This window comes from Aythya marila (genome assembly GCF_965140915.1).
Source record: "Aythya marila genome assembly, chromosome: 12".
Classification (NCBI taxonomy): domain Eukaryota; kingdom Metazoa; phylum Chordata; class Aves; order Anseriformes; family Anatidae; genus Aythya; species Aythya marila.
The window spans coordinates 21,184,295-21,470,790 of record NC_139053.1 but is presented as its reverse complement, the minus strand read 5'-3'; the positions used below and the strand labels follow the sequence as shown (position 1 = coordinate 21,470,790).

Genomic DNA, 286,496 nt, shown 5'->3' with positions numbered 1-286,496 from the left:
GTGGGACAGGGCTCTGGATGCCTATCATCATGGAGAACATCTGAGACCCTCTTTTAACAGACAGTAACTCAGTAAGCATCACTGAATTTGTCTTTGGTAACAAACACAGTGCTATTATATAAAACCTTCCAAATTGAAAATGACCAATGTGCTTTTTGGAGCTATCAAAGATACGTCACCTGTACTTGCTAGAAAGAAGAGAGATTTTTAAAAGCTGCTGTTAAAGCCCACTATCCCCTCCTCCCTTTTAAACCAAAGAAAAGCATATAAAAGACAGGAAAAACAGGTAGCTCAGATAATCTATATCTTCAGTCTCTGAAAAAGTCTTACCAAACTTATGCTATGGTTTGATATGCCATTGTTTCACTTAGCCACTGAAGTTTTAAAGGTTTCTATGTCTAGGGTTATGCCAGACTCATGAAATACAGAGCAAAGAAATATGAGGGGTAAAGCAAAGATAAGGTGAGAGAAAATATTTAAAGCTTTAGCTGCCCCCATGTACTAACAGTAACTTCCTCTTCCTTTTGGCTACAGAGAACAGGGAACAGTAATGCAATAGTAAATGCAGGATTCTAGTCAAGGACTATGGGTGGCCATATGAAAATGCTTCTTCCTCACCTAACTGCCAGAGAAGAAATTCCTAGAAAACAGTTGCCAATTCTCCCTGCAACATACACATTTAAAAATATTCTTTGGAATTGTAATTATATCTTTGCTTATTATAGAAATAATCCAGCTGCCCAAATGCCTTGTCTTAGTACAAATAATTCTTTCAACTTAAAGATGCCCAGATTTTACTAGGGTTTTTTGTCTCAAGCCTTGGTTTATTTTACATGTAGTCCAATATACAAGGTCAAACTAGGCTTGTGCTACTCTGCCCTTGTCACAGAACAAAGAAAGGCGTTAGCATAATTAATATGTCTCAACTTACAGTGATAGTCATTAGAAGTTAGTGCAACTTGCCTCAGACTGTTGAGAGTCATGCCATAGGCCACATAATCTCAGTACTCTTGGGACAAAACATACAAAGGCCTAAAACTGGCCTCTCCCTGCAACCTTGCAAAAAGATGTCTCTGAGCTCTCTGAAAATACATAGTACGAAAGAATAATCTAAGGGTGGAAAGGACCTCCAGAGGTCACCTTGTTTAACCCTCTCCTCAAAGCAGGTCTAATCAGATCAGGTTACTCAGGAACTTGTCAGTATACCTTCAGCTTTGTTCCTGAAGATGCCAATAAAAATCTACATATAAAAAAATCACAACATGAACGATTACTCTTAACTGGAAAAAGCAAGTCTGCTAACACTTAAAGACAGATGGACCAGTGAGCCTGCAAAAGAACCCCAGGGGTCTACAGACTACAGGTTCAGAGCAGCTAATCTAACCTACCTGCTATTTAAATCATTAATTCTTAAACACAGAAAACAGATTATTCCTTTCCCCTTGGCAGAAGCTTCTTCATATTTGAGAGATGTTGTCATATCAACCTCCTCTACTGCTATTATAAAATTTGCACGTAAGAGCCAATAGAACAAGACAGAAAACAGTTTGGCATGCTGCCTTTTGTACTTTTGCTGATTCATCTTTTTAGAAGTATCACACAAGCAACCATTCTAGAAGTAATATTGCATTAGCACCAAAAGCTTTCCAGTGTTGATTCCTGGCTTCCATTTACTTTCATAAATAAATGCAGAGGATCAGGTTGTTATATTATTATCAAACACCATGGAAGACTGGTCCAAAATAGCACTTCCCATCTAGCAAAGGGCTCCCACAGTTTCATTCATGCCTAAGAAATAATCCATTCTGTTTGTACAAGCATGCTGAAATGACTTGCTCTTGAGAGGTGAGATGGATTCCTAAAGAGTCTGACCCTTTGTGATTCATAGTCAACAGATGCTCTTGAACAAAGGCAGGTCAGGTGGTAATCCCCTCTATTTTGTCTGTAGCAAAAAAGCAACATGAGACACATCAAGAGTTTGCATTGAATTTCTGTAGCAAGTACTTTCCTATCTCCAGTAGGATAGCAGCTTGTGAAGTTGAGCACAGGTTCATATCTGAGAATGGAGAAAGCAGACATCAGACTGCAGTACAGTTATGTCTGGCCTGGTTTTAACAACTTGCAAAAAGGTATTTTCCTTCAGTATCAAGTAACTAAGCAAGCAGTACATTGCCTTTGAAGACACAGTCTTGTACATCTACTAAAGGTCAAAAGGCTTGGCTCTTACTTGGAACTCTGTTGCATGCTTTCTTTTTGACCTGGATCTATCACCTGAGGGTTTACGGAAGAACAAAGAACTTGAGTAAAATTGGAGCATTTGTCAGTCACATAATGGAAATTCTTGAAGGTATATTATTTACTATGTTTAGAAAATAAAAGAAACGGTGGAAAGAGTTATAAATAAGCAAAATAACACTAAATCATCCCAGAATGAAGAATAAATGACTAGCCAGTAGATACTGTCAGGAACTCAGCAAGCGTAAGGAAACAGAGATACACTTTCAACTATCCCAAAACCAATGCCTGTGCACCCTAGAGGGAACCTACTGCTCATAGCATTGGGGCTTGTGGACTTGCCCTACGCAGCATCTTGCCTGCCACTGCTGGAGACTGAATACTGGAATAGATGGAACATGCAGGGCATTTCTGTTGTTCCTGTTTTTAAAAGTGACTGATATGGCTGAGCTGTTCAAAAGATTACCCTTCCTAAATTCTTATCTAACTTATTTTTAGTGCCAAAGCAACATAATACAGAACTGTGTTTTAAAGCTGTAACTCAAAAAGGTAAGCCTACAAGTGCATAAAACTGGCTCCTCTATTAGTATCATGACAGGCAAAATTCTCATTACTACCCAGTATGTCTCCCATCTCTACAGTTAGCATCTTTAGTTGACAAATTATATACGTTTAATTTTTTTTGGTTGGTTTCAGTTCTTAATTTTATAAAATACATGCATGTTCTTTGCAAATTCTATTCCTTTTTCATAATAGCTTTAGGATTAGAGTAGGTAGACATATCTTGAAAATTAGCAGGTAGATAAAGCATCTACATTTATGTACAATATATTGGGATTCAGCTAGGGCAGAAGGATACATTGCAATTTGAGCATGTGTAGATGAGGAGAAGGGTGCTTTGAAACAGGCTTGTTCCTTTCATGCTCTAAATGGAAGCAAATGGCATTGAATATCCCAACCGGATATAAAGAACTTGTCTACTGAGTATAGCACAAAGTCTCTATAGGAACCTGGAATGCTGTAAAAGATAGGCTGAGGTGCTACATTGCATTTAAAACACTGAGGATTTTAAAAACATACAGTTCCATACAACTCTACTGCATGGTGTCTTCATTTTTCACTGCTGCACACTTGCATGTACATTCTCTCTCCTGGTAGCTATTCTCTTCTAGTTCAGGGTAGAAGAGAGAAAGCAATTTCTTTTCTTAAGGTCCACCAATAAAAACAGCCAACCACAGAAATACCAACAGGATTAATATTAAAGCAGGGAAGATAAATACTCAAAGCTCAGAATGATGAAGACAAGCTGTGTGCATACATTACTATCCCTTCACATAAATCTCAATTATTTCCTCAAGTCCTCAGCCTTATTCCCTGCTTGTGCTGGATGGCTGGCAAGGAACAAACCCATGTTCCACATCTGAGTGCCAATTCTGTCCGCAATGAGACAGCTGTAAGCCAGGGTGACAGAACAGGCAAGGAGAGCAGTGCAGCCCTTCTCCTGCACCTTGGATGTCAATGAGCATTTTGCCAGCAACTATAATGGGAACAAGACTGGTCCAAGATGGGATCAGTAAACACATAATTAGGTTCTGAATGAATGGGAACTCCTTCATATATAGGAATACATATTTGGACTGCAAAGTTAACTGCAACCATAGTGTATTTTAACATGTTTTCCATTATACACAACAATGTGAAGGTAGATGAAAAGTCTATGCATTAGCCTAATTCATCATGCATTTTCAGCTGCATCCTCTGCACAGTGCCTATTAATTCTTCAGCCAATACTTACTGTAATATGCCCAGACTTCAGGAACATAAAACAAACAAGCAAAAAGAGAAACACACAAAGAAAACCAAGCCAGTAGTGAATAGTTTCATCCTCCACTCCATTGTGGAATAACATATTCCTTCCCACCAAAATTAGTTCATGGCCTCAACTCAGTAAAATCCAGTTACAGGCCAAAAAATGGACTTTCTACAAGAGTATCAAATCTCAATTCCAAATTCAGAATTGTATATTTAAAACACAGTTTATGTTCTCCTTTAATACATTCCAACAGTAACAGCTCTGGCTTCATCTCGAACTCCAAACAAGAAAGAAAGACAAAGTACACAGTATGCTTTGTGTGAAGTGAAAATTTAAGTTTGTAGCAGTTTGCACATTTAGTATACTGTAATCGCTTCTAAGCAGGTTGGTTCTTGCTGGAATTCACTTATTTTTATTTCTGCTATAGCAAACATAGAAGGTCTGGGTAAATGCTCTGTGCCTCCTTCCAACTTCTGCAGAGTATCTGGAAATGTAGAGAGAGCAGAGCATCTGCAGTGGTAGATGGTTTAACCCCGGTAAGCAACTGAGCACCACACAGCTGCTTGCTGACTCCCCATCCCACCCCAGCTGGATGGGGGGACAAGATTCAGAAGGGCAAAAAATTAGAAAACCTGTAGGTTGAGATAAAGACAGTTTAATAGGGAAAGGAAAGGAAAAAAGTGGTACAGAATACAACTGCTCACCACCAGCTCACCAATGCCCAGCCAGACTCTGAACAGCAACAGTTCCACTGGCTAACTCCCCCATTTTATTGTTCAGCATAACACCATATGGTAACAGATATCCCTTTGGCCAGTTGGGATCATCTGTCCTGGTTCTGTCCCTCCCGGCTTCTTGCGCACCCCCAGCCTCCTCACTGGCAGGGCAGCATGAGAAGCTGAAAAGTCCTTGATTCTGAGTAAGCATTGCTCTGCAACACCTAAAACATCAGTACATTATCAGCACTATTTGCATTACAAATCCAAAACATAACACCATATGATCTACCATATTATGAAGTAAATTAACTCTCAACCAAACAAGGACATCCTCCAAACCTCCTGCAACTACAAGTACAGAAGCCCTAATTAAAGTTGCAGGCTGGGACCAGACACTTCAGCTCCATCTCACTGGAAACAATGACAGAAACCCAGTAAAGGAGATAGATATTTGCTTAATGAAAAAGTCTTGTTCTCAAACTCCACACACTACACAGCTAAACTGAAGCACACTTCCAGTGAGAAAATGTGCAACACCCCAAACACCACACTGCTTTTAAAGGAGAATGAACGCAAGCCCTCTTTATGCACATCTCTCTCTTCTTCCCCTTGCTGCTATTTATGTTTCACTCCATTTCACATCTTGCCTTGAGGAACAATATTATCTCCGTGGGTGCTGGAGATAGCTGAGGGGATTTGCACAGTCCAAGGGCTCCAGACCTTGGTTAGCAGTGACCCCGTGGCCAACCTGCCCAGGCGCTGCTGCCCAGCAGGGCTGCTGCTAGGGCAGACCGCGCAGCGTGCCGTCGGCCGCCGGGCAGCCAGATCCGCGCTGGGAGGTGGCACAGGCTCCGGGCTGGCTCCGCAGGCCAGCTCCTCTGCCCGCCGACAGCCAGCTTGGGAGCACGGGACAGGGCACGGTCCGGCTGCCCCCGTCTCTGTCCCAGGCTGTGTCCCGTCGGTTCCTGCCCCTGCTTCACACTGCCGGGCGCTGCTGGGCCTCCTGCTGCTGCTGTGCCTTGTGCCTCACACACCCCAGCCCGCCCCACGCTCTCGCACAAGGCCTCGTCGCTCCTGTGAGGCTGCCCTCAGCAAGCACTGCCAGCCATCTCCCACAAGCAGGTCTGTCTTTCTGATCCCTTTCCTGAGTATTTTCAGCTTCCCTGGGCTGCCATGTTATGGGTCCATTAGGTTACAAACAAACTTTTACTGAACACAAGCAGTGCACACACATAGAGAGCTCCATAAAGCCAATGGGCAGTACGGTAAACAACATACTTCATCTGCACGCTGCCTTCAGCTTGTCCTCCTTTGGAAAATTCCCTCTGCATAAAATTTTCCCCACTCCTACTGATCACTGTTTTAAATTAAAAGTTATTTTAAAGGATGTGATTTTAATGAGTACAAGGCTCAGACCAGAAATACTGTATTTCTTTCTCCTGAGTGATGAAGTATGCACTTGGACTCTCTGCATTGATTTCTAATCTGCCATTTCATGCTCTGCCAGTGAGCCCTGTAAAGCAGGCTCATTCAGCTGTCCCATGAAGGTTTCTGTAAGTAAGAATAGTTAAGGCTAGTTAGGGCAAAAGGGAGGAACTGGCTATCAGAGTCACAACCCTTAATCAGCCTACAGCTCTTCATCATAACAGACTGGAGTAATAATAATAACAATAACAAGAGAAAATCTGTATGGACTTTCATAAAGAAGGAACTCAAAGTGGAGTTCTGCTCCTCAGGAAGCACACAGCCCCTCCTCCCTTTCCCAGGGAGGGCAGAATGATAGAGAGGCAGGAAATTAAAATGGCAAGGATCTTCTAATAAGAAATGCAAATTCATGGGGGCCATCATGAGTAGACCCATACACAGGTACACTCCTGAGTACACACAGATTTTGTCTTATTCACCACATGCACCAGAGCCATGGCTGGATAGCAAGCCTATTCTTGTCTCCCAAGAACCTGTGTTCCAGAATGTCCTTCAGTACAGGCATACTGCGTTTGCCAACTAGTGCAGCAATTATACTCCCTTTGATCAAAACTTGTTTTAGATTTCCGTTGAGAAATGTCTATAATTAAAGTGACAAAGATCTCCCTTTCCCACATGCAAAGGAGACTTTTATTATTTGCTTCTATAAGGCAAAGTCTGGGTTTTTCATTTCAGGCACCTTTGGTTCAGAGATCAAGAATCATATTCTCCTTTTCTTAAATAAAGACACATCAGCAATTTAATTTCCATGTATTCTGATGAGCCACGTCAGGTGCACACACCACCTTATCTGGGCCTGGCTGTCTGCAGTGCCATCAGTGCAGATGCTCTTACCCAGCTCTCAGCCACCCTCACACCACCCACCACTATCATTTTTGTGGAGCCAGAAATATTCTTTAGATTCATCCACTGCTGTAAAGTCAGAGCTGTAAAGTCAGATCTTTTCCTTCTTTAAATGTGACTAGCTATTTACTCCCTAACAATTCTGCTTCAGAGCTGATTTAGCATTTTTATTGGAATGTGAAAGCTCTAAAAAGAAGAAAAAAATCTAATCAGGCAGAAGAGATAGAAAACTTGCTGAATTTTTTCTCCCCCCTTTGCACCCCTTCAATCCTATCAAAAGCACATCTTCCATTCATTGCTTCCCGATGTCATTATGACAAGCGGCTACAAATCAATAGCAGAAGCAAAGGCAGGCCTAGCCCGCACTCACCAAGTGATAAAGATTCACTCTCAACCCCGATTTGCTAATAGCACATAATAGCAGCCATTGGCGCCCCGCATTAAATCATACATTTCACTCTGCGTTTATTATGGGATTTTTAAAACTCCTCACCAAATTGGATTTTCTCGACGGTCTCTAATTTCCACATTTATCATTTAAAATTAAACTCCTCTGTGGGGAGGGGGTTGGGAAAAGGGGAAGGAAGAGAGAAGTCGTGCAGTTCTGTATTTTCCTCTTTCTTTTTTATGAAAACCCATAAATAATCCCAGGTATCATTGCCATCAGCCCTGAAGTTTTATATATATAAAATACCAGAACTTAGGATAGAATGGTTTTAGGACTCTGCTTACCTTCATGCAGCTCTGCAAAAGAAGAGGAAATTAAAGAGGAACCAATAAAGAAACAGATTTTAAGTAGGAAATCCAATAAACAACATAGACAATGTAAGCTGGTATCAAAAGTGTTAAGGAAAATTACTGTGGGTTTCTTCAGCTGCAAGAGCTAAGTAGCAAGGATAAGATGGACCAAAAAGACTTAAACAAACAAACAAAACCTTATTATCTCTTCCAATTTGCAGGAAATTAATTTGAGAAATGAAGTGAAAACTTACTTAAGAACAAACTCATCTTCTAAAGCAGATTTTTCTTAAAACTAATTCCCTTGTGACGAGGACCAATAAAGACAGGTGATATTCCTGAAACCACTGTTCTTTGAAATTTATTATTTCATCCCATTCATCCTACAGGCATTATCACGTATAAGCCTACTGGTCAGAGAGTTATGTTTAACGGTGTCTGTAGGAGCATACACAAGTTTTTAAGAGAGAGACTTCAGCATGAGGCAAAGATGGCTTGTGTTTTGGTAACCACTGGCCACACAGACAGTGGAGTCTGAATGTCCCAGTTACACCCACTGGAACCAATCAGCTGGAGTTTTCATAGCTCAGGTCAGTATAAGCCAATGGTATTTCCTAGGGAAGTTCAGCTTCTAGTGAAGGCACATGTGCAGATGCTGGTTAGTCATCTGATTACACCTGATCATTTTAAGTAAATGAAAGTATTGTGTTTCCTTTAGATGATGCCCCAACTGAAAAGAACCACCTATTTGGAGGACCAAAATTTATTTCAGCCTTGTAAAGCTGACAAAAAAAAAAGATGTCATAATAATGGCAAAAGTGAGTTAAAAAAATACGCCCAAGGTGCTTTGGCTCGAGGAAGGTACAGATAAGGTACTGGTGGTTTTGAAGAGAGGACAGGGTCACTAAAGGCATTGTCTGACAGAATGGTGTAATGTGGGACCATAAGCAACATCAAGGTGAAGAAACCACGCATACAGCTTTGGGTGTTTTTCTTGACGCTTTGTTTGGTATATTCAAGAAATGATTACTGTGGCTAGTGGCAGAAGAGGTGTTAGAGTACTTTGCTGAGCTTCTCCAGACACTCTTTGAAGCTAGGTCTGAGAGGTGCTGACTGCATGCAGAGACCGGGAGTTCAAGCTTTTCAGCCCTTCCCTTGTCCAAAGCGACTTCCAACCTAGAAATTCTGTGATTCTGTGATTCTGTGACTTCTTTACCTACTCAGCAGAGCAAGAGTGATTTTGCAGCTGTACAGAAATAGTGCAACAGACTGTTTTTCAGACGTGGAGACTTGGAGATCATCATTCAATTGGTGCTTTGGTTCTGAAGCATAAAGCCAGTTTTCAATACTACATGTAAATAAGCCCGTTTACTGAACCCCAGAAAAGAAAAAATATGACTACTTACAACTTTCTACTGTAGAGGAGCCAAAGTAAAACAGTATGAGAGAGATATAGAACCCCTCTGCTGCTCTGGAGAGAGGATGAAAGGGATGCAAACATGCCTGCAACCTGAATGGAATCTACTGCTTATGACTCCAGTTTGAAGTACACAAGAAACACAGACACTATGAGAAATTTTGATGGGCGGACTCTCAAAGAACTTCCTGCTTTATGAGATGATATGAATGATACAAATCCTGGGGTTTTAGTAAACAGAGATCTGTATCAGAACAGAAATTATCAGGTAACATTTTCTGTCTTCCCCCCAGTCTGCTCACATTACAACAGTTGCAGAGCTCAGCAACCGTGTGTCACAGTTACTGATCTTAGACCAAGCACAGCTCTGCTCACTTTGAGAGTATCAAAGCCCATGTTTTTCCACCTGTGTCAGCCCTGAAAGAAGCATCCAGATCCCAGACTATTTGAAGCACTTTACATTAAGAAAGGAATTTGAGTTTAACATGAACAAAGGTAAGAAGGTAAGTGACTTCTAAAATAGAAGGTGATGTGATAATGGCATGGTGAATTAGGCTTTCACTTATCCAACTATGAGATGCAAACTCAATCAACCCACTATCTAATATCCAGTTAGTAAAGGCACCCTAATTCACAAACTATGTAGTTTAAGAGCTCTAGAGATAAAATTCCTTATAAGGCATTACCAGTTCAGCTGCTGCGCATCATCAACCATATCACAAGCAACACTCCCAACAACTTTTAGCCTTTTTGCAGCTGCATCGAATCCCAGCTGAATGCAGGAGCTGCTTTTGTTTACTTTAAAATTATCTTCTCTTAATACTTTTGATGATAGTCACAAAATTCCAGATCCTCTCCTTTTAACTGTTCTGTTACCTAAGCATCAGCTATACTACCAGGGGTTGGAAAGTGGAAATGCTCCTGAGAACTAGTCACCTCTTACAAAGTAAAAGAACATCATAGCATGATTTTTCCCTCCTTGAAAGTGCTGATAACTTTCAAGGAATACAGTGGTTACTGGTTTAGAACCTGAGTATTGGCTACCACTCAACTTAAGAAGCCACAATTGGATCTCTGGTATCTTCACAGGAAGAAATGTCAGAACATGAGTCTGGCAAATGCAAAACCAAATCACAACGTTCTTTCACAAGAGACATCTGTTTAAAGTTAGAACATCAGTAAGAGTTAATTTAGGCACAGAACAGAGGGAAAGAACGAAATGTTTTAGGTGAAGAGCTTTTTTTTTTTTTTAAAAAAAAAAAAAAAAAAAAAACTTCAGACATCCCATACAGTAAACAGCAGAGACAGACATCTCCCTTCACATTAAATAATTTGAAGGATATGCTGGGGTCCCTTTTTTTTTTTTTTTTTCTCTCTGTCTACTTTTTCTGTGGCATTGCCTATTCAGATTGAGGCTTTCTGTTACCATTTCATTACTTTTCAGTTCCATGTCAACATTCAGACATATGAACAGTCCCCAGGTATTGGTCTCTCTGGAAGACAGCTTTGAATATATATCCTTCCAATGCCTCCCATGGATAGCCGTACTGTTTCTTACTGCTCTAGAGTCTGAAACATCCTGTGGGTTTATTGATTCACCTAACCACGTTAGTGATTCACACTAACGCCACTGATCTTTAGCTTTTGCATTCTTCCTGACTAGTGCATCAAAAGTGGAAGTATGCAACACATTACTCTCCAACTGATCTGCAAGGTTTTAATACCACATAGTCCAAGTTCCCCCACAGCCACCATCTTTTCTTTAGCTGCAGCTGAGAGAAAAGCATCCTGAACTCAGTAACCTGAATTATAAGAGTAATTCTGCAGCTCTTGAATAGACCATGCACAATGACTTCACAAAATGGTTGCTTCCATCCTGGTCAAAGATCGACTTCCTGTGCAGGGAAATTGCCTACCAAGGACAATTGAGCCAAGAACTATCCTGCACATTCTGATTTCTGCCACTGCAGGAATACAGATTGGCAGTTACTTGTAAACACCTCAGATAAGGAGGAGTTCTTGAAATGGACAGCAAGGTCTACAGGATACCCAGAAGTAAAATGATTCAGAAAAGCAATGACACAGAAACATGGTTTCAACAGTTCTGATGGTTAGGAAATCATACCCTGGGTTAGCACTTTTGTGGTAAGAATATGACAATAAAAACGGAATCTCATTTCCATGTTATAATTAGTAGAACTTGGATATTCATCTACAGAGAGGCTAAGCAAATCTATCTCCGCGTGTGTAAACAACAGCATGGACACGGTCACCTTTCAGCTTGAAGAGGGCTGTTGTTCAACTGGGTCTAAACTCTACCTGACCCACTTTTGCACAGATTTTTGCAGTTCCTGCTGGAGTAAACATTGATCACAAACATTTTCTCCACAGGAATTATTTCCCCTATGAAACTTCCCAAACTAGAGTCAGTACATTTCGTTTTAAACTACTTTGTTGAGACACTTCACATTAAGAAATATTTACTACAGTATTTCATGCATGTTTTGCAGTAATAAAACAAACTTTTACATGAGCTACCTGTATGAACCAAAAAAAAAGTTTATGGCATTAATTGGCACTGCAACAAATCCTGCATTATAATCAGTCACAGCTACCATGGAATGGCAAGTGATCTATGTCCAAGCCCTGTACTGCCATGTTCATACATCCCAGATGATCAACATCAGGCTGCACAGGGATGTCTTGGACTCTTTTCTGTTGGCACTAAGACACATCATAAAAGAAACTGAATAATCACTGGGCTGGTGTTACAGCCCAAGGGTCAAAGTAGTATCTGGAACATAAAATGGTGACGTTCAAGCCATTACTCCAATGAACACTGAACGACTTCCAGAAATGATGTGGCTGGCATTAAAACAGACTGCAAGAAGTTTGTTCAGGATAGCCAGCTCACTGATAGCCATGGCACTCATGCAGGATGTGCAAGGCAGCAGCACCAGCCCAAGGCTGGAAGCAGGCAGGCATAGGCTCTGGCAACACAGAGGAGAGGCAAGCCAAGGCAGCACTTGGGTTCTTTTAAATCTTCTTTGCATGATGCCTCTTCTCCATCCCCCCACTTCCCAAAAGAAACTCCCTCCCTCTGCTCCTCAGGTGCACACTTGTCACTGCATAAGGCTTCTTCAAAGGTGCCCAACATCACCAGAGTGTTTTCTCAAACTTGGTCCTGGAAAAAGGTCCTCAAAAGGTCCTGAAAACATACAGGAAATGCAAAGCTGTTGTGTAGGCACATAGATTTTACAATAGAAAATAAAACATAGCTAAAAATATCAGAATCTTAATGCTTTCAAAGCCAAAAAGCAAGGAGCCTTTTCAAAATAACTCATGACTTAAAAAAGCTTAGGGTCAGCAAAAATGTAGGATGGTGAAAGCTCCCCAAAGTTTGCTCTTATACTTATTTTACCACAGTGAGTAAAGGGTTTAGCTAAAACAAATAAAATAGAATTCCCACAAGTTGCCTTCTTATGCTCCCGCTTATGGTATCAGTGGGACATGATGCAGCAGCCAACTCTGCCAGTGTCCCCTTTGGGAGAAACAGAAAAGATTAAAGAACACAGAAGTTGTAATATGCTTTTATTTTCCTACCTCATTTGAGTGAGTGGTGACAAAGTATTTCCTTGTACCTTATGAAAAGAAAAATTCTGAAGCAAGTCTATCATTAGCCACATGCCCTCAAAAACTTGATAAATCGGTACACAGTGGGATCTATACCAGGTGTTCTAGGCCAGCAAGCAGAGTCTGAGACCAAATGTCATCGAAAACATTGGTGGCACAGAGGACTGAGTTTAACTTTCACACAGTGGCATGCTCTGTGATACTCATTAGCTTCTAACATTTCTGTTCATGATCTCAAGAACTGGAATTTAAAACACAAATAATCAACCACCCAGAGGCTGAGAGGATGCTAAGATTCTGTATCCTCTTCTGTGGAAGAAGGACAGCTGAGAGACTTAAACTAGCACACCTTGGCTCTAGTTAAACCAAGAATTAGACGGAGGGCATTTTCAGCAACATGTCCTCGGTGTTATAATTTGTTTCTTTCATTCTGTCAGTGCTCAAACTTGTTGACCTTCCAATCATACTTGCCCTTTCTATCCTCATCTTCGCTTTCAGGGAGGATAGTGGTTTTATTACAGGGCAATTGGGAGTGTTCTTAGTATAGTCATTTGTCTGAGGCAGTTACTGCATTACTGTTACTGATCAAACAGTAACAGGGAGCCAGGACTCAGGTTAAGTGGCATTCCTACTTTTGGAATGCTGAAGGCCAAACAGAGGCACATTATCAGAGCTACGAAAAAATGCCTGCAAATTGAAAGAACTCTGTGTACTGACTGCCTGCAGGTTCCAGCTGGGACAAGTCTCAATATTAAATGCATTTATACTAAATGTAAAGAAACTAAAGCAACGTTTATGCTTTCTGAGTAACATGAGAAGGCAAACAATGTCAGGAACGGGTCTAAAGTGTGTAAGTAGCTGCTGAAGTGATAGCTCCTGCGATGCATAAATGTAAATTGATTCACTGCTGTCTTCCTAATATAAAACTCTTATATTAAGCTCCCAAACAGCTAAAAGACAGAACTACTTTAAAAACACTTATTCAAATAAGCCAGACTCACTTCTGACCAGTACAAATTTTAGATTTTATCTAGAACATTTATTTGTTTTTAATTCGGTGAAAAAGGTACCAGACAATAAGGATCACCTGTATTTCCACATCATGCATTGCAAGAAAAAAGGTATGAAAGATCTCATCCAAACACTGTGTCACTGTGCTAATGCTATGCCCAAATAAGCTCTGTCAGGCAGAAGAGTATATTAGTACAGGTTGAACACTCCAATAATACCACTGCATGGCTTTCAATCACCTTAAAGAGCATGCATGCTTGCTCAAGTCCTCCTGCAATATACCTGGTAGACAAGAGCACACAGGAGCTATTCTCACGCTGTAACAATAGACAGATAGAAATGAAGACCCGTACCTTTAAATTTCTTAAGCATTAAATCTGTGATGCAGTCCTACAATTATATCAAGTTATTCTGCCAACATGAATCTCAGAGATACATATCCAAACCAGCAAAGCTGATTAGTAGTGTGGGAGCTCCCTGCATGCTCCTTCAAAACACAATTAAAAAGAGTTTTATTCAGAGTAACACAGGGGTTATAGGGTCAGAAGAGTTTCCATTTCAAAAGGCAGCAGGATACAAACTAGCAGGAAGGGGAAAGTAAATTACCCAGATTTTGTGCTAGAAATAGCATGGGTTTCGAAGGGAATTGAAGCTGGGCTTCAATTTCTTACCAAAATTATCTTACCATTTCTAAAGAAAGCAAAATAAAATAAATCAGTGCAAAGATAAACCCTTTTATGTTGAGACAGTGAATAACTATTGTCCCACCTACAAGTGCAGATTCTGCCATCTTGCCTTGGGCTTCCCCATCAATTCCCACAAAGAACAGATAATAATCCTTTTGACTTTCTAGATTTTAAAATTTGTTTGTTCACATGCTTAAACAGACATTGGTGTTAACAAGAGTCTAACCATCTTATTGTGAATGCTTCCATAGGACTGAAAGGAATCTGAACCTGGAAATATGAGAACATATATGAAGTTAACGGACTCATGCCCAATTTGCTAAGAACTCTGTTGTCCTGTCTTGCATGCAGCTGTTCTCTTGTGTGGTCAGCTTCAGCTCCAAGTGTTTTCTTACTGTTGTGTTCTGTAAAAGAACCACACCTTTCTTAAACCAGCTCACACCAATTTCTGCAATGCACCTCAGACTAGTTCTTACTGGTCTATGAAATCCTAGTTTAAAAGGAACATCCCACATTCAGAGTAACTTGGTGGATGCTAGCTAAGAGACAAGCAGTAATATTTAGCAGGAAGTAATCCTGTAGTGAATATGTTACTTGCCTTTTATATATATATATATATATATATATATATATATATATATGTATATGTATATGTATATGTATGTATATATATATATATATAAATTATTTAATGAGATTAATACATAAAACTTTGTACCAGCTTTTAAGCTACTCACTTCAACTTAAAGAAAGGTTTCATTTCTGTAACACCAATAAGCCTCAACTCAAACCACAAGAAGCACGGTATTCTTGGATAAGGTCGCAAAATACAGTGCCTGTGTCTTTTTCCTTAGCCTTGCCATTTCAGCATGCCAGAGACACATATTCAGATTCTCAGCTACTTACTGGTGCCTGTATGAGACCTGGCCAAGTTGCAACAGAACAGACTAGCTGAGCTTAAGTGATAGCCTTTGTTCTTAACTTCTTGGAATTTGTCAGGCGCAGTGAGACAAACCGGACTTTGTATTTAATTTCACAAAACCTTCCCCCCAACTCCTGTCCTGCAGCCTACAACTATTGCTTTTCCCACGCTTACTTCCTGAGCTCTGGCCCATGGGAAAGAGAACAAGAGGCAAGATGTTTACAAGCCACTAACTTGTCAGAAACTGCACACTTCCAAAGGTTTAGTAGCAGTGTTCCTTCTCTCTGTCTTACTGATATTGGAGATCCTCAAAAGTTTTGATTTTTAATCGTACCAAATCAGCTTATTTTTCAGACCAACTAATGGAGACACGCACATCCAGTGGCTGCCTGTAGGGCCACACAATGTTTTTCACCCAAAGAACAGAGGCCATCATAAATAACACTAAAACCTTTGTGAAGATGACTGTCCTCTCCACAGCTTACAGCCTAGAGGCTTCATTATTGCATTGACCATAATTCAATTCATCCCTTCCTAAAAGGTCTATTTCTGCAACCAACCCCCACCCTTGAAAATACGTTCAACTAATAATTTCCGATTAATGCAGTCAATTACTAACTCTCCCCCAGCCCCTTACTATCACCTGATTGGGCTAGAATGGAAAGGAAGCCGCAACTAACCAGGGAGGAATAGAAGTAGGGGTAAAATAGCAATAAAAAGTAATTACATAAAAATGCTAAACATATTACATCTGTTAGTTTTCTTAGCCCAGTGGGCTTGACAATTCCAGGTTTTTGCCATTGTCCACGCTCAGACAGACAAGAATAAGAGAAACAGGGAAAGGATCTTTCAATAAGATTATTAAATCAGTGCATGAAAAATAAGTCGTCATTACATTGCAAAAAAGGGAGAGAGAAACTCACTGAAATTTCTTTCTGCAGATTTGCCTTTGTGATCTGCAAGGTGCTGTTCTCCTGCTTACACTCTGTTACCCTGGCAACGTACTCCTGTAAAATAAAGATTATTAAAGCGCATATGATTATTTGGCCGCACAGTGAATGAGGCAGCCGCTTCTGAAATTCCTTATCAGAGAAATTCAATTTTAGGCCAAATTGTGTTTTCACTGCCTCTCAGCTTCTCCCTCCCCCCTGCAATACCAATAAAACCATCATCTCCCCAGCTGTACATGATATTTTGTCACTAACTCTTTCATGCCTTTCCTTTCCTATTCCAGGTTTTATTTTTATTCTGTCAAAGCAGAATGCTTTTCCCAATTTGTAGACTATTTTCTTCTTTACATTTTTCTTTTTCTTTTTTTTTTTTTTTTTTTCCCCTCCTGTCAGCTTCAGCTTTTTCTTCCTTGTGCATGCAGCTAGCATCAGTCAGCAACCTCATTGTGCTCTACAACAGCAGCAGCGAGAAAAGACAATCCTTCTCCAGTCCATCCTGGGTATGCTAGTGTCAGATCTGTGGCTGGAGGAGCTCGAAAGATGAGGATGGAGTTCAGAGGGGTTGTCTGAAGTGTCAGAAATACACCACTGCCCTTTCTACCCACACACGTCCTCAGGGATCCAAATCTGCTTTAGAGGTTTTGGCTGCCTCTGCCTGCAGTTTGTCTCAAAGGCATCTTTGGAGAGCTGGTGGCCAGCCCATGGAAATTTGTGACTAATGTTTTTTTTCGCATCAGTTACTAGCAACAGAGCTCTGTTCCAAACCACTGCCGAAGGTCCAGGAGCCCTCAGCTCCCCACAAACGAAACCAGCAGGCCGCCTTCGCAAGGCGCTACGTTTGCACGGCTTCGGCAGCGAGCGTTCCTCAGCATCGGACAGATCACAGACAAAGAGCCCTCCCTAACTACTTCTCAGGCACGTACGCCGCCAAACACAAAGCGCCGTGCGCAGACACCGCTGCGACGTTATTTCGACGCCCTGCGCGGGTTACAAAGCAAACGCGGGGGCGGCGCCCGGGGGCGACCCCCGCCGCCGGCCGGAGCCGGGCCCAGGCCCCTGCCCGCAGCGCGGGGCCGGGCGGCGCAGCAGGGGGCGCTGCCGCCCCGCCGCCGGGGAGCGCCGCGGGCCCCGCGGAGCCGCCCGCGCCGCGCGGCCGGGGCCAGGCCCAGGGCGCCCGGGGCCAGCGAGGCCTCGGTGCTCGGGGAAGGCGAGGGGCGGGCGGCCCGGCCCGCCGCCGGCAGCCTCCCAGCGCCACCGAGAAGGGAGGCGAGAGCACGGCTGGATGAAAGGCGATGAAGTGCAAGTCTCTCGTTTGAGAGGCCGCACAAATTAACTCCGAATTACTGTCAGAGACGGGGAGAGAACGGACGCTGGAAGGCACCGGACTTGTTGCTGCACTCCATCTTGCTTTAGCGTGGCACCTCTCCCGTAGCATCTCCTGAAAGCTATCTCCCCTTTCACAGCACCGCGGCGTTTAGTGTCTTTTATTTCTCTCCTGCAGTTTAATTAAAAAACAATGAACCGTTTAAGTAGATGAATGAAAAATAGAAAACTGAATTCCTCTGTTGAAACGCCAGATCTGTGTTTTGTTAGCACGGGGGGAGTGCAGAGGAGCACGAGGAACCGGCTCCAGTCCCTTGGCTCCCTGCGAAGCTGGGGGCTAAAATTAACATGAAGGTAAATGCATCTGATTCACTATGCACAAGGGACTCTGCTTCTTCAGGTAGTATTAAAAAATTACATCGACTCCTGAAAGGAAATGAAATTGCTTCTTTTAATATTGAAGCTGTAATTGTTCCTATTTTTCCTCAATGTTTAATAACTGTGAGCCTAAGCAACTAACAGTCTTTGTGCAACTATTACCGGGCAACTACACCGCAGCTGGGATGATAAAAAATTTCTGAAGGCAGTACAGTAAAGATGAAAGTGATTCTTAGAGCTAACATTTTCTTTACTTTTTAAAGATGGTACAGAGAGGAGGCACAATTACCCCAGATTTAGAAGATCTGAATTCAAGCCATGACCTACTGAAGCTTCCCATATCTCAGCTTCTCCTCCCCATCTTAAAACGAGGGGGATAGCTATTGCCTACCTTGCAGATAATTGCAAGGATAAATACCTCAGAGGCTGAGAGTTAGCTGATAAAACAGAAAAATGCCTAATATTGTCAACACAATGTACCCCAAATGTGGCCTCCAGTTTTGTTATATTTGGCAGAAGATAACTATGATCAATAATAAGAAGAGGACAGAATGTTACAGAATTTCTAGGTTGGAAGAGACCTCAAGATCATCGAGTCCAACCTCTGACCTAACGCTAACAGTCCCCACTAAACCATATCCCTAAGCTCTACATCTAAACATCTTTTAAAGACTTCCAGGGATGGTGACTCCACCACTTACAGGAAAGGAGACCAAAAGGCAACAAGTAGATTTCAACAGAAATAACATACAAAGATCCCAGTTCTATAAAGCTAATGATTTAAAATAGGTAATACAGTAATACAAGCATGCAGAAAAAGCTTAATAACAGTTATAAAGACCAGACCAGAGGTCTCATCTTGGGTCTGATGGTGGACAAAAGCAGGAATCTTCCAAGGAGTACAGGCAATAGGACAACATATATGATACATTCCCCAGGTGCTTTTAAAGGCTTCCTCTGTTGCTCACAATTTCCCAAACCAGGGATGGTATCTCCATACACTAAAATGATGGGGAAGTCAAAAAAAAAAAAAGAGTGAAAAGCATTATAAGAGGTAGAACAATTACATACAATTTATTAAAAGAGTGAAAACTAATGTTCTTATCTAATATCCCTGCAAGAAGTTGACATGACCCCAAAATAATATTTCATTGGGTATCTCCACTGCATAGGTGCAATGGAAAAAGGATGCTGAGAACCCATCTAGAAGCATACAGTGCTAGTACTACTGTCTGGTCTCTCTTACAAAAGAGGGCAGTCTTCCAAACTAAAAACACTGGACATACAACATTGCTGACTTACACTTTTGGCCTTTTCAAATTGTTTTCCTTCTCTCAGTGACACATAACACTACTTCCTTGGCTCACATTGTTTCAAAGAACTGGTAAAAATACCACTTCTCTGTCAACAGGCTTTCCAGTACACTGGAGTTCCAGAATGAGTGATAGAATTAAATAGCTTACAGTCAAGAAAACCACTTTTAACAGGGTATTCAGAACATAAACTGTACTACTTGTATTTCTGAGATGAAATAAATTCAACTTATAAAACTACAATGGGATACAAAATCAGCTACAAAGCTGATACAGATTACAGTTTTTTGGTGCTAGTGTACCTGTGGATCACCTGAAGCAAATTACATTAACAGTTATTTAGGAACTGGAGTTAAGAAAAAGTCTCCTATAGATTAAGGAAACTATACCATGGAAATAAGAGAATCTGTAAAGGATTTAGGGAAAATGGACAAACAGTTGACTGTAAAGTCCCTGAGTGCCTATGTTTCTAGTGTCTGAACTTTTAAAAGGACACTGGAAAATTGGAGACAGTGTAGAGAAGACCCATAAAAATCATTTCAGAACTGGAATAACTGCCTCAGAATGAGAGACTTAAGGAGCTCAATCTGTTTAGTTTATTAAAAAGATCAAGAGATGGCTTGATTACGATGTATAAGTACCTTCAAAGGGAGAAAATACCAGGTCCTAAAGGGCTCTTTAATCTAACTGAGAAAGGCATAACAAGAACCAATTGCTGGAAGCTGAAGCCAGACCAGTTTAAATTAGAAATAAGGCACAGAGTTTTATAGTGAGAATGATTAGACATTAAAAAAGCTACCCTATCAAAGGAAGGAGTATTATTCATCTTTTAATATCTTCAAATCAAGACAGGATGCCTTTCAGTAAAGTAAGCTTGAGTTTTAAAAAAATGGCTTAATACAAGGGTAACTGAGTGATAGTTAATGACTTATCATAGATAAGGAAAGCCCTAGCATCTTAATTTGGATTGAAGGCTTGAAATTTGGCAGCATATAGCTTTGGCAACAGGTACATGCCATTTGCACTGTGTAAGAAAAACTGCCTACATCTGGCTATATTATTAGCCTCAGAGAAATATCAGATTGCATATGCCAATCAGAGATCTGATAGTTTAAAAATTGATATCACTTCTCATTATTTAGTACATTCCATCTCCTGAGAAGGCCACATGCTGACCAGACCCATAGCAATATCACTATAAACAAGCCTGCTGAAGCCCAGGGCCACAAGTATGAAACCATAAATGTAAATTAAATTTCTGCATGATCACATGGGTTGGCTGTAGCTACCAGCTATAGTTAAAAATACAATGCCAGCCATTGGATATGGAACTGGCTGCATTTTATTCCCTTTGCTGGGGATGGATGTTCCAGGACTCCCATTTGCCTGAACTTTCAAACTAATTCTAAGACCAAGTTGCTTGTGAGCAGTACTAGTTTCCTTCCAGTAACTGAGCATAACCTGTTAATAAGTTTTTAGACTTCCAACCAAGCCACTTTTCTCAAGAATGCTACTGTTACCCTTGACTGGGCATACACATTGCTACAACAGTCTAAAATGTTTAATCCATCCTGGTGTAACCACCCAGCAGCTGTTTTTCTCAAAGCTAGAACCATATCACTAACTTCATTTCATAGCATCAGGGACAAAATTCACTAACAACTTGTGCTAGCGTACTAATTGGTTCATGCAAACCAGGAATAAATAATTCTTGAGATGTTCAGGCTGTTGTCTGGGGTAGCAACAGATCAGTCAGTGGTAATGACAGAGGTATATTTGAATATTCTCTGTTGAAGTAAGCTTAATCCTCTTGTACTTTGCCAACAGCCCTCAGACAGCTAACAGGTTAGGTGAAGAAAAATGCATTTATCAGTAAAGATATACCGTGACAGATCTAGATATTCCATGCTTAAACATCCAGGTATTGGAAAGGAGGGTGTTAGCAAGCATAACTACACATCCATTGCTAATAACCAGCAAAGAAATACAAGAAACCAGAAAAACAAAGTACGGTAGTGTGTTATTTAAGTATAGAAGAGTTGCAGATTTAAAGAAGGCTCAAATATACCCTAGTATAGATGAGGAAGAGTTCTTGCACTTACATGATGATATAAGGAGTACAGAACTTCCCAGGAGCACTGTTTTTTTTTTTTTTTTTTTTTTTTTTTTTTTATAAACATTTTCTATCTTTTCATTGTAATCCCTCTCAAAAGGTTAACAGTCTTCAGGATTCTCATTATAGAAGTAAGATATAACAGCCTGGTCCCTCTGAAGTTCCCCTTGCAGTCAATTACCCAGACACAGGAATATGGATGCTTCAGCTTTGGGTCTAAGGCACACTACTGCAATTTCTAGCACTCTTGTGAAGACACGCAGAATGCATACACTACTGAAAGTGGGGATGTTTGACAAGTGTTCCTTATACCAATGTGGAAACAGGTGTCTTGATGAACAAGAGGTACAAATCAATTTCTATCTTCACAGCAAGATGTTTACTGGCAGAATCATTGTGCTGAATGTGAACTTCACAATCAAAGCATCAGCTTTCCTAAGTGTAGACTGGGTGTCTGTTCCCCTTCATTCCTCTTTGGATACCTACTATCAGAGATTTGCTCCCTGTATGGCAAAGGACTGTATCCTGTTGGCTCCAGTGTCTACTGAGAGCATACCTCTTTTTGAAAAAGGACTTAGTGAGCAAATGCCTACAAAATGAATGGAGTAGAAAGATTTCAAGAAGGCACGGTGAAGCAGGACATCCCCAGTTTTGGTATACAAGCCTGATGCATCCATTACTGATTGGCACTTCTGGCAATTGTGAATTATCACAGTGAGTGAATAAAGAAGGAGATAGCATAGAAGAGAGCGAGACGTTGGTGGCATTTGAATGTGCCTTCTAGCACGAGTCTCAGACATAATCCACATACAAAGATGACAAATCCACTAATACAGTCTCCATTGAGGGCAATACAAGACATTTGCCCAAATGAAAAAGAACAGAGCTGCCTCACCCAGCTCACCCCAAAAAGCAGGCAGGAACATTCATTCCCAAGTCTCTGAAGTGGTTTGGGATACCCTAGAATTAAACTGAGAAAGCCAATAAGAAGGCAGATCTGTCACAACAGATTGCATGTCCATGAACACCTGAGTCAAGATGAACTTCTCCCATAAATAGCAATGCTAGAGGTAAGATATGCTGCTTGAGAGCAGTCCAGAGAGATCTTCTGAGGATCCAAGTTATTGAGAAGAAGAAATGTTGATGAGAAGGCCAAGGTGAGATAAGAGAAGCCAAGACATATTTCCATCACTTTTAGTGATGGAAATAGAATGATATTATCAAACACTTTTTCCCTCACAGCATTTAGTCATGGGGTCTTTGGTGAAAGTTTGGTGAAAGCCCTAGATTGCCTCAACTATATGTAGAATTGCACTGCAAAAGTCAACCTTGTCAAATAGTTGTTATACTTCATCTGTTCTCAGTTTCATAAGAGATTTTCAGGAAGTTTTAATTAGGCTTAAAATCGCTTCTGTTTAATTGGGCTGCATTTGGAAGTGCTGCCAGGTATGAGACACCTAAGAGAACCATAAGATTTTAATGTCTACAGCAGAACTCTCAAAGACAGTCCACTGAGAAAATAAGCATTGTCATGGACAAAAATGAAGGCAACACAATATAATTACATGCTAAGAAAACTGCAGCAAGAAGGATCAGTACCAATGTTTTTACTGAGGTCTGTATTGGGGCACTTACTGTTCCAGTCTCATCTCCTTGTGATGACTAAATTCCTTCTTTGAGAAGCATGGAGGAGTTACTTCCAGGAATGGTAAAAAGAAATTCTTGCATGGTAGCAGTGAGTGCAGGGATCCGGAGAAATGCATCTGTATCCATGTTGTCTGATAAGAATCTAAATAAAACCTGCTGTCATGACAATAGGACTGACCCAAGAGCCTGTGATGAAGCCAACTGTGGGGAGAGAGAGAAGGGCTCAATAAATACTCAGAATTTATTTTGTGCTGAGCATGATATAAGATATGGAGCTGTGCCAAAGAAACACTTGGTGCTAGATGCCAAACCATCAGTCTGCTTCAGCTTTGGCAGCACCTGACTCCTGAAAGCAAGTTGCTGAAGGTGAAAAAGAATGGGACCAGTTCCAAGTCTACCACTTAGGCTTATCACCAGACAACCAGAGCCAGAGTTTTCCGAAGCAGTGCCAGGCATCCAGACTCAACACTTGAGCTTCTCAAGAAAGCCTTGAAGTCTGGGAGGCCTCCATGCAAGTAACTGGTGTACTGGGTCTGGCTGGGATGGAGTTAACTTTCCCTGCAGCAGCCCATACAGTGCTGTGCTCTGCACGTGTCGCTAGAACAGCACTGGTATCATACCAGTGTTGTGTCTACTGCTGAGCAATACTGGAGCATACAAATACTGGAGTGAGTGCGGTTGTGGTGTTCAGTGGCCTAGCAAGGTAAAACCACCACAACTGGGAGCTAGAAAGTAGAATGGGATCAAGACCTTCTGTCCCCAGTTTCTCTGCAGATTGGTTCTAGGGACACTTACCAGGTGAAGGGGCATATGAAAATAATAGCATTATTTTATGAAGTCTCATTGCTACAAGATTTAGATGCAACTTCAGTTGAGAGAGAATCTCACGGTTAGCATGACCAAGACACACTTAATGACTGCACTCTAGAATTCTCACACCAAGACAGAATCTGCGCTTCAACAAAGTTAGGAGAAAACTTTGAAATAGATATTAGTTGTGCCATGGTTTTACCATAGTCTGAAACGTTTGTTAGGCATATGACAATTCAATTTTCAGGGCTAAACTATTTTACATCTTCTAATCCAATTTCAGTTAACTCAGTCAATGAATGGCCCTTCTACCGTTTACTTCACACTCCTATCATGATAGGCCTTATTAAAACTTGATAATGAAGGATATTACCTGATATCTGAGATATATTTTCCTTCTTGCATTATGATCATAATACATTTCATTTGCATTCCTTAGGCCCTGTCCAAAGCAATTCTTCTCCATGGTTTCTGCTTATGCTCTTCAGATGCTTGTGGACAAGTATAACACTCTTCATGTATTTTGCCAAGATAAATATATCTAATTCTTCACATATTTCCACATAAACCATTACTTCCAGCCCTTAAACACAGCTTTACTCAGGAAAATGACTTTAGAAATGATGTTGCCAAGATCCACGGTTACTAATCTCACAGCAACTGTTCCATTATTTTTTCTAACTGCCAGTGCTTTGTACTAGCAAATTATACATATATATATATTTTTTTTTTCTGTGCACTCTTAAGTAGCAGCATGAAGAAAATCTTAGGTTTGTAGTATCAAACATACATTTTCTTTATTCACACTCTTTAGCTCCTTGTGAATTTACTTTTGCTATCTTCCATACAAAAATTAATACAAAAATCATTGAGAAATTTGCATACACACAATGTCACTATTTGTCACCTCTGACCTGTACATGTCAAACAACAATTGTTGATTAGAAACTACTGGTAAGAACCAGTATTTTATTTTTGGTATCACACCTAGTATATATCAAGTGTTTAAAAAAATTCTTCTTGTGAGTGCAAAACTCATAATCTTTAATGAAATGCAAGCAAGCTGATATTTTCAGTGGGTTTCACATGACTGTGATTGAGCAGGCTTAATTGTGTTGAAGATACAGTAACAGAATAAATCCAGCCTGGCCAATCCTAACTTACAGAAACAAGACACCTTAAACATGTTATTTTACTTCAAGTAGATAAACTCATCAAAATTTTACTGAAAATTTTACTTGTGTTATTAACACAGAGCACTTATCAAATGTTGATGCAAAAAGCCCAAAGGAGCATGTGTAAACTGGCTTCTTCAGACAAAATCAAGACGACGACCTGAAGTAATTTAATATGGACACTAGGAGAAAAATTTACTAGAAACACTCTTCCAATGATGAACATATTCAACTGACAAAAGTCACATATGCACTTGGAAAGGAACAAAAGAACATAAAAGAAATGCCATACAAACTATGAAGACGACTATCAGAAGACTCAGCAAGACAAAATAAGTATCAGACAAACTGCATACCTTCATTTCAGTTTTGTCATAAATACCAGGACCTTAGTATGTTTGGAAAAGAACATGAGAGGAATTTTTAAGAGGAACATATTTAACTGAATATTTTCATATTTGATGTTAATATATTGGATATTTTCAACACACCCAGTACATCAATTCACAGACCTACAGTGTTTATTAACTGAAGAAAATCAAACCCCAAAGTGTGCAAATTTAAGTGAATTACAAAGCTTTAAAAAACACTTGAAGTTCTTTAAGATTCCTAGTAACTAGTCACCATTCTACTTGCTGCTGAGCACTGACTAGTGATAGTTTGTATGCTTCAGCAGGCATCTAACTGGTAATGCTAATATATATAAACACACAAAAAAGCTAGTTAGTGACTCCTCCTGAGGAATACATTTTAAATAAGCTTTTCTAAGATTAAAAAAATAAAAGAAAGTAAATAAAAACTAAAAGTGCACCCACCAAAGCTGAGATGTGTGCAAACAAAGAATACGGTCCTCCAAGAAGTGCACTATTATTTCCCATAGTAAGATCTGTACATTGAAAGCAATGCTAATATGAAAAAACATCAAAGTTGCAGTTTATTACGCCTCAATGATCTCCAGAGTAAATTTGCTTAGTGTGCAAACTGAAAGATGATTTTCTCACCTTCTAGCTATGAAAAGCTGAAACTAATTTTGTGTTCTCTGGCCACTCATGATACAGTCTCTACAATCAAAACATAATTAACAACATTGCTGTTGCTACTGATGAATAAGCTAGAAAAGTATCTACCTCCCTCTTACCTAACACTAATTTTGCAAGGAGAAAAGGGAGAGTGAAAGGCAAGAACAAAAGTGTTTTGAGGTCAAAATAGCAATTGCCATATCATTCAATAAGGTAGCCACTTTCTAAGTGTGATTAGTTATAGTTAGAAAAAGAACTTCACTAAGGAAAAACAAAGGTCCCATCCACCTTTCAAACTTTCCTGGTTTTAAACTTGACAAATAGATAGCATTCTCTCTTATTATTGACTCAGTGTTGTTCTGAAAGGCAAATGTTATGATTGTGGCACTGAATATAGCTTCCATAGCAATAATGGCACAGAATATATTTTAAAAATAAGGTTAAGGCAAAGAGAATTGATGATGCTATTACTAACATCTACAAGAGTCTATGAGCAAACAGACGAAAAGGGAGACCAACAAGTAGAAACAGCTTTGAAAATATTCCCTACTCATGCTCAGACTTTAAATTAATAGCAGCTAAAACAAATTATAGAACCCTTCCCCATTTTTCTTAACATTTCTTCCTCAGTTTTGTTTATGAATTCAACCTCTTCTGTCCTCCCAAAATTTGAAAAACAAAGCACAAACAAAGGAAGATACATTCTCCTCCTCTCCTCTAGAATAGCACAAGCTATTCTCAACATCAGGTCAATAACAATGAAACTAGGAGAAAGCTTTTCAATATTAATTTTTTTTTAAGCTAGTCCAATTAAAGATAACACCTTCAAACTCCCTTAAGCTGCATTTTCCAGGGATTTTAAAACATTGGATGCAAAACGCTGATGATGGAAGAAGCTGAAAGCTAGCTGCCAAGCTTTGCCAGGATTAAAAACTTTGTCCCTAGGGAATTGGCTAGCAATTGGCCACATGATCCAATGTTACACCAACCTTTGTCCTATTCCAAGGGCTTCCTTTAATCCAATTTTTTAGATACAGCTTGATATTATTATCCCAGATCTCATTACCACATTGCAGAAGAACAGACTTTAAGTCCTGAATCAAGAAAGAAATACAGACTACAAAACAATCAATTCCGATATTGGCTAAACCAAAGAACTCTACTAACAGAAACTCATCCTTACTTGGAGTGAAGGGTGGACAAGAGTGATGGAAAAGTGTCCATATACTATCAAAAAAAAAAAAAAAAAAGAAAAAGTCCAGAGTTCCTCTCCTGCTCCAGGCTTTTTAGGCATGGTTTGTACTTCCATGTGAAAGAAACAGGGCCAGTGTCAAGACCATATTCAGAGACATATGCATTTCTATTGCAGCTGCAGACAATGTGCCACAAAAAAGCTTACTAATAGGTGCTCCACTTTCAGTAGTCTCTGTTAAGCAATTATTTGTTGTCCCCAGGTTATTACATTTACATTTCTAACTGTTAAAACGTTGTCTAGAGCTATATTCCGCATCTTCAATTTGAGGGGCAAGCTCAATATTTTCTCTTCCTGAATAATTAGAGTTGTAATCTAATTTAGCAGGAAAGCAGAAAACAAGATAAAAATCTCAACACATTAGTAACTGTGCATACTATTTCTCAGACTTACCATTCTACACAGTGATTTCTCAGAGTCACAGGCTGCAGAAAGTGTTGCACAAAAATGCATTAATATTTCTATCTCTTGATTTTTAGGACTACTATATTATGATAAATCTTGATTATGATTCTATGGAAAGTATCAAAAGACTGTTACAACATCCATCATCAAAAGAGATGTCTGAGCCCTAAAAAGTTGAAGTCTTGAAGACAAAAACAGAAATACATTAATTTTCTCATTTAGATGAAATTCAAACAAAATCTTAAATTAAAAAACAAAGCCAGGGCTGAAGTTGGGCCCTGAGACTGCAAAACTTGATAGAATGTAGAATGAAGGGCAGGAAAAAGTTCAAAGAAGTATTCTAGCTGGTAATTCAAACCAGACTTAGCATATGAAAGGGCATTCTTCATGTAGACTTAATGGTGAGAGAAATCATGGATTTACTAAAATCTCTTTAGTGATGTTTCGTGACATACAGTATATATAACATGTTGCATAAGACTTAAAACCACTGACAATATTAGTCAAGCTATTAAAGCTAGAACAAAGTATGAAAGGCATGCAGCAGAAATAAAAGTTCACTGAAACTCTTGGAGAGAACTGTTTGGATGTTGCATCTGCACCTCAGTGAGGGAGGGAACAGAAGAAAGGTCTAGTTCTCCCAGTGTAGTAAAGGGACCTCCTATTCCTAAAACTCTTTTTCCTTTGAGCAGAAATACCATCACTAGCTTGAGACAGGAGAAAAGACACTCCTTTCATTCCAAAGACAAAATACAGATTCAGAGTGCCCCCAGGAACACTCGAATGCTCAACCGTTCCCATAGACTATAAGACAGGTATCAATTATTTTTCTGAATATCTATCCTTCTAGACCCCATTTCACGCTTCCTGAATCAGAGATTTTTACTTATTAGTCCTTAATGAATTATTTGTCGTTTTTAGTCACTGTTGAACCCATGTAAACTTGTAGCATCCACAACTGCAGAGTTCTGCAGCTTAATCACACAGCATGAAGAACCACCTCCTTATGTTTGAACCTCACACCTTGTTTTATTTGATGTTCCCTAGGTCTTACAACAGCATAAGTGTGTAATCATTTCCTATTCATCTTCCCCATGCAACTAACAGATTATACTTCGCCATCATTCCCTTCTCTACACCCTCAGTCACCCATAGGTGTTCTAGGCCCAGAAGTGTCACGTTCTTAAATTCAAGGGACAAATCTTACACAACAGCTCGGAAACTACAAGTTTGGTGCAGCAGTAACCATTGATCGTAGTGACAGTGAAAGGATACCTCAGGGTTAAGTACATTCTGCTAATGAATATTTATAATCTAACTCAAAACCAATGGAGGTTGCTAGCAAAAAGACTGATAAATCTTAGATGGTTTGCCAACTGAGATTGAAGCAATGCCAAAAAATATGCTTGCTTATCCAATATATCTAAAACAGTTCAATACTTTTTTTTCCCCCCCCAAAAAAAAGATGCTCTGGAGTTGTTTCCCTTCTTTGAAAGAGTAGCAAAATGCAAGAGTCACAAAGCAAAAATTATGCACAGGTATGCAGAGCTCCTCAATAGCACCCTTAAAAAAAATCTTTAAAAAGTCCCCCCCCCCTTTTCTTTTTTTTTTTTTTTTTTTTTTTTTTTTTTTTTTTACATAAATACACACAGAAGACCAAAGTAAGGAATTTTGGATCTTAATAACCTGAAGTCAAGGAAGAAAATACATAACCTTACACTTTCCACAGGAGTATTATTCAGTTTTCACTTTAGTGACTCAGCAGCAACTTTGAAAGTCTCAAATACCTGTCAGTATATATCAAAACACTTAATCTTTGCAACCAAATCTATAAGCATGCTACAACTCCACTAGCCATTTGTCCAGTTAAAAGAGTGACTTTAAAATTGTATCCTCATTTGGGACTGTACTCAAACAATGCAGCATAGATTTTCACAGATGCTCAGTAAAGCTATGGATCAGAAGTGCTGTAACCTGGAACTTTCCACACCAGCAGTGTCATACAAGGCTAGATGGAAGACACAGATTTCTAGAGATCAAATGGGGATGCCTCCCTCATAACTGAAATTGTGCTGTGGACCAGATTATCCCATTAGTCCTCCCATGTGGGAAAATGTACATTCCTCCCCCCCCATAAGAAGAACAAAGACCATTGATTTTTCTGTTTATAGAGAAGGAAAGGAACAAAACAACTCATGCAAAACCCTCAGTCTTAAATAAGGGATTTTTAGATAAGCGCTTTTTTCCCCCTAGAAACAGTTGCATCTCAGACTATGAAGCCTGAATATTCTCTAACTCATGCCTGTGTCAGTGCAGTGACTTCAGTGGCAGTCTCAGTTATAGAAACTTCTTTTCTGGAGGAGGATGTCTGGCATTGAACACTGACCATCAGAACTGGCTGTTTAACTGACAGAGGCCACAAAGCTTTAATATATTATCTGATTTATACTGCTATTCATATCTATCAAACTATTTACAGTAAGGAAAAAAGTATTTTGGTAGTTTCTTGGATGCACAGAGAGTCTCTGTAGCATCCTGACTAACAACAAATATATTTTACCATAATTGAAGCAACTATTTGGTGCAAGTATGAAAGGAATTGCTGAACAGTTTTCTCAGTTACTGTGCGAGAGACCTGATAAAGCAGCAGATTTTGTAAAACATGCATTTAGAGAGCCTGCAAAGAAGTACAGCTTCAGATAAGTAACTTTTTTTTTTTTGGCAATTCATCTCATAACGCTGAGCATGATGCCAAAAGTCATTGCAATAGTACATTAGGTCCTGTAGGATTCATCTCTGGAAGTGGACAACAGGTGTACCACGTGGTAGCATTCTATGCTTACGTAGAAGAAAAAATTCACCATTTCCCAACACCTGCTTTGAGATGAGGACTACTATACTGCAAAATATTCTACTACTGAAACAGCTGTGTAACCCAGGATATTTAAGGATTACTTGCACCAAGTTTTAATTTAGGTTAATTTAATTCCTCATTAATTTGGGGAACTTGATCTATTTGCAAAGGGTGGCACAGACACGCCACGAGTGTTTACTCCAGGATAAAAATATTTTGTTTAGTCTGAATACGACTCTCTAGCAGCTTACTAGATTTATCTGGATCGTTTGCAAAGTTTATTGAAAAGTACACATAATAAACTCAGCAAAAAAATCCTCATACAAGACTACTGTTCACTAAACAGAAATGCCAATATTCTACATGCTAACAGCCCCAACTGAAGCAGTTTATTTAAACAGGAGGAATTAACTTCAGGGCAGCTGGTCTCCTGAATGTCAATAGGCAGTAACTCAGACTTTTTTTTTGGTGTTATAGTTCAGGAAAATGAATCTTTGAAAGCAGAAGACAGAATGAAATTGAACACACTAGCCATTAATGGATGGATTCTAATACCAATTATTGAAGGTAATTCTAATATTTGTCTTTCAGAATATGGACTTCTCACAGAAGTTGTACAGTTGTACAAGTATACCAGCAGTCACAAAAAGATTATAGGTAAGCTTTTTTTTTTTCCACCTCTTTTAAATAAGCATGAAAACCAGATGTAAAAGAGCAACTCCTGATCCTCAGTTACCTGCCTCCTATAAAACAAATGAAAAATAACCTCCCCTCAAAGCCACGTCCACAGATCTGTGAGGATCTGTAAGCTGGAAGAAAGTTGCTTCAAAGCCTGAAGAGTATAATGATTAAGAGAAGCTAGACAGGAAGAGTACACAGCCATTTTTCATTCAGTTAACATACCATCCACCTTGAAATTAAAGGCTCCAAACCTTTACAAAAAGATAATTCTATACAGATTTTGCCACTGCATTGCAAAGCAAATACTTGTGTTAACTCAGCCTTATGACTTGAAGTCATGGTCGTATGCCCCAGATTGGAAATGGAATAGTCATAACACTGCATTTTCTTCTTCTGTGTCAGTACCAAGGGAATATTACAAGATCTCAAGCATTATAATTTTTGGTACTGTAGACTTTCCTTAATATTTTCATATTCAGCCTGATGCATCTCAGCATTATGACACAATGAAAGGGACAAGGACTAACCCAACAAGCAAGGCTGTCTTCAGTCCACAACAAAGGACTGAAATTGCTTTTTTGGAAAAAAAAAAAAAAAAAAAAAGGAACCAAGTCAAAACAAATAGAAAAAATATTGGCAAGTGATTTTCTTATGAGCACTTAAAGTACAGGTTGAGCAGTTGTGCAACCTTATTTTGCAATTGCAGAAGTAAGTTTGAGTTGATATTTGTATTTGGCTAAAATAAAACTATATATTTAAAGGATAAATACAAGAATTGCTCTACATTGCAACATATTAAAGAGATATTACCTCAATAAATAACATTTATTAAAATTAAAAGATAATTGATGTTCAAACAAAACCCCAAAGCAAACAAAACTAGAAGGAAAAGCATTAGTGTGTTAGAACTGCTTTCCTGCATGAAGTACAGGAAAAACTTATGCCTGTTTTACTGATCTGTTAGTGTTGAAATCTGAAGAAACAGTTTTGGATAAATTCAAATAAATTTACTTCCTCTTTCGCCAAACAAGCCCAAGCAGTAATAAAAAAAAAAAAAAAAAAGCTGAATTACTTGAGATAAGTATTTGAGACTAACCATAACATTAGGTGGGAAAAAGATTTCAGTTATCAATTTTGATTTTGAGTTTGGAATTGTATCAAGTGCTCTTCTTCTACTTTTGGATATAAAAAATGAATAGAAGTGATTTTTTTGCATGAACAATCTTTCCAAAAAGCTACAATTGTTTTGGCAGATTACACACACACTATTCATCTATGTGGAATACTCTCCCATTAAGTGGGACAAATAGAGATTCTACTGTAAATTCCTTCAGAGGAATTGCAGAGTAAGCATTCATGTCATAGCCACAATGGGAGATAAGTATCTGATCTGAAATTTCAGCACTGTGGTGGTTAAAACAGAGAGAGAAAAACAACATTGTTTTGCACTTAGAAACCTGTTTCTAATCAGCTGAGCTACTCCTATGGGGTCAAATAAAAATGATTAGCTTATTAAAAGCATAGCTTTGCTATTTAATAAGCAAAAATGATTGAAAATTCTGTTCCAGATCCTGATAATTTTAGTGTTTCTAGTTAAGCCTGCAAAATTGCATTCATTATTAGTGTCTAGATTCATTAACAATTCAATTTATAGATATTAATGCTTATAATGCATGCTTCGCTTGCCAAAACTTGAAGAGAAATTGTTTCAATTAGCTTTCATGGATCATGAATCCTACCGGCTGGGTATTTTTAGACAAAAGATACAAACACATCCCCAAGCAATGCTAATGCACAGCTGGGATTCGTATGTAAGGTCAGCTAACAGTTTAAAAGGAAAAACAGTAAATGAGTTTTACACAGAAGAGTTAGACAGGAACAGAACCAATCAAATATTTGTAAGTCATACTACTCTAATAGAAGTCAGGATTCTGCTTTTTCTGCTGTATTTTTAGAAAGTCAGTCCAGGAATATACAAACAAGTTACTAGGTTAAAGAATTTTTTCAGCATGTGACTAAGACATATTAGATATACATACAGGCCCAAGGCAAATTGTTCCATTCTCATTTTCATGCAAACTATACAATTAAAATCAGTAAAGATGCAGATGTAACCAAGAACAGTATTTTACTCAACTCTGTTCTTCTTTCCATAGTCACTTACAGTCAAGCAGAGGCAACTAAAACCTAAACATTTTTTCACTATGCATGCAAAATAAAGGAGCCACAAGATGAATACTCTGAATAAAATATTCAGTAGTTGAGCTGACTGGGTTGGCAGTTCAAGAATATTATGACCAGTGCTACGACCACGTGAACAGAAGGCTTGGAAGCAGGAAAGCCTTCTTCCAGTTATGCCACACCAGGAAGAGTTGAGCTCTACCAAACACTCAGATCTTGCTCAATTCATTGAAGCACTGTGCATGAACCAAGGAAAGTATGCAGCCTCAGGATAGAGATTACCGATTTTATCTGAGCACTTAAAGGAAAAGCACCCAGAATTGCTTACATCCAAATGCTGGACTTTATTAATATAAAAAAATTACTATAAAAATTGGCTTTTACTATTGCCAGTAAACCACTAACCTTTCTTCTCCTCTTCTAACGCTATTAAACACCAGCTGGAAATGGCTGAGATTTTAAATGCAGCTGCTATATAGAAGGTATCACAAGGTACATCAGATGTCTCTGAAGTCAGGGCAAATCCTTGAAGACAAACAGCAGATCTGTTGTTCCTTCTTCCTGAATACATGGTTACATGGCATGAGGACTTCAGTCAAGTAAAAGCCCACAGTCCATTAACTGCTATACAGCACCATAACTTCTGATTCTTGAAGGTCTGCTTCTGAAATTAGGCTATCTTCCAATCCTTACAGATATTAAGCCCTCTGTGATTATTTATAGAACTTAACATGCAAATACAATGAAAAGCTGGCTTGGCTTTTATTTTTCATTTTGGTGGTTCATATCCATTTCTGTAGGCAATGTCTCTCAAAACGCTGTAGGTATTTCCAGTTCACCCTTTCAGCAATGGAGGAAGAAGGAAAAAAAAAAAAAAAAGGCCTTTGAAATATAAACAGTGTAGCTAAGGAACAATCTGCTTTTGACTCAGTCTTCCTTTGACTCATGCCCATGTTATTTGTCTCCAAAACAGGTTTATGAAAGATGTATTCAGGATCAGAAAAGATTCAAAGAAAATTAGTATTTCTGCAAACAGATAACTTTGGTTTGTCTCTCTCCTCTCTGTGAAAAAGGTTAATTAAATTCTAGGAATATTGAAAATAATCAGTATTTTATCCAAGCAGCCTGAAAACCATTCCTCCATAAAGCTGGTCTTCATTTCAAAAGTGTTTAGACTATACAGATCAAATCATTTCTTTTGAGATAGTTTATTTTGTTTAGGGAGCAGTACTCTGTAGAATATCACCCTAATGGTTGACTGCAAAGGAGTCTCAATCATTTTCCTGCTAGGCTTGAGCAAGTCTAACCCACCTTCATTTGTAGGGCAGTATGTCAGGCCCACAATAAATTTTTCCCCAGTGAAGTGGGAGCATCTGCTTCACTGGAATTTTTCTGCAGAGACAAGCAATTAAGAAAAACATTGAGAAGACTAACAACACAGAAGTTAGCTGGAGCTCAGTCTACATGCCAAGACTGTTAACAGCTTGCCCACAGCTCAAGACAGCTTCAGGGCCACCTGTCTTACAAATATGCCTTTACTATTAAAAAAAATAGTGTAGTTAGGACTTGAGTAAAGGTAACCTTATTATAACTCAAGAGAAAGCAAAAGCAAATAATCTGTCTTCTGCAGTTGAGCTTCACCATAAATTTGCCAGTGCATTAATAGATTATGGATCACACTCACTCTTAGTTTGAACCATACCGCTACTGAAGCCTTGCAAGGTACAAAAAGCTGCCATAGTGAAAATCAAGATCTTCTCACAGATTCAAAAACAAAGGTTGGATGTCGTCTTTTGGACATGGTTTAATAGGTGATATTGGTAGTAGAGGGATGATTGGATCAGATTATCTTGGAGGTCTCTTCCAACCTTAATAATTCTATGATTCTAAAGTATAATCTAAACCACTGTGTTTAATGATCTGATGTCTGTCCTCATCAACATCAAGGAAAAAAGGAATAAGCCCACAAACCTGAACTTGTACTACCCATGTTCACAAATTCATTACTTTACAACTATAGCTTGAATGGTCTGTAAAAAAGTCAACTAATTTAATAAGCAAACTGCCTCAAAAATACATCAGAAATGAAATGATAGTGCTAGCCTTCCTGCCAACAGCTGTGGTCAGCAATGAAATCATTAGCAATACCACATTACTATTCGAGACCATAATTCATTTGGTTTAGAAAGTCCACAGAGGCCTGACTTGCTTTGCCATGAAAAACTGAGAGCAAGCAGATTCCAATTACGAGAAGATCCTGTTCTTTACCTCCCCCACTTCCTACACACATGCTTTCATACATCTTTTACCAACCTCTAAAAAGTCTGATTATTTGACTATGCGCCCAATCTATCACCCAAAGACCTCTCTCCCATGTTCATCCCTACGTTGGCAAACCTCTAAGTATTTTCAGATTGATGAAGACAATGGTACAACTAAATAGATGTGTAGGCTACACTGATTATAAATAATTAGGTTGTGTTCCTCTGTGGCACAGGCTTTGCTAAACTTAGCACATCCTGCAGGGTATTTGGCTCATCTGATACTGTCCTTTTAGAGGCAAAGTCAGCATGCCTAGTAGCCAGGAAGACGTGAACCACTGTCGGAAAGCAGAAGCTTGCATGGAAAAAGTACTCAGGTCTGAACCAGCACAAATCAAAATGCAAAGTACAGCAAAAAAGAAGAAATTAATCACTTGAAGTCAGTTAGCTAGTTTTCAGAAAGAAATACCTGAAGATGCAGATGCATCTTTAAACATACATACATTTATATATATAGCTGGCCTTTAGACCTTCACTGTTTGCACATATCACATGAACCAATGACAGTGTCATGTAGGAACATCTAGTCAAAATAGAATGTCAGGAGTTACCTAATTACAGAACAGCTGAGGTCTCTCACCTGTTGTTCTGTCGCATTCAGACCTGGTAACTGCTCTGTAATTGTGCACTGTTGCCCTCTTTGAATCACACTACAGCATCAAGTTTTCAGAAATCCTCAGGTTACATGTACACATATGAACAAGTACATAAAAATAACAGAAGGCATTATGGCATTTCAGTGTTGGTAGATTATCAACCTCTGATCTTTGGATGATTACTAAAAGGAGGTAGAAAAGTCAAAGAAAAGCAAGAGTATTAGCAGACTTAACTTGAATAATCAGGGTTTTGCAGATGTGTTGTGTTCTAAAAATTGAATGCACAATCAGAAAAAGGGCTAAGAGACTGTTCATTATTACAGAGATTTTTACTTTTGTACTGTACACTTTGTAAGGACAACAGTACTCCCCAGATTTTGTCTTTGTTCTCTTAAATGCAGTAAGACAGTCACTTCTAAATTTTGATTTTAATCAAAATACATGTTTTTTTATTCTTTGTTAATATAAGAAGAACATTTTAATTGTATTCTTAAAGACTAATACTTAGACAGGAGAACATGGTACACCTGTAGCATACAGATTGGAAAAATACACGATGGCATGTAGCTCCTTTCTCCAGAGAACGTTTATGCAAGAAAAAAGCAATAAAGAAGAACAAGCTGCTTTTCAGAGTCAGACACTGAATCTATCCATGATGGATAGTTTTCTAAAAGCAGACATTTACATTTTCAGGTGCTCCTTTAAATATGAACTATTTTTTCTTACATGCTTAAAGATCTAAAAAATATGAATTAAAAATATTAATTAGCAAAGTGAAAAGAGCAGAGCTCTGGAAAAGTGTCAAGGATCAAGAAAACATGGAACACTTAATTTGGACAAATAGAGGAGAGTTTGATGGAATAGAATCATGGAATCTGAAGATAATTAACACAAAAGCATTCATAAAAATACATTTCTTTCAGTCATTTCAAAGAACATCTCCAAACCACAGTTTTATTTAAATGTGGTAAAACAACAAACTATTTACCATTAGTTTAGTTAGTTGGAAGATCCTGCTTGAAGTTACATACTTTATTTTTAATTTTTAATTTGTTTTTCTTTCATTTTCTCAGGGAATGTTTGTTATTTTTTGTTGTTGTCATTGTTCTTAATTACATCCCTGATACACAGGACATTTCCTACCAAAGGAAACGCAGTAGGAGAGTTAGTTTCCTAACAAAGGAAGCAAACTTGCAAGTTCTCCAACACGTCTCCCTTATCTTCTATATCCCCTTATAGCAGATTATTAAGGATCTAAAGATCTAAAATAATTCTAGATAGTAAGATATTCATTGCAGGGCTAAATCTCATTTTTCCACCTTTACGAGAAATTCTTATCTGTATTTCCTATCCCTATTTGCAAGCACACCAGCATGAGCAGATACAGTCAAACCTAGCATCTTATGATATTGATGTCTCATATTTAGTTTTGTATAACACCACTCTGTAGCTGACCTGGAAACTAATTGGATAAGCACACTCAGAAAGGAAAAGAACTCTGTACTGTTAGATGATGTTTAGATTCAGCATTTTAACTTGTGCATGTGTTTTTAGGTTTTGCATGTCCACTGAGAACACTGAAAAAAATGCATAGACAAGGAAGCCAATTTCACGTGTTGTTTTGTGTTTTAAAATGAACTTATTCCCTGAGCAAGCCTAGATAATAAGATCATTAAAGGCAAAGGTGTGTGCAAATGCTCCCAAATAAGCAAAAGAAGTGTATGGAGAATTCCCTGAAGTCCTATGTGAAGAAAACCAGGGTGTGTCAAATTGAACTCATAATTGGGCCATCGTGTTCTGACTTTGCCTCAGTTTCCAGATGTTCTTCAGATGGCCTCAAGATGTTAGTAAATCTACAGCTCTTTTCAATTGTCTAGCCCTGAAGTGAGTAACTGAACTGAGGTCTACATATGAAAGCAACTATACAATTCCGTTTGTCTTATTTTGAGCAGATGGGAAACCAGCACACATCCCATAGCTGTTAAGTACCCAGAAGCAGAATAAAAACTAACAAAAATAAATTAGGAACTTATGTTACAAGCAGCTTGTCCTGCTCCCTTAGAAATCCTTGCATAAGCTTCTTCCAATCTATCAGCATTATCCCGGGCTTGTCTAGTTCTCATGCAATCTCACATTGTCACCAGCTAAACACTTCCCTTTCACCAGCCAGTTCACAAAAAATGAGGCAAAGCTGAAAGCTACTGGCATGTAAAACACACTAATGTATTCAACAATAAAAGAGGAGCAATATTGCATGAAAGGGGGTTAAACCAAATGACTAAGTGCCCCAAACTACTCTGTCTAATGAGTAAAGTCATTGAGGGACAACATCTACTCCAAGTACTATAGATGCAACAAAACTATTGATCAATCTACAGAAAACCTGTGAAGTTACACATGCATGCACTTTATCTTCCCCCATCACTGCAAAGTGATCAGCAAGAGCTACCACAAGAAAACAAAATACAAGTCATCCCCACTGAATAGAGAATACAGAACTAGCTTGCAAGCTGTAGCCTGAAAATCTTCCAGTACCTGCAAAACACCAACAAACTAAAGTGCTGTGACACTTGAAAGGAGTGATCAGAGCTGGAAGGTGTTTCTGTGATGCCTACCTCACACAGAAAGGGTACTAATTTGTGTTCTCCAAAACCACACTTCATAGTATCAGACTTTAGACTGATTTCTGCAGCTTGACATGAGACATTTCACAAGCAGTGAGTCCCTTATATCTCAGGACACAAGTTTCTGCTCAGGGTGTCCACAGATTTAACATCTCCAAAAAAATACAGGTATCCAGAATTTTTCACTTCTATCTGTACTCATCTCCAACACACGATAGCTTAATGGTTAAGAATAAGAAAGACATTTATAGAGAGTCAGAAGGATCAGATTTCCAGTGACAGAGCTAGAAACAAGATTAAAAGTAATTAAGAATTGCATATAATATGCTTAAAACAAAAAGATTACCTTCAGTTTACCTCCTCAAGAATTCCTACTGTGCTTTGCTAGCTACAAGCTGTAAACTGAGTCCAGAGATTCACCCCATCTTCCACATGACCACTTCAGACCACAAGTGTTTAAAGCTCACTGGGACAGTGACATCCCTTGCCCTCTCCAATCCAGACATCTTTTCTCATCCACCACATTTTAAATTTAGTTCTCGTTTGTTTTCTTAATCCAGTAAGAATGGAGCGTTTACGATTTACCTCTTCTTATGTCACAATTAGTATTTATATTAGCCAAAAAATTAGAACAACAACTGTGACATTCAAGACACAGATGCAAGTACTTACCTTCAGTATTCAGAAGATTCCTGAGTATTGAATTTCTCCTCCCAGCTCACTTTCTAAGGGAAGACAGTCTCCTGTATTGCAGCTTCAATCATCTCTTCCTTCCACAGACACCTAGGACAGTTTAAAAATATTTCTTAGACTTGAAATATTACACAGCAATTTAATATTTTTCCTATTTTGTTTTCTTAGGGAAAGCAGTTGTAAGCTTTATACCAATAACACAGAACATTGGTAATGAGGAACTTATGCATGTAACTTTTCCGCTACCAACACCACCTTTGTCAGTTTTAGGTGATCTTAGCATCAGAACATCACGTTTCATTATGTTAATTATCCTATCTTGCAGTTGCTAGATCACATTACCTTTGTTCACTGCAGAGAAAACAAATGGCCCAATTCCAGACATTCTCCAGTTCTGTAACAATAGCTATTTAAAATAGTAGTGAAGTTTTACATTCCCTTCCTCATCTTTATCTCATTGTGGTTGTTCTGCAGAGAAGATAAACTCTGCATTTTTACATTTAGCCACACATACAAGCTCAGTCAGAAAAGGCCTGTATTAAAATCGTGTTAGTGACCCTGAAGTGTCTGAACACAGGGTGGGGGTGGAGGATTGGGGCAAAACCTCAAATATCCAATTTTCACCTGGACAATGCAGGGCAACACACTTCAACATGTCAATAAGTTTACAGAATCAAACATTAGAAGTTGAGAAACACTCCAAGGTTCCCTGTACTACCCCAGTTAATTTTCTTTGGTCATTTACACAACACTGCTGTGCAAGACTTCTATCTCATTCAGCTCACAGCGCTAAGACAAAAGGTTTTCTAATGCATAAAGCATTGGGCTAGAAACCTCAGAAAAGCATACTTTATAACTGCTATGTCACAATCCCTTGTAAAAAATTAGTTGAAACCATAATGTATATAAAGGAATTAATTAAATTTAAACTGTACCAGAACCTCAATATTGTGCTAATAAGTTATCAATTCTTTGAGGAAAAACAAATATTTTTACATTTCAAATCAGGATACAAAAAAAAAAGCTTAAAAACAAAGAAAACCCTACTTTTTGATAATCAAAGTAAACTTTGATCATTAAATTGTTTATACAAAAATGATTCATAACAAAGTTGATTTTTCTTTCAAAAACAGAGCATGGGCAGTGATGATTTCTCTTTCTGTCTTCATTTCCTCCTGCCACACTAAACACTTGTGTGATTCAATAAAATGAAATTATTTTTGGTAAAGAGCATTTACCACCAAAAACTTGAACATCTTTCATGCTTTCTAAACTCAGTGGTTGGTTTTAAAGCCTTCGAACTTTTGCCTCTGATCCTATGGCTACACATTTCCCTCCCACCCTTTTAAAACCCCACCACCTATTTAACGCTATTAAGTACAGCTGACTTCACTTTTGCATCTTATTTTTTGCAGGAGCAGACAGGAGGACAGTGGTTACAGTAATAAGGTTTATATGGTGAGAGGATGATGGAAAACAGAGATGGATTAGGCACAGAGGAAGGACATGGAAGGACATAAGCTGGACTGGTAGAAGGAAATGTTAGTCAGCACAAAGGTAACTAACACTCCTCATTTTCACTATCAGCAAAGTACTTTGCCCATTTCTTCCCCAAATGCTTCGTGCTTTTCCATTGCATTGCCCTTTATGCAAAAACTTCCTCAGGCTGATCTTTAGACTATGTCACTTTCCCTTTTCAAGGATCTTCAGTGCATACTGCTACAATAATGATGACAGGAATCAGCTGAAGGGCAACTAGCAGAAATTGTTATTTGGCACACTTTTACAAAAGAACAACAGCAAATGCACACAAAAATTAGCAAATACATTAATTCAAGATGTCAGATATCTGGCAAAACAATCAGGCTCAGTTTATGGAAAAGGCAATGGGACTACAAGTGCCCCATGTCACACCAGAGTCTCAGTGCTAAGACTTTGTCTCTTAAACCAAATTACTGTGCTCCACCCAAGAGATCACTTTTTGGTATACAAAACCAAGTACAAGCCCATGCAACACTACATGCTTGGGGCAGAGTGGCTCAAAAGCTGCTACCCAGAAAAAAAGGGATCTGGGGGTGTTGGTTGACGCTCGCCTGAACATGAGCCAGCAGTGTGTCCAGGTGGCCAAGAAGGCCAACGGCATCCTGGCTTGTGTCAGGAGTAGTGCAACCAGCAGGAGCAGGGAGGTGATCATCCCCCTGTGCTCTGCTCTGGTGAGGCCACACCTCGAGTGCTGTGTTCAGCTTTGGGCCCCTCAGTACATGAAACACATTGAGGTCCTGGAACATGTCCAGAGAAGGGCTACAAAGCTGATGAAGGGTCTAGAACACAAGCCCTGTGAGGAGCGGCTGAGGGCACTGGGGTTGTTGGGTCTGGAGAAGAGGAGGCTCAGGGCAGACCTCATTGCCCTCTGCAACTTCCTGAAAGGAAGGTGTGGGGAGCTGAGGCTCAGCCTCTCCACGCAGATAACTAGAAATAGGACAAGAGGGAATGGCCTCAAGTTGCGCCAGGGAAGGTTTAAGTGGGAAATTAGGAGAAATTTCTTCTCAGAAAGCATAGTCAGCCATTGGAACAGGTTGCTGAGGGATGTGGTAGAGTCACCATCCCTGGTGCTTAGGGATATGGTTTAGTGGGTGACACTGGTGATGGGGAGTGGTTGGACCAGATGATCTTGGGGGTCTTTTCCAACCCTAATGATTCTCTGATTCTAATACGACAAGCTGCATCAGCTTCACTGGAAAGATGAGCTGCACCTGGTCCAACTATTTATCTCCTCACACCACAAGAAGACAACAAATGGCCTTCCTCTAGTTATTTAGAAAGGCTCAACTGCTACTCTCCCACCCCACAGACAAAAATAAAAACAAAAAAAGAGTATTCTCAGCAGTTGTTAACAGCATGAGATGTCTGAAAAGAAAGCAACTTCATACCTCCTTGGGATTCCAGACCAAGAGACAAAGCATAGGTGTTGAAAATAGATGGGAAAAGGAGGAAGAGGAGGATTCTGAAGGTCAAGAGAATCAGATAAACTGTCACGAGAAGGAAAAGTTCTGAGTATCTCATGAGCACCATAACTTCATGTCTGATCCTCTGTTTTTTCCTCCTGTGGTAAGCTTGGCAGGCCCCTTCCATCACGGAGATCTTTTGTGCATTTTGGAAAAAAACAGAGTGGGATAATCCAAACAGAAATGCTCCAAGTATCCCAAACAGGAAAGGGTCAATTTTAGAATTCTTAAGCAGCTGAATATTAAGCCTATTTTCAATATTTTATTTTTATTTTATTCTAAACTAAGGAAAAAATTCACTTAATAGATTCCTATCTCAGAAAATCATTGATCCTGACATGATCAGAAATCCAATTTTTACCTTGTCTCAAAGGCTGGAAATTTGCAGCTTGCAGTAAATAATAAAAACTGTGTACATGAATTACTGCTTAGTTTAAAAAAACAAAACCAAACCAAAGCCACCTCCCCACCCCCCAAAAAAAATAAAAGGCCCAACAACCCTCTGTCTGCCCTTCTACTCTCACAAACCCACACCCATGCTCAAGAGGCAGGCTCCTTGCTGGTATTTGAACTTAGTAAAAGGAAGCCACTTCCTCATTAAGACATACCCAACTATGGTAATAATATGGAGAGCCAAAAGTAGTAACAGATTTATTATTACCACAGTGTGGAAATAATTTTTTTTTTCTGTTACTCAATCCAGTTAATTATCCATGCAAAGTAAAGTTATTCCTGGCAGCCACAGAGACAAAACTAACTTCAATAACTCTGGGAGTAGAACAGTTGTTACGCAGGAGAAGAAACTAAATAGTTCAGTAAATTAGCCCAAACAAGATACACAGTGGGATTGGTCCCTAGTGATTCAAAATACCAAACTCAATGCTTTTAGGCTTATTGTACTTTTTATTTAATAGTGACATATCTGATCTGGGGATGCATCATATCCCAAAGACAGTACAAAGATGCATTTTTTTTTTCCAGAGAGTACCCTGAGGGTAACAGGAAGGATTACTGAAAGCTTCAAGCCATTCAGGTCCCACAAGTATCCCTGAGATCTGGACTTTCACTTAAGCAACAAAGCACAACCAGCAAGGAATTTGTGGTGGTTGCTGAATATTTGGACTGGTATTACAAAGCACAGCACTAAATGGTTCAATAGCCCAACATTTTCCTGGAAAAGCAGAGTATGATTTTACTGAGGTGAGGACCACGCTCAGATTGCAGCATCTCCTCGATACTACCAGCCTCAGCACAGCTGAGCCCAAAATACCCACAGCTCCCCCTTGTCCTAGGACAGGGCACTCTTCTTGTCCTAGCAGGTGTCCCCACAGTCAGGTTTTGCCTCAGAAAAAAACAGTACCTATGACAAATGGAAGAAGGAGAAATCCCACCAAACCCCCCAAACCTACAAAAAGAGCACACAAAGCAATGGCTGAAAGCACAAAAACCAAGTGTTTGTTTTGACTGTCCACAGGCACTGTGATTATATAAACAATGAACAACAGGAACACAAATGAACACTATGGGAAAAGAAACCCCTCACATTTTTTCACTGTAGTAAAGTACAGACCACCAAGAACAGTTTGACTCAAATACCCAGCATCAGTTCCCACACGAGAGCTGTTATTGTTGGCTTCAACACCCAAGTCCAACAAGAACAGTAAGAACATGCATTCTGCTAGTGTTTGAATAACCCTTGCCAACAAATTGATCCCACAGCAGCAAGGCTGTAGGAGATGGTTGCAAAAAATTAAATGAGAGGTGGGGAAGGGGGGAGGCACACACAGCACTCCTCTTTTAGCATAACTCTTCAGTGGGAGCTCTTTATTTGCTTATTTTAATTTTTTTTTTTCCTCTTAAAGAAAAAAAGGAAAGGGCATTGGTTAGCATCTGTAATTTACATCCAAGGGAGACACAACTGCCAGAGAAATACAGATTCCACAGATGTTAACCCATAGGACAGCCCAAATTAAGCAAATCTCTAAATAAGGTCTGGGAGGCACTTTCTGAAGAAAAGCAGCATTTTTCCAAAGTAGGCAATTACAGCTGTCAGCTTAACCCCAGTCCAGCAGACAACCTTCTATATTTACCTGGTTACCCTACAATAAATCCATCCCTTCTATAGGTAAAAAGGATAAACTGATAATTGAGACAGGGAAAAAATCTCTGGTGCTTTTTGTGTTTGACTTCAGTTCTCTGTCAGAGATAATGTTTTAAAATACCAAAATGTGCTCAACTAAAACCAGAAAACCAAGCTCCTCACCAGCCCACAAAACTAATTCCTTGCAGCAGTCGAGCAGACAAGGCTCCCAATGCATCCATCGGCTGACAGCCTGGGTTGCAGTCGAGCTGACAGAGCTGCAGTGCTCCAAGGGCTTGAGCTTGTAGTTCCGCACTGCATCGTAATGTCACCACTATCTCAGAACCAGCTTCGGCATGTCCTGCACAATGGGGTTATAATCCACACCTCTGGATCAGTTTCATTGTCACTTTTCAAACTGCCAAGGAAGCAAATCTGCAGAAAACATACATGGAATTGTAATTTAATTCTTACATGAACATTTCTTCTCTAGGAAATAGATATGGCTTCCTTCTCCAGAAACTAGTCATAGCATCAAAGACAGTACTGACTTTCGGTCATTCTTTTTGGGTGTATCTTCATTCTTTTCTACCCCTCAAGCACATTCACCTGTTTGGTACATTAGCTCATGAGGCCCATGCATATACCCTGTGCCACAAATGCAAAGAAAACAGAACAGAGTGAATGATTAAAAATATACTAAGTTTATAATTTTGTTTTAAATTGGTATGCCCCAGTATAGCCTATTCCCTGAAGAGATTTCACCCTTTCAAACTTTTCAGTCCTTTACAGGCTCTTAATATTAAATGGGACTCTGTATCTTTAATTGTTGAAATGATTTTCCATCTCGCACAAGTAAACCTTTTCCATAGTACAGTCTCTTTTTAAGTTATAAATAAAACACCCAACTATTTTCTTTTTCCCACAGACGAGAACATTAAAACATTGACATTTTAATCTGTTCTATACAAGAGTGAGTTGTGTCAGCACACTGCTTCCAGCTACAACAACAGAAAAACCCAAGTTTAATTAAAGACAGAGTAGAGAAGCTGCATTGTGGTGTCTGAACCACAAAGCTGCACTGCACAGTCTCTTGCGCACTCATGATCTTTGGGATCAGTTTCCTCTTGGATAACTGCTTGGCAGACAAGAGATGACTGAAAGGAAAGGGAAAGGAAGACAAGAAACAAACATCTTTCTGCAGCGGGGGAATCAGAAAGGTGAGACCATATCCTGAGATTCATAAGCATTACAAATTTAATCCAGAAAACAGTGAAAGCATGGCACAGACACCCTTATCACAAAAACATACCAGAAGTCAATCACATTCACATCAGCCTTGCCATTTCAATGCTAGGACTCCTGCTGATCTGTGCTTTAAGGCTGAACTGATACACATTTCTGCTGACAAGTTCCACTGAGGTTCTCTTTTTAAGAACGAAACTACAAAATTCTGGGTTTCTACTCCCAGATAAGCAGCAGAATATGCAAGAGACCCTGCCTGCAAGGCGGCACCCAAGCACTTCCAGTGGACATCCTCCAACAATTCGCCAGCCCAGCTGCCTTGGGTACAGATGCCTTGTCCTGTGATGGAGAAGGAATCCTGATGAGAACAAAGCAGTTCCCTTGCCATCTCCTGCCTCAGGTTGCCACTGCCCATGCTCATTGCTGTAAAGGCAATGTGTAAGGGGAGGCTGAGGCAAGCAGGGCTGTCCAGCACAAAGAAGAGGATAGCTGTCAAGCTATTTCTGTCTTTGACTACCTAGAGGGCAGTTACAGAGAAGAGTGAGCCAGACTCTTCCTTCAAGCAGCTTAGAGAAAGGACTAGAAGAAACAAAAGCTATTGTCCAGGAAATATGATGTATATACAAAGAAAAGTTTTACCATACTGAGCGTGGTCAGAGTGGAACAAGTTGCAGAGGTAGGCTGTGCAGCCTTCAGCTGTGGAGATACTGAAAAGCCACAAGGATGCCCCGAGATGTCTGACGTAACCTCAGAAGCCTTGCTCCGAGCAGACACATCCTCCAAAGGAACTTTCCACCAAAAGGATTTTAAGATTGTATAACAAGTCTGCCTCTCATGCACCTGCCACTATGAGGAAAATGGAAGCAGGTAGTCAATGAGCAAGTAAACTCCAATAACAAATGATGCATGACACTACAAATTGAGAAAATACGCCTTTAAGACTCACATACCATCTGCATTTAGACTGCACATGCTAGTATTTCCCAGTTATTGTAGCATCAGAATTCTTCACAGGCACTTAAAATGACTTTTATCATAGACCATGGCCTTAAGCAGCCCTAGGGCACTTATATTTCCAAGTCAAAAGTCTCACTTCAGTGTTAAAGTTTTAACACAAGTATAAAAAATAATTCAGACTTCTTAAATTGTTAGCTACACAATGCTTGAAACCTTTGGAAATTAAAAACAAAACAGTATCTGAGAGCTGCATCTGATATCTTTTTCTGACCTATACTTGGCATCTTTCAATAGCCATCAGTTGGATGATAACTTCTCCTTCCAAACTGCAAATGCATTCAGACTACAGTTTTTCCTTGCCCAATCAGGAAGGCACAAACATTGAGCTATTTAATACGGTTTCATTATGTTACCTAAAAAGAGGTGTTATTTCATATTTAATACATGCATATGTTAAAAACACTACAAACAAGAATATCAAGAGCAAGATGGACCATTTTCTGCACCACTCTAAAAGTGGGACTCATCCTTTCTAGTGACTTAATTGTGTTAGCATTTCACATCCAAATTCCCTTTCCAAGTACCTAGACTTCTTAGCAACATGCCCATTTACTTTTTACCATGTCAGTTTGCAACATTGCCACTTACTGGAAGAGATTCAGTCTCTAGGAATATTCTCAAATGTTTGATCGCATGCTCTTAAAACTTCAGTTCTAAAGCAGAAGGACAACAGTTTAGGCTGGTTGGTGTCCCTGAAGGAGACGAAGTGAACAATAGTGGTATGAATAGCAACAAAATGGAAAGTGGATATGAAACTGAAAAACAGGCAAAACCAGGAGAAAAAGCATAGTAAGACTGTTCTTTACTACAAGGATCAGTATCTAAGTGTTTGCAAAACTCCATGACAGTCTATTTTCAATTAAATGAAGCTATATTCTGAAAATAAACCTGGAGTGTAACACATACAACTAAAACTGTACTACAAGCCACAGGCAAGTTATTTGTCTTCCCAACTTCAGAAGAGAAGTTTTTCAGCTGGCAGGCTGAATAAATAAAAATATAAATAAAGATGTACAAGGGGGAGGAAACAAATATCAATTCACCTCAAAATTTTATGGTTGGTAAGCAAAATTGTTTCCAGCGCTATCTTTCCAACAGAATAGGAAATATATGTATATCAATGAAAATATGGCCAGTTGCTCAACAATAAAACCATCACCACCACAAAACAACAGCCACCCAACCCCAGAACAAAAAAACACTACAACCCAGCTCTCATGAAGACACCTAGAGAACAGCCAAATTTTCAAACTTGGCATGCTGGAGGCAAGTTGATTGCCAAGCTTCTTTGAAAATGTGGCCCAGTTTTGTTCCCAGGCCTTTGAAGATACAGCCACGTGGACTGCAATCCTGTCTGACAATAATGCCTTTTCTGTTTGTGCATGTACCAATTACCAAAAATGCACCTGTGTCATGCAAAAAGGAACATTAAACCTCATCTTGCAGGGGATCTATGTTGAGAGCGTGGAAGTTTGCTTATACACATGCTCTCCGTAAATGAGCTTGTTTCACTGTATTTCCATTTTCAAGCATGTCTATAATTTGTGTCAACTTCACAATTTTTCCTGCAGAAAACCACCCTGATATAAAACTGAGATTTTTGAAAGTTAGATTGTGAAGGAATCTCCAAAAATGCTTTCCCCATCTTCTTCTCAAGAGAAAGAAAATCCTGAGAAAGTCAGTGATTCCAAGTAGAGACTTCAGAAGTCTCCTTTCAGACGATCAAAAGCAGGATTTTCCAACCCTGCAGCTGTAGTTCATTAGATCCGCCATGGACCGTGAAAGCCACTTGCCAATAGTGTCGAAAGACTATTACTCATTTCAATCTCTGTGAAGAGGACAGCTCTCTGACAAAGCATTAGTGAAAAACACAGAGTTTGGGGCTCTGACTGGAACAGCTAAGCACACAGATGGAAAGTTCAGTACTGAACATGAAGCTGAATTTCAAAAGGCAGATTGCTGTCCCAGCAATTTACTTTTAGAGATCGGAGCTCCCATCTAGATTAAAGAGGGGAAAATAGAGGGGAAATATTTTGGAAATAAAAATAAGATGGCATTGGGGATAATAATCATACCATACAACCTGGCAGAAACATATTCCTGAATAGCAAGTTTTCTGCACCTCTTAGGGTCTTGCTAATATCTGCAACTGACAGAAAAAGGACATAAAAAATAAAAAGACAGGTCAAATCATCTAAGAATTTCTCACAATCCAGTAGTGAAATTAATCAGAACTATTAAGAAATTTCTCTGAAATACATAAAAAAAAAATAAGGCAGAAATAACAAGGGAGCCTAGAAAACACTAGTTTTGTCACTTTCATGAATTAAATTGCTGCATAAATAATCACAAGAGTAAGATCTCCCAAACATCTCTTAAACATAATACATACCTGGATCAGCTTGGCCCACTTAAGCATTTGGCTACCAGATACTACAGTTGTGGGTGCAGTATCAGAACGCAAACACATATTCCCCTTTTAGTTGGTTACAATAACGTAACCCTTTCTAATACTTTTCTGAGTTTTCCATTTCTCTTTTAGTGCTTACAGTAGCACTCCAGACATTTTCATAACAGACTCCTCAGTTCCAGGCAGTATTATGCCTGTGGTCAGACATCACACAGCGAGTTGTACATCTCTTTCAGAAGGTAAGTATGCCTGATGTCCAGGTCATTACTACCATAGACCATACCTATAAATATTCCAACAGCCATCCCTGAGTACATAAAATCTAGTATCCTGTATGCAATAGTGGCTAGGAAGAGTTGCCAGAAATCCAGCATTCGAACTAGAGATCAGATGACAATCTCTCCATTAGAGTCTGTTAATCAAACAAACACCCCACCCAAAGCCTCTAGATATTAGTATAAAATCTAAAGCAACAAGAAACGCTTAACAGAAAGCATTCTCTACTCATCCCTGTGAATCAATAATCCACTTCATACAGTTCACTTGTATTCAATTTTGAAAACTATGTTTTTACAGATTACCAGAAAGAACTCAAATAATTTTCATTCCTAATATACACCTTACTTTAGAGAAGAAAGTTTACAGAAAGTTGTAATAAATCATGATGCATACACAGCAAACAGCAAAATCTAATCAAATTACATAAGAAAATATTTTCTCAGGATTCCAGAAAAGTGGCAGATTATATTTTACAGGGGACATGTATTGCAACATAAGCAATATTGTGCTCATAATGAAGTTGACTTTTCCACAGTGTTTTTCTCTCATTTAAATATGTTCTCTGAAAAGGACTGACAGCATGGCCAAAGAGACAGTATTTTTGCAGCTTAGATAAGCATCAGTTTCCTCTGCGTGGGAAAGTATTTTAGGAAAAACCTTTGAAGAGTCTGATGTCACAAAAGCTACCTTAAATGACCTTGTATACACTTTATTAAAAAGCCAAACTCCATAGTACAGAAATGAGTAGCAAGCAATGATTGCTGTTACTGTACAACTGCATATCAAAGAGAATCCTTTCCAACAGGATGCCAGAAAAAAAGGCATTCAATAGTGAATTTTATGAGAGAAGGATAAAAAAACAGGTAGTTCAACAGATTCCTGAAATCCCAGTAGTGGTCAATAAATCGACTTCTGCTTCACATTATATGAAGAGGCTGTACTTAGCAAATCACTCTGTAAGCTGCCTCAGTAACAGCACTCCTGCTATCAAGTTTACTTGCAGTGATTCCAACAAAGAAATTAATTTCTTAGATGACAAGAAAAGGTTATCTAGAATGGGGAAGACACAGGAGACAAAAATTTCCACTAATAAAACAAATATCAGACTCTGAACTGAATTCGAAGTGTGTTTTTTTTTTTTTTTCCCCTCACTGAAAGATTTGAAATCCCTACAGCCCAAACACTAGAGCTACAAAGAAAACATCCCACAAACTGCAGTTCTAAAAATACAAGAAAAGCATAACGAACTAGCTCTTTTTTTTCCCCACTGTGTGATTCACTAAGGCATCCCCTGCATACTATTCCTCAGGCAAGGCCCATAACAAGAAAATATACCTATACTGCAATCAAAGCTCTAGACTTAAAAACAAGCCTCACTTAGAACTACTGCTTGATTTACTCCTCCTCAATAAGTTTAGTACAACATAAGGAAAGCCCTACACTAAGAACATTCCAGATTTTAGCATATGCCCTTATCACAACTTGCAACATAAAGGTGTTTCTCAAGACTATAGCAAATAAGAAAACACACACCATCCTAGTCTCATCTTACTAGTTTTATTGAGCTGCTTATTCCCGAGAGACATTCAACAGGTATCCATCACCCATCTTATTTTCCATTTGAGTTACCACATTTATTTTTCATAAACCTTTCCACAAAGGGACACCATTTTGCACTGTGACACCCTTTATTCCTCTTACTATATCACTCAACCTTCAGTTATTGTTCTCCTCAGGCTTGTCTTAAGAAAATAAGAAAATAAAATTTTGATCTATGAGCAAAACTACTTGTGTTTTATATGCATCTCCAAGGGAAGTATACTATAAACATAGAATCTGTCAAACACTGATGTTTTCTTAAGTCATACTAAAAAGTGGACTACCTACCTGCATTGCCAAGAGATAGACTCCCGTTGAGTTCTCAAAGCAATTAAATTATTCTGAGAACTATATGATCTAGATATTGGTATCAAACAATTAGCCTCTATGCTAGATGGATTGATTACACTTTGTTTGCATGATCAATTTCTATAGATTTAGTTTTAGCCATAAAGATTAACATCAAAATATTAATCTAACAAACCAAAGCAACGTAGTCCATCTGAAATAACCCATGGAAATTTAGGCCCTCAGCTTCTATCCTACCTTTGACTAGCCACAGATGCCAAAAACAATGACAAGGCCTTCAAGATCAAAATGGAAAACTTAATGCTGTCTATTTGTCCTGTTAAACTGGGGAAATCTAGGAAGCCTCATACTGATAAGGAAAAATGCAAACTTAAGTCCCACAGGAAGTTACATGACTCTGCTAGATCATTTACAAATTGAGTAACTTGAACTGGGTCAAATGGGAAAGAATTAGAGATCTAGGTTTCAATTTCCATGAAAATGGAAAGTTCTTCAAAATGGAAGTTCTTCAAAAAGAACTTGTCTGAAGAGCTGTTTGGATCATTAATACTCATTTTTCATGTCTTGGAAAACACAATAAATTTGAGAGGTCAGGGAGAAACAGTTACTTTTCTTAAAGGAGATCTGGTGATTTGAGTAACTATAATCTGGTCTGTCTGACACTGTTTTCAGAGTAACAGAATGACCAATGCAGGCTCTACGTAAGAAAGAACTGGAGAGAGTAATTCATGTCATAATAGTAATGACATGAATTTTCATGAGAAACATTCTTGGACTAGCTTGATTTTTTAATTATAAGTTTATTGTTAATTAATAGCACAGATATAACATTTTTGTAAGGTGGTTGACTTGATGAAAAATGACATTTGATTAAGAAACTCAAAATCAACATGACACATCAAGTGGGTTAGAGACTGATAGCCCTCAGAATGTAATTGCAGATGAGGCTAAACACTAAATAAGTGTTTCCAGTTTGTATCAATTAAATATGAAAACAAAAAGAGAACGGGTTTTTTATCCCACCTTCAAGAGCTTGACCCTATATTATTCAGCAGTTTTGTCAATGCACGAAGGAAAAGTATAAGACTATTGCCGAACAAATTTACAGATTATGGAGTAATAAAAACAAGGATCAATGACTGAAAGCCATTTAGTTTGCCTGGTAAAGAAGAGTCAAGCAAAGATCATAGTTTTTAATATAGCTAAATGTAAGAAAACATGTCTAAGCTAAACTTACTGGCTGGTAGCCTATCCTGAAAGCAGGTATTCTAAAAGGTCATTGTAGAAAAACATTCAAAGGCAGCTTCACTGAGATACTGTGGGTAAACAGGACTATGGCGATAATTTTACTTCCAAATATCCTCCAAAGCTAAAATTACACAAGTGAGGCTTAGTCAGAAAACAGCACACAACAGCTGGCAGCGGGTAGGACCCCTTGCTGCAGAGAAGATGAGAAAGGACCTGGCAGGCTGGCATGGGGAATAATCAACAACATGAGTCCAGCAGGCTCTCTGCTCTCTTACTTCTCTACAGAAGTAAGGGTTTGGGCTTCTCCCACCCAACCAGAACATTACCTTGGACAAAACTCAAGGACCTGGAGGACAACTGGGAAGCCATTATGATGAGCATCTTGACTCTTGTCATACACATATGCAATCTCTTCTGCTTCTTCCCTTTGTACGTTGCCTTTGCAGATAACGCACTGTATTAACATTGCCTTTTCCTGAAATAAATATTAAAAAGTTGTACTTAAGCGGAGCTACTTACATATGGTACAACTAAACATTTTGCCTTCTTCAAAGGAAGAAAATTTCCACCATAAAGTTGTACAGCTTTTTTGGTCCAATGTACAGAAATACCACTTAATGCTATGCTGTTCTCCACCTGTTACAAAGCCTAAATAACACTCACATCCCACCCAGCTGCTGACAATCCCATATCAGGAATGAAACATACCAATTGCATCCAGAACGTGCATTTATTTGGTTTGATCATAAACATATAGAGAGAAAGAAAAAAAGCCTCAGAAGACTTGCCTAGTATCTCTCCATATCAGTACCATGCTCTTTCAGCTGAACCATCCATCTTTATATATAACGTATTTAATATATCACACACCAGCTCAACAACTGAGGATTTGAAACAATGACAGAAGGAGCATATGAAATTCACAAGAATACATAAGGACTATGATAAAGCTGAGGCATTGCATCCATGGCTCCAGATTCCCAAGCTATGACTTCAACACTCCTATTTAAACCAGATCCACCACGAATTCCCAGAACACAGGTCAGACGCACAGAGGGGATTCCTCAAGTTCCCACCCGGCAGTAGTTGTCAATAGCAGATACAGCTGAACCACGCTAACTGACCAGCTGTAGTTTTAGCCGTCTTCAAACCAGGTACAGCATTACTTTAGTTGTGATTAAACACTAGCTCCAATACTTTCTGTAGCATAAATCTCCCTTTAGTGCTATTAAGAAGCTCTTGTTTTACCACAACAGAACCATCTAGGCATCTCCAAATCAAGTTCCTCTGAATACAGCCAACCTGCCTGCGAGCTGGGATCCAGCTCCAATGAAGACATTTGTGGTTTTCCTATCTACCACCTGCCTCCCTCCGACATCAATATACAGCTTCAAAGTCCAAAGGGACACTCAAACAAAGCTGGAGGGACAGACAGGAATCAATGGCAAAACAAAACCAAATAGCTTTCAAATGATTTTTGACTTTTTAAAAGTGGAGAGTTCTTATTTTTAGACTGCATACAAGTAGCTCAAGGTGCTTTTTCTTTCGTCCCCATGACAGTAGTTAAGTGAATACACCTGCCTCGCCTTGCTCCCTTCTGATGGTAAACAGAAGGTCTTGCATTTAAGTTACAACATGGAATACTTCAGAGCAGCCCTCTGCCAAAATGGCACATTTCTGAGGGATGCAAAGGTATTCAATAAAAAGCTTTTAAAGGCATATTTTTAAACTTGCAGCAGGAAAGCTTTTCTGTGTCAAGACAGTAATTCTTTTAACAGCATTGATCAAAATGTCATTCTTTTATGAGTGTACAATACCTTTTAATGGCATACAACAAGCCATTAGGGTTATACACCTCCGTACAGCAGACAGCTTACTGGAAAAATGGGAACACTGGCCAAGATACAGTCACTAGCCTTTATGTTTCTAATAAGGTAGTTCCTTTCATTTGCCCCAGCTCTATTTCACCCTAATACCCACAAGTAAAATGATCCAAAAATTAAGTCAAACTTCTTATCACTTCCACTAAACTGTTCTTTCTGCTGTAACCCACATATTTTCCCCTAAGAAATACCTGTTAAAAACACAGGGAATATTCTGGCTTTCTAGAACTGGATTCTCTCAACAAGGTCATATCCACTTCTTTCTTTTCCTCACCAGTGATCCTACTTATCCCCACATCAGCACTGACTGAGGAATCAAAGGCGGTTGAATTCCACATGATAGTTTTGATTTTCAGAAAGAGGAAAAAGAAACCACGCGCCCTTTCCTTACACTCTGAGGCTTGGGACAGACTCTGTCTACAAATCATCCAGTTCTTTTCAAGTGCACCGACACTTCAGAACGGGTAAGAGCACAGGTGATTGCATTTGCTCTGCTTGAATGGAAGGCAAGCACAGACTCCAGATGCATTCAGCAGCACTTTATAGACTTATTTTAGTTACAAATATCAACAGGAAAGTGAATGATTTCTGTCAACCCACCTTCAGTGGTTTTTACATTAAGAGTAGAGGAATATTTACAGGATTTAATTGGTAACGTTAATTGAGCAGTGCCAGCACCAGAAGTACTTCATTTCACCCTCTGAAATACAAGTGGATAACATCAAGACTTCTCGGCTACTTTTGAAAGCATACCTGAGGGGCTGGTATAAGCAAATGAAAAGCAATTTCAAAGTTAAACAAGGAAAATTGATGAGAAATAGAAAACAAGAAATGTAAGGCTATATAGAACAAAAGCTGGTGTGATTTTAATTTCAATTAGGAAAAATTTAAGGGGCTACTTGTCCCTCTCTAACCTATTCAGTTCAGAAGTGGGACAGTGGCTGTTGTGCCTGTGACTTCCAGTTATCAAGACTATCATGCTGAGGTCTTTGCTGTGACAGCAGCCACGTGTACAACTCAAAATCAAAGCTAGATTTTCACACAATCTTTAAACAAACTGAGAACAATTTATGCTACGTAAGATGCCATTATCTCCGACAATACCACAAGGCCAACTGTGTTTATATCTGCCCTGCATTCATTATTAAACAGAGTCAAGCACAAGGAGGTCTCCCCGGAGAACTACCGGGTCACCCACAGAGAGCACGGCTCTGCCGGATGGCTCCGCGATGGTGCGGACAAAAGCCCCGCGGGACCGACAGGCGAGCTGCCCGCGCTGCGCTCCGCTAGCGGGCTCAGCTGCGGCGGAGGGCACCTTACGAGCCACGGTGCAAAGCACAATGCGAACACAGCGAGTGCCGCGGGACCGGGACGCGGGCGGGAGCAGGGCAGCCAGCCCCGGGAAACCCCCGGGGCAGTGAGGGAGCCTCGGCCCCGCGGAGCCCCCAGCAGCGCCGTGGCCGCAGCCCCGCGGCGTGCAGGAGCGGAGAGAGACCGGGAGGGAGCACAGCCAGCCGCGGGCACGGAGCGGCCGGAGCGCTGCAGGGAACGCAGCTCGCTCCTCACCGGCACAGCGGGGCTCGGCGCTGCTCCGCCACCGCTGCGGCCTGGGGGGGGCGGACACGACCCCGGGCACCGAACGGGCCCCTCGCGAAGATGCCGGCTGCGCGCCGCGGGGTCAGCCCCTCGGCTGCCCGTAACCCCGGGGGCAACCCCGGGGGCAGCCCCGGGCACCGCCGGGACCCGGCCCCGCGGCCGCCACCGCTCGAACGGGCGCGCCAAGCGCCCCTCGCAGCCCGCCCCCTACTGACGGCGGCGCTACCCAATCCCTGGGAGGGAGGCGCGAAACCCCGCCCCGAGGCGCCGGACAGCCAATCAACACCCGCCAAGGGCGGGGACGGTGCCGGCTGCGACCACCCCCTCTCCTTCCCGCGCGCGAGGCCCCACGAGCCCGAAGGGTCCCGGAGGCGTTGATGAACGTGAGTGTTGCCCAACCGGAGCTCGGCATCGGGCCCGTGCGTGTGGGCGATTGGACAGCAGAGGGAAGGGGCGGGGCTGCAAAAAACCGCAATGGAAGCGCGTGGAGCGTCCGTTGCCATGGCGACGGCCGGGCCGGGCCCCGCGCCCGGGCCTGGAGGGGCGGCTCCAGCGGTGCCCGCGACCGAGCCGGGCTGGGCTGATCCGGGCCGTGCTGGGCTGATCCCAGCCGCACCGTGCCGGGCCGGGCCGTACCGTACCGGGCCGTGCCGGGCCGTGCCGTACCGTACCGGGCCGTGCCGTGCCGGGCCGTGCCGTACCGGGCCGTGCCGCATCTCCTTGAGAGCGTTGGTGCCACGGGGTGTGGAACAGGTGCGGGCTGGGAAGGCAGCGCCTGCTCCGAGCTGCAGGAGTTGCTGCTGCCTCGGAGCCGGACACCGATCAGTTCTGCACAGGGGAAGTGTCCGGCCCCAGGAGAAGCCGCTGGCTCGCCCGCCTGGAAGCGCAGCCAGCCCCAGAACCGTGAAGATGGCACTAACGCAGGCAAAGAGCAAGCCAAGCTCTGGAGCTGGAAGCCTGCACGATTCAGACAGCTGTTTATGAGACCACATGGAAAACCCAGTACCTTAGGAAAAAAAAAAAAAAAAAAAAAAAGTAATTTACAGACAAATGCTAAATCATAGGAAGCAAATGAGCTGCAAGGCTGTCCTGGCACTCTTGGTAGAGAAGCAGAGAATGAATCAAGCTTGCAGGAATCCTAAGGGCATAAATAATGACAATGCAGTTCCTTCCAGCCATAGATCCTTGTTAGAAGGATGACATTTTGCTTGGCTGGGGGAGTACTTGCAATGATGGAACTGAGAAACTGAGTGAGAAAAAAAGCATTGGTCTGTGATCTTTATCGAGAAAAAAAAACAACGGAAATTCACTTCCGTTTCCTTCACTGGAACTGATGTATGACAGCAAAACGAGAGAATGCCTGGAACTTTGTCTTCTGTTTGAAGAGAAATTAAGAAAAACAAACATTTTTGTAATAAAAATGTAATATCCTTTTTTGGACTTTCTAATCAAAACTGCTTTATAAACTATGTGCGCATGCATACTAACCCTGCACTAATCACACTAGCCTCAGGCATACGAGATGCTTATGAAATAACAGGGCAGCTCCTACTGCACAAAAACTTCTTATTTATTTATTACTTTGTCTAGCTCATCAGAAGAAAGCCCTGAGCTCAATGTACCATCACCACCATTGCATGAAAAACAAACAAACAAAAAACATAAAAAGGAGCTCAACTATAAAATGTTCTTGTACCCAAGTATATGAATCACATACAAGATTGTATGCCTAGGATAACGTTGTATTGGGCATGGAAGTCCAGTTCCTGATTCTTTTTACAGACTAGGATATCATTTTAATGTGTGAAATCCAGTGAGGTGCAAAGAAAAGAGTACTGTGGGAATTAGAGCACCCCTATGGCTGCTGTTGGGCACTGGTCGTTACAATAAAATTTCATAATAATGTCCACTGCACTGCAGTTCTTTTTGTATCACTTGTAACTTTCCAACAACTTCGTAACCAAAACTTTCCTATCTTGAAAAATATCTTCAGAAAGTTTTTCTTTTGATATTCCTTCAGCTGAAATATACAGGGGTCAAAAACTTGAAATTAGGCACAGCATTGATCCTCACTGAAAAGTAAAACATTCCTTTACATAGTTTGGCTTTGATTTGCCATTCATGAGTGTATGAAATTCAGACTGTTTTTAATAAGCTGATTACGACAGTCAGGGACATCTGCTGCTATTTGTAGCTGATGTAGCTAATGCCTCAGTCAGGAAAAATCCTTTTCTTTCTCCTTCAAGGACACATTAATTTGACCAAGTCTGCAGAAATGCACCATGGGCGTGTCCTGTTCTGGTCACCTAGTGCCTGACGTCAAACCTGCAGTGTCCAAGCATGGGTGTAAGGAAGCCCACCAGAGACCGACTCCCAGTTTATTTTATTGCGACTAATAGACTTAGACCCATCGCAGTTTGGAATCAAGCCAAGGCCTGAAGCTGGAATTGCTTCCTAGTAAGTGATTTGCTCCAGTCAATGAATCGAGAGAAGACTTCCATCTGTGTCCTCATAGACCTACAGTCTTGACAATGTTAATAAAATAGACCCTTACCAAGGAGAAGTGGCAGGAGGCCAGGACAATGCATCAAAACTATCTTTCCTGGAGAGCGTGGTCCAACAGGTTGCCAACGGGCGTTGCACCTCTACCTGCCTGCCAGCCGCGCCTCTGACAGTCCTGCAGCGACCGCAGCAAGCTGCCAGATGAACTTGTGAGCTGGTGACACAGTTCCACGTGCCAGCAGTAATCCGACCATGCACAGTGCTGGCTATTCGCCACACAGTGCATGACTCCACTGCCACAGGGTGCCCTCACTGAGGCATAACAAGCTGGTGGAGCTCATTTGTGGCATGTGCTCACAGCTGCAACAGCTTCACACATATGGACTGCAACAACGTGGGCCCATAGCTGGAAACACACAGCACTGCAAGGCATGCGAGGCTGGTCCCGCGTGGTGGCCAGAAGAGCAGTGAGTCCACAGGCGGGTAGTGCAAGGGAGCACTTAGGCCAGGTCAGGAGAGGGCATGCTTTGAGCACTTCTCCCCCCATCCCATCCATCTACCCCTAGTGCTCCAGGATGTTTCCAGACATCCCTTCAAACTCCATTAGAAAATACTTCATTACAAAAATAGCAGAGCTCCACAGCTGAACACTCAAGATGAGAAATGCTATGAAGTCAAGACTGTACACGCAGCCCTTAACTGTACTCCTTGCATGTCTGCACCATAACAAGAGGAGCGATCCCTCAGCTCACACACAATAGTTTGTAGTCTTTTTAATCTTTTCTATAACTTCGTTCATAAGACACCTTATAGTGCTGTCTGCCATGCAATGTAGCCCAGACAAAGGGCCCATTAAAGCAATTTATATGAGAAATATGTTGTAAATCACAGACAGACAACATGCAACTCGTGAAGTAACAGAACAGAATAATAGTGAGGATAAGCTAATACAGTCAGGATTTTAGAATTATACTACCGTGTTAACCACTGTAACGGTAGTAACAACAGCACTTATGTTTCAGTGGTACAACTCTCTGAAAATTAAAGAAGAAGAAAAAAATGAAAAAGAAATAAATGTAAAACAGCTCCCCAAAGGTAATAAAGTTAAACGGTTTGTTTCTGACAGCATACTGTTATCAATATCAATGCAAGGAGATATTTTTTCCTCCAGGTTTGACTGTTGCTTGCGTGTTGGCAGCATGTAGGGTCCCGGTCATGGGTCTGGCTTCCATTGCATTCCATGGGGTGCCAGCAAGCAGAGAGGTTGCTGCTGAGGGCAGTGAGCCCTCATGCTGTGAGCTGAGCATGAACTGAGCTGTGTTTGGGGTGAGATTGAAAGTTGTAATTTCAAACATTGAAATGATCTTGTCAGTTTCCTTCTGCTTTCTGGGGAGCAGTGGAATAAAGAAGAAAGTTTGCTGTGATTCCTGTGAGGTGTGAGACAGTAACTAATTACTAGAGAAGATGAGATGCAGCCCTGTGATTCCCTGGAATATCTGCTAAACCTCAGGACAGTTTGTATATGTTTGAGCCCCTCCTCTACAAAGAAAAGATAAACAGAATGAAAGACAGCAAGCAAGCAAGCAGCAGCTCTGAGTAGTAACTGGTCTCAGAGTTAATCCAGAACCTGGTAAATAAAGCTGCAGACAGTTAATAAATTAGATGAATAAAGCCTAGAAATAATATTTTACAGTAGGATTAGTTCATCTAGAGGGTACCTGGTGAACTCATAGGAAGTGTGGGGAGAGACGTAAAGAAGACACTAAATTACCTTCAGCTTTTTAAATTATTTCTGCGGATCCTATTACAGGCGAGAAAGAAGAAATGGCTGCAGAACAAATCATATGAATTCCTGTATCCAGCAGTCCAACAGTCCCTTAAAAAAAAAGAGAGAGAGAGAGAGCAAACGCAAGCGTGTGGTAGAAGCAATAAAAGATGCATTTGTGCCCCATTTATCACCATGTCATCTTCAGACGCATGCAGATATTGCTTAGCAGAGTGGGGGACAGGTAAGGATTACCACAGCCCCATAAGCTCTGCTGGGGAGCCTCCCTTGGCCCTGTTACTGCCCAGCTCATTGGAGGCAGGACAGGACCGGGAGGGCCAGTACAGTGCAAATGGCACCAGCCAAGGCATGCTTTTGCATGCCTTTTTTACAAAAAATTGCAAGCCCTGAGCTGCAGAATGCCCATATCATCTCACCTGCTGGAGCAGCCATTGAAGAGGCAGCAAGGTGAGAACGCTCTTGCAGCAGGTGCCGTGTGCAGGTAAGCACAGGGAATCAAGAGGAGGACTAAAGTGTTTTATATCAAGTCCTCAAGACTAATTGCTTCAGCAAATATAGCAGAGCTTGGAGACCTTCCTCCTGCTTCTCATCTTTGTGCTTTGGCTGGCAGGGCCTGGCACCCCTTCACATACCTGACCCTGCTATGGAGCGGCAGGCAGGGTGGACACAGCACATGATTATAATTGTGTGCTGTGGCCATAAGTGCGGGGAGGGTTGCTTGAAAACTGAATGTATTCTTGGGCGTCAGTAGCTGTTGCCTGGACTTAGCCACAGGAACGAGCTCTCCTTGACCAGCAGCCGACCTGATCTGACAGCCCCAAGCACTGATACTGGGCTGGAGATACAGCCACTGGGTTAGTCCCAAAGCGTAAAGGAGGGCAGCACACATGCCTAAGCTGTTAGCTAACACACCACTACTCACACCGAAGCATGCAATGAGTGCATTTTAATCCCAAAATACCAGACGTAAAGGCTCAGCCACCATAGACTCAAACTTGCCTGCAGGACACCACTGGTCTCTGGAAAGCCATGGAGAGGGCAAGGGGGTGCAAAGCCACTGTGATAGCATCCAGAAGAAGGCCCTACTCTTCTGCACCAGTTCTTCAAGTCTTTGTGTTTCCAGTAAAGGTCTGTGTACATTTCCAGACTGTGCTGCTAGTACCTCATGGTATTTTAGTGCCTCATGGTATTTTTTTTTTTATGAGAGTGATTTACTGCACCTGAGAATTATATTATTTCTCAATGTCATGTCCTGCTTCATGGGACATTGATGCTCTGCCTTGTTCCTTCAGTGATCTCTCAGGTCTTCAGCAGTTTAACTGTATGTCCAGTGCAATAGACAAAGTGATCCACCTTCACCTGCATCTCTTACACCCCCACACTCCCACAATTGCCTTTGGAAAATAATTACAGCACGGAAGCTGATCCTGTTAGATTAAGACAAATTAAGAATCTAATATATAGGTTTGCTGTCAGGTTCTCAGGGTCAGGGGTCGATACAGTATATTGCAATGAGGCTATAGGTTACTCCTGCCCCAATATTTTATCATAATAAACCAAATGGGGATGAAACACCCAGCAGTAGCCCATAAATCTATTAGCTGTGAACTGTCAATGTCCCATATACCAGGGTAATTTGTTAATTCAGAGCTGGGTCTCTTTTTTCACTAGACCTTGTAAACTCCTTTCTGAAACATCAATAAACCATCTGCTTTGACTTGTTAATCAAACGACTTTATTCAGTCCAAAGCAATTTTTTCCTAATAAAAACAGAGTATTTATCTCCATGGCTATAAAAGAGGATTGTTTTCAACTGTTCACTTATAGTTAAGAAGCACATTTAGTTTGGATTGATTTCCAATGCTTCGGTCATATCTTGTCACTTCCCATTTCTTACACACAGCATCTCAGTTTAGCTCCTTAGCAGGGAAAGCACAACCTGATCCAGTGCTGGGAGTGGCACTGGAGGAACATCGGCCAGCAGCAAAAAAGGTCATGGAAATCAAACTTTAAAAAGCTAAACACATGCAGCAGTCCATAGCAATGCCACCTGCAGTGCTCCCAGTCCCCTCTGGCTTTCAAGTTGACCTCAGCTTTCTCCCAGTCTCTAAGCAGACTTCCCTGCAGCCACACCCTCTGGTCCCTCTGTGCAGGGGTATTCCTATCTCCTCCCCAGCCAGCCCAGGATTTTACTCAGGAAAACCTCCCCGAGTCTCCCATGCCCTCTTGGTGCAAGTACTGCCAATGTTCTCCCAGCAAAAACAAGGCAAGAGCCCCGCCGGTCATATCTCTGCAGCAGCTGGTGGGGAGCGGTGCTGCAAAAGGGCAGGGTGCCGAGGTCTGTGGTGTGTGTGAAGAGCTGCACCCTGGCAGCAGCACCAGGAGGCCACCGGCAGCCCTCTCATCTGAATTCACGCCTTCATTCCCCTCTCTGGAAGCATGGGGGTGGGGATGGGAATAGGGGAAATCCATTAGGATGCTGTTACCAAAGCATGCAATTCCCTGGTGCAGCTCAGAGGGGGGACGATGGGCAGTGGAGGTGGGAACAAGGAGAGGATGCATTAGAGAAGGAAAGCACGTGTTTGGTCTGGCCAGTTGTTTTCTTTCCTCCAGCAGTGTGTCACATCTGCAGCATGAGCTGATGAGTTTGAGCAGCACTCCAGCACCCTGCAGCACAGTGCTCACGCAGCCAGATGAGGGCCACAGCCAGCCCAGCCCCGAGCCTCCCCTGCAGCGGGATGGTGCTGGTTCCTGAGCCCTTCTGGGCACCAACACAACGTGGACCAGCCTTGATGTGTCCACAGGGCTCAGGGAACCCTTTGCAGCAAACCTTCAGGTCCACCGTGGTGAATGGAAGGCATTTCACACAGCCGTGGCCATAATACACAGGCTGAATCCTGGACCCTCCTTGGGCATCCCTGTGCTCATGCTTCAGGGCTGAGACAGGCACGAAAGGGCAGCATCCTGCCCCATCCTTGCACCGGTGCCCGGCTGGCACAGAAGGACATGGACAGGCCCCAGGAGTGCCAGGGGCATGAGAGTTTCTTGTCAGCACACATTACTCAGGCACAGGTCCAAGGACTGTTGCTGGTCCCCCAGACCACCGACGTGAGTCAGGCTGGGACACAGAGCCCTGTGTCTGCAGCAGCAGCTCCCTCTGTTCTTTCTGCTGTGCTCAGCACAACTGAGCCGTCTCCCTCTTCCTCCTCTCCCCTGTGCCGCCTGCTCACCCCTTGGCTGCCCTGGGAAGCAGAACCTCCCTCGCGTGGATGGTGCCTGCGCCAGGAGGGGAGCCCCAGGAGGAGGCCTGGGAGGCCGCAGGGACTGCCAGCCCCGTGCTGCCCGCGGGGGCACCAGCACGGCCGGAGGGGACCTGCACTCAGCGAGGGCTTTTCTTGGGAGTCGCTATGCACGGAGGCTGCACGCCGCTTAGAGAGGAAAACACCAAGATTTGCTTTGGGCAGAAAACAGTGCAAGCTGGCAGCTGATTTTCTGAGCATAGTTTCTGGGGTTTTCTCTCCAGCAAGTCCGGCAGGAATGGCCTCATGGTGCTTCTCTGCAGCCCTCACCAAGGAGCCCACCAGCTCCCTGCAGCCTGCCTCTCCCGGCAGCTCCAAGGAAGCGGTGGGAAGCCCTCTCCCTGAGCCTAACCAGAGCCCTCCCTGTCAAGCGCCTTCCGCTGCAGACTGAGAAGTCGCAGATCTTCCGCCCGACGCCTCCCTCGCCAGTGCCTTGTACTGAGCATGGGAGGCATTTTCTGTGAGTGCGGGGTCAGAGCAGCGGCCCTGGCCAGGTGCACAGCCTGCCTCTGCCACTGGGGCAGCCTCGTCCCCTTGCCCGGCCAGGCCCGCACGCACTGTCCTGGGGCGCGGGCTGTCCCTCTGTGCGCCTCGCCACTGCGCCGTGCCGGAACCACCGTGGAACCACTACAGCTGCCTGGCCTGGCCCTCACTCAGGACCACACAGCACCGGTGCCCAGGTGCCACCCGCCAACGTGCCACCCAAGGCATGAAGGTGTCCTCGTGGCGTGGCACCAGGGCCACCACACTGCCAGGGGCTCCCACGCAGCCACAGCTGTCCCACAACCCGGAGCACTGCGTGGCCCCGGGGATGCCAGCACTGACACCCATGGCCCTGTCAGCAGGAGGAACACGGAATTTGCAGCAAGCTGCCAGAGGAGAGGGAAGGCAGGCCATCGCCATGGCTGGCTCACCCGGGGCGGGGGCGGCTGAGGGCGCTGGGCTCCCTGCAGCGCGCTGGGTCATGGCTGCAGCTCCGCACCAGCCGCATGCTCTCTCCGGGTTGTGCAAATCAGGAGCCCCCCAGCTCCAATCGGAGCACCCCGTGGGGGGGAAGGGGCAGAGAAACAAAGTCATTTATATAATGTGTCTCCCTGCTGAGCCCCTAATGGCTGGCGCTTTTGTTCTGCAGTGGCTGCCTGTCTGTGATGGGCAGGAAGCCGCAGTCTCCCTTTGTTCCACGGCCTTATTCAGCAATTTAGATCCATCATAAAAATCAAATATGCATGTTGCAATCGCCTTGCGTACAACAGCTTCAATTTTCGCCTTCTTTAATTTGAACTCCATGGGAGAAAGAGGCAGAGTCAGGGAGCAAGGGGCAGCAGGAGATGCGCTTTGTGTTTTTGTTCAGCGGACTGTCAAAATAAGGAGTAATGAAAATACAGACTTTTTATCTTTTCCTTGTTACTTATGAAACTACATAGAAGTCTTTAATAAAGCTCCTTAGTAGAAAGATGGCCTGTTTGGGGAGCAGCCTGCATGTCCCCCATTCCGGGCACGATGAGCTCAGCGGGGCTGGCAGGCTGTGATTGTGGCTGGGGCTGGTGACAAAGCTGCCAGGACACACGTGGCCGAGTCATTGTGCCATGTCTCTCTGCTCTCAGGGACATTTTCTCTTTCCACAATAACAAGATATTCTTCCATTGCTGAAAGCAAACTTAAATCTTTTTTAAAAATCGCCAGCACCTCCAAGCACTGCTTTGCTAGGTGCTGGTGATTTTGCTTCCACGGCACCGGCAAGAGTGGCTGTGTATCAAGGCGCTCGCCTGGCCCCATCCCAGAGGAGTGCGTACCCATGCTGGTGGCAGGCTCTGGCACAGGGCTGGGACCGACCTCCCCAGGGCCCAGCAGCAGCTGGAGAGGACAGGCTGCTTTGCCTGGACGCAGGCTGGAGGGAACCCCATTGCCACGGCTGACTGGGCATGGTGACGTCTGGCAGTGTTGCAGTGCTGGAGTTGGCACTGGTGGCTCAGGGGGCTGGAAGGTGTGCACTGAGTGCATGACTGTGTGGGCTTGTGCATGTGTGTGCCTGGCCAGGCCGGCAGCAGTTTGGTAGTGAATCCCTTCCCCCATGCTGAGAAAAGGCCCTTTTTTGCTGTGACAATTCAATATAATTGAAAGTTTGCTTAGGAAAGAGAGTCTTTTTAACTGAACATGCTCACAGCTGAATCGATATGAATTATACGGCACAGAAGATGCCTAGGGTATTAAAACATTAATTAAGTAACATCATGCTACCATCTAACCAACAGCACAATACCATTTATAGGTACCGCTATCTTTTCTCTGGGGCGCAGTGTGAAGTCTCTCTTCCATCACAGCAGAGGCCGTGGGAGAGCTGGAGCTCCGCCGGCAGCAGCTCCTCCACAGCTTGGGCTCCCTCGGGGGGGCTGCATCTGCCCGCGGCCAGTAGAGACGGGGGCACAGCCGGGTGCCCCCAGCCCAGGCTTTGCCTCTAGTTTCTGCGCTGTGCCCGCGCCCCACTGGTGGTAGGGGAGGGCGGCCTTGTCCCACCAGGGACCAAGCATGGATACAGCAGGGACGAGCCGCTGGGGCCAGTGCTGTGCAGCCTGGCGGGGAGCCACGTCCTCGGCCAGGGATGGTGGCAGCACCTCGGCACTGAGCTGCCCCGGGAGAGCCCGTGCAGCTGTCAGATTAGCTCACCGCATCAGCCTGGGGAAGTAATGCACCGATTCTGCAATATACCAAAATAGAAAGTCATTGGAGTGAAATCAGTGTCTTCACCACATCCCCTCTGGCAGAGCGTTAATTAAAATGACTCTCTAGTGCTTTAGATCATCAGGTGTACATTGTTAACGAGCTTGGAGGAGAGAATGGGCTCCACATTTGTAGTTTAAGTACTGATGGAGTTAACCCTTCACCACTGCTGGCACAGCCTGAGCCTGGTGGCAGTTTCTCAGAGCATCTGTCTGCATTAGACAAGCCAGCTTTCTTAGCAGACTTCACATGTCATTTAGCAAAGAGGTTAATGCAGGACCCTGCTCAGTTCAGCAGGGACCTGGCTGCAGAAGTGACATGGCCAGATCTGCTGCTCTTGGGAGAGACAGGGGGTGTCCATGCTGCTCGTGGGCTGCTGTGACAGTGAGGGCTGCAGGGCCAGTCCCTCTCTGTCCATCCGTGTCCTCTCTCACCCCCCCCCCCCAATGCTCCTGTGATGCACCGGGCGCTGGGCTCCTGCAGCAAAGGCAGAAGGGCAGGCACTTCCTCATGGTCTCACTGGGAGTTGGCAGGGTTTGGGGGTTTCTTTTGGTCTTGCTTGAGTCCCTGGGATCAGCCTCTTTGTGTCCAAGACACATCTACAAATGCAGCCCTTCTGTCACTTGGTGGCACTGAGCTTTGTCCTTGCTGCCTCACCTGGAGCCTGGGTCTGTGGTGGGGACTGCCCGGGCCGCTTCCCCGGCCCAGCTGAGCCCTGTACAGATGGCAAAGTCCCCTCTTCTCCTCTGTGAATAACAGCAAACCGCAAGCTGTACTGGAAGGTGGAAGCGTCCTCCAGACAGCAACTCTGCTCAAAACACATCTGCAATATTTTTGTCTTGAGCAGACAAGTGATCATTGTTCTGCTTTTATTATTATTATTATTATTTTTCTTTGGGCCTGTAAGAGTGTACTAGAAAGAGCTAAGTCTCTTTCTTGTCTTTAAGGTGATGGCAGTGAAAGGTTATTAAAAAAAATCACTCCCAGTCTCCTCTTACCAGAATCACAGCATGGAAAAACCTTTTTATTTCTGTCAGAGGTTTGCACAATTTCAGCTGATGCACTACTCTAAACAGATAGGCACTTGCAGCGGTTTTTAGTTTGCGGCTTGTGCAGCTACTAGCCATTTACACCTTTCTGAGCATTAGAGAGATGCTTTCTCAAGCATAGCTGTTTTTAACTGGAATTCAACCTAGGAATAAATAGCAATGTTACATAATAAACTTACAAAACTGCAGGTCTCTGTACAACACTGAAGTCATTAACGCGGTACAGTGCAAACACCAGTGGAAGGGTAGTGCTGGTGACCCCGTTCCTGCTGCAGTCCCATCTGTTTGTAGAAAATGCAGAATGGATTTTTTCCATTAGAAAACAACAGCAACAAAACAAAACAAAAACCCCACAACAAATCAGCCAGGAGGCCATCCAGATCCTCACCTCACAGCAGAGGGGAAATGCAAGACCCAAGCCTGGGACAGGAGCAGGCAGCCCGGTGGCAGGGAGGAGCAGGCCCTGTGCCAGAGGCTTGGCTGCTGCCCGCAAGGATGGGAAACTGTGGCTGAGTCAGGGGGCTCAGCTTTCCCTTGGGCAGGGAGGAGAGGAGGAACCTCTGCACCTGAACACACCCCCTCTGCTCAGTGTCTGCTCTTTGAAGTTGTTGGTTTGCAGCCATATCGCTGCTAAATGCCTGGGCTCAATGCTTTTGTACCTGGGCTCTGAGCCAGGCGATAAATCCCAATAAATTCAGCCTGGCTGTACCACACCAGACCTGCTCTTCCCAAAACATGCTTAGGTTTTGTTCTTTTTTTTTTTTTTTTTTTTTTTTTTTTTAACAAATATGAAGCTAGCTAATATGCACACTTCATAACTTGATTTGTGGAATAGATACGTAGCCTGCCAGACTGTGTCTCCTGAAGTACTGCAGCTCCATATGCCAGAAACGGCTATCCTCAAAGAGCCCTGCGCACTTACTAGTGGAAAACCCAGCCAAGCTCTTCTATAGACCTTCTGAAGAGAAATTATTTGACAAGGAAAAATGTGCAAGCAACATTGAGCCATTACACAAAGCTACAAAAGCCCCAAAAGCTGCCCACTACACAGTCAGTATGATTTTGTTGCTGTTGATGGCTTTGGGGTGCTGAGCTGAAGGGCGCATTTGAGTGCACTTGCTCTTGCTCTCTCAGAGCCTGGAGGAGCGGCACCTCCTGCTCCCAGGGCTGCGTGCTTGGGCTAAGTCCTGGATGACTTGGTTAGGTTAGACTGTACTGCTAGGAGTCACTGGGGGCTTGGCAATTTTGACCTGCTTTATTTCATAATTCATGTATTTTTGGAGCCTGAATCTGTATTATTTATTTTTTTTTTTTCCATTTTCTTTTTCATGAAGGCACATCAGCAACCCTATTATTGAACTTAGTGGCTTGCAAGTCAATGTGCTGTCCTCATTAATTAAAGAACACCCCCATGTCCTCAATAGCTGCAAGATTTCCTCCCTGCAACCTCCTTGCTCTGGCTGAGCTGCAGCTCCGGGCTCCCGCTCCCCCAGGCAGAGGAAGCCCCTCGCTGCAAAGGCAGCAGCAGACCATCCAAGGACACCCACACTAAACACACTTCTCATCCCACCTGTTTTTTTTTTTTTTTTTTTTTAATTATTTATTGCTGCAGTTATAAATTAGAGATGAATGGTAGCCCCTGAGGCTCTCTCTTGGATGTGGCCCTTACTAATGAATTTCAAACATTTTCTGCTGCAAGGGGCAAATTTTGGTAAAAGAAATGTGCTTTTAACAGTCGGCAGTTTCAAAAGTGTTTGTCCCTGCTCAAGCTCTGCTCTGGAGATAGAGGTACCACAAGCAAAGGTAGGAGCAGTGAATCAGCTACTCACCTTTCTTACCTTCGTCTCCTTTTGGTTTAATCGGTAGAAGACAGATGGTGATTCTAGTTCACTTCTAGTCTACAGGTTTCAAGATGACCTCAGCTCCTATGGGCATCATGCTTTCCCTTTAACCATTAATTACAGCAGTATGCCCAGAATTCTTACACAATCATTTAGTAAAATTGAATGCACTTATAATGTCTTTTTCATACACAATGCATCCCAAAGCCATAATATGAATTGCGCTATTTGGCTCATTACTTCCACGTTCGCATTAATTCACAGCATCAGCCCAAGCACTTCCACACTGGCGGGCCCTCGGACACCCAGGTGCTTCGGGGAGAAAGCGGATGCGCGTGTGCCTGTGCGTGTACCGGCACGGCACGAGGACTTGTGCACACGTACACGCGGCTCCGTGCGAGCACCCGCCCGTCGGCGTGGGTGCGCGGCCTCAGGTGGACGCACGAGTCCCGCCGTGCCGCGCGCCGCTCACCCACCCGACGCAGACCCTGCACCGCACAAGCGGGGACATTGGAGACGAGAGCTTTTGCTCATTTTTTTTTTTTTTTTTTAATGTATCACAATGAGCAGGAAACATACGTGATGAAATATTTCCAAAGGAGTATATTCAATTACCATCTACAGTCAACTCAACTATGACAACAAAGTCTTTTGTGACAAATCTTTTTAAAGTTTTGAAAGTTCCATGTGGTTTCTGTTTCTGTTAGTCTCCATGTATTTTGGTACAGTTCGAGATCAGCATTGTTACAGTAACAAAAAAAGCTAACAAGACTACATTATAGAAAAACACCAAGAACATCATTTTTGGTTTCACTTGCTCTATTTTTTGTACATTGCAAAGGCTGTTCATATCCCTCTTCACCTCATTTATGCTTTCTGTTCTACCCAAACTCGCCCCCCAGAAATAAAAACAAAAAAAATAGTCAAAGCTTTGTGATTCACAGTGGGCAGTATCTCAGCGCCAATAAACCAACCAACCAACCAACCAACCAGCCAACCAACCAACCAACCAACCCAATTTCTGCTTCTATTTAAAAGTTTTTTTTTTTTTTTTTTCTAAAGCAAAATATATTTCCACGAACACCGAGTGTGCTGGCCGTGCCGGTGCCTCCCTCGCCAGCTCCCGCCCCGCCTGCCCAGCGGGCGCGGGTGGCCCCAACACGCCTTACGCCTTACTTTATTCTCAGTTGTATGAAACTTTGGCCATCTTCACCACTTAAAAAAGCTTTTTATTAAAAATAAAACAGAAACCCGCTCAATGCTAAGTTTAAAATCTTTTCCTCATGCCCTGCTTGCCCCGCTCTGCCCGGCCCCTGGCCTTCCGACCTTAGCTGACAAGGGCAGATCTCAAAAAGGCTCCGCGGGGCCGCCCCTGCTCCCACCATGGCTCTGCGGGCGTGGGGCTGGGACGTGGGGTCCCATGGGGCCGCCGGGCGGGGGGCATCCAGTCCCAGCCGTCGGCCTCAGGCAGCCGGGAACGGCGCATCCCGCGGCCATCCCACCCCATAGCGTGGGGACTGCGAGAGGAGGAGGCAACCTCGCACTGGAAGTCTCTAGAAACATTTACAAAAAATACAAGGAAATGAATTTATAAAACCTTTTAGTGGGTGGGAAGGAGGAGGGGGAAGAAGGAGAGGGAAATTGCACTATGACCAAGCAATATAATTAAAAAAAAACAAAAACAAAACAAAACCAACAAAACAAAAGGATTTCAAAGAGACCTCGCAGAATTTGACAGATAAAGCTAGTGTTAAATTGTTAACTTGTATCACATAATCAAAAAACAGAACAAACAGAAAAATTTCTATATGATACAGACAGAGTAACATACAACAGTTAAATGGCAAAAAATATATATATATATATATTTCATAGAATTACAAACAAGATAAAATAATGGAAAAACAAAACTGTACAACTTTAGAATTTAAAAAATGTTCATCTCAAACACGGGGAGAAATACAAGAACTTTTGTTAAAAGAAAACAGTTTGTTAAAACAGCAAACGCATTTTGTGTACTTGTTTTCATTTTTGACACCTTATGCTACAACTGGATACTGGTAGGAATATTAGATGGTATTCTCTTTAGTATCGTCTACTTAAAAAACAATTAAAAAAGGAATTTGCACTGTGCATTAGCCTAGTTAGAAATATGTACAACAGTTCAGGATCTAGTCTTTCATCAAACTAAAACCAAAAATCTGTAAAAATAAAAGAGTCCCGCTAAAAAATGAAACCCACGTTCGTCTCTCAGGATGCTCCAGTCTCTTGCAGAGTCGATGAGCGGCTTCAGCCCTGGGAGGAGAAGCCCGAAGGCGGCGGGAGGAACCTGCGTTCACAGTCTTCGAAGTTCCCTTTGAAGCAGGAGGAGGATGAGGATGACAGGGAGAAGGCTCTCACACTTTCGGGGAAGAGGAAACGGGGGGGAAAGGAGACCGTTTCTGTTGACATTTGGCTACGGAAGTGAAAGCAAGCATCTATTTGTCTCCAGAATCTACATTTTAGCAGCACAAAGTTTTCCTTTCAAAGTCCAGACCACAAAAGACGTGTGAGTGCGTGCGTGCGTGTGTGCGTGTATGTCGGCGTGTTTTCCACAAACAGGAGCACAGAGATCAACGTAAGCACAAACGCCTCACAGAGAGCCTCTTTCTGTGCATCGCTAGCTGCGTCTCTGGGCACTCACTGCTCAGGCTGCCTAGCACAGGGACACAACTTCAGAACTGAAACCTGCCTTTTGGTATGCTGGATTTTTATTAAGAGTTGTCTCTCTGCTTGCAGAAGAAGCACAGATAACAACCTGGGTACTTTTTTTATTCTTTATTTAAACTTAGACTTGTTTGTTTAAATCAGAAACAAATTCTCAAGTAAAAAGAATCCTTTTTGCTCATTCTGCACCAGTGGTGAAAGGGTATGTCTTTGGATTTTATTTAAAGCATGAATTTTCTTTAGAGAAAAAAAATGTAACAAAAACTTTTTTTTTTTTTTTTTCAAAAGAAGGAACAGAGTGCAGCCTAATTACACAAACAGAAACAAATGCTTATAGTTAGGAACAGAGTCTTTGAAGCATTTACAAAATGAGGAAAAGAAGAGGAAAAAAAAACAAAAACAGGAAAAATGGAAAATAAGAAAGAGATAAGTGCACAAGGGTAACAGACATAGGTAAATTGTATGTATACGCCTTAAAAAGTTTCAAACCCCCAACAAAAAATATTCTGCAAGGGATCCTACTGACCCCCCAAAACCCTTTGAACTTCTTTCTTTAGTTTTTATAAAATAATTATGCAACCACCCTCTAAGAAATGAAGGTAGCAACCATAAGTGGAAGATTACAGGATGGGGAAAACGGGGAGTAAAGGTACAAAGGGGAGAAAAGCTTAGGCGAGTCAATGGATTGCAATCTATCTGGCTAGGAATGAACAAGACAACATCAAATGAGAAGCCGTCAGCTGGACCATACAAAAGCTAAATGTACACAAAAGGGTTTTTTCTTTTAAATCTACCATACTGCTTCAGTTCATTTCCAATGCAACAATCTACTCAACACCAAAAATGGTCATATCTATCATAAATACAGAAAGTCAGTTGTTTTAAAACTTATTTTTTTAAGCTCCGAGTCCTCAACACTCTTTGTGGTTTATTTTTTTCTGAAAAGTGGGAGTGCTTAACTTTTCCCCTTGAAATTGGCTTCAGCAGAAAAGCTACCCTTAGAATCCCCGAAAAGCTAAAGCAGTTCACATTGATTTTCTCTTGAATACTTTCTGCCCATTTTAAATTAACAAAAAAACAAACAAACGAACAAAAAAAAAAAAAAAAAGGAAACAAAAACAAAAAACCCAACCTTTTCTGGAACGAAAACAAAACAAAACAAAAAACCCAAAAACAAACAAAAGAAATTATATATATATATATAAAACAATGATTCTGAAAACAGAACAAAGTGTGAGCGATTGACCTGAGAATAAAAAGACATTACATTTCTTTTTTCTTTTAGCAAGCCATTGGTATCTGAATGCTAAGATAGCAAGAAATTTAAAACTGTAACAAGGTGGGCTGCTTTCCCATACAGTGCATGCCGGCCTCTGCTGTGCTATCGACGTGGGGCGTTATTGAAAAGGGGCAATATACAAGGGGCTTAAGCTCCGAAGACAGTAAGGAGGCAGCACGGGCTTTCGTCTCCCAGACCAACAGTACCTTCGAAAGGACAAATGTAACAGATTTTTTTTTTTTTAAGTTTTATTTTATTAAAAGGAAAGGAAAAAAGAAATGTAAAACCCACCGGCATCGTTATATGGGAAAACAACCCACGCTTTTTCTTTTTTCTTTTTTCTTTTTTTGGTTAGAAGCTTTGGAATTGCAGTTAGTCTATTTTTGAAATTGGTTTGTTATTAACTTTTTTATTTAAATTTTCATTGTTCATCTTCAAAGCTTACAATCTGAAGGTGTCCATTCCTACGCTAGCTAGACCACTGTCCTTAGGGCAGCCGGGGTCCCGGGGCCCCTCCGCCGGGCTCGCCGGTCCATCTGACTTTTGGCTAAGATCCGTGTCAGACTCCTCCGAATAGTCGTCTGTTGGCATCGAGGGCTGAACCCCTGAGGTGCTGCATGAACTTGAGGTAACCGTTGAAGATGAGGAGAGAGGAGGGAAAGGCGGCGGCGGCGGCTTCCCCGGCGGGGCGCGGGGGGCTGCCGGGGGCCAGGGCTTTCTGGAGGCGTGGGGGGAAGCCGGGGGAGGCCGGGGGGGCGGGGGGCTGTCGTTTGAGTGAGCGGCCGACTGCGAGGTAGATGCGGTGCTGGGGTCGGGGGGGCAGGCAGAGTGAGGTAATAGACTGGGGTGCTCTTTGGCGTTTCTTGCTGCTCTTGTGATTGTTCGGTGTTTGTGCGGGGCTGACTCGAGATGCTGACTGAGGGCTTCGTCCCCACACACCGTGCTCTCGCACGCCACGCACTGGTACGAGCCGCTGCCCTGGCCGCTGCCGGTGGGCACGTGAAGCACCATCTCTTGCAGGTTCGCCATGGACTGGCCGAAGAAGCAGAGGGACTTCAGGTGGTCGCTGGCCGCCTCCTGGTCGCCGAAGCCCGCCTGGCACTTGCGGCAGACCAGCTTGTACTGCACCTTCGGGACGATGAAGGGGTCGCAGAGGGAGTCCGCGCCCTTGCCTTCCGCTTCGGGCTCTTCTGGGGGTTTGGGCAGGAGGGGGGACACCTCGCGGGGTGCATTCTTCTGCTCTTCTTGCTTGGGGGGTTCTTTGGCAGGGTCTTTGTCCGGGGTGGCAGCCCCCGTGGGGACGGGGGTTTGGCTTCCTTTGGGCTGCTGCGCTTTCTGCTGCTGCTGCTGCTGCTGCTGCTGCTGCTGCTGCTGCTGCTGCGCTTGCCGCTGCTGCTGCTGCAATGCCTCCTGCAGACTCTGCTGGTATTGCTGGTACTGCTGCAGCAGGGAGCCGGGGGACAGCCCCAGCAGCGCCTGCGACAGTGCAGGGCTGTAGGGGAAGAGCCCCTCCATCCCGTACATGGGCTGCAGGTACCCGCTCTGCAGGGCGCCAGGGATCTGCGGGGCGTAGTAGGGGGAAAACCCGGGGACGAAGTAGGGCAGGAACTGGCTCGTCAGCAAGGTGGTGGGGTCCGAATTCAGGGCGGCCTGCAGTGCCTGCAGCTGGGCAGGCTCCACCGCATACTCCATGGCAGGCAGCGGGGCCGAGAGGGCACCTGCCGGCGCCTCCCCCTTCTCCTTCTTGGGCCCCGGCAGGGGGTCCCCCTTCCCCTTGGGTGCCTTTTCCTTCTCTTTTGCCTTCTCGCTCTCCTTCTCCTTGCGCTGCGGCGGGGGCGGCTGCTGCTGCTGCGGCTGTGGGGTTGTTGCCGGCGGCTGCTGCGGGGCCACGGCCGCCGTGGCTTGTGCCGGAGTGGGCGAGCTCAGAGCGGCCGGGGGCTGCTTATTTGGTAATCCAGAGGTGGGGAGTCCGGGCGAAGGGACGCTTGTGCTGGGTAGGCCCATCAGGTTGGGTTTGGGAGAAGTTAAAGCTGCAAGAGGGAGGAGAGAGAGGTGAGGAGTCAGTGCAGGGCAGGTGGCAAGCACGAAGCAGGGTGACCCCAGGACACCCCACGAGTGCCCCTGCACACCCTTCTCCACGCAGGGGCAGTGACTGTGGCAGGGACAGTGACACCAGCCCCGTGCTGCGTGGCTCATGTTGGGGTGCCTGGGTGCCAGCCCCGCTTCCCCTGGGCACGGGGATGCCCGCACCCCCCGGTGCCCGTCAGCCCTGTCACCCATGGCCACGCAGTGCTGGCTGCCCATGACGCTTCAGGTGAGATGGTGTTATCATCTGCCATTTCACGTAAGCTAGTTAGTGCTGGATTATGAAAATACTTAAAATGTATGCGAAGGAGTGGGGCAGGGGAAATGGAAAGGAGGAAGGTGGGGAATGCCAGAGGGGTGCAGAAAAGGGATGTGTTCCTCATCCTGTTCTCTCCTAGTTTATCAGCTTGCTCTTCCCCAGGGAAGAGCCGCAGCTGCCAACTTCTGTGTGCTCCTAATGCTTGGCAAAATCCACTGCTCTCTAGTTGGAAAACACTGGATAAGGAGATGTCCTACGAAGAGCTACCATGGATAAAGCCTGATGTGCCCCTCAATATTCCAGATCCTTGCACTGCCCCTTATCGGGCGAGGACAGACGGACAGACATCTGCCATGACCCACCAGTGGTGAGCTGCTGAGGAGCTCCTGCGGCTCAGGGAGAGAGCAGCCGGCAGCCACGGGGCTGTTTTCCCCCTGCAGATGGCAGAGGGACACCTGAGAGACCTCAGGGCTGGGGCAGCTGAGGGCATTTGGTGAGGGAACAAAGCGGATGTGTGGGAAGGCTGATGAGGAGCCTCAGGTGGCTCAAGGATAGAAGGAGCTTTGGAGAAGGGCTGCTGGGTGAGAGCTGGTGCTGAGAGTGGAGGCACCCGGGGCAGGGGGCTGGCGTGTGGGAGCCCAGGTGGCTCCTGGAGAAGCAGCTGGGCTTCCCCGGCAAGCTGCCTCTCTGGGTGCCCACTTTCCCTTCCTGTGGCTGGAAGCAAGGCAGCCCAAACACGTCTCTCTTGTGATGCACAGATGCAGGGTGACAGCAAAACAGAAAATACTGCCTTTTCAAAAATGAGTCAGTTATTCACAACCTGCTCTAGGTGGCCCTGCCTGAGCAGGGTGTTTGGACCAGGTGACCTCCAGAGGTTCTTTTCAACCTAATTTATTCTGTGATTCTGTAAACCAAAGAGAGAAAACCTCCACGTATCACAGACAGCTGAACAGATGCAAATGTACTGAAGAAACTACTCAACACAAACAATGCACCTGGCTTTCCTGTGTAAGTTCAGCCAGACTTTCTGGCTGTTGTCCCCTGTACAGTGGAGTTATCCCAGTCCCCTGGACTCGTTCTCTTTAGATCAAACTTCATTCCTTTCCTGGAATGTAGCTCATTCAGTAACTATGGGTGTCACTGAATTTGTACTGCTCAGAATACAGCAAAGGAACAACCTTCTTGCAGCATCGTATTTTGAGTAGCAGTTGGCAGCAAAGTGGGGCACAGCAGTCTCCAAATCCTGGCTGCACTACACCCTAGTATAAACGGTTCATTTGGCTATGGTGTTGCATTCACCCCCTGGCTTTGTTTGGAGACCTGCATGCAGAGCTGGACAAAACTGATGTGGCTCTGCAGAGGACAGCCTGGTAAAGGAAGCGAGCAGCAGGGCTTGAGGAAGAGGCAGGATAAGAGCCCTGGAGAATTCAACGATGACTGAAGCAAAGCCCTTCTGAGACCTGCAACTGCTCTTGATGCTGTATTGAGACAATAGTGATTTGTAAAGGTATGAAGTGAGCCTCGACGCAGCAGCCTTATAGATTTCAGATAAGGGGATATTATGGATAGATGCCATTGAAACTGATGTTCCCTAGTTGAACAGTACCTGAGAGGTTCAAGCACAGGAGCAGCAGCTAATTCATAACATTCCTGGATGCACAGCCTTATCTGTTTCGACAGGCTTTGAGCTGAGATGGCCTGACCTTTGGAGCTTTATCTAAAGGCCACAAATAGTCTGTTTGACTTTCTAAATAGCTTAGTCCTGCCTAGACAGTCACTGATTACTCTTAACATTCATAGTATGTAGCCCCATCTCCCCAAGACACATACTGATCTTTGGAGAAAAATAAAGGCAACATATATATTGAAGCACAAAAAAGTAATTTTAGATCTTGTTATAAACTTGGGGTACTAAGTAAAGAGCATAGAGCTGATCTGTGATAGGCTGACAATGTAATTTGCCAAAGAAATCATTTTGGCTTACTTCTGGCCACTGAACCAAGATCTGTTGGAAAGAAATAGCATGAAAATATCCTGGCACACAAAGATCCCCATCAGGCACATGCCTAAGACTACACTCAAGGAGCAGGAATGGGCAGCAGCCCCAGACAGAAGAACATCTCACAGCAACTGTTTTTAAAGATGGCCTATTTATAATGGACTATCCTACACCCATTGTCAGGAACTATTTTATCTACTCGGGGTGGGGTGGGGGTGGAAGGAATTCTGTAACTATGCAAAAAAGCCTTGCAGAGGCCCTAACTCCTAATAGAAAACTTTTCTAGATAAACTTACTCTGATCTCTTCTGCTTCTGACATGAACATCAGCAACCACACTACAATGTAATCCCCATGCTGCTCCAGGGGAGAGAAGGATCTTGACTCCAAGAGTACGGATCATATTTGGAAAGACCAGAACCCAACTCTTGTCCATTTGCCAGCAGAAGATACTTCAGAGATGAATAGTTGTGGAGAAAAAGGTGAACAGAGACATTTCCCAGGGGATAGAAGGATGCCTGATTTGAGTCATGGGTCCTTAATGCTCTCTTTAGGATATTATACCCAATGTCATTGTAACAACATACTAACTTCAGGTTCTAGTGATGTGATTTATTCTGAACAACTCTGCAACCAGCCTCCCTTGCAAATGTCAGATAAGCTGTTCCAAGTTCCACCTAACCGCTCAAGCCAGCTATTTTTTTTACTAAGATTTTGATTTGCTTATCCAAAGATTTACCTCCTGCATGACAAATGAAGAAGGCAATTCGATTAATATGACACTATCATGTTACCTGGCAGCATCAGCACTCAGTTCTTCAATCTGTTGAAAAAAGAACTTACAAAATGGCCTGCTGACAAAAAGCATCAAAAAGTCTTTTTGAAGACTGCTATCACTCCAGTTTCTGAATAAGAAGCCAGGAAGATGCTTAGATAATATTTATACTTTATACCAAGGATTATAACTTATCATTAGCCAATTAGTTCAGTACACTAAGAGAAAGTTATTATTTCTGGACACAGCCTGATGGTGTTACAGCAGTATCAGTGCAGTATAGAAAACAAAGGTGCATACTGGCATATGCTGTAGCAGGACCAGGCACGATGGCATTTTCCATCTGAGACAGACTCAGCCTGTTGCTGAGACAGGACACTAGAATCAGTTCTTGGGATATCTTTGCAAATGCAGAGTGGCCCTGGTGAGATGCAACTTGAATAGGTATCATCAAGTAAACAGAGAAGTCTGCCAACTGAAAGCAGGTCTGCCAGAGAACATCAATTAGCTCTGTCACGAGTTGCAATTCAGATGCAAGCGTATCCTTGGGATGCCACAGATGCAGCAGGGGTGAAATAATCCTTGAATCAACTTTTCTAGGTCTAGTGTACTGAATAGTACCTTCTACTGATAGTATTTGCTATACATCGTATGCTTTCCAGCCCGCCATCAGGTACAAGGGAAAAGAGCATCCAATATGTGGAATTAGGCCATCCAAAGGACTAGGCCAAATTTCATTGTTATGTAGTATTGTTAAGAAATATCCTATTAAAACACAAATTAGATTTATCCTACAACTACGCTGTTTTTGGTTGGGAAGGTATTTTCAGACAGTTCCCAGCTCATAGCTCAAAAACAACCCACCACCCCATCAGGATTTGTCCTGGAGGTCACTATAAGGGCGTTACATAAAGATGCTCCAGATTCTGTCACCACTACTACCAGGCACATTACATTTTCCCTGGAAACAGTTCAGAATTACTGAAAACTTGTGATGGCATTGCATAAACTGAATTTAATATCAAAAGGAAAGATATAATGAACAATGCATTCAGTACATTAGTCCTTTTCATGTTCTATTTGATAAATCCTCTATTTTCCATTTCCTTGAAAGTGCATCAGAATTTTAAGTCTGTGCTAGCATAACATAGATATGCAACATTGCTTTATTTCAGATTTTGCTAGAAAAATGAATTCAGGAATTAAAGATAAAACACCCGATGCCTATTTGCTCTCAAGTAAACATGCTTAACTAAAGGGCCAAGTATCCTATTACTGGTCACTCTGAAGGGAACCTCCACTTGTGCTAAAGATGCATCAGGTTAAGCTGTGTCTCTGGGTAGTGTGATAACATCCATCATCCATACCCACCTGTGTTGGATGGAGTGAAGCCTGGTAAGGATGGGCTGTTGAGGCCTGGGAGCAAGACTGGAGGGATGCCCTGTAGTGCTGGGTACGCAGCAGGAAGGTTAAGAGCTTGCAGAGGGGTGTTATCAAACATGCCCTGCTGTTGAGCTGCCAGACCAAGAACCTCATTGGCTTTTTTGATCCGGTCCAGCTCCTGCTGAGCCATCAACTGACGTACAGTAGCAGGGTCAAAATACTCCTTTTCCTTATCCAACTGGCTTCCAATGGTTTCTTTAACTTTGGAGATATGCTGTTGAGAGAAGATATGGTCACGTACAGACAGTCGAGCGCTGTACTTGATGCCACACAAAGTGCACTCTGTTTTGGGTCCCTCATAACTTGTTTGGTTTATACCAAAATGCTTGGCCATGCTGAGTTTGGACTTCTTCTCCTTTGCCCGAGCATTTTGGAACCAGACCTGAACAACTCTCTTTGGCAGTCCAATGTCATTGCCCAAGACCTCACACTCCAGCATGGTAGGTGTCCTGTAGTCATTAAAGCACGACTTAAGAACTTTTAGCTGGAGATTAGTCATCTGAGTGCGAAAGCGTTTCTGTCCGGGCCGATCCCCACTCTCCCCAGACTTGCTGGCTGAACCACTTGCACCAGGGCTGGGTGAGCAGGGATCTGCAAGGCTGGATGTTTCACTATAGTCCACAGTACCTTCATTATCGTACTCTTTGCTGTAAAAGCTGGGAGCTGGGCTGACCAGGCCAGAAGACAGACGATCTTCATATTCAGACATTGCTATCATGGCAGCTTTTGTGAGACCTTCACTGGGTCCTGATGCAGATTTGGTTTCAGTTGCAATCCCTGTTGCGCTATCGTTGTCTGCATTCCCTTCATCTCCTGTTGTAGTGTCTGTGATTGCAGTGTTGACAGAAGAGCAGTCATCATTGTCCAGCTTTGTCTGGTCAAAGCTCAGGTTGACCGAGGACATGGAGGGACTCTCAAAGTCTTCTATCCCTTCCACCTTGATGGAGGATGGACTCAGCAGAGTCCGAGGTGACAGTTCCATGCTCTTGTTCACTGGGGAGAGAGGAACACTCTGACCATCACTACTAGTTGGTGGCATGTGGGAAAAGCTTGCTCCATCAAAGATGTCTCCCTTCATCTGGAGTCCCCCATCGCAATCTAAGAGCATAGCAGACAACGTCAAGTTGTATCCGGCTCTCTTGGCCTCATGCCAGTGGCGGGATCGGATGTGAGCTTCCAGAGCTGTCTTTGCTTTAAAGAGAGCCCGGCAGAATGGACAACGTCTATGGGCTTGGGCAGGCCCTACAGCTCTGAACTGTCCCTTCCTTTCCCGCGCACGGGTGTTCTGAAACCAAACTTGCACAACACGTTTCTTCAAGCCCACTTCATGTGCAATGTGATCCAACATTTTCCGTGTTGGGTTGGAGTCTAGCAAGTATTTCTGATAAAGAATTTCCAGCTGCTCTGGGGTAATTGTTGTCCTTAGACGTTTATCCCTTTGAGGTTCTTCTCCTCCAGTCCCACTGTCATTTTCTCCAGGGCTTGCGCTGGCCTTTTCCTCCAGCTTTCTCTTCAGTGTGTTCATTGTGGATGTTGGAGTTGATGGAGAAGTAGCGGAGCTTGCTGGAATCTGTGGTAATGTACCCGATAGCAGCTGGCTCGCAAGTAGTGGATTACTGGGATCAAAAAGCATGAAAGGCATATCCAGCGTTCTGTCCAGGAACGGGGGGTGAATAAACTGGTTTTGTGCACTCAGAAAATGAAGCTGCTGATGCTCCTGCCAATGCTCAAAGGAAGGAAATGCCAGCTTACACTGGTCACACTGGTATGGGATTAGCTGAGGAGGTAGGTTTGCCAGCTGTTGAGGGGTGGATGTGTGGATGGGTTTGAGGGAGAGATGTGACAGCTGAGATGGACTTGGGCTTGACTGTGACAAAGAACACTGAGGGGGCTGAGGAGGGGGAGGTGGCTGTTGTAATGAAGAGGGGGAGGATAACTGTGAAATCTTTTGGTGTGCTGAATTTGTCTTTTGTTCTCCTTGGTCCTGTTGCTGCTGAGACTCTTGCTTTGGTTGCACTTGCTTCTCTTGAGTTTGGTTTTGCTGTGTACTTGGAGGTTCAGACTGCTTTGGTTTCTCATCTGTAGCTTCTACTTTAGAGCTATAGGTGGAGGAATCGTCTGCCTCTGCTGTGAGCTGCAGAAAAGCTGAGGAGGTTGCATTAGCTGAAGATGTAGGTGTGCTGTAAGCTTGTGAGGGCATTGGTGTGCTGCAGGAGGAACTGGTTGGAGTCAAGAGCTCCATTGCATCCATAGAGTCTTCATTCTGGCTATCATCCTGTCCGTCTTCATCCTCATCTTTGTAACAAAGCTTTTTCTGGTGTTTAATGAGATCAAAAATGCGCTGAAATACTAGGCTGCACTTTTTACATTGGTAGTTCAAGTTGCTTGTTCTAATGTATCTGTCATTTGTGAGCTCCCGCCGTTCTCCATCTTTGCCTTCTCCCTGATTCTCATAGTTTTTCCTAGCTTTTTGACGGGCATTCTGGAACCACACCACTATGACACGTGTTGGCAGGTTCAGCAAGTTAGAAAGCTGCTCAAATTCATCATCCTTTGGATAAGCATTGGCATCAAAGAAGTCCTGCAGGACTCTGAGTTGGTAGTCAGTAAAGCGTGTCCGGGAGGATCGCTTGCTTCCCCAGTACTCCTGCTTTTGAGGTTCTGGAGAAGGAGGCCGTGAGTCTATCTTCAGCTCTTCCAGGCTGGTAATGGGAGGATTACTGAAATTGTATGGGGAATCCTTGTTGCGCTGGCGTTCTTTGAAAAGAGTGTTTCTAAACCAGTGCTTGATCACTTTCTGGGGTAACCCAGATTTGTCCGCCATCTCTTTGATCTGTTCCTCACTTGGGGAATTGTTAATATCAAAATACTGCCGAAGAACTCTGAGTTGGTCATCAGTGATTCGTGTCCGTGGCCTCTTGTTCTGCTGCTGCTGGAGAAGGCTGGGGTTGAGCTGATGCTGGTATAACTGGGCCAAGTCTGCAGGCAGAGGGTCTACAGGACCAAGCTGGGGCGGCAGCTGAGCAGGTAATGTTTGTAGTGGCATGGTTTGCATCATAAGTGGTGAAAAGATGGGGAGCTCCATTGGCATGGAGAGCTGAGTGAGTGGCACAGATGGCTGGGCTGGTGCAATCGTAGGAGAGGTAATTGGTGGGGCAGAAGTAGGAATGGTAGGAGTAGAAGCTGGCTGAGGAGGTGCTGGAGGGAGTGGAGGTGGGGGCGGTGGAGGTGGTGGTGGTGGCTCTGGGGTCTGAGGCCGCAGCGGGTACAGTTTGTCATAGTGTTCTCTGTACTGTTTGGCAAATCTCTCTAACTGCTTAAAGGGAAAGTAATGTTGGTGAACATGCTCTTGGTGGCTCTTCAGGATGAGGATATTTGAAAAGAACTTGCCACATGTATCACACTCTAGCTTTTCCAAGTTCTCACCTTGCTCTGTCTTCCCATTTTTCTTCTGCACCTTCTGCTTGTTTTCATTATACTGAATGACAAGCTCAAAGCCAAAATTTTCTAGCAAGGCTTTTGTGGCATTCCCTCTTGCATCAGATGCAATACGTGGAGGCAGTAAAGAGGGCTCCGAATTGCTGCCTGGTACAAAGTCCTTCTTGTCTTTGGGCTTTAAGTTATCAGGCAAAGACTCCTTAGATGCTGCATTATTGTCTCCCCTCTCTGCACTTTCCCTTTCCCGTGGGGTTTCTTTTTCTTTCTCCTTCACTACAGATTTATTCTTCTTCTCTGGGTGCTGGCTCTGCTGTATAAGGACATGAGGTTGTGACAAGGACAGCTGACCTTGCTGCTGTTGTAAGAGTTGTGGATGGCTCTGCTGAGGGAGCTGAACTTGGGCCTTCAGGTCCTCCAGCAAACTCGGACCTGTGCCAGTCAGTGTTAGAGCACCACTGGTGACAGGCAAGCTAACTTCTGGATTGAGCTGGAACTCGGCACTGGGGATGTAGAAAGGAAACAAAAGATGCTGCTGTTGTTGAAGCTGCAGAAGGGTCTCAGTGGTCATTGGAAAGTGCGGCAAAAGTGCTGGGTTGAATAGCTGAGATTGCAGGAGAGCAGCTTGTTGCTGCAGTTCTTGTTGCAGGTGGGCCTGGACTTGAGCCTGGGCCTGTGCCAAGGTCTGAGCTTGTTGCTGCTGCTGTTGCTGCTGCTGCTGCTGCTGCTGCTGTTGCTGTTGCTGCTGCTGCTGCTGCTGCTGCCTGGATGCAATCATGTCTGCCAGTTTCTTTCGGTTTACCTCTTTGGGCTCAGAAGGGGAGGAGATATTAGTGCTAACCGGGTTACCTATGGGAGCAATTCCCAAGCTGTCACTGGATACCTGGTTGAGCAGGCTGGGAATGGGAGTTGTGCCCGAATTACTTGTGTTGGTAGTTGTGAAAGTATTATTGTTGCTAGTGCTCACTGGGCTTGGTGTGGATGAACCCAAAGAGAGACTGCTGCTGCTGCTATTGCCAGCTCCGTTACTACTGCCACTGCCCCCAGCTGCCTCTAGCTTGGCAGCGCGAGCCTTGGTTTGGTGCAGGACAGACCTCATGTGGATCTCCAAGGTAGAGCTCTGGCTGTAGGCCACGTTACAGGTGTTACACTTAAAGGGTTTGTTGTCTGGGCTGCTAGTAGGTTCAGGCTGCCCAGTAGCAGACTCTTGGAGGGCTCTTTTCAGTTTATGCAGATGAGAAACTGAATTGTAATGGACCAGGAGAATGTTCTTTTGCGTGAAAGATTCCTTGCAGACTGTGCATTTGTAAGGGCGAGACGGATCTAAGAATTTCTCCATAGTGAAGTTAGGGCCCTTCCTGAAGGGTAAGGCTCGTTTTGGTTCTGAGCCAGAGTCCTCTTGTACCGACCCCGAATCACTACCTGTTGGGCTCTGCTTATCTTCCAAGTCGCTCTCTTCCTCCTTATCTTCCTCAACTATTATAGTGTGGTCTTCTGCTAGCGAAGGATCGCCCATAGCAAGAAGGTCCCCGTTGACCAGAAGACCACCATACAGCTGCTGAATGTCGGCCTCACTCAGCTCCAGATGGCTGGTTTCCAAGTGCTTCTTCAAGGCCTGGAAGGTTCGGAAGCTGCGCTGGCAGAGGCAGCACATGGTGGCCGCTCGGATAACATGGTACTGCGAGTGGAGCTGCAGCTTCTCGATGGTTTTGAATGCCAGGCTGCACTGGTTGCAACGGTACTTGTAGACGTGGCGATCAGACACTGGCAGCTGCGGCCGCTTTGCATGAACTTCATTGAAATGTGTCTGCAGGGCTGCTGAGCTCTTGAACACCTGGTTGCACCCCTTCTTCCAGCAGAGGAAACCGGAGTCGTCCCGAGCAGAGCTCTGATCAGCTGCAACAGGTTTGGGATCGCTGCTGTGCTCAGCACCTTCTGATGGCAAAACACTCTTTCCTGAGTCCTCAGAGATCTCTGTGAAAACAAAATCACAACAAAACTGGAAATTACACCAGTGCACAAGGGCTGATCAACACCAATTTTTGCCCCAACTAGGTCAGTTTTTTCTCTCTGCAAGACAAATAGGTATTTCCAACATTTCTCCTCTACCTTCACTCATTTATTTTAATACCAGCCCATTAACCCTCATCATGGCCCATTACATAAACCTACACAATTTACTTTCTTGTTCACTTTGAGTATCTGAGAATCATTCACACATACACATTCCCTTACTACATTTCTCACCTTTAATTCTCCCTTTTAAGCAAAGGCTGTCCAGCCACCTATCTGTCTTTGCTGTTTTTCTTTGATATCCTGCCTAATTTCCAGCAAGATTTCTCCAACTGAACGTAATATTTGAGTCTTGGTCCCAACAAAGCTAAAAACAGGAATGAAATTCAGGTCCTGCTAGCAGCAGCTCAAAGGAAGTTGTTTGAGGGAGGAAGGGAGAAGAAAGAACAAGCACTCAGTGCACTGCCACTTTTCCGGGGCCTAACAGCACAGTTCTGCCAGAAGAGTGTGGTAAGGGTGGAGGCCAAAGAGGGGATCCCAGTGTCCAGTAAAGCACTACCTTTCCTGCCTATGCCAGTGCTGTCCCACCAGCATCACTGCCTAGGGGCTGTCTGCCTGAAAGGAAGCAATGGTTGTCTTCGTTACCACATTCCCTACAGACTTTCCAGGAGGGCACGGAAGGAAGACCAACATTGTTTCCCTGCTGAGTTTAAGATCAGACACTTCTGCTAGTGCAGAATGACGTTCTTGGGATGTTCTCACATCACACTACAAAGCCAGGACTAAATAGCCATTGATTTAAATCCATGCCTTCATAACACAGCATGGCAATGAACAAGGCAGAGGAGGTTTGGGCTGGATAAGCACTGCAGCAACTGAAACCTCCCCAGTGTACGTACTTGAGTTATGATGGTAGCAGAGGTGTTAGTACAGTCTGTGGCCAGCAGCAGCAACCCTTGTGGTTTCTCTACCAATTCTCTAAGCCCTCTTACCACGTCTCTTTTTTGCTGCTCCCATCTGGTCTTCTCCTTTGCAAGGAGAATTTCCACAATTTCCATGTGAATTGCAATGGTGTGAGAGCTGTGCTCATCAGCTCTGAACTGCGCTGCTCTGCCCCCCTGCAGGGACACCAGGGGCACTGTTTGTGGTGCAGGTAAGGGAAGACTGCTCTGCCGTGTGCTGGCCAACTGTGGTCCTCAGGACATAGCTGGGTATGTGGAGATTGCCCATGAGATGTCCCTAGACGCAGTCCCCAGCCAGGTGACAGGAGCTGGGGGACTGGTGGGACCTCACTGACCCGCACTCACCAGGCTGCTTCCCCAGCTCCTCGGTGGTGGAGTTCCCATCTTTCTCTGGAGTGGCTGCTGGCAGAAACATGCTGCTGGGCATCATCACCTCAGGTGTTGTCACCTGGAGACGGGGAAGTAGGGATGTAGGGAAAAGAAAAGCACAAGGAAATATTTTTAACATCTTCAGTAGCAAAATTAGACACCAGTATTGTAAAGTCAGAGGCGTCACTTTTCATAGCTCACTGAAGACTCATGTTTATTAGACAAAGCTCACATCAGTCAAAAGTGTTTCTACAGTTACATTCTGGACATAATTAGCAGTGCACACTTGAAGAATAATCTTATTATTAATATTTTTCCTTTATGTAGAATTCAGACTTTGATCACCGACAATGTTTTGTCATGGGCTGTGAAACTTCTTGTGCAACCAATTAGGTAGATAAGTTGAAAGGCCCACCTTAAGCTGCTGAAAACATAATAAGGCCCCTAATTAAATCATACCTCGTAAAGTACACTGTAATCTTGAACTAGGGAGCATTGCAGCACTGTTTTCAAAGTGTATCGATGCAGGAAAAGGAGGGGCATGAGAAAGAAAAGTACAAATAAGGAGAGAGGTGACAAAGGGAAGGATGAATAAGGAAAGACTAAAAAGACAGCAAATTGTCTGTGAAATGAAAAGCTATTAGTAACCCTTTCCTTGCTCTGACTGCTGTGTTTCCTTCGCCTCTCTTCAAGTGTTTGTCTAGAACCTGCACCATCATTACCACTGCAGTACTTGAGTACCAACATTTTTGAAGAGCTGGAGATTTTGTGTGCTTCAGCTAGAGATGCTCCTTGAAAGAGTCAAATGCTTACACTCATCTTTTTCTGGAAAACCACGTTTCTTTGAGTTTATCCAGTCATACACACCAAGTACAAACCACCTAGCTAGCAGGCTGTGTGTGGCTGTTATCGGATGTGGGACAAGGAACGCCCTTTTCACCTTCATGGTCAGTATCTCACAACAACTGAAAAGCTGCCCCACAGTCGTTGTCTCAGACAAACCCGTGTCACTGTGACCATTCGTGCTGTATTCAAGTGCATGGTGCCAGAACTGGTTATGTGCCTGTGGCAAGCAAAGGCACCTCCACAGCTCCGCCTGCTCCCCTGCTGCTGGCGCTCAAGGAGCGTGCCCTCTCACCAGCGTGATGGCACTTGGAGAAACAGAAACCAACACTGACTTGCAATGCTTACAGTGCTTGTGCTCCCAACCTCTGACTGCTGGAAGAGTGACACAGAAACAAGCACTCCTAGACAGGTATGTTAAAACAAGCCTCTCTGTCCTTCTGCCAGACACTAAGAGGGCATCTGAACCGTGGATTTCAGAAGAGTGTGAGTGAGGCTGTTACCTGCACGCATGATAGCTTGCTTTCTGCAAAGTCAGGGACCACGACTCTGGCCAAACTGCATGAGCTATTAACAAATCCATGGTGAAGCTGCAGCTGAAACCCTGTAAGCCTCTGTGCAGGACACGAAACCTTCTTTATCGACACACATGTCAAATCCAAACTGACACAGACTAGACCTTGGTTTAAGTGAATGAAAGCAAAAGCAGCTCAGAAACAAAGGTTCACATGAGTGGCTGCAGACATCCAAACTGTACCAAAGGGAGATGCTGAGCTACCTTGGTTTACGTGGAGGGCAGGTGCACGAAGGTAAGCACCGAGTCCTACAGATGTCTGCAGGAGAGGCAGCTGACACTGATAAATCACGAGGAAGGAAGCTGAGCACAGCAAATTCATTCCACCTTCTACTTTAACCAGGAGCATCTGACGGCTATGGGTGGTCAGGAGATGAGAAAGGTCACTGGTTCATTCACAGTGGTGGGGCTCTGAGGAGGGGGCCGGGCAGGGATGCTGAGGAGGAAAGGCATGAAGGAACTGTCCCTCTCAGCCTTGTCAGCAGGGAGAGTGCTTTCCTAGGATCTTTAGGAATTATGAAAAATAAATCACGAGAAATTAAAAAAAACCCCAACAGAGTAGAAAAAGAATAAAATTATCTAACACCTCAGCTGCACATCATTATAGAAAACTGTGGTCTTTTTATACGCATTACAGTAAGGCAGCCATCCCCACTACCAGACTCAGTACGACGGATCAGTAATTGTTTTCATACACTTTAATTAGAAAAACTCAGATGGCTATGAATAATAATGGAAAAGAGAGACTTTTGCACTTGAAAGGTTGAAGTCAATCAAGTGTGAATGACGGCAAAAAAGAAAAAAAAAAGACACCAATTCATCAGGCCTCTGTTGTCTCGCCGCGTCTTTAATCATAATTCCTGATTGGGATTCAAGAAGGCAGTAAGCAGCGGTTCTTTGTCTGCCTTCACCTTCCGTCAATTAACTCTCCCCGAAATATAATCATCAACCTCACATGCTCCTCTGCATCTTAATCTGGGTCTCCAAACCAATAAGTCCTGCCCTATATGTGTTTAAGTAATTACCTTTATCTACCTGCATCTCCACAGCCACAGTTCTCAACCTACTTCTACCCCCCCCCTCCACAAAATGAAAAAAAAAACTATGACTGTGGTACATTAAGTTGCTACAGACACAAAATCCCAAAAGGCAAAAAGAAAAAGGCTTGGAGAAAAGTATGGGAAACTAGAAATTCTGGGTATGGATATAGGGCAACAGCAGGCAGTCCAGACAGCCATACAGGGCTAGCCCTGTGAAGCACAACCTTGAAAATAGGGCAACTGATCTGGACCCTGCTTTCATTCTGTACCCATTCAGCACCACGCAAGTTTCTCCTGGAAGTGCTGCCCCTCTCTTCCATGCCACTTCCTGGGCAGGATGACTGTTTCTTCATCCTCACGGTCCACCAACCAAGCAGAGAGCAGAGACAAAGAACAGAGAAAATGGGCTGCTCATCTCAAATTGTTTTGCATTTATACTGAATTCCAGACTCCCAGCTTTGAACTATTTGCCCTTTTACACTGCAAACCTGTTGGAGTATATACCTTGTATATGCTTCCTTGTATCTGCAGAAAATGCCTCGCATCTTGTTGCTGCTTTTAATATAAACAAATAACAGGAGTACTGAGGCAACAGGAAGGTTTAGGAGGGCATGGTCACCTGACAGATAAACGAGGAGTGGTGCTATAAAACACAGCATTTTGTACTTCAGATGTATTTAAACGGCATTAACTGTTCTGGTGATAGAGAGGAACGTGTTTACCTTGAGCACTGTCTGTGTTAGCTCGTACAGTCGTTAAGTGCTCTCTACCTCCCTCTCACCTGAGCAGGCAATACCTGGGATGTAATCCTGGCACCCATCCTTGACTGCTCTAAGCCTGCATCTCTGGGCTTGAATTTCTCTTCAACACCAACTGTTTCACAACAGCAACAAGTCAGCCAATTTGAACTGTTACTAAAAAACCAATCCTACAAATGTAACTGAGACGAATGTGATTTGTCTTCTTCCTTTCCACCTGTACATACTCTTTTTGCTCCGTTTAATATTAAACTGTATTCCCTTCGCAGCTGCAGCCATGATATTCTGGTCCACAAGCCACCAGCAAGGCTTTTCAGCTTTCCCTCTCAGCCAGGTGTTATAATCCACGTCCACGCATGGCCCCGCAGTGCTCGTCCTGCACCGCCTGCTCGTGCAGCCCCCGTCTCGCCCAGGCCGAGCAGTGCGACTGCACGGAATGCAAGCGGTCCCCTCGGACTGCATCACTCCTTCATCTTTCTGACCAAATGAAACTGAGGGATGGGGAAGGATCAGTGGCTCACCCTTATCTGCTCTTTCTGACAGCCCAGTGACTGGATACAGATATAATGATTGGGTCCTGTTTATCAGTACTTGGACAGCTGGAGGGGGTACCCCCAGGAAGGTGTGGAAGCCCTGACGCTGAGCAAGCATTTGCTCTGAGCGCTGCCTCTGACAGCAGCACAGAACCAAACAAGTCCCTGCCCCATTCGCCGCACCAGGGAACCCGTCCCCCCTCCCGAAACATCTCTCTGCAGCTTGCACTGGGCTTGGGAGTGCTGGCCCGAGGACTTTGCTGCAGAGAAGGCAGTTATCTGCCTCAGAGGGTGGATGGCTGCTGGAACAAACATCTGTGCCTCCAAGAACCCCACCCTTCAGATGAAATTCAGGTCCCTTTGAGAAGATAAAGTTCCTTGGGAGAAGAGATCTACCTACATGCTTAGAAACCCCAAATCGATGTCCTGTTCTTTAAATAATGAAGTCCAGTGACTTTTCACAAAAAACAAAACAAAACAAAAAACCAACAAGGATGGACACACTGTGTCTCCTTCCTCCTGGTCTCATGAACACCTTCAGCAGACGGCATATGCTCTGACACGTACCATCAGCAGAAGACCTACCTGTCACTGGTTTGGGGAACAAAATGCAAGTTCATTCCTCACAGGTGGCAACTGCCAGCAGTGACAAGCATGCCTCCTGCTATGACCGCATCTACGGTATTTTTAAGACAATGAACTGCAGAGCAGCTTAGCGGCACAGGCCTGAGGCTCAGAGCTGCATCACTCCTGCACTGGCCCCAGCAGCGTGACACAGGCATATTCTTGTCACGTCCAAAAAATTAATCTTTGGATGGCGTGAATAACCAGCTCCCTTTACACACTGGATCTGCCTTCTCTTACTTTCCTCAGGACAAAGTGAGACAATATGTGGACAGTCCATGTGGTTCCTCTGTAAATGGCCCAAGAGTGCTGAAATCGTGTGGCTTTGAAAAGAAAATCTCCAGAAGGGGTCTGAGGAGATACATTACTATCCCTACGTCCATGCAACCTAGGGGGAAATACACATGCGATGCAAGGTTCCCGAACCAGACAAAGGAGGTAATTTCCATTACAAAGAGAGAGAGAGGGTGCTGGAGTGAAAAGCTTCATTAGACTCAGAGAGGCAAAGCGATGGCAGTATACCAAGGTCACTTCTAATTTAGACCATCTAATTGGCAAACATGGCTCCAAATGGCTATCATCTCACAGGGCTCAGAATTAATGAAGCCCGATTATTTTCATTACCTTCATCCGAGATGGAGAATGAGACACAGAGTGAGAGGGAAAGGGGGGAGTAAGAGGGGGCGAGAAGGAGGGAGAGAGAAAAATTGAATGACAGCAGAAGGGAGAGCAATAAGAAAAGACAATAGGAAAGAGGAAAAAATGTACAGATAGCACGAGGGAGAAGTGGGGATGGCAGGGATGGGAAAGAATTACTCTTAAAGCAAGGGAGAAAAGAAGAAGATGAAAAGGCAGCCGAGGAGACGCCTTAAACCGAGGAAGAGAAAACTGACAACAGAAATGATGAGAGAGGAATGTGCAGAACGATAAAGGAGGCAGGGGGAGGAGGGAGCGCTCCCGCCACCGGAGGCTCTTGGGAAGCCGTCCCTTCTCCCGGTTTGAGCCCATCAGTCTTGTCAATCGACTATGCAGGCGAACTGCACTTCACCCTCATTAAGGGGCTCTCTGCTGAAGCGGCGCGGGCCCAGGACTAGCGAAGAGGCTGCTACGTGGGAAGATGGCGATCGGACCTGTTCAGAGCGGCTGCAACGCCACATAAACAAACTTGGCCACGTTTGTTCGCCAGCCCTGTGAATCGGCAGCAGCAGGAGATGGGGAGGGACAGGCGAGAGCAGCCTGCAGCACGGTACCAAGCAGCAGCCCCTGCTCCACCAGGGCCTTCCCTGGCCCCCTGCCTCGTGGGGGATCGCTGGAGCCCTGCCGGGCCCTGCCCCAGTGGCAGGGCTGGCGGGAGGACCCCGAGCTGCGGCTGCTCCCCATGGGACAGCCATCGGGGCTGCTTGTTGATATGAAAAGGAAGGGGCACGAACCACACAGATATGAGATGCTGAGCATAAGCAAGCAGCCGTTTCCATGGCAACAGACATATTAGACACTGCAGGTTCCTGAAAGGCGTCTGATAAGGTATTATTAACTGGAGCCTCCTCCAAATGCCGAGTGCAAAGACACTGTGTCGAAAGGGACCTGGCTCCCATTTACTGGGCTCCAATTCACTCTCAGTGGCACCAAGACCCAATTCCCATGTCAGGCTGAGACAAGAATCTAGAATACGCAAAATTAGGAACGTTTGATGCCGCCACATTCTGCACAAGCTGTACTGATCTCACCAAATATTTGTCATGTAATACACAGAAGAGCCATCTTCTTGCCCCACACGCAACTTGATTTGAGGCAGGAGAGGCAGTCTTCCTACCCCGACATAACTTTGGGTACCAAAGCAAACAGCTACCCAGGGCCGAGGGCAGTGGCAAGATGGAATAAAAAAGGAACAAGCGAGATGGTGAGCTCCACGGATAAGCCAAACTCCACATTTCTCAATAGATGTTCTGCATGCTGCAGCAGCAGCAGGAGGTCCCACTCCAGCACAGAAGATGCAATGACCTAAGAAAACTGTCCTTCATACTATAGCAGTTGTTTTGGTCATGTCCTCTGTGAGGTGCCCCTAAGCTCCTGAACAAGTGACTTCCGTCAGTCTCTCTGTACCCTGGAGGACATACATATGTGTAGGTGAAGTGGTTGCACTAGTTCAACCACACCAGTTTCTGGACTGTGAGCTCTGCAGACAGCCTGACTCAAACAAACCATCTGCATACCAGTACAGTGCATACCCTTAAGCAAACTGGTTGCGTGTGCTGGCATGGGAAAGGGGATCAGCTTCTTTTTACTGCTTTTATAAGGTCAGAATGCCTTCCATCAATTTAGTAAGAAGCTAACAAGATTTGATCGAATTCTCAGAAGCTACTTGCACACTTAGGCACCATCAGTTAAAACAGAGGTAGGTCTCAGAGGCCCGGGCCTTTGTGACAGGACAGTTACTTAACCTAGATGCACGTAGTCGGCCAGCAGAGCAGAGCTTCACCCGTACTCGAGCCTATGAGTATGGCCAGCTTTTAAGTGTTAGTGAGCTGCTGTTGCTCTTTTCTCCTAAAATCTCTTTATATTTTGTTATTCAGAGAGTGATGGGATCTGTCAGCTTGGCTGGATTTTTACATGTTTTCAGCTGTTGTGCCTACTTGGGTACACAAAGCTCTTCCTGGCAGTTGCAAGTGCTTGGTCAGACAGTGGTCACTGCAACCTTTGGCATGCATCTTTGGCTGCATCTTCGGCTCCTGCAGAGCACGACAGGCCAAAGACAAAGGGAAGAAAAATGAAAGGACAGGTAACTCATAAAGCAAAGAGGGAAGATGAAAAGCACAAAGGTGTTTAAGAAGGAGACACAAGAGGACTGGAAGGGTGATAGAAAGAGAAGAGCAAAGAACAGTAACAGAAAAGCTGGGTAACACTGCATGTGCTTGCTCAGACGATGCTACAGAAGGGGAGCTGACAAGAAAATTAGTAGTGTGACAAACATATTATTGTCCTCCATGATCAGGAATCAGCAAAGAAGGGAAAAACAGGCAGAAATGGGGTTCAGGAAAAAAATAATCACAAAGAGGAAGAACTGTCAGGAATTAAAATAAACACTTCTTATACTTGGCAACAAGTTCTTAAATGCAGACACAGCCTTGCCTTGAAGATTATAACAACAACAACAAAAAAAGTGTAGAAAACTGACAATACATCTGATTTGTGAATTTAGAAGGGTTTTTGAAAATGTGCCTTATTAATTCTACCTGTATCTTAGACTGACACTAACAAATGGAAAGGCACACTCATGTGAAACCCATGAAAAAGGAATTCATGACAGAGACATTTTGGGACTCAAAATATTATTTACTGGAGCAAGCACATCAGTGCTGGAGAATGTGGTAAGCCTTTTATGAGCACGTCTGTGTCGTGATGGTATTTACAGGTCCTACAGAAGAGGTTTGGCAATTATTCATACTATCCCATGTGTGCACCAGTACCTGAGAGAGATCCTCAGTCAGCAGTGCTGAGGTAAAACAAACCAGAGCACAAAAACAGTTCTCACAAATGGCAACTTGAACACTGCACTGCAGATTTACTACTGTTCACCAAGTACTAGCTCTTAAGCCAAATTTTGGTCTCTCAGAGACAGCAATGAAGAAGGATTCCCAAGCTAGATGCTAAAATAATGACACAGGGCAACAAAAGCTTCATGCAAACATGTTAGTGCTGAACCACAATGTGTTGTCTGAAGTTTCCACTCCATGTCAGAAGCTGCACTAGCAGTAACAATCACAACCTCCCCCAGGCACAATGTTGTTTGACAAACTTCTAGAAGCGGAGTTGTTACAGATTTTGAGATCTATATGAAGACAGTTAACTTTATTCAGTGATCTTTCCACACTTCGGTGGCATAACGTCCTACTTCAGAGAATTTTAACTGCGTATTCTTAAATTTTAATTTAAAACCAGGTATTTCAAAACATTTTAAAGATGGCACTTGAAACAGTAGCTGTAATATTCAACAATACCCCAAGGTTTCACCTTCCTTGGGTCAGCACTGATGCATCCCTTGCTTGTTACCCTGAAAGAAGTGACTTGTTACAGAACAAAAGCATTGCCATTTTGGATGGAGTGATTTCTCACTGGAATAACAGATTCAGTCTATCTCATGTGACCGTAACAATGATCCTCATTAAGTGAACAAAGTGCAGAACATGGGCTGCACAACAGGACTATCTCCCCAGCACAATGTGAAAGTGCCAAGGAAAGCTACTCTATTGGTTCTTAAAATCATATTTTAAGCAGAAACCTGATACCTAATTTCCTGTAATGTTACCTTAATCACCCTGGCTGTCCTCAGAAGTGCTAATCAACAAATGAGCACCTTCTTTCTCTGCAACTGGACCAGCACAGCACATCAGCTGCTGCATCTCCCAGAAGCTTCTGTGCAAAATGCAGTCCCGTGCAACGATGTCAGTAGCTAAAGGAAATCATGTTTATTTCAATCTCTTCACAAGGAAATTACTCAGCACTCCATTATTGCCAGTTTCCACAGTGCTCACGCACAGACAAGCTAAACTCTGGAGATGAAATGTGCAGGGATGGGAAAAAAATAAATGACAGAGTGCAGACAGATGAGGGAGCTGCCCACAGCGGCCCACTACAGCGAACTTAGCCTGCGCAGGTCAGGCCATGCCTTCACTCCTCATATTTCCTAGGAAGGCAGCAGACACGCTTCACTACGCAGCGACTTACCGTCATGATGAGCTTCTCAACGCAGTCAGGGGACACACTGTGCAGATGAGTGAGGTGCAGCTGCAGATGGATCTTGTTGTTCAGCATGTCCTGGCAGAGCGGGCAGCGGAGCATGGGCTGCACTGAGTGCTGGGTCATGGCGTGCACCCGCAGCCGATTCACATCGGTGTTACTGTACTTGCAGTATGGGCACTGGTACATCTGCAGAACAAGACAAGGAATTGTGCAATTGTTACGGCAGCTGCTTTCCTCCTTCCATTAGAGTTCAAGAATTTGATGCCTTCTCCTACAGCCAGTTACCACCTTTCACCCTCCTTCTTTTCTTTTATTCTTTGCTTTTGGCACATACAAAACAAATCGCCTACTTGTAGATGCACAAAAAGCTGTGTTCTTGCTTCTTACCTGCTCTGATTTGGTCTCCTCTGAAGTTTTTGACCATTTAAAGGAGAGAGGTGACTCAGAGCTGCTGGGAAATGATATTCGTTTAGAGGATGCTGGAGGCTCCGTCAGCTCCTTCTCTGCCTGGCTGGCTGGTGCTGCAACAAGAAGAGATTTACATCAGGACATCCCCAAAGAGGCTTAAGTTGGATGAAGACAGCATTTCCACTTACACTGCTTCTGTTTCTTGAAACACATGCCACAGAGCTGGGGGAAAACGAGTATGTGCACTAACTTATATCCTACAAAGCTTGCCTGGACAAAAAAAATTCCTTCTTGATTATCTTCCACAGAAAGGGAACTGTGTAATTTACAGCTAGAAGCAGAGAAATCACAGCTACTTATGTGGGTTGCTTACAGCCTGTTAGGCACAGAAGAGATTTTTCCCGTGTTTACATCTGACACACAAATGCTTGACCAGATGTGAAGGCTGATGTGTCATTTCCATGAACCGTCAGACAGATGAGACAAAGCAAAATTCACGCTCCTAGCTCTGAACACCTGAAGTTTTGCATATAAACAGTCTGGGGAGTGTTTGCTGTGGCTGTCGACACAATGGCCTTGCAGTCCATGGTGGACGTGGTGGCATGTTGTCCCAGAAGGACAGCACTGGCTAGCTCGGCCCATGCACTCGTCTGAAGGTACTCCCTAGCGAGCAGTCCCCGCGCCAGACCGCCAGCAGGACCCAGCCTGCAGCCAGGGCGGGCACAGGATCCGGACAACGACATGCTGCAACCAGCTGAGGAAAGGCCACTGGATTTGAGCAAAACAAAAAGAGGCAAAGGAGCCCAGAAGTCAACATAAAAACACTTTGCAAGTTGAGGCACTCCGAGAACACACATCCCTGACCTTTACCCCTCCCCCGAACCCTGGTAGCCTGGAGTACATAAATTTGTGGGACATCTATTATTTAAAAACTGTAAGGACAAGTATATTATACACAGCCCCCGTCTCCTCCTCCCTGAACACACATTCATAACAGTACTTTAATCTGTCTCGAATCGACTTCAAACCCATTTCGCCCTTAATGGGAGTTATTCATTTTCACTTGAAAGGTAATATATGACAGCTGGATATTTAATATGATGGATTGGCTGCCGATTAACAAGGCACTGTAGCATTCTTAGACCAGTCCCCCCATACTCTTCTCCCTTTCTCTTATTCTCTTTGTGAACTCACTGGTATCTGCACCTTGTTTCAGAAGATGCAGCCTGAGTAAAATCCTGTTAAACTGCTTCCTTCCCAAAGATCCTTCCATTTTCTGACACAAGATTTATTTCAGAAGGTACCACATCACAGTAAGAAATATACATTCACATTTCTAACCTCCTCCCCTGCCAGACCTCACCTCTAAACGTTCAGTCAAATAGAAGCAAACTAACTTCCAGGAAACAAAAGACAGGTACTGCACGTAGATAACAACATTGTTAGAGGGAGGCAGGGAGAGGAGGAGCTCTAGTAATACTCAATTTCTCCTAGAAGACTTGGCCATGCCAAAGCCTGCTTAGCAGTGATTTCCTTCCCTGGAGTTCTGTGGTGCCGCATGCTTGGTATTTCATCCCTGCCTTGTTACACAGCCACCATGCAGCCGCAAAATCTGGGCAATGTCTGAAACCAAAAGCACAGGACCCCGCTGTGCTGCCAATTCTGTTAAAAAGTCCAAACCTTGGGTTTCTTTGTGTAAAACAAGCCTGTGATGCCAGGACTTATGGATGCTGTAACGCAGATCCTACTCTGCTCTCTGTGCAGAATGATAGACTTCCATTCAGGTCAAATCTGCTGGCTGAGCCCAAAACCTTCAAGGGGCCGAGCACTGAAAAGTCACTGAAAATGTCTACAGGACCCAAACTGGCCTTCTTTGATTCCTACTAATAAAAATATCCTTGGAGTGTGAAAAACACAGCACCGCCCCAAACCCGTCAAGGAAGGCAGAGGCCATTGCCACAAGCCAGCTCCGTGTCTGGCCGTGGACCACCCTGCTTTACATGCCCTGCCTGAGCTCTGCATGATATGAGTGGCCCCAGTAAGGCGGTCTGCTGCTGCTGCTGCTGCTGCTGCTGCTGCTGCTGACCTCGTCCGCTCCTGGGGGGACCTCGAACAGGGACGCGCCAGCCCCCACCAGCCAGCTGGGTGTTGGGACCAGCACACAGAGACCCGGGGTCTGCCGGCACGCAGCCATGGGAGCTCTGCTCCTGCCCCACATCAGGCTGGTACTAGAGCACTTGTGTCTACTATGTGCTATGGGCATGTCTCTGTGAGCTTTTTATACGTCAAATGCCACTTCAAACCCTTGGGTGCCAACTGCTCTGCAGAAGTACCAACGAGTGCTGCAATGAGCCGTGCTAGCACCAACAGCTCTGCAGCAGTGGCAGGAGACACAAGGGAGGACAAGGGATGACAGGAGAAATCTCTGGTAATGTATATGGGTAACCTTTCCAAATAAAGGATGAAAACACTCCCAATTTTGGAAATGGAGCGAGAACCACTAGAAAACTACAAAACTGCATTAAAAAAAAAATCTGACCTCCTAAGGCTCAAGCTTTGACAACTTACAAAACCTCTGGTGGCCCCATCAGTGCTAGGACCTGTGTAGTGCACAGCAAGGTACAAGGAGCTCAGGGAGCCCCTTGTCCTTATTCTGTGCCACCAGCTTCATTGTGCACCATTTCTAGCAACTCACTGATGTGATGTTTTCAGGTGCAGTCACTAAATTTAGTAACCCAACTGCAGACAATTACCCTGTAGTTGCTGAACACTACCTATAACCTCTAAAATCATGACTGTATTTTCCTATTTCCTTCCTGCTGGGAAACAGCCTGCTTAGAATTAGGGAAAAGTAAAAGGCAGTTAAAATTTACTTTTATTTTCTGTCTCCAAAGTGCCCACTTTTACTAAGTGCACTTCATCCATCCCATAACTTTAATCCTTCAAAATCAGAATTATAAATGATTGTCCAGCCCCCAGAAAAACTGTTTCGTTGTAGTGTTCTGAAAAACACATACTGAATATTCCTTCTAAGTATGATTTTTTGAGTTGACAGCTCAAATGGGGATTTTAACTCCGAGACCAAAGTTTACTGTTGATAAACAGCCAAATACACTAAGTGACACATTCAGTCCACATCACAGATCAGAGGAATTAAGAACTCTCTTCTATCTGGAGAAACGAGGACACGCTGCTCCCATCCGCTCTGCAGACGCGCTGCGGCTGCCTGCCAGCTCGCCGGCAGCTGTGTGGGGCCTTTGCACCCCTGCCTGCAGTGGACTGGATGGACCAAATGTCCCGGACTGAGGATGTCAAAAAGGCTTTGCCTCCAACCGCAGCTCAGCACTGGAGAAGGTGGAGCACGGTGTCTGTGCCCTAATTGTGTGAGACGAGGCTTACAGGTAAAGGCCTTGCAGCAAAGGAGGAATTTGTGCTTAAAGTACGACGCGTGACAATTTACCAACTAGTACTTTTATTATTTTGACTCTTTGAGTGGATTTAGCTCAGACTGGCTGACCTCAGAAGAAAATCTGCATTTCTCAACAAATGCACTTGAAAGCCAAGTGCAACAGGACAGTGCTGCTGCAAGCACGCTGCCCCACTGGGGCACTTCACGGAGCCTACTCTTCCCATGCTTCCTTAGGAACCTCTGCTTTTTAGCAGAGGAAGAGAAAACCTCCCAGGTGTTATTTCATAGATGAAATGGGATCCTTTCTTTTGCAAGGTCCAGAGGTAAAAATGTAAGTGTCCCAAAAAGCTGACTGCTCTCGATCCTGGTGGACAGGGAGTCACCACCCCCAACACCCAGCCATCAGATTCTTTCAGCTAAAGTACCACTGACAGCCCCTTCATCTAAACTTCCATCTCCCAACCCAGCAACATAATGGAGAAGCCAATTAAATGATTATTAATTCATGCTGCTTTCCGTAAGCCAGAGGTTCTCATCTCCCTGCATTCCGTAAACCAGCCTGCCACTTGCCCTAGAAATTTACAGTGGGGTTTCTGCTATCTCCATTGATTTAAAAAGCAACACCCTCCCCCACATCCAGCCTACTGAAAAATTTCCCCTCCTACTAAGTTCAGCAGCCAGTCTGGGAAAAAGTTTTCAACTGGACTGGGGAGCTGTGTTTTCACCGACTGATGGAAAATAAAATTCCATATTTGGTGGCGCCTCCCTCCCCAGAGCTCTCCCTGACGTTTTCTTGGAGCTCCTACTCAGCATCACGAGCCTCTGGGCCAGACAGACCTGCCTCCCGCGTCTGGACACCCCCGTGGCTGGAAATGCCACAGTGACAAGCATCGCCATGGCACAGGCCTCGCCGAGGCGCATCCTTAAAACGGGTCTTGCTTTCCTCTGGGAACTCTGAGAACAGAGAGGATTATTTTATCTGTTCTATGCTCGCATGGCCTTCACCTTCTTATCTGTGTAGAACGAGCGATGGGAAGGCCAGGCCCTGCGGTCCGGACCTATCTCCACAGCATGACGAGCGGCAGCTCAGGAGCCTGGAGTGAAGCTGCACCACGTTTCAGGCTCAGCCTTCCCCTCAGACAGCTGCTATCCAGCAGAAACACAACTGGCATTAATACGGCAAGAATAAATATGAGAAAGTAACTCCACCGAGAGACTCCAGTGACACAAAAGCTGTGAGAGCACAGCTCAGGCTTCCCAGAAACAGCATTTTGGTGTATAACACTGCTACAGTGCTGCCTGTTTGTTACTTCTTGTGTTAATAATATATGGTTGAATGTTTCTCTCTGAAACGCTGTCTGTTTACAATCTTTATTCCCTGAAGGTACCATTCGTTCTAATAAGATGTTGTAGCCATACTAACAGGACTCTATATTGCCTGTTGCTCTACAGTATTTTTTCAAATCTGTGTTTGATAAATAACGTGATTGTATGATAGACAGAAGTAAATACACAGAGATTTGCAAGCACACTTTTGTACCCAGACTTTTATTGTTGCCTTTCAGAAGTATGGCCCTGAAAATGGCCAAGTAATTTGTTTTTCTAATGCTGTGTCATACCTTGCAGCTTGCAGTAAGCTTGAACAACTGAATTATTATAAAATATTCATATGACAGTACCCAGGAGCCCAAGCCACCACAGAACTCCTCAGCACAAACACGGAGCACCCAGAAAACATGGTGCAAGGTGCCAAGCAGCACAAGCACACATGGAGGGGACGTGGAGACAACACCTTGTCTGCCATCCCGACCACCACAGACCTTCCCCACTGCCCTGCAGATCAGCAGAGAAGCTCTTGCTCCCCTTGGCATCACACCCGGAGGCTCCTGAAGGACCTGCTCTGTAAGCTGCTCTACAAGGTGCTAGCTTGTGAGCACAGAACAAAGGCGATGGAGGAGAGAAAGTGGTCTGCACCAGCTGGGTGAGAGAGAGTGGAGCAACGACACAAATAGCCAAGTTATGGATCAGTCCCAAAGGTTACAGGGAACCTGACTGTGACCCAGGGAGTGGGAACGCAACCACCAGCATCACTGCCATGCCAATCCCTTGGGACAGGACTCAGGTGCCCACAGACACCCACATGGTAATGACCAGAGCAGTGGCTGACTTGGACACACCAGCAGCAAAATGCTCCAGCAAACATACCAGAAAGAAAAGACCTGGCCCAGAGCTCTGCAGGATTGACAGTTCCCTCTGCCATTCTGAGTTTCACAGACACTTGCAGGAGAAAAGACGTAGATCGTAGGAAATCACCCTAACTCACGCACAGCAAGACCCCACATTTGCAAAGTAGTACCCTAAAACACTGAACTTTTTCTTCCAGGAACGATGTCGAAGACTACATGCTTAGAACTGTGGGAAATCATGTTTGTTTGTTTGTTTTAAATTACAAAGGAAACAAGAGATAATCTTTTATATTTACTGATTTTTATGGTTCTTGAACCAGCTATCAATCTGTGTGAATATTACTGTCCAATTGAACTGAATAAATATTCCAACTAACCTACCATGTGAGTCCATATCAACTAATTTAATAAAATCAATGTGTTGAGCTTGGGAAATGGTACAAACAACAGTAATTTTAGTAACTCCTTAAAAGCAGCAAGGAAGGGATGAACAGTACTGTCAGGCAGCACAGTTACTGCGGCGAGCAGGAACTACCAGCGAGGAAAGAGTGTGAACGCAGAGTGGAGGCTCCAGTGACGCAGGCACAGACTCCACTTGCTGAAGAACCAAAAGTATCTGAAAACAGCAACGCAAAGTGGGAAGGAGAAAGAGGAGGCACAGACAGCCCTGTTTATGGCAGTGCTTTGAAAGGCTCCTCTGCGACACAGCAGCTTCGGAAAACAGCAGAACCATTCACACATCAGCACTGCTGAGATGGCCCCTCACAGCTCCCTCATCTGTGCTCGGATCCAAGGAAGTGTGGGCTGTCGCATGAGCAGGTTTTCCTATCTTCTGTCACTGCTGGGAAAGGAGCAACCATGCTTTGCAGTGGTAAACACATGTGGAGGTGCTTTCAGGATTAACAACTGGCAAAGGCAGCTGTGAGCCTGCAGGGCCCAGCTCACTTTTAGGGTCAAGATGCACCATTTGTCCCAGCTAGAAGCCACTCTCTGTTCCACTAGTACCAGATTGGTAATTTTGCTGCTTGTTATTTTTTAAGTAGCCATACTTTGCTAGTATAAACACAAAGAGAAAGATCAAAAGAGGCACAAAAATGATAACGCTGATTGCGAGGTAGAATGAAAGATGCCACACAGGTGGCAAAGCACAGCAGCTCCCGGCTCGGCCATCCCCTGCAGCAAGGTGTGAACGCTGCGTGGTGGAGCAAGACCGGGGCACAGCCAGGGCGGAGGCGCACAAGGCAGCCGAGCCATAGAGGCTCCACCAGGGCTGGGCACTAGGTTTGCCCCTTTCCTCCTTCCCTGGGTGTTTCTGCTCAAGCTCTGCTACCTGTGGCTCAGCTCACCCAGCGCTCAGAGGCATGTGGCTGGGGTGTGCAGTGCCAGCGAGGTGGGTGCCCCTGCACGCACCCTGCTGTGCCATGCCATGCCTTCTTGTGCCGTGCTGTGCCCTTCTGTGCCCTTCTGTGCCATGCCTCTCTGTGCTGGGCTATGCCAGGATGGCACAAGGGACGTGTGGGTGCTGAGCTGGCTCCAGCTGCCAGGCCTTGCAGAGCATCCCTGCGCCTGGCCCCGCGGCAGGGCCAGACGTGTCCTCAGGGTGCTCCTGTCTGTAATGTGGGCCACTGACCTGCCAGAAATATGGGGCACTGCTGGTGCCATGGAGCAGAGCCACCACTGAGCCATCACCTCGCCTCTGCTTCCATAAAAAGATTAGAAAAACAGCATCTGCTGGCACTGCTAGAGCCAAGGGCTGCCCAGGTCTGAACCCTATGCACGTGCCTCGGGGACAGTTTCCAAACGTGCCCCGACACTGAGACACCAGGCCTGGACACTCTTCCTCAGTTTGAGCTAGCACCCAGGAGCCATTTGTGCTTTGTAAATCCTCAGGAAAAATCACAATTACTTCGAGTCTCTCCATCCCCATTTTAGGTTTCCTGTGCACATAAGCTAGGGTCGAGAGACACTCCATCACGTCCCCCTGCTCCGTCCCCCCGGCTCTCTTCCTTTTCTTTGCCCTGGTCCTACTGAACATTCCAGCCATTAAGTGATCAAAATCAGCCATATATTAAAAAAAAAAACAACAAACCAAACACCCCCCCCAAAGAGTATGGGGGGGAGGGGCAGTAATATATTTCCGTCAGGATGTGCCTGACCTGTTTTTTTCAATTTCAGTAATTAGAAAGGCAGTGGGCCTGTAGGAATTATTCATAAACTGCAGGAGCTGTGCAGTATACATTTATGTTAAACATGTCAAATCCGATTGAAATCATGCCTGCCAGCACCATACTCCATAAACACACTTTTCTGCAACAATTTCCCAGCTCTCGGCAGCCCATTAATACCTCCTTTAATAGCAATCTACCACGGATTCGAATCAGGGACGCTCCATTGCACTAATTGCTCTGTGTTAGGTGAGCATCATGGATTTAAAAAAAAAAAATCATTAAAAAAAATAAAAGCCCTTCAGGCTAGTCCTCCAGAAATATTTCATTTCAATCCATATTTTAAGTAGAGTTTGTTTCTTGTTTATCTGAGAAAAAAAACAACTGATATTCTACATCTATACAAATGAGAGTGCATTAAGAAAGTCTCTTTCATAGCTGGGTCACTGCAGATTGAAGTGCGTCTCGCTAGTTAAAAAATACATATAAGCCTCACCCTAAACCTTAAAAGTCTCACACTCATCTACACTGGTCTGATTCAGGCTTCAGCTAGAAACCGATGCATTGAATACTAATCATTTACTTTTTGACTTTAAAATGGAGTCAGGAATAGCCATGATTTCTTTCATCTTTGCTGGCTTGCTTGCAATAAATTGCATGTTAGTCATGATGAGATAATTTCGAAAGCTCAGACACTACAAAGAGCATCCCTCTGCTCCAGCACGGAGGTGGGCAGGTTCCTTGAGCAGAAGGAGGAAAGCAGCCTGAGGAGCGAGGGGCTGCACTGCACTGCGCTAAGAAACTGCTTAATCCCACTACCGGAGAGAGAGCAAAGAGAGAGCAAACAGGTCTGTCCAGAAACAGGAAACATAAGCCATTTTTTCTATATGGAGTACTTCAGGAGGCACATAACAGTTTTAGTTTCCATGAAGCGCTGCTGCTGCTGCCTGTTTCAACTTCAAGGGAACACAGGCAGCATGTGCACTCCTGAAATCAATCTGCACTGCACTCTGGCCAACTCTTTCAGGAGCTACGGAGATGTATGTGAGAAGCTAGTAAAAGGAATTCTTATTTGAGATGGCGTTTTCCTCATGTATAATTTAATGGAAAATATTACCTAAAAATGTTTTTTCTTAAGAATATTCTGTTCTAAAATAAGTACAAAAATGAATTGATGAATTTATTTTGCAGCTGAAACATTTTGGCAAATTTACAATGAAAGCAGAGGTTTTTCCTTTCAGTGCAAACACCAATACCAGTACAGCCTGCCACATACATATGTATGCACTGTAAAGCAGTCAAACAAACCTGACTCATCACTCGCTCTTCCGTGCCAAAGGAGCTTGGGCAGACATACAAACCATTTTGTTAGAGATCTCACTGAAAAAGTGGAAAAATGACCATGCTTGTATGCAGTTAGGAAACTGAGGCACAAAAGGTGAGTAAATTGCTGAGGAACGTAATGATCAAATTGCTGCACGATGAACAGAAAACAGGTCTATCAACCTCCACTTCAACACACTGCTCATTGGCTTTGAGCCTGCACTCCTTTCTCACCTATCTCCCACTTCCACAGAACTGCAGTGCTCAAAGGCACCTCAAAAGGTCAGCCAGCCCATCCAAAGCAGGATAAACTGTGCCTGCTTCATTCCTGACAGCAGCTCGTCTAATCTTCTTGAAAGACCTCTGAGGAACCTTCCCAGAAAATCTACTCCAGTGCTTCACAAACTGTACCAGATTTTTTTAAAGTATTATCTAACCTCAACCTTTCTCCCTTCAATGTAAGGCCATTACTTTTTGTTGTCTATATTCTGAACACGGAGAACAAATTATTTCCTTCCTTTCAGAAGCATTTTATGCACAAGAAGACTTATCTAGTACTCCCCTTTGGTCTTGTCTTTTTGGGTCAAATAAGCCTGTTTATTCCACTTTCTCCTCACAGATGATGTTATGCAGACTATGGTCTTAATTCATGCTGTTCAGGTTTTCTGAAATTGCTCCTCAACTTTCTTGACACCCCCAAGCTCAGAAGTGGGCACAGTCCTCCAGAGGAAGCTTTCCAGCGCTGATGAAGTGCACCTATTCTGTAATATTTTCATCTATGGCATAATACTTGAGCTTCTTTTTGAGAATGTCCTGAACAGCAGTTCCAGACTCCTTCCTAAGGAGAAGACAGAAGATGCTTACTGCACCAAGGCCTTCTTCACACAGAAGGAAATTGGGTCGTGTTGACATGATTTGCTCTTGACAAATCTGTGTCGACTGTTACTCATCTCATTATCTTCCAGTCAGTACTTACAAACAGTTGTTTGGTCAATTCCCAGGAAAATCTGGGGCAAATGAAGCTGGCAGGTGTGCGGTTCCCCAGCCACTCCTCTATTTAAAGATAAGTACCGTGTCTGTCCCCTCACGGTACCTCCCCCGTTTTCTGTGAATTCACAGGAGAGAGCAGCTGACAGATCAGGGGTTGTTTTAGTCGCTTCCTCAAAACACTTGAGCATGAAGCAGCAGGTCACTGGTATGAAAACATTTATCTGAAGTAAAAAACACTTTGCAACCTCTTCCTTCGCAGCTGGAGGACAAGCTCTCCCCGCAGCATCACCAACACGGCTGCTCGGGTCCCTCACGCAGTCGGCCCATTTAGTCAGACTGAACCCAAAGGAGGAGGCATGTTCTTCAGTTTTCTTGACATCATGGTTGATAGCCTCCCAGCTGCTAAGCTGCAGACTAACTCCTTCCTTGCAGTCTCTTGCAGCAAGGCAGCATTTGAGTGCTTCCTTGATATTCCTATTTTCCTCCCTGGTTACATCTCAATGTGTGCCACAGCATTTTGATATTCCTATACATGTGGACACTGTTCTGTGGTTGTCATGACTAACCTGACCTAGTTTCTGTTCCCTTTCATGTCTGAGGTCCACAAGGACAGGACAACATGGCCATGTGCTACCGGAGCTTGAAAGCAGAAAGAATGCAAGGCTGAGGTGTGGTAGCTGTTTTCAAAACCACTGTACATAAACAATTTCAGAAATTCTTTTGCTTTCAATTTCAGGGATAGCGTTGGTATGTATTTGAAAGCAGGACCTGAATTCAACAAAACCATGTGCATGAACCTTGCTGAGGCTGTACACTTTGGACTTGCAATGGCTCTGGACACTGTCCAGAGCTCTGTAGGCTTACATACACATCAGCTGAGGCTACATTTTCCATTGTGTTAAGCTGTCCATTTCTTATCTGCCATTTGACTGACAAACACCAAAAATGAGTTATAAATTTCACAGGCAGAAGGAAGAAATAAGACATTCACATATAGATTTTCCAGATGAAGTGGTGTTTATAAAATAAGTTTTCATTTTTCCTTACATGATTTTCACATGTAAGAATAATCCTTTCACATAGATCAGTTTTTGCAAGTGCTTCAGATTTGGACTAAGAGCCCTACTTACCCTGTAAGAGATTTAATAAACATACGAGGCTTGCTTCTTTCTGTGACACTTCACAAAGTGTGCTTTTACTTAGAATTACACAATCCCACACAACAAAAAACTAAAAATCAACTACAGCCAAGTAAAGTTTGCATCTCTGGGTTGAAGAATGGATCTGTGGTGGGGAACGACAGAAAGAGCAAACTCAGCGAGCGCCATCTAGACTGAGAACCTGAGCTTCAACAAGTATTAAGGCACAGCCTGCTCTCTTCACCAGTTTTGACACATCTTCTAACGCTCAAGATTAAAAGTGTATTAAGGTGAAATAGCACGTTTCATTCTTCTGAAGACTGTGCAAGCTGAAGTGTCTGGCTGTGGCTCGCTAAGAAGCAACCACAAACATGGCAAGAGAACGCTGACAGGAAGAAGGGTCTCTGTGCAGGTTAAGAGAGGCCTTGTACCAAACATCAGAAGTCTGCAACCCTACTTGGCTACAATGCTGAAAAAGAAAAGAGCAGTCAGAACCACTCAGTCCTGGGTCAACCAAAATGACTACTGCCACCTGTGCTTCTATTTCTGCACCTATGCTGAAACAGCCAGAAAGTATCAGCTAGGGAGGAGAATGGCCCTCACCAGAGGAGGACAACCTTGAAGCTTCTTTATGCTCAAAGGCAAGAATATTAAAAATAATCTTCCCTTTGCTCCTGCAAGATAGCAACTATCTTCTGGGAAAGACAGAGTAACCGAGTATCTTAAAATGGAAGTGAAATGTTTGCCAGGATTTTGCAAAGGGAAACCTTTCAGATTTCTCTACAACAACATAAGGATTATTCAGCATCTGCAATTTCAGTTTCAGGTTGTCATGATTCCAGCAGAAAACAAGCAGTTGGCAGAGCATAAGCACAGAGTCTTTGCTCGTCTTTTCAGCATCAAAACCTTGCTACCGGAGCTAGGACTATGATGGAGAAGCAGGCTAACAATCTCTCAAGTCTTAACAACAGGGTGGGGTTTCATGACATACATTTAGTCCAGCCTAAGCACTGTGCTGCCAACAGGGGCAGTCCCTTTCTTCCTGCTCCACTCCCAGCTGCAGGTTCCCCCTGACCGTTTCAGCTCCAGCACCACGTGGGTACAGGCGAGCTCTGACCCTCGAGCCCGGGGCTGGCAGTGGGGATGCACGAGCATGGCTCAAACTCCCTGCGTGTGTCACGGAGCTATGCCCCAAGGCTTCGCAGGGGGCAGCATGTATGTCATGCTGACAGCACTAAGCAGCATGGTCATTTAAGGGAAGATTCCTTTTAGACTACTGCTCTACAACTTCCCATCTTCTTTTCCTGGATTGGAAGTGAAAGAGGGACCAAAACCCACCTGTCCATTTACTCTGGTCCTTGTCTCCTCCGCTCTCTTGCTCCTTGGCAGGCTCTTCAGCATCAACGGCTGTTTCATTGGGCCCTTCCACATCTTCAATGGCTTCTTCTGAGAAACAAGAAGCAGAAAGAGTAACATAAAAAAGAAAGTTAAAACGGAAGAGCAATTAACTGCCATTGAGGAACAGAGCAACAGCCAAAGCTGGAGCACAAGCACTGAGCTGCAGGGATTGATGTCACCCAGCATTCTCACGATGACTATCTACTAGCTGGTTAAGAGGGAAACTACGGATGAAAAAACTGAGAGATGAAGTGAAGATCCTGACCTACCTCTGCCACTTATACCGATATCCCCCGGAGTGTAAGGTACAGCAAAATAATTGCCAGGTGCAGGAAGGATCTACCCAGCCATGCTATGGATTAGGGAACTGTTGAGGTCTGACTGGTGCCTCCAGCACCTTCGGACTCATCCTTCCCCCTAATCCCCAGCTCAAGCTCTTTGGACCAAATAGCACAGCACAGTGCTGAACCTGACCACCGAGACCCCCACAACCACTGCAGAAGCAACACGACGCACTTCTGCTCAGACAAAGCAAGGAGCAGCAGACATGGCCCTGACACAAGGCACGGGAGGAAGATGCTGAGGTGTCTTATTTTCATCCCAGCCACAGGAAGGGTTTGAGCACGCATGTGCTATCAGTACTGGCGCAAAAGCATGAAGGAAAAAAATATACTCAGTGCTGAAGTGAAGTGCTGAAAGCTTGGAACAAAACACAAAGTGCCACTGCCCCAGCCGTGAACAAAAGCACTGGTGTGCTGCGGCTGCACGGGGCATGTCGACACGGCTCGGTGCAGCTCCACGCACAGGCACCCTCGTTAGGTAGGATACTGGGAGTGAGACAGCTGTAGCTGCCAGACCTCTCACACCAGGGTATAACGACTACATTATCATGTCATATCTTGGGTATTTATGTATAGTGCAAGCAGCTCGACAGCTACCATGTAATTGACGGGGGCTACATCAACAGTGGGAAGAAAGGGTACTTTTAAGTCATTATATCCTCTTTTAGGCAGGACAGTTCATAATTTTAACTTGCATTATCTGGTCATGCTATATCCAAGGCTACTGTAAGGTTTTATCTGAACTACGTAACTAGTTAAAGCACTCCTCCGCCCCCCCCAAGCCTCCTCCTAACAAAGACAGGGCTAGAAATCGGTTTAAAACATATATTAGGAGACTGCAGATACTCAGCAGTGCACTTTGAGAATGTGGAAACTTAAACGAAGGAGGAACTTGAAAAGCATCAGAGATCAGCAGTGATTTATACTCTACCCCTTTCACTTTTCAAACAGCTAAAAGCTCCTGAGAGCTGCAGGGACCCCAATGGTCTTCTGCTGGGGAAGCAGGACCCCAGAGTAAGGAGTGTGACGGGTGGCAGCTCTAGGGAGACATCTAACACGCAGAAAAATGCAAATTATTGGTGCAGAGGTGAGGTGAGCAGTCCACCTCATGAGACGAAATCAAGTTTGCTGGAGATAAGGGCTGTGAAGCCATCAGCTGCATTCCCATTTCGGAAGGTAACATTCCAACCCCCCCCTGCAGAAAGCCAGCCCCCAGCCCCACCTCGCCGCCCCCCGAGCGCTGGGCGCGGGGCGATGCCGCTCGTTTGGCTGCGGCAGCCGCCCCCGCTGCAAAACCTTGGTCCCGAGCCCCGGCCCGGCTCAGCCCCCCCGGTGTCCCCGGCCCTCCGGGACAACAAAGGGCGCCCGGCGCGGCGGCACTGCCGGCTGCGACCCGGAGGTGTCAGCATCGGCATGGCAGCACGGGGCCGGCGCTGCCTGCCCGGCTCCGGCGCTGTCTGGGCTCTAACCCGAGCATGTGGAAATAATACACGTCTTCCAGCAAACTGTCTGGTTCGAGGGAAATGAAATAGGACATTCAAAGGCAGTTACACCATCTGTCTTTATACCATCATCATCATCAGCGAGGGGAAAAAATAGCTCCTTGGAATGGATGGAAGCCCGGGCTGACGGTAACCGGAAAAATGTGAGCTATGAATACCAATAAAGATAGAAAATGATTAAAAAACAAGGCTACAAATGGCGAATCCTCCTGCCCTGCTCGGTGTGCAGCCCCCTCGCCCACAGGCACAGCCTGCCGGACCCGCCAGCCACCAGCAACCTGCACCGAGCGCTCACCGAGCTCGTGGTCCTGCCAGGGATGCAACCTGCCCCCTTGGCCCAAACACCTCTGCTCTGGGCAGGCGGGCTGCAAGAAAGCACGTGCATGCTCCCAAAGCTTTTCCTCCCCTCTCTGGTCTAAGCACATCTTTTCTGAAGGGTGTTTTTTTAAAGCAGAACGGGAAGGGAACAGAGCACAAGATGAACCTGCCCCGGGAGGTTTGTTCAGGCTCCGTATCAGGAGGGAAAGCTCTGCGCACCGCTGCCTTGGCTGCTCGCTGCCAGGCCCTCGCTGAGGACAACCACGATCCTCCTCTCTTGCTCCTGACCCTGGCCCAGCCGGGGGTCCTGCAGCCAGCAGCTGCCTGGCGCGGAGCCTTGGGGCAGGGGCAGCGTTAACTGCTGGCTGCCTCGTGATGCTCTTCCAGCAGCCGTTTGGATGGCTGGATGCAGTTTTGCTCGCTGTGCTCAGCCTAACTTGTCTCGCAGCCCTCAGTGTGTGAACTGGCTCCAGGGATGGTCGGGATAGAGTCCTGCACCACACCACTCAGCCTCCAGGAGACTGCACACCACGTACGAGCGTGTGATCTGATCTGACCCAGCTTTTAACGACGAGATCCTCCGACACTGGAAATAAAGTGCAGCAGGACTCGTGCTCCCGAAAGATCTGTGCCCACACAACCACGGTGTCCCCCGATGGCAGCTCTGCAGCTGCTGAGTTCAGCAGCAGCTCCAGCACCAGGGCTATGAGCAGGCAGCGGGTCTGGGCAGCAAACACGTGCGAACTGCACCTGCATCTTTGGGGTGTATTTCTGAGAGGACAAGGCCAGCAGCACCTCTGGCAGAGAAAGGTCTGTTTTTCTCCTTGATCCGCTGTGCATGCAGCACAGAGTTTTTGAGCTCCATTTTTCTGTTTTAATCATCTGCAAATCCACACAGCACGTTGTTCCCATGCTGCATTCAAGCAGAGTTTGTCTTCTACCTATGTCTGAAGAGCCCCATAGGACACTCCTTCAGATGAACAGCAAGAGTACCTCGTGGCCGAATGGTCAGCAAGACATGGAAATTTATTTCCAAATAACTGTGATTCTTTTGTTACTGTCTGACCACACCAGCCTGAGCCTGTAAACACTGCTTGTTAGGACTGGTTCACCTTGCAGCTTGACTCTGTTTTGCTTAAGGAGATTGATAAGGACTCCACAGTCACTTGGTGATTAAAAAAGTACTCGACTCATAGTACATCCTACAAAACATCCCAAGTATGTCCTACAAAGCATCCCAGACTGAGCTGGTACCCAGGGGGTGCGATATCCCTGCAGCATTTCAGAAGCCTGCTGGAGTCTCTGCCTGTCAAAGACTCTGACCAGGACCTAGAGCCTGGTGGGGGCACCGAACGCAGAGGGGTGCAGGTCCTTCGTGAAGGATGCTTTGTAGGAGGCAATGGGGCTGACTCCTGACCTGGAAGGGGCTCTGGAAGGCCAGAGATGCTATTCCAGCCCATGCACAGAGGATGTAGGGCCCAGATTGGTATCCCAGGTTTCCATAAACTCCGGCTATGCATGATTTATGAGTTCATGGAGGGTAAGTGGGCTTCATCCTCTGCGAGCAACTCACCAGGACAGGCTCAAGAGCTGTTGCTATGGGATTTGCATGAGGGGGATCGTGTCGCATTGAAATACAAATGTTACAACCTGGCCATGGGTCACCGTGCCGGTGTCATCCGCAAGGCACGTGACGCTTTATTCATAAATTTTCTGAAAGGAATTTTCCAGCCCTCCAGCATCGGTCAACACCAAGAGTGAGCGTCCGTAAGTACAGGGCACCTGGAGGGCTGAGGAGGCTGTTCTTCCATCGTACAGAACCTACCCCATGCAAATTCCTAGGAAGAGTCTTTTCTTCCTTTGTGAATAAATCATTTTAGACAGTGGCATTTCCTTTTAATTTAAAATTAAACCAGTCACTAAGGGAAGGAGGGGAGAGCGAAGAAGAGGGGGAGAGGAGTCTGGAAAATCATGGGCATCTTCTGACGTCTGTGAATGCTGGGATCTCTGAGCTCGGTCAGGCACTGAGAATGCTGCCAGGTCCCTGCACACCACCACACGGGATCGCCGCGCCGCACTCCTGCCCCCTTCCAAGCTGAGGAAGTTTGCGGGTGTGGAGAACTCGGCAAATGCTGACCCGGTCCCAGCCAGGCTGAACAGCCTGAGACCTCCCACCTCCCCCTCTCTCTGCCGTGTCTTCCTTAACAACCCCAGATCTCTTATCTAAGGGGATAAGGGGCATGTCAGGGGTAGCAGAAACACAGGGATGGGAGAGAAAGGGCGCGCATTTGCCTCCCCACCCTCCGGCAGGCTCAAGAGCTGAGAAACATTAGCTGTCACGAACCACAATCAAATCAGGTTTGAAATATTTAGCAGTGGCTTGGAAAATGCGGTGGTGCAGCTCTGACAGGCGAGATGTGCAGACACCCATTTTCCATTATAATGGAAATATCAAGCCTGTTCTGAATATGTATAACCTAGAAAAATGTATTGATTTTTCATTCGGCATTAAAAAAATGAAATACCCTGCAGCTGTCAAAAGCCTTTTGTTAAAAGCTCATCTTTCCTGGAATGAGGTTTACCAGAAACAAGTTTTAATTGTACACAGGGTCTCTCCTTTGAAACAAAAAGAATTTCTGATGCTCCTCTTTTTGGGACAAGAGACCAAAAAAGAAAGGCAGGACTGAGACCTGGCTGATTTTTGCAAGCCGACCCTGGCAGGGAGCGGTGACAGCGATGGCCTGCACACAGCCGGCACCACAGCCACCCGTGTGCAGCGTTCCCCTGCTGTGGGGAGGTCGCAGCAACACATCCCAGGGCAGTCCCGGCATGGTTCAGGGGTCCAGCTACTCTAAACCTATTTAAACATGAGGTCCAAGAGCCCAGGGAGATGTGCTGTGGTCCAGGTCCTTCTGGAGATGTGTCAGGAGCCCCTAGGGTGGATGCCCTCTGCCTGCACTCTGGGAAGCCCATGAGGAGCTCGGCTCCAGGGCACAGCGCCTGCTCTTCGAACAGCCCCTGCTCTTCTAACAGTGCCTTTTGCTCAGCTGCCCCCAGGCTGTGACCACGCAGGACTTTGGCACCGGTGCTGAGAGGGCTGCCCACTCCCGGCTGAAGTGGCTGTGGCGCTGTGCAACTGGGGAGGGGGCTGGGGGGCATCGGTCCTGTGCCGCACCCAGTCCATGCACTGGGGGTGGAGAGCAAATACAGATCCTGGAACAGAAGGCACACGAACTGGGACACAAGGACGCACGATTCCCTGGAGCCTGGCTGATTGGCTGCTTCAGCACTGAGCGAGCGAGGTGACGGCTCCCTTGCTTAAACAGACACTGGCTACAGACGTCCTGCGGCGTGCTCAGGAGGAGGCTGGTGCTACCCCATGGCCACAGCCAAACCTGGGCTTCAGCCGTGGTGCACACATCCATCTACACTCCTGCTGGGTGCCTCAAACACCTAGGGGGGTTCTGAGCTAAGCCACTACTCTAATCCCACACCGAGCAGCACTGTTCCTGTACAGGGCATGCAAAACCACCCAGTCCAGAGGAGAAAAAAGCAGCTTGTCTTTTGTTTTTCTCCCTCACCTGCACTTGTGAACACTTGCTCTGCTAGGGGACTTGTTTGGTGCACGCTGCCGCAGGTGGGCAGAGGAGGTATGTGTGCCTCTGACGGTGCCAGTGACCTGAGATGGGAACGCCGAGCTGCTGAACCCCACTGCTGTCTGCCCTCTAATTTGTTAAAATCTGAAAGAGTTCTGCCTCAGAACAGTATTGTGAAAGAAAGATAAACTGGCTTGGGTTAGGACACAGAACATCACCCTGGAAACAATTAAGGTTATTTGTTCGCAACCAGCCCAACAGAAAAAAAAAAAAACAAAAAACAAACCTCAAAACATTTCCACCTCTGCCTGACTTGCAGACTATTTGCATGTGAAGACAAGACAATCCCATCCACATGGAAACGTAGGTAAATCCACGTTCAGGTTTTTCTGCTCTCTTGTATTTCTCACTGTGCTCAACTCATCTAGGCCACATCTCCTAAGGTAACCTTGGCTACCATGCAGCTACTGCCCTTGCAGCTCAGATTCGAGATACATACGTATATATACAAATATATATACACACACGTGTGTGTGCACAAATACACTCTGTGCTGTCTCCTAACCGGATTGTTCTACAGAAACCTGTTTATTTCCTGAAACGAAAAGCAAGACCCCAAGCAGTGAAAAGAAAGAACCAGGCACAGATCATGAGAAGAATGCCATGCAGCTCCAGTCCTGATGCAAAAAGCTGGTGGGTGAGTCCCATCATCTGACAAAAGGCTGCAGAAAAACAATAAACCTACACGTACATGCGTACCTTGGATTAATGACACTTACTTCCAAGATGGCCCTGCTTGAGAGGACGGTCTGAGTGTACCTATGCTGCTTTCACTGACAAAAAGGAAAATAGTGACAATGAACATGTCCCAGGCTGATAAAGCCATCCTCAAGTGTCCACCTTCTAAAGGCAGGGAATGTTTAGCTGGCCTTTGTGCAGTTAACTGTAGAGACAAGTGTTCAGATGAGTAAAACAAGAAAGTCAACAGCAAAAATAATAAAAAGTTGAGAACTTTTAGCTTCTATTCCTTTGTTTTCTTATCCAAAGAACAAAATTCAGAATTTTTGGCCAGTTTCCATGAACAAATCTGAAAAATCCTACAACAGCATCCAGGTCACCGAGTATCTCCCAGACAAGCTCCTTGCTCAAACAAAATAAGACGATCCTCTGCCAGATGCTGACAGCTTCTTCTTAAATACAGATGCTTTTACTAATATGGTTATTACTTTTGTATTCAGCCACTTTATCTGATTTACCAGCTCCAGTCAGAGGCCCCATCTCCAAACACTCTGGGCACTGCTCAGAGGGCTCATTCCGCTGAGAAGTGACCACAGTCAGGGTACAGCGGGGAGGATTGATAAAATCATGCAACCTTTTGCTTTGTGATTTTGGTAACAAGACGTAGCAGCACTAAGCGAAAGAATAATGTTATGAAAACAGCTAATTATAAGAAAAAAACAATTTCTATCTTACAAAAGAAGCCAGTATTAATGAAACTTGCCACTGTCTTCTATAAAGAAAAATGAAAATAGGACACCAAACAAAAAGACGAAGCATACTGATGCAACACACAGTTACTGCGGTCAGCTTTATGAGCGTAGGAGTTGAAGGGAATCTGGATCTCAGACATGCAGGGAATGAGCTTGGGAAAGGCCCTGATTGCTCTGGAAACCTTCACGTGCCTGGCAAAACAGGCTGAGTTTTACCATGCAAAAAACACAGTATGGAAAAATAGCTCTGTGCAAACACGGTCAGCTTTCAGATGAGAGCAAATGAGGTGGGATGGTCCCAGCTCACAGTCACTACCCCCGGGCCGTGTTTGTCCAGCAAAGAATGACTGAGCCACGGATCTGGGCGATACTTCAGGCACACTCAGGGCTCCTCGCAGTGCTGGTTCCTCAGTTTACCTTCCAAAGGATTACACAGCACAGTGACTGTAACTGGAGGCACCTCTGGAGGAAGTTGTCATCTCCACGTGAAGAGACCGAAGTCCAAGAACCCGTTCCCTGAGCCTGCACCAATTTCTGTCTGTGCATGAGAACGAGGGTGTCCATATTTTTTGTAAACTGGTCTGGATTTTAAGTCAGCAGAACCCAATAGGGATTTGCCCCCTTGAATATCATCAGAACTAGAAAGGTTGCTGCTATTTTCACACATGAAATGTAAAAAAAAAAGGCAAATTCCTTGAGCATGTTTGTAGTGGAGCGTGATGTGATTGTGTTGTCATTTATGGGAAATAATCGCAAGCCCATCTCTCCCTTTCCCCCCATTTTCCAGTCCAAATAACCATGAAAAATTACACTTCAATGTCAGGAGGACAACAAAGGAGGGGCTTTCTCCTGCGGCTTGACGGCTTTCCACCCTCCCAGCCCCCAGCCCTCCCCCCCCCCCGGCTTCTTTGGACAAAAACTACCTTCAATTCTATTTCATTTTAAATGTGATCTAACAAATGCATGTTGACAAGTTCCTTTCTTTTTTTCTTTTAAACAGCATTTTGCACAGTTTAACCTAGCTCCAAACCGGAATCAGCTGGTAAGGAGACTCATGCAAAAACAGAAACACAGATCAAACAGCAAAACAAAAGAAAACCCATCTCCAGCTTCAGGTCTGCAGGGGAAGGACAGCTCGGCCTCCAAGATGGAGACGTGCGGGAGGAGGGCCAGAAAACAAAGGGAAGGGACCAGCGGGGGAAAGAGCCTGGAGGAGATGGGGTGGCAGAATGGTGATAAGGCAGGACTGTGGCAGAGGGTGCTGGAGGACGGGGAGCAGAGCGCCCAGTGCGGTCTCAGTGAACAAAGGGACCCGTGCCAGCCCTGGCCACTGCCTCTCAGCCCTGTGACCTCACCAGGACCAGACGTGTTGGGCACTGCCCAGAGCTGCCTCCCTGGCGGGCCCGTAGCTGAAACATCAGTGCTGGGCTGCCCTCATTGGTGATTTGACCTCCAAAGAAACCTGCTCTGCACGAGAGGCCCTGCGCTGTCGCCCATTTCTCATCCTCCCTCGTGTGCCACCTCCTGCCTCGCACCTCCTGCCCCCTTCACCATCCCCGTCCCAGCTCCCTCTGCCCAAGACGCAGGAGCTGTCAGTGTGGGAAACCACGGCTTCCCAGAGGTGAGACAGGAGGATGCCAATGCTTCTGAACTGCTCTGGGCTGGCCACAAACTCAGTTCTGCATCACCGCCTGGGCCCGGCTGAGCTGCACTGGGAACTGGCTTTGCTGACCTGCTGCAACTGTCGGAAGACCAACGTATGCTTTCAGAAAGGCCAAGATGCTGCCGGAAATTCATGTTCCATGTTTCAGAGAAAAACAGCTCTGCATCCACCGCATCCTCAGCTGACAACGTGGACGCAGAGAGTTGTCTAAAGGGATGTTTTACCAAGGTGCTTTGTTGCGAGTATTAATAACCTCACTCTTACAGAAACTTTTAGGATTCACAAATAAAAGCTGCATTAAAGTTGAGCTCACATTAAAGCTAACTTCAGCAACTCTGGGACAAGTTACATCTTAGGAATACTGTAACGTGTAACAAAAAATAGCTATAATTAATTCATGCTTAGCATTATGGTTTGGATATGCACAGGAAGTGCTCCCAACAACCTTAACGCTGCCCTGTAACACCATCATGAAACATACTGGGATCAAACAGTAAAATGACCTTTTTCTGATTTTTGTTTTGTTTTGTTTTTAAATATATGACTCCTACAAATCCTGCTCTGGTCTCACTCTCCACAGTACCGCTCCAAGGAAAAGTTAATTAATTTGTTGCTGACCTTTTTTCTCCCCCTTCCTCAAGCGTTTCCTGACCTCAGCATGTTTGGAGTTCTTTTGAGCTTAGCGAAAAACTTAGGAAACCCATAATTACAGTGCCTTGGTTCAGAGACAATTAATGTGTTGTCCTGCAACACATGATAATACCCTAAGTTATGGACATACACCCTGCTGTAACTCCATCTTTGTGTGGTGTGCCTGAATTTTCATGCTTTTTAATTAAAGATGAAAGAAAGCCCAGAACTTCTGTATTTTTAATAATGAAAAATCATCCTTATTACAACATAAAACATCCACATTGTTCTCCCTTATGCAGCTTCCCTGGGTAAGGGTCCTTGCTCCCCAGTGAGGAAAGGTTTTCCATTACAAAGAAGGGGAAAAAGTGATCAACAGTTTCGAGCACTTCTTTCAGGATGGTGGCACAGAGTGAATCTGAGGACATGGGGAGCCTGAAGTGTGCGCTCTACCTGTAAAACACTTGGGACAAACATGAGGACCCAAATTTCTATGAGACTGATTTCTAAGTTAGTGTGAGCACCTGCATCTGTGATCAGATTTACTTCTATTTGCTCAAAGAAATTCATCTCACATTCCAAGACTCGTCCCAGTTGTTCTGAGGAGGGCCTACTATACTAGCTATATATAACGAAGTGGAGAAAACCCACACCTAAAGTGCAAAACTCGGTTCATTCTTGTTTAGATCACAGCCACTTTGGCTGCAACGTTGTGTAACCAGGCTTTTCCTGGAGCTTATTTCCAGGAACTAACAATATGTTTGAATGCAGAGAATCATAAATGGCCATAAATAATAGGTGCATGGGGTCTTTCAGGATCAAAAGAGGATCAATTTTACATTTTTCTTCAGGAGCGGCCTGTAAGAGAGGCTCAAGGACAAAATTTGCCAGTGGAATATGACGAGGCAAGGTGAGACGTTCAGCTGGGTTCTGTTTCATCTCATGCTGGGAGACCCGACACGAGAGAGTAACAGGATCCAGGGACAGGACCCTTGGCCCCAGGAAATAAGGCAAAACCCAAGTCCCTCAACTCTCTAGCTCTAAAATGGAAATAGTATTTGTCTGTCCTCCAGAGGTGCCAAGAAGATAAACTTGATAGCATTCAAGGACCAGACACTTCAGTACCAGGGGCCGTGGCACAGCACATACAGATGCAATTGCAGAGCATCAGCATTTTCATCTGGGGGAAAATAATCCCTGCACAGATACATCTGTGCTGGAGGAGGCTGCGAACACTGAAGCAGGCAGCAAGGCTGGCCAGTGCACACACTGCAGGAGCAGGACTGGGTGCGGAGGGAAGGAGCCGCGTGCCGTGGGGCACAGCCTGCCGCTGAGCACAAACCACACACCGGGGCTCACCTCCACCCCAGCCCTCGCTGGCTCCTTGCAGGAGATGGTAACTTCACGGAGAGCCACCCCAAAGCCTTGCGGCACTGCCACACGACCAAAGCCTGCTGGAGACCCTGACGGGTCCAGCTACAACAGTCAAAGCACGTGCTGTAGCTGGAACCTGCTGCTGCCCACGGGCAGAGCTCGCCTGAGCACCGGGGTCAGGAACAAACCAGGTTACTTTCTGCTAAAGCAGATGAGAAGTGCAGCTGTGCTGCAGAGAAGAGGGGTGGTGGCAAGCTCTCAAATCGCCCCTGTTTCTGCATGGAGCCTCATGGGCTTCTAAGCAGGTTTCAAAGCGAACAGTTTAGAACTGTCCCCTGAGGCCCATGAGAAGGACAAGCAGACGTACCCAGCGGGTGTGGAGAGAGCCAACATTACGGCCAGCCAGCTGAGGGATCACCACCACATGCCACCTCCACAGGTTAGCCAGACGCAAAAAATCAGCCCAATGTGAAGTTGAATGCCAAAGCCTCTTGGTGCGAATGGCTGCGGTCCCACCCCTCTGCTGCAGGAGAGGAGCCATGGCAGGAACACAGCCCCGCAGAGGCAGACCTTTGCCTTCAGCCCCTCCACTTCGCCTGCAGCCATCCTCTCCCTGCCTTTTCCCATCCTCTGTCTCTCTGAGCCAATTCCCATCCTGGTACCCATTCAGCTTTCTGCCCAGCCAGATTTCGCACAAGCAGAGCAGCACAGAAAGGACACCAGTGCCAGCCTGCTGGAGAGGACAGGGCTCAGCACAGAGACGGAACTGAGAAGCTCTGAGTACTGTTTGTGATGCGGCCCAAACCACTTCACAGAAATATGCTCCTCAGGATTCAGTTCTGCTCTTGGTAAAATGCTGTAAGATGTCCCCAGCACCTGCACTTGGTAATTTGTAGACAGAACATGCTAGCGAGGACTGAAATATCTCTGTCCTGATACGTGTGTCCATGCAGGCCCCCCACATGAAGCCTAGAACAGACAGCTGCACTTGTGATCCATATGGTAAATCATTATATTCTTCTCCCCTACATGTACCAGTTACACTCGACGGAATCCTGGCGTATTTCTGGTGACTCCTGACCTTGCTGTCACGTTGACAGTTTCCCGTGAAGCAGGACCAAACTATCTGGATCGGTGCAAAAAGGGAATAAGATAACGGAGACGAGCTCTCATATGCACAACAAGCACCTTCTGACGCACACAGGCAGTGACGACCCAGAAAACGCAGTTTCACAGCCCTGGAGTCGTGTATGAGGACACTCTCGAGGAACACCATGTCACCCAACAAGGCAGAGATGACCACGTCCGAAGACTGAGCTGCCCCTTCCCTAGGTTTGGGCTAGTGGCACGAACAGAATGTCAGTAATTGCTTTTCCACTTTTACTAATAAGCTTTCAGCAGCAGCAGGTTTCAGCTTCCTGGAGCCAACAGGCCCTTTTTCTCCACCTCTCTTGGCTTCAAGTAATTGAAAGCGACTGCAATCTCAGCCCTGGCTCTCCAGTATTCAGCTGTACCAGGGAGGTCACAGTGTCAAGTGAAGCCTTTCCATTCACCTCCGTACCACCGGCACTGCATTAACGGCAGCAGCCTGCTCCACAGCCCAGAGGAATGTGCAAAATTACAGGGGCTGCTAACAGCCACGGAAACCCTACCACAGCTTATCTGCAGCAGGGAGGGAGGGCTACCGGCTATGGCTCTGCATAAGGGGCCAGCAAGTTGCATCTGTGAAGCCCAGGTGACTCCTTGACTTTTAAAATTAAAACAGGACTGCTTTTACTTTTTTTTTTTTTTTTTTTTTGGTAAAGAAACTACATATTCATACTTCTTATTTTTGCAGCAAGCAAAACACTTTCCCCTGTGCCCATGTTCTCTGTCACACAACTGGGGAAGATCATCCACTCACCACCAGATTAAAGAGAGACGGGTGTTACGTGGCTGCTCTAACTTGTAAGTGGAGCACAGGGGCTGAGTAAAAGGGAAGAGCTCCGAAGGAGACCCCGAAGGTGCTCCTAGGGGCCTGGCCTGTGGGCCAGCCGTGTGGCAGAGCAGTGCCTGTTCAGCCAGCCGGGAGGAAGCAGCACCTCAGCTGCCCGGGACTCTGCTCAGCCCCTGCACCCCTGAGCTCGGCTCTCCAGAGCTAACGAGGGAGCACCAGGTGCTCCGGGGATTCGCAGTGTTCCTGAAACCTGGACGAAGGCGCACGTACAGGTGGTGGCTCCAGCAGAGGCCTGTGATAAGAATTTATTTCTTTCAATTATGAGCTCTTGTCCCCAGTCTCAGTTCATCAGCGAGGCGCAGCCGAGTCAATGAAAGCTTTGTAATGCAGTAATCAGATGCACAGCGACTTCCTGGAACCGCCGGCTGCGCGCACGCAGCCAGTGCTGCTCTCGAAACAAGCAGCAACTTTTGGAAGCGGGTTCCCAACCCCGCCACCCTTCTGCTCCCAATCCACAGCTCCTGTTTTTATGGCCAATGCAGATGCAGTTTCACTGCGAGGGCTGAGGCGTCGCCTCCACTGCACGTGACGGGCACACTTGGCCAGGAGTGGCTGGGCGAAGCAGCGCTCATCCACACGCTTTGTTTCTGCTGCCCACACACATCCCTCTTTAAAGGAAGGCTGCCAACAGCGCTCACGTATTATAAAATTATTATGTAACGTGAAATTATGTCTATCATTATTACATGTATTATGAAATACACACATATTTTCAGATGAAATTTTTGCGTTTAATTTTTTAATGGAGTTTGATCTGAAAGATTTGTTTCCTTCAGCCCAGCACCATTCTCAAATACTTGTGAATATCTCAGGTGGACAGAGAAGGAATCTGACTATTGCCATCAAAAAGCAGACACTGAACAAGAAGTCAGAAAAAATATCACTGTTGAGATCTCTCCTTTCCTCAGAAAAAAACAAAGTCCTGCTTTTGGAAGCCTTTATCTAAGATAGGCGTGACAGGCTGTGCATCACAGGAGGGAAGGGATGAAGTTGGGACACGGGCCGTGAAGTCCCCGGGTCTGCACATGGTGCAGGCACAGCAGCCTCGCCATTCCTGTGTGATGCTGCTGCCGCCGGGCTCTGCTTGGTTGCTTTAAAATAAACAAACAAAAGCTTTTCCCTTAATTCCTCTTCCGCAGTGAACCACAGGAAAAGGGTGTCAGTTCGAACAGCACTGTGACTCCGCTCCAGCACAAGCTCCCCTTTCCCTGGCATCGCTGCCACCGCCGCCCGCACGAAGCAGTTGCCGAACTTCCCAAAGCATTAACCTCTCCCAGAGAGCGGCGCGGGGGATGCTCTCCCACTGCAGGCTGCTCAAGAGCTCTATTGATCCAACACACACTTGGTGCCTTCAAAGTTGTTTATGATCAATATGCAAATTGCCCATGGCATTGATCTGGTATTAATTTTCAATTAGGGAATCCACAAGGGGTCTCCCAGGGTCAATACCTAACAATGCAAGGTAACTCCGCAGTGGAACAGTGGGACTGATGCTGCCAGGCGCCACGGCTGCTCCTGCAGCGCCTGCCCCCGATCTGTCCAGATGCCCTCGCACGTCGCCACCTCCCAGATGGGGACAAACGCCCGAGAGGCCTCCTGACATCCCTGCTCCGACCCACACCGGGGAACAGCCATGGCCCAGACTCACGGAGGCACTCGCAGGCATTTTGCAACCTATCACACAGCTCAGCACCTCGCCACCGCCGAGCTACCGAAGGCAGCGCTGCAGGCAGAGGGCTGCCCTCAGAACCCCAGGCTGGGGGAGTTGTTTGATAACAATTCACACCCCTTATCCGACGGGACAGCACAGCCCCCGCATCCTCTGCTCCTTCCCCGGTGCGCTGCTGTCCCTCGTGGTGGAGAAAGGGGAAGACCTGAGAGTGCCCAGCAGCTCCTGGAGGCCCCGCTCACACAAACCGCTCCCCCACAGGGATCCTGCCATAAACCAGGTCACTTCCACACTTGTGACATGAGGAGCAATGCAGATAAACAGCTGGTGGTTATCAACTTAAGGCAACCCCACTGCAAGCGTTTTTAGACAACAGCCTTCGATACACTCATTGTGTTTTCTGCACTAATGCAATTATTAATGTGGATGGTGCAGAGAAAGCATAACACAATAGTGCTTAGAACAGCTCCTGCAAGCTAGACAGAAGAGTTCAGGGTCTAGGCAGAGCACGCAAGCAGCTTTCCAATGAAAGAGCGCAGGTAAACAAACATCATGTTTTGTTGTCTGAACACTAAGTAATCCTGCACATCTCTGGAAAATGTGTTAGTAATGGCAAAGATCCTCATACGCACTACACAAAGGTTAAAAAAAAAAAAAAGAGAAGGAAAAAAAATCATTGAAATTGCCTCATAAATCTTGAGAAATGTGTCCCTTCCCAGAAAAAGGGACCCATCCCATCAGCCATCCTCTCAACTTTCTTCCTCTCAAGACAGCCCAGAGGAAGCCATCTGCTTCTCTCAATCCCACAATCGCACCGAAGACGCGCTGCCCTCTTCGCACCGGATGGCCGGTCTGCGCACACCCACTGCTCTGCCACTCACTGTGCTAACCAGCACATTAGCTACCCAGGCTAATTGGTTTATGGATAACATTAATTACCATGTTGCTCATTAATGGATGAAATCTTTATTGGTTCCATTGATCAGCGGGACTTGTTAGCCGGCCTCCTAACCAATGGCGGATGTAACAAGCTCTCTTATTGGCATATCAATTAATGCAATCAATTTCTGGCCAGCGGCTGCCATTCGCTTCCCTGCTTGTTAGACTGTGGAAGACAGAGTCATGTCAAGTAAGCATTTATTTAAAGGGTTTCTAATTCTTCTTGAGCTGACTTCCCAGCAGGCTTTCTGCCACACAAGGGTTTTCTGCCTCCAGAGACCTTCCCCTTTCCTCCTGTTGCAGAATCAGATCTATAACAGTCACTGCAAACTAAATCATTTCTGTAAAAATATTTATCAAGTTATGCAAGTAGGACAGCTAGAGGTGTCAGATTAAGAAGTTGGACCTGTACAACTGTCCCAATTTAACACATCAGGGAGGTAGGAGTACAAACCCACTCCCAAAAGACATGCGAGGGGTTCAAGAGCCATGTCGGAAAGCCTCCCTGCACGCAGATTGATTTTAATTACAGGGTCAGTTCATCACAGTTAGCACGGTTTGTCAGAGAACAATAAGCTTTTAAGATCCCTGCCCTATGCCGCCTTCCAGAGCGAACCTGGATGACTTAGCATCTTCACACAGTTTTGTCACAGGGGTCCATAGGTACCAACATCCCCGTCGGCCCTCTCCATCTTCCAAGGCCTACTGGCCAACCGGATTTCAACAGCAGAACATGTTTGGGAAGAGCTTGAATACATTGTACTTCGGTTTAGTTTTCCTCTGCCGGTGGGAGGCCACACTTTGCAGCGATCTTAGCTAATTTCAGCATCTGTCTGCCAAATTTTTAGCTGTCACAACTGGACAGCCAGGGGTCATGTATGCCCCAGCACATGATGAGATCCTGTAGCCCAGGAGGCTGATGCTGCTCTGAGATGTGTGCTTGCTGCCAGAGAAGATACCAGTGTGCCTGAAGATGTGTCACATCAACCCTCTTGATGCAGGAGGTTTTTGTTTTTCTTTGGAGCAGGCGTTTGCACTGTAGCAGTGAGTCTGGTAAATGGTCCTGCAGCTACAGCGCGGGACGGAAACGTCAGCATGCTGCCCGGCACCGCCGGCCTTTGCCCCCCTCCCCAGCTGCTGACCTCCTTGGTTCTGCCTATGCAGCTGCTCAAACGAAGGAAACCCAGCGGCTAATGGATCTGCAGGACCTCGCAGGTGAAACAAACACATTTTTCCTATAGAATTAGACTTGGTAATTAGACTGTGGAAATCACTGTCACAGGATGCTGCTGTGGCCAAGAATTCAGCAATATTCACAAAAGGGATTAGATAATTAAGGTTAATGAGGATATGTAAAGATGTAATTGCTAAATCTAACAGACGAATTTGGAAAAAATATAAATGTACAAGCTTTAGGGCATATATGAACCACCTCCTCGCTGTGAGGGCTTACGTGGGCACTGGCGTGGCAGCAGGCTAGCTGGTAGATGATAGCAGGCAGCTCTTCTCTCTGCCCCTGCTCTTCCAGCACCTCCTGCTCCCCTCCAAGCCAGGCGTGCACTACTCAGCGCCCACCTGCTCTGACTGTCCCAAAGCATCTGGGCTTGTATTGCCCCAAGCGACAGCTTGTGACCTGAGGGGACGAGGCCACGGGCGATGCAGTGAGTGCTCTGCGGCATTGCCGTGCTCGTGCCCTGCAGGCAGGGTGCAGGCAGCACCACAGGGAGCTTGGTGTGGGGACGTGAGATGTGAGACGTTGGCTGTGGCCGGGTAGTGCAGGGATGGGGCTGAGGAGCAGCAGGAGGAGATACAGCCGGTCTTTTCCCACACTGCGCCTCCAGGACCTGAGGTCTGGGGCCACGTCCCTGAGCCTCGCTCCAAAGGCCACCTCTTGCCCCAGCCATGTTTGCAGCAAGTTAATTCAGATGTATAAAACATGACAACAGCGTAATGTTCCAAATTCTTCTACACAGCAGAACGTGGAAGAAGTGCTGCGTGATACTGGCCTGGGTAGCTGGGGGAAGAAGGGGCCCTAGTGCAGGGCTGAGCCTCTCCTCCAGCTCAGGTGAGAAACCACGGAGCAAAACCACGGCGGGATGGCAACACGGCGAGCAGCCCCTTGCTCTCAGGGCTGCCGAGGTGGCCAAGCCCGTCCCTCCCTGCCTGTCCCTTCCCCTTCCTCCCTGCTCCACTCGCTGCCCTGAGCCGAGCCCTCTCTGCCTCCTGTCCCTGGCCCAGCACCACCGCCCTGGCCCGGGACACAGGTGGGCCACAGCCCCCTGCCACCACCAGCAGTGGAAGAGGATTTTCAGAATGCTTTACATAGGAAATTGCATGTTTAGAAGCTGTATCCTGCAGAGGTGGGATTTGACTTGTTTTCTTTCTGAAAAGCCCCAGAACAGAAGGGAGATCCTGGGGCAGGCATCCCGAGGTGCCGCAGCCCCAACACACCACGGCTCAGCTCGGACACCCAGCCCCGGGAACCCGCGCCTGGCAGCGGTTGTACGCACAGAACAGAAAGTCAATCTCAGATGAATGAAGATCTCATCTCCTTCAGGCAAACCACTTGTCAACAGCACTGTTCTCCAGGGCTGGCGTTTCCTCTTTCTTGGGAATGCCGCACGTTACATGCAACAACCACACGTGAGTATTGAAACAAAAACCAACTGTCGCCGTGAAAAGATGAATAAAAACCTAAATCAGCTGCATGTACACAAGGGACACCCAGGAGCCGCTTGCCACGCACGGGGTGTTTTGCTGCGCCAACCTCTTCCAGTCCTTCTGCAGCAGTCCTGCCCTCCTCCCCCCGGCAATCCCTGCGCCCCGTCCTCGCCCAGGTGGCTGTGTAGGAAGGATCTTCCCCGCCAAACACAATAATAAATCAAACCTTATCGGAGCTGAACTATACATCTACGAAGACTCCGATAATTTCCAGCCATGGGAATAACACCACAAAAGTACTTTTTAAACTAATTACTCAGATTCCGAAGTGCTGCCCTAATGAGCCTTCCTTCTGCCCAGAACTTACTAAGAGAAAAAAAACTACCTTCAGCGCAGTAATTACTGCTTTCCCCTTCAAACTTCTAACTGGAGATCAATGCTGCATTTTAAGACTCATTGATTTACAATTAGCCTGGCTTTCCTGCTAAAGTGTTTTTAAAGCAAGAGTTTACTTTTATTTTATTTTGAAATCTCAAAGATCTGGTTCTTGGATTTTACACCCTCATGAGAGGTGTGCTGGGAACTAAAAGAGGAAGGCACACATCTGAACAGAGAAAGGAAAACAGGATTTTTGTTAGGTTAAGACTAGAAAGAAAGAAGAGAGACACTTAGATATTTAAGGGCTAAAGATGAAAAAAGAAAAGCAGAGGGAGAGAACCAAAGCTACGAGAAAAGAAGGAAAGTAGAAAAAAGGAAATGCAAACGCAAAGAGAAGGAAAAATGAACTGCAGGCTAGGACAGCAAAGCCACTGTCAAGCGGATCAGAAAGCACTTACTGCCTCTGCTGTTTATTAGCATCCTTGGGAAAAAAAAAAAAAAAAAAAAAGCATCAGCTTTGTGCATCTCTGCAAAACAAAGCGCTAGTTAAAAATAGTGTGTACAGCAGGGACAGTGTGCTAACATGAGGGTCCTGGCAGCTCTTGCATTTGTACAATCTGTCCCACGAGGAGAGCAGAAGTAAGTGAAGCAATTAAGAATTCCATGCTGATTGCTTCAAACATGTTTCTGTATGCCATAAAGATAATAGCATCACGGATACATCCGCCTCCTCTCTCCCTGCCTCTTCCCATCCCAGTAACTTCTAATTCACATCCCTTCGCTTGTAATCTTGGCTCTGGAGGAGATGCCTCGAGGGTGCTCAGCCACCAGAATGGGCCTGCAGAGCCAGGGGAGCCTCCGTCCTTGGGAGACGTTTAAAACCTGGGTGGACACTGCCCTGGCCACGGTGCGATGGCTGGCCCAGCTCCGAGCAGAGGAGCTGGACCTGGCCAACCTGCACGCTTCCACGGAGCGGTGATTCCCCAGCTCTGCTCCTCAGCCTCACGGGAGAACTTGGCACGGAATTGGTTTTGTGTCATTTCAATAGGAAATGAGCTATGCTGGACAATCCACCTCAGTGCTCCTCATCCCTCCTTCTCCTAGTTCTTCCTCCAAAATAAATATTTGGAAGGCCTTCTAGGATTAGCATAAGCAGCGACATGACAGGAGCCAAACTGAGAAGCAGAAAAGCAAAGAAAATTGCCTACAAGGGTTTACAATTTTGGAGCTGCCATAGTGCTCTAGCCTGCCATTTCATTTGCTCCTCTCATAAATTTTGTTCTTTACTACTGTTGGGTCCCTGGAGTCAGTGGCAGATGATGATCCTAGAGTGATGAAAGCAAAAAAAGAAAATAGAAAAGCCAGTAACATCTCTCCTTTTTTATATTTTATATTACAGAAAGCTGCTTAGCCCCATTTCAAAGACTAATATGAAAAAAGTGCAATTAAATCCTCGAAAAACTGACAGATCAGCAAAACAAAACCACCCGGAGGAGAGCACGATTGAGCCTCATTAAGAAAGAGTTCAGTCTGTTTTTAAAACCTTTCTTAACACTTAGCTGGGTACCTCTCAGCAGCAACCGCTCCCAATGCGCCTGGCATAATTAGTGTCAGAACGGAAAGGAAAAAAATCAACCTAGGAAACAGAAATTAAAACACCAGATTTAAGTGAGAGAAAAAGGTTCAGCTGCAGCGAAACCATCTAAATTCTAACAATAACCCCTCCTTTCCGTCTGCGGCAAAGAGCTACAGTTCCACTATGTGCATAGACAAATACACGCCAATTAAAGAGAAAAGTGGCTAGGGCAAATTTGTGCTGTAAAATTTCTATCGCTAACCACTCCCAGTCCCCAAACAATATCTGCATGGCAGTCACATCCACCCACGAGGTCAGGTTAATGACAGATGGACAGTAAATTACACTGACCTCGACAGCAATTATAACTATCACAGTTGACAATAAGGAAATTGAGATACAGGGACAAATTCTGTGCACTTTCAGTGGCCGGATCCTTTTGCAGGCTGTGCATGCAGACACTCACACACGTACCCTACATGTTAAATCGCCAGCCTATAACAAGGAGCCGTACAGCCGAGATCTATTATTTTGCGGTGGGGGTGGGGAAGAAACGCATGGGAGATAGAAAAGATGGCAGAGAGATGAAGCCATTTTATTAAATCAGGCAAATTCTAATTTATTCTGGGGAGATGGAGGAGAGAAAATGGATTCACTCTCAGCATGCTCCCTCTGTACCGTCTGATCCAATCCCCTCCGCCTCGCCAGAGGGGGAGGGGGCGGCAGACTTCTGCAATTCTCCCACAATCTGAGAAAAAGATTAAAAAATAAGGTGATTTTCCTTTCAGGATTTGCAGCAGCCATGGGAAAAAAAGCTTTTCCTGGGAACATGAGGCACCGAGCCCTGCTGCCAGCCGTGCCGGGGGGTGCGCAGGGGCTCAGGGGCTTGCTTCTGGGGGGCGTCAGATCAGCAGCACGAGGTCTGAGGCGTGCCACAGCTCCTCGATGGCGCGAGCAAGCACACATAGGCGCAAGCACCGTAGGGGACGCCTGGGTGGGAAGATGCCCTGTGGCCCTCCTGCTCTCTCCACCACGCTTGGTGTGTACCAAAGCACGCACCTCAGCGCGTTTGGGGCGAGCACCACTGTTTCTTATCGCTGGGTAAGAGAGGCTGGGATACAAGCGTCAGGCGGGCAGTGCTGAGGAGGTCCCCGCGACCCAGCTGTGCCAGACCTGCACGTAGCGCAGAGCGCGGCTGTGCCACCGCCACGGCTCCACGCGGCGTCAGCACCGCGCCACCACGGCTCGCAGCAGAAACCGTGCTCCGACACCACCACGAACACGGAGCTGAATCCTGCTGCCGCCCCAGCTGGCGCCTCGGCAGCAGAGCAGCCACTAGCACGGCTGGGCAGCAGCGGCTGGAAGCCATGGGCTTGTGCACGGCTCGTGGCTGAGCGACTGAGGTTATCTGAAATGACACGCAGAACCTGGAGGCCATCACGAAGCTCGCATGCTGGGAGATTGTCGTGACAGCCAGGTGTGAACAGCTCGTTCAGAGATGTTCCCAAGCGGAGGAGCTATGTGAGCTCCATGTTTTATGGAGGGGGGGTGACACACAGCTGCCCAACGAGCAGGACGAGCCCAACAGCCCCCACCCCTGAGAACAACAACATTTGTCCAAGCCCAGAACAGAGCAAGTGCTGCACAAGCACACGGACCCGATGTCCAAGCGTCAAAGAGCCACAACAACATCGCAACTGCAGAAGCAGCAGGAGGAGACACCCATGGTCCTCACCCCCAGTCTCTACCCAGGCTAAGCAAACCCCCACGCTTTGCTCACTCACAAACAACCCGCGGCCGTGCAGTTCACAATCCACCGCTGCTGCAAGAAGCAGGCTGCACCAGCAGAGGAGGCAGCCTGCGCCTGGTGCCGAGGGACCTCACCCTCCTCCCTGCTCACCGCGTGCCCCTGCCCAGCCCCAGCAGCCCCCCAGAGCTCCGCACCAACCTCAGTGGCGAGGCCGACTCCTTGCCCCCGCTGCTGGCGTGCCCGGGTCGCGGCCACCCAGCCCTTCCCAACAAAGCAGCCCCGGCCCCTCTCCCACCCGCCCGCAGGAGCCTTCCCTGTGCTGGGCAGTGTGAAAGGAGAGGCAGCGGGGCAGAACTAATCCCTGCGCCGGCAGCGAGCTCCCCACCCTGCGCTGCCGGAGAGGCCCCGAGCCCGGCTCCCTGCCCCGTGAAGGGGAACTGGGAGCGTGGGGAGCGGGAGCGTGGGGCCGGCCGCGGGGCCGGGGAAACGCAGCTTGGCAAAGGACCGAAGGCGCGAGGGAGCAGGGCTGCGCGGCGGTACCACGAGCACGAATTCCTAATCGGAGAAATTCCTGTTTTGCATCCAGCTCCAGTGCGGGCAGTGAAGCTGATTTTATGACTTATTTATTTATTTCGTCTTTGATGAACAGAAGGTTAATATAAGAACAACTCCTTGGCAAACCTTTAAGGGTAATTCAAGCGACACTGATGTGAATCAATGTTCCCTTTGTGAACGCATTACTTGGCAGAAACTGGCTTTTTGTAACCCCCTTAAACCTAGCTGGCAAAACAAAAAGAAAAAAAAAAACGTCCTTCAAACAAAAGGATGAGGTGAAAATAAAGAGAGAGTCGACTGCACTTTATTCTCTTTCATAGAAGCAAATGGATTTGGTGCTTTTTATACATTAATCAATCAATATCACTGACTGTACATCAGCAGCGCAGCCAAGTTATGAATGACCTTTCTGGCAAAGAGGACACTTTTAATGCTCATAAGACTGCTCATAGCTTAGCAACTTTCCGAATTTATGCCTGCATGATTACCCCTTGGAGGCAGGCGCCCGTTAGCGCTGCACTAGATATGACAAGGTTAGTCCTTGCCAATTTGTGCAGAAGAAAGGAAACTGTTGACTGCGTGCGCGCGCTTCATTTATGCAGTTGGCTGCTGCCTTCTGGAAGGCAAAGGACAGCCTGGCATCACCTGGGCTGCCGCGTTCCTCCAGACCAGGAGCCTCAGCTGGGGCCCAAAGCTGGCTTTGGACCAGCAGGTGAGAGTCTTCTTACCCAAAATACTCGTGAAAGAGAGGACAGGAGCTGAGCCCCGCACTGGCTCTCCTGGAGGCAGGAAGCAGACCCGGCGCATGTTTCTGTGGCTGCTGAGAGGCACAGGGCGCGTGCCGGGGCTGGAGGCCAGAGCTTGCAAAACGTCCCCCGTCTGTCACTGCCCATACAGGGCTGGAGCTGCTCTGTGCAGAGGCAGAGCACGGCCATACGCTGTCACCGTAACAATGGACTCTGGGCAGCAGCACCCAATCTCTCAATTCCTCATTACATTATTTAAAAGAAAACAAAAAAGGATCCAGGCCTCAGACTGCCAAGGGGTCACCACGTCCCTGTAGCCTGTGTCCCTGCCCTGGCAGGCGCACAGCAGAAGCTGGGGTACAGCCACACGTGAGGTCTCTATTTCACACTTCTGACCTGCAGGAGTTTTCAGAGTCGTGCCTGCCCCCAGCCAGCTCCGCAAGCTCCCCACCTGCCCCCAGCACCACATTCCTCCTCCCTACAGCTGAGAGGGAGCATGGGGCTGTTGCCACACCGCTGCAAGAAAGGGAGGGGAAGCAGAGGAACTGATCAACTTCTCATTTCAGAACTGCCCTTATTTTTTAAACAGCATTCTGGCTTTCTACTCGACTTTTAACATTTATTTTTGCTCTTCATACAACATCGCCATCCTTTTCTTGTTTCTTGCTGCAACTTGTACCATTTGGAGCAACCTTCCATTTGACAGGTGCTTAGCACACATCTTATTTCATATTAATTACCTTTTGGGGCTAGAAGTTGATTTTCTCCTTTGTTGCAGCTCTCAATCGTTCCTTTCCAATGGCACCCCGCTTTGAGGGGCTTGAAGCTCTGTCTAATGCAAGATGAGACAAACCCACACGGCATCGTTCAGACAGCATGCCCCTGACGTTCAGCTGTTTCCTGCCCTTTCATTTCTTTCCTACTGCTGCCATTTTAGAATGATCCTGGCGATTCTGGTGAAACCTCTCTTTCCCTTCCCTCCCTTTCCCCAGCATCTGGAATCGGCAACACCTCGGCCCTGCAGCCCTGGGCTTTAGGTAAGAGTCACCCAGAGGCACTGCCCAGGGACAGCAGGGGCAGTGGCCGTGCCCTGCACCCGCCTCACGGCCACCTCGGGGGTCACCACCGAGCGGAGGTGGCCCAGGGCTTGGCCACGTGCGGGGGCACAGCCGACAAGAGCAGCCTGACCCCAGCCCTGCCGCGGCGCCGACCCCACTCTGCTGGGCCTGAGGCTGCAGGGGGACGCTGCCTGCAGGGGCAGGTCCCTGGTGGGCCTGAGCAAATGCCCCCAGGAATCACTCTCCCCGTGATTTCACACCTGCCTTACGCTTGTTTTAGGGCATTTTCTGCATCTTCCCGTCCATTAACTAGAAGCTCTCATCTCTCTGCACTCTCCGCCTTCCCCACATCGCTGTCTGCTCACAGCACTGCTTGAGTCCTGGGAAGAGGGAGCATCTGGGGAAGGGGTACTGGGGGCACAATTTGTCTCCCACCCCCCAAATCTCATCAGTCCCATGGTGGCCAGGGATGAGCTGGCGAAGGGCTCCAGTGCCCGGGTGCAGCAGGGAGAGGTCTGCTCGCTTCCAACTACCCACGTCTACTTCCTTGTGCTCGGCATCCCGGCTGCGACCTCTAACCCCCTTCAAGGCTGGAACAAAATAGACCCCGAACAATCCTCCACACCACACACACAAAAGGGAAGGAAAAAAAGAAAAGGAGAAAAGTGAGTAGGTGATGTGGAAAGGAGAGGTGGCTGCACAAGTGAAGTGGAACGGACAGGCACTGTGCGCTGCCAGATTGCCTGCCTGCCTGCAAAGGCCAAAATTAATGCCATTGTTTTGCCACAAAGGAGGCAGCAAAGTAGCAGCGGAGGCCAGAGAACAATCCTAAACACCAAGCCCTAATTCACCCTTCGTAACAATAAAAAGGAGGATGGAAAAGGCCAGAATGCTTCAGCGTAATTGGTAACCAAATGAGAGCGTAGTTCCCAGAAAAGGAGCAGAAGCTTCTACTCTGCATGAATGCCAGCAAATCAGAAAAGCAAAGAAAAATGCTCTTAAGTCACGCTCAGTCCATCCCCACTTTCTGTCCAGGGCCACTCTGTCATCTGAGCTTGGCAGTGAGCAATAGCAGGGGCAGATCGGGGGCCCCGCACACACCATTTCAGAAGAAAGAGGAGATTTAAGGGCTCGGGGTCCCAGCACACGAGCAGGAAGGCAGGCAGTGGAGATGCATCAGTGCATCGTGCCAACTGAGGAGGAGGCCAGGCACCCCTGCAGCTGCAGCTAAGGAGATGGACATCTGACGTGCTCTGTGTGAAAGAAACAACACGTCAGGACACACGTGGAATGGGATGGAAAAACTCAACGCTGTCATTTAATGAAGTGGCCTCAGATGAATGAAAAGGATGAAAGAGGGGTATGAAGAGGCATCTACACAGAAGAGGAGAAGATTCGGGCTGCTTGTTCTGCCAAGAAAACAAAGCAGCCTTGACAGGAGCATCCAAGGAAGGCTGGTTCAAAGGAGCTGGACCAATACCGCTCCTCTCGTCTTCCATTCTGTGGAGGACTGATAATGAACATGGAAAAAATGCAAATTTGGATCAAATATGGATAATTCTTTCTCATACAACTCCCAATTAACCTTAGGAACTTGTGGCCTGAAGAAATCATTGAGGTCAAAACAAAATACATGACAAGGGCATCAAGATGTATAAAAATAAAGACATAAAAAAGCAAACTATTTGGAAGAAACACAAACCTCCTTGCTTAAGGGCAAGAACTAAGTGTCAATAGGGAGACCACCTTTCTTTGAGTTAGGCTATTACTTGTTTATGGGCCCCCAAATTTCCTTCTGAAGCAGCTAGAGCTAGACATTGGTGTTGGCAGACAAGTTATTAAGCAATCTCAAGATTTTAATGGAAAAACAAACAAATAAATAAATGCACTAGCACCAGTTCTGGGGACCTTAGTGCCATTCCAGGAGGATCAACAGGCTTTACAGAAGGAAAAGGAACCAAATACATTTGAGAAATATACGCAGACACAGGATGGCCAGCAAGCACACAGGAGTGTCCCCCTGACGCGCGTGCCAAGGTACACCCAACGGCGCTGCCTGTGCTGGGGCAGCGAGGCCAGGGCTTATTCTAGCCCTGTGCCAGCTGCTGTAAATCCTCGTTTCACAAATCTTCCCCCTGATAAGGTACACAATCTCATTTTGCCTACAGCTCTTAAAGAAAAACAAAATCAATTTCAGAAACCAAGCTCTGTATCTCTCGCAATTAAGCCTATACTCCTAAAAAATGAGCTGCAGGATGAGAAGACTCTCCATGTTCATAACGCCTCATCTGAACAAAGATCTCACAGCACTTCTTCATTGAGATCAGACGCTGTCCTCCAGTCCTGCCAGTTAGATAAGGACCAGCAGACCTGTTGCTCCTGCAGCAGAATGAAGAATGAGAGAAGCAGCACAGGGAAAAGAGAAGCAGAAGGGAAAGGAATTGATGCTCTGCAGAGAATATTCTTTGGGGGCGGGGGGAGGTGGAGTATGTTCTCTTCCAGCATTCAGCTGGGCTCTGTGGATTTGCATTGTCCTTTTTAAATGGTTCTCTTGTACAGGGAAATGAAGCCTGCACCATAATCCCAAATCAGCATGTTTAACAGCCACAAGCTTCAAATTCACCTTTCAAGCAGGATGGCACACGAGTGTGCTGATGTGAGGGTCTGGAAAGGCTCTTTCACGCTTGCTTTCTCTCGTGGAATTGCTTCAGCTGACCAGTTGTGACAGAAGACTGCTCTGGCTAGGACAAGAAATGGTTCGCCTGGGAGTACTCTCCTTGAGTGTTTGGCACTTGGAAGGGCAAGTTTCTGCCTCAGAAGATCTAAAGGAAAGACCATTAGAAGGGACTCCACCTCTCCCATCCAGCTTTCAAAAAGCACACGGCAAAGCTCAAGGAATTCAGTTTCACAACCGCTTTGAAGAGTAAGCAAATATTCTCGTTCCCTGGATGAAACCCTAAATGGAGAAGTGACATTCTTCCATCAATTTATGCCAGAACCCTGACATCGTTCAGATTTCTGGAGTCTCAGTCCCATCTTTTAACATCTCTGAGAACTGTTAAAACAAATTAGCAACATTTTTATAATCTCTAAATGAAAAATGTTTAAAACTTCAAGGACAAATACAATGCTAATGTGTGCTTAGTGTCTTTTCTAATCCAAGGCCCGGAGGTTGCTTCTGGACCCTGTACCACATCCTTCACAGGTTTATGCAGTGACCTGTCCGTTGTGATTTGCACTACACACCTGGCCAGGAGTTCTCACTGACGGCAAGAAGCCAATGGAACCCGGTCTCCTGGAAAACCCAAAGGCAGATTTGGATCCAACCCATGGTGCAAAAGCACCACAGGAGGAGGAATGAAGGGATCTTGCTCTGCAATTTCCACTTTGATGAAAAGATGGAGCTGGAGACCAGAAATGCAGTGCAAACGTACTGTGTGATGAACAGAAACTATTCTGCAGAAGCATCCTGTGCATCCATTCTAACCACACAGTTTCATCTTTCACAGGAAGCGTGGATTTGCTCTCTCCAGCACGCACTGCCATGGCCCGGGGACATCTGTTAGTGCCCCCGTCAGTCTCAGGGAGAGCTCGACATTTAGACTGGCTCAGATACTCTTTTAAGAAAAACTGACATCCTTTACATAGAAAAGTGCATCGTTTTCAGGAAAAAGGGCTTAGGAAAAATTACAGAATTACAGCTACACTGAAGGAGACTCCGTCCAGCCCGCACATATACTCCTTGAGAAACAGAAACCATCCCACATCCTCTTTCCTTGTTCTTCCTGCGCTGCAATAAAAACTTAGTAAATAAGCTTGGCACTTCTACCTAGCAGTGTCCTGCCAAAATGCGACGTATGAGCTACCAGTTACTGAGCGAGGCTCTCAGGGACAGGCCTGGGGCCCCCTCAAGTTGGCAAGCTCCTGCCCACCGCCTCCTGATGCCCTGCTGATGCTTGCTCTAAAAAGAAAACTGCGGGATGTGGCTGGTTCTGAACGGCTTTGGCACCAGCATCACAGAGGCTTCAACCCAGTTCCTGACCCTGAACCTCCAAAGAACAGCAGCAGTCTCAGAACACGGTCATGAGTCTGCACAAGACATCTGGCTTCAAGAACAACTTTCATTTTTTTGGCCCATCACAGCAAACAGCCAGGAAGGTTCATTACTGACGACATGTGCAGATGGGCAGGAAACAGCCGCGTGGATGGGGCTACTGGAAACTCAACCACCTTAAAGCGGTGCTGCCGTGCAAATCCCATCCCACGGAAACCGTCTCAGCCTCTGACACTACTTAAGGGTGCGTCTGCACGACTGAGGGGAGACGAAATGGCTGAGTACCACGCTCCCAAACCTGCCAGTACTCTTCAGAAGTCATTAGGTGAGGCTCCACGCTGCTGACACCAGAAACCAAAATTAAGTGTGGGTGGAACACTGTCAGCTGCAGCAAACCCTGCAGTACCATCTGGCAGGCTAGGGTCCTGCTCCCATTTCCTACCTCTCCTCCTGGCACGGGCCCAGCACGCTTCTGCGCTGGGGCTGCACAAGCGGGGAGGCGGCAGGAGGCCAGGAAGGCCGGTCTGGTCGCTGAGCCTCGCAGGACACTCGGACGCCGTAATGGGGCATGGCTGCGCCTCCACACGGGGAGCAGAGCAAAACCCAGGAAGCATGTGCAGCGCTGACGGGAGAGCCTGGAGGTTTGCTCTGCCTCGCACGGAGTCAGGCAAGGCAGTTGGTTTGAAACAGAGTTCTTGTTCTGTGTCAGTAATTACGTCCAGTAATCAGCAACTGCCAAGCCCAGCTGCTGGACCTTGCCATACCGCAGCTCCTCGGCGAGGACTCGAACACAAAGCCTGACGGGCAGAGCCTTCCCTCGTGCAGCCCCTCCTCACCCTAGCACACTGTTTACTTATAAGCAAGTTGAACATCCTCATTTCCTTTTAACAGAAAGCCTCTCTCCAACTGAACATGACTAAGAATTTTTCTTTCTGCCACTGCCCCAACCTAATGCGTTATTGGGCAAATTAGCAGGACAGAGGCACCAAGGAACCAGCGATATCGTGTGCTCCAGCTTTCCTTTTCCCCTCGCAACTTGAATGTCAAGGCAGGGAGCTCCGTTAGACACCCTACCTGACCAAGTGCAAGGGTTGAACAGAAGCAGCATGGCTGTGCAGAAGAGACTTTAACCACGAGCTGAATTTGATGAATCCCGTGTTGCTCACACTGATGTCTAACCCTTCTCCAACACATCGTGGGACAGGGTTGTGCTACCTACAACCATTCAACCTGTAACGTTTTCATGGGTTTACTGATTTACTCCAAAAAAAAAGGAGTTCTTCACTCTTGAATTGAACCAGCACCACTGCAACAACCACCTGTAAGTCCCCAGGACAGAAGTTCCCTATTCTAAAAGTGAGAGAGGGGAAAAGGGTGAAGAAGGAGAGAAGCAGAAGGTGCAGCTGGTGCCAGCAGCAGGGCTTTTGGTGACCAGGAGCGAGATGGCAGGTTCAGGACACAGCTCGTCTGTCCCAGAGGAAACAGCTGTTGGCCTGAACTCAGGAGAGAATCTGCTGACAACCTGGCTTCAGTCTGGCTCCAGAGTTTGTTTTGATGGGGAGAAAACTGAAGAGCAGAGGAGGGACCGAGATCTTCCCAGCACTTTACTACAGCATCTGGTGATGTTTTTCCCTTTACTTTTCTTAAGTGGAAAGGGCTTTAAGATGCAGCTGAACAAGAAAAACATTCTGGAACAAGTCAGCCGTCAGAGCTTCCTCTCTTTCTGCTTAATGAAAGCCATGAGCTCCCAATGACAAGTGTCTGCTGGAGCTAGATGGGGAGTTTATGAGATTCCTGCCACGTTTCAGTGATATTACAGCATGCCTTTGGTCTGCCTTCCCCAGCCCAGCTATCTAACCACTTCCTTCCCGCCAGGCGCCTCCCATTAGAGAGTTTCATTAAGCGAATGCTTGGGGGTTTGTGTAGATTTCTGTTACCCCCCCCCAATGCATTACCAGGGGCACATGAAAAAGTCATGATAAACTTTAATAAAAACAAAATTAAAATGATTAAACCTTTCATATCCTTTAGAGATTATCTATACGCTGCTGGTTGGTCAAAACAGAGCTAGGGCACAACTGCTTTTTACTTTAAACTCAAAACCAACCCAAAAAATAAATAACAAAGGAAATCTGCCTCTGCCAGATATTAAAGGGGAACAAACTTTATGCCTGTGTTCTCTGACGCCAGACCAGACCTCAACAGTCCCATGATGTCCCATGAGCACAAAGACAGAAAGATGCCACTGGAACAGCATTCAGAATTTGGGCAGGGGAATGCACAGAAGCAGGGAACGGTTATAAATTATGCTACAGAATAACGCCAAGACAGAGAAGTCCAATCAGGCTTCCAAAGGGACTTACTTTCTTATACACGTGGCTCTATCCTCACATTGTTAGACCTTCCAAGAGAACTGTCTGCAGCAATCCTGACCTTTGGCTGCCAGTAGTATATTTTTTGAATTTTGATAACCATTAAAGTGACACAAAACTAAAGCAGAACTGTAAGTTTCAACCTTACTCTCTGTCCATAACGGAGAGAGCTTGCTACCTGCCTGGTCTCCGAACACACACTCTAGAGGAGAGACCCAGCACAGAAACACGGTGACTCCCATGAGGAACTTGCTGGAAAAGGTAGAAGTTCCTTAAGCCATTCAATCCACAAAAAAAAATTAAAAAATTCCAAGGTTCATCAGAACAACAAAGGGGAAAGCAACAAGCTGTCCTCCCGTTTTAAATGAACGCACATGACATGAGATCTTGGAAAACAAGATGATAATCCTGCATGTGGGGGTATTTGGTGGGGTTGGCACAGAGATCAGAAATGCTTCAGTAAAGGAGAATTGCAAATTTAATCAGCTTAACATACATATCGCCAAGAGCTGTTTTCCTCTCTCTTGCTATTTCACGTATGTTATTGCACCGTGGGTGAATGTTTTCTCAAAACAGGACAATAGCTTGTCTTACTCCCTGTGTCTGAGGACGAGATGACAGAAACGGATTTCCTCTTCAGACAACAAAGCCATTGCACACCCTCACTGTAGGAAACAGCCCCCAGCCTAGAAAGCTGGGTGCACGCGACCAGGCACCCAGTGGCCTTTCTGGCCTGCTCTCAAGTACCTGCTGAGACCGGGCTGCTCACGGAGCACTCCTCTGATGCTTTATACACCAATGATTTGGTTGCATTTACATGCAACACTTCAGAAACAAAGCCTGAGCAGGCTGCTGCCTTCAGGGGTTTACAGATAACATATTGGGAAAAGACAATATTGGGTTGCAGGGGGAGAGAGAGTGAGGTAGAAAGCCTGAGAGAAGCTAATGAAGCTGGGCAGCATTTGATGTTTGCACACAGGAGCTGAGATTGTCATGTTGGTTGGCAGATTATTAAATGTGTCAATCAAGGACAAGCCTGGAAATGGCAAGGGGAACCACGTGAAATGAGTTCAAACACCAGGGAGGAATCCAGTTTTGAGGAGGAGAGGGAGACTGGTAGCAGCGTGAGACAGGAGGACTCCTCCAGTGATAAGGGAGGAAGGCAGCGGAGGAGATGGCACGCAAAACTTCATTTTGGAACTCTTGCTTGCAGTAGATGGGAAGTCTGATACCAAGTTCCTCAACACGCACCTTGCACATTGCTCTTCCCTAGCCCACCGCAGGGGCTGTCGTGCTGCCAGGAAGGGCTGCACCGTCAGATGTTCCGACCAGGTGAACCTGTGCGGCACCAGCAGAGCCGAGCCGTGGCGTGCGTTTGGCTGCGTGCACACTGCAGGATTCATTCTGCACGCTGTTCTCTGGCAGACACTCTACATGTAATCTGCTTTGGGAAGTTTTTAATTGCTGTGCGCAATTATGTCCGATGGAAAAGAGGAGAGAGGCTTATAAAAACAAACTCATTATTCCTTTCTGAAACCCTCCATTACCTCCATCAGATGGAGGAGAGCAACACGCATGTTTCTCCAGCATCAGTAATGACCACAGCTTGTTTACTTGAGACCAAGTGCAGGACATCACATATTAATAAACCTGGGTTATTTCAAGCAGGGAGAAATATCATCAGGCATTACCAATTTTAATTTCCAAAGTCTTAAAGTTCTACTGGAAGTATGGAGACTACAATTGTGGAAATCCACTCCAAAGGAGCAAGTCACATCCCTGTTGTAACATGTAACATTTATAATTACTCCAGCTCAATGACTGTGAATGAGAAATGCCTCATGTGTTTGCCACTCTTCAAGGTGAGAAAGTAAGAGGAGGGCTCCCCTCACCAAAGATTTCCATGGAAGATCTCCTTCTTCTTTCTCCACAATTTGCTTCACTTCATTTTACAGATGAGCTGATCACAATTCCTAAGTACAGGGCATGGCCACTAAGGAAAGTAAAGGGAGGAACTAAAGAGCTTGGGTAAGAGAGGGGGAAATTCAAAGAGCAGTGGCTTTGGCCTCGAGGACGAGGGTAACATTTTGTTCTGAGTCATAAATTTGTACAGGGAAACGTGGCTCACATCAAGACTCCCTTCTGCTAAATAGAAACTTTTTGTCTAAGAGAAGCCTCTTCATACTGCAAACCGCATCCTGAGTCTTTCAATAACAAATCTGCTCCCGATCACGTGGGAACTTGCTTCCGTTCCCATTTACCACCACCTCCCTCCCAGCGGCAATGCCTTCGTATCCTTGGTGCAGTTACAGAAACCGCTTTTAGGAAAGCGGAGCATTACCAAAGTCTTTCACACGTCTCAGAGTAAAAACAGAGGAGCAAGAAACATATGCACCCAGCAGTCTGCAACCACCACAGACAAAACCACGCTGAGCCTGGTAACTACTATTTTAAACCACATGGGATTTTCTCATCTGGCAACAGCTTTAGCTATGTTTATTTACATACTTGGTTCATTAGAAATTCACATCCTCATCTCAGTTTGCAGCCTTTTGGAAGGCTCAGTATTGAAATATGAGCAACACGTGAAGGGACAGTGCACCCACCTCTGCTCATGGGACAGGGGAAGGCAAAAAGCAGGAGCAGTGGGGTACCCCCATCTCCCAGGAGCTCTGCACACAGCCATACAGTAATTCCTCTAGATAATTGCAATCAACCTGATCAGGGTGGGGAGAGCGGCCAGTTCCTTGCTGTTTGCTGCATAGTGAGCACTGTGGACATTCCTGCAAGACCAGGATGGGCAAGGGAAGACACGCAGGCAGCGATCCTCCTGCTGACACCACGCTCCAGCCCCTTTCCTGTCCAAACAAAAGGCCCTTTGAATGCACTTGGCTGAGTCCAGCAACTGCTTCCAGAGAGCCTGCCCTCGTTCTTCACATGCAAGGACGCCTAACAATGACTTTGTGTGTTGGAAGAAGATGCTACTCAGGATTTGGCAGACACTAGTAGAATTGCTGAAGCAGTATGTCCAACATAAGGGATGCTTCTCAGCAGTGCAATGAGGAGACTGCAGCATGCCCTTATATAAGCCCAGGAAAATAATTTTTCAAAAACTACAAATGGTATCTCTGGCTGACGTAGCCTCGTCATCAGGGGAACACTCCCATGTCCAAAAGGACAAAAGTTCTCCAGAAGCATATGGTGCTAGGAAAAGCCATCTACAACCCCACTGAATAGAAGATACTCTTACCTTTGCAAAATAGTCTACGGGATAACTCACAGCGTTGAGATATGGTCAGCTTTTCCCACTAAATATTACATGGCTTCTACAAGTTATCCTATTTCTACTGCAAAACTCTGTGATGGCCTCCAGCACAACTGTAAAGATCACAAAATTTGACTTTTTTGGAGCTTACTTGCTGTGTTTTATTTATTTAAGAATTCTCACCAGTCACATAGATTATGTCCAGACTACGGTATTCAAAATACCTTGAAAACCGAGAAAGGTGCACCGTTTTTCCATGCTGCACTCTGCTCCTTCCTTGGACAACATGCTTACCTTCCAATGTTGGTTGGCACCTCAGGGCAGGACCCTCTCCTCCACGTGCACACCTCCTGCCATCCTAGCCACAGAGGAACTGCAGAGCTTGCTTTTACCAAAACTCCTTGTCCGTGCCGTATTATTATCTGCATTTAAATCTACTAAAATCTCTGTTTCTCTTTAGAGATTCAAAGAGGACGATCAAAACAAAATTCCTGGACAAGAGACTACACCATCTCTTGACTAAGCTTCATCCGCCCCTTCTGGTTCTAGTTATTCTGCTAAACCCAAGCACAAGGTGCTGCCACCTGAGGGGCCTCTGCTCAGGTCAAGCTCGATGCAAGCAGCAGGACTTTCTCCTGACTTCAGGAGTGAGGCTGACCCTGTCCCACGCAGCTTGAGGAAGCACCCGTCCTGGGTTAGGAACGGACACCTGACAGACCCCTGACAGACCCCCGACAGACCCCCGGACAGACCCCCGACAGAGCGCTGTCCTACACAGCGCGAAGAGCGGGCAAACCCTGCTCTGCTCCTCCCACAGAGGACAGCGATGGGAAGAGAGAGCACAGGGAGATGGAGGAACAGGTAAAAGAGGAAACATTAATTATGAGCAGCACTTGCCTAAAGAGAAACAGGCCCAGCTACTGGGGCTGTAACAAATCCACGTCTCACGTAAAGAGCAATGTGACGGGGTGAGCTGGCTGTGCGCAGGAGGCGAAGCAGCAGTCCCGCTCCGGGCTGGCTGCTCCACACACGGTTGCCTGAGCCATACAACGGGCTGCCTGTGCTTGATGCCTTCTAGAAGGAAACACTTTCAAAGCCAGAATGAAAATTTGCTGCAGGTTGTTTCATTCTTTTATTTCTATCATTATCTAATGAGTCATAAGTGCATTCATCCCTACATCTTGAGAAGCTTTTTTTTTTTTTTTTATATTATGTTTTTTCCTAACCCCCCCATCATTAAAAATCAATTAGCTTATGGGTAACGTTATACAGATGCTTCTGCAGCTAGGGGCTGACATCTGCAGTGGCAGCAGCCCAGATACTACAGCAATAGATGTCCAAAAATACCCCATAGAGGAAAACAAACTCCCACCCCTAAAGCTGTATTCATTCTGATCAACAAAACAGCCGAACGTCCAGCCTGGGCCCACCTCCCTGTCTCCTGCATAATTAGCACACTTCTCAGAGCAAGCAGAAAAGTTTAATTGTCTTTAATTATTGAGTTCAAGGAGGACTGGGTTTTTTGCTTGATGTCCATATAATTTCCCTGCCAATGACTTCATCATCCCTTTACTGGAAGTGAAGTGTAGCTTCTAAAGCTCTTTTCCATAAAAGACACAAAAGTTTCAGTGAAGGCTGTGCTGCTGGCACAAGCAAAGAGACAAAGGTCCTTGTGTCTACAAGGCTGCCGCTTAGACTGCTGCATGTGTTTTTCTGAGGGGTGGGAGGGAATGAGTTGCAACTAATGTGCAATCAAGAACCATCACAATTACAAATGTAAATGAACAGGCAATTGGCACTGACCTTTGCAGATTGTTAGAGGACTAATTAAGGTATGATCAGACACTCTCTTCCAACAGATTGAGATGCTTCTATACAAGCAAATATCTACGTACCACCCCAGAGACAGCAATGCTTTTCCCTACACACTTGCACACGCCAGCACGTTAAGTACACACAGACACGCGTTTAACCCTGGCACCTTGTCCCTGCCACAGGGCAAAGGAGGACAGAGTGGGAAGGGGAACAACGCCACTCGACTTACTTGGTCCACGCAGTCCCATTTACGAAAGGCTACAACGAAAGGGCTAAGCTACCTTTTATTGCTGTAACCAACAGCTTTATGTAAAGTTAGAGATAAGGAGACTGGCAAAAGTTGGAAGAATTTAGGGGAAGAAGAAAAGCGGTGAAGGATCTTTCAGCACTTCTAGCAAAGCCACAGAGATCTCCAGCACCAGAGGTCACGATGCTGGCTGCCATGTGCTCACTTCAGCAGGGGAATGCCAGCACCTCGCCGTGGGTCGCAGCTTGCCTGGGGCCTCCCTTGGAAGCAGCCGGCTGGAGCCCATCACCTCCTGGGAACTCGGGACCCCGTGCACCACCACCCTACCTGCCCGCCTTCTCTTAGTCGCAGCAGACCGAAGCACCAGGATCGGGTTGAGGCTGCACAGCACTGCCATGGCCACGCAGCACCTGCACGGAAAGGCCTGGAAGGGAGCTGCTCTGCCACGAGCATCGTGCGGGGACATGGCCGAGGCCCTGGGCAGGGCTGGGCCACCATCCACAAGGAGGTTTTGCAGAAGGCAGATGAGCTGCAAGGAGTAAAATGCTTTAAGAGTCCACAGCAAGATCAGTGGTAACAAAAGGGGACTTGCTGTGGAAAAAATGAAAGCTGCTACTACTGTATGTGTAGGGGAAACGAATTCTAAACAAATATAATTAACTAGAAGGGGAGAGAGAATCACAACGATGATTACCGGGGAGTAATAGCAGGCATCAAAACAAACTACTACACTTGTAATGCAGCAAACCAGGAAAAAAGTCACTCTCCCTGCGGGCCCCATCGACAGCAAAGTGTCACAGATCAGAAAAGCACATTCTACTCAAGGCGTCTGAAACACAGGAAAGATTTTCTCGTGTTATCAGTTATCACAAGAGACTTCTCATCAAAAAGCACTGAGGAAAGTCTGCCTAGCCCACAGAAAAGAGGATAAAAAACATAAGAGGGATACAGTACAGACAGCATCGTATTATACAAGAGGAATAAGTGCAGAGAGCAAGCTGCAAACAGAGCTGCAGCCCTGCTCTGGGAGGAAGAGCATGTCCTGCTCTGACAGCATCGTGCCCAGCAGGGATGGGAGCGAAGCCCCCCCAGTGGCATGCTGCTCTTCTGAGCGGCTGCACTACACGTGCCATGTGCGTGGTGGCCAAACACATGGACAAACTTCAAACCGAGACAAAGCAAACCCATCAGGAAAGCGTAGGTACGTGTCTGCTCCTGCTCTCCATCACTGCGGCAGAATAACCACAGCCAGCTAAACAATAAGTAACAGCAGCATTTTACAGCACTGCAAGGTTGAAAGTTGTAGGAAAAAGAAAAAAAAAAAAAAAAAAAAAAAAGGAAGGATCAGCCCGTTCGGAGCAGATCTTTTTGTGCTTGAAGAAACTGCACCAAATAAACCCAACCTGAGAAACCAGGTGTGGCCTGCACCAGGCCAGTGCTGCTTGCGGTGAGCAGCGTGCTGAGCACCTCGGGTGTGCCGGCAGCGACCCCGCTGCATGCCTTGGCCTCTGGCCTCTTCTTGCTGCCTTTTTGTAATTCATTTTTTGTTAAAAAAAAAAACAAAAACAACACAACAGGCTTAAAGGAAATTATCTCAAGCCATTTGAAAAAGTGAAGTATTTTTCCAACTGAGATTCCCTTTTAGTGATCTGTCAAGACTTTTAGTTAAAAAAAAACAAAACAACAAACTCTTAAAATGGTTGACAAACTCTTCTCAGCTAGTCAGCTTCTGCAGTCTCAGTATCTGCAATGCCATAATCCTGGCAGACATTGGGGGGGGAAATTTCTGAAGTAAAAAGCAAGTATAAACAGAGAGTTTCAAGACTGTTCTGTGTATCACAAAAGGGCACAGATGGTGTCTCCTCTCTATTCCTTTTAAGAAACTCACAAACCATACAATACTGGTCAATATGTTTTTTTTTTTTTTTTTTTAAGTGGAGCATCATGGAGAAGCAGAACTGCTGTAAGAGCTGCAGTCCCCTCCAGCACGGTGCAGCAACTACAGCACGCTGTCCCTGTCACTGCGACCTTTGGGAACGCGTATTCCATGCACTTAACTCCACTGGGCCTCCGAGTTCATGGACCGGTCACTTTTTTCCATGAGACTGAATTTAATTCCTAATAAAAAAACATCCGGGTTCCTTGTCTCTCACTATGGCTATTAATTGCAGAACACCAGTTCCTCAGAACACCTTTCTGTAAGAAAAGGCCACTTCCACAGCAGTCATGGATCAGCCTGGCTGCAGCTCAGAGGACGGTTGTGATGACTTCCATTTGCATCTCCCCGCTCCAGCACTGTACCCGACACACGTGCCAGCCTTCTTGGGCAGGCTCTCCTCCTCCCTCCAAAGAGGACTTTGTGAGATCTTGACTTTTCCTAACATAAAAAGCTTCTGAATCCTTTAAATGATTAAACAAAATGTAATTTCTGTTTTGCTCACACTAACTATCCCCATTAGGGCACATTTTCTGTTAGATTCACAGCTCTCTTTCCCCACTCTATGTCCCTTCTCCATGAGCAAGTCCTTGCCCCATGCCATGTCTCCACTTGTCAAGAGGAGATGCAGAAAACTGGCAAACCCATTTGCCACATCTGCCCCTTCTTTCACTCACCCCTCTCAACCAGCTCCTCAAGATCCATTGTGACTGACAGACTAAAAATCAACAAACAAGCTGGGACAGGAATGCAGTGGTGCTCAAGACGTCACCTGACACAATGAAAAATATCTACAGAAATTATAGTTCACTGATCTGTTAGAATTGTCCGTATGTTGCTGTATCTTTAGACACATAATATTCCACAGTTTAAAACAATAACCTGAACATACACACTTCTCTACATGTCAAACTTACATTTAACCCTACTGGAACTGAGAAAATTATCTGCGAGTATGAAATGAAGCATGTCTATAACTAGGCAGTGCTTCAGAGCCACCAACCATAAGCCCAATGATGCAGAGCAATCCCTGACACTGTAGGTACAATGGGGGTCCTGTCATGCTTCAGGACATGTTCTATAACATATTATTAATGAAGCATCAACCCCACAACAGGGAGGAGAAACAAGAAAGTCGCCGAGCTCGCCAAGAAACTCTGCAGACAGCCTAATGCTGCTAGCCAAATACTGACACACACGGGCTGGGAGCCCAATGCTGTTCGTGCAAGAGAAGCAGCACTCACCAGCATCAGCAGCTGGACACTTGCGGATGGTGAAGATCTGTCCCAAGTCTTCCTCTTCCTCGGGGAGACCCTTCTGGAGGCGTTGCAGCTTACGCAGGCTTTCACTCCGTTGGTGTTTCATGGAGCGTACGTGCTGGATAAGGTTCAGCTTGGCCTTGGTGGAGTAGTTACAGAGGACACAGTGATAATAGCAGCTTTCACCCTCAACCCCGCTCTCATGATGCTGAAGGTGCTGTGAAGAACAAAGTAGAGAGATGTGAATTTCCTGCATCATCTCCAATCTCTCTGGGTTAGTCCACTGCAAATTGCTAAAAGCAACCTGGGAATTAGGTAAGAAACCACTTTTTGAAAAAGAAACAGTGAGATCAAGACTGTTTATTCTCAAGACACCACACACTCTCCCACTTAAAAAGCGAGAAAAACATAACACACTGAATTGAGCACAGGAAAAAAAAATTGAGATAGACAAGATCATCTTCAGTGAAAGAAGATACAAGATCCAGCATTAGCAACTATTCTCAACATACACATGGCTAATCCTTTCATATTTAAAGCTTTTCCTGGGAGGGCATCCAACCTCACGTCAAACAGATAAAGTTAAATTTAATAAATCCTCACTGGAAACCAAGAAGGATAAAATAAAAGCAATTTTAGAATGCAATGAACCCATTACACAGAGAGGTCCTGAAAACAGTGTATGGAAGCAGAGCACGGAGCGTGTGCCATCCTACCACCTGGCGCTCTGCTCCCTGGAGTTTTGGTTTCACTCCCTCAAATCTGGAAGCAAGCAGCAGTCTGGCCCAGAAGACAGTCCTGACAGCAACCCAGACTGAAAAAACAACGGTAAGCACGCAGCTGGCAGTCACCACAGGAGGTCAGCGCTTGGGAAAACCACTTGTCACCCTCCAAAACTGTGCAATCACAGCCAATACAGCTAATTTGAGAGTATGACGCCCTGATTGTTTGACAAAAATCTATCAGTTGCTTAGCACAGTGGTCCACACTGCTAGGGAAATGAGTTAACTATTTTATGTTACAGATCCCAAGGATGCAGCAATTATTTCTCAAAACCACAGGGAAGAATTCACTGCGTACAGCTATGCTGGCAGCCAGAGCACAGCCGCTCCCCCTCAGTTTGGGTACTGCCACGGCTGTTCCCAGAGATTGCCCAGTAGCATTCCCGACTCCCACAGTAAGGGCTTGTTGCAATGAGAAGAGAAATGGATACCAAAGTCAAACGACATGAAAGACTCCTCAGTGACCGCCGTTTGGTGTTTCCACCACATACCTGTGTTACAGCTCTGAAATAATCCACGTCAGCTCTTACCATCCAACCTCAAGACCTTTCCATCTCCTGAGTCACCTCATGACACTCTTTCCTCACCACACGCTTCACTCAAGGCACATAAGTAGGGTGATTTGGATATGATCTCCAGGCTTGTCAATCAAAAATATTGTCTACGTGCAGCCAGGACCTTCTGGTAAAATTTCTGAAGCGTATTATCTCAGCTACAGCTAAGATAAGACTAGAGACATATTACCCAGCTCTGTATGCTTAGCTAACACGGAGGAAGGAGAGCCCTCTGAGTCTAGGAATGATTAAAAATAGGATAGGCGCTGATGCTGAGGCTTCTGATTGGAAGTGCGAGGGAAGAGAATAAATGTATTCTAGATCTGGCTAATTAGACTAGCCTCTTTGGGGATCACGATGTATTTAATTAAATTCACTGTAATATTTGAAGAATCCACCAGGGCACTAATCCCACTGGTGCCCTCAAAAGATTTTTTTGCTGTTTTCCCTCATAAGAACTACTTCTTCCTCTTATTTCTATTGTTTGCATGCATTACCCTCTTCCTAAGCCAGAAACAGAGCAATGGCTTAAGACATAAAAAGCCAAGGTTAGAGAGACAGTCACAAAAGCTACACGACTGGCTCGCCTGGCCCAGCTTAACCAGCCTTGTTCTACTCCGTTAGATCCAATTTCTGCAATAAAATCTCCCCACTGTCCCATCTCCCCGTGGGTTGGAGCTTCTGCTCCAGCAGACACACTACCTCTGCTTCCTTCCTTCAGCTGAGACACACATCGGGGAAGCCCTAGTCCTACCGACAGCACGTTCAGGCTTGGAAAGTGCGAAAGAGCTCAGGAGTAGCTCTTCTGCAAGAAGGCACGGGAAACCCCTGGTGAGCAATTACAGAAAAATCTGGTCACAGGGTCAAGGAAATAGCAAGGACGTGGTCTCTGTGGGAACCAGAAGCACAGCCTGAACTGCTCTGGTTTAAAGGACGATTTTAGGAAAACATTTATTTTAAACAGTTTAATAGATGTGTCTCATTTTCTGTTCTTCTTTTGCTCCCACTCCACGGATATGAGCTACGTCCAGGAGCCTCTTATGCTGGAGTAGTGGAGACACAGAGATGCCAAAACCACCAAGACCACAATGTGTACGGCACATCTACCTCAGGATCTGCATCTGTCTTTCAGCAGAGGCCAGAGTGAGCCCAGACACAGGAGGAAGTACTTGCTGCAAGCTACTGGAAATGATGAAACACCAGCCAGTAAGCGTACTGGTATGATGGGCAATAACTGATCTTCCCCATTGTGAGAATTTACCCGTACCTCAGAAAACAAGTTCAAAATATGAAACCAGGACTTCGTTAGAAGACAAATCAACTTGAAAATCAAAGAAATACATTGTTCCTAAGAAAACCAACCAACTTCTGTCAGAGAACATTGATTTCTGCAAGTCTGAGTGGGGTCTTCACCCCCCTCCCTTTCAGTGATAGGAAACTTCCAACATCTGGTTCTTCACGCATGGCATGCAAAATATTGATCAGGTTTAGTCAAAGCTCCACTTTAAATCAGAAACAGACAGAAGAACGCTCTGATGGAAACCATACGGCTCACAAGTAAAGCTTCCCAGGGGGACAAGGGCTGTTCGTACACTGACTGCAGCGCACCGCCGCACCGCTCACAACACCTATCCCGACACACAAATCATACCAAATCCGGCCCATCTTCCATTGGGGAAATGCTCGGATCTCCGTGCAAAGCTGTGCTCTCACAAAGAAAGATTTTACTCAAAGACCCAATTTCTTTCCTTTGCCATAATCTTACCTTGTTTCCCCCCAAACCTTTACCACAGACCCTGCCCTGAGGAGTACCAGTTCCCGCGGCCACGCACCTGCCAGCAGCCAGGACGGCTCCAGCCCTGCCCCAAATCAGCGCCAGGTTAGCGTTTCGGACTGGCTGAGGAAGTACTGCCTAACCACCCCACCTTCCCTGCTTTCTGGGCTTGGCTTGAAAAAGCAGCCTAGTCAGAGGATTTGGACATGAAGACAGCTTAACAAATTTGTGCTTACCTGGGAGGCGGCTACACACACACACACACACACAGATCGGAGCGCAGGGCTGCCAACAGCCCACCAGCACGGGGGCTGGCTCAGGAAGCAGAGGAGCAGGAGAAGGGGCAGAGCAGGGCAGGAGACACCTGTGCGAGCACGCGGGCGCTGGGACGTGTGACCAACGCCGGACTGATGGGCTGCCTCTCCAGCCCCTGCTTGCTAACATCTGGCTTGGAATTGTTTTCTTCTAATAAACAATAGCATGATAAGTGCTCGTAGCATATGACTATGGAAATCCATTTTTTAAACAAACTAAGGAATGATGCTATACTCCATTTTTCTTCCTCTCCACCTCCATCTTCCATATACCCCAAATTTTGTTTACTTTATCATTTATCTTTTCCCCATCTAGCACTTTTTCACCCACAGTATGTTTCAATGATCGTGGAATTTAATGAAACAGCTGCGTTAATCTGTCTGGCTGCAGGCAGCCCTTCTCACCCCCACACCATGTATTTGGACTAACTTTTCAGAGATGAGACCATTTTAACAAGAACTAAGGATTCATGTGGCTACCACCACACAAGTAATAAACTCTCCCGCTGGATACCTTTGTAGGTGTTTTCTGTATGTAATGCTTACTACTTTGTCCAATTTCTAAAAACTTTTGTACGTACTTTAAATTTAAAGAGAAGTCAAATCCATGCCTGCTTGAAAGCTCTTCTGCATCAAGTTGATTACAGCCACCATGTAAAGGGCTCAATTCCTATGGCAGCGTGAACACACGAAGCTTGTGAACACACGAACGTGAACTGCATCAGAAATCAAATTGTCTCTTCCCCCCCATGTAGCATTCCTCTTACCACTGAACTCGGGACGACAACTATTCTGCTTGCATGGGTAAAATTAATAATGATTTAACAGAATTGACAGATGTGACAGATGCAAGCGAGGAAGATGGAGCCAAAAAACTGCTGAGGGGTGACAAAAGCTGTGGAAGGCAGCACTGCTGTGGACTTGCACCGCTCCTACGTCTTCCTGCAAGCACCCACGGCCAGCAGAACCAGTCACCAGCCAGGGCCAGCAGCACCCCCAACAAACCTGCAGTAGCCACTAGGCATGCAGAACCAGGGAAGCACTGCAGAGATTACGGGAGATACTGAACCACATGTGGTTCCTGTGAAAGCCACCACTGGCAAACACCCCTGTGTTCAGGAGGAGTTGCTGGAGGCACGCCAGCACTATGAGCATATCCTCATATCCTCAGCAGAGAAGGATATTGTGGGACACTCTTCCCCAGGGTAGGCAGACACGGGTAATTAGTAACGGGCTTGGGAGGAAGCGTGTCATACGCCAGCAAGAACCAAGCCTAGGACGATGCACTCCCAGGGAGCTGGGTGAGAGATGAGCCTTACACCAGAGCTAGAGGTGAGGCTACAGGTCACCAGGGGAAGGGACCAGACCCTGCAGCAGACCTCAGAAGCGTCTCTCGGCCCCCATGTGCCTCTGATCTGCTGCATGAGATAAATCACACATTCCTAGAAGAGAAGGATCTGAATTTTTAATGAAAGTCATGTGGAAGCAGCTGTCTGATCCTGGTCTGTTCCAAGTACTCCATAAAAGTCAGAGCTGACCCATCCGTCTTGCTCTCCTTTCACACCTGCAGGCCTGGCTGGAATTTCCTGGAGCCGAGGGAGGCGCTGGGGAGGACGCGCGGCAGCGAGCACACATGCTGGCGAGGCGCTGAATGGGCGGGCGAGCACACAACTGCCCCCCGGCCCAGATGTTGTGAAAGGAGGAAAAAATTGATTCTCCATGCAGCAGGTTCAAAAGATGAACTTGTGATCTTTTGTACTTCAACGTCCTGCAATTGTTTACTGCTTCTGAAGAAGTAATGTTACAAAACCTTTTGCTCCTTCCAGCCTCTCCAGCTCCTTGCGTAACAGCTCCCTTCTAGCAGCTTGCAAACGCTGTGAAGTGCAGACTCTTGTGGCCACAAGTTTTTGCAGTCTAGCCTGCGGTAACTTGAGCGGCCCTAATGGTGAGCATCGCTCCTCTCCGCCCCTAAAGCTTTGCAGTGTCACCCAAGTCCTTAAGAACACCACCACAAGATGAGGACAAGGAGATTTTGCGCAACAAAACTGGATTTTGATTTACTTTTTGGTTTCTGATCTTTATTTTCCTTTTCAAAAGGCTAGAAACGTAGTACTCTCTCCTGCCAAAGAGGCCAAGATACCTGATGCAAGTCCCTGAATCACACAGTAAGGCTTCAAGAATACCACCAAAAGCCCCAGCTAACAACCAGTCCCTACCTCCTGAATATGTATTTTCACATTCAGAAACAACAAGCAACTTTCCTCAGGAAGGATCCCAGCAGCAATGCACAGGGCAGCTTAGCAGAGACCTGGCATACTTAGGGAAATGTCAGTAATATCGCCAAGGGCAACCAAAAAAAAAAAATAATTATCAGTATCTGTAAGTGACAGCTGATGACCCTTGCAGCACAGAAGAGCTGTCTCGGTCCGAGCCATGCAGGTGGTGCAGGCCAGAGATGCTCTCCCCAGTGGCCGTGAGGCTGGTGCTTGCCATTCTGAAGTGCTTTGGGGTTCCCTCACAAACAGCCCCAAAAACCATCCAGCAAACTGGGTTTGCTCCACCAGCCCTTGAAGTCTCATTAAAAGCCAAATATTGCTCAGCTTAAAGATGGAGAGCTCAGCATGGATTTTACTGAACGTTAAATCAACCAGCAAGCGTAGCCAGCAAACTCTGTGGCACTTTAACTTTAAATAATGCAATAATTATTGAATTTCCTTTTTATAACTGAAGTGCTGGAATGTAAACAATGGGGCTGTAATTGCAGGAAGGGGGGATCAATAGAGGCAATCGTTTTCAGCCATGTTAATTGTAAATACAATTGCTCCAAGATGTCAGCCTCGTTCTTCTCGCTCCCAGAATCATCCTAACGGATGACAGAGTCCAACTTTCCCATTACAGCTGTTCGTTCCTTTAAGAGGTTCTCAATCAGGTCTGATCAATCTGTCAAGATAATGCATGGAGTAAGTAAGACTCTTCCAAACACAAGCTCCCAATCAATAGCCCGGACCTGCTTAATGAGGAGGGGCTAAAGCCCAGAGGGAGGTAACAGTCCCAGCTCCTGCTCATCTCTGGCAGCTAACTTCTTCACAGGGCCTTGCTAAGCTGATCAGCTCTTAACGAGGACATTGTTTATGCAGGCTGTGATGAGCAGAATCCCCACATACTTACAGTCCCCCAGGGTCGGTGGACAAAAAAATGACACAGATTAACAGAAAACAAGAGCCAAGAAAGGTTGAACTCGCATTCACAGCACTCCCCCCACCCCTTTTAACTGTGCAACAGACTTGAAAGTACTAATTAATCATTCGTTAGAAGAGATCCCAAAAGATGAAAATCTGCATAAGACCACTGGAAATACAAAGGCTTCATCACTAAGATTTCTCCTGTATGCTTGAAGCAAGACAAGTCCACATGGGCAGCCGTACCAGCCATCCCCTTTCACTGCGGCACAGACACCAGCACGCTGGAGGAACCGTGATGGTACATCACCTGAAAACCTCTCAGGGAGGCGGGGAGATGTGAGTGGAGCAAAGGTAACAGCCAAAGATGCAGTTTTCTGTCTGTGTGTAATTCTGGTAGCACACATGTACCCCTCTGTACCGCTGGGCAGTACGCTTCTTGCTCACTAAGCAGACGCCTTAGCAGCCGAGAAAAGGATCAAAGAGAAATGTCTGTCGGTGTTGCACCACCACAACACTTTCTTGTCTCCCATACTGCCTTATCAGAGCTGCCGTCACAAGAGCTCTACTCCTGGACAGTTGCAACTTCCTCGAATTTTCCAGATCCCCAAAATCTACACAGCTCTCCCCAGGGAGGCACAGGCGTAAGCACTGCTATATGTGGAGATGAATAGGGGAGTGTGTGCATTGATCTTGCTAATTATAGTGATAAAAATAAAGTGCAGTTGAGAGTACATTTCCTATCAGCTGTTCTAGAAAGTGCTGCCCTCAACCTTGCATGCTCCTGCTCCAGCCTGAGCTCTCCAGGCTCCCACTGCAGGGCCCGGAACAGTCCTGGGTGCCTGCAAGGGGATTTACTGCTATTCACTCTGGCAAACATGGTCCCAATAAATTTCACATGAGACACACTTTCCTGTTACAAATGAGGAGTGCCAAACCCAAGTGGAGCTTTACTTGGTAGTTTCTGCAGGGCAGCGCAGTGGTTTGGTGATGGTGGGGTTCCTCTGGAGCGCTGCAAGCTAACCAACATCTGGATCAGTGACATTTTGCTCCTCAGGAAACTACCATTTTGTCCTTTCATATGTTCCATGGATGCTGTCATCCTTGGGGAAATATGACAGAAAAGCCGTGCTTTGTTTTTAAAAGCAGTGCCTGGAAAGTATTGTATGGACAGCAACAGGATGAAGTTACAAAGACAGCAACAAAATTTTTGCCATGACAGAGTCATATCACTAAGCAGTAGGTCAATCTTCTGGTCAGGGCTTTTCTCAGTCCTGGGGACAGCCAAGAGCTGAGGAATTCAGGAAGCCTTCCCTCTTCCAATGGTTGGAAAAGAAACAGGAAAAGAATAGTTAACGTGAAGACAAGAGAGTAACCAAAAGCAGGCTCAAATATCCCATTACCAACAGTTTTTCTTTAACATATTTTGTACATATACTTGAAAATAATGAGATCAGCGCAAGTTGTTAAGTTGTGAACAGTCAGGTGAACTGGAGCAGCCTGTGAATACGGAAAAGCATCGGATAAAAAGCAAATTATAAAATCAAAAGAGCTGGAAAGAAATCTGAAAAGTCAGCAGGATAAAAATCTGTTGTCCATATTGTAATTATATGGCTGTTGAGTGATTGAAAAAGGCTTTCTGTAACACAGAAAAAGACTGGGACTATCTGTACAGGTGATGTATAATTTCCTCCAACAGTGATAGGAATGATCCATGTGTTACCCTGTGAGGGACCTCCGAGGAGACCCCATGCACTACGAAGGCACAACCACAACACGCTCTTGGTGTTGTGCTGACAGGGCTGGCTCAGATATAAAGCAAGTATCCAAAACCCTCTGTATGTGTGGAGACTGTTTTGAGAATATAAAAATTAAACTAAAATAGCATTTTCCCCCATATTAAGTCTTTTGGGGAAGAAACCACCACTTAACTGAAATAACGTTATTTCAACAGTGGAACTTGTGCTTTAACATCACTTGAAACTTCAAGTTTCTTGCTAAGCCAAGAACTGCTGCTGGAGGGACATGGATATTGCTTTGATGCCATTTGCTGCAGGTATACTTGATTTTTCACTAAAAATAGTAAACTCAGAAGTCAGATATGTTGGCATAGTTGATTAATTCTTTACTTTGAAGATATAATAATTAGTTATGAAAAGGAATTCCAGAACAAGTAGGAGTCCACATGCTATTCTTGAAAACAAGTTTCAGCTCCCATGTTTGATTTTACTTCTCAGACCCCTCCAGCAGCAGGTGCAGTATTCTTCCTCTTCGCTTTCAGCCCTCCTTGCTCTTTCTGTTAAAAGAAAAGCTCCCTGGTCCCCCACAGAAAGAGCCACTTTACCCTGCAGGGAAAAGCCCCTATCGAGAGCACAGCTCAGAGAGCACTCCTTTCTTCAAAGCCATTATCCACCATTCCAAGGCTTTCAAGAATTCTGTACATTTTTGACACCTTGCTTGTCACCTGAAGGACAAGGCTGAGGACCGTTCGCACCCTGTGAGCTGCTCACCACAGCCAGCCCAAAGCTGAGGCACCGGCAACACACTGGGGAACGCCGCAAGGACACTCATGCCCAGGGGGATGTGGCCCCAATGGCAATTTGCTGATTTGCTCCAATTTCATTGAGAACCCCAGGCGCTGGCATGCGGAGGGAGGGACAAGACGTGGGATGCTCCCCAGGAAGCCCTCACCAGTCCTTTCAAGCTCTGGTGCAGCCCCAGCCACCCAGGGATGGTGCAGCCAGTCCATGGAGCGTGCCGGCGGCCGCGTCCTCCTGCAGAGCCACGGGGCACAGGAGGGCGATGCTGGCAGCGCTCCCGCGGACATGCGCACTGCAAGAGACCATTGTAATAATACTCCAAAAACCATATGGGAAATTGAACCAGCCACAGAAAACCACACTGAGTTCACGTTATTTAATAAAATACTACAGACACAGATTAACTTCCCTCGCCCGGTATTTATTGTTTCATCTATCTCTAGAGAAGTTACAAGCGTTATGATAGACTGAAGATTTCCTTGTTTTCATATAGCTTCTTTATAACTTCCTACAGCAATGTACCACATTGAATCCCAACAGATAACCATACAATAACAACAATACACAAGACAATTTTTTAATCCTCTCCATAAATCGAAGAATATCAATATCAAAGAGATGGATGACACAACCTCCCTTCACACAGGCCAACGAGAATGCATTTAGGAACAACAGACCAAGCTCATCCTTCGTCACCAGTCCTTGCAGAGAAACACTCGTGAGAAATGCTTTTCACTGTTTCCAGTCAACAGGAGAACTTTGTGCAACCTTGGCCAATGAAAGCCTGAACTCTGTCCTCCTGCCTCGTCACAGCACCCCTGCAACGCAGCAGTGCACACCCCTAGGCACAAAGCCATCAGCCCTTCCAGAACTCCATCTGCTGCAGTACGTCCTCAACGTCATCAGGAGCATTGTGGCCTGTCGGTACTTAAAGGGGTCTCATAAAAAGGATGGAGAAGGACTCTTTGCTCGGATAGATAATGATAGGACAAGGGGGAACGGTCTTAAACTAAAAGAGGACATTTAGATTAGACATTAGGAGGAAATTCTTCACTGTAAGGTAACGAGGCACTGGAACAGGTTGCAGATGCCTCATCCCTGGAGATATTCAAGGCCAGGTTGGATGGGGCCTTGGCCAACCTGATCTAGTGGGTGGCACCCCTACCTATGGCAGGGGGGTTGGAGTTAGATGATCTTTAAGGTCCCTTCCAACCCAAGCCATTCTATGATCATCACCAACCTTTGCTCTGCTCCCTTCTCCAGCATCCCACAGAGCACCCACCTTCCCTTTATCCAATGCCTCTGTGGGGCTTACAGGATCAGCTCAGGATACACAAGAACCCTGGAGAAATACAATGCACTGTTTGCACTTCTGGGACTCCTCCCATATTGCCCAAAGGAAGGTGCACTAAATGAGTGTGACAGAACAGAAGTGGAAAGAGGAGATATATAATAATTCCAAGAGATGAGAGCTGGGCCTTGAAGGTGAAATGAAAACTAGCAGAGCAAGATAAAACCAGTGAAGCCCTCCCAGTAGAGCAGCCCTTCTTCAGAGGTATAGACCACAGGGCTGGGCACCAAGCTGGGCATCTAAAATTACAACCTTTGATGCAGTTCTTGTGCTTCAGTATACCCAAAACACAAGGATAAGAGCACCATCTGATTTCAGACAAGCACTGTGAAGGTAAGTTCATTAAGTGTCTGTGAAACATACAAACAGAACACAGAACACCACAGAAATGCCCATGAGAAAATAAATAATTCTTCATTCAGTGAAAGCTTTGGATTGTATTAGACAAAGCCTGGGGCAATGTAATGAAAGAGGAAGATAAAAAGAAATGGAATAATTACTCATTCACAGAATGAGGCAAGAATCCTACTGGAAAAATATGTATGGAAATACTTATAATTAAAAACTATCGTAATGCCTGCACACAAAGGGATGAATTAAGGCAACCTGAAGTATAATTTTCTATGTTTAAGATGGCTGTGAGTAGTTCCATGAACTGAATGGACACTAATGTGTCACAAGAACTGTGTATATAAATTCAGGCAATTGTTCCATGGCCCATACCACTGAGCAAACACTCTGCAAGGAAAGCCACCAAACCAAGTACTGTTGGTGAGAAGCCTTCCAGCTGCAGCTCGTCCCATATTTACCTGGAATATCTGCAACAGACAATGGTTACCAGCACATTCTCAGGTCTGGTTTCCACCAGAAAGGACACGTCTATGGCCCATAACAATTCACAGCAGCAGAACTGTTTGGCTTATGAATTACATACATGTCTCCCAAGCAGTTTGTAATCCAAAAGTGGGTTAAGTTCTGCTGCTCTAGCTTCACCTACAACAGGCTCTCAGCTTGCACAAGCGCCAGGAGTAGGGGTAATGTTTTTCCCATAACCCCAACTGACACTGGTACAGTAAGTGAAAACCCAGCCTAGGACGCCCTGAGCGGCTGGGGCTGTACAGCCTCGCATCCTTGCTGCAGACTTCTCCAAGCTCCTCAGTGGAAAAGGTCAACATTTTGCACCAGCAGTAGTTTTTTGTTTTTTGTTTTTTGTTTTTTTTTCCTCCCCTAAATCCCTTCATCATGAGCCAACACCCAGAAGAGACACCATCCTTAACAGAAGGGCAGAAGCTAAACAACCTGCATTTCACGGCCACAAAACTAACAGTGAGGGTGACTGTACAGAGCTAGGGAGCAGCCTGTGGATTTCTGACAAACTTAGTGCTGGCGCAACCTCTTAGCACCACACGGACAGGAAACTGAACCTGAAATAAGAGACAGCCAAAGATACCTGCTGCCCCTTTCCTTGCTCTCAGTCTTCGTTTCTGAACAGTATAAGCCCATGCAAAGCAGCTGAAGCATATGAGGAGAGTGGGAACTGGAAGTGAGGGCTCATGATCAGAGCAGCCCGCTTGATCTTGCTCTTCTTCACGCCCACATGAAAACACCAGCTCGGACTGTCCAAAGGACAAAAAGGCTTTGTGTAGCTCTGAAAAAAAGGTTGCTGGCTGCAAATTCAGTTCAAACCACTCAATATGCTCTAGTCTTGAGGATGAATATAAAACAACCCAAAGTTTCCTTCAAATCATTAGAAATGCCCCATGTGACACTCTTTTCCTTTCCCCATTGTTTTTCTTTATCAGTTTCATGATAGCATGACAAAACACCACAAAAGCTCCCAGCAAAAGCTTTGCCAGCATAAAGGTAAGGGCTTATCTGCCATTAAAACATTACAGGCATATGATGCGTTTAAACCTCAGACGTGCATCCTGCACTATTGAATTGCTGAGACAATTGAGAAACACACAGGCAAGGCTTCGAGCCTAGCGCAGCCCAAGGGAGTGGTGGACTCCAATACTCAGCAAACTCGGATCTCGGGTAGAATGAACTACGCACATTCGTGCCTCATTCCTAGTTTTATGCTCTCAGTATAGGTCAGAGCCAAGTAAGCCTTACGGTGAGATTTCGGTTCAATCTTTTTACCTCATTCAAGAGAAATTAAACAACAATATGATCATAGTTGGCAAGCACCTGTACAAGAAACTTCCCATAGTAAAGGTTTCTTTTATCTTTAGGAAAAACCAAAGCAAAATTCAGTGCTCATAACCTGAAGCTAAGTAAGTGCAGACATGAAGTGGTGCGAGCATTTTGAACAAGGTCAGTAGTTAACTCATCAAACAAAAGGATACACCAAGTTCTCCTCTACCTAGGGCTTTTTAATGTGAGATTTTAGAACTGAAAACAAGTTTGAGATTTCATTCAGAAAACAAAAGGCAAGATACCACAGCTTCACTTCACGGACTGTAATGCTCCCACCATTTTTTATTTTTATTTTTTACAACAAAGAAACTCCACCCCACAGGAACACACACAGAAATCACAGCCTTAAAGGATTTCAGCCCTGGAAAAATGACCATTGCTTTGCTATCTATCCTACAGCTCTCACACAATGTTGGGCATGACCAAAAATGAGGAGGGATTTCTGTGCCTGAACATATTTAGATTTCCACTAAGACTGAACCTCTACCTTCCCGAGTTTATACAGTGCTTTTTTTTTTGGTATAACTGTAACACTGATTTGTGTGCAAAATTTCCTACGTGTGTCTAAAACTTAATTCCTTTGTCGTATACTTCTACAGAAGGATCTACCTGAGGTGAAAATTGCTCTGAATATTGGTTCCAGCAATTCCCTTCAAGAGAGGCTACAAAAATGGAAAATATGGAGCTTGTGGAAGAACACTGAAGAATAAAATCTGAGATGATAAATGCCTCTGCTCTTTGGTGCTCTCTTTGTTCAAGTGTATCTGCATCCACTTGTACTTGCTCTATAGAGGTAAAAAAAGCTCCCAGGAAAAGCAAGGTGCACGATTTATTGGTTTTAAGAATTCTGGATCTGCAATCCAGTGTGTAGCCTGTGAAGACATACACAGGGTAAACGGGAAACACTAGGAAGGCAGTACTGAGCAGCATTAAGAGCACTTACTGACTACTGCAATTCAGAAATAAAACGGAAGCAGCAAAACCTTTTGGAGGAACAGTGTCCACTCACAGCAGAGGAGAAGTGCAAAGAAATGGCAGATTTCTAAAATCCTATTTAATAAATTGCAAGTGTAACTTCATTTACTTCAGTAGCCCTAAGATTCTCATTTCCAGTACCATGTGGGATTAACTTTTTTGCAAAGATACTTGCTCAAGGCTGGTACATTCTATTAAGAGGCCGGTATGCTGCTTTCACAGCTTGCCTGATCTACTTGCCCAGCCCAGAGACAGACATTTTAATAGGTCTTGCTGGGCAATACAGCATAGCAGAGTTCCTACCCTGTGGGACAACGGGAAACACGCACAGGCAGACAGAAGCTGTCTGTAACACAGACCCTGTGACTTGAGAAACACCATCTAGAGGGCTCCAAAGTCTTGACTCTCTCCCACCTATTGGCAGTGCAAGCTCAGCAAGTGGCTCTGGGACACCTGAGCTCCCCCAGAGGACTTGCAGCAGTGCACATGTGTCCGTGTCTGCTCAATTTCAAGGAATGCAGCTGGTGGCCAATGGCCAAAAATGCTCACAAGTACCATCTTTCTTTGTGCTTCCTCCTCTGGGCATTGATCCCAGGCTCACCAACAGGTACCACACTCCGTGGCCACCTGTGCAAATACAGACAACACCATCCCAACGTGCCATGACCGTATGCAGCACCCCTGGAGCTGTGAACCAATTCCACAAACGCTGCAGGCATCACAGCTCGCATTGGCAGTTCTTGCGCTGGGGCACCCTCAGGCTTTTTGCTGGAGAGGCAGCGAGTCACACCTGAGTGCAGGGAGCTGTTGGTTGCTCCATGAGAGCTCCGTCCTCTTCACTCCTCTGCTTGCCCTGTCTAGGGATCCTCCTTCCCCTGGCACATGCATGGAAAAACAACTACTTTGAGCCAGTTTCAAAAAAGAAAGGAGAGCTGACCACGAAGTCATGACCTGCTAAATCAGGAGCTTCTCTGCAGCACCTGCTGGGGAAGGTAAGGACAGGCAGAGGGGGACAAGGCTGCAAGGAGACCCAGCAGGGTACCAGGCAAGGGACAGACCTGCCCGCCTGCAGTGTGACCCAGGGGCAGCTGAGGAACCTGGCCGCAGCCTCACCCCAGCCTCACCCACACGAGCCCTTCCTGCCTCTGCCTTCCTCCCAGCCCCGCGCTGCTCCCTGCTGAGCGAAACGCCTCCTGCCAAGTATTCGGTGTGACTGCACAGCTGCTCCCTGACCAGCCATCGCCCTCCCGCTCCTGATGGCAGAGCCGATCCACACCCTGGCACTGGGACACGGGGACTGCCTGGTGCCGAGGCCGAGCATGGCACCAGCAAGGCGCTGGCGGCCTGCAGCCGGCCCTTGGACACCGGCACGACTCCAGCAGCAGGCGCAGAGAAGCGGCCGCCCCTCGCAGGGACAGGGAAGGAGGCTGCCCAGCCCAAGGAGGGCAGCAGGCCCAGCACTGCCGCCGTGAGAGCCCGGCTGGGGCCGCGGAGGCCGCCCACACGCTCGGCACCTCAGGGTGCCCCGCCGGGCCCTGGGGCGGCCGCTGCCACGCGCACCTCGAGCTCGGGCTGCGGAGCTGCCAGACGCGGTGCCAGCGCGCCGGCTGCGAGAGACGAGCATTGTGCTCCTTCCCCACCAAAAACCCCGAGGCCTCCTGCGTGTACGCTAACCACAATCCTTTGAGAGGCTCGTGTATTTACAAACTGAGGCATGTTGAAATCAAAGGGGATACCATATGACATAATTCACATTAAAATGTCAACAGGCTGACAATTTATAGAGCCAATCCACCGAAGGTGGGGAGAACTAAGACGCGGTAATTGTTTAATTCCCGCTTAAACCAACAGCAGCTTTACCTTCAAAGGCGGTACAATGTGCAGGCCTTTCAGGCGCGCTGTCAGCCAAGCGATGCCAGCAGCTGGCGCCCGGCCAGGCATTAGATAACGGCTTTAACTATTTATAGGCACTTCTCACCGGCAGCGAGAGGGCGCGGGGCCGGGGAAGGCAGGATGCTGCTCTGAGAAACGCAGCTCCGTCCTGGCCACAGCAAATATTTGCCTTCGCGGCAAGGACAACCTGTTTTTCCACGAACGCAGCAGACTTTCGCTCGGGCGCAGCTCGGAGCCCGGCCGCACATGCCCGAGGCGCGGCTCCGCTCCCCGGGGGCGGACAATGCCCGGCACCGCGGGCAGGGACTCACCGAGCGCTGCTGACACGGTGCCTGGCACAGAGTGGCCCTGACCCCGACCGAGACCTGCAAACACCGCTGCAGCAGAACAATGGAGGAGTGAATTGCCCCAGCCATAAATTAGTTTAGGGCATACGTGAACTTTTTACCCCAGGTAGATCTTAGCGGCTTTGCCCACGGTCCGCATATTGTGCTGTCTTGTGAGACAATACTTCTGGGCCACCTTGACTTGCTCGCAGCCCTTGCCCACAGTCAGGCTGCTGGTGACAACTTGTAGCCTGTAGTAATGCACAAGGAAGGCACGAGAGAGAAACATGCTCTAGCAGGAAAAATCTTACCTGAGCAAACCACAGCCAATAAATTTTCTATAAATGCCAGCTAATGCTGTCCCTTTGAGAGCAATGGAAAGGGACTGCATGGACTCCAGAGTCCTCTGCACAGACTTGCTGTCTGTACATAAACAGTAACACCTCATTCTCTCTTCTACCTCATTAACTGAAACGCATTAAAACAAGTGTGCACTGGGAGCAGAAAATGAGACTGTTAAACCAAGCTGATATAATCCTCATCAGCTGTGGGAAATGAGAACACATCCATTACGCTGAATCAAGTACGCCAACTGTGATTTACCGATAATGTTAAGACCCCAGAAAGATGCTCTTCCCCCTCGAATGTCTCCTTTCATACTACACAGCTCTATCCAGTCTTTAAGGCTGTGTCACTTGTTATATTCAAAGCAGTGTGTGCATATTCAGATTCCAGCAGCCACCCTTTGAGTACAGTGCTGTTGGCCGTTGTCCAGCACTGCAGACAGCTTTGTACAAGCCTTTTGTCCCCAGAAGGTATGTTCTCACTGTACCAGCAGAGCTGGGGGCTGCCCACTTCTTAAAAGTGGAAGAAAATGCCAAGTCAGAAGAGCATACACCCAGAAAATGGGACATTTAAGGATCACAATCTCAAATCAGATTACTGTTCAAGTACAGTGTGGCAGTATTTAACAACATACTTTACCTAGGGTTGACAGTTAGATATGCAGTTTGAGCATTCACAACTTGCCTTAGTGTTACCAGCCTTCAGAACAGCGTGAAGCACAGCGAACAGCTGGGCATCACCAGTGCCAACAGCACCATGCTCCAAGCATCCCCAAATTCTCCACTTTGGTGATCAAATGCAGCAGCAGATCAAACTGAGGGAGTGTCAGAAGAGGCGACAAGAGCTGTCACGCAGTGACAACTGACCCTCAGCTCCACTGGAGGGTAACAAACTGTTCCCTTCTCCTGGTGGACAACCCCGTACGCATTCACTGCCCTTACAAGAAGACACTTGGCTCGGGATGTTGGAGAAATGTTCATTTATTCTTTCCCCAGGGAGACAGAGTAAGGGAACCCTCCTGACGGCACAGGAGCTGCTGGCTGCAGGACCAGACAGACCACATTGCTCACCCGACAGTCAAGCGGCTTCAGGCACTACAGGGCTGCAGTGGATTTGAACTGCTGACCTCAAGGAGAGGCTCAGGTTTCCGAATTCTGTTTTCCTCCAGTCAGACTGCACTCCCGGTACCCCAGGCAGGGGTCTCTCCTCCCTGGCGTCTCCACCTCTCTCCCATACATTTAGAGCAGGAATGTAAACAATCGCTTTAATACTTGCAACTGCTATTTCAGATTTTTCAAAACAAACCTAAGTACGGAACGGCATTTCACTCTGGGTGCAGTCTGTTTTGAGTGAAGTCTAGACTGAGCTCTCCAGGACGAGTTTCTCGAAACAAACCTTGGGGAACTCACAGCACGCACCGGGTTCTGAAGCGGCAGTCTCCAACAGCCTGTGCAGGCATTTTGAACAGGGTCCATGAAGTCTGTTTAACCAGCATGATGTGTGCAACAGAATCACAAAGAAACAGGCATTTAAAGTGACATCTGTTGGATTAATTAGCTGTGTAATTAGCCTCCCCTCTGTGGAAATAGGCTTTGTTACTGCTGCCTGAAACTTCCCCAGGTGATTTTCTTTGTAACTATCATTCTCCAAGCATAGGAGGAGTGGGTGAGACAGGGCTGCAATGCACGTTCAGAAAAAGAGGTAGAAATAAAGTCTAGAGGCCATTAGGCAGCTGAAGGGAAATAAGTGACAGCAGGTCAGAGCACCATAACCACCAAACAAAGGTGCTGAAATCCAAACAAATCACGTCCATCAATACTTGCAAATTCTGTAACCATGCGTGGCCCTGCAGAAGGGATGAAATGAATGGATAAAATGCAAATTTTTACATTCTCTCAAATCAGATAGAGCATCTTGGCCTCTGCCTCTTGCATCAGCTCTCCACTCTCCCCACATCTCCAACGTGGGAGACCCCAAGCTGACAACAGAAGAGTCAAATCAGGCCCACAAAAAGCTGTGTGACAAGACAGTAACCACATCTCTACCCAAGCCATTGCAACCTGTTCTGCAGCACAGAAAAATTCTGATGTTTAGAGCAATGAGGCAACCAGGATCCTGGGATTAACTGCACTTCATTGATAATTCAATGGCCAATAAGTATCTCCTTAAAAATCCACGTCCCCGTTTTAAATGCAGAACCAGAAGGAAAAAAAAACAAAAACAAAAACAAAAACCACGCATTTTTGGTGTCAGGACAAAAGCAGTATAGCAGTTGAGGTGTAAGACAACTCTGACATAAATCAAACTAGTACTGAAACAAATATTTTTACTGCAAGTTGATCACATCAGCTTTACCATGTTGTACCATAACATCCAGACTGTTAATTCCTTGCGGCTTCTGGCGATGGAAAGGATTCAAAATACAGCTGAGGGAAGGCAGTTTTAGAGAGCAATGATACAGCACTCTGTAAAAAATCAACTGACTCCAATGCCTGCTTATTATCTTTACTCTGCACAGGCACGTCAAGTCCCTCCCAGAGCCATGCGAGCAGGAGTCCACTCCTTGCAATGAGTCACCACGCTGGCTTACTGTGTCCAGGCACAGGGACCTGCAAACTCGGTGGAGGAACAAACTGATGTGAGGTTTTAAAGAAACACTCACTGAATGCTGCTGCCATCTCCCAGGTGCTGCCAGCACCATTCAGGCAGTGCCTGGGGCACGGCAGGGCCCACGCAGCCGCGTGCTCCAGCAGCGACAGGCTCGTGCTCTGCCCCGCAGCTCTGCAGCGTGGGGAGCAGTCCTTGGCAGGGAGGCAATGTAACCTGGAGACAGGTATCTTCAAACAGCTGCAATAAGGTTTACCAGAGCTTGTCCAACTGTACCCGAAGGCACAACTTTCAAAGAACCTGTTGCACAAGCATAACTTATTGCCTAATTTGAATTGCAGAACTTGATTGCACATAATGCAGTGCAAGACCAGAGTCTTTAAGGACTGGCAAGTACGAGAAAAAAACACCACGGTATTAAGTTATGCATTATGCATACATTATTTATTGTAATCTAATCAATTTCCTGGAGATAGCAAACCTAGAACCTCCCATATCACTTGCACTGTAATTTTTGGAAGTTTAGCTGTTCGAAAATTTTACTCAAAAATAGCTCAGTTATCTGAGAGAGCAGAAGACAGAGCACCTTGTAACCTGGTAGCGCTAATGCAGCCCAACAGAAACCATGACTCCAGCCCACATCACGTTGAACAGGCTGGGGAAAGCACTCGATAGGTCCTCCCCAGCTTGCCAATCAACCCATTCCTCGAGATGGGCATTAACAAGCAGACATCCATTATTTAACAAAGCGTGTCATCAAAAAGCCTGCAGCTGCACTTAGTTACCTGGCAAGGTCTGCTACCCGCCGCACTGGAAGCCTGATGCCCCTCTACCCCTGAAGTGGGAAAAGGAATTAACAGCACCTCCTGGTCTCCAGTGCACACCACCCACAGCAGAAACCCAGCTGGGGGTACAGGACTGGGTAACCACCTGAATGCACTTCTTCAGCAGACCCTGGCAAGCACGAGCTTACAGCCCTGCCACACAACCCCACGTGCCAGCCTCAGCCTTGTACAAATCACTTGCCCAGCTCCCCGACCCACTCGCTCCAGCACTATCACGCCCAGGCTGTTCCAGTCCCATCCTCTTGTCTTTGACCGCCTGCATCAGGTGTATGCAGGGACACCAGGCTGAGGCCCCACCAAACAGGCTCAGTCCCTGTCTCAGACCAATCTCAGCCCAGCTGTTCTGACTGAAACTCCTCTTCACAGCGCTACATCTGCAGGCAGGAGAGCAAGCAGACGTTTCTGCATCAGCCTGTACTCACAGTGGCTAATTGCCTGGAAAAGTAAAATAAAAAGCAGGTCTTTTGGATCCAGACCAGGATCTCTAAACACACGTTCACCCTCCACGCTCTCCTCTGCAGAGAAGCAACCTCCCACAGCAGTGCAGGAGGGACAGCAGGCTCCCCAACAGCTTACACCTCCACCCAAGGCCTCCTAGAGCTTCTGTCAGCAAATCAGAGCAATGGCCACAACCACCTTATCCTCCATCCTCCCACCATCTGAAAATCTGTACTGACAAACACCATCCAATGGGGGAGAAATTCCTGCCTGGGGTGTGCAAAATTTAAATATCCATCCATGTGCTCTACAGCTACTGGGATAAAAAAAAAACACACAAAACAACAAACACACAAAACCCACAAATGCAGATAAAACTGGCATCATGCATGAAAAAAGGTCATGCAAGGTGCACATTTCAGCCTCATCAGAATCTAGTGAGATGAGGGCTGAGGTCCAGGACAACTTCACAAGACCAATCTTACTGCCCAGCGCCCTGCCTCATCCCAGCACACCCCAGTCTTGGTGAGCCAGAGAGGAACCAAGCTGAGCTATCTGCAGTTGTTCACAAGCAACTGCTACAAAGCCATAAAAAATATCTCAAATTTACACAGATTATGGTAACAGCTTGTCAAGATGGTCTCTGGTATTTTTTTTTAATCCATTTTCACAAATGTTTTGAATTCTAAATCTTGTTTCACAGAGAGCTTTTGGCTACCTATTTCAGTTAACTCCTAACACTGCTACACCAAGCACCTGCTCCTGGCTCCTGTTCCAGTTGCAGTATCTCTCTCTCTCTCAGTTGTTGCTGTTATAAGGTCATTTCTTCACTAGGCACATGGCACAGTACTTACTGGAAAACTGTTGAAAGAAGAATGTAAGCGTCTGAAGTCCACGAACAAAGCATTCAGCAGGCAGTGCTTTGCATTTTCAATAATTCAGATTTCAATTAGATTTCAGAAAAACCGCAATCCCATGAGGGAGGCTACTGGAAGGGTTAAATGGACCTGACTGTTTTTTGTATTAAAATACTCAGCGAACCCAGTAGGATATTAAAACAGAACTGGATCATCGGGGTTCATTCCTCCTGTAGAAGCAGCCAGTTCTGTGTAGAAGCCCGTCACAGTTTGCATTTCTCTGAACGGGAGGCAGGCACCAGGCAGAGCCGCCGAGACGCACGCTCCAGCTCAGCTGCCCACCCCTCGCGGGGCGACCAAGGCTCTGGGCTGATCTCCAGGAGCTCGGCCAGGCTGGCCCGGCTCCAGAGCCCCCCTCAGCTCTGAGATCCACCATCTGTGCAGGCCGGGCTGCAGCTCAGAAAGTTTGTCAGGCTACGAGCTCAGCAAGGCTCAAAGTCCATTCCAGACTTCAGCACGCTGTAGTCCTCAGAACTGTTTCGATTCACAAGCTTATCTTTCATCATGAGTTTATCCCAGACTAGAGGATGGCAGATTTGAATTAAAGGTTTCAGAGACCAGCTTTAAAAACAACTTTGTGGGGAGACTTTTAAATGGATATTCACTTGTGAAGCTACCGTTGGAATTTTAAGTTAGACCTTGCAGGAAATCAGTTAAAAGTCTCTTATAATTTGTAATTTAAACAGGCTTCTGGCAAAATCCATGTTACTCATGAGTGTAATTCAGAGCTGTGATGCTGCATCTGTAGTTCAAAAGATAAACTTGCAAAAACGAACCCAAAACACACAGAAGTCAGACAGAGAGTAAATCAAAGGTTAATACATCTCTAAATCCTCTGTAACACGCACGATAGACTCTTTGTGGGCAGCTTTACCCTAAGAACCTTAAAATGCAGAGACTGAAGGAAGTTTTTGATAAAAATCAAAACCCAAACACGTTTCCTTTTGCCTATGTTAAATCATTTCAGTATTTCAAAGCTGAATCACGCGAACTACACACAGCTCTGGCAATGCTGAGAGGAGCTCTCCTGCAGGACCCCTAGGTGAGGCTGCAGCCTGGGCTGGTTCCAGGGTCTGAAAGCAAAGCCACCACTTGATGGCAACAGCCATGGATTAAAGTTTTCTGTACTGTGTGTGACGACAGATCTCTGCCAGCAGGTGCAGAAGGATGGGCATATGTAGACAGTTTTCCAAACTTCTGGTAGGCTGATTAAAATGCATGAGGAAATAAAGAGGAGAAACACAAACTGCTTTCCACTTCAGTCTCTCGTATTATTTAGCCAAAAGCCAAGTACTCCTTTTATTCGCTTCTTATTGATGCCATTAATTTTCTGAAATTTTTCTCTACAAAATTCAAAAACCTATGATAATTCTTTATAAAACTCCTTACCTGATAAAATGTAGAGCTTTTATACACTGATGCCCTACAGGAAACATCTACTGTCAGCCACACGGTGAGATGAGATGACTCTCAGCTTTACTATACTGCAGAACATTGGCATGCTTAACTTGCATTAATTCCAAAAGGAACAGCAACCACATTTTAATTAACTAGCAATTTCTGATACCTAAAGCATTTATCTTATGTAAAGGAAGACACACAAAACCCCAAAGATGACAAACAGTATTAACAAAATACGAAGTCAGGGACAAGCAGCAAGCGGTCATGATGTGGATGCTGGTGGGCAGGAGTATTTATAACAACGTAACAGCAGCCATAATGGGTGATGTCAAGGATTGATCCATCCAAAATCCATTCAGAGAGCAGCCACTAGCAGTGGAATTTCTAAAAGGAAGAAGGGCGGATATAAAGCAATCCTTTCCCAGTGCATAATCAAAGTTTCCAGCTACCAGCTATTTGAGAATTCACTGAGCCAGAGTTTGCATCTCAATTACCGTTTAATGAGCACCAATGCACCAACCCCTCATGTATCTGTCCAGTTCCTTTTTCAATCTACCTGCACGTCTGCTCTCTACAACATCCCACGGCAATGAAATTCACATGTAAATGAAGTGCTGTACAAAAAGCTGTTGTTGTCCCCCCCCTCTATTTTAAACCTGTTGCTTATCATACCAGATGTTCCTTATTTTTGTGCTAGGACAGTACAGTGAGCAACTGCTGCCTATTCACCTCCTCCGCTCCCTTCTGGATTTGTGCATCAGGCTAATCCCAAAGTCTATTTATTGCCTTCACAGAAGTCATTCTATCCAGGTATTATCTCTATTATCTCTGCTGCTTTCTCTGGGCTTTTTCTAAAAAATAAAAAAAAAAAAACAAACACAAAAACCAGGGGGGAGTAATGTTTTTTTTTTTAGCTCATCTCAGGAAAAATATTCAATGATCAGGAAAACCAAGGATTTATACAGTTCCCATGTTTTATCCTTGCCTTTGTGCTTGCTACTGACCATTGAGAATGTTTTCAAAGAGAGTGGGGATGACTCCACCTCTCACTTATAAGCAGGAAGATCAGTTTTAGCATCATGGGGGAGCAGGGACAGAAACACAGACATACATGTTAGGGCTGTCTACCCCCATTCCTCTAACACTGTGCCACCAAATTTCATCTGTCATTTCCTCTGAAAGCACTTAGCAATGGAAACTTCTCTTGCAACTGCCATCCAGCTTAACACTGAAGTGGTCTTGAAGTGATCTACACTTTTTTTTTTCCTTCTTCTTAAACTTATAGCAGATTTTTAAGCTTGCTTTTTAAACCATTTCTAGATCACTTGCAAACAAAAACCACACGTTTTTCTAGCCTTTCTTCTCCGTGGTGAAAGTAAGTTTTTGTTTTACCTTTTGTTTCATATCCTTATCTAGCTATCCATTCATGGATCTCTTCTCCCAGTGACAATACCTGCACCTTTGTTTAAGAGCTATTTAATGAGAACCTTGGCAAACATGCTGGAAAACCCCCTGGCCTGCACGAACCACACCAACCCCATCTATGGGCTGGCTGACTCTTTCAAATAACTGAGAGAACTTCCTCTTCCAAATGCCTGTTTCTTCCCTTTCTAATCCATATGCCTGCTAAGACTTTTATTACACTTTTTATCCACTTGTTTACTCAGTGCTTTGCAGTTTCTGGCACATATTACTGCCCAAAGTCTGTATTTTGCAAGCAGGCTCCTGCAGAACTCTTGAGTGAAGAGCCGTGGTAACCCCAGTGACTTGCTCCTGCACTGGCACCTCCACCTGAGACCGCTGCCCAGATTTATCCTACGTAAAGAGACATCCTTGAATTCTTCTCTGTGAAATATGGGCAAAAGTATCACTCCTTCCCCACCCTGTACTGTGGTTGTCCTCTTTTCCTTTTCTACACATCCCCTCCTTTTTTTATTTAATCATGTTAGGCTTTGGGGACTTTTCCTTTTTTTTTTTTCTTCCTATTTTCAAGTTTTTCTCATGGGTAGCACACATTTAATTCAAATACCTAATGTGGACTCAAGTAAATCCCCTATGACCTACGCACACTGCACCCTTTTAATTTCTCCTTAGCAGTAGCTCACCCATTTTCATGTAGTTTTTACTTCAAAGCTTGATATGGTTACAGTAGATGGTCTTTTTGCTTATTTTTATTACATAAGGACACTGAATTTGAATGCATTATCACCGCTGCTATTCAGTAACTGCCTCTTACACAATATTCCACATATCACTTGAGAATTAAACCTTTTTGGAGTTCTGCTTACTAGAGTCAAGTAAGTTAATGTGCACTGTCACCTTAGCTCCTGTCACACTTATGTGTTCTGCACTCTCACACTGGAGTGTCCTTGGAATTACCATCCTCTCCACCAGCTTTCTCAAGTGCCTATTTGATCAGTATCTTCATTTACGACAAAAAGTCCCTCCATAGCTCTTTAATTTACACCACATAGAACGTAAACTTTTGGTTTTGGTCTGCCTCATATGCTGAGCTTAACTGGATCTGTAGAAGCTTGCCTCCCCAGTGCCAGCACAGCTCAGCACCTCGCTGCAGCTGCTCCTGCTCAGCCTCTGCTCGCAGAAGATGCGAACACTGCTGCGGCACCCACGGGAGAGGCAGGAGGAGACGCTCGGTAGGAGCTGCAGTGGAAAGCAGCTCCACCATCTTCGGCTGGGTTTGCAGCTGCACCTTGTGCTCTCACAAGGTTCACTGGCCATCTTCATTTCTTTCCACGTCAGCGCAGAGCCAGAAAGTTTCATTATTGCTGGTATCTTGAGTACTGATATTAAGGAGTCTTTCTCCTACATGCTCTGCCTCTCCTACTTAACAAAGAAGCTCTGTGTAGGGTAACATGTTGCCCAAACCCCCTCCTTCAGACCCCACAGTCCCTAAAAAAGTTACTTAGCACTTGGAAAGACAGAGAAATGAGGACGCTAAACGAACTCACTGAGTGCACTCATGTGGCAGTCTGGCCAGCAATGCGTTTCTTCAGTAGTTCTTTGTTTGAACTTCTGATTGAGTTACAGGTTTTGAACTAGCTTCTCAGGAAGTTGTAGGAAATATCCAAACTTGGCTCTTGCTCTAGCAGATTAATCCCTCCTGGAAATTCCACCTGTGCAATAGATGTTGGGAACTGGTGCCTGACCTCTTCCAGATGTGGGGCACGCTGCTGTGCTCCAAGCCTGGCCTTGTGCTGACGAGGAGCCAAGACTTCGCTTCTGCTACAGCAGCCCTGCACTTGTCAAGAGTTTGCACAATCCCCACCTCTCTGATTACAGCTGCTGACACAACCCAGCCCCAGTCGCATACGATACTCATCTGGCTGTCCCAGCTAGGACATGAAGGGCCTTCAAATCTGTCATCTACCTCAAAGCAGCACAACCACGTCTTGACATCTCAGAAATTTAAACTCACATTTACCGTGGCGCTCCTGCTTTCCTGGTAGTTTCTCTGAGAAAATAAAAAATACAAACCGCACACAGGAGGTAAGAAATCATGTTCAGAGGCACAAGTACGGCACTCCCCCAAGTAAGTGCCAGATAAACAACAGAATTTCCTATTTAGTCCCAGGATTTAGGGGAACAAGACGATAAAGGATTACCAGATCCTTCCAGTTCCTCACTGTAAGCATGGACCCCACAGTTGCATCGCTGCCCCCTCGTCGCTGCCCGGGGAGAAGGACTGTTGCAAGCTATTACGATGTGCTGGACGAAGATGGCAGCAGAAGACCAAACCTCCTCCTCTGGCACTGGAAGCATTGCAGGAGGCAACTAAAAGGTTCACCAGACTATGGGCTAACAGCGTCTCCAGACCACATTTCTGGCAACAAGTAGCACCAATGGAAGAGGTTCTTGGGCAATGCAAGCAGCCAATAACATGTAATTTAAGAGGAAAATGGCAAAAAAGCAGAATAAGGAGGATTGTGTGTGATAAGCCTAGTGCGCTCTCTCACCCAGCAGCATCTGGAGAGGATTTTCTCCAGCAGGCAGGGAAGAACTCGATTACATCCAGTTAACTGTGCTCTAAACTGATTATGCATGTGCCAGGCTAATGGATTACATTAGCAAGAGGAAAAATAACATCCAATCAATCTCAATTTACTGCAGACCACACCAAGGCCTGAGAGAAGAGAAACCATTCTGTGAACCACCCCCACTCCCACTGCATCTTTTCAGCTATCAAAAGAGACACAGCATTACAATCACTCTGAAGACTGCAAGAATTGCACCGAGGCCTCAGCAAACAGCTCGCTTTATCCATAGAAAGGTTTTTCCATGAAGTCACGGATTCCAGCAATGCTGGTGTGAGACACTGCGAATCCCACCTTTTGCTGTCCCCTACCCCAGCAGGCAAGTGAGCAGCCACGCAGAGCAACATGAGCTACACTTCACGATAAAATAGTCTGTGGTTTATCAAAACAAAGAAAATCCCATACTGTGCATTTCACAGGCTTTATGCAGACACACTAGAAAGCTAATATGTGGACTGCACAACAGACTTCACTTCTTTGAAATGTGTTTTTTTCTTTTTTTTTGGTCTAGTGTCTCACTGCTTTTGTGTCAGAAGCAAAGCAGTACTGTAGCAACTCTGAGACCTCCCCAGGCCTCTTATGAACCTGAAAACTGACAATTCCTCTTCACCTGAGGAAAGCATTTCAGGAATCTTTATTACATAGATTTATGGCTGGCCCCCAAAATCCGATTTAAAAAAAAATTTTTTTTTTTTTTTTGAATTCCAGTTGAAGTGCTTCAATTGTTTCTTCCCCAGTTCCCCAGTAGAAACCACTAGAAATGAAGGGGTCCAGACCTAGAATTTTTAGTATTTTTAAGAGAACAATGTTAAGTGTTAAAACTCATAATAGAGCTTTCAAATACCTCTTTTGTACCCCGAATTCAGTATCACTGAGAAGATTTGATTCCTCGGCTGGCTTTTTAAAGCCTCAGTGGGATACTCATGACCCCAATTTCCAAGCTGATTTTATTTTCTCAGGTCTCCTGCATACCTGAGAGCAGAGGCATAAAGGGAGGTGTGATCACTTTTAGAGCCAGACTGCTGCGCTATGTTGATTCTCAGCTGATTATGGTAACAGTGATCGTCACAGAAACCTTGGTCTCAACAACTAACTCACTAGAAATGTTTTCTGCTGTTCTTCTGATCAGTCCCCTACCAACTCCAGGCAAGTCCAACAACCACATTTCTAGACAAACCTGCTGTAATGCTCCTGGTCACATCTTACCCCTCTGAATTTGCTGGAACGGTGCATTCCTAGGAAAAATCCAGGAGTATTGAAATCTAATGCACCTGCACCGTGACATGGGTGGGATATTGTACAGCGTGATGTCAAGTTTTAAAGTCCCATTACTTAAAGAAAAACAATTGAAAAACAATTAGGAAGTAAAAAATATGATCTGCTTGTATATGTACCTTCATACATAAAGGAAATCTCAGTCAATTTGGGGAAAATCAGGGAAAAAAAGGATGAGGATAGAAAGAATATAAAAAAATGAGAGAAACAAGAGGGCAATGAGTGGGATAGCATGTGTGAATGCAAGGTATGCGGCTGCCTAGATTTATGGCAATTCGTACCTGATTGTTCATACTAAAGCCATTATGGGATGATTAGAGAAAAAGGTGAAGCTTTAAGTCCAGTGAAAATCAATAGAAACGTCTGGAGCAATTCTGCTGCGCGAGTGAAAGGACTATTTACTGCATCCGGAGCTCCTCTTGGGTTACAGCCCAGAGGGTTCAAGCAAGCAAGGGGAGAGGGGCTGTGAACAAGAGAAGTATGTCAGGAAAAAGAAGATGGCGATAAAGACACAAAATGAGGCCAAAACAAACAAACTAACAACTAAGAAAGGAAAACAAGATGGCAGTCACAGGCCAAATGTTACCACGGAGAAAACCCTGCAATGCCTCCTAACTCTGGCCATAGCATGGCCAATACATGCACGCACACACAGGTTTCTCTGCCCACCTTCTTCCAGCTTCAAGCAAGCAGCAAGCACGTCCACTTTGCTCACAGATCCCAGCATTAACATACACAGAGCATTAGAGCACAGTGATGGCAGCCCACTTCTTCCTTCCCTCCCTGCTCCCTCCACCCAGCCCTCTCAGAGCCAGAATAACTCATTTCGCTGAGAGCAGCAAAGGCCTTCAAGTTCTCCTCAAGAATCTCATACAGCTTAACGACCCACCTTACGGAACAGAGCCGACAGAGGCTAATACTGTCTTGCACAATATTTTCAACAGTGATTGTTATTCCTTGTGTGTAGAAGTTTAACGCATACACAATACTTATAAGACCTACAAGCCCCCATGTAAAGTGCCTTGAAATGAACAGTCAATGGCCTAAGGCTTTAAAACCCACAGCTGCTATGAGAACACGAGCTGAGGAGCTGTATCATGCAAGTGAGACTGGGTCCCGTTGAGAGATCTGAGCAGCTTGTCTCCAAAGGATCACAACCCACTGTGGATCAAAATAGATTTTCCTTTGTTCCAGCACTTGGGCAACGAAAGATGAAGCAAAGCCAACCCTTACCTTATAGAGCTTCAGGCTGGCCTCATGCCTCGAGTTCACCGTGTGAAGACGCAGCTTCTCTAGACTGTTGGTGTAGTAGTCACAAGCATTGCATTTCAGATGTACTGGATTCCCAATGGCCACACACTTCAGCCTCCACTCGTTGGCCTTCCCACCCTCCTTGATATGTGCTACCAGCTGGTATTTCTGCACATGCTTGTCCGTCTTACAGTGGAGCTGGAAGTTTGCCTTGAGCTGCGTGTTGTAGCGGCACAACTTGCACTGGTATGAGTCTCCCATCACTGCCTTCCACTCGTCTTCAGGGAGGCTACGCTCCACGTTCATGTGGAGGCCCAGCATGTCCAAATTATCTGTAGTGAACTTGTTGCACACAGCACACTGGAAGAGCTTCAGGGATGGGTCATTTGTTTGCGTGAAACTCTCACCCAAGTTCATTAGCTCCTCAGACACCAGCTGTCCACCGCCTAACCGCATGTCCAGGGGGATCTCTCCACCCACTGCACGAAGGAAAAAGGGGAAAAAAAGAGGTCAGAAAATCTAAATTCTTTAGTTGCCAGAAGAGAAGCATAGAATGGAAATCTGCTCAATGCAATTCTTGCATCCACCAAATCCACAGCACAAGCCAAGCATAGCCGTCCCTTCATTTATTCCTCTTCTGCTAGCCAGTACCATATCTGACAAAAAAAAAAAAAAAAAAGCAATAGCAGCCAGCATGTAAGGCTGGGAAAGGACTGCAGTAGCCCTTGCTACCTACCTTGTAAATGCCAAACTCTGAAAGAGAAGCATCCAACTCTCTGCCCATGAAAGGTGACGTTAAAAAAAACCTGCTTTCAGAAACAGTTCCTGAGGAGGACAAATTCCTTAGCATTGCACTGCAAGTCTCTGTGGCCATATCAAGAACAGGATAATGGGTTTTCCTGTGTTTTTCTTGCCTACCTGAAGAAGCAAACGTTACCTCATGCAGTACCTAAGCACTATCTCAACATGATCTTGGCCACAAGTTCAAGCAATATGAGTATTACATAGGTAAGACACCATGCTGCAGTCAGAAACGGGCAATGTGCAGAACATGGCACATACAAAACCCGTCTGAAAGGTGCCACTCCTGCAGTATTAGACCTGTTCTCTCATCCAACAGTTCAAAAATGGAAGACAGTCTTCTAAAACCAATGTTGATAAATGCTTTGAACGCACAAGAAAAAGACAACCATTATTAATAATGTGAGTGCAAGAACATGTCAAGGAAAGCCAGCAGGATGCTTGCTGTCTTTAAGCGTCATAGATCTCCTCTTCAAACCAAGAGCTGAACTCTCTTCAGCTACAGTAAATGAGTACAGCAAGGTCTGATTTACATCAGATTACTTTGAAGATACGGACAGAGACTTTTTTTAACATTAACTTTTTATGTCAAAGCACAGAGACCAACCACCAGCCTTTTCTTAGGACCTTTGCTCCACCTTGCTCTCTTTTCCCATAAGCGAAGACACTTGTGCTCTCATCCTGCAGCCTTTTGGTATTTTACCTTGATCTTATGTCATAGCTTGGCGTAAAAGTCTTATTTTATCAAAGGAACCTTCAGGTCAGCAGTTACTCAGCCAATCAAAAAGTTTCCTATATTTCAATCTGTTTGCTGAGAAACAGCTAATAGTGGGAGGACACTCCAAGTTCAGGCAGATACCCTAACTCCATACTGACCTTTCTGAAAGCACGTCACCACAGCTGGTGCAGGCTGCAGCTTTAGGCAGTATATATGCTACTATCTTTCCTGCAGAAATACAATACCGTGATGTCCATTACAGTCATAAGCAGCAAGAACTACAGCTTACAAGAAAACCTGACTGCTGAGTTTGTTAGAGGGTACCTTGTGCTCACACAGGGAAGAAGTGGCTGGACAAAAAAAAGTCCCATTCATGTGGAACAAGCCCCAGTGCCAGAAACCTGCCCTTCGGCCAAAGCAGTCATGATCCTTGTTCTCAGTCGACTCTATCCCTGCCTGCCACAGCAGAATTACACCCTGCACACAGTTACTCCTGCATACCTGCTCACCAAACACACGAAGAGGAGGAACAGACCACTTGCCTTCTATAGTCCACATCTCTGAATCACAGTAATTTTCCTAAGCATTCTGCTTAAGACATATCCTGAAATCTTCTCTGTGAATCAGCCTACTCTAAACACATCATACAGTAAAAACATGAAAGCAGTATCTTCTGATATATTAATAGTCTACTCAAACCCAGTTTTGGACTGAAGTGTAAAAATGGAAAAAATCTGTTTCACTTCTAACAAAGTCCATAGTGTGTGTATGAGTTAAATGAGCTGAGCTTATGTCAAGTGCTTTTTGACATGGGGAAGGGCCTCCCTCCGTGATCTTCAGCTTGAGATCTGTAACCATCAAGTGTACTATTCACAAATCACTTTCCAGGCAAGCTCGTATACAGTCAAGGCCTTGTCTTGCACTTTAAGAGACTTCAGTTAAAATACTCTCAAATTCTCTCATGCCAATCTCCCTGTACTTCAGCAAGGAGACGCTATGAGCTACAAAAGGGGTGCATTCCAAGAAACCACCCACAGATGACTCCTTAACTTTACATGCTACCACGAGCTACATTGCAAATGGCTGTCAGTTACATCTGTTGGCAACTCAGTACTACTGAAAATATACTGGAAAAGATTATGTCCTTGACCTCCCAAAGATGCAAGCTGGGACACCAAAGAAAAAATTAAGATAATTAATTTATAGTCACTTGAGTTCCTCCGTTTTCATTTTTTTAGTATCTTGTGTTGTTGTTCTCTCATATGACTTTCACGTCCTTCTGGACTAATAAGCTGTACTATGAATAGCTGAAGGAAAGGAGAACATGCATGAGACCAACGAACCAGTAACGTAGCGCATCAGTAATAATAGCATCAATGGATGGACAAGGTTAGAGAGGGCAGAGTGCAGCCAAAGAAATTAGCTCAGAGGGAAGCAGGTAAAGTGGCAGATTTCTTTTCACATACTTTCTGTAGGCACTATGAAAAATCCTCAGCAGTAACAAAAGAATGTAGAAACAAAAGTCATTTCAGCTTTCAGCTGCCATGCCCTAAGTGCTGTGTGGGACTCTGTGATGAAAGCTGAAATACAACAGTGCTGCAGCGGCTGCCACCAGTCTTGTGCAACGTAAGCAGCACTTTGGAAGAACTTAACTGGAAACCACCCCTACCCCATTCTAACTCTTGGGCTAAATTGTGTGGGGATAGGGTGTGCTCCCCACAGTGCCAAGACAAACATGATGAATGCTTGTTTTCAGGAAAAACACATTTGGTAATTTATTTCAAAGTGCTTTTGTCATTTGATGAGCAAAATAATCTTCTTTCTCTATAGCCATTCTTCAGATTAATGACTCTCATCCGGTCAAGCCTCAAATCTTGTATATCATGCTGGCATCAGAGGAACATTTCAGTTCAGCTTCTTCAGCAGAGGAACATATCCCCTTCTACCCAATTCATCACAACTCTCAAAACACTTACCTTTTCTTCTCAGGGCAACACAACTTGTAAGACACCAACTCAATCTCTGCCTCTGAGAGCACTAGCTGCTGAGCGGACAAGCCTCACAAAGCCACCCACCACACAGTACTTGCATCCCTTACCGAAACAAGAGAAAATCATCAGGAAACCCTTGGAAAGCATCCTTTCTATAGTAATGAGGAACATTTAATGCATGTTAGCTGTAATCTGTATCTACTGCTTTATTACCTCCTTACCAGAACTTTTAGAAAACATACCGAGGAGCGACATACTTTCCCCAGATGAGAGAAACTGTCGTGAGGGAATGCAGAAGACAAGTCTCTACCGTGCAGACTCCATCCTTGACCATCACACACAGGCAATTCACTGCACTGCAGCATACAGCGAGCCGCAGAGACAGAACAAAGAGTTTGGCACGCAGCACGCAGCCCACACATGAAGGTTTTATGGTAACACAAACACAATCCCTCCCTCACACACAGGAACAGGGGAAAACCCTTCAACCTCACCTAGAGATGGAGTCATCGTTGCCATGGGGTTGGTGGGATCAAGCTGGAATCCACCCATCATGAACTGTGCATCTGACGAAGTGCTATCCATCTTCAGGTTGGGAAGGTTCATGTTCTGTGCCAGGTAGTACTGGTAGAGCTCGGCCTCGGCAGGGGACGGCAGGCTACCGAGGCCCAGGTGCCGGTTGTGTTGGATTTGGGACATATTTTGCTGAAGCAGCATCATATTGTGCATGTGCTTCTCACTGGTCATGTGAATACGAAGGTTTCTAGCTACGTTGGTCTCATAGTCGCACACCTCGCACCGCCACGTGGGTTTGGTTTTTGGTTTGGTGGGGGAGGGGGCCCCACAGGTGCTACCAATGTTGGCGGCTGCAGCGGCCGCGGCTGCTGCAGCCGCTGCTGCCGCCCCAGCGGTGTGGCTGAAGACTTGCTCTCCCCCTCCGTTCTGCAGGTTTTGCATGTTGTTGAGATGCTTGTCAGACTGCATATGAATACTGAGGTTGCCTTTGGTAGTAGTGGAGTAGTTACAGACCTCGCAGCGGAAGGGCTTGTAACCACAGGTGTAGCTCTCACCCCGTGCCAGCCGTGGGTGCGGCTGCCCACTTTTGCAGTAGACACAGGAGCCACCCGGCTCAGGATGTTTCTCCTTCATGTGCGCCTCAAGCGTCTGCTGGTACTTGTAGTGCCAATTGCACTTGGGACACTTGAGTGTCTTACATGAGTTGCGAGAATGCATCATAGTCATGTGGCCACCCAGCGACCGTGAGGAGCCCAGGACCGTGTCACACTTTGGGCACTCCACGCCGCTCCCCGAGGGGCACTCCCCACCCCCAAGTTCACAGAGGGGGCCAGCATGCTGGTGATGGGAGATGTAGCTCCCGTCCTCGCCCTCTGTGCTCTCATTTGGTTCTGGTGCTGTGGCATTGTCTTTATTGGCACTTTCATCGATAAAGTCCAGCCTCCTGCTGCCCTCTGCCACGTTGGCTCCACCGCCCTCATTGTTAAAGCTTAAGTGATTCCTCCTGTTTGCACCATCAAAGACAAAGGAAGAAGCAGAATTAGAACTAGTAGAAGCTGTGCCCCGCGACAGGGTCTGGAGCACGTTAGGCATTAAGGGAGAGTTAGAAATGCTTTGGTTTGAGAGAGCAAGGTCCTTTTTGCTGCTGCTGCTGCTGCCGCCTGCCACAGCCCCAGAGTCCTCCTGGGGCCTGTCCTCCAGTTCGTCCTCCAACTCGCTTGGAAACAGTCCTTTGCAACCCTCATCATCCTCATCTTCTTCCTCTTCCTCCTCCTCCTCTTCCTCTTCCTCCTCCTCCACCTCCTCCTCTTCTTCCTCTTCTACCTCTTCAACTGGCTCTGCCTTCTCTGAAAGGCTGTCCTGGTCGCCCCCTTCTTGCTTCTCCCCCTCTGCCACCCCAGGGTCCTTCCCCTCTGAGGATTTGGTGGGACTGGAAGCCAGCGGGCCCAGGGGGACTGAGGTAATTGGAGTCTTCAGAGCCGAGCTGGTCAGCCCACCCAGGTTGAGGAGCGTACCAGGGGCCAGGACACCTGACGGCGGCGGCTCCGCTCCGCCGGCTGGCCCAGCCTGGAGGGCCTGCTCGCCTTCCATACGAATGCCACTGAATTTACCATAAAAACTGTGTCCAGGGCCTATGAGGTTAGCTGTGGAAACAAGAGGGTGCTGAAAGGTTTTGTTTTTTGGTTCCAAAAAGCTGACAAGGGGTTCCTTGTCTTTGCCTATCCCTTGGATGATAGCGGAGATGTTCTTATTGCTAAGAATTTTCCGCTCCTCCTCACTCAGAGTCATTCGGTGGTCGTGCACCGCATGGGTCACGAATGAGCGGACATACCCAAAGGAGAGCTTGCACAAGAAACACATCAGGATGGGCTTCCTCTTCCCGTAGAGCACAAAGCCATCGAATTTGGACAGGTCCACATTGTTGGGAACATCTTTGGATACGCAGGAGCTTTTGGCAGAACCATCGCTGTTCAGGTAATCCTTGTTGCTTTTGTGTCGCACATCGAAGACGCGGAAGCTGTGCAGGACGGGGCTGATGCCCGCCAGGGCTGAGGTATTCGGGAAGGCCTGGTCTGAGCCCTCAAACCACTTCCCGAAGGATGAGGCTATGTGGAAGGTGTTGATGATCTGTGGGTAGACGGGGGCGGCGGCGGAGGGCTCTCCCTGCTTGGAGAGAGAGTTCGGGAGCAGCGAGGGGAGAGCCCCGCTGCCACTGCCACAAGCGCCCCCGCTCTGCACCAGCTGGCTGAGGCTCTCCACGATGTAGGCCGAGCCATCCGGCTGGTAGACGATCTCACCGGCCAGGTTCTCCACGTCGCTCTCCTCGTCCCCGTCCTCGCTGCTCTCGCTCCCGCTCTCCCCCCTCAGAGGCGGGGGCGGGCGGGTGCCGGCGCAGCGGTGCTCCATGTAGCTCTGGAGGCCAGCGAAGGAGGCCGCGCACTGGCCGCAGCTCACCTCCTTGCCAGCGGGCTCGGTGCCGGGGCCGGCCGCGGCGCTGCTCTCGGGGACGCGCTCAGGGAAAGGGACCCTCAGGCTGTCCAGGGGTCCGCGGCTCTCCGCCGCGGGCTGCTCCATGCTGCCGGCCGTGTCCGGGAGGTGGGTGCTGTTGAGATCAGTCCATTGCTGGTGCTGAGGGATGCCGCACCCATTGTCCTTCCCGGGGATGACGGGCGAGTCACAGCCTTCCATGGCAGGGCCGGCACGGAGCGCTCATTGCACCCGGTACGGCTGGGACCTGCAGGCAGGGAGAGAGGGAAAAACAGGTGAGTCAGAGAGAAGACCACACGGCTCCCATATAAAGACCGTGCACCGCAAACACCCTGGGGATCCCGCTCTTTGGGATCAGCAGGGATGGCATGAGAACTGGTTTCCCGAAACAGGCTCCAGGAACAGAAGACCCAACCGAGGATGCTGCGCTGGGAGTACAACCACAGGAAACGAGCAGCAGCAACCAAAAGGTGCTCGCCCCCTTCCACTTTCCCCGAGTCACCGAGGGGAGCAGGGAAGGCAAGAGGCTCATCAGAGAAAGCTGGAGGGTGGGGAAAACCTCCCCCTTCACCCTCTCTGAAGGGGGACGGGAAGATCATAGGAACTGCATTGACACCCCCAAATCTTTAGATCTCCTGAAAGACCTTCAAAAAATAAAAATAAAAAAGATTAATAGAAAAGCTTTTGAGAGAAGCAGAGTTCAGAAGCTACAAAAGAACACTGTCAGAACTTCAAAACTTTGTAAAAAATTGTGCTCCCATGTCTGTGGCTTCCTAAGTCAGATGCAGTTATGTCCAGGCGGTTCCCCTCTGTTAGCTGTTCTGGGAGCACAGCAAGCACCCTGGGCTCAGCCTCACACATGCACCTCTGTAGTAGATCATGAGACCCAGAGCAAGAATTTTGGAGTCACAGCTTTTAGTATGCACAGGAGATTTATTTGCTGTTTTCTGGACAGAGTTTAAAAGGAGAGACGTCAGGAGAAAAACCAAACAGGAAATTCCAGATCTGACAAGGGTCCATCCTGGGGATCGGAAAGTGGTCAGCTCAACATGCTTCAGGAAGCTCCCAGAGATCCTGCAGGACACAGCCTGAGCACAAACTGCTTCCCCTCAGCCCCCAAACACAAATAGACGATACAGATACAGGTCCTGGAGGAGAAGGATGGACACCCCTCCCACTATTTCTGTTCCACCAAGTATGAGACCCAGAGAACTCGCACCAACAGCCAAGCAGTCGGTGAGCACAGGCTGCTGAACATGGCCAACATCCACAGCTCCCAGGTTCGCTGCAGCCTGGGGTTCTCTCTTATGCTGCAATCCTAATGGAGTCTGTTAGGCAAAATGAGCCTTCCTAGAGGTTACAGACCTATGAGCTTAGGTCCCCAAAATGCTACTGTTATTAGCTAGAGCACAGATCAGTAAGAGATTGCCAGTTCAGCTGCAAACCTAGTAAGAATTCTGCGTGTAAAGACACGTCGCTATAGTCACCTTCCTATAGAGAAATGCCGGGCAAGCCAAATGGGAAGAAACACCCACAGAAATTAAAACCCTGCTACCTCAGCTGCAATAGCGATGTTCAACCTTTGAACAGATTTCCTTCTGCATACAGATAAAAGCATACAACAAAAAACAACTCAGGGTCAAAACTCTAAAAGCAGAGGAGAACCCCACATTCTTAGGGTCAACAAAACACTGGTACTCTAGATCTGTGGTTATCAATGCCATGGAGGAATTTCTACATAGAGTTCTATCTTCTACCAACTAAATGCAAATGCAAGCATGCTTGTGTACATGCAAACAGATGTGTTTTTTTTTGTTTTTTTTTTTAGCTCTTATTTTGAGAAGTCCATTCACATTAACAGCCTGCTACCACCCTTTGTCTCTTTCAGAGACTATTAGTGTTTTGACAACCTAAAATGCTACCTAAACATTAAATACTATAATTAGAGTTTGAAAGTTTTTCCAGTACTTTCTAGATTGATCTGAGTCCATTAGACACAGCAGACTCCTGAGAGCTCCTTTAGAGCAGTGTACCTGTAACACAGGCACACCTTGCATCCAACTGTGCCAGCACCTTGCTGCTGCACAGATGCTAGCACCAGAAAGCCCTCCAGCATTCAGAGGGAGGCATCTTCTGTTTTGTCCTCACCCCTGCATCAGGGATAACACTCCGCAGCACCCAAACGCTATTCCTGCATTGTGGGAATCAGAAGTGGAATCATCAGACAAAAGCAAGTCTGACTTTCTTCTTTGCACTGCTGACCAACAGATTGGGATTCTGGACATCCCCACCTGAAGGTACCTGGGCAGTTTTCCATTCTATTTTAGTTCAGGTGAAACCTGAGAAAAACTATTTACTGCTACCTATGAGGTCAGAAAGTAGCAGTTCTCAAAGCAAGCGCAGAGAAGCTGCCTACGCAGGGACACACGCACAATGGTTTTATGATCCGAAGCGTTTGTACACATGGCTTTGTAGCATTTCCAGTTCCCGCTTTCCTTGGACCTTATGCCATGAACTGCTATCTGGGTGGTTGCATTGGGAATAAATAGCAGCTTGATCTGCAATAGAAATAACCTGATGCATGGAATGGAGTAAGAAAGAGGAATACCCTGATTCTGTTGACAAAAGGCTCAGGCATCCTAGACACCCTTTTGCTTACCTTTAGCTAAAGTGTTTTAACAGTGCCTTGTAACGGCTCTTGCTTACTAGCTCTCTCCCACTAAACATTTGTCTTTAGCTATGCATTTTCTTCAAATTGATCCCAGATTCTTCTGTAATGAGGTTACATATCCATCTTTCCACAATGTGACATATCCTCTCCTCCTAACTGCTACCTTTGTATTGACAACTGTGATCCAAATCAAACTGAAACATTCATATTGGGTGAAAACTGAGTAAATGAGGAACTCCATAAGCCTTCTATTTCTACCAAGAAAAGTTCTGGGAATATCTGTGCAGACTTCAAAATACGATGTGGAACAAGAGTGCCCCAATTTCAAAACACCTTGACAAAAAGCATTCAGTTTGCCAGCCTGGACAAAAATTCCCTGGCATTAAATAATTTAAAATCTGAAAATCAAATAAATAAAAAAATCATCATTAAGAAGACAGTAAAATAGCAAAGCACAGCTAGCTCCCCAGGAACCGTGCACAGACAACACGCACCATGAATGTGAGCATCTCCATTATCAAGAACTCTTGATTGGCAGGAAGATGCCTGACTGACAATTGGGCCAAAAGGGTTAGCAGGGCTGATGGGGTGGGAGGGTTAACAGCCTGATTGTAAAATCAATGTAATAAATGCTTGGTAAGTTACAGGAACATGCGGGAAGAGAAGGCCGCGATTGATAAAGGACTGCGGCTTTGATGCTGCACTGGGGACTTGTTTATTGACAAGAAAGCCAATCTCTTCTCCGAGCCAGGCCAGGCCAGGCAAACCTGCAAGCGCTTACCAATTAATTGGTGGGCTTTTCTGCCTTGGGTTGCTTTAACATGTCTCCCCCACTCCAAGTTAACCAGCTCAGGAGGTGCTGCTCTGAAGGAATCCTTCCTCTGTTTGCTCGGCACGTGGCCCTGTTGGGGCAGGCGGAAAGCGCCTCAGAGCACGGCCTGCCTGCCCTGCACAGCCCCCAGGCACGTGCCAAGCCCCTTCCAAACCCAGCATCATCTCCAGAGCTATTCCTAAAGAACGATGCTGAAGGAGGAAAAGGCGTGGATTTGTTTCCATACACACACGAACTGTAGGTATCATCCCTTTAAACTGAAAAGGGTGATTTCCTTGTTAACGCAAAGCAGACTTTTTGCTGGAGGACAATGTAGGCCACTACCAGGGGCCCTGCATCTCCCTCTGAGGCCATCCCTAAATGACCCAGAGGGGACGCGCAGAGCTGGCGAGGACAGACCAACCCCTGTGCGCTCCACACCTCCCCATCCTCTCCCCGGCCCCCCGCCCTCTTTGCTCTGTTTATCAGCCAGTCAATAAGAAAAGGTAGTTCTTACTTAAGGAGGCAGAAGTCAACTCGTCAGGTCGATCAGCACTCTGTCTGTAAACATGGTTTCCCGTAAAATCAATGAACTCCAGTTACAGAGAGAACAGCCTGAGCGCCAGAGCCTCCCCGTGCCCCTGCGGCAGGGAAGGGCTCTCCCTCGCTCCCTTCTCCATCCTCGTGTCCCGAGCTGCTCCACGCAGCTTGCAGCCACCCGCAGCTCCCATGGCTGTGCTTGCTGTGCCTCCCGCAGGCAGCCCACCCAGCCCCACAGCATCGCTGCACCTCGCACCCTTTGGAGCAGGTTTGGGACCCAGTGGGACAGCTCTCCCAGGCACTGGCGGGCAGGGAGTTCCTAGCAGGGCAGGAGCAGCGGCCACAGCGGCCCAGAGCTGAACCACAGCTGGAGGGCCCGGCGTGCCCAGAAGCACTGCGCTGGGCCCCACATTTTCATCGGGAGTTTCTACCAACCGCGGCTGCTCCGTCTGCAGCCGTGCTCTGTCCAGGGCACAAGTGAAGTCGACCCCCGCTGCTCCCCGTCACCTCCTTGCAGCTCCTGTCCCACCCTCCACACCTGCAGAACTGCCACCTTACAGCAACGCTTCCACCGCCGAGGAGGGGGCCGCAGCTCGCGGGGCAGCCCCCAGCCCGCACCGCCGCGCATCTTCCTCCCCAGCGTGGCAGCGGCACGGGGAAGGGAGAGCGGGAGGGAGGAGGGGGCTCCTGCTGTTGCCCAGGCTTCCCGAGAATTAAATATGAACAGCCGTGCTGTGTAATTTTAAATTGTTAATTAGCACAGGGTTAATTAGGCGGCCCTTTCACAAGAGGCTGTTTGGCAGTAAACCAAGACTGGAAGCAATGAGGAAGGAGGAAAACAAAAGGAGAAAGAGACAGTGAGAAACTGTTCCCTCAGCTAATGACCCACATGGCACCATGAAAAAAGGGTGCTGAGGACAGGGAAAAGATACAAGCAGATGCATTACATCCACGGCCATTACCCTGGAAGATACCCAGCCAGGCACCCCACCCCCTGCCTATTCCCACAGCCCACACGGTGCGGAGAAGTGCTCAACCTTGTAATGAGCAGGGTCTGCTCCTTCAGAGCATCCTGGCAAGCAGCAGAGCCTCACAAATTCCAGCCAGCTTTTGATTTTTAAGCTTTATGCCATGGCTCCACAGGAGACATGGCTTATGCAAACGCTTACAGTCAGCAACTGGACCCGAGTGCTTCCTGTTGCAGAGAACTGCACAACGGCCTCTAAACTTTGCAAACACACACCTACCTGTTGTGCCAACAGACGCTCTATAAATCAATACCATAAACACAGGCTGAGAGACTACCCTAGATTAGCTCTAGCACAGGTGCTGGTGATTCGCAGGGGGAGAGGAACAGGTCAGAGGCAAGAAGACAAAGAAAGCACGGGGACTGAGAGTGGCCTTAGAAGCTCTGCGCACACCCCTCCTTACTGGCTCATCGTGGCATTTTAAGATGTCTCAGAAGGGCACGGCATGGCAAGATGCTAATGGCCAGGTCAGCCAAGAAGCTCCTGGCTCAGGAATGGCACGGGATGGCACTCGTTTCAGCCTAAAAAAATAGGGATGGACATACTACTGAGTAGCCAAATAACTGTGTAATCCCTAAGTTCAGGTACACTCAAAGCTCAGTGCTCCTGGGATCAGAAAGCCTGGGAGGGGGGAGAAGGCGGTTACCCAATCCGTCTGGAGTGGTGACACAACGAACACGGAGCATCAAAGCCTCCTGCGTCACTTCCCAGCACCTGGCGTGCTACAAAGCACTCTCGTAACACTTAGGAAATTGCATGTGGAAAAACACGATAAAAATCACTACCTAGAATCAAGAATCCAAAAACTAAGGAAAAACAGAATGTATGTTGTTGCCTAAGCAACTTTAATTTTTCTCCTCTATACATATGCATTACGACACTGCCTTTAATTACACGATCACGCACTGCCTCACTTAGTAAGGAGAAGGGTCACATACAGGGGTAAAACAAAGTTGCGTGAGCATGTTGTCACTTTGCAAGATTTATACAGTAGCTGTTATCACACAAATACGTGGAAACTCACTTCCTAGAATAGAAAGATCGTTTTCAATTTCCTAAGCAACAAGGGCTGGATATTCGAGCTTGGTGGCAACACAGAGATAGCTTCAGTTCCCAGCTTCAACAAAACGCGTTACGTTCCAACATACAGAAGATACGTGTGCCAGCTCTTTCCCATTCGTTGAGGTACCAGAAAGGTTGGAAGGTGTTATTACTATGCAGGGGAATGTTGACGAGTCTGCTACATTACTTGAAATATTAGGATAAAATGGTATAAATGAGCCAAAAATTACATACAACAGTGAATGTGGATTCATGGCTTGAAGAATGATTTCTAGCTATGGTTTTCTGTCCACATTTTACAATGTCTGCGCTCTGAGATTCTTCTTAAGCAATTCCTAACAAAAGGACTGAAAATAAGGATATTTATTTGCTGAGTTCAATGCTTCAAAAAAGAAGTTTTAAGCTCATTTCCCTTTTTCACATATTAAGTTGCATCTTGCATGTTTCCAAGCAAGACAAAGTTGTGTTTTGGCATACACCTCATCACACGGGAGTTGCCTCATCAACAAATGAGTTTTGCCGAATATTCACAACCAGGTGCCAGCCCTGCCAAATCCTGAACAAACTCTCTATCCAGCCTTCTTCCTCACCTAAGGTTTGGGTTTACCAACCAGAAGCTCTCAAGCTGCTTTGAACCTCCTGGTGTTTCTCTGCAGACCCTGCTCAGCACTGCTGTTTCTGTCTGGACACACGTCCATGCCCACGCACCAGGAAGCCAGCAGACGTGCCCCTTGGTGGAAGAAGGGTCCAACCAACAGCGCCCCACAGGTTCAAATACCTGTTGACAAGAGTCCTGGAGCTACAAATACTCACGAACCAGCTCACTATCCTGCCAAAGCCCAGAGCTCACATGCTTCTGCAGAAGTCCCTGTGAAAACCACACGTTCTCCCTTCTAACCAGCTGGTCCTGAAGGGCACAAGGTCCCCGGAAAGGATGAGGCAGGACGCGGCGGTCTACAGAAAGGCAAGATTCATCAGGCACCTCTAAAGGACAGGATGGTCTTCTCCCTGCAGGAAGACAACCACATGGCGGGCTTGCCTTTGGCAGCCGACAGAGCTCCAGGACTGGCGTGCTGACAACACAAACAGGCGCTGCTCTGCGCACGCTCGTTAACGCGGCAGAGAATACAAGCGCTCTCTTACACACAGGCTCACATGCATAAGCACAGCAAGTTCCTCAGATCTTCACAGGATCATTAGCATAAACAGCTTTTCAAGCAGCAGGAAGCAAAGGAAATGCTGAACAAAACAGGACTGAAAGCTGTAGGGCTCAAGCACTTGGCATGAGACTAAGAGAAAGGGTCTCCTTGAGAAGGTGAACCTTCTGCATTATCCACATTTTTTCCTCTGTCCTTCACACCAGCTAAAGTTGAGCCAATGAGGGAAATGCAAGGTTCAGGGAGCTTTTCAGAAAACATTTTATGAACTATTATTCCAAGTTTGCTGATCCCTTTGAGCCAGCTACTGTACTACACACAAAAATATTTATATAATCACCAACCCACTGCCATTGAGAGCAGAGTAATCCAGATGAGTGCCAGAGGGTTTTAAGTGAGCAGCTGGGGAAAAGAGCGTTTATTCCTCCAGAGGCACTCTTTGGAGTGGAAGTATTTTGCATTGGAGGTAGACTAGCTTAAGTCCCATTTCTCTGCAAAACAAAGTCAAACACTTGCTTAATTTATAAGTGACATGTTATTGTCATGCTCCCAGGACACGGAGCTTGTTTTCCATGTCCTGCATGAACCTCGCCTCTCCTGTGTTGTTCATGACAAAAGTTTCAGATTGTGTTCCCACATTGGTTTGTTTTAAAACATTGCACATTCCTTGATTCTTCAGTTGTGCAATTTACCCCTTTGCTCTAAAACCCCAGCGTTTCTTGTCAAATGTCATTTCCAGACTATGTTGCTGAATAAATAGCTACACTTGCATCTGGTTCACATATTCAGTGCAGTGTTGTTGACCTAACTCCAAAATTAACCAAAGAGCTATCGGGGACAAGCCGCTTCACTCAGTTGCACGGACTCCAGTTCCCCAAATCCCATACTTAGGGAAAGTGGTCTCACTGCTCCTTTTGCTGCAGTCTGAAACTTGCCCTATTTTGCCCCTCCTTCACCTTTATCCTAGTAACCTGTCCCAGCTCCTCTGCGGCCACCTGTCCCTCACCACGAAGCACACTTACACCCAGCAAGACCACACACCCGGTAACACCTACACTCATCCAATCCACACAGATACCCTGAATTAAAACTTGAGCTTTAAACACTAACTTTGATAGTTTGTACGCATTTAAATCACCAGATCTCTGCCACAGCGCAGCACGTATAGTAAGACCGCAGGATGCAAACCAGAGCAGCGACTCCTGAAAGTGAGAAATTCCAGCTGGCTTCTGTGGCTTTGCTGATGGTTCATCCTCTCCCCTCCTTCCAGTTACTCGACGTGCTGGGCAGTCCCACCCAGTAAGAAACTGGAGGCATTTGCACTGCTGTACGGAGAGCTAACTCTTATAAACCACCACAGCCAAGCTACAACCAGACCCTCAACAGGACTTCAAAAGCAGGCAGAGCCAGCCTCAGATGGTCCGGCCTGGAAAGCCAACGCTGCACTGTTAGACAGCACCCTCCCAGCAATGCTCCTCGCAGCACACAGCCTGCAGACTCTCATGCCTGGGAAGAAGCCTGCCAGCGCTCCTTCCTTTCTGCTCTTTTACCCAAACAACATATGTGTTCCAGACTAGTGTCAAGGGCCAAACAGAGGGTAAGAGTTAGATTCATAAGTCATGCCGATCTTCTCTGCCAGGGCTCAGATCCAGTCCTTGTTAGGAAACAGACGCGCTGCCTGGTCCCGGGCTCGGTCACTCCTTCCCACCCCTCGGGGAAGCCTGTGCTTTGCACCAGCAGAGCACGCTCAGAGACAGGAGCTCAGCATTCGGTCATTCAGGAACCATCCCGCTCGCTACCCCGACAAACACCGCCGCTGCCTGACGTGTTCGCACTGACTCACGCTGGTGTTGCGAAGCCCAGTTGCAAAGGTCACAAGCACACGTGCTCGGATGCGCTGCCAGCGTTTTGGCACGGAGCACGTTTTACAGTGCTGGAACGAGACCTTCAGAAATAAATAAATAGAGAGGCCCAAAACAGGTGAAGAAATCTTTCAGTTTGCTTGGGAAAGCTTCTTGGATAGACTATTTTATGCCAACTTTTAGCAGATCAGAGAGGTCCAGGGGGTCCCAGGTTCCCACAAAGAGCATCTGCACACTCATCTGCTTACAAAACACACTGCCCTGTTCTAGACTCCAGGTACAGCGTGAGGATTTTCTTTATCTGGTCAAAATAAACCCTTCTGATTGCAGCAACCAACGGGCGTCAATAACTACACGCTGCTCAACGGGCTCAAAGTCTCAAGTTCATGCTCTCCAGGTCCACAGAATGCAGCCACTCTATCAGCAGCTACATCCCTGTAACACTTCAGAACAAACACATCTCTTGTGAAAGTTTAACTGTCTCACAAGGGAGAACTGACACGGACTCAGATAAATACAAGCTCCAAAGCACATGCCCGGCGGGTCTGTACAGACTCCCAAACCCAGGCCCATGGGCACCACGGCACACCTCCGTAGGACCAGGCATCCTCAGAGCTGTCGCTTCAGGGGTGGGGAAGGAACTTGCTACACGTGCTTCAAGACCTCCAGGACTGAAAGCGTTACGCTGATGCTTGCCCTCTTGCTAATTGTGGGTTTTATTTTTATTTCCTATTACCCTCTTGCACGCCTGATGAGATTATCTTACCGGAACTGACACAGCTGGAGGCTGTAGCCATACATGGAGCCTCTCAGGAGGCAATGCAATTTTATTTTCATTGATCAGAAATCAGCAGGGCAGTAAATGATGGGAAATTCCATTAGGAGAAATGCTGGGCCATGAGACTCAACTATCTAGGTACACCCAAATCCCACAAAGTCCTGTCTTAAAGTCCCATCTGGATCCTGACACAGTCATCTTTCTTCCTCCCAAAATGGAGTAAGCAACTAACCCGATATTCTTAATCGCTGACTGCTCTGCTGGAAGCTGAGGCAATGCTGTCAAAACACCCCCAAGGGTTCACTTAGCTGAAACAAAGTCTTTGGTACACACAGCAGCATTTAGCTCTCCCAGCTCAGCCTTGCTGGCTGCTGCAGGATCAATGGAGTTTTACGAGCAAACGTCCTATTCCACAGCCACCAGATAGCATTTGCTGTCAGAGGTCAGGCGGGTACGAGATGTGACAGCACACCCATGAATTACCCAGCCCTCAGGTAGTCCCAGCAGACCCAGAAGCAGCCGAGGGCATGCCCAGCACACGCTCCCATCTCAGTCCCGTTCTGAGCCCAGGACCTGGCACAGCGTTACAGCCTCACTGCAGAAAGCGCAGCCTTTCTTCTTCAAGGACAGCCCCCACAGCGCGTGCACTGCTTTGGTGAAACCCCTTCCAACAAAGCACGACAAAATTCCATTACAGGCCCACGCTGATCTGAGCCCAAACCACGAATCACATTTCAATCCTTCTATTTTAAAATACCGCGTATGCAGATCTTTTGTATTTAATTTCACATTCCCGCATTAAAATCCTACCATCAAGCATCTCCAAATAAAAGCTCTTTTTGACCCTGTCCACTGTTAAACATCTGCAAACATCGAGGTTGAAACCCAAGTCTTTTGCCTCCTGCAGCAGGCCGGCCAACCCCACCAGGAGAGCACGGGTTAACAGAAGCTGACCGCAGCACAGTTGTTAAGGTAATCAATACCAGTGAGATACTAAAGCAGCATAAGCCACATTATTGATTGCCAAGCAGATGATAAAACTGTTTATTATGATAATTGCAGGGTGCCTGCAAGATGCTTCTAGCGCTGTCTTGAGCTTTTTACAAAAATAAGCATTGCCAGGTCTTAATCTTCTGTCTGAGGACCTCCTGGACCCCGGTAAAAGTCCTCCACACTCTGCTATTCCGGAGCACTAACCCTGAGCCACCTTCACCTCCAAGCTCCTGCTCGGATGGAGAAGGTCACCTTGCTAGAGGTAGTCCCTGAACTATTTATCATGCGCACACCCTACATCGTGATACCACTCTTACAGGCACAGACCTGTGCTCACCTTTCTCTTGAGCAACCCCTTCCAGGGAAGGAACAGAAATACCAAAACCTCTAACTTCAGTTCTCAATCCTCCCTCTGATCAGCTAAAAATCATAACTCCTAAATTTCCCACTTCAAAAAATTTTCTCCAGTATTTCAATAACTTCTTTCTTTAGACTTCCCAGTTTATCTACCTACTTTTTAAGAAGTTTAACAGAATTCTTCCCTCGGGGGCTGAAATTATTGTGCAATACATTAAGAATTTTTTTTAGATAACTGAACTCCAGATATATTCAATTTGGGAGATTCACCCCTATGTAACACCGGGCATATGTGCATGCAGGCCATACCACAAGGGGGATGGCAGCAGCTCGGCACCAGGTGTCTGCAAGGTGAGCAACTTATCTACCTGGAAAAAGTAAGACAACACTACAAGTACCAAAAAGCTTCTCCTGAACCAAACACAGTAACATGCACCAATTAGCCTACAGCAAATAAGCAAAAATGCAAACTGCAAGACTGCATCTCCTCTGACAAAAGCATCTCTTACTTCAACAACAGGAGCAGGAATGGAAACTATAACATAACTGGGCTCCATGCTAACGCTGCTATCAAATCACAGCTGAAAATGAGTTTTAACAAGGACTGAAGCTCCAGGGTTCTGTCAGCAGCTCTACGGGAACTAATTATGAAGCACAGGTCCCATTATCTCCCAGTATGGACAAGGCTCTGACAGCTTCATTTAGGTATTAACCCGAAGGACCATATGCTACGGGCTGCACGCGGTACTTGGTGCAGCACCCCACTATTCTGTTTAGCTGCTTTCAGGCAAGCTGGGTCACTTTCTCTAAGTAAGCCGAGTCTATATTTGCTAAATAAACATCATGCCAGTCAAGGCAGTCTTACTACGGACTGGCCTCAACCTGTATCACACCCCCGATGGTGCTTCTGGACAATGTTCTAGCCCTTCCTTCCTCCTCCTCACATCTCCCACCACCACCGGGATGACCTCCCTGCTCCCTAGCACCTCCCTGCCCCAGGCCCCCTGTTCCCTGGTGCCTCTCCCCAGCCCTTCCCTCCCCGCTCCCCTCTTTGTAAAGGCTGCCACAAGCACAGGCAGAGAAGGATACACGGACTGTGGAAAGCCACGTTCTTCAGCATGAAAACCAGGACATCATACAACCCTCCCACCCTACTACTGCTAAAGCACCCTTTTGTCTAGGCTGGTCTTTCCCATGCACATCTGTATCCTCAGGAACTGGTGAGGAAGGTATTTTACTTCTCCAGCTTGCTTGCAGAGCAGGCAAAAGGTTAACGGTGGAATTGACAATGTGATCAAACTGGCACTTCAATGAGCAAACAGGTCACAGCACACAGACACTGCTTTAGAGACTGGAGACCTGGCCAAGAGCTTCTAAAATTTGTCCCCGCTCACCCCCAAGCACCGCTGCTAGGCCGCAGAACCTCACAAAACTCATCACAGAGGTCTCAGGGGGCTGAGGCTGCTCTTTCTTATCAGCAATCCTGAAGATAAGCAGGACCAAAACAATCCTTTATAATTAGAGTCTAATGAACTGGAGTAGATATCCCTCCCCATCATTTCTATAAGGGCCAGCCACTACTATTCCCTTTCCCCCCAGGGCCAGAAGGAGCCGAAGAGTCGACTTGCAGCCAGCACCAAGCACCAGTGTGTCAGGCTCCCCAGGACAAGGCATTCTTTGTTTTTCTTCGGAAATCCACTATCATTTACAGCCAACCCCAGCTTCACACCAGCCCACAGCTGCAAGCCTTCTGAGAGCTGACTTCTCCATCTGAAGTACTAGCACGCAGCTCAACTCTACACATAATGTGTCTTGTTTTATCGACACCTTGCCACAGAGCAAGCCAAACCCCCCCCCTTCACACAGCATTTGGCAAATGGCATGGCACGGCACGATCCACAGAGCCAGAGCCCTGCAGGTCCGCCCCGGGAAACGTGCTGAGCACCACTGACCGTATTCACCAAGACACATGGCAGAAGCACTTCCCCGAAGGCTTGCTTGGATTTTTATTTCCTCTGTTCTAGAACAATATTCTGTAAAACAGTTCTTGTTTTGTGAACAACTTTGTTCTGCTGCTCCGTGCAATCAGAGGAATTAGGGGACACTCTAACAATGGACGGAGCATCTGCACAGCTTAAAGGCAAGGAGGGACAAGTAACAAGTATGTCCCCTGTCACCTACTGAGAGCTCTACAAAAGATATCAACTTTCACACCCTTTCTGGCAGTGAGAAAAGGCTGTCCTGCAGCACACGAGGACAAGCCAGATGACAGTCCTGAAGGTGACTACAGAACAGCAGCCCTTCCCTCAGACACCCACCATCTCCCTCTACAGCCTGGAAAGGTCACCATATCCACAAAAAACAGGCAACGGGGGAAACAGATCTATTTTCTAAAGACAAAACAAAAAACTAACAGCAGCCAAAAAGGGTCAATAAAATTCCATGTAGTCTTCTCTACCTCCTGTCTCGTTAATACTCTGTGCTCAGAATTCGGGACTGTGAGGTGCTCAGCTGACTGCCATGGATCAGGCAATGCTTGCCCCTTGTTGCTTTCAACGTTATTTATCGCTCACGCTGTAGCAGCACCAGAAGACTCCAGTGGTGCCGGGCTACCCGCGCTCAGAAGCAGCCCTCCTGCCTGCCGTGCCCCAGGCTCGGGGAGCTCACAGCCCCCTCGGCACCCATCCTGCCATGGCTGGTACCGAGAGGAGCAGCTCCGCCAGCCCCAAGGGCTTCTTCTGCACCTCCCGACTGACCCAGCGCCACCCCCTTGCTGAGCCTGCAGGACCCGCGGCCCTTCCTGGCCTGCCTGCAAGCGCAGCACCACGGACCCAAGCTCGTGCTCCAGCTTCAGAGGAGCCAGGGACAGCAGAGGGGTGTCCCAGCACCACTTACTTCTCTTGAAAACATCTGTTTTCATTATCACTATTGCTTTTAATTAGCGCTTTACAGCAGCCTTAAGCCCTCACAGCTGGAGGAAAGTTCTGCTCCTAAATGAACAATTAAAAGGTGCACTAGGGGAATTTCTTTCTCATCTTCAGAAATGCCTTTCTCAGCAGAGCTAAAAGGCAAGTCACCCGGTTAAACGAACCTCCCTTGAAGGGGGATCTCGAGGCCGTGCTCAAAGCCTGCGGGTCACCCTGGGATTCCCACCGCCTGAGCGGGCTGCTGAAGTCGGGAACTCAAAACACTGAACTTCAGCATTGCTAATGAAAGGGTCTTAACGCTGCTGCCCTGCATCACTCACTGAGTGGCCTCCTCTTCCTCACCTGGTCACGGTAATTGCCCTGAGGAAGTCAAAGATTTCAATGCCCATCTCACCTGTGGAAGGCCCCTGTCAATTTAATTTACTCAGAGTTCAGGCCAAGTACAAACTGTAATGACAGAGCCCTATTAAATGCATAAGAAAATAGGTCCATATGAAGCACAGTTACCAGAAATGTGGTCTCCAGATCAAGTGTTTCTTTGTGAAACCAGAAATGAGAACATCCACAGAAAGCCCCAACAGGCTGCCTTGGCCATTTTTAAGAAAGCAAAAGGATGGAGAAGGTGAAGGAAGGCATCAGAAGGACACCACAGCAAAGGGCTGTCCTAGGGGCACCACGATGTCCCCATCCCCAGCATTCATACACAACAGGGTATCAAGAGATGAGCTGTGCAGGAAAGCATAGAGATCAAGCTTTAGTTAGAAACAAGCCATGAAGGGCCAACATTTTTCAGTCAACGTTGATGAAAATAAGGGTTTGGCCGTACCTAATATCCTGCTCTCCTGTTCAGTCGGGACTGGTATTGCAACACCACACTGTCCTAAAACACATGAGACTTGGGTGCTCTTTTAAGAACCTTCACCTGAACCTTCAGCACTCCACTCCCATGCCAGGAGGGCAGAATAAAAAAAAATATATATATACAAAATATGAAGAAATAATAAAAGGTGACAAAGATGCTTCTCCCTTATCTTCCACAAATCCAGTCCCTGTCTCAGATTACTAACTAATTTTACAGGACTTCATGTACACAATAAAGTCCAAAGGTCTAACGCATGTAAAGTGAACAGGTAAAGAACTAACGAAGTTACCAAAACAAAGAACAGCTTTCATTTTGTTATTACAATTGTACTGAATGCTGAATCTAAGAGGTACGTTTTGTTCCTTCCCTCAGATTCTGTGTCTTGGTAAGCTCCACTGAAGCAAAAGCTACCCAACACCACTACATTTATGGCAATTTAGCTTTGTGTTTGGAATACAAGACATCCATTAGACAGGGTATTCCAGACCCATATTGACAATCCCACACTTTACAGCATGAGAAGGTTTAAAACGCCAGCGTAATCATTTCCACTCAGATCTGTAATGCTGTTCCCCTTTGCATTTTCTTCCTTGCACTCTTCTCTCCTCCCCCTTCATGATTCTTTTCTGCGTACTAAGTTAATTTCTGTGTCAGTGAAATTCTGATAGATGGTGAAAAGAAACTTTACTTATTTAAACTTTGTTTCCACCTCCTGTTTTGGAAAGCTTACTTAGCCTGCACCGGAGGGATATTATCTGTTTGCAGCCTGCAGTAATGGACAAGAGACAGCACAAGAAATCCTGTGGGCTTGTTTTGAAACCAGAAGCACACGGGAGCCAGAGGCAGACTCAGCAGGAAGCCCATTGCGCACCCCTCAGCACCGCACCAGGTCTCACACGTCCTGCACCACCCCACCCCGGGTGAGTACCAGCTCCAAGCCTCCTGCCCTCCCTCCCCAGGCATGCCGTGGGCCACCTACTCTCGAGAACATCGTTTCTTTCCATCCAGCACTTGCAATCCGGTAAGAATACGCACACCGCTGTTTTCATTGCCTGAAACTGGTGAAGGCTCGGATGCTGCAGAGCTTGACACCAGCTGCTCCATCCTGCTCTTCCAAAGCTCCTGCGTGCCGGCAGCTAAACACGTCTCAGTCCTGCCAAACACGGGTGTACTTCCACGCTACCCCACTGCCGCCAGCTGCAGAGCCACGGGGAGCCCAGCGAGTGCTCAAGTGCAAGGATCCCCCTGTGACCCGCTCCGACCCCCTGCCCTGTGCTCAGGGACTCCCCAGCTTTCCACAGGCTGCATTTCCAACACCTCTCCCTGGAGAACTGAATGCTTCCAGTGTCCAACGAGCCCAGATACCGATCAGACCACAACGCATCAAGGGGGAAAAAAGGAAACACAAAACAATTAATTCTTGGCTTCTTGTTTTAGCTCCAGGGAAGGGAAGGTGCACGGCAGAGCGCGAGGAGACTGAAACACGCGGAGGCTGGGACGTGCTCCAAGAGCCCCAAGGCGACAGCGCTGGCTCCCAAACCTGGGAACGCAGGGCTCCTCTCCAGCAGGTGAGGGCTCAGTCAGGCTCCTGGGGGAGAAGGAACAAAAAAACTTTTTAGGCAGCGTTTCCTTTGACTTTTCTGTGCCCAGGCCAAATGGCAACAAGCCCCTTACAGAGAGGATGAAGTTCGCTATAAAATAAATCCAGCCTCTGCTACTGAGCTTGAACACAGCCTCCTCCACACCTCCCTTCCAGGAGGGCAATGCTTTCTGCGTGAGACAACTTTAAAAAAGAGCCTCACGACTGCATGGTTTTATTCTATTTTTGGTGGGTTTTGTCATTCATCCAGATGATTTTTTTCCCCTCTGATAAGATTAAAACGTGGTCTGTGCGCACCGAGACCTACCTACACCATGTGCTACCAGGGTCAGAAACACCACTGCGGCAGCTGGAGCACAGCACAGGTGTTCGCCCAGGATGATACTAAATGCCTGGCCTGCCTTTCGAATTAAGTCCTGGCAGTGAATCTACAGGCTCACTGTCCAGCACAGAAACGTCTCAGTGATCTCACAGACTTCAGACACTGAAAACACTTAAATCATTGCTTTTACTGCAACAAAAATTCCTTGTACGATGAACATTTTAAGGATGAAGCTCTCAGCAGCTTTCTAGGAGGCTTCAGGGGAAGACGTGCATCCGCAGCAGCCATACCTTAGCTGGAGCGATGGGAGGAAAAGCTTAAGAAAACAAAAATAAGGAAAACAAGTAAAGGGATGCGCACTAAGCTTGCCCCTGCAGGAAGTGAACTGCTAGTCACAAAGAAAAACTCCCAAACGTGTGGTGGAACGGACAGTGGATTACCTGGGCTCCCCTGTAAAACCAGTGCCAGTGATGGAAACCCCTCCATGGGATCTACAAAGGACCCAGAGCAGCACAGTTTAGACTAAAGCCAGAACTCCCCAACACAGCGTGTAGCCACCTAAGGAAATCCATGCAGCACAGCACGCAGAGATGTTTCTGGTTAACGACAAAGTCAACTGTGAACTGGAATAGAAGTGAAGTGTCAACAAAGTACAAATAATTTATTCCTTGAGAAATTCTTTAAAGCGTGAGAAAAAATAAGAAAAACTGCAGATAAAAAAACAGGTGGGAAGGAAAAAACCTGTTCAACAACTGAACTAATCTATACACTGATATAAACAAAGGAAGGAGGTGGAAGAGAATGACCCGAGAAATCCCCCACTTCTACATCAATCTGAACAGGAGGCTTAAAATCCAGTCTCCGTTTCTAAAGATAGCTTTTTTCTCTCTCTTTGTCAAGGTTCAAAATAGAGAGAACAATGAAACTCTTGCATAAATCATACTCAACCGCTAGCTGTGTCACTGTGCTGCAGGGATAATGCAAGATCACTATATACGTACAGTGACCATGATCAACACTTCTGACGTTGGCAGAAGTCAGACAGGTCACCTTCACTGAAAGAAAAAATCTCAGCCATAAAATAGTCTGGAACACCGTGCACCTTTTCAAGACTTGTAACTTCATTATTACAAGTCAATGAAGATGCATTTGCTTTCCAACAGCTTCCCCAAGAAAACTGAGGGCACTCCGGTCCACTTTAACCACATGCTGCCCAAGCTGAGAGCAGCATTAACCTGTTGTGAGAATTTGCACGTTTGATTTTATTTCCTCAACCTCAAAATTCCAGGGCTCTGCCATTAATATTTTGACACACTTGCTCCAGGCCAGACATATGCGTCAGCAACAATTACACAAGAAAACTCTCAATTATCCCTTGAGCTATCAGCACACGAGGGCTAGGAGAGACCGGGCTTCCTCTTAAACCTTTTGTAACAGAACGTGCTGCAGAGCGAAATCCTTCTGCAGGGCTGAGGGCATCTGTCAGCACACAGTGAGAGGCAGTGACAAAAAGCACGGCAAGGGGAAGAGGAGTTTTTGTCCTCCCACCTGGAAGATGGGAGCCAAATCGCTGGGAGACTCACGGCCAGAACCAGAACGAGCCCCTGCCTCACCCCTTCCCCGGGGCACCTAACCTCACAGCGACCTTGGCCTTCCCATCCTCATCTCTGCAGCTCTAGGGGACTGGAGGGTTTTCAGCCACCAAATGAAGCAAGCCTGTTCAAAGGATGACCTGAGGACAGCCATCCACCAGGAGAGCTCCCGTGGAACACGCTGCCCTGCAATTCTTTCTCAGGAACACCTCCCAGCTCACACACCTTCCTAGCAGAAGCAGGCAGGAATAACTACCTCCAAACTCGCTCATCCCGGAGAAGCCCTGCCCAGCGCTCAAGTCCTGTGGCTGCCTCCCGGACCCATCCAACAACAGAGAAGCTTGTAAGCCATCTCTTTTCTTCCCCTGGCAGGGTGAATAGTCACAGCACGTGCTCCAGAGCCAAAGCAGTCCTGTAACACTGGGACCAAGTGGGCAATACTTCAACGAGCCCTTTCAGAGACAGGCAGGAGTCCATGAGTATTTAGCAATATTTGCTTGATCTCGCAGTCAAGAAGGTCCAAATCCCAAACCTAGGGATTGCTAAGAAGCCCCACCTGGGAAGCTTCATCTAATCACGCAGGACATCTCCTTTGCATGACTTCCTTCTGCTGCTCTCTCCTTGCACTTCTCTCCTCTCTAGCCGCAAGGCAGATGTACCGGCTTCACAAGTCAGACAAAGAAGGAATTAATTTACAAAACAACTGTTTAATTTACAAACTCTCTTCCTCACCACATCTCTTCCCTACCAGGCAGGGCGAATCAGCAGGCATCTTGCCATGTACCTGCAGGTCAGGTTTTAGCTACTTGGGTAAGTGAGGATAAGGAGCAAGCCTTCAGAAAGCAAGGCTAAAGGAATCGTATCATCCAGTCAGCCTCCTGCATATCAAAGGCCAAATGACCGTGACTCTTCGTCAGAGTTATTCCCTGAGATGATCAGTTTTGATATACAGACCTGCAGCACCTTCTGACCGTCCGTCTCATCCTGTCCAAACGTCCTTCCCTTTTTCCTCAGTTTGATTCAGCTCCTTCCCTTTCAGTGATACCATGAGCCAAAACATAGCAAGAGTCAGCTGGAGCCCAGCCAGCCGTGCGTTTGATCTTCCTTGAGCTCCAAGGGGACATAAAAACAGCATTCAAGCCTTTGAAACCAGTCCAACCCATGACAGCAGCGTTTGGTGGACCACACAGCTCATCTCTTGCCACAGATGATGCCAAGACCTTTTCCTGGGCTCTCTGCAATCTGGAAATGCACTTTGGATCTAGCACTTTGGATCTAGGCACCCACCAATACACCATCTTTTCAGGCCTCGGCAGAATCTTCTCCTCACCCCCTAACTGTTAAAGGGATGCGATTAAGTTATAAATTTTGTACAAATAAAATTTCCTTAAGTCTGTTACCAAAATCATTTCCTGATGCGGACCAAGAGGCAACAGGCACAAACCGAAACACGGGAAGTCCGGCTGAATAGCAGAAAACTCTTTTTTACTGGGAGGGTGACAGAGCACTGGGGCAGGCTGCCCAGGGAGGCTGTGGAGTCTCCTCTTCTGGAGATATCAAAACCCACCTGGATGCGATCCTGGGCAACGTGACTGCAGTGACCCTGCTTGGCAGGGGGGCTGGGCCAGACGTCTCCAGAGCTCCCTTCCAACCTCAGCCATTCTGTGATTCTGTGACCCTGTATTACTATAGGTAATGCCATGGATAATGCTCCATCCTACTTTAAAAAGTCTCTGGTAGCAACAGTTGTTGGAAAAACAACACATCACAAAGTGGGAATGATAAGAAAAATGAAAACTAAGACTGCACAACAACCCCTTTTTCCCCCAAGGACTACAGTTACAGGAAAAAAAAAACAGCTTGTCAGTATTTTGCATTTGGAGATGCTCAGTATCCATAAAATACACGTGAACTGAGACCTTTGGGGATCCTTGACTAGCCAGTTATTTGGGTAAAGAAGCACACCTTTCTCTTCCCTCTGCTCATCCCATGCACAGCATCCTCCACCACTCCCACCAGGGCTGGAGGAAGTTCCCCGAGTTTGCACAGACGGAAATAACAAGAACCACCCGAAGACCTCTACCACCCGTTGAACAGTTTCTCTTCACAGCAGGTACACGAGATGCCAAGTTAGATGCTCTGACAGCTGAGCTGCAGACCAGTTCCCTTTGCTAAAGGAGGGAGATGATCTCAGCTGCAGCCACTGCCCTCAGCTCGAGCTGTGAGATGCACGAGGCCTTTGCAGGCAGTCTGAGCACTGTCCTGGTTTCAGTTAGCACAGAATTAATTTTCTTCCTAGTAGCTGGTGGAATGCTGTGTTTTGGCTTAGAATGAGAAGAGTGCTGATAACACTCCGATGCTTTAATTGTTGCAGAGCAGTGCTTATACTAAGCCAAGGACATCTCAGCCTTTGCTCTGTCCTGCCAACGGGCAGGCTGGGGGGTGCAGTAAGAGCTGGGAGGGGACAGACCCAGGACAGGTGACCCAAACTAGCCAAAGGGGTATTCCATACCATCTGACGTCATGCTAAACAATATATAGGGGTGGCTAGCCGGGGGGAGGGGGCCGGACTGCTCGGGATTAGGCTGGGCATCGGTCAGCGGGTGGTGAGCAATTGCATTGTGCATCACTTGTTTGTACATACTATTATTACTTTCGTATTATCACCATTGTATCATCATTATTATTATTGTTATTATTATTTTTGTTATTTTTTTTCCTGTCTTATTAAACTGTCTTTATCTCAACTCACGGGCTTCACTTTCCATTTCTCTCCCCCGTCCCAGAGAGGGAGGGGGGAGGGTGAGCGAACGGCTGCGTGGTGTTTAGCTGCCGGTCGGGTTAAACCACGACAGTCTTTTTGGCGCCCAACGTGGGGCTCGAAAGGTTGAGATAACGGCAGATCTGATCAGAGTGTGTTAAACTAAAATTGGTGGAAGGATTAGACCTGCTTAATAGTCACTTGTCATGATGCTGATTGCTTTAATCACAACTCTGCTGCGCCTGTTTTCCAAATTGAGTATTATAGTACATTATTTTCCGTATTTGCTCTCTGTAGTGTTGTTTCTCCTCTCCGGGCCCTGGTTTCAGACCATTATGGTACTAAGTGTTATAGCAATGGCTTATGAGACGATAAGATATCTGGTCATGACTCTAACTTGGTATTTATACTCAGTAACATCGTGGACTCTGTACTTTGGAAACAGCATCTTGGGAACTATTAGCAATTATACCTATTGTTTTTCTCCATTAGAGAGTCAATCTGTGGAGGGGAAAGGGGAGGATATTTTTCCTTACTTGCTTACTCTCCCTTTCTCCTTCACCACCCCTGTATCCTCCTGGGTCACTCTGCCTTCCTCCTTCACCACCCTCTTACCCCCTGAGCTTGTCACAATAGCTCTCCAAGATATTGAATATTTCTGGAATACTCAGAATACCATAGTCTTGTTGTTCTGCCTCATGAATGCACTTCAGATTCTGCTTAAAGTTAAACAACTACTTATGAAGCTCATCCGGAGATCTGCCCGGAGGCAGTATAGTTGTGGGTGGCAGGGAGTATGGGTGGATATGGGCAGGCATCTAGAGCAGTTGGCACCCCCAGTGTGTTGGAAATTCACCCCTGAACAATGGCAAAATCCTCAAAAACTGGCAGAATGCTTGAAAAAAAGGTGTAATGATTCTGGCAGTTCCAAAGTAACACAAATCATTGTAACGTGCTGGGGCCTGGCTCATGCCTATCGAGCTGCCATTGATACTGCTGTCAACTTAGTGACAGACCCTGCGGCCACTCCAAACCCTGTGACAGATCCAACGGCCACTGTGACCCCTACGGTGGATTCTGCAGCCGCTCCAGTCCCAGCTCCTGCAGCCGCTCCAGTCCCAGCTCCTGCAGCCGCTCCAGCTCCAGCTCCTGCAGCCGCTCCAGTCCCAGCTCCTGCAGCCGCTCCAGTCCCAGCTCCTGCAGCCGCTCCAGCTCCAGCTCCTGCAGCTGCTCCAGTCCCAGCTCCTGCAGCCGCTCCAGCTCCAGCTCCTGCAGCCGCTCCAGTCCCAGCTCCTGCAGCCGCTCCAGTCCCAGCTCCTGCAGCTGCTCCAGTCCCAGTTCCTGCAGTCGCTCCAGTTCCAGCTCCGGCCGCTACTCCAGTCCCAGTTCCTGCAACTGCTCCAGTCCCAGCTCCTGAAGCTGCTCCAGCTCCAGCTCCTGAAGCCGCTCCAGCTCCAGCTCCTGCAGCTGCTCCAGTCCCAGTTCCTGCAGTCGCTCCAGTTCCAGCTCCGGCCGCTACTCCAGTCCCAGTTCCTGCAACTGCTCCAGTCCCAGCTCCTGAAGCCGCTCCAGCTCCAGCTCCTGAAGCCGCTCCAGCTCCAGCTCCTACTGCTGCTCCAGTCCCAGCTCCTGCAACTGCTCCAGCTCCAGCTCCAGCTCCTGTAGCCGCTACAGCTCCGGTTCCTGCAACTGCTCCAGCTCCTGTGGCCGTGTCAGAGAAACGAGCTGTAGCAGTGCAAGTTGACCCTGCAGAGGGCATTCCAACCCCTGTGGCAGACCCTGTAACAAAGTCAGAGAAACGAGCAGTAGCAGTGCAAGCTGCCCCTGTAGAGAAGGTGAAAATATGGTATAGAAATTCAAGTCGTTTAGAACGCAGAGAGTCTTCTGCCAATCCAGGTAAGGCTTCTGCCAAAACTAAGTACAGAGATGACGAAGATGATGACGACGCTGGGCCGTCAAGGATTCAGGAGGAGGAAGATGAGGATGCCGAAAGAGCAACAGTAACTACCCGAAGCCTAAACGAGCGCGAGCTACGAGATGTGCGAAAAGATTTTGGTCGCTGTATAGGTGAGCAGCTTGTCACCTGGCTGCTCCGGTGCTGGGACTCTGGAGCCAATTGTGTGGAATTAGACGGCAGGGAAGCCAAGCGGCTGGGATCCCTTGCTCGAGACGCCGGCATTGACAAAGCAATTGCAGATGGAGCACGACCCACCAGCCTCTGGAGGCGTCTCCTCTCAGCTGTGAGGGAAAGGTATCCCTTCAAGGAAGATATTTTATGTCTACCAGGCAAGTGGACCACTATGGAGAAGGGAATCCAGTACCTGAGGGAATTAGCCGTACGGGAAGTGATTTATGAGGATCCAGACCTCAAACAAACATCCACAGATCCAGATGAAGTCAAGTGTACACGACCCATGTGGCGGAAGTTTGTACGGAGTGCACCATCATCATATGCCAGCTCATTGGCAATAATGGCCTGGAAAGAGGATGAGGAACCCACAGTGGGTGAAGCGGCTAAACAACTCCGGCAGTACGAAGAAAGTCTCTCCTCTTCCTTACAGGCCTGCGTCTCAGCTGTGGAGAAACTTTCTGAAAAGGTTCACCAACTTGAAGAGAATCTATTGTCCTCCCCACCTGAACCAACCAGTGCCCACCGACCAAAGGAGAACACTTGGGAGAAACTTTCTGAAAAGGTTCACCAACTTGAAGAGAGATTATTCTCCTTCGCACCTGTACAAAGCAGTGTCTCAGCTGTCAGGGGTAGGCGTTCACCCACACAAGGAAGACGATATGGTGGGTACTCACCCCGTGCCACCCTGTGGTTTTACTTACGAGACCATGGAGAGGACATGAGAAAGTGGGATGGAAAATCTACCGCGACCCTAGAGGCACGGGTACGTGAGTTGCAAAAGAAAACAATCAGGAAAAAGGGATTCTCCGAAAAGTTTGCTGCTCCAACTTCCAGCAGACAGTCCTTCAAACACAGAAACGAGGAAGATTCTGACCAGGATTAGGGGGGCCCTGCCTCCAGCCAGGGGGAGGAAAGGGACAATCGAGTTTATTGGACTGTGTGGATTCGATGGCCTGGCACATCACGCGCACAGAAGTATAAGGCTTTAGTAGACACCGGTGCACAATGTACTATAATGCCATCGAGCTATAAAGGACCAGAGCCCATCTATATTTGTGGAGTGACAGGGGGATCTCAGCAGTTGACTGTATTGGAGGCTGAAGTGAGTCTGACTGGGAATGAGTGGGAAAAGCACCGCATTGTGACTGGTCCGGATGCTCCATGTATCCTTGGCATAGACTATCTTAGAAGAGGATACTGCAAGGACCCAAAAGGGTTCCGGTGGGCTTTTGGTATTGCTGCCTTAGAGACAGAGGGCATTAAACAATTATCTACCTTGCCTGGTCTCTCAGAGGACCCCTCTGTTGTGGGGTTGCTGAGGGTCGAAGAACAGCAAGTGCCAATTGCTACCACAACTGTGCACCGGCGGCAATATCGCACCAACCGAGACTCCCTGATTCCCATCCATAAGCTAATTCGTCAATTGGAGAGCCAAGGAGTGATCAGCAAGACTCATTCACCTTTCAATAGTCCCATATGGCCAGTGCGAAAGTCTAATGGCGAGTGGAGACTAACAGTGGACTATCGCGGCCTGAACGAAGTCACGCCACCACTGAGTGCTGCAGTGCCGGACATGCTGGAACTTCAGTATGAACTTGAATCGAAGGCAGCCAAGTGGTACGCCACAATTGATATCGCTAATGCATTTTTCTCCATCCCTCTAGCAGCAGAGTGCAGGCCACAATTTGCCTTCACTTGGAGGGGAGTCCAATATACTTGGAATAGGCTGCCCCAGGGGTGGAAACACAGCCCTACCATTTGCCATGGGCTGATCCAGTCTGCACTAGAGCAGGGGGAAGCTCCTGAACACCTGCAGTACATCGATGACATTATTGTGTGGGGTGACACAGCAGAGGAAGTTTTCGAGAAAGGGAAGAAAATAGTCCAAATCCTTCTGAAAGCCGGTTTTGCCATAAAACAAAATAAAGTCAAAGGACCTGCATGGGAGATCCAGTTTTTAGGAATAAAATGGCAAGATGGACGTCGTCAAATCCCAATGGATGTGATCAACAAAATAACAGCTATGTCTCCACCAACTAACAAAAAAGAAACACAGACTTTCCTAGGTGTTGTGGGGTTTTGGAGAATGCACATCCCAAATTACAGTCTGATTGTAAACCCACTCTACCAAGTAACTCGTAAGAAGAATGAGTTTGAATGGGGCCCTGAACAACGACAAGCCTTTGAACAAATCAAGCAGGAAATAGTCCATGCAGTAGCCCTTGGGCCAGTTCGAACAGGACCAGATGTAAAGAATGTGCTCTACACTGCAGCCGGGGAGAACGGCCCCACCTGGAGCCTCTGGCAGAAAGAACCTGGGGAAACTCGAGGTCGGCCTCTGGGGTTTTGGAGTCGGGGATACAGAGGATCTGAGGCCCGCTATACTCCAACTGAAAAGGAGATATTGGCAGCATATGAAGGAGTTCGATCTGCTTCGGAGGTGGTCGGTACTGAAGCGCAGCTCCTCCTAGCACCCCGATTACCGGTACTAGGCTGGATGTTCAAGGGAAGGGTCCCCTCTACGCATCATGCAACTGATGCTACATGGAGCAAGTGGGTTGCACTGATTACTCAGCGGGCTCGAATAGGAAACCCCAGTCGCCCAGGAATATTGGAAGTGATCATGGACTGGCCAGAAGGCAAATACTTTGGGATATCATCAGAGGAGGAGGTGGGTCGTGCTGAAGAAGCCCCACTGTACAACCAGTTGCCAGAGAATGAAAAGAAATATGCCCTGTTCACTGATGGGTCCTGTCGTATTGTGGGGAAGCATCGGAGATGGAAGGCTGCTGTATGGAGTCCTACGCGACGAGTTGCAGAAGCTGCTGAGGGAGAAGGTGAATCGAGTCAGTTTGCAGAAGTGAAAGCCATTCAGCTGGCTTTAGACATTGCTGAACGAGAAAAATGGCCAGTTCTCTATCTCTACACCGATTCATGGATGGTAGCAAATGCCCTGTGGGGATGGTTACAGCAATGGAAGCAAAACAACTGGCAGCGTAGGGGCAAACCTATCTGGGCTGCTGCATTGTGGCAAGATATTGCTGCTCGGGTAGAGAACCTGGCTGTGAAAGTACGCCACGTAGATGCTCATGTGCCCAAGAATCGGGCTACTGAAGAACATCAAAACAACCAGCAGGTGGATCAGGCTGCTAAGATTGAAGTAGCTCAGGTGGACCTGGATTGGCAGCATAAAGGTGAATTATTTATAGCCCGATGGGCCCATGACACCTCAGGCCATCAAGGTAGAGATGCAACATACAGATGGGCTCGTGATCGAGGGGTGGACTTGACCATGGACGCTATAGCACAGGTTATTCATGACTGTGAAACATGTGCTGCAATCAAGCAAGCCAAACGGTCAAAGCCTCTTTGGTATGGAGGACGATGGCTGAAATATAAATATGGAGAGGCCTGGCAGATTGATTACATCACACTCCCTCAAACTCGCAATGGCAAGCGCCACGTACTTACAATGGTGGAAGCAACCACCGGATGGCTGGAAACATATCCTGTGCCTCATGCTACCGCCCGGAACACCATCCTGGGCCTTGAAAAGCAAGTCCTATGGCGACATGGCACCCCAGAAAGAATAGAATCAGACAATGGGACTCACTTCCGAAACAACCTTATAGACACTTGGGCCAAAGAACATGGTATTGAATGGGTGTATCACATCCCCTATCATGCACCAGCCTCCGGGAAAGTTGAACGATACAATGGCCTGTTAAAGACTACCTTGAAAGCAATGGGCGCTGGGACGTTCAAAAACTGGGATACGCATTTGGCAAAGGCCACCTGGTTAGTCAATACTAGGGGATCTACCAACCGAGCTGGACCTGCCCAATCAAACCTGTTACGTACTGTAGATGGGGATAAAGTTCCTGTAGTGCATGTAAAAAATATGCTGGGTAAAACAGTCTGGGCTACTCCTGCCTCAGGAAAAGGCAAACCTATTCGTGGAATTGTTTTCGCTCAGGGACCTGGATATACTTGGTGGGTGATGCAAAAGAACGGAGAGGTCCGGTGTGTACCTCAAGGAGATTTAATACTGGGTGAGAATAGCCCATGAACTGAATTGCACCATGTTAAATAGTATATTATACTGTATGTTATCACTACCATGATTACTATAGGTGACTAATTAGAATGTATGGAAAAGAGTGTAACCTGAGCATGACATAAATGGTATGGAATAAGGGGTGGATAGATGTCCTGGTTTCAGTTAGCACAGAATTAATTTTCTTCCTAGTAGCTGGTGGAATGCTGTGTTTTGGCTTAGAATGAGAAGAGTGCTGATAACACTCCGATGCTTTAATTGTTGCAGAGCAGTGCTTATACTAAGCCAAGGACATCTCAGCCTTTGCTCTGTCCTGCCAACGGGCAGGCTGGGGGGTGCAGTAAGAGCTGGGAGGGGACAGACCCAGGACAGGTGACCCAAACTAGCCAAAGGGGTATTCCATACCATCTGACGTCATGCTAAACAATATATAGGGGTGGCTAGCCGGGGGGAGGGGGCCGGACTGCTCGGGGTTAGGCTGGGCATCGGTCAGCGGGTGGTGAGCAATTGCATTGTGCATCACTTGTTTGTACATACTATTATTACTTTCGTATTATCACCATTGTATCATCATTATTATTATTGTTATTATTATTTTTGTTATTTTTTTTCCTGTCTTATTAAACTGTCTTTATCTCAACTCACGGGCTTCACTTTCCATTTCTCTCCCCCGTCCCAGAGAGGGAGGGGGGAGGGTGAGCGAACGGCTGCGTGGTGTTTAGCTGCCGGTCGGGTTAAACCACGACAAGCCCAAAAGCTGATGTGATGGCTCTGAAATCCCCAGAGGGCCAAAGACGTAAGGGAATTTCCTGGGTGTCATCATACAGCAACAGTAATTGCAAGAAATTGCATTTCTTACCCTCTGGCCTTCTTTTGAAGCTACTCACCAGTGCACCAAAGGAACAACCAAAAATCAGAATCCAAGGGTCTCCTGGGTCTCACCTTCGTGTCTTCAGGCAGGGAAAACTTGGGGCTAACTGTACTAGTCATAAAATCAGACCAGCTTTCTGGTAGCAGCCTGAATCAAAGACAACCGTTGGGCCAGTCCTGAGTCTAAGATCCTCTGACGAGGAAGAAGCTGATGTATTGTGGGCTGTGAAATCACTGGCACTGGGGTCCAGGGCAACAGTGATTGATTTCCTTTTTGATCATAAGCTGCAACTGCCAGAATGACCAGTCAAAACCACAACTCGGTCTATGTACCGAGCACTGCTGGTGATGAGATGCCATACAAGTCAGAAGCTGGCATGGGTACACAGCAACCAGCTTGGAAAGATCAAGGAGCCCTAGAGCACAAGGAAGCTGCTGAAGATCCACCTCTGAGAGATGCAAGGCACAGCTCTGCGACACGGGGTAGGCGCTGAACATGCCTAAAGAAATTCTTGGGATAAAACTACTTTTGTCCTGGCCACTTGCTGCTTTTAACTTGCTCCTTCAGCAGCACGTTTGGGAGATCCCTCCAGAGGACGTTGGCTTTACCAGGATTTGTGTTATTTCACGTTTTAAATAAGATAGGTGATTACAATTAAGTTTCAATATTACACTTATGTATTTAATGCTTACTGTCTTGCTCAGAGGAAAGTAGGGAGAAAAGTGAAATTTCACTTTCACTTTTAAGCACACAGTGCTGAAGTTACAGCCACTTGCCAGCAGAACCTCAAGGTCTGCTGCAGCACCAAGCCTCTTGAGAGCCCCCAAGATCAGCACAAAAAATGTGACGTTGGTGCTAAACTGGCCAGTATTGCTCTGAATTGTCTCCTCTGGAATTCTATGGTAGCAGCATTTGAAGATTTAGGGGTCTTGCACGAAGATCTAGGGACAAATATGCACAAACCCTGGAAACCGCTAACAGCATCCTTCCAGGCACGGCGAGGTGCGTCTGCAGGAGCACCCACACAGCCTGGAGCTCAGGAGGGAAGGGCTGGGTCCTCACCCTTCCTGACCCTCAGCTCATTGCAGCAAACCAAAGAAACACCGAGCCCGGAGCAGCTCCACCACACGATGACCACTCCTCTGCTAGGCCTGTCCGCAGGCAGCACAGGAGACTGAACTCTTCCCCCCGCCTTTTAGGGCTGTGTCCAGCCTAAGTGAGTGACTCCGACAGGTCCACAGCAGTCAGATGGCAATAACTCCCAACACACAGTAAACACCTCCCAACAACTGTCCCCAAAATATTGACAGATCATGAGCCAAAAAAAGCCCTAACAAATAGCACAGGTCCAAGATTACCCCACGTTTCTTCAGGAAGGCTGAACTCAGAGAGGAGAGCAGCAGCACCTCTCAGGGACACGGGCACGTCGCCTTCAATTCCAGTAACCACACAGCAGGGTTATTCATCAGATTCCCAGCTAACCAACATGATTCATGCTTCCCTCAAATCCAGCAAGTTACCTAAGCCTCAAAACACGCCTGCCACAAAATTAAGGAACTTGTGTGGCTCCTTTCGCTCCAGAGACAGACCTTCTGCTGTTCAGGAGGTGGGGAGGTACAAAGGAACCGTCCCCAAAGCAGCAGCACCCAGCACCACGGAGCTACAGCTGAGACAACCGAAAACAACCTCAGAATCAAGCCAAAAAAATTGCTCCACATTCACTGGCCTCACAGCAAGGCCTGTGGGGAAAAATGTATTTTTTTTTTTCGTGACTGCAAGAGGGAGGAAAGATGTTCCTCCCCATCAGGTGACTTAATAATGAAAGCTTGCTATTTAGAAACTGAGGTATTAAGCAGAACACATTATGCCACAGACTGCACATCTTCAGCTGATTCTCCAAGCAACAGCAAAGCTCACATCCAGATCCTATGGCAAAAGCAGATCGTGGTATGGGATTTACCACGGACTCGAAGGAACCCCTGGGCCTTGTAGCTTGCTGGGAGAGAACGGGCTGCAAAGCTTACACCAAAGGAAAGAGGAACTACTGCTGAACTAACTATGTGTTTGCATTCCTTGGGCTCTTGAGTTCCCAAGGACTGTTCTCCCGTTCTTCAGCAGATTCCAGAAATTCAGTGGTACTGGAACATTAACGCAGAGCAAACCCCCAAACTTGCATCTCTTAAGTTCTTTCCTAGCGTATGCCTCAGGGTAACAGCAGCACACAGAGCTGCTCTCCTCCTGCTAGGTAAGAACACGTCAGTTCATTTCACCCAGCACCTTAGCAGAGTGTGCTAAGAAATAAACTCCTTTAGGAACTGAATCCAGGTACAGCTGCAGTGTCGCAGCATCCTTTCTGGGTATTCCCACCCGCAAGCAATTCCTTCTGTACACCCTCAGCTGTGTGGAGCTCCCCAGACCCTACAAAACCCTCGCATTTTCTCTGATAGCAGCAGACCCACAGCTGCAACCCTGGGGGAGCTGTGGGAATAGAAGTGGCTGCTCCCCAGCCTACACCTTGGGTGGGGAAGAAGGATGCAGAGCGGCCCTGCCTGTGCTCACCCCAACCAGAGGATGAGTTATGTACCTGTACTTGATCTCAGGTCACTCAGCTCCACAGGGCTTTAATTTACAGCCCAGAGACTTTGTGCTGCTGCTCTTCAGACCTTCCTTTTCAGAGGACACAAACTTGTCAGCAAGAGGCACCGCTGCTCACAGAAGTATTTCTTTTCAAAGCAGCCTGGGCCAGGCTGGGTACAGATGGAAACCCTTTCCTGGCAGCCCCCAGGTGTCAGGTAGGGCCCTTCCTAAGCATGCAAACTGCTGCAGGTGGCCTTCACCTGCTGCCCTGCACCGGGTGTTGGAGGTGACGAGCTCTGGCCAAGCAGAGGGAACACAACTGCTCAGGCACATCCCCTCGGGTCCACCTGTACCACCCAACACAAGGATGCTGCAGGGAGCCGCCAGCACGTGCAGGAACGCTGCTGGCAGGGAAGGGATCTCAGTAACAAACAAAGCTGTAAGTATTCTGAAAGGAAGAATAATTAAAGAGGCAGCAATACAGAGAAATCAGGATAAAAGATAAGGCAGGTTTATCCAAGACGCACTGTGCACATTAACACAGTATCTTTCTTTAAAGAAATAACTGCTCCTTATTCAATACTGTACTGTGGGGAACTCAACTGGAGAAGAGGGGGAGAAGCTAAAATTTAAGACATAAAACTAGATCTAGAGAGGACAACAAGATGATTTAAAGAAAATACTGCCCGGGGTGGAAGTTATTTGGAATGGTCTTGGGAATCATCTTTCTAACCAACTTCACTGATGGCCTTGCTGCAACAGCGAGCAGAGTGATATTTGTTGATCAAATTAAATTGGGAAGCACAACCAATGCAGTGGAAGACCAAAATATTACACAAGAAGTTATGATTTGAGCACCAAAATATCAGGAAAGGAACTAAACACAATAATGTAATGGGGAAAAAATTAGTTTCTGCAATAAATTCAGGGTTTACCAATAAGGAATTATAAAGGAGAAGACAGACTTGTGCCAGGCAGGACGGAAGAATAAACAACGCAACGCAGCTGTGAAAATGGCAAGGTCTGATCCGAGTCTGCTCTTTGGGGTGTTCCTAAAGGAAAGGGAGCAATAGATGGCATCCTAAGGGCACTGCAAACCTCAGCTGGAATTGCATGTACAAGTGTGGCCACATCACAGAAAAAACAACTTAGGCCTCACCAGACGCAGAAGCAGTGAGCAGTGGCCACGGGGACGGATGTTCGCAGGATGACCGCGGCGCAGGACAGCACAAACCCACGGGGTCTGAACCGTCCCGGCTGGAAGCCGGCGTGTGCGTGCACGGGAACGTGAGCAGCGGCAAGGCGGCCGAGCTCAGGAACTCTTCCAATGGAAGCAGCAGGGCTGCAAACCACGTCCGAGCGAGGAAGTTGTTACATCAATATTTAGAAAGAAACGCCTGCACCAGCAGCAGAAGGGAGACAGTCTTAATGACCCAGCATTAATGTTTCCAACAAGAGGTAACTCAGGCAACCTAAATATACATAAGATCTGTTCTGGCAGATTTACATTTCCACTCTAGATACCTTTTAGTAAACACTGACTGAGCAGCTTTCAGCCTTAGACGCTTCTGCTCAAGAAAATTACTAGGTTCCTGCGGACACAGCCAGACGGGGCTCAGAGCTGCACTGCAGAGGCATCCTGAAGAAGCACGCAGTGAGGAGACTGCACTACAACCAGCGGCATGTATGAGCCCCGTTACACTGTGCCTAACGCAGTCCTGTTGTCCTGTATATTTAACAAGTAAATATTTCTCTGTTTCATTTAAGTTGAGCTTCTGGGAGACATCAGGCCAGCAGTCATCGTGCAAGCCTCAGGCCACGCTAACGCAAGTGCAATAACAGTTTATTGGTTTATAAGTTAACTTTCCTACTTTCCCCTGTTTATTTCTTTTGCTGGAAGATAAGTCAACAGGCCAAAGTGATTGTGTCGTTTATTATGCAATTGTTTGTCAGTTAATATTTGTGTTCCAGTGAGGCAAGGACCAGATAACTGATGCCTCAGCAGCTCTGCAGGCCCGCAGAGGTACATCCACGCAGGTCACGAAGCGGCTGTGACCCCCTCAAAAACCTTCCAGCCTGCAGCCAGGTGACAGCCACACTGCCCCGACCCCTGCACGCATTCACACTGCTCCTGCCGGGTACCTGCCACCGCTTACGTTCCTGCACCCACAGGACAGCACGCACATGCAGATAGGCTTTCTAAACTTAACTCTGCTTCTCCCTGTTCCAGCCTCTCCTACTATAATGTGAGAGTAATGGTGACAATCTCTTCTGGCAGCGAGCTGAACTGAAAGGATTAATCTGTTACACTGCTGTAAAATACTTCGGTAATTAAGAGGAGCAACTGCTGAACAAGATTAGCAACAGACTAAACCAAAACATAATAAGCAATGGGGACCTCTGCTAAAGCAGGCACCGTGGTGTTAACCTGCCAGCCTGGCCATCAGCATCCTAAAGTATGCTCCTGTTCCCTCACCCTCTCCACCGATGTTCAAAAGGCATCCGATGTTATTTCTTTTACATCCTGCACTCCCCTCCACCACATGCCACTGCTGCTCTTCCTTACGTGGCACCAAATCCATTTTTGTGTTGCTTTTTGCTGGACACCTCACTTACTCAAGTTCATGAAGGAAGCCAGCCCTGCTGAAAGGCTTTGCTGATGCTGAGCAGACAGGTCCCCGGGGCTCCCCAGCTCGGCTCCCCAGCCGCGTTGTCTCCTAGCTCTGGTTACAGCCATCAGACACGGCAGCAAGTCTCCAGCACGGGCGCTGCTGCGGCTCAGGACCGCGCACGGGAACACGTGCCTCGGGATGAGGGTCAGGCTGGGGGGGGGGAGAGGGGAACAGGCACACTGCGTCTGGGGCTGGCTGGCAGGGGAGATGCGTTCAGAGAAGACAGCAGGTCAATACCTGACTGGCAGCCAAGGACGCGACATGATTTACCGCGTGCTGGGACCACAGGCAGCCCGCGCTGCCGCAGGAGGAAACACGCACAGCGCAGACACCGGGCAACCTGGAAAACCCTACCTAGTGGCGTTCCCCATCTCAGCCCTGTCCTCGGCAGAAGTTTAAAGGAAGGGACACAGTCACCTTGTGTCCCCCCACATCCCAGCAGGCTGCCGCCAATCCCTGTCCTTGGAGGGGGCTGCGTGACAGCCACGCGCCGGCTGCTTTGCGCTTGTAGCTCCGCAAGCCTTTGGGAACAGCTTGTGCCACACCAACAGCAGAGGTGCCCTCCTGCACGGCGTGCTGCAAGCAGCTGCTGCCCCGGGTCCCAGAGCACTCCGGTTCCTCTCCACCCTGCCAGCCAAGGCAGCTGCAAGCACAGAGCAACGAATATATTTAAAACATGACCTGCTAGATGACCTAAATTTTACTTCTGCAAAATGTAAATTGTAGCTCCAAGTGTCTTCCTCAGGCATCACATTTGCTTTGATTCTTTTTATATTTAGGACACAGGTTTCCTACCCAGTTGGTAGTTTGGGTAAATGAAATGCGCAGGGAATTGCACCAAAGAGCAACACCACAGCTAATGGGAAGGTTTAGTTTTCTTTTTTTTTATTTTTATTTGGGGGGGGGGTGTGTGTGGGGGAGCACTGTTTAGAACTGCGTGCCAGGTAACACATTAAGACAGCAAGAGCCACAATTGGAAAACTGAGAGAGTTTCATTGTCCCACTGCATTAGTGGCTGAGAGAGCTATCCACTTACATCTTTAAGTCCTCAAAACCAGGATCACTGCAGAACTGCAACACCAGGACCTGATGTCCCACAGCAGAATACACCATCAGGTAACAAAGTCAAGATACAGACTCCCCATTTTCTCTGTCCCCTTTCTAGCTGTCTTGTATCATCATTCTTAGTTTTGTTTCCATCCTGTCCTTACTCCTCCAGGTGTTAGTCTCCATTTTAGGGAGCTGACTCTTCAGAGAAATATCCTGGAAGTTGTTTTTCTCAAAAGTATTTGGCAGCAAATGGTCCTAAGTGTTTCTTACAAGGTACGTATGGATGCAAGAAAAACCATCAGAGCTTGTCTGCACTAGTCCCAGGAAAACAGAGCAGCAGAACAGGAGGAATCCATCTGTTCTGACCCAAAGGTCTTCGATGCTTCAAGTTGTCAGGCTTTGAGATGGAAGGGCCAGGACACTCTCATTCCCCTTCAGCACTCCCCTTTTCCACAGAATACATGCATGAAAATGAAATGAATATGCACGAAGTTAATCCCATCTCCTTTCCAGCGTAAAAGTTTCCCTTCACCCCATAGGAAGTTGTTCTACACCCGCCGGTCACAGCAGAACAAGGCACACGAGAAGGGGGCACGAACTGGTCCTCTGCTCTCCCCCACGGGTGGGTGTGCTTGGAAAAGCATCAGCTCTGCTCATTCCCTCACACCTGCATCTCTGAAGTCAAGGCAAGGAGCAGGTGTTAAGGAGAGCCCAACAGTGGTTTAGCAGGAGCTGCACCTCTGGGAATGGATTCGATGTCAAGTGTCAGCAAGTAAATTGCTATTGGCTTCTCAATAAGCAGCAGTAGTGAGCTAAGTGTTTCCCTGTGTTGTGCAGGCTCTCTCCGACTCAATACAGCAGTATTGACAGCACAATCACAGGGTAATCCAGGCTCCACTAATATCTCAGCACTTCCTCATTGAAAATACACTTTCCACTTGGACATCAGCCCATTAGTGCAGGCTCGAATCATAAGCATCTCCTCCGACCCGCCAGGATGCGGAACGGCACAGCCCCCAGCTGCTCCCTGAAGCACAGTCGAAAGAACCACAGAAAAGGGGCTCTTTTTCCAATGAGAAGTCACCAGTGCAAAAAGGATGAAAGGTAATCAAAAAGTCTTTATAACTCAAATCTCTGTAGCTTCTGAAAAAAAAAAAAAAAAAAAAAAAAAAAAAAAAAAAAAGCAAAAAAAAAAGGAAAGGCATTTCCTTGCCGGACAACAGAAGCTCATTCAGGGAATTAACTCTTCTCTTGCCCCTTACCCTCCATCTGTCATCCTTCCTTCCTATCTTATCTCTGAACTCAGACCATGGATTCCTCCAGGCAGGAGCCTCTCCTCTCATTCACTGAAAACCAGAGGCCTGCTCCAGCACTGCAGAAATACCTACACCCAACTTCCACACTACGGGGCACAGACGCTCCGGGGGTCGGTCCCATTCCTCTGCCGGCAGGGACACCACCGCGCTGAAGTGCCCGGGCACTTGGAGGGCATCCACCCGGAGGAAGCCTCTCGGGCTCTCCCACAGCTGCTGTCACACCACACCACAACCCTTTTTATCCATCTTCTGTCACTCCTGTGTTTTCCCGTGTGCTTCTCTAACGTAAACACTGAGCTTCCCTGCAATGACTTCATGAAGTGCTCTCACCAAAAATTAGTTTTTTCACTTGTTTTGGGCTGTATAACAGAAATCAACAGGTCCCAAATGCATTGGGGTATTTTATTTTGTCCTAATGTAGTGCTGTCACCCATAAACCTCAACACAGCAAGAAGGGGAAAAGTGGCCCTATTTTACAAGTTGTAGCTGTGTTCCAAGTTCAATGTCATTGAGAAAGTGGGGCTCAAAGCGTCAAAAAATGTCAGTCAACTTCACCAGCTACATCTGTAGAGAATTTTGTATCTTACGATGCGTACAACTCCTAAGTGGCAGCATCACAGTGCACAGTGTTTCCAAAAAGGTTATGATGGCTTTCTAAGAATACAAGCCATAGTTCTAACTGGTAATTGGACACAGAGGTTGGTTGCAAGGCAGAAGTCTTAAACAGAACCACCAGAAAATACAGATTTTCTTTAAGACAGCTGCTCTAGAGCTGTAGGCAACACACAGGGCCCTGGAGGTTCACCAGAAAGCTTTTGGGACATTCTGGAGTGAGCAGCCACTGCTAAACACATGTATGTCAGGAAAAACAGATCTTAAACATTTGTGCTGTAGCTTCTTGGTTGCCTTACTAGTGAACTTACTGGTTACTTTAGCCGTGCAGATCACCTTGAATTAAGTAACAGAAATGTCAGTTTGCTCATCTGCAACAACGCGAACACAAGAGCAGAAAGTGAAAACCCCCAGGGGTGCTCCAGGAGGTCCCCTCGGGCTGGACCGACCACCCGGGAGCTTGCCCTGGCGGCACGTGAAGGCGGCAGCGGCGCGGCCCCGCCAGCAGCACGCACGGCCTCAGCCGCTGCTCGCTGCCCTACATCCAGCCGGCACGGGCACACGGCCCCGCGCTCCCGCATTGAGAAGTTGCATTCATGTGGAAAGCTGGTGCCTCACAGCACACAGCAAAGGAACGGGACTGCAGAATGGGCTGATACATTCAGTTTAGCTTTAATCTATTTTGGTAACAATAACAGCAAAAACAGGAGGACAGACACTTCGGGGAAGGCCAGCCACACAGCCACACACCCAGGGCCTCCTGCCGCCCCCTACAACTTCTCCTAAGGACAGTCCCAGTGATTTCACTGCCACTGCTGCCATGTAAACCAAGCTAATCCAAGTACACTTTTTCATCCTGCAACCACATCCTGTGATGCCTGGCACAATGCCAGACCTTTAACCAAACTGATTCACTTCCCTTATCTCTGAGCACCCATGCGTAGCATCTTACTCCTCGCCAAAACCGTACCAGCGGCAGAAGAGCCACAAGCTCTGAAATGCGGAGCGCTCCCAGCTGCAGCACACCTCGCACCCCAGCCTCCAGGCAGCGCAGCACTGCCCTGCTGTATGCAGCACGCTTCAGCAAGGAGCCAGCAGAAGCATCCGGAGAACCCCTCCAGCGCCCAGCACAGAAACCTGCCAGGATTACAAGGCAAGGTCAGGGAGCCTTCTGCTGCCAGCGGGGAAGGTTACTGTGCCTGGAGTCAGATGAAGAGCAGAGATCCGGCTAGGAAAAGGTTAATGCTGTTCCAGCCTGCGATCTGATAAATGGCTCTGCAGAAAGCAGGTTCTCTCACTTTGAGATATGATGTCACTAACCTTTATTGATCCACAATCAGAGAACTTTGCTTATCTCTCTCCTGTGATATGCTGCCCTCCTGTACTCAACTAGTGTTTAATACACTGCTGGGCATCTTGCACTCTTTATAGCTCACACCACACCTCCGCTAGGACGCCGGGGACAATATTTTACAGGCTGTGCCAGCCTGGCTACCTTGAGGTTACATCGTGGAAAGAAGGCGCAAACGGTGCAGACAAGGCCCAGCACGGCCCGTACAGCCTAGCGCACCGTGGTGGGTCCTCAGTCTGAACCTGCGGTGAGTATTGTGCCCCTGGAAGTTACTGTTCCTGGGGGAGTGTTTATTTTTACTCAACTTTTACCATTTTACAACATCGATGCTTTCCTTTTAGCCTCAACTTCCTTTTTCATATTCAAGGTGAAACATTAAGTTCGGTGACTAATAGAAGAACTGTAAATCAGCCATTTATTACTGCATGGCAGCGGAGCATTTACCATAAGGCTGTATGCACCAAGTACAATGTTTAGCTTCAAATATACTAGTGATTCCTGGAGACCCGCTGAACAGTCAGGCAGGAAAATCTGTAAATTAAACAATTAGATCAGTCACGCGTAGAGACGAACAGAGAGGAGCCTCAGAGAACCTCACAGTGGCAGGTAATTCTATATGGCGTTCTTCTGCTAGATAATGCACAAAGAGATGTCTATGAGCTACTCGTGTGCATTTCTAGGTTTTTAATTAGGCGCAGCATCACAGGACAAAAGCCTGTGCCTCGCTGGGGGCAGAGCAGTGAACACCTCTGCAGCAGGGCAGTGCAGCAGGATGGGGAAGCAGCCGCAGAGCACCTGGAGAGCAGAGCCCGGCCCCAGCCCAGCTGCAGGTGGCTTGGACGCTGCACATGCAAAGAGCTCGGAAACCCCGAGATTTCGGAAAGGAGGGCGAGCACAAGTCAAAAGGACAGGCATGAATAAAACAGAGGTATTCAAATGTAACAAGGGATAGAAAGAAGTAAATCAGGTGCTCCTACCTTATGCTACCAAAATCAAAGCGACACCTGCTAACAGTGAAAGGCAACACTCGGCCACATTAGGAAACACCATGCTGCCAGCCACCGCTGCAGCCAAGAGGCAACAGAGGCTTGAGAACATACAGGAGGTTAGATTTGTAGTAAGACACTGTCAAGGTTTGTTCTGAAGGTTATGCAAACCTTTCTGTTTCAATGAATAATTGGTCCTGTAAAACTTTGGAAAAGAACAGTGATACATTTTCCAATATATAGATAATTGTTATAAACAGCTATGACCTATTTTAGTCTTTATCCACCAAGACAAAAAAAAAATAAAAAAGCGCTATCTCATATCACCTCAGAACAAGCATTAGGTTAGGAGTTAAGGTTTTCCCTCCAACTACAAGTGATGAAGCATGGGCACAAGCTGTCTAGGCTTTAAGGAGAGGTAGCCTTGTTCTGAGCAAAATCACTCTTTTGCTAATGCAAAAGTTCCATTCAAAACCTGTGTTTTAGGACTCTATAAATATACTGCTACACAGGTTGGAAAAGAAGAAAATAAGGAAGAAATATACACTTCACGCAGATCAAATTACTACAAATTACCGTTCTGATCCAGTCTGGTGATTCTTGTAGTTTCAGACATGCACTGAACTTTCTTTTTTTAATTAAAGGTCTTTTGAACCACATGCTTCTTGAAATAGTAAATTACAGCCTTCATCAATTTGTGGAAATAAATTAGGAATGCTGTCTGACGGACCAGCCTGGACAAAAAGCATAAAAATCCCAAACTTAGGTTTCCTGCAAGTCAAAAATTAGAGGTTTGGGACTGTAACCTGTTCATAGTCTTGCTCAGTCGTTAAGTTCACATACAGAGCACTAAATATTTCAGGATTTAAAGGAAAAATGTGAGGGCTGGCTGCTGAATCATGCTCTGTTCCTTTAACAGCTGAAACAAAATCACCACAGACCAACCAGAAAAATGTTTCAGCTGATCCCGATCCTAAAAGCAAACCCAGATAAACACAGAGATGCTGCTAATGAATAGTTTTCATCCTAGTGCTGTCTATCCCTGTCAAATGCCACGTAATATTCATGATGGAAGTCATCCTGGGTTATTCCTCTGCTCCACTGAGAGGTGCAGAAAGTAGTTACCAGCCTTTTTGAGCAGAAACATGCAGAAAAGCACACGGAATTCCTCGTCAATGACTTGTACTGCTTAAGATGAGTGAGGAGTTACCTGCTGGACTAAGCTGTGAAAACTTGTGGGTGGCACTCAACCCTGGGACTCCCGCGGAGGCAGCGTGGCATGAGCAGCTGGCTGGGAGCTGGGCCCTGGAGCAGGGTCCCAGGAGGCAGCAGGAGGCAGGGAGATGCTCCCACCAGGCCTGGAAGAGGAGACACTGCACCACACGGGCACTGACGGCCTGGGCACGGGCCCATGGATGCACAACCCAAAGGCCAGAGCCAGCCTGCGCATCCCACGCCTCCAGGAGCAGGGATTAGCACCCGCTGAGACAGAGCGAGCATGCACTACCTCCAAGTACATCAACCAATTACCTTGAAACAATTACATCAGCACAGGGGGTGCTGAAATGCCCTTTTCTGTATTGACCACAACGACACGAGTCAGCACTATGGACCCCTTCGCTATTTCAGGCCATCCACTAGTGAAGTAACTGAGTGTCAAAAAGCTGCTGAAACAAAGTTTGCATCTTCAATTAAAGACTGGGGTGTGGAGGGGGTAAGAAAAAAAAAAACAACACCCTAAAAACTTATTTGGAAACAGCAGAGAAACCTTGTACCTACCTGACCTCGCATAGGGAATCAGCATCGTCAGGGTGAACAGGATTCAAATATCTCAAATCTTACACAATGAACTGAGTCAGCTTCAACTTCTGTGTCTTCTTTTTTGAGGATCTGCTCAATACTGAAGATTTTCTTCAGCTTTCCTATTGTCACCGTTTCAGTAATTTATACACCTCTTTAACCAGGGGAGGAAACCTCATGCCTGAAAACCCGGTACTCTAACTTCACCATTGCTGCTTGTATTACACATTAAGCTACCAGAAATTTAAAGAAAGCACTCAGACAGTTTGACTGCTCAGATGGTTCCTCCATACACACACAGAGGGGGGAAAAAAAAAAAAAAAAACCTTTCGGGGTAAATATATCCAACTGCAGCTCAGCATCTCCACTCCATTACGGATAGATCATGAGACTCAGCAAATCCCTGCCAAGACAGCAGTACTTGGAATAGTTACAATTTTTAATGTACATCCTCTGCGATAACTTCACAACATCAGGGAAAATACAATTCAATACAGCTAGCACAGAGGTGGCCATCTAAATAACTTAATTTCTGGAGGATATGTCTTTCAAACACGAGCATGCTCCCGGGCAGTCTGAAGGAGCTGTCTCGTACCAGTCTCGGCCACTAATTCCTGCCGAGATATTTCTGGAAACTGGATCTGCCACAAAACGGGCACTGCAGGACGCACAGCAGCAGAGAAGTTACTGACCAAAGCACTCTGCACAAACTTCAGAACAAAATTATAATACTATGGGTATACACTCCACCAGCTCCACAGCGTTACTACAGCGAGTACCTTCACTTGACTGGATTTAATGAAAGCATCACTACTATTATATATTTTAAATCTCTTCACTTTTTAAATTACGCTACCACCGATTTCGCCACCAGCTCCTGGTGCTCTGCTCTGGCCGCTGGGACACCCCGCGAGCCCTCTCAGGAGCCCGGCTGCCTCCAGCCCTGCGAGCCCCACGCTGCTCCCACTGCCTCTGCCCCACCTGCAAACTCGGTCCTGGAAAGCCTCGATGTGAGATGCGACCGTGCTGCTCTCCTTTGGGGATGATTCGGCAGGAGCCAGGGCTCTGCCCCAAAAGGCAGAGCAGGAAAGGGAGGGCTTTTTCTTTTCTTTATTTAAAAGGTGCTGCTGGAGGTAGAAACACATGAAAGTCTGTGTAGGACAAGGGAAGGAATTATCCCTCCCATTGATTTTCGCTCTGGGGTATTAGAAAGAACACAGCATTTATCTGGAGATTTCTTCCCAAAGCTAACTACGGACTTTCAAACGTAAATGAGACTTGAAAGGGGCTTATCGGGCAAGCGATCTGCTGAAACCATCATCGCTGAAAGTGGGAGCCCCGGCGGGGAGCTCTATGATGCCATTGTTCCTCTCCGGACATCTGAAAGCTGCCATTATTGTCCCCAGCTTCAAACACACAGCCAGGAGGGCACAGCCGAGGGACAAGAGACCCGAGAACCGCAGGGATAGGGAGGTTTTCCCACATCCCTTCCCGAAATCATCTCCTCAGCCTCCCTTCCTCTCCTGGAAGGTTCCCTCTGGCAGAGCCGAGGCCGCTCTTGACCTGAGCACCGACTGCATCGTGGCTTGCAGGCGTTGGCCACCCAAGCTCCGTGCCATGCGAGGGGTTATTGAGCACCGGGGCAGAGCACCCCAACGTGCGGCCTGGAGACAGGGGCTCACCGCGTCCCTAAACCGCCTCCATCCTCACACAGCTTCTGCTCTGCCCTGGTTTAAGGGCAGAAGGCGCAGGGAAGTCCTCCTGCAGTGCTCCCACCCGCAGCCCCGCGCGGCCACCCCGATTCCTGCCCGCGCCGAGCCCCGCGCCGGCTCGCCGGGAAAGCCTGGGAAGCCTGGTCTGCCGCCCGCTGCCTCTGCCAGGTAGCTGGGAGGTTGTAATTGGTGAGGCAGGAGATTAGAAATATCGGCAGCCTCTAAGTAAGACTTTAATTTACTGGCAGATCAATAGCGCTAGGGTTATATTGGCAAAGTGTCTACAACTCTATTGACTCACGCAATTCCTCTTATCAATTTATCAGAAATCTGGAAGCCAGAAGATATTGTTTGAAGAAAAAAGGCAGCAGGAGTTTGAACACTTAGCATAGGCCGCCCAATCAGGCTCTCAGCACTAAGCATTTTACAGCAGATGTATCTACGGCAAAGGAGGCTAATATATGATATGATTAAGAGCTAACTTGCTTCCTCACATGCCATGCAGCCTTTTCAAGTCGCTTCTTACCTCAGACCTTTGCGCTGAGAGCACCACTAGGACAGAAACAGTCCAACCAGCCCAAAGAAAACAAGAAAAAAATGTATTTTACACTGCAATACCCTAAATTCAGATCTCCTGTCTGGACCATACCCAGTCCGAACAACATTTCCTATAGAATGAGCTTTATGAAGTTAAAAGACCCCTACAGTGCTGCAAAATTGCTCACAGGGGGATCAGAAAAATCATCATTTCCACAAACATACAGAAAATGAGAAAGGGGGAGATTTTCCCCCCAAACCTTAGCGCCCACTCTCGAAGAGTTGGATGCACAGGGACCACTTCCTTACCTCAGTTACCACCCGGCAGCCTTGGCACAGACAACCTGCATCGCCGCGGGTAGGGGCCGCGCTGTTGTGCTGGGGAGCGGGGAAGGAGCCAGCAGAACCACCGCCTGCCCTCTCCGCTAAGCACCTCGGCAACCCCACAAATCTCCTTAACTGTTGTTTTGTGAGGCAGGACACAAACAGTACCAAAGCAGTAACTGCACCAAGAGGAGTGCTCAGCACACACAGCCATGGCTGGGGCCCTTCCGGAGCCCCCCCAGCCACACCGGCTGCCCCAGGCCATGGTGCCCGCAGACACCGCGCCAGGGCTGGATCCTTCCAGGGGCACCCGGACGCTCGCCCTCAGCAGAGCAGCAGCATGCTGCACCAGGCAGCACCGCCTGCTGAAATTAACCCAAATTAAACTTTGAGGTCCATCACCAGCGGGTGGGAACACATCCCTTCCCACCTCCAAGCTGAAGGCGATGAGCGAAGCGTTCAGGGTGAGACCTCTTCTTTCTGCTCATCCCCCTGGCCTCTCCCCTGAGCAGGGGTCACAAAAGCCACCTCCTCAAGGACAACATCCCGCAACTTCACTGGACAGGGCCGCCCTTGCTCCTAGGGAGTTACAAACTGGGTGTTTAGCATCAGAATGGAGCAGGAACGCGAGAGACGCTGGGGGCCTTCCTCATCCCCATTCACAATCACACTCGAGTCTTTAACAGGGGAAACCTGATGCCAGGAGGACAGTAGCTGAACTATTTATATTTGCTTAACGCTCCTGTAAACAAATGAAAGCTACGAGGTGCTACCAAGACCCTCTGCAGAGCTCTGCACAGGTTTGGGAAGGAAGCAGCTCACAACTGCAAGGCTACAGAGAGTGCTAGCCCCCAGCTCTGCTGCTGCCCCCATGGCATCCCCCTGCGGTGCTGCGGCTGGAGGCAGCCCAGGGCAAGGCCAGGCACTGTGGGGCACGAAGGATGGCTCTGGTGGTGCTCACACTACTCCTGTCTGCAGCCAGCCCCTCAAAAAACGGGGAGCACTCCTGGGCCCGATTTGGGACAGACGGCATAGGCAGGGAAACATGAGTCCTTCCCAGCCACGTCCATCCATCCCAAAGAACGTGAAGGGAAGTGGGAGAGGCTGCCCCTGCAGCTCCACCCCAGTGGTTCTGGGCATTCTTCAGAAGGATGCTCCAGCCCTGCCGGCCAGGACTTGGTTGAAGGACCAGCTTAGCAGACACCTGTCTCAGGAGAGGAACCCGAGAGGCTGGGGCTGTGCACCCAACCTTGGCCAACCAGCAGGACGGTGTGTGTGAAGACAGCGCTGCACCCACACCACATCCGAGTGGAACAGGGCCTCGGTGAAGTCCTCCACTCCCACTAAGAGTGTGCAAGACTACAAATGAAACAAAAATCTGAATTGCCTTGGAATTCACACTCAGAAAGAAAGTCCCCAGGTGCCACCTTTGCTGGCCAGCGCTCCGCTCAGCGCCCTCCAGGCCCCTCAGCCCCATCGGCAGCAGAGGCCATGCAGCACCCCGGCAGCACACAGGGGCTGGATGTGTCTTAGCAAGACACCAGCTCAGCTGTAAATAAAGTTTCAACTTGATTGGAGACTGTCCCAACTGCTTAATGGCCCTCCTCTTTTTAAATGCAGATTTGAACTCTTCACCCAGGGTCAGGCAGCTGGAGCCCGGCCGGCCCCAGCAGGGCCCAGGCGCCAGAGCCACTCTGCCCCAGCGGCGCGCAGGGTGCGGGGAGGCCCCAGGTGGCTGCCGGCAGTGCCAGAAGGCTCCCCCGTGCCTGCAGCTCTGCTGGGGAAACTCACACCTCCGGGGCAAAAGTGACTGGGCCAGGCTGTCCCGACCTCGGCACAGTCAGGAGGTGCTTGGCAGAAAGCAGAGAGTTAAGGAAAGTCTCCTGGGAGATCCACCCCTGAGCTGGAAGGGGCCATTTCACCGCGGGCTCCACAGCGGGTTCTCACAGCCACAGCTAAAGCAGATTGCTACAGCCCAGAGCACAACCCAGCGCTTCCAGCCTGTGGTATGGAGACAGCCAGCCCCCGAGACCGGTAATGCTCAAAGCTGCTACTCGGGGAAGGGCATCACCTGCTTTCCCAGGGAGAAGACGTGATGTCCAGCTGCTCATTAAGTTAAACAGGTATTTACGTCTTACCTCTGTTAGGGAAGTATTTGGAAAAGATTTTAAAAAGAGCAGTGCTGTTACAGTAACGGCACGTGAATTCTGGTTCTGCAGGTGACAACGGCCATGTCGCTCACGGTGCCACCAGGTACGAACTGGTGCCAGGGCAGCGTCAGTGCTGGCGGTGGGCACAGCCGAGGCCCTGCACGGCCTCCCCTGGCCCCGGCATGGCATTGTGCCACCCAGACCCCACACAGAGCAGCAGGCAGCTGCCACACACCGCTCCCATCGCCTCACGGGATCAGAGGCCTCCGCTCAGAAGTCGCCACTTTTCTTATTCCAGACCCAAAGCATCTCCACGTGCGGCCCACTGAGCACCAAGGCTGGCAGACAGGACAGACACATGGGCAGCCCGAGGCAGGCACAGAGAGCACCAGGGATGCTCGACTCTTCTAAAGCTTGGGAGCCCATGGGCACCGTCCCAGCTATTGCCCAGCTGCAAACCCTTTCTGCTCCTCTTTCCAGCCCATCTGAGGCAGGTGGCCACAAGACCTGCCTGCACGACAGAGCAAAGCCACCAGCTCAGCGTTACACCAAGCGCTGCACAGCCTTCTGAGCCACGCCAGCAGGACAAAGCCCTGTCCTGGGGCAAACAATCACTGCTACCTGTGTTCCTGTGACAGCTCTCCTGCAGGAAGCACACATTCTGCACAGAAAAGTCTAGAAACAACAAGGAGAGGAAGAGGGGCAGGAGGAAGGCATCTGTCTGTCAAAGCCTCCATGAGCACTGCTACAAAAAGCAGCATTGACTTGCTACAGTGGATGAGCTTTAAAAAAACACCCATGACAAGTGTGGTAGGAGAGTTTTGTACACCAGGAATAATTGCCTCTCCTGGAGCTTTAATCATCAGGGTTGCTACGAGAAACTGACTTTTCTCCCCTTGGATTAATCAAAACCATGTTATTCAGCATGGCAGCAGGACAGGTCTGCAATTCCACATCCCTTTGCCTTGCAGGATGTGAAATGGAAAAGTAAAAGTAAAGGCAGGGGAAAAACACATCATCTCGGTCTAAAACCCAGCCAATGACAAACACCACTGGGTTAAGAGGTTCTTCAATGCAGAAGGGTGTTACAGCAGGAAACCAAAATAAAATACCAAAACTCTTTTGTTTAGTAGCCATAAGGTGATGGTGAAAATATGTGGCAGTCAGGGCTTCAGAAACAGGGTGAAAGACTCCTGACCAGCCAGCCACCACTTCTAGTCACTTTCATATCAGGCTGCAGAGCTCCATCCCTGGGAACATGCCCCTCTTCTTGCTGACTCCAACGCTGGAGAAGTTACTCTATCACACCACAAACTCACTCTTCCACAATCCCACGATAAAACAAGGCTCTAAACATTAGCACAGTGGAAGAGACTGAAGAGAGACAACCTAGGGACAAAAGCTTACCAATTTCTGCTGCTGACTTCCCAGTGGCCTCACACTTCGTTTCCTTCCCAGTATCTAGGTGGGACCTCAGAATATCATATTCCACTTAAGGAGTTTTATTGCCCAAAGAACTTGCAAGCTAACTAGCATGCAAATAAAACATACAAAAATCAGTAAATAGAGCCGAGAGCCTAAAACACAGAGCCTCGTGCACGGGCTGTCAGCACGCAGAGCCCAGGGACATCAGCCCCTGCCCCTGCCCAGGGGGAGCCACGGCAGCGGTCAGAGGCTGCAGCACTCAGGCTCCTCCGCCCTGCCCCTGCTGCTGAGAAGCCAGGGCCCTACCTTTCAGGGCGAACACAAAGGCTTAACAACACCGACAAATGTTCTGACACAGTAACTGAAAAAGGCCCTGGCTTGCAGGAAGGGAGGGATGAGCAAGCAGAGCAAGAAGCAGCAGCAGCACAGCTCCCCAGCGGGGTGTCCGCAGCCCCCTGCCCCGGCCATGGGGCGCTGTGCTGTACCCCCCTCCTCCCTCTGGCCCTGAGCACGGTGAGCAGCTCATCGACGTGCAGCTCTGGGAAAAGCAAACACCTGCACAGACCGCAAGAAGCGAGACGGAATGAGAGACTACAAGGAGCAAAACCTCGAGTCTGACCTAGCACACAGACACGCTGTTCCCGGGAAGAGGAAATGCCTGCCTGCCCCTCCCCAAAAGTGAAAACCGAACTCCACGCTGATGTCAAAGGCCAGCGGTTCCCACTCCATCCTTGTCATGTCCAGGTCACCAGACAGGCCTTCGGAGCCTCTTGTCTGGCGAGAGTCATTCATCCGACCGCAGCTATCGCTCTCCACCTCCACATTCAAAACCAAACACTCCGCCCTGTCCAGGGAGGGAGGCTGCCTTGGTTTTCCCCATCCGCACAGCCACAGCCACCAGGGCCAGCCGGCAAAACGCTCACCGTGTGCCCGTGGCATGGAGCTCACCCAGGCTGTGGAGGCCGTGGATCAGGGGCAGACCCCAGGGAGCAGCCGTGGGGCCAGGCCCGGGCTCCACGCACCCAGGGCCTGCACCCAGGGCCGGGCACTGCTCCCGGCGTCGCCCGCGGCAGGGTGGCACCCGGCAGCCACGTGCAGTGCTGCTGGGGGAGCGGGGGGCAGGTCAGACACCCGAAATGGGGAGAATAAAGACCTTTTGCTAAAGCTCCAGGAAGCAAAGAGAAAAAACGCTAATTAACTCAGCAGCAAGTTGTTAGTATTTGCATATAAATGCAGCCACAAATCATTACAAACAAGCTAGGACAAGCCGGGCCCATTAGCATATACAAATCCAGCCCGGACAGCCGCGCGAGGTGGGTCGGAGCAGAGGCAGGCTGCCAGCCTCCTCCTGGGGGGCAGAGGGGCCTTATCTCGGTGAACACTCCCATTACCAGCAGCAACAGAAGCCACAGGGATAAGGTTTCTTTCCATATTAGAAAACAAAACAAAACACAACCACACACGTTAAAAAAAAAAAAAAAAAAAAAAAATGGCAACAAAGGAATGGGATAAATTCTCCAGTCTCACCTCAGAGCCAAGTCACAGCACCCCTCAGCAGCCGGGGCCGGACACGTCTGTGTGTCACCTCTTGGGTCGAGCCACAGCAGTCTCGGCCCAGGGAGCATAAAGGTGGGCAAAGGGCATTTAGGGGAACCTGGAGATCCATCAGCTCGATTCCCTGAGATGTTGTGCACCTGCAGGAGCCTTCCTCCAGGGAGGATGCAGAAGGCGGCACAAATCATTAATAACAAATCCCACACCTGAGACACCAGAAGAATGTCCCAAAGCCAGAAACAGTAAAAATGACCTGCAGCTCCGCAAGCTCACCCTTCCAAACGCCAGAACAAAAGCGGTTTGCTTTATCACACTGCCTTTCGGTGCAGCTTCCCTCCCTGCTCCCGAAACTCCTGGCACTTCTGGGGCGCCCGCAGCACTGCAGCTGTGCTCAGCCCACGTCCTCCCCAGCCCCTGGTGAGGAGCAGGACAGTCTGATCTCTTTGCATTTGCCCACTGCCTAACAATTCACTTGTTACCACAGAAAGAGACTCGCTATTGTAAGAAATTCACTATTTTTCCTCTCACAAAAAGCCAAAGCCTACAACTCCACTGTTTTGGGGGGCGTTCTGCTCATTCTTCCCCCCCTCCAACTAGCATCTTAGGATTTAAAAGAAAACTCAAGCAATTACCAGTTTACATCAAGGCTTAAAAGAAAAAAAATCCACTTTCTAATTTTAAACAGGAAACTCTCCCTGGCAAGATCCCAAGAACCCTTCCACAGTGACTTTTATTAAATGCAAGTTTCTCGTCACTGTAACTCGCAGCGGTCTGTCAGCTCTAACAAAGCAAACCAGCAATGTCCTGGTCTGCAGGCTGTCCTGGGACTGCCCACGTCTCCCCCATGGATTACACGAAGCCCCCCATAAATGGGAACCATCCATTAAACTATGCCCAGGCAGGCATTTTCAGAACAGTGTTTAGAAATTCATTACCTCCTTATCTGCAGTCAGTGAGCATGCCTGGTTTCTTAGAGAGGCTGCAGCATGACACAACTAAACAGGAGCCAAGTTTGAACAATCAAGCAAGATAGAAAGGATGAGCTTCTCCACCACAACAGATAACACATGCCTACATGGTTTTAAGAGTATTAAAGTTGAAATATTCTAGACTATTTTTTTTTCCACCTGAATATAAAGAAATCACAACAGCTTCTAACAGCAGCTCCTACTCTCGTGTCCTTCACCACCTGATTTAGAAACCATCCTTCTTGTTCAACCTCTCGAGTATGTGTTTGCAGGAGTAATGAGTCCTGACTTGGAAGCCAGTTGTTAAGCTCACATTTTCACTCTGGGGTATAAAGTTTTTCTTCACTAATGACTCTGTACAGAATAAACCACTAAGAAATCTTCAATCTGTAGCAACAATCAGAATCTGATGGCTTTATACAGGAATTACTCTTTAATGACCAGGAAAATGGGCATCTATATAAAGATGTCCATTACTGTTGGAGGACAAAGCTGAAGTGATGTGAAACTGAGCTGAATGTTGTACCGATGTAGCTAAATCACTATAGCAACTGATGGAGGTAAATTAGTGCAACACCCTACACGGACGTTCAATCATCAGCCAAAGGAGGACGCGATAAAGCACTGCACACAAGCAAGCGTGTCCACGGGCTGGGGTTGCATCTGTTTATCCCCATCTGAAACGTTTCAACAAACCTGGTAAAATTTTCTCACTTGGGCCTGCCTTATCACACAAGTTCAGCTCTGAGTCAATAAAAAGAGAGCCCTTTGCTGCTGCAGGTAGCAGAAAAGCAGAGGTCCCAACGGGCTCAAGTCCAACATCACATTTGCACAAGCAGTACCCAGCACTGTCGGGTGCGTGGCACTACACCCGGCTCCACGCAGGCGGACGCCTCGCCTCGAGCGAGCTCCCCGTCAGCCTTTGGTATTCAGATGTGTATTGCTGCAGCCGAAACACGCTTGACTTACAAAGACAACAGGAATACTATGCAAACACAGCTGACATCCAGGAGCAAAATCCAGCCCCAGTACAACCTGCCATCAGGGAGAAGAACATGACATGTGCCGGTCGAGGCAGCTCTCGGCTTTCACCGGCGGCCTGCACGTCCCCCTGCCACCCCCCTCCACTACATGTAATTATGTTCCAGGGTGCTGCAGAGATGTGTAAGACTGCTTCTAAGCGTTATCTTGCAATTGCTTAAATAAAAACAAAATCAGTTTTAAAACCTGCAGCAAGTATTTGTTTTATAATTGCAAAGAACACTAAAGAGAAGAGTGAAGGGTTCAAAAACGACTGGGACTATCAGAATCCTGCAGATTGGAAGTCTCTAGGTCAGTCTGGCTGGAGAGACAGGAAAGAGGACACGGAGATACTCAGTTAATGAACGCCTTGGAGAACCGGAGATAGCTCCTTCAGAGCAACACCAACCACTGCTACTGCAGAAGACCAGAGGGAAGCAAAGACTTCATTTTATTTATGTATTTAAGGGGACCAAACCAGAAGTAATCTAGGCTAAACAGCCGCTCTGACATGCCTGCCTTTGGCAGGAGTGGGAGGTAGTGACAGAAATCAGTGGGGCACAAAACCTGCAGCAGAGGTTTGCAACAGCACAGCTGGAGCTGCACAGGTGCAAAACACAGCACTGCCCGTGGGCAAGAGCTCAGCCTGCAAACAGCCCAGCTGCACGCGTGCTCTGGAGGGAAAGTTGCTGGAGAAACTCATGATTAGAGGCAGGAAACCCCACACAGCCGAGTGCGGAAGAATTGCCACTGCAGATTTTAGCAATTCCTGTCTGCAGCCACAAGCAGAGCTGCTGGCTCCCAGCAGCCAGGGCCCCAGATGGGGAAGAACCTTCAGAGGGGCTCGGCTCCCCCTTCCCAGAGAGCTGCTGCAGGGAGAGTCCTGCAAGGCTACGCAGAAATCCTCTGAGCTACACTGCTCTGCACTCCTGAAAGGAGAAGAGACAAAGAAATAAAAGGAGACAAAGAAATACAGATCACTAAAAGCAGCGCCTTCCTCTACAGCAGCCCCGCACCAGATGCATATTCAGGCCCTGTTTCAACGCACACTTTAAGCTCACACGGTAGAAAAAGGAACGGCCCCTGCCACCACTCGTGGGGAAGGGCACTCTGCTCTGCTTCTGCGCTACCCCCACTGCGTTTCAGCACAGCAGTTTCTGCAGTGACACCGTATCACACGATTATTTCAAATTAAAGGGAAGCTGAAGAAAAAAAAAAACAAAAAAAAAAAACTGAGGAAGCTTTTTTTTTCTCCTCTCCTTTGGCAGAGTTTTTCTTACCCAGGTCTCTTCCCTAAACTACTTCCCTATACCACGGCACCAAAGTCCTGTGCCAGCAAAAAGAAAAAGCATTCAAGGCAAGACTGCTCTAAGCAGCAGCACTGGCTTCAAACAGATGCAAAAACTATGGCCTCTGTAACACTTCTTGCCTCTGACTCCTCTTACCCCTGCATAATAACACAGCCAGCGCTCAGCCCTGCGAGAGATCTCCTTGCCAAGTCTGTGTATACATGAGTAAATGACAAATTCATGCATGCGAATGCAGCTTGATTTTCTCACCATGGTATAAGCCTGCTCGCGGACATTCTTATTTTGGTTTGAAATCAACTAGCTTTGGTACAGCTTATAACTGTTTCCAATTCAATTAAGCCAAACTAAAATAAACCATTCTTGAACTGAAAATAATGTCCATGGGGCATTCTAATGTGTAAGTATTTCCTTTGAAAAAATAATAATAAATCAACGCAAACTTCTCTAAGTAGGAAGGTTTGCTAGTAAGATGAGCATATTTGTTACGAAAATCTTTGAAACAGTCAGAATTAGCAACCAAGCACAGTTTTTCACAAGACACTTTTAGAGCTGAATTGTATTGTTTATTTAAGACAGTTAAAAGGATATCACCAGCGTGAAATGAAGTCAACTTCAAAGTCACACAGTTTCAAGTCCTAAACATGCCACAGCAATCTCGTTTTAAGAAAACACATGCTCTATTTTTGTTGTGTTTCTCTTCCTCTGCTGTGCAGGAGGCTCACACAAGGAAGAAGGAACCTTCAAACAAAACAAAACACATTTACACTCAACACAATGAAACTGCTAAAGAACAAAACCTCTGTCCTCTCTGTTTGCTACCCAAAGTAGCTGCTTCCACCAAGACAAGCCCTTTTGTACCACGATCTGCTCTAGCGAACGATCTGCACCGTATGCCTCTGAGTCCTGTTTTATATCTAGTTGTCAAGAAGGCATGAGCAATCCCCAAAAGTAGTGACGAATAGCAACTTTGCAGCTAAAATCGACCCTGGGATTCCCATGTTTTATCCCTTGTGTCCCTGCCTTACACCTCTACCCAGGCTTCAGGGAAGCCACAACATTATCCTGGGCCGGTGCTGGTGAGCTTCCACGGAGGGACAGGATCACCAGGACCCACCCACGGAGCCCCCAAGAGCCAGCCCCTGCTCCCACCAGGGTCCTGAACCCAAACCCCGTCGGCCTCAGTAGAAGCCCAGGGAAGCCAGAGCCCAAAGCTGAAGGCACAGAACAAATCCTGCAGCAAACAGGAACTTTGCTCCCAAGCCCTACTCTGCCAGTTGGTCTCTGTCGAGGTGGCAATTCCCTGCCTGCCTCACAGCTGTGACTGCAGAACGCGCTCCCTGCTTTGAGTGAGCCGCTGCTGGCTTGTGCCTAGCAGGTCCAAACCCTCTGCAAAGCTCCGAGAGGCAGCCAGCTCCTTCCGCACAGGCCGAGGCAGGCGGTAAGGAGGGAGGTGGCTGCTCTCGTTCTTTGCTTTCTGTAATGAGCCGCGCACTCGGATATTTCTTCCGTGGCCTCAGCAATCCAACAGGCTGTGCCCTGCACCGTCCCTCCCCTTCTCACCAGAAGAGGCCTGAACGTGCTTTTGACAGAGGACTGAACACGGCAGACAGCTGTATCAGTGCTGAAGACCAGCAACAGAGAAACCACATAATCCACAATCTCCAGAGCATAGCCACGGCTTCTTGCAGAATCTCATCAAAAGCATCTCACTAATCGTCGCTGCTTCGGGGGCCTGATACCCAGAAGCACGGCGGGGCTGTGAAAAAGACGGCTGAAGGAAGAAAAAACAGAGTCCTGACATCCAGGTCCTGCCTCAAGTAACCAGACCGTGTTTTACCAGATGGATGGAAACCTCTTCTGCAGACAGCATCCATCACCGCGCAGTGACATTACCCAGAGAAGCACCAGCGAACGAACAGTCAGCTGGGACGCTCCCAACCGCGTCGCCAACTGCACTAGGACCTCGCAGGGGGCTTCTGGCAACCAGGTCCATGGCCCCAGCACAGCTGGGACATCTCAAGGGAGAGCGAGTTACGTTCCCCCTGCCTGCACGCTGACCCCAGCCAGCCCGCGCTCCGCAGCACAGAGCTAAGCCTCCCTCCTCGGCTTGTTTGGAGCAATTCCCCAGGCACTTTCAGAATTTTGCTCCGCTGCTTAAACATCTGCAGTTTCAGGTGGAACCGCTGCAAGCCTGCCATGAAGGGAGCTTTTCACGCAGGGCTGCTCTGGCACCAGACCCACCTGGGGAATTTCCAGGATCTCATGCAAACCTCCAGGACTTCCATTCTGCTCAAAATAACAAGAAAACAGGGGAGAGACTGCTTAAAATAAGACAGCCAAGGAAAAACTCTGTGGCAGCTCTCTCAGGCACTCCTGCCAATGGCCAAGCAAACGGTTTCTGAAACAGCAGCAGGCACGGGGTGGTGAGGCGCCCTCCCTGGGGCCAGGCATCCTCGACCAGCACGCAGCACACGTCCCACTCCACGCACAACTGTGCAGCACGTGGAGGGCACAGAGCCTGCCACACTGCCCAGTGCACCCTGCCTGCCCTCCTCCAGCACCAGCCGGCCCCACGGGCACTTCTCCCCCTTCCCTACCCCATGGCCACCAACACGGCCCAGCTGCCGGCCCGCACCTCCACGCAGCTCTCCTGCGGGACAGGAGCCAGCAGGACTCCCGTACGAGCTCATCCCGAGGAACACGAGTTTGGGCAGTTCACCTGCCACGATTTCACACATCGCACTGCTGAGACTCGGAGCCTCCAGAACAACAAACGCTGACACACCAGTGCGGTGTGCTCCAGACAGCCACAGAAACAGGAAGGCTGAGGAGATCCTACCAAACAAACACCAGCGCCCACTCCTCCAGCACCAGAGCACAGGTTTGTGGCACGACCCAGCTTCATGGAGGCCCCTCCAGGAGAACCCCTCCGCCCCCAGGCCCACTCCTCAGCCCCTCGGGTGCTCCTGAGCCCCCAGCCCAGGCTCCTGCTTCCTCTCCCCATCCCGCTGGAGGCGGGTGCATCACGGAGCTGACGGAAAACCCGGCTCAGGCGGGGAGATTCACACACACGCAACCCCTACGCAAGGCAAGGTCAACAAAACCAGGACTCCAGGGATCTGCTCGTAGCGAGCCTACAGAATACGGCCTGCAACAAATGCAAGCAGTAACTGCGCCCACTGCAAGGCAGGGAAACAGGACGCCTGCCGAGAAGCCCGGAGGTACGGCCACGCACGAGGGGCAGGTAACGTGCGGCTCTGGCTGCACGAGGAGCTGCCACCACGAGACATCACCACAGCTGTCACCCCAGCTGGCCACCCTCCTCTTCTGAGATGCCAGGACAAAATCCCGCAGCACATTCAAGGCATGGGGAAACAAGCAGGTCTACAGAATGAATTAATTTTCTATGTATAACGTGGACAAAGGAGGAAAGGACGTCTTTCTCCAGGACCTCCTACACAATCACAGCTAGAGCCCTGCAGCTCCAGGTAGGAAGATATTTATGTATGTACCTGAAAGCAGCAGGAGCAAAGCACAACAGCTTGTGAATTGTCTGGAAGAAGAAAAAAAGGGGGGGGGGAGAAAGTAACAGAACAAAATTTAAGGATGTAACAATGCTTCGGGAATTTAAGATACATTATGATTTTTCATAACAAACCCCCACTTACAGTCTCTGCATGTGAACCAAGTATTATCCCATTTCATACTCCAGCTGAGGCAAACATTTGGTGGCTTGCCCAAAGCCAGCGTCAGAACTAAAACGGATCCTCTGACTTCCAAACAAGCTCACAGTGTTAAGCTGCTTTTAACTGTGCGAAGATGAAAAACAGCCAGAAGAAAGGAACTTGGAAAGGAAATATGCAAAACTAAAAGGGACAAAATTAACAGGAGAAAACAAAAGAGGACAAATTTAGGCTCAGACATCTGTAGGAGCTTTCGAGGAGCGAACGCACCAACGCTGCAGGCCTGTCTCCACCAGGAAAGGCTGGGATTCCCTTTCCTCAAAACCGAAGGCGAAAAAGCCGACTGCAGCATCCTGCAGGAGCCAGCAGCGCCCCGAGCCCTGTGAGTTGAGGGCGAGGATCCATCAGGCTCCTTTCACCTCCGGCGGCTGCGGCAGGGCCAAACAACGCCCAGGCCGCTTGTCCGTGCCCCTCGTCCCCACCGCTGCTCCAAGGACGGGAAAATCCCCTCTCCCTTCCCCCAGTGCCGGAGCAGCTCTGCCCAGTGGCACGGGCGTCCGGCTCCAGCTCCCAAGGGCCACCGCCGAAGCGCTCTTCCCGCTGCTGGCTCCTCCTAATAGCTTTATGTAAATCACACTCGACTCTCGCAATTTGCCAGTGTGCATTACACTGGGGGGGCCGGGGGGCGCTTCGCGTTAGACATCAACAAAGCAGAAGGTTAATTTGAAACTCACAGCCCCGCTGCTGCGCGCTCGGCTCTCCCTCGCCCTCCCTCCCCGCTCTCCTTTCTGTGCAAAGCCTGACATCTACAGTTCTGTCTGGCACAGTCAGGGGCTGCTCATCGGAAATGCACGCAAGGACACGGGCACGGCGGCCAGGCACTCCGGCTCCAAAGGGGTGTGCTGGCTCCCGGACCAGGCAGGCACAAAGCAGCCCCAGGCCAGAGCAAGGGCCGCCCGGCACCGCTCCTCGGAGGGCTCTGAAGAACCACGGCGCTGTGCGGTGCCACCACGCAAGCTCATCTGCGCCCAGCTCCCACCACCACATATCGACATCTAACGCTGTCGAACGGAGAAAACCTAAGGAGAGCGACGGCCTCATCGCGTCGTCTCAGCAGCTGGATGCAGGAACTTAGCAGCACCCCAGCGCCTCAGGGGCAACCCTTCTGCTCTGCTTCTGGAGGGGTCCCAGCTTCTGCAACACAAGAGGTACAGGTGAAACACACGAGCTGCTGTGCACAGCCTGCATTCAAAACGCCTTCAACCTGCAGGAACAGCTCTGAGCGGCGAGCCCTGTAACCCACAAGCCTGTGACACCACACAGCTCTGTGCTCCAAGCACGCCCCCCACTCGGTCTCCTGAGCCAGCCTCCAGGCCTTCTAGCACACCTTCCCATTACGCAACATCTCACCAAAAATACCTTGATGAAGGATCCCAAACAATACACACCTGACCTCAACCCTCATCCCAAACAATATGCACCTGACCTCAACTCAACCGGCTGCACCTGCGCGTGCTGCTCGGTTCCCCCCTTCTTTGGGGTCAGGGAGTCCAAAAGCGATCAGCCCATCCCCAGCCACCACAGCCACTCAGGAAACCTGGCAATCCCACCTAGTGTGATCAAGCACCTCACCACGACGTTACTGTGAGCATTGAAATGCACGCTCTGAAATCCACGGCGAGCATTGTACTGCTTGTGCAAGGCAGTGGAGAGAGGAGGGTTAAAACCCCCGCCACCGACCCCAGCCGCCCGGCCACGCTGGAGCCAGGCGAGCACGGCCACGAGCCCGACACCAGCCCCAGGAGTGTCGGGCGCCTCGCTCGCAGCGCAGCGGGGTCCTGCGGTGGCCCCGAGGTGCTGCGGGGACGCTGCGGGGTCAGGAGCCGCTCCTGGAGCGTCACTGCTCCCCCCAGGCAGGGACTGGCTCTCCGCAGGTTTGCTTGTGCCATCAAAATAAACATTTACTGAGAGCTAACGTGTTGCAGGCCGCGAAGGCTCAACTTTCCCAGATACGGGGTGGGGGAGGCTGGAAGAAAAGCTCTTACCAGAGCTGCTAAATGCATCGGCTGCTCCAGCATCAGCTCCCATCAAAGGCACCAGAATAACTCAGCCCTTACGAGACTTCAGATCTAAAAGCCAGGGATTGCACCTTCCTACTCCGCAGCAGTGTGAACCGTACGATTCAAATCGCTGGGAAATGTTTGTTTTCTGGGGATAGGGGGGAAATCACTGCTGCTCCGCTTTGCCTTTTATTATCGAGAGGCATGTTCGGCACTTGTGACATAATGAAATTACAATCAACAGCCAAGTATCTTCCTCGCGGCAGCAAACCCACGGGCGAAGCAGGGCTGCTGGCGGCGGAGGAGAGCCCTGGGCAGAGGCCGTCCAGCGGCCTCCGAGCCAGCGCCTCCGCTGCAGGCGGCTCCGTGCTGCTGCCGGGCAGGGCCGCACCGCGCCGCACCGCGGGCCTCCTGCCCCGGCCGGGAGCCGTTTCAGATGGGAACCAACTTTTAACAATATTTACGCTCCGTCTCTGAAAATACACAGAGCGCGCACCTGGCGCGGAGCACCGCCGCTCGCCAGCCGGCGGTTGCTGTGGAGATGAACACCCACCTCCCCGCGCCGACAGACGGACACGTCCGTCCAGCAGGGCAGATGCTGCCCAGCCCCAGCGGGACCCACAACATCTGGGGCAGGACGAGGAGGAGGAGGAGGAGGAACACCAGCAGAAGCTGGTGCCTGGCCCGCTGCCGGCCCCACCGGGCAGGCTGGGAGCAGACACAGGCACCCGCGTCCAGAGCAGGCGAGCGAGGAGCCCCAGCTTCCCAGCCGCCAGGGAAGCCCTCCTCATCCACCTTTTTTTTTTTTTTTTTTTTTTTTTTTTTTAACTAGCTGGAATTTATCTGTTTCTCCAATCCCTGCCTACACACAAAACCGACCTCGGGAGCAAATAAAAATGCATGAATTGCAGATCAGAGACAAAGCAGGAGGCGGGACGGCGGCCGGGCTCCCTCCTGCCCTCACCTCACCCCTCGGCGCGAGGCGGTTATATTTAGGTACGCGCCACGGTCTGCGGTGCCGAGGCCCCCCTCGGGCACGACGCAGAATGCAGATTTTCCAGACAACAGACCACAACAGCTCCGTCAAAACCATTAGGGGCGGCTGCGCCCAGGCCTGCGCACAGCTGTCCCGATTCCCACTCCGCTGTGGCCCTCGACAGCTCCACCGCCACGCGCTGGGCCCTGCCGGCCCCGGGCAGCTCCGCTCGGCCGCAGCGCTGCTCTCACCAGGCCGCTCTTTTCCTCCAGCACACGGAGGTGTAAACCTCCCGCAAGGGCCATGACACCGCTCCAGCGGGGTGGGGGGCTGGGAGGGGACACCCCACTGCAGGAAAACAAAGGGAGAGCGAACGGGAGCAGCCCCGCAGGCTTCCCACGCCGTGGCCCCCAGCGACGGTCGGTCACGGCACCGCACCAGAGGGGCCCCAGGCGCGACAGCAGCACGCGGAGAGGGCACGGGGCAGGAGCCCACGGCACCCGCGTGCCAGCTCGGCCAGGGCAGCCCCACCGCCGCACAAAGGCCAAACCTCGGGCGTGCTCCGGCGGAGGAGAGCAGCAGCCGTGACACGCTTGGCCTCTCTGAAATCGTACTCATCTCTCCCGTGCAAAGATACCTTCGACTTCAAACACCGCACCCGGCCCGGTATTCGTGCAACCACCGCCAGCGGCCACGAGAAGATGGTTGCCGAACGGCTCCCGCTGCAGCGAGCAGGGCTGGCACCGACGGGAGGGAACGCTCGCTCGGGGGAGCGAGGCGCCAGCAAAACGCGGTGTTTGAATGAAGTCCACGCAAAAGCCTGCTGTTTGTTTTTCAGCTTGACCACGCAACAATTTTATTGTTGTTATCACTATCGCTATTTGGGAAAGCGGAGGGAAGCGCTGACAGGGAGCCAGCCGCAGCCGGCCACGCGTCCGTCGGCCGGGGCTTCTGCATCCCCGCTGCCCCTCGCCTCCCGCACGGCGCTGCGGGGCTCCCGCAGCGGCACGGGGGCGGCCGGCGGGTCCCGGTTGCTGTCGGGGCTGCCGCCGTCGGGCCCTGCCGTGACAGCGGCCGTGACAAGGCCGCGCCGAGGTGCCCGGCCCCGCGGAGCCCCGCGCCCCGGGAACAAAAGGCGGGGGCACGGAGCGGGGCTGCAGCCGCTGCCCGGTGCCCGCCGCGCCCCGGCCGAGAGGGACCGGCGGGGCGGGGGACACGGCCGGCGGGCGAGCCCCGCGCCCGGCAGCGGAGCCCCTCGTCCCTCTCCCCTCTCCCGTGCCTTTTGTTCGCTTTTGTTCCCGGCCCGAGGCCGCCCGCGGAGCGGCACCGGGCCCGAGGGCAGCCCCGGGGGCCGGGCCCCGCGGGGCAGCCGCGGGGGCAGCCCCGGCCCTGCCCGCCCCGCTCGGGACGCGCCGCCTCGACGCCGCCCGGGGCCCCGCTCCGCGGCCGCCCCGCGCCCCCGGGCCCGTCCCGGCGCAGGTGGCGGCCCCCGCCCGGCCCGGCCCCGCCGCAGCCCCCGGCCGGACGGGGCGCGCCGCCGCCGCCGCCGGGCCCGCGCCAAGTTGGCCGGGGCGCGCGCGGCGGGGGCGGCGGGGGGCGCGCGGCCGGGGCGCGGGGAGCGGCCGGAGCGGGGCGCGGGGCGCGGGGCTCGGGCGCGGCGCACCCAGCGGCACGGACAAGGCGGCGGCGGCGGCGCGCTCCCGGCCGGCCACGGCCCCGCAGCCCCGGCGCTGCGCTCGGTAATACCCCGGGACTGTAAATCTATAACCGCTGCAATGATTTAGTGATTAAAAACACGATAACATATTGTGTAACTGCAAACCACAGAATCCCTGCCAACTCTCCTCCGAGATACAGGAACAAAAATACAGAAAATGTGTTGCTCGCAGCGGTCTTCCTAAACTCGGCTGAAAGATTTTAATAATAATGATGATGGAAAGAAAACCAGCCCTTGACATCAGAAAAGGGCCGGATACAATGCGAAGCTGGAAAAAAAAATAATTTAAAAGACAGAGTTTTAAATACGATTCTTGCTCTAACAAATTACAATCTAAACATGCCTCTCTTTTCTCTTTTTAAGTTTGTCGTAACTGGAATAACTGGTCTTGTGTGATGTCTTGCATATTCAAAGTGCTTTGTAATAGGATACGGAGACCAAACCTTATTTGCCTAAACTCAATGGGTTTTATTTTTTCCCCTTTCTCCCCCCCCCCCCCATTTCTTTTCCTTTTATTCCCCCCCCCTCTTCTTCTCCCCCAGAAGGGGAGGGGGGGGCAAAAGGAAAAGCAAGCTTTAAGCTGTAAAGAAAATACCTGAAAGGGGAGGCTGCGACTCGTAACATGGCGAGGAAAGCCAAATATTATATATATATTTTTAAAGGCAGCTGTGGGAGTTTTGGCCTCTAAGCAGCCAACTTGACCCCATTCTCTCTATTCTCTTATTTCCCCCGTCGCAGGATTCCTGCACCTTCAGTCAGATTCGAACTCAATGTGACCCTAAGGAGGGAGTCACCGAGCCTCCAGAAAATTGCTCCATATTAAACAGGAGTGAGGAGAGGAGAAAGACAGACAGACAGACGAGGAAGACACGCGCATACATTGCACGGCCACGCAGTACTGGACGTACCCAGGAGCAGCTTCAAGCACAGCTTGAAAGAGAAACAGACCTTTCTCAGAGTCAAAAAAAAAAAAAGAGGGGGGGGACACAAAAAAAAGAGCGGGGGGAAGGAGTTTAGCAATTTCAGAAAAAAAAAGAAAACCCCAAACCCAATTTATAAATAATTCACACTTTAAAAAAACATGTGTACGTGCTACATGCATACGCATATACACACACACGTACGTGTCCCCCCACACAAGCACATACTCTCCTCTGAGGTTTAGTTTCAGAAGAGTACGGCTCGCCTTCCCTCCGAAGGCGAGGAGAGCAGTTTATTCAGAGGAATCAATAGGAAAGAGCATTTGCAAATATTTAGATAAGCGCTGTGCGCTTCGGCATTAAGTAATTAAAAACTGAAACTGAGAAAGGGGGGATTGGCCTACAGTGGCGTTTGCTGCCTTCACCTCTCCCATCCCCCTAGCCGCATTCTTTCCAAAACTGAGCCTGCCCGCCGAAAATAAAAATAATAATTACTCTCATTTGCAATTCTATTCCGGAGCACGTCCCGGGGACGGGGCCACGCGGCCGGCGGGGTCCGTGCGCGGGGCCGGCCGCTCGGCCCGGGGCGGCTCGGCTCGGCTCGGCGGAGTTCCTCGCCCCTTTGTTTTCCGCGGCCCCGGCTGCGCGGAGCCCCGCGCGCGCCCGGTCCCGCCGGGGCGGGGGGTCCCGGCGGGCGGCAGCGCCGCCTCCGCCCCGCGGCCTCGCCGGCCCCGCGCCCGGCCGCGTCCCCCCGCGGGCCGCCGGCCCCCGCCGCCCGCCGCCCCATCGATTATGCAGATGGCGCGGGTCGCCGCCCGGCTCCGCTCCGCGCCGCTCCGCGCCGCCCGGCGGCCCCGCGGCCGCACAAAGCCGGGCAGCGCCGCTCGGCCGCCGGCTCTCGGCCGCCGGGCGGGGCGGGGGCTCCGCGGGCGCGCAGCGGCCCCCGCGGCGCCGGCACCTGCGCGTCCCCGGCGGCGGCGGCGGGGCTCCGGGCCGGCGAGCGGCACAAAGTTTGCTGGGGGATCCGGGGCGGTGGGTGGGAGCGGGAGGGAGGGGGGGGCCGGACCAGCCCCATGCAAAGCAGCCCGGGCGCCCCGAGCAGGAGGAGCCCGCGCGGGGGACAGGGCAGAAAAGTTGCCACTTACGCGGTCGCTGCTCCGGCGGCGGCGGCGCTTTTAATCCCGGGCGGCGGCGCGGGGGCTACAGATCCCATGCAGGCTGCGGCGGCTGCGGCGGCAGGAGCGCGCTCCGCGGAGGGGCCCGGGGCAGCAGCAGCGGGAGCCGGGGGCAGCAGCCGGAGCCGAGCGGGAGCCGCCGCCGCCGCCGCCGCTGCCCAGCAGCAGCATCGTTGTCGGGGAGTTTGCAGCCCCCCGGAGAGAGGGGGCCGCGGGCGGCGGCAGCAGCAGCGGCGGCGGCGGGCGGCTCGGGTCGGGTCGGGGCGGAGCGGCGCGGCGCGGAGCGGAGCGGGCGGCGGGGCTGGCGGTCGCCGGAGCAGGAAGCGCCCGGACTCAGATCTGATGATTGGGAAGAAAAAAAACTCTTTGGATCTTTATTCTGCTAATTAGTTTCCTGCAAAAAATGGCTGATTAGTGCAGTGCGCATGTGCCTCATTACCCAGGCACGACGGGAAGGGCTAATTAGCCACCTTCTGGATCAATAAGATTCAGCCCAGGCGGCGGGGGAGGGAGCGAGCGAGCAGGAGCGGGCGGGGGGAGCGCGGCGGCGGCGGCGGCGCCGCACCGAAACTTGGGGCAAGCGGCCGGCCCCCAGCCCGCGGCGGGGGGGCTCCGCGCCGCTCCGCGCAGCGCCGCGCCGGGGCCGGGGAGGGGGCGCGCGGCCGGCCCCGCTCCGCTCCGCACCGCTCCGCTCCGCACCGCGCCGCCGGCCGGGCGCTCGGCGGGGCCACCTGCCCCCGCGCCCCGGGCGGGGCCGCGCCGCCCCGCGCAGGGCAGGGCAGGGCAGGGCGAGGACGACCCCCGCCGCCGCCGCCGCCGAAGTTTCCCCGGGAGGAGCCGGGAAAGTTGCGGCCGGCGGCGAGCGCAACTTTGTGCCCGCGCCCCGGCCCCGGCCCCGGCCCCCGCGGCGCCCCCGGCGCGGGGCGGGCGCGGAGGAGCGGCCCCGCGCATCCCCCGGTGCGGGGCGGCCCCGGGCCGCGCTCCCCGCAAACTTTGCGGCCGCCTCTCGGAGCGGGACAGCTGATCGATACGGCCGCGGGCAGCCGCGCTGGGAGCCGGGCTACAGGTTTCACCAGCCATCGCTGGCAACAGCTTTGTCATTTTCTAAAAATAAGAAGCTAAAAGTTATTGTAGAAGAAGGGGCTTTTTTTGTCCCCTGCACAATATGCCTTTTGTGAGTTTAATGCCATTCTGGGGCTCTCTATAGCCCCGGACAATGGGGAACTCCAGGAGGCGGCTGTGCCTCTGCCTTTTTTCTTTCTTGCTTTCTCCTTTCTCCCCCCACCCCCTCCTCTTCCACCCCCCCTTTTTTTTTTTTTTTTTTTTCCCTTTTTTTAGGAAAGGATGCAACATTCCTCCAGTCCCAACAGAATCTCTGGTTTGATTAAATAAATACTTCTCTGGTGTTACGGTAACATTTTTTTTTTCCCCTTTCTGTTTGCAGACATTTCTAGTTATTATTTACATTTTTAAAAAATTTTTATTTCCAGCAGCTTTTCCCTCTCCAAGCCAACCTTGGTGAAAAATGTAGATGACTGCTGGGAATGGGGGATTTGAATTTTAGGAACTGAACCAGTAAAGAGCTTCGATCCAGGATTCAGGAATATGTTTTCTTCATCTTCCTATAAGAGACTGTTTTGTTACTGGCAGAAATGCAGCTGAATTAAATCATCTCTTTTGAAAACCTAAAGAAGCTTTTCAAATTGTATTTTTTTTCTTTTTTCTTCTTCCTTTTTTTTTTTCTTCCTTTTAAATGGTAACCTAAATAATTAACTTCCCGGTTTGTTTCATAGCGTTGAACAAGGAATGCGGTTGCGGTCAGTTTTTCCATTTTGGAGAACCTTAATGTAGATGTATTTTATACTGAAAGGTAATAAACTGCATGTTTGTTAGTATTTCTAATGAAATGTATCAAGCTTTCCATATTTCTTAGCCTGGTGGTGGTCATTTGAAATTTTGACAAGTCCCTTTAGTGGGATGGGGGGGTAAATGAAGAGGAGAGCTTACTAGAAATTGAAGAAAGGCTGTACTAGTTGATACGTTACTGGAAGTGTCTTGCATTTGGAAGATTTAAGAATCAAGGTTTAATATGTGCCACGGTTATTTGAATATTATAAATGCAGCACTGACTGTGTACGGTTACAATGCGCATGCTGTGTATGAGGTCTTATGGCTTGTTAAATGAATAGACTCCAATGCATTGCTTGTTTGTCTTTAAAAGCTGCCCTTAAAAATCTGTCTGTTCCTGCTCAAAATGTGTGCGTCCAGCTTTATGGAGGAGTAACTGTAATATTATTTTCCCTTCAAAAAAAAAAAAAAAAAGACAAACCCCAACCCAGCAAGCCCTGAGGCAAGTAGAATTTCTCAGGGCTGCTTGGTGCGCTATCTATAAAGGTGCATGTAATTTGTAACTGTTGTTCTTACTGAATATGGAACAAACGTGTTTTGACGATGAAATTGAGGCAAGAATAAAGTAACCCTTTTCTTTTAGTAGTTGGTATAACTTACAAGAAGCGCATATATTCACTAGAGGCTGTAGATCCAGTGGACCCGTCTGAGAATGGGTGCTGCCTGTGTACACTCTTTGCAGAGGAAAGAAAAAGTAAACATGTGGAGAAGGTGGCGAGCAAATCTAGTAACTTTGATCCTCCAGAAATAGGCACCTTAGCAGTAACACGTGCAAATGCAGAGTCTGGTAGTCATGTACGTTTTCTTTGCATTTGCGTCGCAAATTCTAGTTTTGTGTTGCTGTCCTTTAATTTCCCATGACAACATATGGATTCCATAAACGCAAACATGCCGAAGTGCGTCTGTCTGGGTAGTTAACACAAACCAAACATCCCTCTTTTCGGCAATCCTGCTGTTCCTCTGGCTGTGCTGCGCTGTGCCCTCCTGTGACAGTCTCTCGCCGCTCCTGCATTCTTGTCCTTTTATGCTCCCACGGTGATCCCGAGTGCCCCAAAAGGGAGGAGGGCAGCGGTCGCCGGGGTCAGAGGCGCCGGGAGCGCGGCTGCACCCAGGAGCGGGAGGGTTGCGCGGGAAGAGGGGAGCGCACCGCGTCCCCACACCCCTCCTGGGTGCTGGGTCCAGCCAGAGCAGCCTCTGCTGCGGGGTCAAGTCCTAGGGCATCTCGCCCCCCTCCTGGTAAGGGCAGAAGATGAGGCAGCGACTGCTGCCACAGCTGCGAAGAGAAATGCAGCCAGATGAAGCGGACGACAAAGATTTTGCCCCTCGTCCTGACCACAGGCATTCAGAGGCTGGGAAATGGAAGAGTTCCCATTTTTACTGGGGTGCAAAAAGAGGTGGCGGGGTGTGTGTGTGTCTGTGCGCGCAAAGAAGGAAGCGAGCAAGCAGTAACTGGAGCGCCAGCCAGACAACTGTACAAATAGCAAAATAAGTCGAAGGAATTAAGGAGTAATTTGTACAGTAATCATTAGGTAAAACATTCAAACACATATGTGCGCACAGTTCTCCTCTAGAAAATTAACTTCCATTAAGACTTCTTTGTTCTAGGTAAGACAAACCAGTTTCTAAAATACAGGGAGCCTACCCTTGCTTTAATTGGAAATCTTGATGTGACCTTATCTGTAATACTACGGATGCCTCTTTCTATATATGTAGCTTTACATATCCTTGGATTGGATCTTTGGTTCAAATGCCTTTTACTGTGCTTAGAAAAAATCTCTCAGTATCAGATTTGCAGGAAAAATAAGACAGATTTTTCCCATGAGAAACTTGTTAAAGACACTTGAATTATTAAATTAACCCTATTTTTTCTCTTGCAGCATATGTGACATATTTGTACACAGAATCATATAGTTTCATTTATATGTTACTTTGAACAAATGAAACTAATACCAGTGTTTTAAGGGAAATTCTACTATTTGTTAATTAAGAGGAACAATTTTAATGCAAAATGTTCAGCTTCTGAGGCAGCACATATGGCTTTTTTGACATAACTTTTAAAAAAAAAAAAAAAAAAGCTGTTTTCTTTGACATGTAGCATAGGGGTAAGCGGCCTCAGGTTCCCGTGGCTCTGCGAGGAGCCCAAGTCCTCCTGTAGAAACACGCTTGGGCTGTTGAGCATCTTAGGAGAAGATCTATCCTGAGGCAAGAGTGGGCCAGATTTGCAGGCGGCTGTGGTGAAAGCAGTTGACTACTGTGAATTTGGGGGGAGCCACAACCATATCACATTCCTCAGTCACCAGCCTGGCTGCATGCCGCCTGTTTCCACTCAGTAATATGTGGGAATTGGACCAAAACCTTAAGGTGCAAGAGGCCTGCTCACTGAACTGACGTTAGGGGTGAATGTATGGATGTGGGATGTGTATAGTAGGGAAGAAGTTCCAGGCTATCTTTTTAAATTCAGGCTTTAAAAATTATTGTGGAAAAAAAAAATCCTGGTTAGAAAAAGAAATCTCCATAATATCATCCACTTGCAGAGCCTTGTGCTTCTTGGAAATATGTCTAAAGAATTAGAACAAAGCGTAGAAGGCTGGAGTCCTTGAAGGAGCTCCAAATGATAAAGTCTGCCATTCATTTTAAACACAGCGTGCATTGTGAAAACACAGGTCAATTTGAAGGCATTTGTCAGATTTCCAGTTCCCTCTGCTCCTTTGCAATGGAAATTTGCAATCAAATCCCTGCACTGGAGTTGGGGTGTCTGGCTTTATCAGTTATTACTTCATACTCAAAGCATTGTCCAGGTAAGCTTTCCTTTTTATTCAGAAAGTTTGCATGAAGTTTCATACAAGAAGGGGGGACGGCTAACATGGATTAAACTGGAGCAGATGCATTTATTTAGGAGTTTGGAAAGGGGTGAAAGTGCAGATGATGAGAAGCGACTGATCGTAAAGGGCTGCGTAAGCTGCAGAAGCGATCTGATACCATTTCAAGGTGCCCAGCAAGAGGCATGGGAAGGGATATTCCAACAGCAGCACGTTTGTTGTTGGGAGGCAGAAATGCTTAGAAACAGAGGGCTGGAGAGACGCACTGCTGAGCAATTCCAGCCAGATAACGTGCCTTTTTTCTGGCAGCGTGTCTGTGTTGTTCAGTGGGCAGGGGGCTGACTCCTTCATTGCTGAGAGAGAGGTGTGGATGTGCTAGAGGGGGCTGCGTGTATTTCCCTAGAAGAAATATGCACGGTAGGATTTTGGAGAGATTTGAACTTGAGGGGGGAAATATTCAGAGGAACGCTTTTTCTTTTGTCTTCAATATATTTCCTTTTTTTTTTTTTTTTTTTTTTTTTTTTTTTTTTTTACTATATTATTAAAAGAAATCTGTCCATCCATTTTGTAATCACTGCACTTAGCATAGACACTGGGAGTGGTGGGACAGTGCTGGGCTGTTCCAGCGACCTCAGACCCTCTGGCTGGGTTGCTGTAGTCAGGCTCAGTGCATAGCCCTTAACTCAACTAGCAGATTTTTAATACGAATTTGCTTTTTCACAGGCCTAAACACAAGACAAGTAGATGTGTTTGTGATGGAAATGAGCACTTGGAATACATCTATATGTTCTTTTTTTTTTAAGAAATGAAGAAAAAAGTCTTGGCATTTAATTAGGACTCACTAACCTGATAAATATTGAACATCATTTCTTTGTGAGCTGCTCTGTGTGCTCCGAGTACTCTATGGATGTGTTCCACAATTGCACTTGTTTAATGCCTGTATCACCTCATGCTTATTGTATTTATGTTGTCATCAATGTCAGATTTTAATTAAACAATTAAATCACTGTCACAGTAATTTCCCTAGAAAACTATTTCAAATGAAAAATCCCACAATAAATGTTTGGGAACCATCTTAAAAGGGAAGAGAGGGAAATAAGTTACAAAGTAAAATTACAATTCCCACCAAATTAGAAAAGAAAATGAAATTGTTTTCAGCACTGAGAAGAGTTCTGTTTTACAGGGCAGTTTTAACAAAATTCAGAGCATGTCAATACGGTGACTAAAAGCACATGCCTGCCTTGAGGCCAGCCTGGGTCTTCTGAGCTGGGACTGTGGCAGAGCGACCCTCGCCCACGGTTCCTGCAGCCCTACAGTCATCCCCCTCCATGGGCCAGAAACACGCCACAGCATCACACGTCTAACACCTTTCACCCTAAGTCACGTACCAAGAACACCTCAGAAAATATTCCAGCTGCCTTCTTCCCCTCCAAATTGTTTTAGAATTAAGATGGAGATTTGCAGAAAAGCCTGCATCAAATTCTTTGGTCAGTTAAGCACCAATACCAGCTGTACTTAAAACAGAGTAACCATGGACTCAAAGCCTGTCTTTTAAGCAGTGAGAAACCTGATCTGATGTAGCATCTTTGCTACAGCTAACCCAGTAGTTCATCTTTAGCTCTCTATATATGTATATACGTTCTTTTTTCCTCTAAGACCTGAGTTTTCACAAAAGGTGGAAAGAAGAAGGGAGTGTGTACTTTGCATAAAATAAATCACAAATATGAGATGCAAAATTCATCAGACAAGGTATCTGAAAGAATCATGTTCTCAAACGTACATTCAGAATATTACCTGTATTTAACATAAGCACATTTGACATTTGCAGCACAGCCTCAGACGTGAGGCATGCTTATTTAAATTCGGATTCCAGCATGTGATTTCAGTCAGTGATGTACCCTGCAGCTAACCCTGACCCTCCCCTATTAGCCTGTATAGCTGCTTTGATTTGTGCCCTCTGAGGGCTGGGATCTGGGAACCAAACACCAGGGAGCTGCAGCAGCGGCTAAAGGAGGCTCCGCTCCTCCCTCTGCAATTCAGCGAGCTGCTCCTTACTCAGCCCTGCACCCAGGCAGAGAGAGGACAGACCCAGGGCTGGAAGGATTGCCTCCCCTGTCGTGTCGTCCCCGCTCCCTCCCCCGGCACCCAAATCAGGATGGGAATCCCAGTCAGTATTTCTTTTATGTCTATGCTGCATTTTTATTGGAATGCAGCTTTGCAGATCGGTTATGCCTGGGATGCGTGTGGTTTCTATCAGCCCTGAAGTGTTTTACAGCTGGAGCTGATTTGGGGGGCACATCTAGCCTGTCCATTTGCAGCAGCCAGGTCTGATGTTTGTCTGCTGCTGTCTCTCTAATTTTTTTCTGTGTTGCCTCTATCAAAAGGTGAGATTAACTGTTTTGCACTTGGGGTGGGGGGGAGGTGGACAGACACGGTGACACCAGGCCCATCCCTCCCTCCTCCTCGTTTTAGCTTGCTTCTCGCAAAAGCAATTCACTAGCAGAGCCTCTTTCTTCCGCCGGCCAGAACGAGCATGCAAGAACCGCAGAGATACCTGGTGCGGCGCGCAGAACAAAGGGGCCGGTTGTGGACAGCACGCTATGGCAGCCCCCAGCCCAGCCGCCTGACTCCTGTTTAAGTCTGGGGCACGCAGCCTTTAACCAGAAGGCAGGCAGTGAATGCCAGCCAGGCAAGGAATTTGCTTTATCGGGCGATAGCTGCACCAGAGCCTCCACTGACCGCTCCGGGCACGGCCAGGGCAGAGTGGAGCCTCCCTCGGACCCAGCCAGCAGCATCCTGCTTTTGTCAACAAGGGGCTGCCATTCAAAGTAACTTTGCTGAACATAAGCAGACAAATACATATTTTTGTACTCTGTAAAGGAAAGGGGAAAACTGATGGGGTTGCACAGAGCCCTCCTCCAGGCAGGAGAGGCTGTGCTGGAGGAAAGTATTGCTCATAATGACACTTAAGCCCAGACACTTGAATGCTAAAGGTTAAACTTACATTCTTCAAGAAAGGGCTCCTTGCCAGCTTGAACTGTGTTGTGTGTTCACTATTGCCTCCTCCTCCTCTTCATCCACTCTCAATCCACTTTTGGTATTTGTTGAAATAACTGAGGCTATTTTTTTTCTTTTTTTTTCCTAATGTATGTTCTCTATGGCAGTCCTCAGCCTTGTGTCTGTCACAGGGCTAAAAAAAAAAAAAAAAAAAAAAAAAATCAGTCTAGTGCCAGTAAAAAAAGTTAAGTTGCGTTTTTTGGTTTTTGTTTTTTTTTTTTTTCCTTCTTCTTAGCTGACAACAACTATATTCACTTCAAAAAAGACCAGTCTCAGTATATTTTCTATCCTCTGGTATCACACAGTCCATAGAACTCCATCCTCTAATTCCTGTGCTTAGCTTAATAAGCAGAACGCATATTCTGAAAGTAAGGCTAAAAAGTTAATATGGATTTAAAATACAAATTAAAAGGCTGATATAAATATAATAAACAATAGAGCAGAGAAAGAACTTTTGGAGACATTAATCACCAGGGCTGGAGATGAAACTATTGGCAATGCTTCCAAACGTTCAAGCAAAAAAGGACAAAAAGGGAAATGCCCACATAGGAGCAGCACTTTAAGATGAATTTCAGCATAATATGAAGAAGCACACATGCTGCTCGGATGCTACATTTAGATCTTAATGATCAGAGAGCACCTTCTCCATATACTTTCATGCTTTTCCCCAGGGATATTTCCCATTAAAAAAAAAAAAAAAAAGAATGGAAATAACATTACAGTTGTGTATGGCTTCTGAAGCAGCCCCATTTACACAGCATCATGTAGGCTTTCCAGAGAGAGCCACTCCTGGGTGAAAGAAGGTTCCCTACTCAGCAGCTGCTGAGGTGGCAGGTAGAGAAGACCCTGGCTGGAAGGCTGGGTCAATCACTTTGAGGAGGAGCGTGGAGAAGAGCCAGAGCAAGCTTTAGGAGGCAAACACCATTTTTATTTGGGTTCACCGATGATAAAAGGCTGGTGATGTTCATTTTTCCTACTTCCTGCAGCAAGGGAACAGGGGGTGCGCAGTGCTCTGCATCCCTTTAAACAACTGCTCGCTGCAGTGTATTTCTTGGCACGGCCCTAATTGTATCTGCTGGTCCCAGTGGAAGTTCACACTTTTTAATATCTCTCCTTGCTTCTGCAACTGCTGCCACCAGTCAGCAATCGCAAACAGGAAGCAGTGACTCAGCACAGCCACAACCGGCACACGGACAGTGGCCCAGGGGGACGGCCAAGTCCTGCCAAACGCCGCTGACGGACGAGGGGCCAGCCCCACACTTCGTCTCCGGCAGTGGGCCGCGAGCGTGGTTACTTTGCAGCCTGACCCACGAAGGCATCTGGAGACAGAGCTCCTGGCTCGGCACTCCAGCTTGCACCCAAACCTGGGGACGGGAAGGCCCCGTGACACTCGGGGCCTGGGCGCAGTGGCAGAGTCTGCCCATGGCTGGGGACCGATGGCTTCAAGCCCCGGGGACCATCACAGCGGCAGACCCCGGGCTGTCGCCTGCACCGGGAGGACTGGGACCACTGGTGCCTGGTCGCCCCTCTGTGCTGCAGCGAGCAGGTTTTCCCCGGGAGGGCCCAGGCAGGGGCAGGAGGAGGGGAGCCCGCGGCCAGGAAACGCCAGCGTGGCCCCGCTGGGGCAGCGGCAGAGCCAGGCACCGCGCCTCGCGCACCGCGGGCGGCGGAAGGTCTATTCCGAGCCTGGTCTCATCCGCGTCCGAACTGTATTTAGCAGCGAGTTTACTCCAGACTGAGCCTGCGTGAGTAAGTGTGTATGTAAGGGCTGAGGATTGGCTGCGGCAGGCGGAGGGCTTGCTGAAAGGCTCGTTAAGGAAGCACTACTGACCATGCAATCCAATTACATAATGCTTCAAAAAATAACCGTGCTGGGAGCCTCGTCTGGGCAGCGCGTTTCGGCAACAGAAAGAGGTATCAAATATCTGTCTTCCAACCCAAGGCTGATAGGATATTTGTGCCACAATCCGACACTGCGCTTCAGCTGTAAACTGCTCGAAAGAGGAAACTTGCTTCCAGGGGAAATGTCTGCTGTTCCCTTTCAAGGCAGTGCTGCACCCTGCAGACCGACGTTATTTGAGTCCTTGTAAAATTACCACTAATCTCCGCACTCAGAATGCCTTGCATTTTATGGGTACTTGCTATGACGGCAGCTTTGTTTTGTGGGGGTAAAGGAAAGTGCTGAGCGGGCACCTGGCCATCAGCAGTAGCTGTGACAGTGTTTTCCCAGCTTTCTGCTCTTGCAGTTTCTCTCTGCCACTCCAGACAGGACACATGTGTGGATGATGCACAGGATCACACTACCATGCCTGGAAAATTCCTGAAAAAGTACTCCATCATGCCTGGAAAAGATATGGCCCCTGTCCCAGAGAAGAACCTGCACGGTGCCGCGCATTTTGTCTGCTGAGGTCAATGAAAGCGGGGCAAGCCCGGGACTCGAGGCCAGGCTTCCTGCCTCAGGAGGCGGCTTAGACCACGCGTTATATTTTTGATGAGCAGAGATTTAGAAAACCCTGTCTCCAAGCAGCACTGGTAGTTTTTATTGTAGTTACTAATTTAACTGCCAGACTGCTCTGAAAGGCGTCACAGAAAAGGCACATTTCTAGTGAATGAGGAAAGAGCCAACTAAGAATATTCTTGGCACTTTACAGAGTTTCTATACCTGAACTTCTGTTGTTCAGTTGCTGGGAACACTTCACACGACGTAAGTAAGCTTCTATGCTTGCAATAAATGCCTCAATTTTAACCTGTTCCCAGCTCAGGGCACAGCAGGGTTCCCTGCTCAGTGAGGTGCGTTAGCTGCGGCGCCCACCTCCACCATCCCAGCCACTGGGCTCCTGCTGCCCAAACGGGGATGAAGCAGCTCTGCTGTAGCCACCCCATCAACAACCTCTGCCTGCTTGTTCTGCCAGCACCGTCTCACAACGTGGGCACTACATTTTAAAACCATGCTACACGAGAGTCCTGGCTTTGCTTCCTTGCACAATTGCCAGCTTTGCCCCGAGCACCCCGCTCCAGGCCAGGAAAGCTGCCTGTGATGACGGCTGTGGCGAGGAAAGGGTGGAGGCCGAGCTCCAGCCCGGCTGCACGCTCCATCCGCTGCCTTCCTCCCGTCTATTTCTAGACTGTTTACCTGGCAGGCGCACACGACCGGCCCAGAAGGAAGCGCTGACATCACCCCGCCGCCGTGCCCCGCTGCCCGCGGCTTTCAGCCCCCTCCAGCGGGACCTCCTGCAGCCGGGCCCCTCTCGCAGGGCCTGGGGCTCGGCGCTGTGTCCTTGTGCGGCTCGCAGACACGTTGCCCGCCCGGCATGACGCCGTCTGACACCGCTTTTCCCTCTGCAGGGCCGTGACGGGCGGCCACCACGCTCAGGCAGGGACTCAACCCACGGCAAACCCCACACCGTCACCCGGCAGAAGCACTGCTGGTGGTGGGTAAAGAATGCGTCTTTAAGTGCTAACATACCATTCACCTGGTGCTACAGACTTAAGAATATCACTGCTTTTCCCCCCCCAGCTCCAGCAGCTCTCCAAACCCCCTCCACACCGACGCCAGCCCTCCCCGCCAGCAGCACCAGACAACCTCTGCTGTCCCGGGGCGCTCGCCGTCCCCTCCCCACCCACCTCGCTGCCACGTCGGCCTGTGTCGGTGAGCAGAGCCGCACACGGCCGTGCCGAGCAGGCGCCCTCGCGGCCTCTCGGCACCGTGGCCAGGCCGAGGCGGGGGCAGGTGCTGGGCCCCGCCGGGGCTGTTTATCCCGGGCAGCCGGCGGCCGGACTCCGGCCTTGAGCTGCTCTGTGGAAGCTTTCTTGGTGCACTTGGGCACGGAGCCAAAGTATGCAGCTTGAAGGAAATGTTTAATAAAGACGCAGGAGCCTCAAACTGTTTATTTTTCCTCGCAGAAAGGTGGAGGGATGATGTCCCTGGAAAGGAACTCCTGAGGCAGGCGGAGGCTGGCGGCCGGGCCGGAGCGCTGCCGTGGCGTCTGCGGGACCGAGAGCAGCCTCCAGCCTCTCCCTCCCCTCACAGCTCCGGCCTGCAGGGTCATAAACCGTGGGGGAAAAGGCAGCCTATTAGTAACTCTATTAAGTCTCCATTAGTTAGGTGTGAACTCATTACCCTAATATACTTGGAGGTAGGATTCCACTGGCAGGACATTAGCACTCTAATAAGCACATTTACCACTCGGCACTGGACTCAGCGAGAGGAGGGAAGCACCTCAAAGGCTGGAGCAAACGCAGAGGCTCTGTTCCCCCAGCGTTTGCCCCACGGAGGCTGTGTTCCCCTCACATGGGACAGCCCGACCCTGCACAGGAATGGCCTCTGGGCTCCCAAATCCTCCTCAAGCCCTTTTCTTCCTGTGACAACTATGGGGGGAGTCACCAAAAAACACGCTGCCCCTCACATCTGTTCATCTTACAAGTAACTACATGTCCAGAGGTAAACGGGAGGTGGCCAAATGATGTGTGATGGGAGGAACAGAGAATGGCTGTGGGCAACGGTGAGGACTGGGGACAGAGGATGAATAGCGAACACTACTGGGAATCTGAGGCATTTAACCAAAAAGAAAACGATAACCACGGCACGAGCATGCCACGGCTTGTCCACTCATCTACTTGCTTCTTGCAGTGCTCTTTCGCCTTTGTCTGACTTGGCATTTTTGGCATGTTTGCTCTTTGTGACGGGAACTGTCTTCTGTTGCCTGAAAAGCCATGCACATTGTGAGGATGTTATAGCAATTGAAGTAACAAGCTTATAGGAAATCAATTAATTAATAATAGATAGGATGCAGGAGCAGGGCTTCAAATGAGATGTTGAGTTAGCATAATAAAAAAATAACCATATGTAGAAAATCGGTATATTTCTCCAGGCCACTGTGAGCATTTTGAGTAAAGGCTGCAGCACTGAGGCTGGAAAAGCTTCAGCATGCTATAGGCCAGCTGTCATTGGGGTTTCTGGAAGCTTCTTGTGTGTTAGCATCATTTTAATTAAAATATTGGTAAACTGGTGTACAGCAATGGCCTTGCTGTATTTTAAATATGAAAGATTTTGTGTTTGAGAAAAGAAAGATGCAAACAAAACAAAAGGGGGTACAAAAGCACAATATTTTGTCTTTTGGAGACAGCAAAAAATGAATCTGAATCTTACGGCCATTAAAAGAAGCCTTCTACTGCTCCCCCACATTGCTACCCAATGCCTACGTTCTGCCAAAGCTCTTCTCAGACTCTGCAGAAGACAGAAACTCTGCACCATCTTCCCTGTATACTTAGTCATACTTTAAGGCTGTACAAAAGCACTGTACACTCAGAACTCTTCACAAACTACTTTTGAAGCCCATTTGTTCTTAAATATGGCCAAACTGCACACAATCCCTGAAAAACAGAAGTCCAAGATCACATAAGTATGATTTTAAAAATTATTTCAGGAGGAAGCATGATCTTGTTTCTAAGCACTTTGGCCAAAAAAAAAAAAAAAAAAAAAAAAGTATAAAATTAATGGTATTAGGTACCTAAAAATATTCTTGAGGATCTGGGAGTTGGAATAAGGGCCTGGCTTCTATTCCTAGCCATGCCACAGACTTGCTGGCTGTACTGAAGGACCAGCCAGAGCAGTACACACGGCACACTAAAAGTGCCCAAGACAAAGGTATACGAGAATGGTCTTCAAAACTCTCCTCCGCTCTTTGTCCTATTTGCCTGGCCTGTAAAATGGGAATAACACTGACTTGAGGGATCAGAGCATAAAAGACACGATTGCGTAAATTCTCTTGATGTGTTTCCAGACACACAGACAACATCCATATGGGGTGCCATGAAATCTTACCAATTTACAGTGCATCACTGATTGTCCTCACTTACCCCTTTCTTCCTTTCTTAATTCCAATGAATTAAGTCAAAAGACTCAAAATATCAGCAGCTCCAAAGAATTATGACTAAGATCAACCTCCTAGGAAAAAGAAGTGCCTTCTCCCTCTCAGCGAACACAGCACCTCCTAGCAATGGCTTACTGGTCAGTGGCAACTTTTCTGCTGTAAGAAGGACTTTAAAATCCAGTATCCTGCAACATTCAGGATTAAAAGTATGTCTTTATTTCACTGAACAGGATAGCTATGCATCCTCCCAATGGGATCCAACAGTTGCTTTTAGCCCTGGAAAATCTCACCCTGTGTTGTTCTCCTCTAAACTAAGGTACCTGTTTCTATGTGAAATACAATACAGAAATGGATTGAAAAAAAAAGGTGAAAGTTTCTAAAATTTGAACAACTCATAATTGTAGGACACAATGATACAATAAGAGCTCATTAGCAAACACCTGAGCTGAACTTACTGGTAGCTTTTCTACTAATCAAAAAGGTACATCCTGAAGTTTATTTGACAGGATCTCATATCCCTGAAATTCCCTATGTGTCTCAGACATGAAATAACTTCTGGCATAGTCATTTAAACTATTAAACAGAAGATTCAAAATAGCACACTTCAGTAACAAATGGGAAAGTTCATGCCCCAGAGTTGCTCTTTCAGACTGATTAGTTTGTCATCTCACCTCGTCTCTTGAAAGTTTTCTTTAGTTCAAAGGCTAATGGCTGTTTTGGTGCAGAGAGGGGGAAGATGAGGAAGAAAGATGGCAATGAGATGGGACAAAATCCTGAGGAATAAAGTTCTGTAAAGATCCCAGACCCTGCAAGTTTTTTTCATCAGTAACAATACTCCAAGAGAAACACAAAGGCAATGAAAACCTCTGATCGCTCTGCAGAAGGGAAGAGAAGATACTGACGTTTCCATGTGGTACTCTGTCTGATGAAATCAAGTATTCAAATGACTTCTGTTTACATAGTATTTTGAGAAATAATGCTAATTTGCAGAATTGGCATCTGGGGTATGAGTATATGTACCCTGGGAGAGCACTTACAGAGCCTTTGTGAAGCTAAGTAATAAACACTTTGTCTTCACCACACTATTTATGGGTTGCTTGGGGGCATCCTGCTCTCTTTCTGCCCTACCTGGGCATAAAATTATTGTAGAACTAGGTTTTAATAAGGCCAACCGTAAATCTGAATGACCACACATGCACAGCTATTCCTGCTCCCCTGATCTCCAGCATTAATTATAAAGTGGAACTGTTTATACAAGTACATACCACTTTCCTGACTTCTTTCTTGTTTATGTCTAAACCTTTATGGACATAAAACTTTGGAATTTGCTGTTGGAATAAAACTGCAATTGAAACTGCAGTAACTGTGCTAGAAAACAACTTTGCTATTGCTGCCACGATTCTGTGGTCACGGTGGGTTTGCTTCTCCCCTGGAACCCTCTCCTGCTTGGTGGTGTTGTTTCAGGTCACCTCCTCGCTGTCCCATCTGGACGGCTCATTAGAAACTCGAGCTCTGGATGGCTCAGAGCAAATGCTCCAGTTTTTCCTCCCGTCTCCTCTGCTTTTCTCTTCACTCTGCACCACTTCTCAGCCCACTACGAGCTTCCTTGAATCCTGGCTGGGGGGTGATTTGCAGTACCTCTGCTGTAAGGCTGTGGTTAAATTTGTCACTCCTTTTATGATGTATTAAAATGGCAGTCTCTTTGTTCCTCTGCATAAAACACTTGTCCATGCCCTCAAACCCTCCCTCTCTCACTCAGAACTTTCCTGAGAGAGAAATTTTTCTTCTGCAATAAGTTATTACAAAAACAAGAGACTTCCATCTGATGGAATGCACATGTGCATATACCAAACTAAAGTAACTCAGGCTCCATAAGCCCTAAATTATTCCTTGTTGCATTGGCCTGACCACTTGTTTAGTTGGGCTGTCACATTATAAATTAATATGTTTGCTGTTTGGGGCTGAGAACTCTTTTTTTCCTATTTGTTCAGTAAAACAGATCCTATACACCGTGGGCACTATATAAAAATAATAAATTATTGTAGAACACAGGTAAGGTATTATTTTTGTCTTTCCTTCCCTTTGTTTTATCCCCTCCATCCTTTGCCCTTCCTCTGATCAATTAATCTTCCATTTACTTTCTATTTCCGTCTGCAGGTTTTACTCTAATACGTATTACTCCAATATTCCAACCATGCCACCTGCTACAAAAGTTCAAGCACAGAGGATTTACTAAAGTGAAGGAGAGGGAATCAGCAAAAACTCCAGAGGAGAAGAAGAAACAGTGAGTAAATTAAGAAAAAGGAGTCGATTCTCTACCTGATACTGTCTCTTCCACTGACTTGGATGCCTTGTAATTTCTGTCAGACTCTTTCTTTACTCTTTTCATGCAACATAGAAACACAGAGACTTTGTAGCCGGTGGAATTGCATGGACCTCTCCACCTAGACTAGTTTTCAGTGAATTAGTAAGTGTTTGACCCAATCTCCTTTGTAGGTTAAAATATCTTTAAATTCTGCTGGGCTTTGTTGGGGTGGGAATGAATAAACTCTCTCTTAATTTTTGTGTCCGGCTACTGGAAGGCTCTACGTTACGTCTGTTCAAATCCCTTTCCTCCATGGCAAGGTTATCCTACCTTGGATAGGAGAAGGAGAAAGGAAAATTAAAATTGGGACTGTGTTTGGCCTCTTACAGCTTCAAAATCTTCCCCCTGTTTGTACATTCCACTTTCCTGGACACACTTCTGACCTCAGTTTTAACACGTAACCCCCACAAAAGCACCCTTATAATAATGATGAATGATTAACTAAGTTATCACTTAGCACATCATATTTTACAAGTCACACAATCTTAACTAATACAAGATCAGCATATTTTACTTTTTGTTATTTTTTAAAAAATAAGAAAAGTATCATTTTAATATTTGTTAAAAAGCTAAATATCGCAGCCTTGCACAGTTATTGGGAAGAGATGCTGTGCAAATAAACCCACCATGAGCTGTTTCTTCCCGAATGTCTGAGCACTGGCCTGCAGGATGCTCTGATGATCAAGGGCCACACTGTACAGGGCTGCCCATATGCCTGTGGTTGTTGCAGCTCCAGACCTGTCTCTAGAAAAGCTTCTCTTTTTCTGGCACATGCATTGCCCAGGCTCTCATCTTTCTTCCTTTTCCCTTCACGTTAAACACTATGATGTAACCAGGACACAACTCTAATTAGAATTTACAAACATTAATCAAATGTTTTGACATGAAAACTGGCCCTAAGCCTCAGGAGGAAACAAGACGTGCGTATCCTTGTGGATTTCCTTGTGCTCCTGAACTCTGCGTGCAGCGCCTTTCACGTCTGGGATCAGTTGGTGGTTACCAAGAAGGATTTCACCAGAGCCGTGTGTGTGAGCCAGCCTTTGGACCTGCCGGGGATTTCAGAGCATCGGCACCCCCAGGCAGTTTTAGTGGGTGAGGTTTGGTTGTGTGGAAGTGAAGGTTTCCTGCTTCCAGCACCTTATTTCCAACCTTCCTGTTCCACGTGGCCATACATTAGTGACGGACAGTGCTAGCAGATGGCAAAGTTCGAGTCGGGCTAATTAAACATACTGAGCTAATAACCTTCCATTTTGGGACTGGTATAATTCATAATTTAATGTATTGCTGCTGAGACATTAACCTTTCAACAACTGGCACGGTGCCCACAGCAGCCTTAGTGCTGACCATCTTTCAGGAAAATGAGTATTATTGTTAAAACAGGTATAAATCATTCATGGCTTCAGCTTTTGTGTCAAACTGTACATGAAAATAAGTAGTAGGCTGGGTAATTTATTTACCTTTTGGTGGTTATTCTTATGATTTCATGATCATATTCCGTGATTCATAAACATTGGCCAAGTGCCATTTTGTTCTCGCTTTACCTTTCCTATATTGCAGAGGTTGTTCTGATTTTCATCTTTAACAGACTGATGCAGAATTATTTGAACTAAACACAAATACCCATTTCAAGGAGGAAAAACTTATTTTAAGCTAATTCCACAATATCCAATGACTAACAACTTGTAACATTTCTGTGTTTTGCTAAAAAAAATAAAATAATGTATCTTTGAAGACTTGTGTATAAACACAGATTAAAAGACCTCTTAAAAATAAAGCCGACAGCATATACCACAATATGAATAATCTTTGACTGAAAGTGACATAGGGGACTGGAAATAGAAGAATGTAAAAAGTTGAAAAGGACTCAACAGTCCTGCAAAACTATAAGACCAACACACAAGGCTGAGTTTGGGGAATATCACAGACTCTGGAGATCCTTAGCACTGACTTCTGGGACACTGCTGACTGATCACATCACCTTTTGTTTCACAAACTACCTCTGCATTGACCTTTCTTTTTCAGTGAAAGGAGAATCAGAGATAACAGACACCTGTACCGCAGAGCTGGCCTGGTGATTCACTAGTATTAAGGGCCTCTCATACAGCTCCATGAATTCCAGCTCTTGCTAACGTGGTCACCAGGTAGAAATTGCTGTGATGAGCTTATCACAGGTTCATTATCTGCACCCTGTACGGCAAAGGTTTTCAAACATTTTGGACTTAAAGATTATTTTCATTTCTCAATATTTATCACATATTGGCATGTACACTAATCAATGCTAACTGAAAACATTACAGAGCTAAAATAAATTAAGTGCAAAGTAAATGAGAATGAGGTCCTAAACTTGTATTTCAGGTACAGACTGACCACCATTTGGGATGATAAGAGTGAGAGGTGAGACCATCTAACTTTTAGATGGTGATACATCTGAAGAGATCCCAAAATATTCAGCCCATCCCAGCCACCATTACCAGACAGAACCACTGGAAACAAATCCAGTCTAACTTGTGCAGCAAACTTTGTCATGGTACACAGGTGCAGAACAGGGAAGATCAGATCAGAAGGAGCTGCTTACTGCATGTACCGGTCTCACCAATATTTCAACCCCTTCCCCCCACCCCATATCTGGGAAATTGTCATTTACCTCTTGAAGGTATGAAACAGCACCCTGAAAGCTAAGACTCGTAATTGCATCAGCCAGTTCTCAGATATCAAATATAGTACTGGCAGGAAAAAAAAAAAAAAAAAAGAAAAAAAAAAAAAAGACTTCCCTTTGTTCTTCTTAACCTTAATTGGAGGAGTGAGTACGTAGTGCTTTTTGAAAGGAAACTTCCTGAAAAATTTCGGGCTGGGGATGGTTTTCAGAAAAACACTTCTCCAAGACATATTTCACCAACTGTCTGTCTTTTTTTATTTTTTATTTCCAGCTAAAGCTGATTATTTTTTTTTCTCATTTGCAGTGTCCTCTAAACAAAAACAAAGCAAAACAAAACAAAACAAAAACCTCAATATAACAACCTACGTTATACCTGACAGTAACATTTATACAGCAGTTTCAAGTCATACTTGGGAAAATCTGGCACTACAAAACTGGCACTTTTTGTTTGTTTGTTTGTTTGTTTTTTTAGGGGGGGGTTCAACTAGATGGTCTTTAAGGTCCCTTCCAACCCAAACCATCTTATGATCCTAATTGCACCTCCTGCAGGATGGACAACAGCAAGTGAAGTCTTCTCACTGAAAGGACTTAAGCAAATCCCCTCTCTCTGCCCTCAAAACCTCAACCCAAACAATTAAATCCAACTTCTGTCTAGAAACTTGCTTTGATCCTTCAAGCTAACAAAAGATAATGTGAAAACACACTTCAGACTCCTTGTACTAAAGGAAGTTTTCCAAAAGTAGATGATTTTGCCCATTTAGACCTACTGGGGTGTGTGTGCAGTATTAGAGCCCAGGCTGGACTGCAGGCCAGGACTGAAGGTCCCTGATGGAGCAGTGAGTCTAATGTTTTCCCCAGGCTTTGCTCCATCTGCAGCATGACAGCCTGTCCCTCACTTTTCTCAGCAGCTAATCAATGAAAATTTAAGTTTTTAACTGTAGTGTGAAACTTGAACATTTGTTTCCCAAATTCTTCTGCTGTTTCTGCAGAGCCAAAATAGGGCAGGAGTAGCTGGAGTTTCTTCTCATTTTTAGCCAGACTGCAATTGTTCATATGAATGTAACAGTTTCTCACCTTTTACTCACATATTCACTCAGAATCGGAACAGCAGCTCAGGCTGTGAATTCCCTCAGTTTTGGTATGCCACGATCTGTGCACTGAGCAGCCAGGCAGCTCACACGCACTCAGGGGCTGGGAACAGAGCTGTGCTACTGACTGACAAAAATAGTCCGGGAGCAACGAGCACAGATCTTACGTGAATCCATGGCTGTAGAATTTGCATTTTACTATATTGATGTTCAGAAATCACATTTTGAGTAAAAAACAATAATACAACCTTTTTTGTTGCTGTTGAAGATGCAGACACAACCTTGATTACACGAACAGTGCACAAATGGATGTCTGCTGAGCCGGCGCCCCCACACCATGGGTTTGGAGGAGCATGGTTGAACCAGCAACAACTGGACCAAAACCCCAGCAGCTCCTCTTCCACAGACTGTAAAACATCCCCGCATTTCACTCCCTCTGCTGGCCCCATTTTATACACTGAAGTTTTGCAAGACCTTAAACGCGCGTAAGGCCAGGTACATCTGAATGTTCACCGCAGTTTTCGGGATCCTCAGCCTGCTCAGCTCTCCTCTCCTTGCCAACACCACGGATGGCAGGGGACAGGAGCCCTCCCGGCTCCTGCTCCTGGCCCTGGTGTCCCATGCTCCGTGCTGGGGTGTGGAGGCACCACCAGCCCCCTGGTTTGAAGCTGGGGTGCGAAGTGCACAGCTCCAGCCTCGCTGCGGTGTTCCCAGCTTCAAAAGGGAGCAGCCCCTCACCCCGACAGCTCGGTAACTGCTGACTGCAAAGGCACCTGTGTATATACATGCAACCCATGTCTGAGTGTCGTGACAAGCCATACGAATGCTGCCAACGTGCATTTACTTTATGTGTCTTCCAGAGAAAAACACAGCCTATTAAAATATGTGCCCTGGACACTGCTCTGCAGTGTGCTCCTGGAGTTTCGCACTTCCACACGTTATTTTATTGATCATTCCCAGTAACATGACACACTCCAGTGAGTGGCCATGCCTGCTGTTTCTCCTAGGAGCAATTACAGAAAACTTCTGCTCAGTCCTTACAGCGACACCTCTCCTTCTCACCGTTTACTCACTATTATTTTTACTTCTGCGGTGATGACCACAGAACAGGACAAACACTTGTTTGGAGCTGGTCAGAAGAGGCACGGCTGGAAGATGAATGCCGCCTGCCAGCAGTGCAGCAGTTTTTGGCACTGCCAGCTTCTGCAGCTGTGTCTTCTGGCCACCCAGCGTCGGCTTCACCCTGCTCGCATCAGGCCTCAGCCAAGCACGGCCAGCTCGGGGGGACGCGCGAGGACGCGTGCCACAGGCGTGCTGCAGCAGGTGGAGCTACCACTACCCACGGTCACTGGAGGACTTGTAGGAGCCAGTAATGCAAAAAAATAAAAATGATTCACTTTATACTCCACTCGCAAGGCACAGACAGCCACTACACAGAGGTCAGCCTGCTCGTACTGTGGTGAACTGGAAATCCCCTAGTGCTGCTGACCAGTCACAAATTTAAAAATGGACAACCCCTGCATGTGATTTTTTTTTTTTTCTTCTTGGCTTCTTGCATGGCACTAGTATTTGCTTTCTTGCTATAGTTCCTGTTGAAGAGGAAACGTGTGACAGCTCTCTTCTCTACATGCAGACATATATGCTGTGATGGGAAATGGCCTTCAAATGCAATATTAAAAAAAAAAAGTGGGAAAAAAAAAAAAACAAACCACAACTGCCAACTTTAACTCTGTAATATTTTCTAGAAACACACTTCTTCAGTTTCAAATAATACAAAAGTTAACAACCTACGGGCACATGTTAGTGGTGCAATTGCTCTGTGTAAGGGCTGCAAAGGCAATGCTTCAGCCAGGCTGCGAGGAGTGTTAGCCCTCCTGGGCAATACCCACAGGTGCAGCTGTGCTATGCAGCTGTATTCTTGTGCTTTTTTATTTTATGTATTTATTTATTTTCCAGTAGCCACATGACTTTCTTTGGCAAGAATTATTTAATGTGTAGTTCCTGTCTGAAATGTCCCATAGAAAATTTTCAAAACAAGTTTCAAACTAACCAAGTACCTCCAGCTTCCACATTTAGGCAGATATTATTGTTACTTTACAAATGGAAAAAATGAGGTAATTGTTTTAAGGGGGGACAGATGCTGCAAGTATGCTGGCACCTGACATCCTCAGTGATTGCCTAAAGCTAGGAAGAAGCATTGAAAAAAAAAAAACAAAACAACAGGTATGAAGGAGGCTGTATGTTTGGGTATGATTCCCCCCCAAACCGAGTCCCTTTTGCCATACACATTCACTCTGCCACAAAAACTAGCCTTATGCCTCAGTGTTTAAATTCAAATGCTCGCATGCGGATATTTTAGATTTCAGATTTTCTGTATTTCTTCTTCAGCAAGATACTAGGCTGCATACCCCAAAGCCAAAGCAAAAGTTACTGTCTACACTGTGGTTATAAGGGAGTTAAAGTTCAGGTTTCTAATTGCTCTCTTGAGTCCTTATTACTTGTTGATTAGGTCCTTTTGGGAACAACATCAAACCTATAATAATAAACACTCATTTCACTGGAAAGTTTGTAACAGCCCTGCGGGCCTTATGCCTCTGTAAACTGGCACAGGTATAAAACAACCAGAAAAGGTGGTTTGCTTGCTGTAAAGTTGGGAACTTCTCTAAGAGAGGCTTTCAGGACTGGATGCATCTGATCTACAGGCTTCTCAGACTGATTAAGAACTGCATATTTCACCTCTGGCAAAGGCTCCTGCTTTTCTGAATGTTCCTCTCCGCCTTCCAAGCCCACACATTAAGGGGTTCTGATTCAGGCTTTTTCTCGTGGAGCAAAACATAAACGTGCAAAATGTGCGCAGGCAGCCTGAGCAAAGCTCTGCTGGGGACCGTGCTGTGCCTTCTCTGCAGCCACCTGACAGCTCTCCAAACTTCAGGGTGGGCTCCTTCTCCCTCAAAAGGATGGTGGAAAAAAAAAAAAGAAACAGCCTCAGTTTGGATCAGCTGTCTGATGGAGTCAATACTTGTGTCCGCTGAGCAGAGAAGCTGTGGCGTCCCCATGGAGCACGTGGGGATTGCAGAGCCGTGGTCCCGGGGTGCCTGGTGGCAACAGAAGAGGGTCCTGCAGTAAGAAGCTGTGCCAGGACAGTCAGGAGATGCTTACTGACCAGCTGGGCATCCCATCCCCATTTCTAACCAGCACTCAAGTTCTCAGTTTTCAGAAACTCCTAACTAAAAGAATGTGAAGTGTAAATTTCAGTCTAGGTCTTCTGAAAGTATTTGGATAGCACCATTTTTACAGGCTGAATTTCAGAAGAAACAGGGAAAATAGCACGGCCTCACACGCTCTCAGGCAGGAGAGAAGTTGCTGTCGAATCTCTGATCTCTGCGAGCCTCTGAAGTAGGGCACCGGGTCTCCTTGAAATCCGTCCGTAATGAATTAGCCTGAAGTAAAAGTAGGTGTTTATCTCAAGTCGTTGCCTCAAATAGCTGGCTACCTGTTGGAAGAAGGGTCTGATCGATGCAAACTAAGGCAGCCATGCGTGAGCTGTTACACAGTGGTTAGTATTGATCAGAGCTAACGGCTGCCGATAGGAATGCGGAGCAGACTGACAGGCGGAGAAGAGGGAAGGAGGAAACAGCCTTCGCCGGTGGCAGCCGTACAGAGGAAAGCCGATAAAAAGTCAATTCCACTTAACGGAATGGCTGCTAACTAAATATTTTTGGGGCCAGAGCCTTCCCAGATAGCAGCTGGAGCATCTCCGTTCCGGAACTGAGACATCAAGCGAGTGTGGCATCGACAGCGGAGATAAGAGAGGCTCGTGACGGCCGGCGGAGCAGCAGAGCCTGACGGGCCTGCGCGCCAGCGCCACGACGGGGCCTGCCACCAACACCACCACCAGCAGCAGCTCGTCATGGCAGGGACGGGGAGCGGCACGGGGAGACGAGAAGGTTCAGGGAGCAGCCACTGTGGTACGGAAACACTGACTTCCCAAGAGAGAAGGTAATGATTTAATTTCAGCTCCTTTCATCTGCGATCGCTGCAAGGATCGGTGCAGGAGCTACCTGTCGGACAGAGACGCAGCACAACTCTTCGAGCCCCAGCCCTGGAGATGCTTCACGAAACAGCCCGAGACCAGCGACCACCACAGAGCCTATTTCAAAGTCTCAAGTGTTTGGGCATTGTGAGAGGTATGGCTCACCAAAAGCAGCTTCAAAAAGCTGCCCACGTGCTTTGGGGGCTGGCTTCAGTGTCAGTACTGCTTCTGCCTGCAGCTGCTGAATGGCGTGGTCGTGTTCATGATCCTGTTTCCCTGTCCAGGGGCATCTCTGTGTCAGGAAGGATGTGAGAAATGAAATTACATACATAACCATTTTCTAAATGATGCACCACATCATGATTTTTTTCTATGTGAAAGGTGCTTAGACACATGACAACGTTGCCCCACGTCAGGAGGAACCGAGGAGCTCTGCGTATCGCCGTCTGCTTCCGTCCTCAGCCCAGCAGGTCAGATTTGGGCTGCCTTCCTCTCTGAATTGCTTGCACTACTCCTGCTTTGGGGTCTGGTACGTTGTAGGGTCACATGTTCTAAGAGGACACAAAGCAATCAAGAATTGTTTTTCCTGGGCCCAATGCTCAGTGTTTAGGCTATGTTTCAGGCCAACTTTTAGTGGACTGGATCAATGCTTAAGGCACCTAATATAAAGTAATTCTCCAACAGTTTGATTAATAGTGTCGTAGTCATAGCTTCAGTTCAGGTTCAACCTTTTTAACGTTTCATTATTTTACAAAGTAATAAATCAGGACAGTGGGAAAAGACAGATGTAGGACTGTCCCTGTCTATCCATCTCTTCAGGAAGACAATGGGTCACAGGATAATTGTTTCCAAGGTTGGGGCAGCTGATATTAGAAAATCTGCTAAAATGCAGTTTGTAACAGAGCTGGCAGTACCCTGAGGAAGAAAAAAGGAAGCTGAAATGTGGTTAGTGTGTCCTACAGAGCTGACAAGGCAGGGAGTAGGTTGGGGCTCCAGGGGAGCCAACCAAGATGAGATGTCCCCTTGCAGAATGCAGAAAGGCAGCTGTGCTAACCCTGCCAGCCGTCCTGGAGCACAGGGGAATGCTGCTTTTTCCATGGAGCACATGAGACCGTTTGTACCCCTTCAGGACCAGCGGTGGCTGACACAAAGGTCCCTGCTGAGGCCAGTATCATGATGATGAAATTATAGGAGACTACTTCTTAGAGAAAGAAAAGTCAAGTCACGTAGGTTCAGTGCAAATTTGAAGAGAAAAAAGTAGACTCTTTGCACTTCAGTTTCTGCAAAGTGATGTAGATGATACAGAATGGAAGAAAGTACAGAGCTGTTTGAGATTAAAAATATAAAAGAAATGAGTGTTCAGATTCAATCTGTGATGAAGCTGATGGAAAGACTGCAGTTATATGAAGTTAAACAGGATGGAGAAAGACTGAAAGTGATGAATTGGAGCTTGCTTTGTTAGGAAGGAGGATAGAGAAAGGACAAGAGATCTGAAGGTATAAAATGGCCAAATAAAAGACTAGAAAGAGTGTTACAGCAATGTATTTTATATGGACTTAAAAGCGTGGGATGACAAAAAACAACAACAACAACAACAACACCTGACTACAGGAACCTGGGCAAGAGATGATGTAGTCTTGGAAAAGAGATTTTGTTGTTTGAACAGAGACTAATCAAATCATTAAAAAATTGTGAAGGATAAGGAATTTGGGGGAAAAAGTGGAATTCTGGTTTGGTCATATCAAGTTAGAAACTCCATGGAAAAGTAACACAAATCTAACGGATGTACTTTGCTTCTCATATCAACTGATCTGTTAAGTGAAATACAAATTTAGGGATAGCACATATAGATGAAAAGAAATTCATGTGCAGCACAGTGAAAAGCCAGACTAATGTTTGAAATTCTGGCCCTACATGTACAGCTTGCTTCTCATACTGCCGAGCAAAGCAAGTTTTATATAGAACAAACATTGCACTGTTTTCCATCATACTTTAACAAGATTTAAATTTACTTTTAAATTTTATCTAGTTCTGTGAAGGAGCCTGACAGTCGTATTGTATAGGCATTTAGCAATTATTCACTATTGTAATTTACAGACTGTTAAAAGAGGAGTAAGTCATAAATGAGGGACCTGATTATCAAAATATTGTCATCAACTGGTCTCTTCTTATGAGTATATTTGTATTTGTGCATATTGCTATTTTAGGTATTTATAAAACAAAACGATTGCCCTCATTTCTATTACTGTTAATTTAAATGCATTTGATTTACATGCAGCGTTTGCAGTCTGAACTGCCTGGGCTACAAACATTGTAAGAGCACACATTTACATTCAGAAACCCTACAATTTGTACATAAATGCTTTTTAAAGAGAATGTTTTGAAACCTTATATTTTTATACTAAAATAAATAAAAGTTAAATGTGAGATTTCAGCCACTTGCTGTTAGTGAACCTTTAATTACATAGTGGAGGCACTGGCAGAGCTAGATGACTGTCTTCAGTATACACATAACACTTGCTGGACAAACAGCAAAATGATATAGAGAAGAAACCAGTTCTATATTTCCATATGTTTTCTGCAAAATAGTATGCAATTCAAAACTGGATTGAAATCCACATACTAAGGCTCAGCCTATTTTATTCTGCTTTCTTACGAAGCTGCATCCCTATACTGCGTTATATTGTTATGTTTTAAAGCCGACACAGTACAGGAAAAACTAATGAAATCTATTAGACTTACAGTACAAAAGAAGAGAGATTTCTAAGAAATACTGCACAAAAAAGCACAGATTAAAAAAAAAAAAAAATGGAAGCAGCAGAGAACAGCAACTATGTGCCACAAAAGATAAATACAAAAAGCTCTGCTCTCTCTTATAAGACACCCACAGTCCTCCATCTGTCATCTCAACCCTTCCTCTCCCAACTGTTCTTAAATTAAATGAATGCTTCTAATGGGAGATTTTCTCATGAAAGCTTATGAGAATTCATCCAAAGACAAATTAAAACAATGCAGTGTAATCATGCAATTCACCTCTCTAACAGGTTGCCTGGATTCAATGTTCACATTTAGAAAAGAAAAAAAAAAAAGCAAACATAAAAACAATAAGACACCCAAATACAGAAAAAAAAAAAGGGGGGGGGGAACACAAACAAAAATTAAAGAGCAAATCTTTCATTGACTGAAGCTGATATAGATGCAGGTTGATATCTGCAACCATTCTTACAGTTGTATAACTGAGACTAAAGGTTATATCTTATATAAAACCACTGTACACATCTGATTTAATGATTTTATTCTTCATAGGCATTGCAGTTAGAATATTTCTAAAAGGATCAGCAATGTTAAAAGAGTGTTTTTTTTTTTTCTTCATGTAAATAAAACTAGCTTATGCTACTAACTCTAAAGTGTTTTTAAAACATTTTCCTACTTATCACATACTGTTTCAGTTGCTTTTTAGCAACTTATTTAGGTTGAATAACATGCTGAGACTTTCTATTTTCACTTTTGTTTCTAGTTAGCTTAATTTTGGGGTTGTCGTACAGTAATATAACTCTTCAGTGTTTGGGTCGAATTAATTTAATTTCTACCACTTGTACTCTAGATAGCCATAGTAGCAAAACTGCAGTGAAATATTTATATTAAAACCAGGTATAAGGGAGCATACTTGTAAAAGAAACAGACCTTAAATTTGGACATAATCACCTGACAGTTCTTCTTTAATAGCAGGTCTTAGTTTCCTCTATATTTCACAGTTTTGCTGTTTGAATTCACAGCAGGTAGTTTGATACCAAATGGGTTATTTTCTTAGCTAATAGTCACACTAAATTTAGATCTAGCCACACAAACAAACTTAAAAGAAGACAGACCATCTGTGCCACACAGAGAAGTTCCCAGCACCAGGAAAAGTCTGAGGCTGCAAACCCGGTGGCTGAAGGACACGCTGTCGGGGCACTGCTCCTCGTGGCAGTCAGCCCCACAAAGGCCACGGTAACCTCAGGCTGGGCGATGCTGAGCAGGGTCCTCACCTGCTGGGAGGACAGGATCGACCTGACGGCCTCAGAACGGCTGCTGCAGCTCCAGCTGGGTAAGCCAAGGACTACATCGTCAGTCACCTTCGCTCTAGCCCTCTGTTTTGCTACTGCAGTTGCTTTCTTTCCTGTTCTCTCTCAACGCCTGAGTGCAATGCTCAGTCAAATTAAGTCTCCTTGGATTTCCTTTGCTGTTCAGTTCAATCTCTCCTGCTCCTTTCTTGTTCTCTCACTCTCTTTGCATGATTTCTGCACTCACCGTCTTCATTACCGAAGTCACTCAGACTGCCCGAGTTCACCCTGAAAGGTAACTAAAATCCTCCCCAGATTCTCCTGTCTCTGTTACTTTCTGCATGTGCTCTTTAACAGTTTCTTTTACCGAAGTCCCTCACTGTTGTACTTAACCACCATGAGTGACAGAAATCCAATGCTGACCACTTCATTATCTGCCGACCTTGTCCCCCTGGCCTCCTGGCCCTCTATCTCTCTTGGGCAGTCTGCCCTACGTCACAAGTCCTTGTTAAAGGTCAGGACCCCAAACCATCAGAATTGGTCGTGTTGTTTTACTGTATCACCAGAGAAATCAGGCCTGTCGGATCTCATTAAAGCCCTATTTATGGGTGGAACACCACTCCTGGAGTGGGATGAGATGCTACCTTTGAAACGCAATCTTCACCAGATCAGATCAGTATAGCACAGGGATTATATTCCACCAGTCAATCTCTCATAATCACTCCCACTCTTATTGGCATGGCTACTGCTGTCTCTGCATGAGAAAGGAAATCCTCTTAAACAAATACTCTCCGCGGGAATAAGGCTTCACTTCCCCATTAAAAGGCACGGGATCAGGTGGACAGGTGACCACACGGACTAGCGTGAAGAAGCCCGATCAATAGGCACAGCGAGTTGCGTCGTTACTCGCGTAGCAGCTAACCATAGAGACGCTTCGTCCTTAATATAGTACAAACGATGGAAATGTGTTAACCGAGCCTTTCAACACTCCTTTGAAATAAACAGGGAACTATCACCACGGCTCTGCGGCAGGGAAGTGACGTGACTTCCTGAGTATGACAGAGCAAACTAACGACAGCTCTGAAATTACAGTTGTTGCCAGCCTCATAAGAACTCCTTTAAATCACAACTTGTATTAGCTTCTTATCTGGCATGAGCATTACAAAGGGAGAGAACATTTCTCTTTAGGCTTATGCCACAGTTTTAAGACATAACCCATGGTAATGTGACTTTGCACTAAGGAATTTGCAGAGAATGATGTCAGGTACAGAAATGGGTAAGTTAGATGGTAAATAACATTATGCTTCTTATGTCGATTCAATGTTTTAAATAGAATTTCAGAGTGGCTGTATGTTGAATAAGGCAAAAAATGATGCAAAAGCATTCTATGAATTCTGAAGACAATGAGAAATCTCAGCGGCCTAAATGAGAGCAAGTCAAAAAGTAAGCACAGAGAGCAGACTGTCAAACCCCATGGGAATAGAATTTAGAACCAGATCACCTCTGGACAGGGCAAAGAAATCTCTGTACAACATGACAGGATGGAGAAAGGCAGCACATTAAAGTCTCCAACTGGAGATGTTTCACATATTTATTAAAAACAACAATAAAAAAAAGCCTAAAAAAGGTGAAATACTAAGAAATCCACCTCTAGACAGAAAAATAGGGAAGATCATAGGAGGTCTAACAGATAGACCTAAAACCAAAGCACGTAGATTCGATGTAATTTATTAGAGTTTCAAGAGAAGGCAATAACTGTACAGAACCACAGAGTGATCCACAAGGTGATTTATCAAGAGCTCAAAAAACCTGAGAATATGGTCCTGATCACAAGGGAAGGCTACACCTACTTTGCATAATTCTGAGCCAGGCAGGTGTATTTGCATTTTTAAGAGTGTGTGCGTAGGACAAGGATATAATATGTATGAGAGGTGCAATACCAAATAGCCTTAACTAAAACCAGCATACAATTTACTTCAGATTCCCAGGGAGGCTTTGGGAACTGAGAGAATAACTTACCACATGTAAGAAAAAGCCAGAAGATCTGTTTTCTACATAGGTCACTAATTCTGATGTTTTTGCATCAGTTTGGGTCACCTGGGTCATAAAATATCACCTTTCCATTTTGCAGAGTTTCTTCTAAGCCATTCTTCTAAGAGCTTCTTTAATCTGTTCTTAACTAGAAACAGTGGGGCTATCTCAGTTGGTTTCCTTTTAAATTTTCATGCCCATTTACAGACACTTACAAAAAAGAGGTATGATTTTCAGTAGGAAAGGAAAAGCTGAATTAGGTTAAAGCATGTTTTAATTTAATTTAATATAGTTTTTGCTAATATTAAAAGTATACATATATTATATCTGACATTGTTTAAGATTTCATTACTTGCTTAATTAGCAACGCCAATGAGAGTGAGCTATTCTTGATAATGGCGAACATGTTTCTTTTGAAACATGAAGAAGAGGTATCTTTCTATCCCAGAAGAAAAACAACACAAGATGTTCGCTGCAGCTCCCTTTATCTGTGAAGCTGCAGTGAATTTGCTGCTTGACTGCAACACTGAAACTATCTGTCAAGTCTACAGCAGAAAGGGAGTTTGAAAGGCAAACGCGATCTGTGATCAATATCCTAACAAATCCAAAGGAAGCCCCAGCTCCCGAAGGGTTAATCCAGAGAAGAAAAGGCATCCGAATGTTTAGTGAGCTAATGTGTTTATTGACGGGCAGGCCTTTAAGTCCTCAACAGGGAAAAGCACAGACAAGTGAAGTGGAAGTTAGAGTCAGCCGGGCTGCTTTGTGTGGATCGTCACCGTTAGGTTTTGCGGCTGTTTTGCAGTTGGGGTTGCTCGGGGCGCCCTCACGCAGGGTGCTGGGGCTGGGTCTCACCAGCACATCGCTCTGGGACCGGCACCCAGGCTTGCCAGCCCTGGGCACGCCATGGCCACCGGTCCCGGTGTAAAGGCCTGGGATTCCTTCAGCACACATCGGGCACCTTTTAGCATCTTCTGCCTGAAGACAGCGTAACTGCCAACCTCAATTCTGCACTCAAAACCCAAACGCTCTGCTGGGATATTCTGTCTCTGGCTCGCTGCTGAGAGCTCATCCCGGGCTGGTGCCTCGACAGCACAAGGGTTTGTGTGCGCTGCGGTGCCGGCATCGCTGCCCACCCGCCCGCGTGGCCGCTCCTGCCCAGCGCCGCGCACAGCAACTGCATCAGACCACCTTAACGCCCCGCGTCCACCGCCCGTGGGCTGCGCGGTCAATGCCAGGGTCAGGGGTCGGTGTCCCGCCTGCTAATAGAGTGTAAGCTAACATTGTCTTCAAATTGCTGGAGTAAAAAGACAATGCCCACCTCCTGCTGATGGCCTTACCCTGGGGGAGGGGGGTATTGGCTTTATTGGAAAACTGCCAGTCTCAGAGGTGATGGAAGTGGCTGATAGCAGCTAAAGACTGTTTGATTGTTGCTGGAGAACTGGTCGGAAACCATCTGAAAGGCAGTTCATTGACTGACCCCACGAGCTGCTTATTGACGGCCGGGTTTTCCTCACTTGATGAATCTCTCCAGCTCCGCGTGCAGCTCAGCCTCGCTCAGTGAGAAAGCAGCTAGCCAGCCTGGGAGCCTGCTGGTGCGCGGCCAGCTCTGGGCTGGCTTGGACAGTACCAAAAATTCCCAGTGACCAGCTCACGAGCTGCTGCAATGGCAATCACCACCTAACCATGGGACAGCCAGACCCTAAGGAGCAGCGCAAGCACCCCATGGTCAGACCAAGTGCAAGGGAACTGTGCAATACATATGGCACCTTCTGCAGTGGCACCATTTGAAATTGCTTCAAAAAACAAAACAAAACAACACAAAAACACAACAAAAAAACCACCACCACCACCACCACCAAAAAAAAAAAAAAAAAAAAGAGAAATTACAAAAACAGGAGGTGAAAGACACTGCCAGAATTTAGGGTACCAGGAATATCCGAGTTCTGATAAATGTAGGGTTTTTGATCTATAGGATGCGCCTAACTCAAGACAGGACTGAAAGGAAGACTCAGCAGATCTCTCTTGATGACAAACACGATGCCAGTGCCATAGCTGCTACCATACAGATACAATGACGGTACATTCATTACGGTTTTTAAGACCTACCGTACTGAGAAAGTATTGTAACTCAGCTAGATATATCAGTTAAGAGATTATACGAAGAAAATTAAATTAATGGTCCATCCAGCCAATATCCTATCATCAGCAGTAACCAGTAACAGCCCTGTAAGCAAGAGCATGAAATAAGTGGACAGACTATGATGCGTCCCCAGAAGCCACCATCAACCTGTGATTAAAGGACTTTCTGAACTACAAGTCAGGTTCCACTTTTTAGTAGTCCTCAGTGGATTTTTCTTCCATAAAGCTGTTCTGTCTGTTCTTGAACCCATGTACTGTCAGCATCTGCAGCCCTGCTACAGAAGAGATGTGCAGAGTAATTTTGCCTCGTGTGAAGAAACGGATTCATTTCTTGATCTGCTTGTTTTTAACTTTCTGACTGCTGCTTTCATGTGATGCCCTCTCAGCCTTGTACTGGAACAGACGGTGGACAAGCATTCCCTATTCACTTTGTCATTGAATTATGATCTCCTGGCTGTCACCATATCTCATGACAGTTGTCTTTTCTGACTGATGGGACCTAGCCTGCTTTGTACTCTTCTGCAGTACTGCAGATGTGCCGTACTTTGATCACCTCTGTTGCACTTTTTGGAACATTTTCCCATTCTCTTATAAATAACTTACTTGGGATAGGACCAGAACTGTAAAGCTTATTTAAGAAGCAGGCACATAAGAGAAGTATACATTGGCATCATGATATTTACGCTTTTTTCTCTACTTCTTTTATTACGATCCCTAACAATGCTTGATCATTTGATTATTACTAAGCACTGAAATAATGTTTTCAGAGAATTCTTTGTTGTAGCCACAAGATTTGTCATCTGAGTGGTGACAGTTAGCTCCACCCTATATGTTGCCTTCTTCTGTCTCATCCTTTTTCAATAGACAATTCCAGATTCCATGGCTGCTATGGAACAGCATCCTAGATAACTTTTGCGTTTTAATTTTACTGCAGGAATACTGTGTTGTATTACACTGTCAGAAGCTCTTATGGTGCTGCTCTTGTATGCAGAGATTATCAAGAGACACCAGTGTCCCAAGTGCCTATTCAGGAAACAAATAAATACACTGGAAAATTGTTCCCCATAGGCCTGGCAATCTGGTTTAGAATAGACATGAGGAGGCATGTGAGGAGGAACACCACAGTGGCCTCAGGGACAAGAATGGGCAAAATACATACTTGTACCTCTACTGATGAAAGGTGTAAATCAGAAATACCTGCATTTGAGAACTATTTTCTCAAACATCTGAATGTTTTAGTAACTTTGTGTCAGTGCCAGTTCCTAAAGACGTTGGAGATCTTACTGCCTGTCAGCTGCAGACAGAGCAGAAGTCAGATCTTTTAAGATTTTCAGGAAAAACTGAGATGTCAATGACTCCCGATTTGTTACTACAGGTAGCATACATGCACCGGATGCCGAGCACAGGAGAGGGCTCACAGCACGCTCAGGTGCTTCATGACAGGGTTTCGGAGAGCCACTGGCAGGTCTGTCGGGTGGAGCAGAGTCCAGGCGGTTTCAGTCCTGTGTTGCCTCCCACACCTCCGAGCCCAGAGAAGTATTTCCCTTCTGCAGCATCCCGCACTGACAATGGGGCAGAGGCACAGCCTGGGCAGAAGATGGGCGTGCTGAGGACTAGCAGTGAGTTGGGTTTTGAGAGTCATGAGCTCAGGATCCAGATTCTTCACACTGCTCAGCAGCCGAAGCGACTGATGGATTGACTGGCATACCAAACGAAGCACCCTGGTCGCCCGCTGCTCAGACGTCTCCTTGCCTCGATTTGCATATCGAAGGGTTGCCGTCGAGGCCTGGCTGTCAGAGATGGTGACAGTTGTGGGGGTTTTTTAGCTTTATCAAGGGGGATTATTTTTAACCCAAATTATTTTGCATTGTAAATGTTTAAATCCACATCAAATCCAGATTAATGCATAAAATAGTCCAAGAGGGTATTTACTGAAAAAAATAACAATAAGTCAAATTATTATTGCTAGCTCCCCTCCAAAGTGTTTTAAAAATGGGAAAGTCTGAGATTTTGGCTAAAATATCACTTCAAGGAGAAGAGTCATATAAACCTCTCTCCAAGAGACGGCCGAAGTTTACATGCGAACTGGAACCCTCGGTACGATTTCACAACATGCCTGGAATTAATAATGCAGATAAATCCTAAATAAATCGGGATTAGTGTTAACTACGTCTTGAGGTTTAATACGCCATACGAAAATGAAAGAGGGCTGGCGGGGGTGGAGGGAGGGAAGGAGCTTTGACTTAAACCTCACCCGAGAGGGAGCAGCGTGTGTGCGGGCGGCGTCGCCCGCCGGGGCCCAGCTGAGCGGGGCAATCAAAGCACTCCTAATCACCGCGCTCGGGGACGCCTTCAAAGGGCCGGGTCTGGCCACGGCCGCGTAAGGTCACAAGTGAAACGCGGCTGCATGAGAGGGGGAGGGGTGTCTCGGATTTTTGGACAGCCCGGCTATTTGGTTCTGTCTTCGGGAGGTCAGCTGGGTTGCGGTATTTTACCATCTTATCAGCAAAAAGATTAAATTTCTCCTCGCGGTTAAAGAGCTCAGCCCCACTCCAAGGAAAATGTAACTAAGACCGCCAACACGCCCCGGGTAGGAGCCGCGGCACGGCGCAGAGCCTCGCTGCTCAGCCTCGCTGCTCCCCAGCTGCCACTGGCCTCCCCCAGCACACCCAGCGGGGTGGCTGCCGCCGCTGTCCCCTGTGCTGCCAGGGACACTGAGCCAGGACTGTCCCCTTCTCTGCACGCCGATGAAGCCTGGGCCGATGCAGCGCTCTCGCTCTCCAGCACGAGGCAGACCTCTGGTTTGCCACACGTCAGAGCCAGCAAGGAGCTGCGAGATGCTCCTCGTCTGTACTTGGGCACCTGGAAATTTGCCAGTTCCTCTCTGTGTGTGCTCTCTTGGAATCAACAGAATCATAAAGGTTGGAAGAGACCTTCAAATTACCTGGTCCAACCATCATCCTACCATCTATGTCACCCCGCTGAGCCATGTCCCCAAGCACCAGGTCCAACCTTTCCTTGAACACCCCCAGGGACGGTGACGCCACCGCCTCTTCTCGCAGCCCCTGTAAGGAGAGCTCTGCACTTCTCAGGTGTGAGACTGGGCTGAAAGTCTCAGAAATCTGTGGACTTTCAAGAAATCTCCTCTCCCATCTGTTTCCTGTTCCTTTCCTCAACACTTCCCCAGCTCTCACACCAGCTCTAAGCTCCAAAGAGACAGAGGGCCAAACTCCCATCTGCCTTCAGCCACAGCTAATTACTTACACCTGTGCAAAAAGGCTATTAAATGCATCAAGTAATCACAGGTTACATGCTGCTGCTGCTGCTGTTTGTGTTTGCTGTACACAGACGTATGTGGCGAGTGCATAAAACAAGACAGTCCCTATGGGGCTGGGATTGGAGCTGCACACGTGGACCCAGGGTAACCATTTAAAAAGAAACTTGGCAATGTGAACTCTGAGTCTATTTTTTTTTTGCCTCCTGAGTAATCTTTTGCACATGATAATGCATGCCTGAGTTTACAGTGTTGCTTCCTTCCCGCTGTTGGCATCAGTTGTGTCAAAGGTGTGAGACTGATGTGCTGATTTCTGAACAGGTATAAATTTACCAGGCTCCAAGTAAAGATCTGTTCATTTTGAAATGAAAATTTTGATGGCACGGCAAAGATCTAGGCCAGGAAACAAACAGACATGCCAGCAAAAGCCTATACCTAACAATGCTGACAAATGTGGAAAATATTCCAACTCTAGCCTTACAGCAGTCAATACGCTATACTTCAGTGATGACTCGTTCTTTTAGGTTTTATGTGAAATATTTACATATGGTTAAACATTGGCCAGTAAGCAGCGTTGGTTTCCAATATTTTTTAAATATTTAAAAGCTGGAAATCATCTCTTTTTGCAACGATTGTGCTGTGTCCAGGCCAGCCTTATGTGAGCTGGCACAGCCTCTGCAGAGCACCGCCGACCTCTTCCAGACCAGCTTTCTGGCTGCAGAAAACTGATTCTGGAGGTTTTCCAGGATTCTCCAAGTAGATGTTCAGAATCCATGGGATATTAATACAGAATATAATCTACTGTATTTATATAACGATGTTTAGAAGTTTAGGTTTTGCCTTCAGCCATTCTCAGTACCAGAAAAATAAATAATTTAAAAAAAAAAGAATAAAAAAGGCAGGAGTGGGAGGTGGGAGGTCACTGTGACATGAACATAGAGCTCAATGTGACATGGCACTGTGATATTAAACCCTCATCCGAGTGGGCAAAACTGAAGTGGATTAAAGTTTTGCCTAGTGGGCAAAACTAAAGAGGCCAACATGCAAACAGCCAAGCCTGGTTGTATTTTTTAGAAACAAAGCAAAACCAAACAACTAAACAAAACAAAAAAGCCCCACACATTAGTATTTGCATGTCTTTGAATGCAATACATTTCCCAACACTAAAGAAGACACCTGCGTGGAATAGGGATTGGTAAAAATCACGTAACCTGAAAACTTTCTGTGAAAACTTGTTAACATCTCAGAACAACTTACTTGGAACCCCAAAAGCTGCAAATTTTCATTCACAAGGAAGTTTATACATCTTTGCTCAAAGAGGATATGAAAGCAGTTATAAAAAACGGGACTCAAACTATAACAAATTAAAAAAGGAAACATCTGTGACAATTAGCGTAAGCCAGAAGCCAATATACGTGAATGACTTGTAAGAAAAGCCAAATGTATCATGCCCTATCAACAAAACACTCACAAACCACAGGGATTTTTGAAGTTCACCTGTAAAAATGCCAATAATTGTGGAAAACCAGGTTATATTCAACAAAACATATCTGGTGCACATACATACATACAACATATCAGCTGTAAACCAACTAGTTGATGTAAATATATAATGAAGGTCATGTAATAGTAAAGGTGTAGACTGAGTAGCATCTGTTAAATCTGAAGATTTTTAAATTGGCAAGGCCGAACACTTATACTTAATAATTTTAATGGAATCATTTGGAAACTCTTCAAAGACTTCCGGGTAATCCTTAATATGTCTTAAAAATGGAAAAGTCTCAAGGAGATTTGGGAGGAAGTTAGGTTGTGTGTCTTCAAAAAGTACACAGGGTTGACCTATGTTTTAAAAGGTCAACACTTGACATGTGTCAGCAAAGAGATGAAGGATGGAAATATGCTTAATACTAATGAGCATTATTGCACTGGAAGTACTTTATTTTCCACTGCCTCAGCAATGTTTGTTGTGAAGACTCTTACGTAAACATTGTAAAATAGTGTCAAACCCTGATTTCCCAAACAACGTCTTTCAGAAAATCTTCCAGATCTCCTGTCAGAAACACTCTACATGCAATCCATAGTCCATGTGGCAACAAATGACACGTGAGTAAGCAAGCAGAGGACCGACAAAAAGGGCCTAGGAAAGCAAGACAAAGAGCAGTAGTTTACTTGGATTATAGAGCCATCACATCGAAAAAGCCATGTTCATTACCACAGGGCTCAGCAGACTAGAAAATGATACTGCTCTTAAAAATATTTTGATCTGTAAGTAATAATAATTCACTTTGAAACAGAGTAACAAGATCACACTGACCACGGGATGGTTGAGGAGGCAAACCAGAGGAGAGCACTGCTCGGGAGAGATCAAAGGGGGAGACGAACAATAAACTCATGCAAAAGGAAGATTTGATGGAAGCTGGCCTGAAAGACATTCAGGGAACCACGGGTACATATCAAATGACTTGCTTAAAAGTGAATCAAAATTTGCTGACAGTCAACCAGCACTTGCTGTTTGCTAGTATGGGCTAATTTCATGGGAAGTTAACCAATTTGAGGAGAGGACCAGCAGGAAGGAAACCCATGTAACATTGTATTATGCTAGCTAAATCTCAAAATAAAACTTTTGGCAGTGACTCAACATGTAAATTACCTAGGTGAAACAAGTCTCCATATTGTATATCAATTCCTGATAAAGTATCTAAGGACATATATATTCTGGGAACTACTGGTGATGAGGGCTGTAGGTCACACTGACGTGAACAGTCTGTAAAGCACTCAGTCACTCTGCTTTGAGGATCTGATACTGGAAAATGCTTCTTACAGCATATCAAAATAGTTTTTTTCCTCTTTTTTTTTTAGGTTTAAATAATAATGAGGAACTAATTGTAGTTAAGGGAAGCTAGGAAACAAGGATCACAATTCAGTTAGATTTTTAAACAGTATAAAAATTAACCCTAATAAGTGAATAGCAATTATAGTCAATTTCAGCAAAGCAAATAAGGAATGAGAGAAACATTGGCCAGAACTGAGTATAATGAGGCAATAAAAGAAAAGTTTTCAAAGCAAAATGACAATGGACCTATTTCAGCAACCTGATTAATTTTGATTTTCATGGGTTTTACGTATATACTTAATATCTTTCCTGAATGGATATGGATTTTTAATGCAAGTATATGTGCTTCAATGAATTGGGGCGTCTGTCTTCCACTAGATAATTATGAAATTAAACAGCAAAATGAACAGAGAAGGAAGAAGAATCTGATTTGACCAAGGCATGAAAACAGACAGACTATGGAAACAAAAAAATTTTAAAATTAAAATTTTACACAGAACATGTACAGATTAAATGTTTTAATTTACATAAAGAAAAAAGATAAATAAGTATTTCTGAAAGCTCTTAATACAAAATTCACTAATAGATCAGTTAGGCATTAAAATTACATCTGATTTTTGTTTGACTTTTCATAAGGAGTTTCTTTTCTTTGACAGAAAAGAAATATGAATATTAAAAGGAACCGTGGTCATGCTTTTATGAGAAAATTGCTTTCTTATTTGAAATTTTGACTTCTCTGAAGAAACGTCTGTATCATTTAAAAAAAAAAAAAAAGAAACACCAAAAAACAAAACCAATATGCTCTGCTATCTCTTTCAGAATGCAGACCACACTTTTCCATTACAGGCTGGACTCCCCCCAGCCCTGTGCTGGCCCTACCTTTCCAAGTGTAGCCATAAAACAATCAAGCCAATAACTCCCCTTCCCAAATCCCAGGATGTAAAACCAAATTGGTCATGTGAAACTTGTGTATTTCCTTTCATTTGGGAATAAGAACCTTTCCTCCCAGTCCTTAGGGCAACTCTTTTCTGCAATTACTTAGCAGAGTGGAGTGAACCTGTACACCTGCCTACTCCAAAGGACCTGAATCAGAATACAACATTGCTCCGACTCTTGCAATGGGATGAGACTCAACAGCTCATGGGCAGCAGGACATATGAATGTCTACAGACTTCCACTCAGTGCTCTCTCTTAATTAGTGAATTTGGCTATTATGAGTGTTTGTAAGAATTTATTCGTTTGTTGCACATCATGTCAAAACTCAAAAAGTTTTCTAAAAGATTCTAACTTTGTAAGTGAATGTAGATGAAATTAAGGTGCTTTTTGGAGAAAGGGAAAGAATATGGTTTTGCACACTTGTCTTTGCAAATCTTAGGATGATATTTTTACACCTGGACAGACAGAAACTAGTGACTACTCAACCTCTTTACTTGTTGAGCTGGCTTCCTGATGTCTCTCATAGCCGATGAACATTCTTTTATGACTGTCTATGAACCTTCCTAAGCGTCAAATATTTTGTGAAAATTCACTTAAAAAAAAAATATATATGAAAAAACTGTGTATCTCTAGAATTTCTGTAAGAGTATCTAATTTGTTCTTTTGTATAAATAGTATTTATACCAATAGATCATCTAGGAGAGACTATTCAAGAATGGCCTATTCCTTGGGAGCTCTTAATAATGTCTCTAAGACTCTTGGTAAAGTATCCTTGTGTCTACAGAACATCCAGAAAACATTCTCGGATAGGAAATGGTCTTAGTTCTCCACCAAAATGTTGGAAATAAGATGTCTCATTGGAAAAAAGGTACTGCTTTTAGAGAAGTTGAAATTAATTACATTTCAATAAAATTTCAGATTTCTGCATGTCTATATTGAATTTGATCTTCCTTAGTTGTTCCCTGAGGATCTTATAGCTCAGCTCTGCTCTGTCTATACACAATTCCTATAAAATAACCTTGCTTATACCAATCAATTTTTGGTGTAACAAACAGCAGAAAACTGAGTGAGCTCATTTTCAATATCTGGTATCATTAAAACTTCTTGCATGCAGAAAACAACAACAACAACAACAACAACAAACTATATTTCAGGCTGCTGCTTAATTTGGCTGAACAGATATTGCTTAATGTTTAAAATGTATCAGAGGAACTGATAGAAGCTGTAAGTCAAAGAAGGCGTCTGTTCTGAAGATATAATTCATAGACTAACCTAAAAATTACGTT

At 46.7% G+C, this 286,496-nt stretch overlaps 1 protein-coding gene across 9 annotated transcripts; it reads right to left on the bottom strand.

Moving 5' to 3' along the window:
* Positions 1-70,241: 70,241 nt before the first annotated feature.
* On the bottom strand, positions 70,242-257,680 carry ZFHX3 (zinc finger homeobox 3). Of its 9 annotated transcripts, XM_082769770.1 has the most exons (13): positions 257,564-257,680; positions 253,887-254,072; positions 246,595-249,336; positions 246,126-246,494; positions 181,370-184,125; positions 177,348-177,844; positions 148,333-148,564; positions 109,098-109,205; positions 96,527-96,660; positions 96,125-96,325; positions 87,004-87,106; positions 80,177-85,657; positions 70,242-75,718 (listed from the first exon to the last, which is right to left on the bottom strand). In XM_082769770.1, exons 5-13 carry the CDS (start codon positions 184,077-184,079, stop codon positions 74,130-74,132), a joined length of 11,055 nt encoding a protein of 3,684 aa, XP_082625896.1. In that variant the 5' UTR covers positions 184,080-184,125; positions 246,126-246,494; positions 246,595-249,336; positions 253,887-254,072; positions 257,564-257,680; the 3' UTR covers positions 70,242-74,129. The 9 variants fall into 9 exon arrangements, with proteins under 9 accessions (XP_082625896.1, XP_082625895.1, XP_082625903.1 ...); XM_082769769.1 differs by having other exon boundaries at positions 246,126-249,336; XM_082769777.1 differs by having other exon boundaries at positions 109,098-109,202; positions 246,126-249,336.
* Positions 257,681-286,496: the final 28,816 nt, after the last annotated feature.

Coding starts and splice junctions, on each gene's coding strand:
- ZFHX3 (XM_082769769.1), bottom strand. CDS start 184,079: ATGGAAGGCTGTGACTCGCCCGTCATCCCCGGGAAGGACAATGGGTGC. Junction 177,845..181,369: donor AACGATGACTCCATCTCTAG/GTGAGGTTGAAG, acceptor TCCTTCGTGCAG/TGGGTGGAGAGATCCCCCTG. Junction 75,719..80,176: donor CTTCACTCCATCCAACACAG/GTGGGTATGGAT, acceptor TCCCTCTTGCAG/CTTTAACTTCTCCCAAACCC.